The following is a 288,358-nucleotide window of genomic DNA, read 5'->3' as shown; positions in this document are numbered from 1 at the left end:
CAGCTGGGCGGTTGATTTAACGTTTAACTTTGCCGGCCAAATTTTCCAGGGCTCTACTGCAGAGCAGTGGAGACGGGAGCTGCTGACTGTAGAAGTTAAGTCCTTTTTAGAGCGCTGCTTGTGAGCTAAGAGGAGCAGGCGAGGTTCCCCCTCAACCTCAGCCCCTTTCGCAAACCTTCTGCCGATTGCGGCCTCTCCTCACTGCCGTGAAAGGCCGACACCCGCCCATCCTCCAATCCCCGAGTTCAAGTAGCCTGCCCCATGATCATACGATTCACCCCCACCACCCATTCCCCCACCGACCTCACTGCCCCCTCCCCACCACAAATTCCCCTATCTTTCCCTGATCGTAGAGCTCTGACCCTGGCTGACAGTCCGTCAGTTCGGCCGGCTGCCCAGTGGGAACCAGAATAATAAAACGATAATATGGTCATTCTGGACCTCTGTGACCCCTAAAATCTCTGAGTTCTCTCTCAACATTCAAAAGCCCCCTCTCTCTTCCCACCTCCCTATAAATATTGGGGGCCAAAGCTTTTCTTTAGTATGCTGAATCGGACAGATATCATTTGGTTCATATTTCGAGCTCCATCATGCTTAAACATTATTGATTTCCCCTTGGCTTAAAAACTTGTCTTAGGAAACTTTCTTCAATTGGATCTTAGAATCATAGAATGGTTACAGCGCAGAAGGAGGCCATTCGGCCCATTGTGTCCATGCTGGCTCTCTGTGACAGCAATGCAGTTAGTCCCGCTCCACTGCCTTTTCCCCATAGCCCTGCAATTCTCTGCCTCCGTCACACCCTCAGGCAGTGAATTCTAGATCCTAACCACTCGCTGGGTGAAAAGGTTTCTCCTCACACTGCCTTTGGTTCTTTTTCCATTCACCTCTCCTCTCGAACTTTCTGTCAGTGGGAACTGTTTCTCTCTCTCTACTCTGTCCAGAGCTTTCTCCTAGGAGAACTGCCTCAGTTTCCCCAATTTATCCACATAACTGTATTCCCTCATCCCGGGAAAGATTCTCATAAGGCTTTCTGTTAAAGTCTTCACATCCTCCCCAAAACGTGGAGGCCAGAATTGGACATAGTACCCCATTGAGGCTGAACCACGGGCTACATTGTCTCCCTAATTTGTGCCCTGTTTCTCCAACCCTCTTCATTTCCTTCAAGCTATCATCTTGAACAAAAAGGTATAAAACAAAAGGACGTAAGTGTCCCAGACTTTACCATCGACTGACTCGGTAGATGAGTGCCGGGAGACGGATAATTTAATGCTGAATTACAGCCAGCTTTTAGCTGTAGGTCAACAACTGCTAGGAATTGGATTGAGAGTTCCTGAATTTATATCTAGCTTGGGTCTTTAAAAGCCAGCAGACAGAAGGGATGTTCATCCCATCGACCTGGGATTGATTTGATTTGAAATCGGTTCCCAGTTCCTCTCTGGTTTTAACTGGTCCGAGCACTAGAGTGGGCATCTTTCCCCTCGCTCATTGAGCTTTACCCTAAAAGGAGTTTGGTTGTGGCATGCACTCTGATGATGGAGAGTAGGCTGATGGGGCTGTAATTGGCCAGGTTAGATTTGTCCTGATTTTTGTGCTCAGGACATATCTGGACAATTTTCCACATAGCCGGGTAGATGCCAGTGTTGTAGCTGTACTGGAACAGCTTGGCTAGGGGTGTGGCAAGTTCTGGAGCACAAGTCTTCAGTACTATTGGGGAAATATTGTCAGGGCCCATAGCCTTTGCAGAATCCACTGCCTTCAGCCGTTGCCTGATATCATGTGTAGTGAATGGAATTGGCTGAAGACTGGCATCTGTGATGCTGGGGCCCTCCAGAGGAGGCTGAGATGGATCATCCACTCAGCACTTCTGGCTGAAGATTGCAGCAAATGCTTCAGCCTTATCTTTTGTATTGATGTTCTGGGCTCCTCCATCATTGAGGATGGGGATATTTGTGGAGCCTCCTCCTCCAGTGAGTTGTTTAATTGTCCACCGCCATTCACGATTGGGGTGGCAGGACTGCAGAGCTTAGATCTGATCTGTTGGTTGTGGGATTGCTTAGCCCTGTCTGTCACTTGCTGTTTATGCTGTTTGGCACATCAGTAGTCCTATGTTATAGCTTCACCAGGTTGACGCTTCATTTTATTTAGGTATGCCTGGTGCTGCTCCTGGCATACCCTCCTGCACTCTTCATTGAACCAGGGTTGATCCCCTGGCTTGGCGGTAATGGTAGAGTGGGGGATATGCCAGGCCATGAGGTTACAGATTGTGTTCGAGTAAAATTCTGCTGCTGCTGATGGCCTACAGCACCTCATGAATGCACAATCTTGCGTTGCTAGATCTGTTCAAAATCTATCCCATTTAGCACGGTGGTAGTGCCACACAACATGATGGAGGGTATCCTCAATGTGAAGGCGGGACTTCGTCTCCACACTGACTGTGCGGTGGTCACTCCTACCAATGCTGTCATGGACAGATGCATCCGTTGCAGGCAGGTTGGTAAGGATGAAGTCAAGTATGTTTTCCCCCTTGCTGGGTCTCTCACCACCTGTCGCAGACCGAGTCTAGCATCTATGTCATTTAGGACTTGGCCAGCTCGGTCAGTAGTGGTGCTACCAAGCCACTCTTGGTGATGGACATTGAAGTCCTCCAACCAGAGTACATTCTGCACCCTTGCCACCCTCAGTGTTTCCTCCAAGTGCTGTTCAACATGGAGGAGCACTGGTTCATCAGCTGAGGGAGAGTGGTACATGGTAATCAGCGGGAGGTTTCCTTTTATTATATCTAATAATATTATATCTGAAGCCTAAGGTCTCTGTGCTCCTCTTTGGAATCCCATTCATTTTATTGGAGGCCACTATCATGATAAATTAGAAATATTCTACCTCAGCTGTAAGGGAGTAGTGGCTGTAAAACTATGGAACGCTCAAAACACTAGAACTGTGTGGCATTGGCAGCAAAAATGAGGTACTTTTAAAAAATGTTAATGGTCCTAACTGGATCATAACAACACACACACACACATGCACATACACACAAACACACACACACACGATGGGCAGAATTTTGCCCTCGTCGGGTGGGTCCAGTGGGTGGGCCCAGGAGCGGTTGTGAAGCTGACCACTGCCCGTGATTGGGCCACGACATGGATACCACGCTAGCTGGCCAATTAACAGCCGGCCTGCGTGAAACACGTGCTGCGGTGCTCAGCGCACAGAGCTGCCCCGGGGAGCTGAAGAATTTTGAAAATAAAAAACAAAGAATTTTAAAACGTTAATAACATGTCCCCTCATGTCACATGAGCAGGGACAAGTTAGGAATTAGTTAGAAAAAATTTTATTATTTTTTTAAATCACTGATCGAAACCTCATCCCGCCCGTGGATGAGGTTTCGCAAAAAATCTAAAGGCCGCTTGGCCTTTTTGCCCGCCTGCCCACCAGATGTAAGGTTGGACGGACAGCGAAAAATTTCATGTCATCAGAACTTTAATAACCATCATTGGCCTGTTAGTTGTCAGCAGGTGGGCTGCTGACTTCCGTGCACGCCTGCCGAATGAAGTATCGCGCGAGTGCGTGGTGACGTCAGGACTTCACCTGGCTTCATCGGCATCATTTTACGCTCGTTTAGGTCGGGTGCGCGCCCGCCGACAAGCGCGGTCTTCTGCCCTGTGGCTTCTCACTGACTTGATGAATAAATGTACGTTCTTTCTTGGTTTTAAGGGGCTGAATTTTACACTGAGCGGGCGGGAGCGCGCCCGAACCGAGCGGGTGTGAAACCGTGCGAGATGACGTCAGGCGAGCGTCCCTGTGTCATCCCACGCTCGCGCGATATTTCAGTCGGCGGGCGCGCACAGAAGTCGGAAGTGCGCCCGCCGACGATTAAGGGAGCATTAACGGCACAATCGTCTTGTCATTTTACGTAGCCCGTCCAGCTTTATACTTGGCGGGCGGGCGAATCGGCCAGGCGGCCTTTACATTTTTCATCAAACCTCATCCAAGGGCGGGTTGAGATTTCCGTTATTAAGTAAAATACAAATAGAAATCTGCGGACAGCGTTTTTATAATCTATATGTTCAGGTGCCTGATTGTGGTGCTCGAACGTTTTTTTTCCCCTGATTTTAAAAGCTTTATTTCCTGGGGTTTCGGGTGTTCAGCTCCCTGAGGCTGCCCTCTGCCTTCAAGGAGTTTTCTGTCAGCGTTGATGCCATCGCCCACCCTGCTCCCGTCCCCACCCTGGCAGCTTCGCTCTGGCTGGCTGTTAATTGGCCGGCGTGAAATCACAGTCAGGGGTTGATTGCAGTTGGCGATCCGTTTCCTGGCCGAATCCCAACCCGCCGATCGCGCTCGCTCTCTGAGCTGAAAATCCAGTCCTTGATTTCCACAGAAAACCCGAGTTTGGTCTCCTTACTCTCTACTCCATTTCCATTTTGTTCACTCGTGGGTCGATTCCTTTGTGATTCGCATTGATTTGGCATTTATTTTCAATCCATATTCCAAACTTACCTGATTGACCTTGTACAAATGTCCCTTATAGCCTCTCTTTGTATCCAGAATCAGCACTGTAACGTCCTTATACTTCAGTCAGTTTATCAATTCCCATCGATCTTCAGCCGAGCCTCTTAGTCACACAGACTGATTTCTGTGATGAATGAAGAGCGTTTGTTGAAAAGCCTGATTGAGGTAACACATCCTTTTCTCACTCGCGCTGCTGATCTTTGCCTATTTTGTTCAGTCGTTGGTTCCAGTCAAGATCCCCGGAGAGACTTTCAGCAGCAGCAAGTTACATCTACATATCACTTCCCATGTAGGAGGTGTTCTCAGGCAGCCTTACAGTTAGAGGTGGAACTAGGCCTTAAAGTTAGAGCTAGAACATTCAGAGGTGATGTCAGGAAGCGCTCCTTCACACAAAGGATATTGGAAACCTGGAACACTCTCTCCAAAAAGCTGCTGAGGCTGGGGGTCAATTTAAACCTGAAATTGATTGACTTTTGTTGGTGTTATAGAACCAGGGCAGGTTAATGGAGTTAAGACACAGATTATACGATCTAATTGAATGGCAGAATAGGCCAGAGGGGCCGAATGGCCCGCTCTAGTTCCCACATTCCTACAAGAAGCAGAAAACGAAAGGTGTTGGAAGGGGACTAAAGTCCAGATCAAAGAGACGGGTTTTTATGTGGCTTTTGAAAGCAGAGAGAACAGCGATTGAGCAAGATGGTTGTCGGAGAAAGGTTCAGAAGGTGGAAGTGTAACGGCTGAAAGAATGGCCTGCATTGGTGGAGCAGAGATTGCAGAGAACGTGCAGTTAAAGGGGGAGGAACTGCAGATGTCAGCTGGAATGGAAAGCTGGATATTTTCCAGATCGGATGGGAGGAGGGGAGGCTGTGGAGGCAATGTGAAAACTAAAACAAAGATCGCAAAATTGAATCGCTGGGACCTGATTTTTAACTCACTTCAAACCCACTCATTTAAACACAGTTAAAATCGAGCTCAATGAATTTCTTTCATACACTGTGACCGTTCTTGCGTATTGAAACATGGCAGCCAATTGTGGCACAGCAGTAAGAGTGGCACAGTAAAACCTCACAAAGGGCAGTAAGATAATCATCGGTTAATTTAGTTTGACCATGTAGTTGAGGGAGGAATATTAACCAGGACACCGGGGGAATGAATTCCCTGCTCACTTTTTAATTGACCCATGGGATTTCTTATACTCACCTGGACTGCAGCAGGATGCCCATCTCCAATTAAAGAGAATCTAAGCACCTCCCTTTGACATCCAATGGCATTATTATCATCAAATACCCCACCATCAACATCCGAAGGCTTATCATTGACCAGGACCTCAACTAGACTAGCCTTATAAATACTGTGGCTACAAGAGCAGATCAGAGGTTAGGTATTCTGCAGCAAGTAACTCACCTCCTGATTCCCCAAAGCCTGTTCACCATCTGCAAAGCAACGTCAGGAGAGTGATGAACTACTCCCTACCTGCCTGTGTTATGCACATCTAATTTCATGATTCATGTGTTACAGGAGCAAAACTTTTAGTTTGGCGATTGAAATTTTTAAAGGTAAGATAAATGAAACATCTAGTTTGAGAAGCTGGTAAACAAACCTAAAGTGATTGCAAACCAAAGGGTGGTCTATGTTTATTTTATAAGGTTATATTGGGAAATATTGGAATGGGCCACCTCTCTGAGCTTCTTGGTGGAGACAAGATGTCTACAGCTCTCTCAACAAGGGGTTTAAATCATTCAAATGGTTTCCAAGAATAAAGGGAAGATTTGGGAATTGGAGATAATTAGTTTAAAGCTCTATTTGATAGATACCAAGTGTGCCATGGGAATAGATTGCAGGGAGATTTTTTTTTTGGTGTTGGCTTTTACCTGTGTGATTTCTCAAGAAACAGGCAGTCAGCCTGGGTGCAGCTTTGAAACAGGCAGAGAGAGAATCTGCCAGGAGCTGTGGAGCAGCAGGAACCAATAGGAGATGGCTATCAGGACCCAAGGGTGTTACTGATTTGGAGTCACTAAGCAAGAAGTGAGGCACCTGCTTCATTTGGAAAGCCCACAATTGTGAGGTGTTGAAGGAAAATTGGAGGGCTCACTTAGCTGGATGCCAGTGGAAGGGCCCCAAGAAATCTCATACCTCGGAGAATAGCTGGAACACTTTGGAGAATCAAAGTGAATTCCTGAGAGCTGTGGCACACCTTGGTTTGGTCCCAGGAGAAGTGAAGGAATCCTCATGACCCTGTAAAGTCACCCTTGGGTGAAATAAAAGTAGAACAGGGAGTGTTATGTTGAAATTTTCAGCTGTAAAGGTAAGTGTTTACAAAATATAGTGTTAAGTCAGTAGTACTTACTTTATTTAACTCCTATACACTAAAAGTTTTTGTTAAAACATGAAATCTTGTGGTGTAGTTCTTTTAGTTAATAACTGGGATTTCGAATTTCTTTGTTTAAATTACCAAGGTTATATCACCTGGATGAGTGTAGCTCCAACAACACTCAAGAAGCTCAATATCATCCACAACCTAGCAGCCCACTTGTTCAACAGCCCATCCACTATCTTAAATATTCATTTCCTCAATCACCGACACACTGTGGCTGCAGTGTACATGATGCACTGCAGCAACTCACCAGGGCTCCTTCGAAAGCACCTCCCAATCCCATGACCTTCGCCACCTACAAGAAAAAAGGCAGCAGACATATGGGAACAACACTACCTGTTCCTTCAGCATCACTGAGTCAAAACTGTGGAACTCCCTACCTGACAGCATGGTATACAGTCTGAAATGGTTCAAGAAGGTGGTGCATGACCTACTCCTCTAGGGCAACGAGGGATCAGGAAAAATGGGGGCCTTGCCATGGTGCCCACATGTCATGAATGATTGAGAAAAAAGATAGGGCGTTAGGTAAGACCTCCTCCAAAGGATAGCACCGCCGACAATCCAGTCTCCTCAGTTTTCAGATTAGGTTATCTGCCCGAGTATTGGACTGAAGTTTGAAGCTACAACTTCCTGAAGCAGTCAGAAGGGTTAACAACTGAAACAAAACTGTCTAAACGGCTTAAATCTTTTCTCTCCATTTATAATTACTGTTGATGTTGGCATATAAGTCGACCTTTGAAACCTCCAAAAATCCCTCCAAAAACAGAGGTTGACTTATACACCGAGTATAAAAGTGAAACACCAGTGTGGGTGGTCGCCATCTTTTCCATGAGGGTCTGCTCTGTGTGGGTCTGTCCCACGCGTCCTTGCAACACAGCCCGCATTTCCTGCTTGATCCCTTGCACTAAATTATAAGGCCCGGCATGTAAAACATCCATTTGTGAGGTGAAAAATTGAGGCTGATGGCTATTGCGAGTGTAGCACGCTGAGGATGTGCAAAAACGTGACTTTTGGGGTGGAAGAAATGGCCTTATCCACCGAGCTAACTTATACGCCAAGATCTGCGATATAAATGAATCATAAACAGGATATAATAACTGAGGTCCTATGTTAGCGCAGTGACTCTGTTTTTAGACTAATAACCCAGAGAATCCCACCATGGCAGCTTGAATTCAGTTTAACAAATCTGGCGATTAAAAAGTTTGTAAAAGCCTTTGGATACTCACATGAACCCAATTGGTTCACAAATGTCTCTGTCGGGTGCTATTCTCTGACTTGCCTAAATGTGACTCCAGCCCAACAACAATGTGATTGGCTCTTTCCTGCTCTCTGAAATGGCCGAGCTGGTCACTCAGTTGTCTCAAACCTCAGAACCACTAGGGATGGACAACCTGGGCAGTGGTGGCCACACCCTGTGCATCACAGTCAAGGTAATAAGCAGCAGCCCGGACAGTTTCCTGGTTATCTGTCAAGAAGAATACGAGAGGGTTCCAGGTAGGGTCTCTGCCCCAATACTTCTACTTCTGCCTCACTGACGAGACTCAACCGAGTCATGTCCCTCGGAATCAGATTGGAAGAATCCATTTGTTCGTCTCATGGTCAGTGGGCTTTTGTTGGGGAACTAGCCGAATCAAATGTTTTGCTTGCTTAAACCTGTTCATTTGAACTTGATCCCAGAGGGAATAAAATTCTAGACGACCTTTGTTATTGATTTTTAAAAAAAATCAGCCAGCAAGGCAATGAAAAATTTGCTCAAAGCCACAAAGCTGCAGTTGGAGGACCAATAGAAAAAGAGAGAGATTTGCCTTAGAGTCACGAAGTTGTGGGTTCAAGTCTTGCTGCAGAAACCTTCGCACTAAATCTAGGCTAATGTTGAAATGCAACTGAGGAGGTGCTGCACTGTAGGAGGTGCTGTCTTTCAGATGAGTATTTGAACTGAGGCCCTGTCAACTCTTGTAAAAGATCCAGTGGTCCCAATTCAAAGAGGAGTAAGGGAATTAGGAAGTAGGTGACCTGGTCAGTATTTACCCTCAACCAACGTCACTAAAATACATGGTCTGGTTATTATCGCATTGATGTTTGTGGGAGCTGGCTGTACACAAATTGCCTGCTACATTTCCTACATTGCAACAGTGACTACACTTCAAATGTTCTTCATTGGCTGTAAAGTGCCTGAGACGGCCTGAAGCCACTAAAGGGACTATGTAAGTGCATGTCTTTCCTTTTTTGAATTCATTCTTTGCTATGGGCATGTGAAACAATGGTACTATAGAAGGCAGAGTCAGTGAGAGAGGGGGCATGGAAGGCAGCTTGAATGCATGTGGTGACTCAGGGAAGAGGAACATCAGAAGGTGAGTCCAAAACCCTGCAGGCATCTGAGAGAAAGCTTTGGTTTAGGAGAAGATTCCAAGGCGAGGTCTTGGAGAGAGGAGATTGGAAACCCCTCGTATGAAAGACGAAGTGAAGTGAGACTGGCTGGCTCACAGTGTGACAAGTGTCTGGGGGGAGTTGAGGAGAGATCCATAGCATCTGGTTGAGGTGGCATCTGTCACTTGGTTTCAGAGTGTGGTGTATCTGTCCACAGGGTGCCTATTGGTACATGGACTGTGTACTTACTATGGACATTAAAGTATAAGATAGCTTTTGTGATTTGTGTTATCCTTACAAATCTGTACATATATCTGTAAAGGTATAGTTGTGGGTGAAGGAGAATTGTAATATAGTTCATGTTTTCTTGTTGAATAAATATTTTATTCTTTTGTTAAAAGTCCATCAGCTGACTCCTGTGACTCTGTTCAGTAGCCACTCTCCACATATCTAAACAAACAAATAAAAGTTAGGATCTATCAAGCTGGGATTCACTCTGGGATCAGGCTTGTCCAGGGGTAATCTCAGCTGGGGATCATGACAGTGGTCATTGATTGGCCACTTAAGGGCCTCATTTGGCCCACATGTGGACGGGCTGACTAAACATCGCTCACCACTGGTAAAATTGCTGCAGAGGCGGGCAGGTAGGCGTTGGGAATGGTGCTGTTGGCATGGCGCCCAATTTTACAGTAAAACCTTCCCCGCCCCACCTGCCACTGGGGGGTTGGGGGTACTGTAAAAATTCAGCTTATTTTATCAGAAGTCAGGCATCTCTGAGAGACGATTAGAAGAAGCTACATATGAAAGCAACCTCCTTCAGGTGAATGTTTTTTTAATGATGTTGATTGAGGGATAAATGTTTGGCAGGGCCACCAGGGAGAACTCCCCTGCTCTTTGAAGCAGTGCCTTCAAATAGAGAAAAGTGTTACATCAAATAAACAAGTGTCGCTGCTGTCCCAGTTGCCATGGTTTCTGTGTTTGTTGACTCAATGCAATATGTCAAGCATGATAATATATAGTACCAGTCATTTTTGTTCTTATCATGGCCAGAAATTTGCGTAATAGAATTAGATACCACTTTTTGCAGCTTTATTTGGCCATTTGTTGGTACCAATTTGTTTGTGGCACATTTTTATGGACAGATTCTTGACACTGTAGTCGCCGTGGGAACCATTCCTTGCATGTAACAGATCTATTTTGCATATTAATTATGACTGATTAATATTATAAATAGAACAGGTCCTTGACACCTGCGATTGGACTTCTCCCAGCCCATCTGCTGCTTTTTCACTTGAGCTCCTGTTTCATACCTCCAGGAGAGCTAAAGGTGAATTTACTGTAGGGATCTTTTGTTATAGCCTTTCCTTAATGTAAAGGCCTTTGCTTTAAAGTTGTGGACTGGGGGGTTTAGCCTAGTAATTACCCCCTGCAATATTCCCATCCAAGCTGCGAATACATCCCGAGCAGTTCTGTGACACAGGACTCTGTGCTCTACGGGCTGTTCCCAGGGACACACACCGAGACAAACATCGACTGCAGCTGGAGGATCATCAACTCGGTGAAAGACGCGCTTTGGTCCGCCCGAAACTTGTTGGTCTTCCAGCACAAAGAGTTGTCCCCGACCGATTGTTGCGGACTGGCACAATCCAAAGTCCAGGACTACGTGCTGAGGGACGCACTAAAGCTTGGGGCAGCTGCCGCAAAGGCGCAATGGGGAAGGGTCGCTGTCTAAGACCTTTCTACCACAGCGCAGCGAGAGACTGGGAACTGTTTAGAGCCCCTCGGGCTGTACAGATCAAAATGAAAGGCTGTAAATGATTGTAATATTGTTTGTACTGATGCACCTGGTGATACATTTTGTAAAAGTTTAACCTGGATTGTACCCTTGTAATGTTGTTTTTGAAATGGTTTGGAATGTGATTGAAGATATTTTATGAATAAAGTATATTTTTACAAAAAAAAAAAAAAAAAATCTTCCTGCACAATGGCTTTGTGGTTATTTTAAAAGTGAACATGTTATGGAATTGCAGATAAAAATTTCAAAAATGCTGGGACACACTGAACAGGCAGCAGATGTGGGAAGAAAACGGGGATAACGTCTCAGCTTGAGAAGATCTTGCATTAGAACTGAAGAAAGATAGAAATGTGAACCAATGGGCGGGGGGGAGGGGATGTCGGTAGGGGAAGGTGGCAGGAAGAACAAAAGGTAACCTCTGTGATAGGGTGAAGGGCAAGAGAGATTAAATGGCAAAAGACTTTTTGGGCAAAAGCTAGAGAGAGTGGTCATGGGCTCAAGCTTGTATTGAGATTCAATGCAATGAAGCTCAGCGTAAGCTTGAGGAACAGCACATACCTTTTGACTTTGCACTCTGCAGCCTTCTGAACTCAACATTGAGTTCAACAATTTTAGATCATAACCTCGGCCTCCATTTTGTTCTATGATTTTTTGCTACTGTGTCCCCCGGACACACTTTTCCCACCCACCTCCCCCCTTCTTTTTTATCCCCCCTCCACCCCAGACACTCTCCTCCCTCCCAGAAACTCATTTCCCCCCTCTACCCCAGAAACTCCCCTCCCCGCCAGAAACTCATTTACCCCCTCTACCCTAGACACTCCCCTCCCTCCCAGACACTCTTTCCCCCCCTCTACCCCAGACACTCCCCTCCCTGCCAGAAACTCAATTCCCCCCTCTACCCCAGAAACTCCCTTCCCTCCCAGAAACTTGTTTCCCCCCTCTACCCCAGAAACTCCCCTCCCTCCCAGACACTCTTTCCCCCCTCTACCCCAGGCATTCCCCTCCCCCCAGAAACTCGTTTCCCCCCTCTACCCCAGCAACTCCCTTCCCTCCCAGAAACTCGTTTCCCCCCTCTACCCCAGAAACTCCCCTCCCCGCCAGAAACTCATTTCCCCCCTTTACCCCAGACACTCCTCTTTCTCCCCCTCTACCCCAGAAACTCCCCTCCCCCGCACGCCCCCACCCCCAGATTTGCCTCACCTGGACAAATATTTTGGTTTTTTTTTCATTTCTTTTCTCCCAATCGCACTCTCTTTGGCTTTTGCCCATGAAACACGTCATTTAATCTCTCCTGCGCTCCACTGCCTCCCTTTTGTTCTTCCTGCACCACCCGCCCCCTCCGCTGGCTCAGAGCCTATTACATTTCTACTTTCATTCAGTTCTGATGAAGGGCTTTCTCGACCTGAAACATTGGCCAGAATTTTCCAACCCCCCCCCACAACCCCCCCCACTTCCCCAAACCAACCCCGCGGCAGGGAGGTGAGCCATTGAAATCTCCGTTCACATTGGCAGGACCAGAAGATCACACCAGCATGAAGGACTGGAAAATTCCGGCCATTAACAGGTGGACCTCGGTGTATATGTACGTAGGTCATTGAAGATGGCAGGGCATGTTGAGAGAGCAGTTAATAAAGCATATAGTATCTTAGGCTTTATTAATAGGGGCATTGAGTACAAGAGGAAGGAGGTCATGTTGAACTTGTATAAGACACTAGTTAGGCCTCATCTGGAGTACTGAGTCCAGTTCTGGGCACCAAACTTGAGGAAGGATGTGAAGGCATTGAAGAGAGTACAGAGGAGATTCACAAGAGTGATTCCCGGGATGAAGAACTGTAGCTATGAGGATAGACTGGAGAGGTTGGGACTGTTTTCCTTGGAGAAAAGGAGGCTGAGAGGAAGCTTGGTAGACGTATTCAAGATCCTGAGGGGTATAAACAGGGTAAATAGTGAGAAACTGTTCCCACTCAAGAGAACATCAAGAACTAGAGGGCACAGATTCAAATTAATTGGCAAAAGGAGTAAATGTGATGTGAGGAAAAGTTTTTTCACCCAGAAGGTGTTTTGAGTCTGGAATAAACTTCCTGACAGGGTGGTGGAGGCAGATTCGATCAAGGTATTGAAAAGGGAATTGGATTGCTATCTGAAAAGAGAGAATGTGCGAGGTTATGGGGATAAGGCAGGGGAGTGGGACTAGGTGGAATGCTCTTTCAGAGAGCCAGTGCAGACTCAATGGGCCAAACGGCCTCCTTCTGCACTGTAACGATTCTGTGATACTGCCTGACCTGCTGAGTTATTTCTAGCATTTTTTGTTTTATTTCAGATTTCCAGCAAATGCCGTATTTTGCTTTTGTCCTGTGGGTTTTTCCCCTCATTGCACTAAGTGCAGCAGTGGGCGTGAACAACAGCGTTCTACCCACAACCGCTATGGCGGGTTTTCGTGCCGTATTGTCCACTTCCCGCCGCATTAATTATGCGTGCATGGGAAACATGCCAGGTTCTCACTCCCTACAAGAATTGAGCCATCGAGCTGGCCGCAGAGGGCGTGGATGTTGCCTGCACCAGCAGTGAGGTGGGCAACACACATCCAAGTGAGGATCCTGCACCAGCTCATCCCTCAGAAAACCATACTGTGAGTGCCTTGTCTTATTGCACTCCTCAGATTGCAACTGACGATGGAGGAGTCCGTCCACCTTCAGACTGAGGTGATAGCGCCAGCATGCCAACGCACTGAGGCCAACACTGGTAGGATGGTGGCTGCCATTGGAGACCTTGGTCTAGGACTCCAGCCCTGCACTGTTGCAGGAGCTGCACGCCAGCGCTGTAGCCATTGGTGGCATCCATCAGTGGCTATACAAGAGGGGGACGGGGAACTTAGATCTCACTCCAGCTGCCCCTTCTGCTCAAGGAGTCAGCCTGAGGCCCTTGGGCACCCATAGGGAGGAGGACCAGCGGCTGAACACCCTGAGGCTATCCACCCAGGTGACTCCGGGACTGTCCGGCCGATTCCAATTCCCTCCTCCTGTGACCCCATCAGCTTAACTGCACAGGCCAAGAAGGGTCCGCCTGCCCCACAGCAGGGCACCCAAAGCAGGCTGGGCCCTCCACATCTCAGCCCTCCAGAGGACGCCTGCCAAAGTCATCACAAACAAGAGGGCGTAGCGGTCAGCAGGCTGCTTCCAGCTCTGCTGTGGATGTCGGGAAGGTCCAAGACATAACAGTAGGGTTGGAAAACTTAAAAAGATTTAGGAGCACAACCATGGCACAGGTGTTCATAACATGTATGCAATGCACTCGTATGTAAATAGAATCACATCCATTTCACATCTCCTCCTGTGTATGCCTCCATTTTATGATGCGCTGTGTTGCTGTCAATCAGGTTTGATACCATGGTCCCTCCCCCACTTATTGCAGATGTCACTATCATGAGCCTCTCATCTATATAGTGCGTTCCCATATCACCACAGTGTGTGGCCCTTTTCCAGATCATTCTCGATATCAGCGATGCCTCAACATTAACGTTAAGTGTGCTTGTGGAACCAACCTCGTTCACATTTTCAGGGTTTCAGATGTCGGGTTTCGGAGCTCGAGCGGCAGCTGGAGTCACTGTGGGCGCATCTGCAAGGCTGAGAGCTACCTGGATAGCAGGTTCACTAAAGTGGCAGGACAGGTGCTGGGGGCAATTAATAAAGCTTTATTAATAGGGGCATAGAGTACAAGAGCAAGGAGGTTATGCTGAATTTACTAAAAGACACTCGTTAGGCCTCAGCTGAAGTATTGTGTATAGTTCTGGGCATCACATCATAGGAAGGATGTGAACACGTTGGAGAGAGCGCAGAAGACAAGAATGGTTCCAGGGATGAGAAGCTTCAGCTATGACTCCTCCTTGGAGAGAAGGAGGCTATGAAGAGATTTGATAGAGATGTGCAAAATCATGAGGGGTCTGGACAGAGTAGATCGGGAGAAGCTGTTCCCGCTCGTAAAAAGATCAAGAACGAGAGGGCACAGAGTTAGTGATTTGCAAAAGAAGCAAATATGATGTGAGAAAAAACTTGTTCACACAAAGGGGGGTTTGGGTCTGGAATGCACTGACTGGAAGTGGGGTGGGGGCAGGTTCAATCGAGGCATTCAAGAGGGCATTAGATGATTGTTTCTATTCAAATAATGTTCAGGGGTACGTGGAAAAGGCAGGAGAATGGCACTAAGTTAAAATGCTCATTTAGAGAGCCAGTGCAGACACAATGGGCCAAATGGCCTCCTTCTGTGCCATTAAATTTCTGTGATTCTGTGATATGCTTTGCAGGGCCATGTCATGGTTTATTCTTGGCTGTGTAAGATTGAGGCAGAGGTTCTCTCCAATCTCATCTGCATTCTTGAAAAGTGAAGGTGTAGTGTAGATGGAGAGATATGTTAACTCATGGAGAAGGGTCACATGTTAAGCAACTCTGTGTGCTCTGTCTTCCAGCAGGGCTTTCATGCTATGTGCCCATACTCACAGCTCATGTACACTGCTCTCTGCCAACTGCGTTTCCAACTTTCTGTGTGTACATCTGCTAAGCTCACCAGTAAGTGGGAGGACTTTGCTACCCCAAGGTGCCAAAGCTCAGCCCCTTTCAGGCACATTATTGTCCTGGCGCTTGAACCTACAACCTGGAGCGTTTCTCAACCTGCAATTGCCTGGATTGCAGCCACAAGGCTCTTGTCACAATGTTGGGAATGCAGCGCCGGGCATCCCATCACCTAAACACTCGCCAAGTCGAGTGATGCTAATTTCAGATGGTGATATTCGGTGGTCAATAGAGCCTTTGGGCATGCTCTGGAAGTGCACATTGTAGCTTTAGACAATGTTGAGGGGAGCAATGGGATGGAAGCGAGGTTGTGCTATGAAGCTGAAGTCTGCTCTTTATTAGCAATGACTCGTCATCTTGAGGGTCTCATGGTGTCCGAGCATTCTGGAGTTCGCAAGGGCCAGGACTGGCCATGAGGGCACAGTGTGTGTCTTAGAGAGGAGGCATTTTAATGTCTGGTTTGCAAGTGGTTGAATGTTGTCATCCTCGGGTGGTCCACACGCATAGTAAGGTGAGGATAAAAGCAGGCCAGCATCCCTAACTGAGAGTGCCGGATGTTAATGTGATGGGGAAGAAGGTGACACAGAGGATTGAGTTATCTCAGAATAGATGCACACCTGCAGAACGTCCTCGGCCCACATGTCACCTATCAGTTTCACCACTGACGTTACACAGAAGGCATTGTCCTGTTGCTGGGGGTAGATCTCCTTGAGGAGCTCTGTCAGATTGAAAGCATACAGCCACAAGCCCACTGAGGATAGTGGAACAGCTTCTGGCTTTTGTAGGCTGCTGTTTTGACTGCGATGCTGGAGAGAAGCTTGAAGACGCAGCACCTTCTAACGTCTGATGCTGGGACTCCCCCCCCCAGTTAGCACCTCATCGCAGCAAGGACACACACTGCCGAGGGTTCACCACCCTTCGAAGGATCAGGAGCCTGATGTGTAACTATTCACTCTCCGGTTGAAGTCCATGGTTGAAGTGAGAGGAATAGCAACGTTGGTGTTCATGTTGGCCCACGATGGAGGGCACTTGTCCAAGAGGGCACTCACTGCAACTCGTCATCCTCCTTGTGGAATCTGGTGGCTATGAGGGCCTCATGTGCACGCCTGCCCCATCTGGTCCATGCCATGGGCCTCTTCTCCTGCAGCCTGGCTTCGTCCAACCCAACGCCCTCATCCCCTTCAACATCCTCCTCATCGCAGGAGACGTGCGATTCCTCCATGTCAGCATCTGACAAGTCCTCCCCATTTTGCAGCGCCAGGTTGTGCAGTGCGCAGCAAGCCACGATGATCCGTGAGACCCTCTGGGGAGTGTACTGGCGCGCTCCGCCAGATCTGTCCAGGATTCAGAATCACATCTTTAAGATCCCTATGGTGTGCTCCACCCAGCAGCCTCATTGTACCTTCTGTTTGCAAGAGTCTGAGGCCACCACACGGGCATCATCAGCCATGTCCTTGGTGGATACCCCTTGTCACCGAGGAGCCAGCCCTGGATCCTGTGTGGCCCCTCAAAGACGTTAGGTATCTGCAATCTACTCAAGATATATTAGCTGTGGGCACTTCCTGGGTATCTGGTGCAACCCGCAAGCTAAGTTTCTTATGGTCGCAGGCTAGCTGTACATTGAGCGAGTGGTAGCCTCTCCTGTTTCTATATTGAAGTGCCTGTTTCCAGGGAGCTTTTATAGCCACATGAGTGCAGTTGATGGCACCCTGCACCTGTAGGAATCCAGAGAACTCAGCAAAGCCCAGTGCTCTGGTGTCCTGACTTGCTTACTCTCTGTTGAAGTTGACGTAATTGTGGGCCTTGGTAAAAAGGGGAGTCTGTGACCTCATGAATGCATTTGTGCGAGGACACTTGAGAGATCCTGCAAAGGACCCCAGTGGAGCCCTGGAAGGAGCCATTGGCGTAGAAGTTGAGTGCGGCCATTACTTTCGGAGCCACTGGCAATGGATGCCTTCCCCTCCCAGTCCCCCTGGTGCCAATTCCTGGAGAATGTGGCAAATGTGAGTCACCAGATCCATGGACACGTGGAGCTGTTGGTGACACTGGTTCTCGCTCATCTGCAAATAAGAAATATGAGCTCTGTACACCCCCGGTCTTGTGAGCTGCCTATGCAGGAAGATTTTCTGAGCCTCACCCTCTGCATCGGAAGGGGCCCTGCTGGCCCTTGGTCATGAGGGTTTGGCTCCTCCCTTTGGTGATCCAGGTGCCTCTTCTTCTCTCCTGCTTGTAAGCAAATGTGCAAGCAGCAATAAATCCAGGCTAGATCTCCCTGATGGCCTCCTCTTTGCAGCAGCAAGAGAAACAGACAAGAGTCAGCATTAGTCTCCAAAGATCCTCTTTCTGTCAATGACACGTCAGTGAACGTGGGTTCAAGGGCTTGGTTCCTGTGTCGGCAACTACTCGCCCCTGAAATGATGGCCAGTGCAGGGTGCATTTCAAGGTGCTCTCCCCAACTCCCTTTACATGACCGAGCGCTATGACATTGCTTCAGCCAAGCACTTGGATGTGCTGCTTTCAGCCCAGGCGCTGGGATCCTCATTCACTGTACTCTAAAGTGCACTCTTTAGAAAAAACATGAAGGTAAATGTCTTGTCAGGCAATTAGATTATTTGAGGGGGCCTTATTTGAGGCTTCTCTGTGAACCATCCAGCACCACAATCTAACATGCTTCTGAAGCTCATCCAGTCGTCCAATTGCTCTAGAGCTCCTTATCGTTCTGGGGAATTTCCACACTGCAAACAAGGGGTCAAATCAAGGAGATCGATTAGTGCCACTTTGTGGAATGCGCATCATCGCTTCACTTTCCTGGTTCCCTGCATTGTCAGTGAAAGGCTCCTAACATGTGTCAGCTGGCCTCCCTCCTCATTTGGAAACGCACAGTTCAGTTGGGTGCCCCTCGGTGTATGCACCTGCCCTCCAATCTGCCCGCACAGCCCTCACCAGCAGAGCTTCTCCACATCACTACAGGTTGGAAGATGGTGGTGCTGTGCTCTCACTGACTCATCAGCTTCGAACCTCCCTGTATGAGTATGGCAACCCTCCCATCATTCCAGAGAAGCGCAATGTTCAGGTTTCCCTCTTTGTCAGCCCTCCCCCTGTATTATTTGATCCCATTGTGATTGCAGTGGATATCTGTTTGTTAGCCCCTGAACGTTTTGAGGTGGATGTGCCATCTGGGCCTCACCCCTCCCTATTTTGAGGCCACTTGCACTGTTAAACATATATGCCACCACCCCCCCACCTCAAACAACCCCTTCAGATACTCCTACAATGCCTTTTCCCCATCTGAAGGCTGCAGAGACCTCCCCTGACTGAGTGTGCCAGCTGCGGCCTATTATGATGCCAGAAGCCCCACAGACCAAGATGCGCGGTATTACGACAATGCCCTGCGCACAACATGCTGCTGGGCACGACTGAGACTGGACTCACATGCCCTCCCCCTCCCTAGACTGGGACAGGGACAGTCTTTGTAAGCTCAACAATGTAAACGGAAGCGCTGCTTCACTCAGTGCTCCTCCCATTTTGGCCCAAGTGGCTTATGTCATTCTGTAACATACTCTCTTCCCATCCTGGTGCTGAGGACGTACCCTCCCCCCAGTCATGTATCTGAGTGCAACCTTCCCCACTGCCCCCCCAAACCCCTCCTTCTCCCCCCGTACAGCCCTAGCCCTAAGGCCCCTTCCCACGCCTGAGGCCAGTTTCCCCTGTGGTAACTGAATGTGTAGCCTCTCCTACTGTCTATCAGGGGTCACGTCATTGCTCTTGGAGGCTCTGACCAATGAGTCCTATAACAGATTATAATTATATAACTATATATAGTTATATATAGGGGGGATGGGGTTTTCTTGTTGAGAACTTGGTTCAAGCATGTAGCATCTGAAAAGCTCTCTGTAATAAAGTTAACTATTTCTTGTTGAAACCTGTCTGCTCCATTGAGTCATTACATTTAGCGATGAGGGTAAAATAGCTCCGATGCTGCACCTCGCCTTGCGAATGTGAGTACATTGAATCTTAAAAAACAGAAAAGACTACTCACCAGTCATGCCAATCTTTGGAAGAATCGACCCTTATGATGCGATGATGGAAGACTGGAGCCAGTATGTACAGCACCTCAGATTTTATTTCACAGCGAACGAAATTACCGTGGAGGAAAAGCAGAAAGCCATTCTTTTGAGTATATGTGGTGGTAAGTCATACAATCTCATTCGCAACCTGATAGCCCCAACTGCCCCCAATTCTAAGTCCTTTAACGAATTAGTGGACCTCAAGAAAATGCATTGCCAGTCGAAGCCTTCTGTAATAGTGCAGAGGTTTCAGTTTAATTCCAGAGTTAATGCCCCACGAGAGCCCATTGCAGCTTATATAACGAAGTTAAAGCAGTTGACAGAACACTGCGGCTTCAGCATTCAATGATATGCTGAGGGACCGATTAGTTTGAGGAGCTCACGACGACACCGTTCAGCGCTCTTTACTCGCAAAAGTCAACATAGATTTAAAGCGCACCATGGAAATAGCACTAGCCTTGGAAAGTGCTGCGAGAGACTTGCAGGCTTTACGACACATACAACATGGCTGTTTCTCTTCATGTGGGGTGGGAATCTACCACCAGGCCTGGCGCGAAAACCAGAGATACAGCAGCAAAGCGAGAGGCAATGTCCACTGCTAGAAAAATGAAAAGGCTCAAAGGTGAATCTGTTATAGATGTGGAGGTGACCACATGCAGGACACCTGCAGATTCAAGGAGGCAGAATACCATTACTGCCATAAGAAAGGTCGTGTAATAAAGCAATGCAGGGCAAAATTGAAGCAGCCCAAAAAGCAGCAAGCCAATATGATTGAATTAAATAATACAACAGAACCTGAAGCTGCCAATACCGGCACCTATTCCCTGTATAATGTCATCGCTATAAAAACTGAACCTATCACTGTCACAACCCAAGTTAATGGGAAGCCACTAGTAATTGAGGTAGATACAGGAACCTGAACCACTGTGGTGGGTGAGCACACATTTAAGTACCTAAGTGAAGGTTACCCAGCCACTGAATCTGGAGCAGACAACTGCTCAGAAGACATGCACTGGAGAATTGATACAGGTAAAGGACATTGTCACAGTACCTGTGTCTTATAGGCAACAGACAGCCCAGCTTCAAGTGATCATAGTGACAGGTGAAGGACCTACTCTTTTGGGCCAAGACCGGTTACAAAAAATCAAGCTCAACTAGTCTGAAATATTTCACTTGAGAACCGGAGAAGTTCTTGAACTGCTAAGAAAAGACGACAGCGTATTTTGTGATGAATTTGGGAAGTTTAAAGGCTTGCAAGCAAAAATATACGTAAATCCTCAGGCTACGCCCTGTTTCTTTAAGGTCAGACCTGTGCCTTATGCATTGAAGGAGAAGGTGGATGCAGAATTGTGCTGGTTATAAAAGCTGGGCATCACCAACCTGCCCAATTTTGGGAATGGGTAGCGCCCATGGTCCCAGTGGTGAAACCTGACCAAACTATTTGTGGCAAATATAAGTTGACCATGAACAAGACAGCCAAACTGTATAAATAGCCTATCCCAAGGATAGAATACTTATATGCAAAGCTAGCTGGAGGCAAATCCTATACAAAACTGGACATGAGCCATGCTTACCAACAGCTAGAGCTGGATAGCACGTCTAGAGGGTATGTAAACATCAACACGCACAAAGGTCTGTATCAATATACTTGCCAACCCTTTGGGGTATCGTCTGCATGTGCAATCTTCCAAAGGACAGTGGAGAGTCTTTTGCAAGGACTTCCCCAAGTGGCAGTATATTTAGATTATGTTCTGATCACAGAGCCAACTGAAACTGAACACTTGGCCAACCTGAAAGAGGTGTTAAGAGGGTTCTTGGAAGCCAGCGTATGATTAAAGAAAGAGAAATGTACCTTCCAAGCGCCAGAAGTTACTTCCCTGGGTCACAGGGTGGACGTCATGGGTTTACATCTGGTAGAAGAGAAAGTTTTATCAGTGGTACTCGGAGTGAAGAAATTCCACCAGTATTTGCATGGGCGATATTTCACCATTGTGTCGGACCATAAACCATTAATGGGTTTATCCAGTGAGGATAAGACCATTCTGCCAATAGCATCAGCAAGAATACAACGTTGGGGTTTGATATTATCTGCGTATGAGTACGTCTTTATGCACCGTCCTGGCTTACATATTGCAAATGCGGACGCACTCAATTGTCTCCCATTACCAGGTAGCATTGCACATGCTCCAGTGCCACAAGAAGTTGTTGCTTGTACTGAATTTCTGGGATTCTTCACCTGTGTATGTGAAGCAAATTAGAAATTGGATAAACAGAGATCCAATTTTGTCGAAAGTCAGTGACCTTGTATTACAGGGATGGTCCAATTCACCTGTATCTGAAGAGGTCAGACTACTCCATGCCCAAAAAACAGTTAAACTGTCAAGATGGAATTTTGTTGTGGGGATCAAGAGTTGCCGCCCCTTCTCAAGGAAGAGAACCACTCTTGACAGAGCTTCACGGTGTGCATCCAGGCATATCGAAGATGAAAATGCTTGCGTGAAGCTATGTCTGGTGGCCAGGCATAGACAGTGACATTGAAAGCATAGTCAAGCACTGTCTCCAGTGTCAGCAACAACAGAAGTTGCCTGTTTCAGTTCCACTGCATCCGTGTGGGAGTGGCCTGGTCGACCCTGGGTTAAAGGTTATGTAGGACCATTATAAGGTATCATATTTTTATTGATTGTAGATGCGCATTCTAAATGGATGGATGTCTATGAAGTCACATCACCAACATCGAGCGCAACTATCGAAAAGCTGCGTCAATGTTTTAGTGTACATGGCCTACCAGAAGTCATGATTTCTGATAATGGTACAGTCTTTACCAGTACAGAGTTTCAGACATTCATGAGTTTAAATGTAATCAGATATATTAAAACAGCCCCTTACCATCCCTCATCAAATGGTTTAGCTGAGAGAGCTGTGCAAACTTTCAAATCAGGAATGAAGAGGTTATCAGAAGGTACTCTAGAACCTCGACTTTCCCGTTTTCTTCTCAAACCTCTCCACTGCTCTACCCCTCCTTCTTCCTTTAAGACAGTCCTTATAGCTCTTTGACTAAGCTTTGGGTGTCCTGTCCCAATATCTCCTTATGCACTGCTGCTGCTTGTAGCTACTCCTATCAAGAGGTCTGCTGTCACGGTATATCATGCTTGTCAATCTTGCACCATCCTCACAGAATCACAGAATTTTAACAGCACAGAAGGAGGCCATTCAGCCTGTTGTGTCTTCACCTGCTCTCCAAATGAGTATTATGACCTAGCGCCATTGCCCTGCCTTTTCCCCGTACCCCTGCACATTGTTTCTATTCAAATAATCATCTAATGCCCTCTTTTATGCCTTAATTGAACCTGCCTCCACCACACTTCTGTGCATTCCAGTCCACTTGTTGTGTGAAATGGTTTTTTCACCATCACATTTGCTTCTTTTGCAAATCGCTTTAATACTGTGCCCTCTCGTTCTTGATCCTCTTATGAGCAGGAACAGCTTCTTCCTATCTACTCTGTCCAGCCTCCTCATGATCTTGAACATCTCTATCAAATCTTCTCTTAGCCGCCTTCTCTCCAAGGAGAGCAATCCCAACCTCTCCAATCTATCTACGTAACTGAAGTTTCTCATCCCTGGAACCATTCTTGTAAACCTCTTCTGCACTCAATGTGTTCACATTTCCTATAATATGGTGCCCAAACTGTACACAATACTCCAGCTGAGGTCTAATGAATATCTTATATAAATTCAGCATAACCTCCTTGCTCTTGTACCCTATGCCCCTATTAATAAAGCCCAGGATACTATATGCTTTATTAACTGCTCCCTCCACCTGTCCTGCCACCTTCAATGATCTATGCACATATACACCCAGGTCTTTCTGCTCCTGCACCCCCTTAAAAATATCACCCCGTTATTTTATATTGTCTATTCACGTTCTTCCTACCAAAATGCATCACCTCACACTTCTCTGCACTGAACTTCATATCTGCCCACTCCACCAACTTGTCTATGTCCTCTTGAAGTTCCATACCATCCGCCTCATAGTTCACAACACTCCCAAGCTTCGTATCATCCACAAACTTTGAAATTGTCCCCTACACCCCAAGATCTAGAACATTAATATATATCAGGAAAAGCAAGGGTCCCAATACCGACCCCTGGGGAACTCCATTACAAACCTTCTTCCAGCCCAAAAAATACCCATTGACTATTACCGTCTGCTTCCTATTTTTCGGGCAATTTTGTGTCCACATTGCTACTGTCCCTTTTATTCCCTGAGTAATAACTTTTCTCACAAGTCTGTTGTGTGGCACTGTATCAAATGCCTTTTGAAAGTCCATGTGCACCACATCAAACATCGACCTTTTCTGTTACCTCTTCAAAAGACTCCAGCAAGTAGTGAAACACGATTCCACCTTTAGAAATGCATGCTGACTCTCCCTTATCAAGCTATATTTTTCCATGTGACTACTAATTCTATCCCAAATCATTGTTTCTAGAATCTTGCTCACCACTGAAGTTAAACTGACTGGTCTGTAATTGCTGGGCTTATCCTTACAACCTTTTTTGAACAAGGGTGTAAAGTTTCCAATCTCCAGTCCCCTGGCACCATCCCTGAGCCTGGGGAAGACTGAAAGATTATAGCCAGTGCCCCTGCAATTTCTACTCTCACTCCCTTCAATATCCTTGGATGTATCTCATCCGGTCCCAGTGCCTTGTCAACTTTAAGTTGACAACATCCACTCTAGCTCATCTGCAACCGCTTTGTGACGTCCATCATCCAATCACGCCAAGGTAAACCCCTCTTTCTGCCGCCCTCCACTTTGCCCTTGAGGAGAAATTTCTGCAGCTTTTCAGCTTGGATCAAATGGCCAAAATGCTGAGATTTTCTTTTCTGGATGTTGCTTTATAGAGTTCTTTTTATTCTCACAAGTTCAAGTACCTCTTCATTTCTCTTACGATCAGTATATGGAATTCTTAGCATACGTCTTAACATCCACATTTCAAAGGCCTCTAATTTCTTCTACAGATCTTTATTAATTGTCCAGGTTTCCGAGGCAGACAGGAAAGTGGATAGGATGTAGCATGGGTTTTGGTGATGCGAATCAGTATGAGTTTTTTCCTTGTTACAAGCTTGTTTTCTTCTTGTTAACATATTCTTCATCTGTGCAAAATTACTTCCGGCTATCTCTAACATTCTTCTGGCTCTGACATCGCCTTTGGTGGCTCAGTGTTGAGTCTTGTTTCAGAAAGCTTCGGGGAAGCACCTTGGGATGTTTTATGGCGCTGAACGTGCAATAGAAATGTAAGTTGTTGTTGTTGTATGACATTACACTCTTCAGGAAAACTGGCATCGCCTTCCTGAAATAGCATGGGGGGTGGCAGCTGTCAGGAAAGAGAGGGACAAGGGTGGGCTTTTAATTTGATGTGAAGGGAGAGCAGAGGCATCACATGCATTTTGTCCTGTGGGGCAGGATAGAGGGCAGGAAGGGAAAAGGCGATGAGGTATCTTCTCCAGCGACGCCAATTGCCCTAGCTTTGACTATGTCCCTGCTCGCGATGGGCAACACCTTTTTCTGTAGAGGCCATGAGACAGGCGGGCCCGGCCTCCTCCTGTTGCAGCTGGTTTCCTCGTGTTGTGTGAAACCTTCTCCTGGTAAGGAAGAATGGAGTGTGTTATTGACGGCCTTGTGAGGTGTTCAGAGAATGTGCCTGTTGCAGTGAAATATTTTGTATGCTGAATTTGAGGCTTGGAGGCTGTAATAGCAATGAAAGTGGGACATGCAGTGTGTGAGATGAGGAGAAAGAGATGGAGTGAAGTGTGTTTGAGTGATTGTAGGAGAGTGAAGCCTTGTGAGTACTGAAGCTGCGAGCCTTGCAGGTGTGAGGAGAGGATAAGTGAAGTGAGAGGCTCTTACCTTGACAATTCTGATGAGGTTGTTGAAGTTTTTTCTGCAGTGCAGCCATGTTGTGAGAATTAAGTCCCAGGACTAACCTCCTCAACTACCTCTTCCCTCTAGCGGCAGAACTGCCATCCTGAGGACTTTCTTCCCCTGGGAAGTTTGTTGCACAATTTCCCTCCTCTTGTCAATAGGGCACCAGGGCTTCCAATGCTGCGTCTAAGAGCCTGGGTGTCCTCTCTTAACTTCCTCCAGCCATTTTAGATAAAGGAAAGAAAGGCTTGCAGTTATATATTGCCTTTCATGACCTCAGGAGATTGTTAAGTGCTTTACAGCCAATGAGGTACTTTTGAAATGGAGTGTCTGTCATACATAATCTAGGTTGATGGTCCAGTGCAGTACTGGGGGAGCACTACAGTGTCGGAGGTACCATTTTTTGAATGAGACGGTAAACTGAGCCTCTCTCCACCTTTATGAGCATAAAGGCTGCCATGGTGCTATCTCGAAGAAGAACAGGGAGTTCTCTCCGATGCCTTGCCAATATTTGCCCCTTAACCAACGTCACAGAAAGCAGATCATTATCTCACTGTTGTCTGTGGGACCTTGCCGTCTGCCGAGTTGGCTGCCGCATTTTTTGTATCCTATCAGGGGATGTGGGCCTCGCTGGCTAGGCCAGCATTGACACCCCTTGAGAAAGTGGTGGTGAGCCACCTGCTCTGTTTGCAGGTTCCAGATTTCCTCCATGACAACTATGACTGCACTTCAAATGTAGTTCATTGGCTTTAAAGCACTTTGGGACAATCTGCTAAGATTGTGGAATCAAAACGTAAGCCTTTCTTTCCTTTTCAGCCTGTTTTGCTGCACAGTCAGAAAATATCAACTCCCAATTGAATGCATAAATACTGTTTCCTATTGTATGAATTCAAGCTGAACATGGTGCCAGCTCATTTATACATATATTCTGGTGGAGGTTGTGCATTCAATCATGTGCTAACGAGCCCAGTATGTAGGCCATTAAACCTCAGACGAGCTCAAAGGGAAAATTGAGCAGATGTGCAGCATCAGAGTGTGCCACCCGGGCAATAACTGAGTGTGTTGGTGCTTGTTGGTGTCTGTTAACATCTCCCAGGACAGGCATTTTACCAAACGGACCCATTCGGCCCATTACCACCTTGAAGGACAAGGGCAGCAGACACATGGGAGCACCATCACCTTCAAATTCTCCTCCAAGCCACACACCATCCTGGCTTGGAAATATATCGCCGTTCCTTCACTGTCGCTGGGTCAAAACCCTGGAACTCCCTCCCTAACAGCACTGTGGGTGTACCCACACCACGTGGACTGCAGCGGTTCAAGAAGGCAGCTCACCACCACCTTCTCAAGGGCAATTAGGATGGGCAAAGAATGCTGGTCTAGCCAGTGACACCCACATCCTGTGAATGAATAAATTGTTTTAAAAGTCGCTGTGGGGAGCAGATCTGTGAGAGAAGTGAGCTTTGCCACGGCTGTGAAACTCAGCTTTCAGTTTTCCCGGCCAATCACAGTGTGGGTGTGATGACGACGCGAGCCCATCAATGGGAAAGGATTCCTATTTAAAGGGACTCCAGCAGATAGTTGAACCCTAGATTCATTCCAGATTCTTCAGAAAGCACAAGAATGAAAGCGCAGCTTGGGAAGGCTCACCTCCCTTCCAGCATCCGCAGTAGTTTTTTGTTTTCATCCCCTCCCCGTTCTCTTGGCTCCTCTCTCAAGGTCCTGCTTTGAGCTGTGAGGGCCCGGAATCATAAAAATCATTGAAAGTTTATGGCCCAAAGGGAGGCCGCTTGGCCCATCGTGACTGTGCTGGCCGAAAAATGAGCCATCTGCCGAATCCCACTTTCCAGCACCGGGTCCGTGGCCCTGCAGTTTACAGTTCCTGAGGTGCACATTCAGACACATTTTAAATGAGTGGAGGGTTTCTGCCTCTACTGCACCTTCAGGCAGTGAATTCCAGACCTCCACAAAAAACCCTCTGGGTGAATATTTTTTTCCGCATCTCCCTCCCTACTCTTTCTACTAATCACTTTAAATCTATGCCCCCTACTCTCTGATCTCTCTGCTAAATTACATAGGCCCTTCCCATGCATTCTATCCAGGCTCAGCACAATTTTGCCCATCTCAATCAAATCTCCCCTCAGCCTCCTCTGTTCCAAGGAGAACAGCCCCAACCTATCCAATTTTTCCTCACAGCTGCAAGTTTCCAGCCCTGGAAACATCCTCGTAAATCTCCTCTATACCCTCTCTAATATAATTACTTCCTCTCTGTAATGAGGTGACCAGAACTGCGCACAGTACTCAAGTTGTGGCCTGAGTAATGTTTTATATAGTTCCAGCATAACCTCCCTGCTCTTATATTCTATGCCTCAGCTAATAAATGAAAGGATTCCATATGCCTTCTTAACCGCCTAATCAACCTGTCCTGCTTCCTTCAGGGATCTGTGGACATTCATTTCAAGGTCACTCACTTCCCGTACTCCCCTCTGTATCCTCCCGCTTATTGTGTAATCCTTTTCCTTGTTTGACTGCCCCAAATGCATCACCTCACATTTCTCTGGGTTGAATTCCATTTACCGCTTTTCTGCCCATCTGACCAGTCCATTGCTATCTTCCTGTAGTCTACAGCTATCCTCCTCACTATCAACCGCATGGCCAATTTTTATATCATCTGCAAACTTCTTGATTATTCCCCCTACATTTACGTCCAAATCATTAATATTTACCACAAAGAGCAGGGGACCTAGTACTGAGCCCTGTGAAACCATACTGGAAACAGCTTTCCAGTCACAAAAACATCCATCAACAATTACCCTTTGTTTCCTGCCACTGAGCCAATTTTGTATCCAGCTTTGTACATTCCCCTGGATCCCATGGACTTGTACTTTTTTAACCAGTCTGCCATGTGGGACCTTGTCAAAAGCCTTGCTAAAATTCATGTAGACCACATCAACACAGCGAGTTGCTGCAGTGTATCCTGTGGACAGTGCATTCATCAGTGACTGGAATGTTGATCAATCTAACTGATCTGTTCTGTATGACATCAAGCTCCTTCAGTATTGCTGTGATTGCACCCATCCAAGCGAATGGTGAGTATTCATCACACTAGTTGCTTGCACCTTGTAGATGATTGAGAGGCTTTGAGAGGCCAGACATGTCTTGGGGGGAAGTATTGTTTCCTGTGGACAAGAGGAAGAAACCAGTCTCCCTCAGGTCAAGCAGGCATGGCTGGAAGTGGCAGGAAAGTGATCCCTCCAACCTGAATTCAGTGCTGCAAGAGGTTCAATCAGGGCGGGAAAGGTGAGTGGCGTTCCACTCTCAGGTGCCTACACTCCGACTTCCCCAACTTTCTCCCACACAGCATTCCTCAGAGCAACACACCTTGCAGTTCCACTCATTGCTCGCTCTCCAAGTACCTCCTCACCTGGACAGTTAACACGAACCACTAACACTCACCTTCATCTTATTGCCATCTCACGCCCCATCCCTCACAGTTCACCCTCCACAGATGCTATCGTTTCGTCCTCTCCACGCAATCCATTTCTCACACTCATAACTCTCTGCTTTCTCTGTTTACAGGTTCCAGATTTCCACTATTGTGAAGAAGTGTTTCCTGAAATCACCCCTGAATGACCTAGCACGAATTTTAAGGGTTATGCCCTCTCTCCCAGTTTACCCGAGGTAGATTGAAATTCAGGCAGGGGCTCTCGAGAGGTGGCTGTGCCTCAGATTTTAATAGCCATGAGGATGTAACAGCTGCGGACCCAGTTCCCCAGGACTTGGGAAATTTGGTAGCTGAAGGGAGATGGGAGCTAATGGTGCTTTTCCAGCACTGCTTGTGGGCCAGGAAGAGCAGGAATGCTTCCGCCCCCTTCTCCCAAATTAACCTGGTACACTCCTACAATCAAACAACTGCCCAGTGATTGAAATGTTCTCACTGTGATCCCATTCCCCACAATCCCAGTTCTCCACGATCCCATCCTCCAATGATCCTATCCTAATTTTTAACTGTTTAACTGTAACCTTTGTGTGCTTAAGTTTTTTTCTTTTCTTCTTGTTAATAAAACTTTTACTTTTATTTTTTTAAATCCCAAAAGTGTTGCTGGACTTCTTGCTGCTGAGATCAATAGATTTTCTTCTCATTTGCAGAATACAAAAGAAGGCTATGTCCTGGAAGCCAAGTTTCCCTCGGGGACTTGGGTTGTTCAGCAATTAGCATCTGTTGTGGTCATAACAGTCACTAATAAATCCACTAGAGAATTCAGGAGAAGCTTTGTTACCAAGAGATTAGTTAGAATGTAGGCTTCAATGCCACATGGAGTCATTGAGATGATTAGATGATTAGTATTTAAGGGGAAGCCAGCCAAGTTCATGAGGGAGAAAGGAATAGAAGGATATGGTGATAGGGTGGACACCAGCATAGATTACTTGTGTTAATAGCGTGTATCTGTGGTATACATTGTATGTCATTTTGTTTAATCTGTTAAATGCTTTGTGAATCTGATTTTTAAAATGAGGTCATTCTGTTCTCGTGCGCTCGTGTAAAATGGGAGTCGGCAGTCAGTGGAAATAATAATTGAGGGAGATGTGAAATGGACTAGTGATTTGTTAATAAGTGCTCTACACCATTGCAAGAAGTCGTCTCTATTCTGTGATGTAGATGCAATAACGTTGTGTTGTGTTAGGCTCCATAATCAACACTGTTGCCTCCAACAACTTAATGAGTATTGCTGAAAAAAGAGACATGTCTAAGCTTTTCATCTTGCACTCATCAGGACACTTCGCAAGAATACCAATATAAGGGGAAAACAACAATTTATACTGTATGTGAAGAGAGTGCTGATTGGTTGGCAAGTGGCATTGCCATGAAGAATGCACCAGTGATGGTGACTGACAGTTAACTGCCAAGCATTGTTGAAATTACTCATTACTCATTTTACACATTCATCACTCATATGGTATATCAATTTCAATAATGTGATGCTAGGTATGTAGGCCGTACATCCCAAAGATTGGCAGGTCGTATCAAACTGCATGTCCCAGCCCCTGTTTGTAATGGGCAGGGTACAGACTGTACTAGCCCATGCTTGCAAAACTCAAAACACAGCGTCCAAAATTAGATGTGATTCCATGATTGAACAACATTTGCTAAGTAATCCCCAGTGTGCTAAGAATTACGCTGACAGCCAATTTAAGATTGTCAGTGGGGCTCGGAGTGTAGACCGTTTGTGTGTACTGGAAGCTACATACATTAATACACAGGGCCCTGTTCTTTGAAGGCAGAAAGAACATGTACACACATTGCGCCTGTTTCAGCTAAACAAAATAAGTGACAGCCGTTCGCTGACCCATTCCTGGATGCAATGTCTTGACCAATCAGGGTCAAGCTGCTTGGTTTAAATTTCAAACAATGCTTGGCAGTTAACTGTCATTCACCATCACTGGTGCATTCTCCATTGCAACGCCACCTGCCAACCAATCAGCACTCTCTTCACAGATGTTATAAATTGTTGTTTCCCCCTTACATTAGTATCCTTGTGAAGTGTCCTGATGAATGCAAGATGAAAAGCTTAGACATGTCTCTTTTTTCTGCAATACTCAAGTTCTGCACTACCAAATGACAACTTAATGATTATTAGTTTGGCACTGTGAGTGGCACTCTCACCCCTGAGGGTGAGGTTAGGGTTCAAGTCTCATTCTGGAGCCTGAAAACATGAGCTTGGTTGGCAATCCAGAACAAAAATAGTGAAATATTGCCTTTTTAGAAAATAGTGTCCTTCAGATAATTGGCAAAAGTGACTCTGATCTGCTGAATGTTAGGCATTAGTCAAAGGAAGCGAATTCTCCCAGGGTCTAGGACAACATTCCTCCCTTCAATAAAAAAAATTAACCTGTCACAAATCTCATTAGCTGCTTGTGGAATGCTGTCTTCTCCAGACGGCTACTTTGTTCGCCTATGATAAGCTTGCTCAACCCATTGCATTGCATTTCCCAGTGAATCATTCTATGGTAAGAATGTGATATCCTTAAAAGGAAAAGGAAAACTTGCATTTATATAGCGCCATTCATGGTGTCCCAAAGCAGTTTAGAACTCATAAAATGCTTTTGAAGTGTGGTCACTGTTGCAATGTAGGAAACGCAGCAACCAATTTGCACACAGCAAGATCCCACAAACAGCAACATGATTATGAACTAGATAATCAGTTTTTTAGTGATGTTTGTTGAGGAATAAATATCGGTCAGGACACTGGGGAAAACTCCCCTACCTTCAGAATATTGCTTGAAGTGTGAATGTTGTCTGGGATGTCACTCGATGTTGTATAATTTGTTCCTTTTAAATTAGATGGCATGTAAGAGTTTTGTCTTGTCCTGAATATTTAATTGGAAATAGAAATTTAAATTACCTTCTCATTCAATTCATGCAGCCAACCTGAGGTGTTGTAGATTATAAACAGAATCACTACAATGTCCTACCCTCTGCTAACATCAGTCAGTTGTTGCCATTCCTAAGAATAAACCCAGGCTGCATATAGATTACTAACAAATCAAAAACTGTTTGGCAGAACTCGAGCCTCCAGACAGATCTTCATCGCTGCAATTTAGACTAGACCTGACCCCATCTCTACTGCATACAAAAGCAAAATACTTTTTTTTAACTATTTGTTCTTGAGATGTGAGCATTTGTTGCCCATCCTCAATTGCCCATGAGAAGGTGGTGGTGAGCCACTTTCTTGAACCGCTGCAGTCCCATCAGGTGTAGATCCACCCGCAGTGCGGTTGGGGAGGGAGAACAAGGATTTTGACCCAGCGGTGGCGAAGGGACTGCAAGAAAGTTCCCAAGTCAGGCTAATGTGAACGCTGAAAAAATTGGGCTGGATTTTAGGGTTTCTGACAGGGTGAGGGAGGTGGGACAGGAAGGGAGTGGTCCGCTTGCTCCTGCCCCCCACTCCCCCACCCCATCCCCCTGCCATTTCATCATGGTGAACCAAGTGTCAAACGGCCAATTAACGGCCACCCTGTGGGGGGAAGGGGGCTAAGTATCAGTGGAAGGAGGCTCCATGCCCAGCTGGAAGTCTAGGCCGGGAAGCAGAGGGGTTATGCTGTGAACTGGAAATCGGTCAAAGCTACAAATTTAATGGCCCCCCCGACCTCTCAAAGCCTCCCTTTTTCTTACGGCAGGCTTAAAACAGTGAAAAAATGAAGTCAAAAGACATCCAAATGCTGCCACCTTCACCAGCAGGTTCTGCTGCTACATGAGGCCGTGGTCCCGGGGCAGGCCTTTTCCTCCACCCTCGTGCTGCTGCCTCATGCCTGCCGTAAAGTACCCCCAAAACTTTTTCCCCATCCGACGCCCGGAAAGTGGATTGGGGGCCATGAAAAATTGCATACAATTGGTTCTTTAACGGGCTCAGTAGTTTGTTAATTCTTTATTTCAAAATGGCAGGCGGGCTTCCGATTGCTAAGCCTGATCTCCTTCCGTAATAACAGAGACTGGCGTGGCGATGTCAGATTGCCGACCCACCGCCATCACACCGTATTTCATGAGGAGGGTTTGGGGAGGGGTGTGTGGGAGGTTGTGGGGGGAGGGTGGTAGCCTGGGCGGGGGGTGGGAATGCCCAGATTTGCAGCTGCAAAATCCATTCCCTTGTTCCAATGGAGCTCAGTGTAACCTCCAGCCACAGCATCTGGTCTTCCTCCTGGGCATTCTACAGCTTTCCGGTCCTAACATGGAGTTTAACAACTTTACACCTTAACCACAGCTCAGAATTTCTGTCAGGACTTTCAGGGGAGGGGATGGGGGATGGGTGATTGAGGGTGGGGAGAGGGTGCAGTGTCAGCTTCCCCATCGGGCAACACCTGCCAAAGGCTCAATTTGAGGCTAGAAAGGGCCCGGAAGTTTAAAATTAATTTTTTCACATTTTCCTCTGAGCCTCACAAAGGGAGCCCCTCCCCTTGCACAGGGGTTACACCTCTGGTCACATTAAGAGCCCCCCGCCCCACCACCCACCATCACAACAAAATTCTCTCCCCCAACACCCAGTCACAGTGACCCTCCCCCCTCCCTGGTCGTGAAAGGACCTTCAACAGCTACTACCCAACACCCCTCCCCCTTCCCCCGAGTGTGGACAGACCAGCCTCCCAGCCCCCACTCCCCCGAGTGTGGACAGTCCAACCCTCACACCCCCGAGTGTGGACAGACCAGCCTCCCAGCCCCCACTCCCCCAAGTGTGGACAGTCCAACCCCCCCCTGCCCCCACTCCCCCGAGTGTGGACAGTCCTCCCCCCACAACCCCGAGTGTGGACAGTCCAACCCCCCCAGCCCCCACAACCCCGAGTGTGGACAGTCCAACCCCCCCCAGCCCCCATACCCCCGGGTGTGGACAGTCCAGCCTCCCAGCCCCCACACCCCCGAGTGTGGACAGTCCAACCCCCCCCAGCCCCCAAACCCCCGCGTGTGGACAGTCCAACCCCCCCCAGCCCCCACTCCCCCGAGTGTGGACAGTCCAGCCTCCCAGCCCCCACACCCCCGAGTGTGGACAGTCCAGCCTCCCAGCTCCTACACCCCCGAGTGTGGACAGTCCAGCCTCCCAGCCCCCACACCCTGAGCATGGACAGTCCAACCCCCCCCAGCCCCCACACCCCCCAGTGTGGACAGTCCAACACCCCCCCCCCCAGCCCCCACACCCCCGAGTGTAGACAGTCCAACCTCCCAGCCCCCACACCCCCGAGTGTGGACAGTCCAGCCCCCAGCCCCCACTCTCCCGACTGTGGACAGTCCAGCCCCCAGCCCCACACCCCCGACTGTGGACAGACCAGCCCCCAGCCCCCACTCTCCCGATTGTGGACAGTCCAGCCCCCAGCCCTCACTCTCCCGAGTGTGGACAGCCTTCCCCCAGCCCCCGCTTCCCCGACTGTGGACTGACCTCCCCAGCCCCCGCTTCCTCAAGTATGGATAGACTTCCCTCTCCCCAACCTCCTGACTGTGGACTGACCTCCCCATTGCCCCCTTCCCCCCTGACTCTGAGCAGACTTCCCCCTCCTCCCCCACCCCCCACTGCTCCTTGTCTGTGGACAGCCCTCTTGCCTGGTTCTTGGGTTTAAAACCCATTGATCTGCAGGGCCAGGACCCTCCCTGGGTCCTTGAGGCATCTCCCCCTGTATCCTTCATTCAACAGGCATGACTTGGATTGGAGCCCGAGGCTCAGGGAGAAGTCAAAAGTGTTTTATCATCTACCAAAGTCACCGCAGTCATTTGTTCTGACAGCTTTATTAGGAACCTCAACGCACAAAAAAATCATAAAAAAAGTCAAAGAGCATACAATCTCTAATTAGCAAACGAGGCACTTGTGGTTGAGCCAGGAGAGATGCTGACTCATCCAGTATTAAGGTTGAATAGGTGTCACACAAGGGAGGGTAAACCACCTCACAGTACAGTACTGATTGTGTCAAACTCCTTGGTGATCTGTGTGCTGGGGAGGGACTTAAGGTACTCGAGGTGTCGCCTGGCATCTTCCTGATTCTGACGCACGTAGTACACAATGTAGGAGATGACCATGGTGAACCAGCCAAACATGGTGATGAACATGGCGACGTCGGTCGTCTTCTGGTGGATGTTGCAGAAGTTGATACCTGAATCGAGGATCTGGATGAGTGGTTTGCCCGCGTACTCCTCCTGCACCGATGAATGGCAGATGAAGTCGTTGACTGTCTCCGGGTCAAGGGTTAGCTCCTTGATGATCTGCTGCAGTGTACATTCACAGTGCCACGGGTTGTTAGAGAGTCGGATCTTTGCTTTAATTTTACTGAAGGCCTCCTTTGGCACACTCTGGATCCTATTGCTTGACAGGTCAAGCATCTTGAGGCCCTCGGGGATTCCTTTGAATGCTCCAATATCTATGGACTCAATGGCGTTTTTGGATAAATCCAGTTCCTTGAGTAGGTAGAGGTCCTTGAAGGCATTGTTGGGTATTTTGGTTATCCTGTTGGAGTTAAGATGTAAGGACACAGTATCAGCAGGGAGGTCCTTGGGGATTTCTTTCAGGTTCTTGCCAGCGCAGTGCACAAACTTCCCGTTCTTATCGAAGCACTGGCAGCTTCTGGGGCACGAGGTGGCGGCCGGCTGAAGCAAAGAGAAGAGCAGCAGAAGACTACCCAAGGCTATGGGCTGTGTGACCTTGAGCCGGAGCCATGTCAAGCCACGCTGCGACATGGTGAGAATGCCTCAGCGCCACCCATTAGAGGGGTTCGTCCATTGCGACAGCAGCCAATTCTCTCGAGGGCCAGCTTCAAGCAGCAGAAGTAACCCTGTGGACTAAAGGTGGTGAGAAGAAAGATTAGTCTGACAGCCATTCCCTCTTTGTATGGGATGACATAGTATTTACAGCACAGAAACAGCTCAACTGGCCTATGCCAGTGTTTATCCTCCACTCAAGCCCCCTCTCACCCTACATCATCCCATCCTATCCACATAATCCTATTCCTTTCCCCATCGTGTACTTATCTAGCCTCCCTTAAATGCATCCATGCCATTCACCTCAACAACTCAATGGGGTAGAAAGCTCCCCATTCCATCCACTCTCTGAGTAAGGATGTTTCTCCTGAATTCCTTGTTGGATTTATTAGTGACTGTCTTGTATTTATGGAATTATAGTTTTGGTCTCCCCTACAAGTGGAAACCTCATCTAAATGTCTACCTTATCAATCGACTTCATAATTTTAAATCAGGTCACCCCCTCAGCCTCCACTTTTCTAGAGAAAAGAGCCCCAGTCTGTTTGGTCTTTCTTGATAGTTATAACCACGCTATCCTTTTAAGATTGACACACGGCGGTGTGTGTGTGTGCACATCTTAAAGGGACCGCTCTTGTGAATGGCCTGCTTGTTCCCTGCACGACACATTCCATTTGCTGAGTGGGCCTGGACCCTCGCAGCTCAGAGGGAATGTTGTTCTCCAGCACCTTTAGCCCCTGGGCCTCACCTGTGTAATGTCAGCTGGCTGCCTGTGAGCAAGCAAGGGGGTGGCCCTTTAATATTGCCAGTGAAGCCCCTAGATAATCAAGAATGCTCTGCTGACTTATAGCTGCGAAATTGCGTCGGGTGCAGCTATCAACGGAACAGGGCCCTAATTTACATATTCAGATAGGTTGCTGCCAATAATGGGCATGGCTTCCAGTTGCCCATTCTCCCAACAGGTCAGAAATGGTGGCAAACAGATTTGATGTTAGGTTCAGCTCGGAAGTCTTCAGGGTGATGGGGGCCATGAAGATTTACCCCTTGATCAATCTTTCCATTTATCCCAGCATTCATTCTAATTAAAGTGAGGACTCTCACTTCATTTCCATTTGTCCCCACCTCCCAAACCCACACCGCCTTGAAGGACGAGGGCAGCAGGCGCATGGCAACACCACCAAGTTCCCCCTCCAAGTCTCACGCTTAGACATATATTGTTAATTGTATGCTACAATTTGTTTAATCATATGCAAGTGGCGGGCATTAACTGGGGTTTCATATGAGCACATATAAAAAGACACTTATTGAAACTGTGGTGTGGTTGAGTTTGGAGGTGAATGCTTGTAATATTTCATCCTGTAAATAGATGTAAGAGTACTATCCTTCACCTACTGGCTTTCTAGAATATAACATGCATCTTCTTTCCTTCATTGTTGCTAGGTCAAATTCCTGGAACTCTCTACCCAACAGCATTGTTCCCTTTAAGCTCCGTGGGTGTGTACCCATGCAGCAATCATGAAGGTATCACGCAGGCTGCTCACAAGCTGTCCCCTGTAAGATACCACATGCAATCATGCCAAGGACAATTATAATTACCATGATTGGAAATAAACAGGTCCGGCACAAAGAGAAAATTTAGAGGGATCATTGCCTAACAGCACCATGGGAGTACCTTCACCACTCGACTGCAACAGGGCAAGGAAAAGGTCCATCACCACCTCCCCAAAGGCAACAAGTGATGGGCAGTGTTTGGGTTTTGAAATGCAATCATTACTAAGTGTCCTACCTGGCTTGCCATAGTCATGTGACCTCTGCCATGAGGGACGGTCATTGTAACATTCAGTTCAATAAAGCCATTAGTCCAGAAGGCCCGTAGTCTTTAAGCTCGTAAGAGGCAATAAATGCCAGCCTTGCTAGCAATGCTCCAGAATGACATTTTAAAAGTTCACATTTTATTTTCTCCTCAACAAAATTTACTTGAAGGAAACTACCTGACATGAAAGTTCGGGTAAGAAAAGGACAAAAAGTAATCTGCACCCCACAGAGCGGGGTGGCTCCTATCACAGAATCACGAATTGATTCAGCACAGAAGGGGTGGAATCTTCTTGGTCCCGCGGAGATGGGTTTGGGAGGAAATTGGGGAAATCTCACATCGGGGTGATTCCCCAAAGCGGTCCCACCTCTGAGCAGCCTTGCCAGAGGCAGGGCCGGCCCTGCACCAGCTACCCACCTGCCAGAGGCAGGCAGCTAATTATTATCAATTGAGTGCTCACTTAAGGTTAGATTGGTGGTGCTGCCAAGATCTTCCTGAAGGCGGAGAGGTCACCCGCTGAGGCAAAAGCTCAACCGGTCCCTAGAGGTTGCATCCCAGCAGCTGGCCAGGGGCCAGTGAGCCCTCCTTTAATACCCCCCTCACCCACAGCCTCAGGTACTCTCATGGGCCTTCCCGCCTGGGCAGCCAGCCCGCCCGCTGCCCCTAATGGGGCACGGGTCGCCGAGGCCACCTGTTAATTGGCCACTCTCAGGCGGCAGGACGTGGACACAATCAGGGACAGGACCTGGATATTGTCCCAATGCCCGAGAATCTTCTAAGAGGAGAGGGTTCTGCCCATGGAGGCCATTAGGCCCATCATGCTCTTGCTGGCTCTTTGGTAGAGCCACCCAATTAGTCCCACTCCCATGTGCTTTCCCCATAGTCCTGCAAATCTTTTCCATCAAGTATTTTCCAGTTCTCTTCCAAAAATTGTTACTGAATCTGCTTCCACCACCCTTTCAGGCCGTGCATTCCAGATCACAACAACTAGCTGTGTAAAAAATATTTCTGCATGTTGCCTCTTGTTCTCCTCTTAACATTCTCTGCTTAAAGGAGAGCAACCCCAGCCTCTCCACATAACTGTCCCTCATCCCTGATACCGTTCTAGTACATCTTTATTCTGCACCCTCTCTAAGGCCCTCCTAAAGTGCGACACCCAGAATTAAACACAATACTTCAGCTGAGACCTAACCAGCGTTTAGGTAAAGGTTTAGCAATAATGTCCTTGCTTTTGTGCTCTATGCTCCTATTTATAAAGCCCAGGATTCTGTACGTCTTTGTAACAACCTTCCCTCCTGCTACCCTCCGAAATGTATGTGCACACGCCACCCGCCCACTATTTTCCTGCACCCCTTTAAAATTGTAGTAGCTTACACAGGTCAGGTAACCTTCATCCAAAACCCTCAGGGCCAATTGCATTTTGGATTTCAGATCATTTTGGTTTTCGGATACTGCATGTAAATTTACATTACAATAGCCTAAGCCTAGGTTAGCTATAGTCTAAAGTAATTAAAATGGCTAGAAAACAAAGACGTATCACTGAATAATAAATACAGGATACCTGTAATAAGTTTCTTTTTGACCTGTCAATCACAAAAATTGCAAGGTAAACAGTGCATACAAACAGCTAGACTTCCCATGCTAAAGGAAAAGTGCAGTTTTTGGATGTGTTTCAGATTTACTGGTAAAGGATACTCGATCTGTAATGTCTCTCCTCATCCTTCCCACCAAACTGCATCACTTCTCTGCCATGAATCTCATCTGCCACCCATCTGCCCATTTCACCAATGGGTATGTGTCCTCCTGAGGTCTGTTACTATCTTTCTCATTGTCTACTACATTTCAGAGTTTCCTGTCACCTGTAAACTTTGAAATATTCCCCTGTACATCCAAGTCCAGCTCATTAATATCAAAAAGAGCATTATTCCTAATACCAAACTCTGGAGAACACCACAGCATAACTCCGTCCAGTCTGAAAAACAGCCATTCACCACTACACTGTGCTTCCTGACCCTTAGCCAATTTTGGATCCACTCTGTCACTGTCCATTCAATCTCATGGGTTGCAATTTTGCAAACAAGTCTATCATGTAGTACTTTGTTAAATGCCTTTTAAAAGTTCATACACACAACATTAACCACCCTACCCTCATCAACCCTCCCCTGTTGGCTAAAGTACACTGATGTTACCTTGAAGCAAAACCAATAGGCAAAAGACATGAAAACCAAAAACAACTTGCAATTAGTTGGCGCTCTTTATATAGTACGTAACCCCCAAGGTGCTTTACAGGAGAATAATAAAAGAAAATTTGACACCAAACCACACAAGGAGATATTAGAACAGGTAACCAAAAGCTCAGTCCAAGGGGTAGGTTTTATAGGGAGTCTTGAACAAGGAGAGAGAGGTAGAGTGACGAGGGGTTTAAGGATAGAATTCCAGAAAAAAATAATTCCTTCCTATTGCCATTTGAATGCTGCCCAAGTTAAATTACCAAGGAGAATAAAACACGTAAGCAGTGAGTTACACACTGATGATTCAATCTTAGAAACCAATAGAGTAAAACTCAAGAGATTTATGAGCGTCAGCAGAATTGAGATCAAATTACGGACTTAAAATTACTGCTCAGCCTTTCTCATCCTTTATAGTGCCACATCAGAGCTTAAAATAAATTTTCTTGGCTGAAAATTGCATTAGCTCCATGAAAGTTTCCCCTACTGTTGTTTTGTGTTATGTATGTCCAGTCGTAGAGGTGTTCTGTCAAAGAAAGAAAGTCTTCATATCTGGAATGAAGGGGTTGTCTTATTAGGAAAAGTTGAGCAGATTGGGCCTATACTCACTGGAGTTTAGAAGAATGAGGGGTGATCTTATAGATGCATATAAGACTCTGAGGGGGTTCGACAGGCTGGACACAGAGAATGTTTCCCCCTCTTAGGGGAATCAGGTGTGATCCACTTAGGCGTGCCAGGTTTGTGCTGCTCCGGATATTCCGATCATGAAAAAAATTTGGGAGCTTCTTAAATGGAGCTCACTAACCTGGCCCTCTGATTGGTGCCCCTGTTGAGCGAGGCTTATAGGCTTTGAGGGTAACCTCACCAAACTTTGCACACAGCATCACCTAGCCCTCCTGAGGGGAATGTGGTGCTTGCTGCCTTGAGCCCAATTCTTAGCGGGGTGAAAGGGCGCATCTTGCTCGTTGGGCTGCATTTTTCGGCGGGGGAGGCGCAAGACGGACAGTTCACCACTCCCTGCAAGGAAAATCGGCTGGAAACTGTTTCGCTCTGCGCAAGTCTGCAAGCAGCGATGACGCACAGCGGGTGGGCTAAATTGGCTCACAATGGAACTTCTGCCCTCACTGGGGAGGAAGTCCCGCCCTTGGGAGCTGCCAGCCAATCTGATTGGCCAATTCAGCAGTGGGGGCTGCAACTAGTCCCAAGAAGGCAGCCCAACGGGACACGAGTTAAGTCCAGGGTATTGGGCATGGAGGGTTTGGACAGCTTAGGTTGGGGGGGGGAGGGGGGCGTGGAGAAGAGGTGGGCTTTGGAGAACAGGTGGTGAGGAGAGGTGGGCTTTGGAGAGCAGGTGGTGAGGAAGGAAGGGGGCTACTATCTTAGGGGGGCTGCCCCGATGCATAAAGGGCACTCCTGAAGATAGCACCCCTTTCCCTCCCACACTTTAAAAAATACTTTTAAAAAACGGCCTGCTCACTCCTGGCCGCCTGCCCACGCCAATTGCATTGTGGTGTCAGTTGGCTTATTAAAAAGCTCAATTGATCCTTAATAATTTATTTAAACACGACGACAAGGCTGCCGATTTTGGCGTCCATCCACTTGCCGCGTTATAGGGGTGAGCACGCCTGTCAAAAACATGCCCGTCGAGGGGGCAGGTAAAACCCAGCCCAATGTATTGCCTTTTTTTATTTCGCGATTACAGGCAGCATCCAATCAATCAAATTGGCTTTTAATATGCGACAGCAGCTACAACCCATGATTGTCGTCCAGACGTGTCAATGCTGAAGCATTCACCGGGGGCTGCTCGAAATTAACTTGTAATTTTGTCCTGCGCGACACAAATAAACGCAAGAAAGAGGAAGAGGTCTTCATTTTATTTCAGTGGAATTCAGCTTAGTTAACACCTATGTTTGATTCAATTATTGCCATTGAGGTAACAGAGAGAATCTTTAGTTAAAACACAAAGAGGACAAAAAGACAAGAGGCTATCTGTGGCCTGTGTTTACTCAAGTGTTAGCGAAAACCCTGCTTACCATTTAATTCAGCACTCATCGATGAGGAAAATAATCGGACATCGCAACTACGTTCCACTTCGAGACTTGGTTCAACTTGTTTACCATCAGTTAGGCAACAATTAGGCATTAAGGAGATGTTAATGCTGGATCAGCTGAGCAAAAGCATAGTCCAAGAGATGGGTTTTAAGTGAGGTCTTAGAGGGGAGAGAGGCACAGACGGAGGGATCCAGGGAGGAAATTCCGGAGCTTAAGAGAAAGCATTTCACAAATCGACCATATTGGATGCAGAGGCTGACTGTACTGGCAGCTATTAAATCAGCTACGTCCACACACAGCCAGCTAATCTGCATTTTTGGCATTGGTTGGGGGAAGTGGGGGGCGTTAAATAGTCACTTGAGCCCAAGCGAATAGGAAGACACAGTTTAACATCTCTGGTGTATAGCCGCTCAACAATGCAGCAAGAAAAAAAAAGACATAGTGCCTTTCATGACCACGGGGCATTCCAAAGCACTCTACAACCAATGAATTACTCCTTTTAAACTGTAGTCACTGTTGTAATGTAGAAGATGCAGCAGCCGATTTGCACAGGAAGCTCCCGCAAACAGCAATCAGATAAATGACTAAATAATCTGTTTTGGGTGCTTTTGGTTGATGGATAAATATTGGCCAGGACACTGGGTAGAACAGCCCTGCTCTTTGTTAAAATAATGCCAGGGGGTCTTTTACATCGCTTGAGAGGGCAGACCTTGGTTCGACGTCTCATCTGAAAGAAGGCACTCTGACAGTGCGGCACCCCCTCAGTACAGCAGTGGAATATCGGCCTACTTTCTGTGCTCAAGTCTCTAGAGTGGCGTTTAAACTCCCAATTTTTTGGATTCAGAGGTAAGGTGTGTGGACATAGCTGATGTCCAATAGCTGCCAGTATAGTCAGTCTCTGCATCCAATATGGTTGAATTGCGAAATACTTTTTCTTCAGCTCCCGAATTTCCTCCCTAGAGCGCCCCCCGTCTCTACCTCTCCCCCCTCTAAGACCTCACTTAAAACCCATCTCTTGGACTGTGCTCTTGCTCAGCTGATCCAGCGCTGTCAATGCGCTGCCTTGGTAACGCTTCACTAGAGTGTCACCTCCCAATCCTGGCCTAATCCTAGACCCCCCCACCCCACCCCACCCCCACAATCTTCTGACTCAGCAGTGATGGCGATGTCAAGCTGACGCACAAAATCGTTTTCATACTCTGTCGCGAAGTTGGACTGCAACAAACTTTAAAAAAACACCTAGGCAGGCCCCGAATCACATCAACAAGAATTTGTAATATTTCCAGATGCAGTTTGTGCTGTCGATGCACATCTGCCAGGAATAGAGACGTCCCAATTTCATTAAACAATAATGCTTGCAGCAGGAAATAACACTTCCAAGCCATCAGCCTGGGCTGCTATTCAGACCCAATTCTCCAAGGTTTTCTAAACCACTATTATTTTGCGCAATTACTTAGGATTTTACAGTGCTGAAACAGGCAGTTCAGCCCAACTTGTCTATGCCCCCATGTTAATGTGCCACACGGGCCTCCCCACCCTATTTCAACTCCCCCTATCATTATGTCCTCCTATTTATTTCTCCCTCGTATGTTTATCTAGCTTCCCCCTAAATGCATCTATGCTATTCATCTACATTGCAACCACTCGCTGGGTAAAAAAAAGTTTCTCCTGAATTCATTATTAGATTTGTTAGTGATTATTTTTTATTTATGGCTCCGAGTTTTAGATTCCTCCATAAGTGGTAATATCTCGACCCTTTAATAATCTTAAAATCCTCTCTCGGGTCATCCGTCAGCCTTCCCTCTTCTGGAGAAAAGAGGCCCGGTTTGTTCACATAGCACCTTTTAATGCAGTAAATGTCCCAAAGTGATTCATGGGGAGAAATGAGTGGAGAGCAGAGATGGGTGAGGTAACATAAAGCATAGTCTCAAAGATAGGAGTTTAAAGAGACTTTTAAATCATTGCAATATGCCCATCAGCTCCAAAAACAGTAGAAAGTTTGGCTCCTTTTTTTTTAAATCACCTCCCCGCCCCCCCACGACCCCCATCAACCGTTCCAGGTGATTTCTAACAGCTTGAAATGACTGTTAATCGTATCAACATTGCACCAGCCCTGGCCCAGTGGGTAGGGTTCTCACCTTGGCATTAGAGTACCTTGGGTTCAAATCCCACTCCAGAGACGTGCTCCAGGCTGACATTTCCAGCGCACTCCTGAAGGAGTGCTGCACTGTCGGAGGTGCCATCTTTTGGATGAGACTTTTCAGATGAGGCCGTCTGCCCTCTCGGGTGAGTATTGCACTATTTCAAAGAAGGTGACAGGGGAGTTTGGCTGATAGTTATTCCTCAACTAACTAAAACAGATTATCCGGGCTTTGTCACTTCACAGCTTGCGGGATCTTGCTGTGCGTGAATTGGCTGCATTACAACTGTGACTACGCTTCAGAAAGTACTTCATTGGCTGTAAGGTGCTTTAGGATAAGCTAAGGTAATGAAAGAGGCTATAAAGAAATGCAAATACTTTCTAAACATAACAGCCTAGTTCATGGCATCCTCAGTGCATACATTAAACATAATGAGAAACAGAGGGTGGAATCTTCCAGTCCCGCCAGCAGTGGGAAGTGGGGCGGGCAGGGGAACTTAATTTGGCGCCAGGCAAAAAAATCAGTTTCCCGATATCGGGATGAACTGTCGGAATTCTGTTCTCGGGGCTTTCAAGATGGATTAAAGGTGAGGTCGAGCTTCCTGACGAACAATATCGGGAAGCCATTTTGTGTGCATTAGCATGTCATGCGTGCTCATTAAAGGGCCACTTCACCACAATCACGCTCCCCCACCAAATTAAATTCCCCACCCAGCAGGAAATTAAAGCATTCAGTTTCACGGCCATGTGTAAGTGGCGTGGACCTGCTGAGCTTCACTTCTCCCATGACTTCGAGGTCAGTAGAGACTGCTTTTGCCTTCTTAAGGACCGCTTACAACTTCACTCATACCGGGTACCAGTAGCACAAGCTGTGTCAAGACTGGAAGTGGGGGTGGGGGTAGGGTGGAAGGGTGGAGCGGACGCTGGGCCCAGGGAGGAAGGCTGTCCGGGTGCCCTTTTAAATATGGCGCCTGGACATTCCACCTCATGAGGTAACGGCAGGGACGGTGACTTCCTGCCCACCCCCGCCACGAGATTCACCGTGCTCCGCGTGGGTGAATAATTAATGAGCCGAGCAGCGCGAGACCACTCGTGTTCAGCTGTCCCGCCCTCCCCTGCCCCCCACTGGGAATTACTCCCACTTATGCACCTAACGCTGATCTCAGACTTCAGAGTGGAAAGTTCTGCTCAGAGGTTGGGGAGCTAATTATTCTGCATGGAGCCCCATAGTCATAGGCCCATCCTCGTTACTTACAAAAGGTCAATACGCAACTCCTGGTGTTAGAGGACCAGGTTAAAACTGAATCAGGCTCGGCTGTGACACCATTCACTTTCATCTAGCTCGTCATCATTGCCTTGGCTGACGCAGGATGAATGAGCAGGCAGATGAAGTGCCAGAGGTACCAAAAAGCTGCTGAGGCTGGAGCTCAGTTGAAAATTTCAAAACTGAGACCAGTTGGTTGTTGTAAGATAAGGGGGGAATTAAGGATGACAGGCCTAGGAGGGGTGGAGACACAGAGGATAGGGGAACAGGTTCAAGGGAATGAATGGCCTCCAGCGCACTTGTAGTGCAGCAAGGATCAGTACCTTCAAGAGAGGAGCAAAGAATTTTTTAATGCATAGGCGTCAATAAGTTCCAAATGCCGCTTCTTTGGGCTGTCATTTTGTATAGTTTAAAAAAAAATAATCATCATCTGAAACCTTTTCAAAAGCCTAATTCAAAATATGACAGAAACGGGGCTTGAAGTGATGCTGCAATCTTTGGTGGCAGGAGCACAGAGGGTACATTAACAGTAGATTCTAAGCCATGCTTCCACAGAGGAAGTGAATGAGTGCCAGTTTACAGTGAGCCATGGACAGTTGCTTAGCAATCTCATAATAGACCATTCCCTGACGTTCAGATTGGAAAATTGAGTTTGTTTAATGGGCTGACTAGTTAGTAAAACAGGAATAAAAGTCACAGCTCGCCATGTACTGTGCACTGCGTAACATATGCCGGAAAATGACACTCAACAGGATACAAGAGCACAGAGCTGATTTTAATTCCTATTGCAACGCAATTTGGATCCACTGCGTCATATTCAATCGCAAAGCCGAAGGATGCAGGAATGCTTTTCTCTGTCTATGTTTTGTTTTTGATGCCCTCGCTAGTGGGATGACTTTTGTGAGAGGAGCTTGAATTCAGCTTTAACCCAATTAATGCCCTTGGCATCTTGCAGCGATGTGCAGAAACAGTCGACTTTAATGGGACGGCAGAGAGAGAAAGCACTTATGAAGCACCGCTCGCTGCCTCGGGACATCCCAAAGTGCTTACAGCCGGTGAAGTGCTTTTGAAGTGCAGTCACTGTTGTAATGTAGGAAACGTGGCAGCCAATTTGTGCACAGCAAGATCCCACAAACAGAAACACGATGACGGCCTGATCAGTTTCTTCTGTGATGCCGGTTGAGCGATAAATGTTGCCCAAGGTTTTAACAGCGGTTCTAAGAGAGGAACTGAATGAGTCAAAGTTTACAGCGAGGGACACATTGTCGCTCAGTGATCCTACAATAGCTCACTCCCTGGTGTTAAGATTGGTAAATTTGTGTGAAATTTATTCTCTTAGTGGAGGCGTTAGCCAGTTTATCTTGAAGGGGGATGGCAGCTACGATATAACTGGAGCCAAAAAGGAATTTTGTGGATCCTGTTAAGTATTCAGAGCTATTGCAGTGGTAATCTCAATTTTAACTGCTAGATGAAAAAACAGATGATGATTCATTTCACACCTCATCCAAGTTTCTTTTCCATTGGGGCTGATTTAAATCACCTCCAATTTTGTTCTGGACTCTCCCCATCAGAGGAAATAGTTTCCCTCTTTCTCTACCCTATCAAAACCTTTAATCATCGTAAACATCACAATCACATCACTCCTTCATCTTTTATACTCATGGGAATATAAGCTGAGTCTTCATAACTTAACTCCTTTAACTCCGACAGGCAGGTTTTAGCCTTGCTGAAATTCATAAGCCAAACATCAATGATGCCATTTTAAATCGCTTGCACGTAGGTCAGAACCCAGTGCTGCAATCGCCATGGAAACCTTGAGACAAGAAACTGCAGGCCCAGAAGGCATCCTAATGCTCTTTTCCCTTTGGTTGGACAAAAGGCTTCTCTCCTGCTCCCCCCGCCCCCTCAATTGCCTTCCAGAACCACCATCCCCAATCCATCCTCCCACCTCACCCCCACCCACACTTACTTTTGCCAGGCACCATCGCCATACGTCCCTGACAACGAGCTCCTGCTGGAAGTGTTCTCAGTCACTCCCTCGCTCTGGTGTCACATTGGACTCTGGATTCAGGCAGGGGTCCAGGCTGGTGTATTGAAATGAGTTAAAATGGCCAGGGGCTCACATTGCCAAGCTGGGATAAGCCTAACACTCTCCCCTCGCCCTTCCTCCCCATCCCCATTTTAAAATCAGGACTACTAACTTAAATGGGAAAGAAAATCAGGCAGAGTATAATATGAGTGTCCGATTTGCTATTTCCAGTTTCTGATCTTCTCCCTCCCCCACCCCGCCCCACCCCTGCCATCCCCCACCACCCCCCCCCACCCCCCCCCACCACCTCCCCCCCGCCCCCCCCCGGCCTCCCAACCCCCCAGGGTATCATTGCAAAGCTGCAGTAGCTCAGGCGATGTTGGAATCAGGGTCAATTCACAGAGACATAGAATTACAATGACACAAAGGGAGGCCATTCAGCCCATCAAGCCCTTGCCAACTCTCGCAAGAGCAATCCAGTCAGACCCATTCCCCCCTCTGAACCTGTAGCTCTGCGAGTTTATTTCCTCCAAGTGCCCTTCCAATTACCTTTTGAAATCTATGATCATCTCCGCTTCTACCATCCTTGTAGGGAGCAAGTTCCGGATCATGACCACTCACTGCACAAAAAAGTTCTTCCTGATATCCCTCCTGCACCTCTTGCCCAAAATCTTAGCTCAGTGTCCCTTAGTCCTCGCACCATCAGCTAATGGTGAATGTTTTCTTTGTCTATTTTATCTAAACATGTCATAATCTTGTACACCTCTGTCTCATGTCCCCCTAATCCTCTTTGCTCCAAGGAGAACAACCCCAGTTTCTCCAAACTAACACTGTCGTTAAAATCCTACCTCCCTGGACGCATTCTGGTAAATCTCCTCTGCATCCTCTCAAGGACCCTCATATCCTTTCTAAAGTGATTCATTTACTTATAGAATGAAACAACATGGGTGGCCCATCATGCCCTGCTGGCTCTTTGAAAGAATGACACCAATTAATCCCAATGCCCTGCTCTTTCTTAAATAAAAACAGAAAATTCCGGAAAAACTCAGCAGATCTCGCAGCATCTGTGGAGAGAGGAACAGAGTTAACGTTGCGAGTCCAATTTGACTCTTTTTTAGTCTGAATATTCAAATGAATATATTCAAGACTAAGAACAAAAGATTCTTGGGCAGTACGGTAATCAAGGATATGGGAGATAGGACAGGAAAGTCGAGTTGTTGTTGATTGAAGGTCAGCCATGATCTTATTGAGGGCCGTATGGCCTACTCCTGCTTTGATTTCTTATGTTATGTACTTATGTGCCTAAAATTAGACGCGATACCCCAGCTGAGGTCTAACCAGTGTTTTATAAAGGTTTAACATAACATGTACGCTATGCCTCTTTAATAAAGCCAAAGATCCCATGTGCTTTTTTAAACAGCCTTCTCCACTTGTTCTGCCACCTTCAAAGACTAGTACGCTCCCAGGTCTCTCTCTGTTCCTGCACTCCTTTTAAAATTGTAAAATTATATTTTCACTTTTCTTTCTTCCTACCAAAATATATTACTTCACAGTCCTCTGCAATAAATTTCATCTGCCTATTTCACCGGGTGGTCTGGGTCCCTCTGAATTACTATCCTCCTCACTGTTTACTATATTAACACCACACACACACACACACACACACACACACACACACGTAAACTAAGCAGAGCTGTAGATATACATTATGATAAGAAAAATAAGACAGAGTGCATTATTTGAGAATCATAATATATTATTACTCTGGAGCTGTACGATGATGATGCTGCATTTGTCTATGTGTGATGCATCTGTGTGCATGGATGTATGTGTGTATATATGTTTACACATGTGAATCTGTGTTTGTATATCTGTACATGTATGTGTCTGTGCATGTGTCTTTGTGTGTGTTTGCATGTGCATGTGAGCACTTGTGTGTGTGCACGTATGTATATGTATGTCTTTCTGTGTATGTGTGTTTGTATATGTATGTGGTTACTTATAAGCATGTGTGGTTGAGTGTATGTGTGTGGTTATTTCTGTGTATGGTTGTGTGTTTGCGTGCGCGTGCGGGAGGCATAACTCCAGACAATTAAACTTCAATTTAGTTCCGATCTCTGCCACCTCTCCAATGCTACAGAGAAACAAAATAGGAAGCAAGGGTGTACACAAGGGATGCCAATGAATTGATGAGCCCTGTTGCCTGGATACCGGCTGCGTATTTCAAAGGGTTTATTGGATTTCCATCCCCACATCCCGCCGCCACCCTCCTATAATTCAGTCTAAGGTAAAATGTAGCCGCCTAGAGAAAGAGCTCTTTTTCCACCACGCAATGAATGCAAAGCTGTTACTGCAGATGTATCTGCTACATTGTGTTTGCTGCAGAGCAGAATCTGATGTACCGACACGAGAATGAGAGGCAATGGATTAGCAGCTGTAACAATAGAGCAATGGACTCTTGAAATCAGGTAGGGTTGAGAAATTGAATCCTAATCTCAACTGGACTGTGTACTCACGTGTGTTTGTATTGCCTGTGCGGGAACAGGAACCACAGACCTGGTAGGGATAGGTTCAGGACTCATTCAGGGGGCTAATTGCTGACAAGATTGCTGACAAGTACCACACTCACATCTGCTCCCGGTTGCAACAAGTAAAAGACCTGCATTTATAAAGCACCTATCATAATCCCAGGCCATCCCAAAGCATGCATTTTGCGGCCAATGATACTTTTGAAGTGTAGCACTGTTTTAATGTAGGAAACTTGGCAGCCATTTGTGCACAGCAAGCTCCTACAAACAGCAGTGTGATCATGACCTGATAATCTGTTGATTGAGGGATAAGTATCGACCAGGACACCAGTACAGTATATATTTTTTATTCATTCGTGGGATGTGGGCGTCACTGGCTAGGCCAGCATTTATTGCCTATCTCTAATTGCCCTAGTTCAGAGGGCATTTTTAAGACCACATTGCTGTTGGTCTGGAGTCACATATAAGCCAGACCAGGTAAGGACAGCAGATTTCCGTCCCTAAAGGACATTAGTGAACCAAATGGGTTTTTATGACAATTGGCAATGGTTTTGTGGTCATCATTAGACTTTTAATTCCAGATATTTATTGAATTCAAATTCCACCCACCATCTGCCATGGTGAGATTCAAACCCAGGACCCCAGAGCATTACCCTGGGTCTCTAGGTTACCAGTCCAGTGACAATACCACTATGCCACCTTCTCATCACCATTCACAGTGCAATGCAGGCACATAAAACCCCTGCTCTTCAAAATAGCGCTGTAAGATCTTTTTATGTCCGCCTAAGAGGGCAGAGGGAGACTCAGTTTAACACCTCATCCTCACCTCCAACACATGCAGCTCTCCCTCAGCATTACACTGCCTATATTTTGAGTTCAACTCTCCAGAGTGGTGTTTGAACCCATGACCTTCAGACTCAGATGCAAGAATGATACTCACTGAGCTACAGTTGACACAGCAACTGACTATAATGGTCGAGACCTCTATATTAGAGGGGATAAAGACACAACCCTGTGCCTGCATAGCACTGTGAATGGTGATGAGAAGGTGGCATAGTGGTATTGTCACTGGACTGGTAACCTAGAGACCCAGGTAAATGCTCTGGGGACCTGGGTTTGAATCTCACCATGGCAGATGGTGGGTGGAATTTGAATTCAATAAATATCTGGGATTAAAAGTCGAATGATGACCACAAAACCATTGCCAATTGTCATAAAAACCCATCTGGTTCACTAATGTCCTTTAGGGACAGAAATCTGCTGTCCTTACCTGGTCTGGCTTATATGTGAATCCAGACCAACAGCAATGTGGTTGACTCTTAAAAATGCCCTCTAAACAAGGGCAATTAGGGATAGGCAATAAATGCTGGCCTAGCCAGTGACGCCCACATCCCATGAATGAATAAAAAATATATACTGTAAGGTTTAGAGTGTTCTGTCTGCCATATTAGAGCTTAATTGGCCATTTAGCTGCCAAAGAATGGGCAGATGTGTGCCCACGTATAGAGTATACAGGATATAGGTGTGGTATGAGCCCTCAGAAAGCTGCTTAACCCTACAATTTCTGATCTTCCACTCAGCCAGTGATCTGCAAGACAAGAAGTCTCTGATAGCAATGCTGCAACCACAGTGCATCACACCTCTGTATAATGTGCTGTTGGTACAGGTTCTGAAATAGTGAAGTTAATCATCATCCTTTTGTGAACAATGATAAATAATATCCTTCAGAAGTGGCCTCTGTGAAGCGTGACACTAAGAGCCAGATTTTCACAGAGTTGGGCCGGCTCCAGAAGCCTTTAAAAATGACAGATGAAACCCAATTCTGGGACTCCCACCCCACCATTCCCTATGCCAGCAGCCTTTGCCAGCGTGGAATAAGGGTGCAGTTAGCATCCTGCACTCCCTGACCCAGCTGGTTCCATTGCAGGATTAGGTATTTCATAATGAGGCCATCTATGAACTGTATCAACAGAAACAGATGGCCAGAAAATCTGTTTCTCCAGATGGCCTTGTTATGAATGCTTGGCTGAGCTCCAGGACTCACGAAAGCTTTAGCTCAGCAGGGACCTGTTTTCACAGGCTGAAGTAGGAAGTTTGCTATGATTGACTGACATCTTTATGAGGTTATAATAAGTTATTATTTCTTTGAACTGTTTCTTTCAATGTCTGCATGTTTATTTGGGCAAGGTTAAGAGGTGTGAAATGAGGTAAAACTTCTATTATTGATACTAAAATGGCTCTGCCTGATTGACACTTTCATAGGATTATAAGAGCAGCAGTTTTTTTTCAAAACAGATTTTTGAATGGGTGTACTTTTAAATACATTTCAAGACTTGTTATTATATGGTTCATTGGTTCTATAATGCATATTGGGTGAACGGGCATAGAGGATGCAGGGGGGCCAAGGAAGGGACACGGTGGCATGGATGGGGTGGGGGAGTGGGGTGCATGGAGATGTCATGCAGGGTGAGGGCTAGATGCCTTTGCAGCCTTTAATACAACGGGGATGAAGCACCAAAGAACCAATGTGGCTCTTCTAATCAGCCCACCTTGGCACTCGCCAGCCTCTGTAGCTGCATATGAATTGCTTCTGGGGTTGGCAGGCCTGCCTCAGTCCCTCCCCAGCCTCCATTGAGTGCAGATAATGCATGCAGGGGCCATTTATATGGAGATGGATCTTCTGAGTTGGAAAATTTCCCACCTTATTGGGAAAAATCCAACCCTTGGAATCAGCAAGGTGTGGGTTTAGTTATAAGACAGCCATTTGTTAGAATGTGCTTTTGGTTCACTCAGCGACACCCCACCTGATTTGGACACTATCTCAGTGAGTAAAAATTAATACTTCTAGATTATATTCTAAGTGATAGCAATACACTTCCTTCAACAACCTTCGACCACTGCCAACAGATCTTTGGTAAAATTCCAAATCAGTACATCCAATTAGCTTGTATTTACTGACCATGACAATGTGGTTGATTCTTAACTGCATTCTGAAGTGGCAATTGCCTCTCAGTTATATGAAATCGGCTACAACCCAGTGGTTCAAGAACAAGGCCCACTACCACCTTCTCAAGGCAATGAGAGAGGGGCAATTCAGCAGCGAATAACTCATCTCCTGTCTCCTCAAAGTCTGCCCACCATCTACAAGGCACATGTCAGGATGAGTGCAGCTCCAACAACACTGAAAATCTCAACACCATCCAGGACAAAGCAACAGGCTCGATTGGTAACCCATCCACCAATTTAAACATTCAATCCCTTCACCACTGATTCACAGTGGCAGCAGTGTGTACCATCTACAAGGTGCACTGCAGCAACTTGACAAGACTCCTTTAACAGCATCTTCCAAACCCTTGACCTCTACCACCTAAAAGAATAAGGGCAGCAGACGCATGGAAACACCACCACCTGCAAGTTCCCCTCAAGTCAGGCCCCAATCTGACTTTGGGAACTAATCACCATTTCTTCACTGTCATTGGATCAAAATCCTGGAACTCCCTCCCTAACAGCACAGTGGGTGTACCTACACCACATGGACTGCAGCCGTTCAAGAAGGCAGTTCACCACCACCTTCTCAAGGGCAATTAGGGATGGGCAATAAATGCTGGATTGGCCAGAGATGCCCACATCCCAATAAAGAATAAAAAAAAATATTGCTGGCCTTGCTAGCAATTTCCACATACACACACACATAAACAGAAATAAAAGCAAAAAACTGCGGATGCTGGAAATCCAAAACAAAAGCAAAAATACCTGGAAAAACTCAGCAGGTCTGGTAGCATCTGCGGAGAGGGATACAGTTAACGTTTCGAGTCCGTATGACCCTTCAACAGAACTGTTGAACAGTTCAACAGTTCTGTTGAAGGGTCATTCGGACTCGAAACGTTAACTGTATCCCTCGCCGCAGATGCTGCCAGACCTGCTGAGTTTTTCCAGGTATTTTTGTTTTTGTTTTACATAAACAGAAAGCTATTTCTCTGCTCTTTCCCATCCTAACATTTCACTCCCTGCATCAAACAAAACTCCATCATTCCATTACAAACACTTGATTTCCACACAGCATTAGCTCCAATTTCAAGATCAGAAGAATCGAGCCCGTATCCAGTCATTGTACCACAGGAGTGTTCAATCTTGTCTTTGTCTGCCACATACCATGGGATCTTCGAGGCCAGAATTAAAGTTCCAATTCAAATCCCATTAATCCTCTTAGGTCCTAAGCTGTAGATGCCAACAGATTGGATTATCTGACTTGGGATTCATCCACCAGTGAAGCAACATCACCCCTCCAGGTCACTACTTACAAACAGGACAAGCTAGTGAATAAGGAATCATAGCATAAATAAGGCTGAGATGCCTGGGATTCAAGAACCAGACTGCCAGGGTTCTGAGGCCTTTTTTCATCCATCAGAACCACTTGGTGGACACACTGTTCTACAGCTTAGTGATCAAGACACCCAAACACTACACCACCTTGCCACTCATTTTAGTGATAGCCCAGTTAATGGCCTGCCTGCTCCAGATGAGACAGCCTTTCAGCTTTATCATGAGTTCATTAGATCATGAGAAACTGTAGCATACGCCCATCAAGCTAGCTCCAACATTCAATAAGATGTGGCCTTCATTTCAATTTCCTGAACCCATAATCCTTGACTCCCTTGTAGATCAAATATTTTTCTAGCTCAGCCCTGTATATATTCAATGACCCAGCCTCCATTGCTCTCTGGGGAAGAGAATTCCAAAGACTAACGACCCTCTGAGAGAATAAATTCCTCCTCATCTCCATCGTAAGTGGGAGACATCTTATTTTGAAACTGTGCCCCCGAGTCCTAGATTCCCCAATGAGGGGAAACATCCTTTCAGCACCTACCCTGCCAAGCCCCCTCAGAATCTTATATGTTTCAATACGCTCACCAAGGGGCTGACACCAAGATATGAGCAAGGAACACTCTTTGATCGCTGTGTATTCTGCAGATACAGGAGTCAGTGAGAAATGGGGGAGACAGAAAAGGGAGAGAAAGGAAAGGTGAGATAAGGGAAGGGGGAGTGAATCAACTTGTTTCAACTCCCAAGTTCAGTACATTCAAAGTAAAAGTCCCTCTACTGATCATTAATGCTGCTGGTCTACAATAGCATCTTCAGCTTAAAATGTAATGGTTATTGTGGTGTCAAAGAGTGGAGGAACTCACCTATCAGAGAATATAGTTTCACTCTATCTGCCCATTTAATCATCTTAAACATCTCAATTAGATCACCCCTTAACTCTATACTCAAGGGAACGCAAACCTAGTCTTCATAGGTTAACCCTTTTAGCCCCAGTGTCATCCCGATGAATCTGCACCTCCAAGACCAATATATGTCTCCTGGGGTGCAGTATCCAAAACTGAACCCAGAACGCTAGATGCAGTGTAAACACAATTTTATACAACTCTAGCATAACTTGCACCCCTTTGGCCCAGCCCCTTGAGATAAAGGCCATCATTCCATTAGTCATCTTAATGTTTTTAGGCGCTGGGGCTGGGATTTTCCACCCTCGCTGTGGTGGGACCGGCCGTGGGGGGATGTCGCGAACTTGCCAAAAGTCCATTGACTTTCGGTGGGACAGGAAGATCCCAGCAGCAGACGGGCAAGAAAATCCTGGCCAGGGAGTGGAGGCTAGCAATGGCTTTGGTTGAAAGCTGTGGACCCAACCTCATGACTGCTAATAGGTGTGAAAAGAAGATAAAAACTACTAGAAATGGGAGAACTTTATCCCGGCCTCAATTCTCCTAAAGGGAAATCCTTCATAAATAATGAACTAATAAAACTGTTCAAAATTAAGAGGGATTTTGGTGGGGGTAGATTTAGAGGAACAACTGGCAGGAGAATTGGTAACAAGACACAGATTGAAGGTAATCGAGATTAATTCCAGCGGGGAGATGAGAGTTTTGTTTGGTAACGCAGGGTTGTTGTGATCTGGAATGCACTGTCTGAAGGCTAGGGGGAAGCAGATTCAGCCGTAACCTTTGAAAGGGAATTGGATAAATACTTGGAAAGGAAACCTTTGCAGGGCAAGGGGGAAAAGAGCAAGGGCATGAGACTAATTGGATAGTTCATGCAAAGAGTCAGCACAGGCAGAATGGGTCGAAATGTCATCTCTTCTGCTGTATCATGCTATGAAGAAAGAAAGTCAAGAAGAGCTGAAATGACTGTTGTTGATATTAGCAGAGGAAAGCCTAGCATATCTATAAGAGATTTCTCTGTCTGCTTCTTTCACAGAGAGGCTAATACCAATTAATAGCTGGATTGAAATGTTGGGCAAGGCAATGCTAAGAAAAGGGCTTGCCTGCTAATATTCACCAACATAATTTGCAAGCTTTAATTACAATTAAATTGAGAAAACATTGCTCCTACTGTTAAATATGCTGAGGGAATGTCCCAGAGTCACGACCATGTATCAGGAGGGGAGTAACATCTAATTATCCTCATTAATCCATTGTGTGATCGGCAACCATGTCCATTAACAGAGGGTGTATCGCTGCTGATGATCACCCATCAATGTTACCAAGCATCCATGGGAGTGTCCCAGCCCCCTTCTCTCCTCGCCGCCCACCGACCGTGCAACTGCCCGCATACCCTCACCTCACCCTACCCCAGCCAGATCAAAGAACAGGAACGTATAAGCATTGGAACCAACATAGTAAGTTCATGAGGCACTGGCAAAAGCAGGAGCTGGAACTGAAAACATGCAACCACCGGCATGGTAACCTTCCCACCCTGTGACTCCCCTCCTCCCCACCCCCACGCCAGTATTCCTGAGCGATGGGGTCAGCTGTTAACATTGGTAATGATGTATGTAACATCAGTCAGAAACACATTGGCAACCCCAAAGGGAGCATTTGTGCATATTAGAAAGCGATGCCTACTTCTCGCTGGCAATGAGCAGTCCCAGGGTGCAGGTACAGCGACAAGGGACCCAGCACAATATAAACTGACAGATTCTATTCTCCCTCCTAGCAAGTCAGTGCTTATTCTGCCCTTGGACAGCAAATCAAACCCCCCCAACAAGCCCATTTCATTCTAATACCTTCTTATCTGTAAGTGAAATCCTCAAACCCAGTCGCATAAAGTAAATTTTCTTCACTGCAAATCAGCACTAAATGTCACAAACTGCATTCATTTAAAATATAAACAAGCAGGACTGCCCACAATTTTCAGTGCAGAAAACCTTGCTCATAACAACTGTTAACTTATTCAAATTATCAGCAAGGAACCTGAGCATCAAAGCAGTAATATTCAGCCAGAAGACTTCCATCTGCTATTATAAGCTGCACATTATGTTACAGTACCTGTGCTCAGTAGATTGCAGTTGCTTTTACTGATCTTCAATCCTACTTGTTGATGATATCTCAAATCCCTCTATCTCTTTTCCCACCTCTCGCCTCCATTCTCACACTCCCTCAGTCAAAGATCTTCACCTGATTGTCCCTCCCCTCTGCTCCAGCATTGGACAGCCCCTTCTGTCTCCCAGCCAATGGCAGCAGGCCTAGCTCTTGATTGGCACCTCTTTGTGCCCAGTGAGAGTTAGGAAGAACCCTGGCAGCTCGCATTGTATTAATAAATACATTCCATTTGCAGACTGCCGCATAGATTTCTGTCAGATGTCTCTGCTTCCCCCCACCCCATACCCTGCAATTTTGGTTCTGTTTTTTTTTGCGTGACACTGGAAGTTATCCGCTACATCAGGACCTGCCAAGAAAGCCGCATCATTGCCAACTTGTTGGCAAAGCTTCAAAGACTGGCATCGCTTTTATTTATTCTGGTTCCCTAAATCAAAGTTTGTTGCCTGGTTAGAAGCTTCAGTTTAAAAATGTAAGAAAGTAATAGGAAAATGATCATACAGCACAGAGTAAGACCATTCTGCCCATTGTGCCCGTGCTGGCTCTTTTGAGGGAGTTATCTAATTAGTCCCACACCTCTTCTCTTTCCCTGTAGCTCTGCAAAATTCCTGACCGCTGGCAGATTTTATTCTCTTTTCCATCGAGTCAACACTCACACTATCATCAGAGACCAAAACAAAACTCCCAACAGCCCAACAATTCCAATTAATTTTCTTTGGAAATAAAATCCCACAATCCCAATTGCACAGAGTGAATTTTGTGCTCCAGGAGCTGTATTAATTAAAGAAGTCACAGCATTTTAATGAGTAAGCCTCATTAATGAAGGAACCAGAAAGACATACACTTATATAGTGATCTCAGGACAACCCAAAACACCTGACAGCCTATTGGGTACTTTTAAAGTGTAGTCACTCTTGCAGGAAACCAGTTTGGGCACAACAATGTGATAATGACCAGAACCTGTTTTGCTAATGTTGGCTGAGGGAAAAATATCAGCTAGAATACCACCCAAAATACCCTTCTTTGAATAGTGCTGTAAGTTCTCTTACATTCATCCCAGGGGCCTTGCATTTTATGCTTCATCTGAGCGACGTCACCTCTGACAGTGCAGCACTACTCCTTGGGGTTCCGCAGTACCACATCAGCCTAGAGATTGTGTTTAAGTTTTGCAGAGTGGGGCATAAACCCACAACTTTCTAGGCTCCGAGTTGAGAGCGCTACGAACTGAACCACAGCTGACAACATACAAAGCACTAAAGGGATGTGCCCTTTTCCCGTAATATCTCAATTCTGACACTTCAGTGCATCTTCCAAAATTTTAGGCCAGGCTTTTAATACATGCTTCTCTCAGTCCCATATTGTTTCTTTCTTTCAGGCCATATCTGCCTTCCCCCTCAAAACCACCCTCAGTGCTTAGAAAAATTGTCCTGACCAATTACTGCTCCACAATGGCTGAACTCAACTGGGGCGAAATCCTGGAACTCTATTCCTAACAACCTTATGGACCGCAGCGGTTCAAGAAGGCAGCCAAGGGCAATTAGGGATGGGCAACAAATGCTAGCCATGCCAGCGATGCTTACATACCGCAAAAAAACTTTTTTTTAAAAAACTGGGAGTGCACAGCACTTCCACACAAAGCATCTTCACTCATCTTGCATCTGACTTGAGCCAGAGTTAGTGGGAATCCACAGAACCAATGCACCAGTTTAACATGTTTCTCTTTGCTTTCCTATGACCTCTCTGAGTGAGATAGACATGTATGTCAAAAACCAGCAAATGCTGCACAGCCCAATTCTGTCCTGTCAGTCTGAGCTTGATTTGGGCCCACATCCCGCAGGTGATTGGGTGGTGTCTTACTCACTGTGTTCCTTAGCCCACTATCTTCCTTACGAGTAAATGAATCATTGAGTACCATGGTGAACCGACTGACATCTTCTAACATACTTAAGTTTGCTTTTCTACAACTTTTGGGATTCCGAATTTGAACATTTGTAGACATGTCGCTAAACCCAGTGTGACCAGCTCTATTTTGTGCTCCTACTGTGCAAACAGATACAAATGACCTTAAGGTCTTATTCCCCTGAACAGACTCTACTTCTTAGTCAGTCCCTCAGGGTCGAGGATGACTTGCTTCCACTCTGGTTCGATGGGTTCTGAGATGGCTTATCCAATGCGCCATCTGCAGACTCTGCCACATGCGAGGCAGGTGGTCCGTGAAGGGTTGGGTAAATGTGTTGCTTGGGGTTTGGTGCCCTCCCTGTGACGCCTCAACTTGACCTCTGCATGTTCCCGACGAAGCCTCTCGATGGGTTTGGTGCCTTCCCCAGGGAGCTTTCTCCATTTTGCTTGGTCACAAGCCAGGGTCTCCCATGAGTCAGCGGGGATGTTTGACCTCTTCAGGGAAGCTTTGAGGACATCCCTAAAGCGCTTCCCTGAACAGACTGCCAGGCGTCACACACCACCTGATGTCTCCAGAGGCCAACATTCTGCCAGGAGACAATGAGCAATCGCCACCTCATGCCTGCAAACACCAATAGATTATAAAGGGTCAGATGGGTGGCCCAGTAACCTCACGGCCACTGCTCCTAACCTGCAGGATCAGCCGCATATTTCAGAATACCCAACTGCATTGTCTGTGTGAAAACCCCTGACGTTAGTTACAACTTTGTCTTTACCAGTTCGAACATGTGTCGCACTATCAAGGTTCAGTTTGAAGACATTTTCCCAACTTACCTCTTCTGTGTGCCAGCCGGGCCTCAGCGGTAATGCTGCCATCACTGGTCGGGCATTCTAGTCCCAGGCGACGTTCCTCGTAAGCTCTGTGGCAACCTGAAAATCCCCAGGCAGGTCACGCGTGAGTATGTCCCCTTATTACTGCATGTGTGCGGCCTCACAAATAAGTGAGCACTTAAATAAATCACCCGCACATGCCAAACAAAAATTAGATAGAGCATTGGCCCCCAGAGGGAGTTTAACCCACAAGTTGGGAGGTGAGGAAGCCGGATGTCAGTGTTTGTGGCGGATTAAAACATCCCAGTGACTGGTGCATGTTTAGAAGTGTGTGGAAACCTAATGTAACAGTGATTATAATATGTAAAGGGATAACTGAATGAAAGTGTAACCCTGCTTCCTGGCTTTAACTGCCAGCACGTGAGTTTCCCGAGCTGTCTGAAACTCACCAGAGTCGACAAGGTGTGAGCACGGTGAGCACTGTGAAATTTACAGGATGGAAAACCTTTAAATGGTGAACTATGACAGCTGCTTCCTTGCCTAAGTGAAAGGCTTTTGCTCATAGAACTTGTTCATGGGGTGTGCTTTCACTGATGTACAGTTGCTTTCCGGGGCAATTTCTGCCACCTTGGACTTTTGTGACTTTGATCCGCATTTTGCAGCTGTTGTGCAGCTGTACCTTGGACTTCTGGTGAGGTTACAGGATGAGCAACACCAGCATCCCAACAGTAGCAGGAGCACCACCTAAAGGAGCAGCAGCAGCCTTCCCCTCAGCCACCTGCCCTCCACAGGACTGAGGGGATAACAAAGAAGGCAATACCCCCAACCTCTGCATCAACTTTCTGGACATAACTGAGCAATGGAGCCCCAGGAGACCCAGGCTTCCACAGGGATCATTGCTGGCACCTGGAACTTCAAAAAACAAGACCTTCTTCCAAGTGGGCCAGGTGTGCCCACATTGCCAGTGGTCATCCAAGTCACCAGAGCCCTGGGTGTCTTCACCTCTGGTTCATTCCAGGGATCTGCTGGTGATATGTGTGGAATTTCGCAACCTGCTGTGCACAAGTGCATCTCCCAGATGACCGATGCCATGTTTGTCAGGGCCGCCACTTACGTCCACTTTGCTGCCGATGAAGCCGATCAGAATGAGAGGGTCCTGGGATTTGCTGCAACAGCTGGATTCCCACAGGTCCAAGGACTCCTAGGCCGCACACATGTGACATTCAGAGTGCTCTCAGGCAGCCCAGAGTATTCATCAATCAAAAGGGATTCTACTCCTGCCATATTTCGCTGATAGGTAACCACTGGAACGTATTCACGTGTGTTTGTGCACGATATCCTGGAAGCTGCCATGATGCCCTCATTCTGCACCTGTCACATCTCCCACAGACCTTCCCACCGCCAAACAGAGTCAGCCGATGGCTCCTTGAAAACATGGGCTCCCTTCTAAGGATGTGGTTGATGACACCTGTGAGAAATCCTAACACTGACATCCAGGAAGGTACAGTTGGAGCCACATAGACACAAGAGCAGTCTTTGAGCAAGTCATTGGATTGTTGAAGATGTGATTCAGGTGCCTAGAGAGGTCTGGGGCACCCTTTGGTCTGCACCAGCAAGGGTGTCCTGAATGGTAGTGGTCTGCTGTGCCTTGCACAACATTGTGCAGCGGAGAGGACGGGACCTACAGGAGCAGTAAGGTAAAGACCGCCGTACACCTTTGGAGGAGGAGGATCCTAATGAGGCCAGGGTGCTGGCAGTCTCTCCTGGCTGCCAGAGATGCCTGCAACAATCTCATACGCTTCAGATAACCTGAGGCTACAAAGCCAAATTACACACCAATGCCCCAACCCAACATAAAACATTCCAGTGTCAATAATCCTTTCACCTCACCATTGCTCATGTTTTACTCTGGTCATACCATTTCCCTCAAGGCTGACGGACATTTGGCTCTTTCCATGGAGGTGGGCATCAGTGCCAATGTCTGAAATACCATGGCACTCATGCTTGAGATGGGCTTACATAGGGTTATATAGGATATAAGGCACAGAAACAGGCCATTCGGCCAAACAGTCCATACTGGTGTTTATGCTTCATTCAAGTCTTTTCTCATCTAACTCTATAATCGTAACCCTTTATTCCTTTTTCCCTCATATACTTGTCTAGTTCCCCCTTAAATGACCCTATAGCATTCACTTTAGCTACTCCCTGTGGTAGTGGGTTCCACATTCTTTGGGTAATGAAGTTTCTTCTGAATTCCTTATTGGATTTCTTGGTGACTATCTTATCTTGATGGCCTCTAATTATGTTCTTCCCCACAAGAGGAAACATTCTCTCTGTTTTCCACTCTATCATAATTTTAAAGACCTCTACTAGGTCATCCCACAGCCTTCTTTTTTCAAGAGAAAAGAGACCCAGCTGTCAATCCTTTCCGGATATGTATACCCCTGTGTTTTTGGTATCATCCTCTTCTCTGAACCCTCACCAGTGCCTCTATTTCCTTTTTAATAATATGGTGCAATAGTGCGTACTGCTTCTGGAAATGCTGACAGAACCACAAAGATTTTCTGCTGCTCCAGAATAGTCCTCTTCATGGATGATCTCCCCCTGCCCATCTTCTCTGAGGCTCAACATCTGTGACCAGCTGAGCAGGGCTTGGAGGCCCTCTGACAGAGGCTCTCCACTGCTGTCACTGTCTCCAACACATGCTCCTGCTCCACTGCAATACATACCTCAGCCTGTGGCAACAGAGGGCCCAATAAAGTGTGTGTATCTGAGCTGCTGGAGGGCGCCTGTGAATTGTGTAAGGGTGCTTCCTTAGAGTACATGACCTCCTCTGAAGACTTCTCAGCCTCATCCTGCTCCAGTTTATGTATCATGTCTAAAGGGCCTGTGAGAGATGAAAGTCTTGAAATCGAACTGACAAGCGGAACAGATTTAAGAGCTGACATTGTGCAGTTGATCATATTTCAGGTTCTGGGGACATGAGTGAGCGTTGTGGGCCATTTGGCTGTGTGATACCTAATTCTGTCACCTGGTATCTGGAAGACTCTCTCTCTCCATCTCCAGCGGCCATGGACCTCACCTGTTTGCTGATCTCCGTCGCCTCCTCCACAGCTTCCAGGTTGGCAAAGACGGGATGTAACCCCACCCCTGGTTCTTTGCTTTTCCTTGGTTGGTTTTGCGCTCTCTTCTGCAAGGAAAGAAAGCAAAGAATTATGTGTATGAGAATGTAGGGGATGAAAAGACCAACATTTGTGGAAGGTGACTGTAAACGATGAGTATGAGGTGGCAGTAAAATGAAGTAGAGTATCAGTAGTGGCTGTTTAAATGGGGATGTGAGGAGGTGCCTTGAGAGAGAGGAATTTGTGGAGTTGCAAAGTGTGTAGCTCTGAGGAGTGCTGTGCAGGAAATACTATGGGGAAGTCAGAGTGTGGGGTTTGACACTTGAATGTGGGATTCCACTTGTCTTTCCTGCCCCAATGAGACTAGCGAACCTTTTTCAACACTGTATCCCCGTGTGGGGATACTACACTCTTCCTGCTGACCTCCTGAGTCCCTTCCAGCCATGCCTACTTGGCCTAAGAGGCTGGCCTCTTCCTTTTGTCCACTGGGAAGAGTGTTTGTCTAGGGGCCCTTGGAGCCTGCAGCATTAACTTCAGAGATACCTCTGAGAACTGGGATCAGCTTCCCTACATTGACACTCCATCATTGCTGTCTCTGTCCTGACAGTTCCATAATGGGTCAGTTCTGACCCCCATGTCCCTTTGTATAGAGAGCCTTTATCTATCACATGATTGGTCAGGTAACTCAGAAGCAGGATGCTAATGCCATGGCTGGGCTAAAAAGCTACGGCAAAGCTCACTTCAGGAACATTCAGCTTCCTGACCCGCTGTCGGCCTTCCCACACTGCATGCATGGAGCCCCAGACAGTTGAGTACATAACTTTACCTGATACTAGTGCTGTACTGAGCATTGAAAGGAAAGCCATCATTCCGATGGGAATTTGAACCAATGCCCTGCTTGGTCTTTCAGGTGAATGTAAAAGATGCCATGGCACCACTCAAAGAAGTAAATGTAGCAACCTTCACATGCCAAAGCATCCCAAAGTACATCACAACCATTGAAGTACTTCTGATGTATAGTCATTGCTATAATGTAGGTAGCACCAATTTGTGCAGAGCAACTTTTCACAAACAACAATATGAAAATGACCAGACAAACTAATTTTAATGATGTTGTTGGAGGGGTAAATATTGGCCAGGACACCTGGGAGAACTTCCATGCTCTTTGTTGAGCTGTGCTGTGGGTTCTGAAAACCTGCATGAGGGGGCAGGCAGGGGCCTTAGGCTTAAAGATGGCGCCTCTGACAGTGTAGCACTCCCTCAGTACTGCACTGGAAATGACAGTCGATATTTTGTGCTAACACTTATGAACCTACTGCCCTTTGGCTCAGAGGCGAGAGTGCTAGCAATAAACCATTTACATTTCATGGCATTATCATTAATAAGCCCTATGTGCTTGTTGACTGCTGCTCCATAGTGTCTATATCACATGCTTCCATCCCTGACTTGAGGAAGATGATTTATTTTTAAGTTTTGACTAATGATCCAGAAGCGATACTGGTGACATTGCATGACCTCATGCCAAGCCCTTCTCCAACATTGCTATACTAAAATTACTTAGAGACTCATCGAACGAGACACATTAATGAGCAAGCACATATCCCACTGGTGCAGTTATTTTCCACATTCCCGCTCAGCTTATTGTCAAACTTGTTTTTGAATATGACGTTAACAAGCACACTCTCCTAGCTTGGTAGTCAATAATAAAATATTAAAATTTAATAGACGTGTTCAACATTAGAGTAGATAGCAAGAAACCTTTACACCAGCAGGAATATCAGTAACTAGAGGAAACCGATTGAAGATAATTAGCAAAATAACCAGAGGGGAATGAGAGGAGTTTTTTTAAACACAGTAAGTTGTGATGAACTGAGAAGCACTGCCTGAAAGACTGGTGGAAGTAGATTCAATAGCTTGCAAAAGGGAATTGGCTGTAGATTTGACAGGAGAAATTTGCAGAATTATGGGGAAAGAGCAGGAAAGTGGAAATAATTAAGTCTCCCTTTCAAAGAGCCAGCATTGGTCACAGCGACACCTAGGACTTTCCAGTAGGATCCCACCATAAGATTGCCACAAATGTGACTGGGCTGCCGAAAGACCAGATTGTGAAATGGGAACAAAAACAAAAATACCTGGAAAAACTCAGCAGGTCTGACAGCATCTGCGGAGAGGGATACAGTTGACGTTTTAGAGTCCGTATGACCTTTCATCAGAACTAAGACATTTGGAAATGAGATGATATATAAGCTGGTAGAAGGGGGTGGGACAGGAGAGCTCGATAGGGGGCCAGTGATAGGTGGAGGCCAAGAAGAGACTGCCAAAGATGTCATAGACAAAAGGACAAAGGGGTGTTGACGGTGGTGATATTATCTAAAGGATGTACTAATGGGGGCATTAAGGGAAGCAAGCTAATGGCAGATGGCCCTAGTGCAGGTGGGGTGGGGGGAAGGGATCGAAATGGGCTAAAAGGTGGAGATGAAACAATAGATCAAAATAAATTTAAAAATAGGAAGGAAAAGAAAAAAATACAGTTGTAAAAAAAAATTATAAATTATTGGGAAAAGGGGGATCGGAAAGGGGGTGGGGATGGAGGAGAGAGTTCATGATCTGAAATTGTTGAACTCAATATTAAGTCCGGAAGGCTGTAGAGTGCCTAGTCGGAAGATGAGGTACTGTTCCTCCAGTTTGCGCTGAGCTTCACTGGAACATTGCAGCAGGCCAAGGACGGACATGTGGGCATGAGAGCAGGGTGGTGTGTTGAAATGGCAAGCAACAGGGAGGCCTGGGTCATGTTTGCGGACAGACCGAAGGTGTTCCACAAAGCAGTCACCCAGTCTGCGTTTAGTCGCTCCAATGTAGAGGAGACCGCATTGGGAGCAGCGAATGCAGTAGACTAAATTGAGGGAAGTACAAGTGAAATGCTGCTTCACTTGAAAGGAGTGTTTGGGCCCTTGGACAGTGAGGAGGGGGGAAGTAAAAGGGCAGGTGTTGCACCTTCTGCAGTTGCATGGGAAGGTGCCGTGGGAGGGGGTTGAGGTGTAGGGGGTGATGGAGGAAATGGGAACTGAGATTTTGAGATGTCACAATTTAATGATATGAAAAGAAACTGCAAAGAGATATCAAAATCAACACAAAATAACTCTGACAATTATATTAGATAGGAGCAATGTGGACCCCTTAAAAAATGATCATGGTGGCATTTGTAATGAAAATAAGAAAATGTGAAATTGCTGAATAATGACTTTTGTGTCAGTATTCACTTTCTGTTACAGCCATATGAGAAGGGGTACAAATGACATACCTATCATACCGCTCCAAGTCTAACCATAACAGGGTTTTTTTTAATGAATTTAGAAGGATGAAGGTATTTACTCAATGTCTGTGCTTAACCATTCATTTGCTGATTGCAAATAAATGAGTCTAGCAAGCTTTCCTGAGCTTAAAACAAAGAGGGGTTAGTTAAAACCCACCCAGATAAAGATAGAAAGGTAAACCCCCACCTCAACCTTTGCGACCCCCACTCACACACACAAGCATGCACAATTTACAAGTTCTACCGGAGGTCATTACTTTCTTAGCCAAATTAAAGTTCAATGCTGAAATGTGAAAAAATTGAGAGTTCAGTGTTTATGAGTCCTTTGCTGGTATCCATGCCTGCGGCAGAAATTTTCCAAGGTGATCTTGAAGTTCCAGGAGTGGAACTGAAGCCCACGTAAAACTGCAATTGCTGGACACAACTTATTTTTTAAAACGTAATCCGTCTTTTCCAGAAGTCGATGATTTTTTGCGCCTGAGGTTTGTTGCGATGGAAATTCCTTATCTCTGTGCTGGATTTTTAACCTGTAATGAGTTAGGGTCTTAACATTGACAAGGAGCAAAGTGAGCTGCTTACTGTTTCATTGGCAGCTTTTACTGACTTTTCCTTAGCAGCTTGCAAGATTGTGACAAGTAGAAGAAGAGGTCAGCACACCAGATATCCCAAGGAAACTAATATTGAATCAAGTACAGGGACTCACCAAGACTAGCATAAACAAAATAATGGTAATGAAGAAAATAATGGCACAAAGGAGTGACAACTCTTCAGGGCAAATGATTTTCATCCCAAGGTTTTAAAGGACGTAGGTAAGAACACTGCAGATGCCCTAACTATAAACTTCCATTGCTACTGATTCAGGAACTGTTCCTTTAGGTTGGCAAATTGTGCCTGACACTTCACCATTTAAGAAAGGTGACAGAGGGAAACCATAGAATTATAGACAGGTTAGCCTTAACATCTGTTGTTAGGAAATTGCTAGAGTCTGTAATTAAGGAAAGGGTAACTAACTGAATGCTTTGAAAATTTTCAGCTGAGCCTCGAGAGTCAGCAAGGATTTGTAAAGGGTTGGTCATGCCTGTCAAATCTGATCGATTTTTTGAAGATGACTACAGTGGTGGACAGTATGATGTCTACGGATGTTACTTATATCGACATCCAGAAGGCATTTAATAATGCCCATCATAAGACGGTGTTAAATATAGTTGATGTTCGTGGAATTAAAGGCAAATTATTGACCTGGATAGGAAATTGGCTGAGCAGCGGGAGACAGAGAGTAGGGATAATGGGCAGCTAATCGAATTGGCAGGATGTGACTAGTGGCATCCCACAAAGATCTGTGTTGGGACCATATATGCAGGTTTCCTAGTGACACAAATGGAGCCACCTTTGCAAGCAGTGTAAATGAAAGCATGGCATTTAAAGAAATATCGATAGATTAAGTGAATGGGCAAAACAGGTGACCGGGATTATTTCAATCTAGGCAAATGTGAAGTCTTTCCAAAAATTCTTTCTAAATGGTGAAAAGTTAAAAACAGTGAAGATGGAAAGAAACCTGGGAGTCCATGTACATATATCATTAAAATGTCATAAACAAGACTCGCTGAATAATGACTGTTGTGTCAGTATTCACTTTCTGTTATGGCTGCATGGTGGTGGCGTAATGGTAATGTCACTGGACTAGTAATCCAGAGACCCAGGCTAATGGGCCCCGGGGGTGTGGGTCCAAATCCCACCATGGCAGCTGGCGGAAGTCGAATTCAGTTAATAAATCTGGAATATAAAGCTAGTCTCAGTAATCATGACCATGAAACTATTATCGATTGTTGTAAAAACCCATCTGGTTCCCTAATGTCCTTTAGGGAAGGAAATCTACCATCCTTACCTGGTCTGGCTTACATTTGACTCCAGACCCACAGCAATGTGGTTGACTTTTAACTGCCCTAGCAAGGTCAGTTCAGGGGCAATTAGGAATGGGCAATAAATGTTGGCCTTGTCAATGATGCCCACATCCCATGAAAGAATTTAGGGGAATTTTTTTTCTTAAATGGCTAATGGAATATCCAGAGGACTAGAATAAAAGCAGGGAGAAGTCATGCTTCAGCTATACATAGCTCTGGCTAGGCTGCACCTGGAGTTGAGTGAGTAGTTCTGGTTACCACACCTTAGGAAGGATATATTGGCTTAGGAGGGAGTGCAGTGTAGATTTACCTGAATGATACCTGACACCAAAGGTTAAATCACGAAGAAAAATTACACAAACGAGGCAATCTAGAAGATTAACCAATGATTTTATAGACGTGTGCAAGGCCAGGGTTTTCACCTCGGTGTGCGGACATGCAGCTGACACGCACGAGCGTGAAATAGTGCGCGATGACATCGGGCAAGCGCCCCGCCTCATATTTCGGTTGGTGGGCAAGGGCGGGAGTTGGCAGCTCGCCCGCCAGCAATTAAGAGGGCTGTTAAGCCCATTCACTAGTTAATTTAATTGAATTCTCCCCGCCTGTCCAACCTTACTGTTGGTGGGTGGGCAAATAGGAGCAAGCGGCCTTTGCATTTTTTGCGAAATCTCATCCACGGGCGGGATGAGGTTTACCAGTGATTTTTAAAAATTAAAAACTTTTAAAACCCAGTTCTAACATGTCCCTGCTCGTGTGACAAGAGTCACCTGAGGGGACATGTTTTCCTTATTTTTCAATTCTTTATTTGTAATGTTAAAAATCTCCAGCTCCCTGAGACAGCCTTTAGGGAGCTTTCCCTGAGCGCACCCCCGCGCATGCACACACTTCAGCGCTTGCGCTCCCCCCCGCCCGCCCCGGTTAATTGGCCGGCCAGCATGAAATCACGGTCAGGGCCCGATCGCAGGTGGCAGGCGTTTTTGTGGCCACTCCAGGGCCCGCCCACCCGACGAGGTAAAAATCCCGCCCCAAGATATTAAGGGAAACAGATGGAACGCTAGAGAGAAACTATTTTCACTGGTTCAGGGGTCTAGGACTAGAGGGCATCGTTAAAAAATGCGAGACAGGCTTTTCAGGAGTGAAATTGGGAGACGCTTATACACAGGAAGCGTGACAGGCTGGAACTCTCTTTGGCAAACAACAATTGATGATAAATCAATTGTCACAATTTGAATGAAGCAAGGCAATGTTGTCACAATTTAAATGCTCCCCTCTTTTCTTTTCTTCTCCTAGATTTCCCAAAAAGGGTCTATTTTTAATACTAGTGGTAACGCTTAGGTTAAAAAGAAAGGACATATCTGCCCCTGTTTGTTCAAATCTATCCCTAACCTTTTTTAAGGTAGTCATTGAGATGCCCTTGATTTTGTTAGCTGGAGTCTTTCCACAGGCCCACAGAGTGGAAACCCATTCTGCCTACTGATCTTTTTTTAACCTTCACTTGGGTCTCACTAATCCTGAACTTCGGGTACAAACATCTGTTTCTTGGAGTCTTTCGGGTGCTGGAAATATGTCAAAAACGCTGCCTGGTGTAAGTGCAGCATCAGGAAGGGCTTGAACCTAAGTCAGCCATCTGCATAATTACAGACAGCAAAGCGCTTTGAAGGCACATAACTGTTTCAGCTGAGCACGGCACAACTTGAAGCAAGCAGGCTGTTCTGTGTCCAAGGGTCCACTGAGCCCGAGCAAAGGTCTTCCTTTAAATGAGTCCTGATTGAGAAATGACTGATCTGCTGACTGCGCTATTCCGACAGCTCCCATGTCCTGCTCAACTGGAGTGTGCAGCCAGTCACTATGGCAACAGCCTCATCAGTGTCGAGTGAAGTCGATGCTCTTGCAGTCATGAGGGGCCACTGCCAATCCCCTCAGCTCTGGTGACAGTGGAGGAGGCCTTCATTAGAATCAAGGGTCAATGGCGAAGGTTTCTTGCAGATTGTAAAGGTAGACATTCAGAAAATTGGTGTGGTGAATTTCTGTACGAGCATAGTTAATTAAGCTGAGAGGACAGACGTGGCCTCAGTTTAACGTCTCACTCAATAGATGACACCTCTGACCCTGCAGCACTCCCTCAGTTCTGCACTTGAATTGTCAGCCTAGATTTTGTGCTTAAGCCTCTGGAGTGAGACTTGAAGACACAAACCTTCTGACTCAGAGATGAGAATGCTACCATAAACCATGCCTAGCACAGTTTACATGATGTTTTTAAGGGAGGATTTGATGCAAAAAAGAGGGAGAAAAGAATACGGCAACAGAGTGAGAAGAGGAAATTAACATGGCCTCGTGCAGTGTGGCCAGTTTTCAAGAAAGCAAATCTTGCATTTGTGTAGCCTTATGACCTTAGGACATCCCAAATTGTTTAGAAACCAATGAAATTCTTTTGAAATCTACTCACTGTTGTCAATTAGGAAAGGCGGAAGCCAATCTGTACAAAGTAAGGTTCCAAAAACAGAAATGCAATAAGTGAAGAGGGAACTCAGTAGAGCGCATAACTCCACCGTGCTGTGTTAACTCAATGTTATTATAATTACCCAGCTCTTCCTTGAGGCTTTTCCCCATCTGATTGATGCTCTGCAACTACAAAGTTTTTTCCTGTTAAGAGTTTCCATCTCACTGAGGAGGCTTCAGACCAATCCACATCCAACAACCTGCTCTGAAAATTCTGCTCACATTTGGACAGCTGTGACAAATTGCACTGCAGCAGCTGAGATAATTCACAATGTTCTAAACCAAACAACAACATTCTAAGTAAAATATCCCACAACATTCTAAAAAAAGATCAATTCACCCTATCTCCCAATGTTAGTGGATCTGTTAAAAAATTCCAGGATCCTGATCTGCATCTCTGTCAAAACCTAATCAGCTTTCCCTTGGGCCATACCCTATCCGTGTGTCAAGTTTCATTGAAATCCGTCCATTAGTTTTTGAAATATATTGTTTACAAACAAAAGGACTAATAAACAGGGGCAAGAATATTACTTCCATCCACCTTCACTTGTGGAGGTAATAATGACCATTGGTCGGTTGAGGGATAAATGCTGGCCAAGAAAGTCCAAATGGCCTTCCTGCTCTATAATTCCCTTGTGTAATTCATATCTATAAAGGCACACTTTTAAACCTGCAATTTTTGAGCTGTTTTAAATAAAGCTAGTCATGGTCTCTGAACAGTTTGTATTGACAAGTCATTTTTGAAAACAGCTTCTGAGGAGTTAGGTTAGTCTGAGCCAGCAGTGATGCATTGCTTTCACATTATTTTTGGAATTCACACAATTTCTGGGGACAGAATGGAGAGAAGAAGAAAGAAAGGGGAGTGGGGGGGAAGGGAGAGAGCAAGAGAGATCAGTGACAGAATGTGACTAATTTCTAACAGTTGCTAACAACAGTGATCGGATTTGGAAAGAGATATGATGTTGTTTCAGATAAAAGGAGCATTTTCGGCAAACAGATTGTACAGAGGAGCTTCTAATCACACTGCGATTTAATAAAACAAGGGCTAAATTTAGATGAAGCTGGTGTCTCTACCACCAGGGAGTTAAGTAAATAAATTAATATTTCCAGCATGAAATGTTATATTCTGTGCTTGCTGGTGACAAGCTTGCTTTACTGAAATTACTCTTGCCAAATGGCAGCCTGCTCTTACATAATTTTTGAAAAGATTATAAAACACGTTCTGTTTTGTGTGCTCACTCATTCTTTAGACTAATGAAGCTGAATATTTCATCGGCATTTGATGGTTTCCATTAGCCTCACAAGGTTGTTACTCACAAACATTCGGTGACTGAGACAGACAGCTCTAGGCCATCGTCAGACTCACCAAGTAGATTCTTTTTAATAGTTTTGCAGTCACAAAGCTGGGGGATTTTCAGGGCAAGGAGGTGTCAATTGTGGCTCAGTCTGTACGCACTCCCAACTCTGACTCAGAAGGCTGTGGCTTTAAATTCTACTCCATTAAGCTTCGAGCACAAACTCTGAGCAGACATGCCGTTGGAGCACTTAGGGGGTGCTGCACTGTCAGAGGTGCTGTCTCTCAAATGACATATTAAATTGGGCCTCCCTTTTTCCCCCTCAGGTGCATGTAGAAGATCCCAAGGCACTCTGGGCAGCAGGGCTGTTCTCCCTGTTGTCCTGGCCAATATTTAAACCCTCAACCAGGAATCATGGCAATAATTCCTCTCATAACCTGGGAAGTTACCAAAACCATTGCAACACCTACTTAAACAAATTATCTTAGTCTTTATCATCAAAAACATTAGCTGCTATGTTTCCTAAGTTCGAACATACAAACATACGAATTAGATTCAGGAGTAAGCCATTCGGCTCCTCGAGCCTGCCCAACCATGCAGTTAGCTCATGGCTGCTCTGACTGTGGCCTCAACTCCATATTCCGCCTACTCCCAATAATCTTTGGCTCCCTATCAGTCAAGAACCTATCTATCTCTGCCTTAAAGTTATTCAATGACCTTATTTCCACCACTCTCTGGGGACGAGAGTGCCAAAGGATTCACGACCATCTGAGAGAAAACATTTCTTCTCATCTCCGTCTTCAATGGGAAACCATTTAATTTTAAACTGGGTCCCCTAGTTCTAGCCTCTCCCACAAGGGGAAACATTCTAACAGATCAACCCTGTCGAGTCCCCTCAGGATCTTATGTGTTTCAATAAGATCACCTCTCAATCTTCTAAACTCCAATGGATACAGGCCCAGTCTGTCCAACCTTCCCTCTATGATAACCTCCCCGCACCCCAGGTAGCAGTCGAATGAACCTTCTCTGAACTGCTTTTAATACATTTATATCCTTTCTTAAATAAGGAGAACAAAACTGTACACAGTACTCAGATGTGATCTCACCAACTGTATCTACAACTGTGGCAAAACATGACAACATTCTATCTGTCTTCCTAAACACTTGCTGTACCTGCATACTAAATTTTTGTGCTTCATGTACCAGGACATCCTGTACCTCTGAGTTCTGCAATCTCTCCCCATTTAAAAAATATGCTGCTTTTCTATTTTCCTGCCAAAGTGGACAAGTTCACATTTTCCCACATTATGCTCCATCTGCCAAATTTTTGCCCACTCACTTAATCTATCTATGTCCCTTTGCAGCCTCCTTATATCCCCATCAAAATTTTTTCCCCTAACTATTGCTGAAAAAAGAGACGCGACGAAACTTTTCGTCTTGCACTTGTCGGGACACTCTGCAAGAATACCAAAATAAGGGGAAAACAACAATTTACATTTCACGAGAAGAGAGCACTCATTGGTTGGCAAGTGGACACTGATTGGTTGAGTCATTGCCATGGAGAATGCACCAATTGATGGTGACTGACAGTTAACAGCCAATCATTGTTTGAAATTTAAACCAGGCAGCTTGATCCTAATTGGTAAAGTCACTGCCCTGAGGGATGAGCCAGCAAATGGCTGTCACTTATTTTGTTTATCTGAAGCAGGCACAATGTGTGCACACATTCTTTCCGACTGCAAAGAACGTGGCCCTGTGTATTGATATGTGTCACTTCCAGTACACGTGAATGTGCCACACTGCGAGTCCGACAAACAAAATAAGTGACAGCCACTCACTGCTTTCTGTCTCCCTCCTTTCTTGAATAGAGGAGTCACATTCACTATTCTCCAATCTGATAGGGCCTTTCCAGGATCTAAGGAATTTTGTAAAATTAAAACCAATGCATCTATTATTTCAGGTGCCACTTCTTTTAAGATCCTAGGATGAAGTCCATCCGGACCTGGGTACTTGTCATTTTTTTTCATAATATTTTTCTGGTCTATTGTGAAGTAGGTTTATGGGGGTAAGTATATTTGGGTCTGTCTGTGTTTGAATTAATTACATTTTGAGTCAAGTAGACTGCAAGTTTAAATCAGAAAAAGAAGCTAGGCGCTTGACATGCTAATGAGTAAACATGGATGCTGGCTTAGCATGCAAGGTGTGAAGGGAATTGCATTTTTAGATAAATGAAGGGATATTTGGATTTCAAAGGGATTTTAGCCTGTTTACAATTTTCCCGATAAGGAATGTGGTTATTTTTCCCAAAGATTACTTACAACATATAGTGACAACATGAAAGATTTTATATTATGAGGGAGATACAGTTTCAAAGACATATGGAACAATAGAATTTACATATTAAAAAGACAGAAACGTATATAAAGGAGAATGAAAGGCTGTGTGTCAGGAGCAGGCCACGTAAGATCAAACAGCAGTGTGTGAAAAGCTTTAATGAAGCCTCCAGCATTTGTGCATAAGTCAGCTGTCTAACGGAACTGAAGCTGGAGAAAAGCCATTTGGAATTCCGCTGTCCAGAGTATTGTGTTAACTTGCTGAGTCTGTTTTAAATCTAAAATCTATTTTGGACAGTTGCCTTAAAGGGAGTGTAACTGAGGGTCAGGCTAATTAGGAATTTTAGGAGTTATTGTAGTAGTAATTGTAGTCTAATGTATGTGTTTGACATCTTTTATTGTGTCAATAAATATTTTAATTTAATTTAATCTCTAAAGCTCTTGGTGGATTTAATACCTCTGAATTGAGTGCACGCATCTCGTAATAAATACAAATTGCAAAACCATTGTGATAGAGAGACCAAGTTCCCCTCATGGATTCCTTCGTACACGTCATCTGCCACATCATAACAGCTTTTAGTTCTAATAATTTTCTAAGTACGCTTTCCCCAGTGATTGTAATTGTTTTCAGTTCCTCCCTCCTTTTCACCTCCAGATTCACAATTATTCCTGGGGTGTTATTTGTATCCTCTACAATGAAGACAGATGCAAAATATCTGTTCAATTCATCTGCCATTTTCTTATTTAATATTTTTAGCTATCTTTCTCTCGTACTTCAATTTCTCCCTCCTTATTAATCTTTTAGTCATTCTTTGCTGTTCTTTATACAGTAAAGCCCCGCTGTTTGCGAGGGCAACATTCCCACAATATCTCGCAAATGGTGAAATCGTGAAGGGGGAAGATATTTTTGAATGGGATTGAATTAAATCTGTTCCAGCCGTGCGAGGACAGTACTGGACACTCCAGCAAAAAATGTGATGCAGTACCTGTATAGGACAGATGGGGGAGCCTCTGAGCAATATATCAGTGAAGATTTAAAATTGAATAGAACCATTATTGTAGCTCTGGACGTTCTGTCATGGCTGCCGTCTCCCCAAGGGAAGAAGTGAGAGAGAGAGAGAAGTCACCGATAAGTGAGCATTGCTCACGTGATGGGCAATGCTGTCTACAAAGTAAAAAGTGCGGGTCAGTGAATGCGAGAACAAGGAAGTCGCAAACGGTGGGACTTTACTGTATTCTGTTCAATCTTCTGACTTGTCGCTCATCTTTGTGGGATTAAATACTTTTCCTTTTAATTTGATACTATCTTTAACTTCCTTTGTTAGCCATGGATAGTGGATCTTCCCTTAGAGTCTTTCTCTCCCACTGGAATGTATCTTTTCTGAGTATTCTGAGCTATCTCCTTAAATGTCTGCCACTGCATCTCTACTGACCTATCCCTTAGCCTAGTTTCCAAGTTCACTTTAGTCAGCTCTATCTTCATGCCCTCGTAGTTTCCCTTATTTAAGATTAAAACACTAGTCTTAGATCCACTTCTCTCTCCCTCCAACTGAATGTGAAATGCAATCATATTATGATCACTGCTACCTAGGGGCACCTTTACTATGAGGTCAGTAATTAATCCTGTCTCATTGAACAATACCAGATCTTGTATAGCCTGCTGCCTGGTTAGTGCTGGAACATGCTGCTCTAAGAAACTCCCTGATGCATTGCAATGTCTGCAGCTTGGCCTCCAGCTCAATGACTCTGAGCCAAAGCTCCTCAAGCCACATATACTTACTGCAGATGTGTTTGCCCTCTTTTACACCAGCATCCAGGAGCTCCCACATTCTGCAGTCACAACACACCACCTACTCTGCTATCTTTACTATGTGTTAATTAATTTATTTTTCTTAATTAATTTATTATTAATAAACACTGCTACTTCCAATAATCTTTCCTACTGTTAGTAAACCTTATTACAACTAATAACATCTTACAATTACTAATAAATTACACATGTTTTGAAGATAAACAAGCAAAATATTCGCCAACCAATCACATCTGTTTTCCTGTGATATCATACTTTGATTTCTCTCAAAAGGCTGCTGCTGCGCTCTGGAGCTACAGACAGGACTGGATAACTTTTTTTTTTGGAAAAATATACTTTATTCATAAAATATCTGAAAGAACATTACAAAATGATAACTCTTCTAGGTGGTGCTGACTGCTTCCAGGTCCTGTTTTTGTCCACTCTTCTAAGTGGTGGTTACTGCCTCTAGGTCCACTTTTTGCCTTCTGTAACTAGTGGTTCCATTTCAAAAAGTACTTCATTGACTGTAAAGTCCTTTGGGACTTATATGGAATACCAATCAAGTGGGCTGCTTTGTCCTGGTTGGCATCAAGTTTCTTGAGTGTTGTTGGAGTGGCACACATCCAGGCAAATGGATGGGTCTGATGCATGCCAGGAGTGGGATTCTGACCATTCACACTGTTCTCATGTGGCGTACTTACAGCGGTCAGGCCTGTAGTGCAGGCTTCAATCCCACTGCATTGGGCATGAGTGTGAACCCAGCTTAGATTCTGTTTGAATATATTCCTGGAAGTTATGTTGCATAGCGTTCTGGCCCCATGCTCCCAGCATCAGATGACCCACACATTCATCCTCGTGGCACATCATCTTCCTCGACCAATTGGAAAGCAAACAGACACTTCCTGACTTCATTTGATGATTCTTGACTCTGAAACCCCTCAATGGGCCCCAGGAAATGATGATGGTGGTGGTGGTTCTCGGGCGCGGGGGTCACGATGCACGATTAGCCTCTGGCCGATTGTGTTGCCTGCCCATCACCATGATTGCAGGATACAACCCAGTGCTAAATACACTCCTGACTAGCTGCAGAAGACCAAGCTGGGTGCATTGCCCATATGAGTTATTAATGTCTTCTTAATGTCAACCTGCACCTCTTAAACGGGATTGGGGATTGCATCGTGGGCTGCAGGAAATGGTGGAACTGTCTCCAAAGGTGTTTCTCAGAAGGAATAAAGAACGCCAATGGAGCATAAGGCTCCCAGGTTCTCTGATGCAGCACTGGCAGCCTTATTCCAGGAGGTGGAAAGGAGGAGAGGCTTAATTTATTCACGGGGAATTGGAAAGGGTGTGGTGGGTCGCTGTCAGAATGCCCTCAAGGCATACAATATGAAGGAAATGGGAACAAGTAGCCATGGAGGTCAGTTCAAGGACCGTGGCCCCAAGGACCAGTGCAGCAAAAAGTTCAAACACCTCACACACGTGGCCAAGGTCAGGTGAATGCATCTTCATAATAGAACATAAGAAACAGGAGCAGCAGGAAGCTTGGTTCCTCCAGAGCTGGAGCAGGAGTACTTGCCACCCTAGACAAACTTTCAGCCTGGTGTTCCTCCACCACCACCCCCACCAATCCAAACCCCCCCAACAATGAACTTTTGAAAATGAATATAATATGGTCCACCTCACATCATACTGTACTGTGTGTTTCCTGCAACACAGTTGATCAAGATTTAGAATTTAACTTCCTGTGCTTTCAGTTTAGCAAATGTAGAAACAAGTCCAAAGCAAAATACTGCAGATGCTGGAAATCTGAAATAAAAACAGAAAATGCTGGAAAAACTCAGCGGGTCTAACAGCATCTGTGGAGAGAGAAACAGTTAACATTTCAAGTCAGTAAGACCTTTCTTCAGAACTAAAGAGAAGTAGAAATGTGATGAAATTTATACTCTTTAAGGGGTTGGAACAGGTGAAGCTGGATAGAAGGCCAGTGATTGGTCTCCTTCTGAATGCTCCGCATTCCGCTCTTTTAGGTCCAACCCTGACTTTGTTATCAAACCTGCCGACAAGGGTGGTGCCATTGTTGCCTGGCGTACTGACCTCTACCTCATAGAGGCTGAGTGCTAACTCTCAGACACTTCCTCCTATTTCCCACTGGACCATGAGCCCATCACCAAACATTGTTTCCAGGACTGTCACTGACCTCATCTCCTCTGGAGATCTTCCCTCCACAGCTTCCAACTTCATAGTCTCCCAACCTCAAACAGCCCGCTTCTACCTCCTCCCCAAAATCCACAAACAGGACTGTCCCGGTAGACCCATCATGTCAGCTTGTTCCTGCCCCATGGAACTCATTTCTCCCTATCTTGACTCCATTTTCACTCCCCTTGTCCAGTCTCTTCCCACCTACATCCGCGATTCCTCTGATGCCCTACGTCATATCAACAATTTCCAGTTTTCTGGCCTTAACTGCCTCCTCATCACCATGGACGTCCAATCCCTCTACACCTCCATCCCCCACCAGGATGATCTGAGGGCTCTCTGCTCTTTCCTTGAACAGAGGCCCAAACAATTACCATCCACCACCCTCTCCTCCGTCTGGCTGAACTTGTTCTCTCACTGAACAAATTCCCCTTAAACTTGTCTCACTTCCTCCAAATAAAATGTGTGGCTATGGGTACCCGCATGGGCCCCAGTTATGCCTGTCTCTTTATGAGGTATATGGAACAATCCTTGTTCCAGTCCTACTCAGGCCCCCTCCCACAACTCTTTCTCCGGTACATCGATGATTGCTTCGGTGCTGCTTCATACTCTCGTCTGGACCTGGAAAAATTAACCAATTTTGCTACCGATTTCCACCCCTCCATCATTTTCACATGGTCCATCTCTGACACTTCCCTTCCCTTCCTTGACCTCTCTGTCTCCATTTCTGGTGATAGAATGTCCACCAATATTCATTACAAACCCACCGACTCCCACAGCTATCCTGACTACAGCTCCTCACACCCCCTTCCTGTAAGGACCCCATCCCTCTCAGTTCCCTCGCCTCCATCGCATCTGTTCCGATGATGCCACTTTACAAAACAGTCCTTCTGGCATGTCTTCCATCTTCCTAACCTAGGTTTCCCACCCACTGTGGTTGACGGGGCCCTCAGCCGTGTCCAACCTATCTCCTGTGCCTCTGCTCTCACACCTTCCCCTCCCCCACAAAACCATGAAAGGGTCCCCCTCCCCCTCACTTTTCACCGTACCAGTCTCTGCATTCAAAGGATCATCCTCGGCCATTTCCGCCAACTCCAGCATGATGCCACCACCAAACATATCTTCCCCTTGCCGCCCCTGTCAGCATTCCATAGGGACCGTTTCCCTCCGGGACACTCCCAGCACCTCATATCCTACCCACAGTACCTTCCCATGCAATCGCAGAAGGTGCAACATCTGCCCCTTTACCTCCTCACCGTCTAAGGGCCCAAACACTCCTTTCAGGTGAAGCAGCACTTCACTTGCACCCCCTTCAATTTGGTCTGCTGCATTCACTGCCCCCAATGTGGTCTCCTCTACATTGGAGAGACCAAATGCAGACTGGGTGACCGCTTTGCGGAACACCTCTGGTCTGTCCGCAAACATGACCCAGACCTTCCTGTCGCTTGCCATTTCAACACCCCATCCTGCTCTCATGCCCACATGTCCGCCCTTGGCCTGCTGCAAAGTTCCATTGAAGCCTAATGCAAACTGGAGGAACAGCACCTCACCTTCCGATAGGCACTTTACAGCCTTCCGGACTTAACATTGAGTTCAACAACTTCAGACCATGAACTCTCCCCTACATCCTCACCCCTTTGTTAATCCCCTTTTAAAATTTTTTTTTTATTTTTATCCACTTATTTTCATTTTTGTTCATTTATTCATTGTTTTGTCCCCTTTTTTTATCCCCTTTTTATCCCTTTTCCATCCTTTTTCCTCAACCACTGCCCACTCCTGCACCCTATCCCCAAAAGGGCCGTATGTTACTTGTTCCGTGTTGTTCTTTCACAGAGTGCTTACTCTTGCTCTGCTATTAACACATTCTGCTTTCTTACCTTCATGCCACTAGAAACAAGTTCCTTCAGATCAATATTTTGTGCAATTTCATGTTCTATTGACAAAGTAGATTGTCCAACCAATCTTTCTTGCGTCATTGAGGAATGAATGTATGTTTTGATTCACTTTCGCTTGGAAAAGCTTCGCTCACCACTAGCCACAGAAACAGAGAGGGTCAAAAGGATGCAGAAAGCAACAATTGCATTGAGGAACACTAGCTCTCAGCTTATTTTTACATACAAAATTCAACACATCTTGTGGTGCTGCGCACTTCGGAAATCGTCTTGAGGCTTACAATTCACTGCTCAAATCTGAAGCATCAATATCTCTGGAGTTCCCCATAAATATTGTATTTAAAACAATAGGGTAATGTTTTAAAACTTACCCCAGCTTCAAGCAATGTTCCATAATCTGCACTGATGTGCTATTTTGCAAACTGGGAACGTTTTAGAGGAAGCCAAACAGAGAAATAACTTGATGCATCTTTATCAACCAATTGTATTGTTGTTGACAAGAACTGCAAAATAAAAGTTCACTTTGAATTTTTCCTGGAGGCTCTGAATTGTCTGCTTCAGATGTGAACTGCTTCTTCTTTGTCCTAATATGAACCAGTTCTGGTTCAAAGTGTGAGGGTCTCTCCAAAAACTCAGCAAGTTCACCCCAGTGTTTTCTCAAGCCCTTTGTCACTCATTCAGTCTACAAGAACCTTGTTGGTTTCTCTCAGTTGTTTAATGTCAGCATGTATGCCAAATTCCTTCATCTGAAGTCATTTGCAAGTCATATTGATCTCAAAGAGGATGCTATATCACACAAGAGAAGCCACAAACTTGAAACTAGAATTGCTTTTTACAAGAGCTTGTGCATCTCCCTGTGAGGAATTGCTAGACTATCCTGTCAGGATACTGTCATCAGAGATTTCAATTAGTGCATCATAGCTGGTTGTGAAGAGGTTTCAAGGCATTCATTTGACTTTCCCAACTTGTTCTACTCAATGGTTTCACTGTGAGATTAGGCACATGGCACATTAGAACTTCACAACAATGTGTTGAAGCTGATAAATACACATAAACACATTGTATTAGGTCAAAGAAAGCCATCACCACCAAGTGACACTTGGCAACATCATTAACAGCCGAATTCAAAGAACGTGCACTGCTAGGAAGAAATGAGGCTCATGGAATAACATCCAGAATTCTTTGTTGAATACCATTTTCTTACCCCTTCGTACCTTCATATTGCTTCCATTATCATTGCCTTGCCCACGTACGTTTTCAATAGGCAATGGCATCTCTTCTAACTGCTGAAGGGTAGTATCCGTCATATCAGCACCAGGAGTCTCCTTTAGTGGCACAAATCCTAAGAAATGGTATTATAAGAGGATTCGAGTATAGAAGTAAAGATGTCTTACTGCAATTATATAGAGCCTTGGTGAGGCTGCATCTGGAGTATTGTGCGCAGTTTTGGTCTCCTTACCTACGGAAAGATATACTTTCCATGGAGTGAGTGTAACAAAGGGTCACTAATCTAATTCCTGGGATGGAGGGATTGTCCTCTGAGGAAAGGTTAAATAAACTGGGCCTGTATTCTCTGGAGTTTAGAAGAATGAGAGATGATCTCATTCGAACATACACAATTCTTACAGGGCTCGACAGGGTAGCTGGAGGAAGGTTGTTTCCCCTGGCTGGGAAGACCTAGAACCAGGGGACACAGAATAAGGGGCAGCCCATTTAGGACTGAGACGAGGAGAAATTTCTTCACTCGGGCTAGTGAATCTTTGGAATTCTCTGCCCCAAAGGGCTGTGGAGGCTAAGTCATTGAGTATGTTCAAGACTGAGATAAATAGATTTCTACATATTAAAAACATGAAGGGATGCAGGGATAGTGCAAGAAAATGGTATTGAAGTAGAAGATCAGCCATGATCTCATTGAATGGCGGAGCGGGCTCGAAGGGCTGAATGGCCTATTCCTGCTCCTATTTCTTATGTTCTTACGTAAGCGTTCCTTTATGCATACAGACTCACAATTATCTATGTCCACAAAGTGAATGGTCATGGTCACTTGTTCAACATGGCCTACATCCGGGGTACAATCCAGAAAAATTGAAAAGTACTTGGCAGCGTGATGGTGTTGGATAAGAGCTGAGTCAATTCATTCTGTATATCTTTCCCAGGTAGTGTACATGTGTCTCATTGTTTTTTTTATATCTTACTAAGATGCTTATCTAAAGCTGGGTCAAACAAAGCTAGATACCCCACAAATTTCAAGAAGTTCCCATTACCAGAGGTGTGCAGTTTTTCCTGTGTTCACCGGAAGGCCAGATCTTACCAACCAAGAGCTCTCACTAAAGCAATCAGTTGTTTTATGATTTGCTGCCAATGCTTTTCTTTGTGTTTAATGAGGCGCAAATTTTCTTCATCAATGGTTTTCTTCTTTTTCAATCGCAGTTCAAGTTCTTTCACTTTTGAAAATTCTCCAAAATTTAGAATTGCAGACATGGTTTTCCAAGCGTTCAAACCTTTATCAGAAGAAAGACATGACACACCGATCGTTGCTTCATAGATATCACCTAGCTGATAGCAAAAAGGTTTCAAAGCAGTCATTTGACTTTATCTTGTTTCACTCAATGGTTTCACTGTGAGGTTAGGCACACGGTGCATTAGAACTTCACAATGACATGTTGAACCTGAGAAAGCCACATAAATACATTGTATTAGGTCAAAGAAAGCCACTGCCTCCAAGTGACATTTAGCAGCATCATTAATGACTGAATTCAACGAATGTGCACTGCAAGGAACAAACAAGACTCGTGGATTGCAATAGAAGCAAAACACTAAGTCCATTGATATGGAATACTGTGGCCACTGACAATGCATTTCTTCCCCCTTGGCAAGTATCTTCCCCCTTTTGCAATGATTTGTTGAGAATTTTCTTTGATTATAATCTCTACGAAAGTTGAAATACTGAACTTGTTTTGGCCCATGTTCCGCCAAGATTTGTCGCACATGGTCATCACTTTTAGGCAAAGTAGCAGGGTCACATGTTTCAAACTGGTGGCAGACCCACATCCTTTCAAATCTCGAAGTCCGCCATTGGTTCATTTCTTCCTACATTCAGGCGTTCCTCAAACTTGACTTCAACTTGCGAGACTGTAGGCAAAACTTTCGTCTCAGCTTTGGCCTCGGGCTGATCCTTCGAGCTCCCTCCATTCTCCTGATTTTCTGGACAAAGATACTTCAGAGAGGAACTTCCTTGCTTTGCGTGTTTTTTTTTTCCCTTTTCAGCTTTGCGTTTATGATATTGTGTCGCAAACAACTTTTTTCTACCTCTGTCTGCCGTGATGCCACGTGACCTTAAGTGCTCCCTGGATTTGGTCTGACTAGACGAAGGTTACTCTACACTCTCCTTATCTCAGTCTGTCAGGTACCCTCCCCCACCTCCCGCTCCACCTGCTTTTCAATTTCCATGCTGCTCCACCTTTCATTCATTCTCAGATCTCCAAAGGTTGTTACTTGACTCTGAGTTGCCTGTGAGCGGGCCACGGGATTCGGGGGGAGAGGGGGGAAACACTGCAGGCGATCACTGAGCGAAGAGGGCAGCTGATAACAGGTCGAAAGGCGGCCACGAGCGGCTGAGTCAAAATATCAAAACCAATGGCACAACGAAAGCACGAATGGTGGCATGTGGCAGGGAAGAGAATGGGGTCACGAGGTTGCAGGAAAGTCGGGGAGCGGGGGGGAAACGATTGGAAGGTCTGTGAGCAGTTGCCGGTAGGGAGCAAGGAGGAAAGCAATTGTATGACATGGTCTGTGAGCGCGTGCATGTGGGAGGAAACAATGGGGAGGCTGTCGTTAATGAGTGTGCCGGGGTGGGCGCGAGGGAAAGAGCCGCTCGCTGCTGTAATTGTTTCAGACAATTCCAATGGGACTGAAGTGAAACTATATGGTTCTCCACCCCAGGGCACTTGTGGAAAGCTGCTCCTGCCATTTTGAAGTTTCAGACAGTTCAGTATTTTTTGCCGCGGTGTTGGTGTCAGCGTGTCGTGGCTGCTGCACCCCCACCCCCCACCATCCCCCCAAAACCTTGTTGCCCTAGGCGACTATCTAGTTCACCTAATGATTTTACCGTGCCTGGTTCCACTCGCCGTTCAATAAGATCATGGATAAGATCTTCCACCTCAACTCTTCTTTCCCTCACTGTACGCACACCTTGATTGTCTTTAAGTATCCAAAAATCTATCAACGCCAGCGATTCTATGGAGGCCAATATATCACCAGTGTGCCTATCAGTGGCAAATTAGGGAGAGAAATTGTCTCTGATTAGAGGAGCAGCGAACAGGGTGACAGTGAACAGCTCCCCTTTGGTTTTCACTACATGCGTTCTCTCTGCCTTTGGCCATGTTCTTTCTCTCTCTCTCTCTCTCTCTCTCTCTCTCGCTCTCCCACGCTGGCACTGGCCCCCTTAAGGAGCACTGGGATCAAGATGGTGGAGTGTGCCAGGGAGGCCCTGACCAACAGCAGAGTCGCAACAACAGCGCCCGCCCGGCAGCCCCCACACCCCCACCTCGCCCAGCGAAGCTGGAGAGTCCAGCAGGGTGGAGTGAGGAAGTTCATCTCTTCACAGTGTCCTGAATACCTCCTTGGGCAGTAAGATGTCCAAGCCTCCTGGGCCAGCGTGAGGAGCATGTGAGTTTCTGCGAGTCTGTGTGAGTAAGCGCCTGTGACAGTTTGTGAGTGAGTGAGAGTCTGTGTGAGTGAATGGGAGTCTGTGTGAGTGAATGGGAGTCTGTGTGAGTGAATGGGAGTCTGTGTGAGTGAGAGTCTGTGTGAGTGAGTGAGAGTCTGTGTGAGTGAATGGGAGTCTGTGTGAGTGAGTGAGAGTCTGTGTGAGTGAGTGAGAGTCTGTGTGAGTGAGTGAGAGTCTGTGTGAGTGAATGGGAGTCTGTGTGAGTGAATGAGAGTCTGTGTGAGTGAATGAGAGTCTGTGTGAGTGAGTGAGAGTCTGTGTGAGTGAGTGAGAGTCTGTGTGAGTGAATGGAAGTCTGTGTGAGTGAATGAGAGTCTGTGTGAGTGAATGGGAGTCTGTGTGAGTGAATGAGAGTCTGTGTGAGTGAATGAGAGTCTGTGTGAGTGAGTGAGAGTCTGTGTGAGTGAGTGAGAGTCTGTGTGTGAGTGAGAGTCTGTGTGAGTGAATGGGAATCTGTGTGAGTGAATGAGAGTCTGTGTGAGTGAATGAGAGTCTGTGTGAGTGAATGAGAGTCTATGTGAGTGAATGGGAGTCTGTGTGAGTGAGTGAGAGTCTGTGTGAGTGAGTGAGAGTCTGTGTGAGTGAGTGAGAGTCTGTGTGAGTGAGTGAGAGTCTATGTGAGTGAATGGGAGTCTGTGTGAGTGAGTGAGAGCCTGTGTGAGTGAGAGTCTGAGTGAATGAGAGTCTGTGTGAGTGAGAATCTGTGTGAGTGAGTGAGAGCCTGTGTGAGTGAATGAGACTCTGTGAGAGTGAGTGAGAGTCTGTGTGAGTGAGAGTCTGAGTGAATGAGTCTGTGTGAGTGAGTGAGTGAATGAGTCTGTGTGAGTGAGTGAGAGTCTGTGCGAGTGAATGAGAGTCTGTGTGAGTGAGTGAGAGTCTGTGAGTGAGAGTCTGTGTGTGAGTGAGAGTCTGTGTGAGTGGGAGAGTCTGTGTGAGTGAATGAGACTCTGTGTGAGTGATTGAGAGTCTGTGAGTGAATGAGAGTCTGTGTGAGTGAGTGAATGAGTCTGTGTGAGTGAATGAGCATCTGTGTGAGTGAGAGAGTCTGTGTGAGTGAGAGTCTGTGAGTGAATGAGACTCTGTGTGAGTATGTGTGAGTGTGGGTGAGTCCATCTGTGTGAGTGTGTGGGTGAGAGGGAGAACCCTGAGACTGGGAGTGAACTGGACACACACACACACACACCCTCCTCCCTCTCCCTCCAAAAAAACCTATCCACACACTAGCCCAGGAGAGGGGGAAAGCCCAAGCTGAAAGGCAACCTGCTTCCAACCCCCATTTTCGTATGAATTCCACAGAGGCCAGCATGGAGTATGTGCCACCAGATGTGAACACGAAGTCAGTGTTAGATAAGCCCAATTCCTTAGCTCGGGCCCACTCCCCACCCCTTCCCTGGTGACCAGGACTTGGGGCCTGGTCTGCCTCTCTAACTCTGCTTCTTAAGCGCAAAGGTAACAAAGGTTTTATTGGTTAACCCTGCAGCTTGGCACTTATTAATGGTCATTTTTTTAAATGATCAATTTATTGCTATGACATTTTTTTAAATCCATGTTGTGCTGAATCTTATCTTGCTGAAAAATGCTCATTGACCCCTTGAGTGAGAAAAAAATTTAAATGTGGCCTCCTGGCACGAAAAGGTTGGACAAGCCTGTTGTAGATTTGTACACACTACAGCCATGGTGCGCTGGTGGAGGGAGTGGAGATTAATGAATCTTACAGCATAAGAGGAAGCCATTTTTCGGACTCATTGTGCCTGGTTTAACTCTGTTTGGCTCAATGAGTCCTACTCCCTTGATCTTCCTTGATCTTTCCCCCAATTCCCTTCAATTTTCCCCTTCAAGTAGCTATCAAATCCTCTTCTGAAAGTTACTAGTGAGTCCTCTTCCACCACCCTTTCAGGCATTGCATTCCAGGTCATAACAATGCATTATGTAAAAAACACTTTCCTCATGTTGTCCCTTGTCATTTTCCCTTTAATCTGAGTCCTCTGTTTGCTGACCCTCCTGCCATTGGAAGAGGTTCCTTCTTATTTACTCCATCAAATCCGGTTTAATTTAAAGTTTAAACGTCTCTATTAATTAACCTTAGCAGTCTCTGCTCCAAGGAGAACAACTCCAGCTCCTCCAGTCTCTCCACGTATATGAAGTTCTTCATTACTACTACCATTCTGCTAAATACCCTTTGCACTCTCTCCAGGTCTCTGTCCACTAGCTTGTGGAACAGGAAGGATATAATTTCGAATGAAATACCTCTTGTTCAGTCACAATTTGCAGGCTGAACTAATTCATTCCTCTGTTTGTTTTTGAAGTGAGATGCCTTGGGGAACTTTCAATATGGAAGTGGAATCCTTTATTGCCAAACAGTCATTGTGATTTTTATTTATATACTGCACATGTGGCTGAGGGGACTATAGAGATGGCCTTAATATCTCCATGTTTATGCTCTGACATTAAGTGCAAATATTTTTCATATGGTTACGCAAAAATTCTTCATATAATTAGATTACCAATTAGAGTTTAAAATGTGTGGTATAGCGCTCCCTGATGGCCCAATGGGGAATGCTCCTGATCACGGCATGTAAAAACATGTGAGGCTGAATTTTCGGGACCCACTGAGGGCGGGAACGGAGGCGGACGGGACCTGGAAAATACTGGTGCTGGGAGGTGTGCCAGTTTTCTAAAGATGTTCCTGGTGCTGGTCATTTTTGCTGAGGTGGATCAGGGCAGGCAGGGCTACCTGCTTCATGAGGCAGGCAGCCAATCCGGCTCATTAAGAGCCTTGATGAGCTCATTTAAAAGAGGCCGGCTGGGATTTTCCTCTCGTTTGCCAAACTGATGGCGCTCTTGAACTGCCAAGGCATGCCTAGGGGGACAGCGCTACAGACAGGCCTACAGGCTCTCCCTGTCTGTCTGGGTCAGGGTACAGCCAAAGGCCACTTGGTAGAGGATCCTACTCCCCTCCCTCCCCACGCCCTACCCCCACCCCCACCCCCCACCCCCACTGCAATGGTGGCCTGGCTGCTGTATTGGTTTTTTATTTAGACTTTTAAAAAGGTTGGTGAGAGGGTACCACCATGTTGAAGCGCCCTCTCAGTTACTTACCCTTGACTGCAGCCTGCCGCTCCTCTCAAGCTGAAAGGCCACTGATTGGCCCTCAAGATTTGAGATCCTGCCCACTGCCTTTAATTGGACAGAGAGCCTGTCTCCGTACTATTTAATGAGGCACCACCATGAAATCCCAAAGAGTGATTGATTCCACCTCGAGGCAGTTGTCAACCCGGAATCAGTCCCGACTCCAGTGGTAACTCAGCCCATTTTGTCAGCCGTGGCTCAATTGGTAGCGCCTTCTGAGTCAGGAAGTTGCAAGTTCAAGCCCCACTCCAAACACTTGAGCACAAAATCCAGGCCAGCACTTCCAGTACAGTACTGAATGCTCATGGTCATTCGTATCATTTTTTGGATGAGATGTTAAACTGAGGCCCCGTCTGCACACACTCCTGTGAAGCACCTTGGCATGTTTTACCATGTGGAAGTCACAATGTAAATGCACGTTGTTGTTCCGCCAGGAGTCTAGAAGGATAACTCAAGTTGGGTTGTGAGGGGGTGGTTTGCAGAATAGGTTCCAGTACATGGTGTCATCTTGTCTAGACTCCAGCATTTCACATGACTGCCCAGCAGCACATCTTGCACCTCCCTCACTCCCAGTGGAGTTTGCGACTGAACTGAATCGAGGAATAAAACTGGCATATCAGCACCCTCACACTACCTCTCTGCTCTGCTCCCTCGGTGGTCAGCCGCCGCACCTCTTAATTGGTCGGCCGCCATATGATCGCATGCAGCCAGTCGATCACTGCCCAGGCAGAAACAGCTCCTGCTTCCGGTCCCAATGGCGGGACCTGTGGCCTAGCCGCAAAGTTCAGCCCAATTGCTTCCTGTACCTGCACATTAACTTTCTGTGGCCTGGGTTTTCGTTCCCAAGTCGGGAGCGCAGTGCACTAAAATCTTGACCCCGCAAAGCCAACTAGTGAGAAAGTGCCCTGGATGGTCAGATTTACTTTCGGGGGTGGGTGGGGTCTGTGTTAACAGGCGTTGGGCCTGTCATCCCTGGAAACAGTCCCCCCACACACACTCCCCATGCCCCATTCATGCCAACTCATACCACCTCATGGCCTTTCCATCCCCTCCATGCCCCTCACTCCCTCCATATCAACCTATGCCCCTCTACCCACATTCTCTCCATGGCCCCTCATACCTTCCATGCTAACTTCTACTCCTCTGTCCACCCCCATTTCCCTTTATAGCCCCTATGTCAACTTAGTGCCAACTCATGCCAACGCATGGCCCCACCTACCACTCTTTGCCTTTATACCCTCCATGCCAACTCATCCAGTATCTACCATGGGTAGACCTCGGGAGCCATGCTGAGATGAAATAAAATAAAGTTCTGAGTGTCTACTGTAGGCTTTATTTTAAAAAAAACACTCATTCATAAGAACCTATTCACTACATTTAAATTCCTTCAACTACTTATAAAAGAAAAGGTTTTATTGAAATGCTTAATCCCTTGTAAAAAGCATTCATAGCCTCATATCAAAGACTTCATAACCACTTGGAACTGTCAATCAAACCATGGATTGACAGGCACACCACTGTGATAATGATAGGTTGTGAAATCAGTCATGCAGTACAAATCCTATAAAATAGGATTTTAATCCTATAATCCTATATCTAAATCCTATAAAATAGGAATAGGATAATATACAAATCCTATAAAATCCTATGAAATAGCAAGCACTATTTTTTTAAACTGTAGACTATTTAAAGGGCAGGAGATTTAAATACCTTGCCAGTTTGACAGTTCCAATGAGTTTATCCACTCTTTATGCACATTCATTCCTACTTTTAACAATCTGAAAGAGAAACTTACCTCTCCCAAAGGGGTCCCTGGACCTATCTCAAAGGGGTATCTGGGCCTATCCAAAAAGATACCCTACCCCTCCAAATCTGGCAGCTTTAGACCTTTTTCTCAAAGGTCTAAAACCCATGAGTCAAGTTTTGGACATCCCAGGAACAAGATTGGATCTGTTTGAAGGCAGCTGCACTTTTCAATATGCAGCTGCCTCCATGAGCCATGGATGCATGGATGTGCAAACTTCAACCCATCCCAATTTCCCCACCCCACCCCCTTCACCTCCCCCCCCCGCCAAAATTGGTGGGTGCTGGGTTGGGTGGGGCAGGACTCCTGGAATTGGGGCTTGGGCTAAGCTGGGAGAGCCTTTCTGTCCCCATGAAAATTGAAGCCTGTGATTTGTGTACAAGAACACCCAGGTCCCTCCAAATATTTCCCATGTCTTTCACCATTGAGTGCACTTCAAAAAGTATTCACTGGTTGTAAAACATTTTGGGCCGTCCTGAGTTCATGCATGATCTGTCTCTACAGAACAAAATTGTTGGCAGGTCAGCGGGTAAGAAAGCAGTTTTAATGTGCTAAGCTCTCTGGATGACATCCATCCACCACTGTCTCCAGTGCGCTCCCTACAAACTAGAGGAAAATTGACTGATGTTAACATGAAGCTGAACCCATCAGAAGCCAGACCTATCATGCTAATAGCCCCTGAAGAGCAGTATCACATTGTCATGACGACGGAATCCAGGGAACCGGGTCTAGTCTATTCTTGGCTACCCATGAATTATTGAGCGAATCCCCATGAGGATTTATTATGGGCATGTCGAAAACCGTAGTTTAAAGCATGGATAAAAGCAGCAGTGCAAAAGCCCGTGAGACCACACATCATAAACTGGATGGCGGATTAGGCATGTGCAGCTGCATCAAAGAGCTCTGTGGCCACGGGCAAGGGATCCAATTAAACTCTGATGATCTGCTGGCTCCCTTGAGAGTCTGCCTGACTCCACCATTTTACTTTGCAATGCCAAACTGTCATCTGTTAATGACCTTCGCATAATACAATTCCCATTTGAACGGTGAAAGGGTGGCTTTATCTTCTTACCTTGTAATCTTTACCCATGTAAAAGGTTGATACAAATTCACTCAACAGTAAAAAGAGAGAAACGTTTGCTCAGTTTGTTGCATGTGTTAAATTTCTGTCTGTTTTATTTTAACCCTGTCGTCAAACTAAACCAGTTATTTTGAACTGATTTTTTAAGAAACATTTTGGGAAAGTAGGCCACCTTCTGTGCAAAGTGATTCTAAAGGAGATTCGATTGCTTTTTGGTACAGGCATAGTGGACCAAATGGCCTCCTTCCGTGTTGCATCGTTCTGTGAACCAAATGGTTAAAAGCACAGGCAGATACTTAAAAGGAACATGTTCAATCAGTGATCTGAAACACAAAGGCCACTAAATCTCAGTGATTACTTTAATACTGATCCAAATTTAAGGTACATAACTAAAAGGGACTAAAAGTCATGTAATATGGATGCACAATTTGCTATGAGCGATTTAGCACACTCATCTCTACAGGATGTCAAGGGTAGCAATCATATCAAAAGCTCATCATTATGGAAAATTATGCAGTAGTTTCAGGATACTTCAACTTTGTTTAGGTTCACTTGCCATTCAATGTAAGGCAGAGAGTGCACCTGTCTTTCTTTCTTTCCCACTGGTTATGTTAACCTCTAGCATGACTTATTTCTACATTTGCCCACCATTCACACTCTTGCGGCTTTTCTCAGTGTTGTTATTTACCATGCCGGAGCAGGTGGATCCTGGCGACTGCTCCAAGGCTGCCATCTCTTGTAACAACAACAATGTGCATTTATCTAGCACCTTTAACATTGCAAATTGGCACAAGGTATTTCACAGGAGTGTCATCAGTCAAAAGTTGATTCCAAGCTATATAAGGAAGTATTAGGGCAGGTGACCAAAAGCTTAGTCAAAGAGCTAGGTTTGAAGGAGCATCTTCAAGGTGCAAAGAAAGATGGAGAGGATTAGGGAGGAAATTCCAGAGCTTATAGACAGCTGAAGATACGGCTGCCAAAGAGGTTTTTCCTAAATACCTTATTAGATCTATTAGGGACTATCTCAAATTTATGGTCTCTAGTTCCAGTCTCGCCCACAAGTGGAAACACCTTTTCTCTGTCTACCTTGTCAAACCCCTTTATAACTTTAAAGACCGCTATTAGGTTACCCTTCAGGCTTCTAGAGAAAAAACAGCTCCAATCTATCCAGGCTTTTCTGTTGGTTGTACCTGTTTTCATCCTTGCATTTTTTGCATCTTCTCTAGTGCCTCCATATGTTTTTTATAATATGGAAGGCAGGCCTACTCACAGTACTCTATGTGATCTAACCAAGTTTCTACACAAGCTTAACATAACTTCCCTGTATTTCAGTTTTATTCCTAGAGATAAACCCTAGTGTTTTGCTTGCATTTTTTGTAGCCTTATTAACCTGCATTACTACTTTGTATATTTGTACCCTTCGACCTCTTTGTTACACTCTAGATAGCTAGGCTAGGGTAAAGGATAGAACAGGAGCCTAGTCTTTACACTCTCTTATTTAGAGACACACATGCACCACCAAACTCAACAAAAAATGCTAAGTCTGCTCCTATGTAGAGTGAATTTCCCAGTTAATCTTCACCACCTCAATACAATTAAATACCCAATTAATACACAATTAATACCCTTTGCTGCTCTACTCCATTTAGACTTTTACTTTCCAAGGAATGTGTGGCCTCCTTATTTGACCTACCAGAAAGCACCATCTCACAACTATCTATATTGAAACTAATTTTCCATTTACATGCCCGTCCTGCAAGTTTCTTAACATTGTCTTGCATACTTTCACAGTCCTTCTCAGTATTTAGAGGGTCCTTCACTATTTGCGGGACCTCTGATTTCCAAGTCCAATCCGTTTATGTAAATAATGGTCTCAGCGCCAAGCCTCGTGGAAGACCACTCCCCACCTTCCTGAACAATTATCTTTAGCCACTTACTCTCTGTTTTGTAGCCAGTTTGCGATCCATTCTGCCACTTGTCCCCTGACTCCACACGCTCTGTCTTTAGCCTCAAGTCTATTTATGGAGACCTTATTGAAGATTTTCGGAGGTTTGAGATGTATGTCTGAGACCATTGTGCTGAAGGTGTGGCCAGGTCCCACCATGTGTACGTCACTTTTTTCCTGCTTACCAAGTAAAATGGCCAAGTTCTGGAATAGTTCATAGAACGGTTCTCTTTAGAGCAGAGAAGGTTAAGTGGAGACAACACTCAATATCATGAGGGGTTTTGATAGACCAAGCAGGGAGAATCTGTTTCCTTTAGCAAGTGGATCAGTGAACAGAGGCCATAGATTTAAAATAATTGGCAAAAGAACGAGAGGGGAAATAAGGAGAACTTTCTTCAAACAAGCTGTTGTTAAGGTCTAGAATGCATTAACTAAAGGAGCAATGGAAATAGAATCCATAGGAACTTTCTAAAGGCAGTTGGATGTGTTCTTGAAGAATACTAATGTTCAGGGTTATGAGGAAAAATCTGGGGTTTGGTACTAAATTGGACAGCTTTTTCAAAGAACTGGCACAGGGACATAGGGCTGAATGGCCTCAATCTGCACTGTAAGATTCTATTCTATGAGAAGTGGAGCAATGAAAACCAGTGATGCATAACACACCGGAATTGGAGGAAGGCAAAGGAGCTTTGGAGGGTTGTAAGGCTGGAGAGATAGCAAGGGAGGGGGCATAGAGGAATTTGAAAACAAGGTTGAGAAAGGTCTTAGCCAATTCCAGAGAGGCACACATATATAAAGGCACCTTTGCAATTTCCCTCAACCCACAGGTAAACATATTACTTCTGCTTGGCACCTGCCCCAGAGACTGGGGACTCAACATACTGGGAGCTGGTCTAGTATCCTTAGATATCAGCCTCGACTCAAACTCTTGCCTCTGAGTCAGAAGGTTGTGGGTTTAAACTCCACTTTCAGAGATATGATTACAGGTTGAGATTTCATGGAGTGCTGGGTTAACAGAGATGCTGCCCTCCTATGCATTTACCTGACTGTCAGGAAACTTGTATTCGGGTCCCTGGCAGTGGCATCTTGCTGCCCCAAAACCTTCCCCCTTCTTGATAGTACATAGAATGATACAGCACAGTAGGAGGCCATTTGGCCCATCATGGCTGTGCCACCTCTTTCAAAGAGTTATCCAGTTAGTCCTACCACTCGTTGCCCATTGCCTTGCACTTTGTTCTTCAAGTGTTCAGAAATTTCCTTTTGAGAATCTGGTTCCACAACCCTTTCAGGCAATACTTTCCAGATCACAGCAACTCAGCATGTAAAACAATTTCTCCTAACATTCCACTTGGTTCCTTTTGCCAATTACCTTCAACCTGTATCATTTGATTACCGATCCATCTACCCCTGGAAAAATTTCTCTTAAATTACTTTAATTGAAACCCTTTCTGTTGAGGCACAATGTTGGACACTGGGCAAACATCCAGCTTATTTTTGAATAGGGATCTTCATTGTCCACCTAAACCAGTATAGTCAGGCGAAGAAAGAAGCCACGAGTTTAAAGAAAAGAAGACTGCTGTGAGGAACACAGAGCTCTTCAAGTTGACCCCATGGCTCGAGCACAAAAATCAAGGCTGACACTTTGGTGCAATACTGAGGGAGTGCTGCACTGTTGGAGGTACCGTCTTTCAGATGAGGTATTAAACAGAGGCCCCACCTGCCTGCTCGGCTGTCCTCGCTTTAAGTTTCCTCACTTAATGTCATTTCATTTTAAAGCTGTTTATTCTTTAGGGCCCGCTTTTCCGATTTATGTTGCGTTTTTCGTTTTTATGTCATCATGGCGGGCATTGCACGTTATCATCGTCACGGCGCACATTACACGTCGGCATCGCGTGTCATCACCTTGTGTCAGCTGATTGGTTAACATTGATCTGATGTTGGGTCCCATGACCCAATCGGTGCCACTGTGACGAAAGTAAGGTATTTGTCTGCACTCCAGGGAACTTTGATTTACAAAAACGCTGCAGCAAAATTCTGAAGAAAATATTCAAACCAACAGGTCCTTTTCTTTTTTTGCGAACAAAAACTTGAAGCCAGCACTGCTCATTTCTGTGGAGAAAAGGCCCATTTTTTTGAATCTGCAAGCTCATTTCAACTTTGGAGCCACAGGAGTGCCTGTTGTGGATGAGGCACAGAAACCATTTTAAAGTCTGTGAGGTAGAGGTATTTGCTACAGTACACAGGTAAATTTGCTTTCCTTATCTCTGGACTTGTTTCAGTGAAAAATGCAGGGTGCCCAGTACTTAACCTTCAGAGGGCTGACTCAGCAATCGTCTGATTAATTTTGGAGCTCCCAAGTCTGGCACCTTAAGTTCAAGTCTGCAGCAATATGCCCAGCATCGGGGAGCTACATGGTGACTCAAAGCCACCTCCTCTGAAACGCTTTGGGGATATCTTCAAAGCATCGCCAAAGAGGTCAAATGTCTCCACCAACTCATGGTGACTGACCAAAATGGGAGAAGGTTCATTTGGGAAGGCACCGAACACAGAGACTTGGTCGGGAACATGCAGAGGCTAAGACAAGCAGTGGAGAATGTGCAAAATCTTCCAAGCAATTCATCTAACTGATCCTCCAAGCAACACCTGCCCATATGTGACAGAGTCTGGAGATTGCACGTTGATTGGACTTATCAGCCCATCTCAGAACCCATCGAGCTGGAGTGGAAGTCATCCCTGAACTGCTGAAGAGAGACTGATGAGTGTTATCTAATTTGGATTTATACAGTACATCTTTTATATTTAATTATTTATTTTATTTTGCAAGTGATTTCAGCTAGGAATGCACAATGCTGCACATGAAAGGTACAGTATTTCAACTTGCACACACTTTTTTTCTGGAGAGAAATATTCGAAGGAATCAAACACTGGCTCTAACATTGATTCCTATGGGAAGCTGTGATTCACTTAAAAGTCGCTTGACTTAAAGTTGCGATGTTCAGGAATGCAGCCGCACGTTATAAATGAGGACTTACTGTTTGTAAAAGATCCCACAGCACTTTTTCGAGGAAAAGCAAGAGTGTCATCCCTGATGTCCTGATCAATATCAATCAGCATAACAAAAACATTGCTCTTTGTGGGAGTTTGCTGTGCACAAATTGGCTGCAGCATTTCCTACACTGCGTAAGTGACTACACTTCAAAAGAAGTACTTCATTGGCTGTGAAGCATTTTGAAACGTCCTCTGATCATGAAGAGCATGATATACAAGCAAGTCTTTTTTTCATTCTAATGCACACAGCCAAGATGCCATTAAACAATGTGCTTTGTCAGCACTCTCTTTGGCTTTGTTTCAAACCAGCTTGAATTTATATAATCTGCATTTCATGACTGGACAAATGAGCCTCATTACTGTGGGAATACATTGTTATTTAATCTCTGTTCTATTCCAGGTAATATTGTCTCCTCTTCAGCTATTAGCACCTCTGGGTGTTTGCCCAGCACCCTCAGGATAGTCCTACTTGTCACAGGTCTTGGCAACGAAAACTGCAATATTGTTCTCATTTGAATTTTATTGCTGGAAAGAAAATATAGAATTACCTACATAAGCAATTAAATATCTTGTACAGTGCAGAGGCCCATCAAGTGATCTATAAATCAAAGGCATCACAACATTCTGCATGTGCAAACATCCATTGCCATAAACCTGCTGGCAACATTGAAGTATCAGTTTGATGTGAGCTAATATTTTCCAAATTAATGAATGCAAAAGCAAACCATCCTTCAGACAATTAAGCTTGAGAACCCAATTCATTGCAGAATTACAGATGCTGACAGAGCTAGCCAAGCCCCTCCAATAGTACTTTAATTTATGATTTTTTTTTTTCCCCTCAACAATATCTCACCACTAAAAGGACTCTGCCCATAGCTAAGTGGGTAAAATGACTGCCTAATGTAATGCTAAACTATATAACACTGGAAGGTGCCAGGCTCCCTCGTCTTTGGCTCAACTTCCGCCTCCAAGTCAGAAGGTATCAGTTCTAAAGCCCACTCCACAGACTGGAGCACATGATCCAGGACTGCAGTACTGAGGGGGTGCTGCACTGCCGGAGGGGCCGCTTTTCAAAGGAGATGTTAAACCAAGGCCCTTTTCTGCCCCCTCAGGTGAATGTGGAAGATCACATGGCACTATTTTGAAATGGGCTGTAAAGTTCTCCTTGACCAACAATTATCGCTCAACCAACATCACTAAAACAGATCATCTGTCATTTTCTCATTGCTGTTTGCAAGATCTTTTCCTGTGCAAATCTGCTGCCATGTTTCCTACACCAGTGACTACACTTCCAAAGCGCTTCGGGACATTCTGAACCTCTATAAAACACCATATAAATGTAAGTCTTCCTTTCTTCCTACAATGTCCCCAGAATATGATTAACGCGCTCCTTGGTGGGGGAATATTACTGAGGCAAAGTTTTGTGGGTGCTTCAGGCCATCAGCCTAAGTGCCCATCATGGCTCATGTGAACAGCTCCAGCACAATCTGAACCTGGTGACACCATGATATTTGATTTGACCCTGAGCTGATTTAGTAGGCTGGTCTATCACTAAGATTGCACATAACTACATAGAATCTACAGCACCATTTCAGGAAATTTGGCCCCCCTATACATGATGATGTTTATACTCCACACAAGCCTCCTCGCCTCTTCATCCATCCCCATCAGCATAACCTACTATTTTTCCCCCTCATGTACTTATCTACATTTCCCCTTAAATACATCTATTCACTTTATTGTTTCCTTTGGTAGCAGGTTTCACATTCTAACCACTCTCTGAGTAAAGAAGTTTCTCCTGAATACACAATTGGATCTATTAGTGACTATCGTATATTTATGACTTTGAGTTTAGGTCTCCTCCGTAAGTGGAAACATCTTCTTTGCATTTACCCTGCCGAACCCCTTCATAATTTTAAAGACCTCTATCAGGTCATCCCTCAGCCTAAACAGCCTCAGCATATTCAATCTTTTCTGATAAAGTATAATCTCACAGTTCGAGCACCATCCTTGTAAACTGCTCGGGACACTGCACTCTCACACATTGCAGCTGCTGAAACTCTCATTTCCACTTTATCTCAAGGATTGACTTCCCAAACACTTGGCTTGCCAGCTTCCACCCTTTACCCAGTCACTAACTTGCGTACCTTCATCAACCCCACTGCTCCATGTATGGGCCCAATTTTAACACTCTGTGAGTGAATGGGTTTTCAGCGAGTTAAAATCATGTCCCAGCAAATCAATTTCAAGATCTTTGTTTTCATTTTTGGATTGCCTCCACAACCTCTCCTCCTCCATCCTGTCTGGAAATTATACAGCCTTACATTCCAGCCGATATCTGCAGTTTCTCCGATCCTCGTTCACTGTTTAAAAGCAAAATACTGCGGATGCTGGAAATCTGAAACGAAAACAAAAATAGCTGGAAAAACTCAGCAGGTCTGACAGCATCTGCGGAGAGGAATACAGTTAACGTTTCGAGCCCGTATGACTCTTCATCAGAACTAAGGAAATATAGAAATGAGGTGAAATATAAGCTGGTTGAGGGGTGTGGGACAGGTGGAGCTGGATAGAGGGTCAGTGATAGGTGGAGGCAAAGAAGAGATTGCCAAAGATGTCATAGACAAAGGGACAAAGAGGTGTTGACGGTGGTGATATTAGCTAAGGAATGTGCTAATGGTGACATTAAGGGTGGAAAGCAAGTCAAGCAAGTGACAGATATCCCTAGTGGGGGTAGGGTGGGGAGAAGGGATTGAAATAGGCTAAAAGGTGGAGCTAAAACAATAGATGGTTTTCCTTATTTCTGATGAAGAGTCATACAGACTCAAAACATTAATTGTATTCCTCTCTGCAGATGCTGTCAGACCTGCTGAGTTTTTCCAGCTGCTTTTGTTTTTGTTTCTCAATTACAGCTTGTTCTCTGCTCATTATAGGCCATTCTTTCAGACATTATAGTTCCACCCTCTGAATCTTTCTTCCAAACCCATTTTGCTCACCTGCTGTTGTCTCTGCTTTCAAAAACCACCGAAAAACCGATCTCTCTGATTTTTTTTCTTTCATTCCTTCCCAACCTTTTTTCACTTTCTGCTCCTTGTAAGAATATGGGAACAGGAAGAGGCTTACTCAGCCCCCTCTGGCCTATTCCCCATTCAATTCAGTCATGGCAGTATTGGTAGAATTATCCACCACACAGTCCTTATGGAGGCGAAGAGCCATCTTCACATTGAGGATACCTCCAACGTGTTGTGTGGCATTACCACCATGCTAAATGGGATAGATTTCGAACAGATCTAGCAACTCAAAACTGGCATCCATGAGGCACAGTGAGCAATCAGTAGCTGCAGAATTGTACTCAACCACAATATGTAACCTCATGGCCCAGCGTATCCTCCACTCTACCATTACCATCAAGCCAGGGGATCAACCCCAGTTGAATGAAGAGTGCACCAGGTATACTTAAAAATGAGGTGTCAACCTAGTGAAGCTACAACACAGGACTACTAGTGTGCCAAACAGCGTAAGCAGCAAGCGATAGACAGAGCTAAGCTATCCCACAACAAATGGATCAGATTTAAGCTCTGTGGTCCTGCCATATCTAGTCATGAATTGTAGTGGACAATTTAACAACTAACTTGAGGAGGAGGCTCCACAAATATTCCCATCCTCAAAAATGGGGGTGCCCAGCATATCAGTGCAAAAGAGAAGGTTGAAGCTTTTGCAAATATCTTCAGCCAGAAGTGCTGAGTGGGCGATCCATCACAACCTCCTCCTGGGGTCCCCAGCATCACAAGATGCCAGTCTTCAGCCAATATGATTCACTCCATATGGTATCAAGAAATAGCTGAAGGCACTGAAAAGGCTATGGGCCCTGACAACATTCTGGCAATAGTACTGAAGACTTGTGTTACAGAATTAGCCATGCCCCTAGCCAAGCTGTTCCAGTACAGCTACAACGCCGACAACTAACTCACAATGTTGAAAATTGCCTAGATATGCCCTGTACACATAAAGCAGGACAAATCCAACCCAGCCAATTACCGGCTCATCAATCTACTATTGATCATCAGCAATGTAATAGAAGAGTAATCGACAGTGCTATCAAGCGGCACTTACTCAGAAATAACCTGCTTACTGACACTCAGTTTGACTTCTAAATGGGGCCTCAGAGCTTCTGACCTCATTACAGCCTTGGTCCAAACATGGATAAAACTGCTGAACACAATAGGTGGGGTGAGAATGACTGCCCTTGACATTAAGGTAGCATTTAACAGATTGTAGCATCAAGGAGCCCTAGCAAAACTGGAGTCAATGGGAATAAAGGGGAAAACTCTCCATTGGTTGGAATCATACCCTGCACAAAGGAAGATGGTTGTGGTTGTTGGAGGTCAGTCACCTCAGCTCCAGGGCATCACTGCAGGAGTTCCTCAGGGTAGTGTCCTTGGCCCAACCATCTTCAGCTGCTTCAGCAATGACCTTCCATCCATCATAAGGTCAGAAGTGTGGATGTTCGCTGATGATTTCACAATGTTCAGTACCATTCATTATTCCTCAGAATGTCCATATGCAACAAAGCCTGGACAACATTCAGGCTTCGGCTGATAAGTGGCAAGTATGACAGATCGGAGGGGGATTAATTTAAACAATCCTGATTTCTCCTCTCGCTACTCATCGTAAACAGAAAGGTGTTTTTGATTTTTGATTCCCGCCTTTATAAGTGGGGGTGGGTATTTTCCCCAACCCTTCAGTTTGGAGTGATCCAATCCTCTATTAATAACCCCACAGTAAACACAAGATACAGCAAAATAAGAGGGCTGGTTTATTTTGCACACACACAAAACATGGGAAAGGGGTTTCATAATGTCCATCTCTTTTGCACTCATACAATAAATGAGGAAAAGGGAAAGAAAGGGGAACAGGGCAAGACCACGATAAAAATAAGAGTTATGATTTCATGTGAGTCCAGAGTCCAAAATCAAAATGATGTATTCCTCCAGGGGTTAGCAGGCTGAAACTGTTAAAGGTGATCCGACTTTACAGAAGCGAGGACTTCCATGATGGGAGAAGATACGCAGAGATGAATTAGTCTTGAAGGCACAGATGTAGAAGCTCCAATGTTCCAATAGTTCACAGTGTAGATGAGGGCCAGGCACTTCACCTGAACAGACCTCTTTCTGCTGCTACCTGATAGGTGATAAAATGGTAGACTGTCTGAGTTCAGTTCCACGTGGTAATTTACAGGTTCTAGCAGCCTGGGGGAGGTCGTGTGACATACCTCCCACTTCTTCTCTGGGTCTTGGTCAAACGATGTATTTTCCCAGATCTGGAATCTTGAGGTGTCTAATAGAGGAGTCAAGGTCCTTTCAGTCCTTTGCAGACATACCGTTTCCATTGACTGGAGCTCTGCCTTGCAAATGAAAAGGGAGTTAGTTCATTTCTTTGGAATTTCATTGTCGGCCGTCAGAGAGGGCATTAGCACCTCTTTAAAGATAACAAGGTCCCTGCCGGTTTCTGGAGGTTAGAAATTCCTCTAGAGTGAGTCATGGCTAGTCAGAGTAAAACCTTGTCCATTTTTAAAATAAAAATAATAATTTTATAAAGTAGCTAGGTTGACGTAGATATATAGCTATATATACACATATAAATATATATATATAATTTTTTTCCTTCTTGTCTTCTGGCCAGGATACAAGTTACATACGTGCCACACAAGTGGCAGCCAATAACCATCTTCAACAATAGAGAATCTATCCACCTCCCCTTGACATTCAATGGCATTACCATCAGTGAACTCCCCCACTATCAACATCCTGGCAGTTACCATTGATCAAAACTGAACTCGACAAGCCATATAGATATAGTGGCTACAAGGGCAGGTCAGAGGTTAGGAATTCTGTGGCAAGCTATTCACCCCCTGACTCCCCAAAGCCTGTCCACTTGCGTGGATGAATGCAGCTCCAATTGCACTCAATAGGCTCAACGCCATCCAGGAAAAACAGCCTGGTTGATTGGCAACCATCCACCACATTCAGCATTCACTCTCTCCGCCACTGATGCACAGTGGCAGCAGTGTGTACAATCTACAATATGCACTGCAGCAACTTACCAAGACTCCTTCAACAGCATTGCTTCGTATTCAAAGATAGCAGTGCTTGTTAGTGTCTTTCTTAGTGTGAGGTCTTTATTGAACTACTCTAAAATGGCAGATTACAAAGAGGTTCCCTCATGGCAGCGGTCACATGATTATAGCAAGCCAGATAGGACATGTGGTACTGTTGCATTTAAAAACCAAAACACCCCCCTTCTCATAACGAACAAAAGACACAAACGTCCCCCTTTTCCTAACGAACAAAAGACACATTTGTATGCACGATCATGTGTAACTGTGAGTTACCCAAGCTACCCATTATACATCCACTGTTCTCATGCATTAACAATGTTTGTTTGACTAGTCAGTCTCTGCCCCTGCATTGCATTCATAGTCTTTAAATCATACAGGCCTCTTAATATTACACATGTGCATTGTCATTGGCTGTTCATCTGGGTGATTTTCCTTGTCCAGAGAGTGTTGTTCCCATGGCACTTGTTACCATGGTAACTGTTGTTGTTCCATTGCAATTGTTGGGGACTCTTGCATCTCTGGGATTGATGGTAGCTCTGTATTCAGTACAGCTGGTGAGATCCCTTCTCCCTGACCAGCCGACTGTGATGAAGGAACAGCTCCGTTAGTTGTTCGTATATACCTGTGGTTGCGCCGGTATATGTCGTCGTTCACTTCCACCGTGTACAATCGAGGTGACAATTTCTCTATACATGTCCCAAGTTTCCATGTGGGCTGATTCCTGTTGAGAGTGTTGAAGGTTTGTACCCTGACTGTCTCTCTAATGCTCAGCTCTGGCAATAGTTTGACAGTCTTATCAACCTGAAATTTGGCTTTCTGTTATTTCACCTTGATTTTTTCTCCCCCCCCTGTTACTACTTCTGGTTTCAGTAACTTTTTTGCTATTGGCAGAGTAGTTTGGGTGCAACGCGAAATTAGTCTTTGGACAGGACTACTTTCCATGCCTTCAGTCGGTGTATTCTTCACTCGAGGACTGCCTTGTGTACATCTGTGCTAGATTTGCTCGATTCCTTGATGATTTCTTTGGCAATTTTCACTGCTGCCTCAGCCTTTCCATTCGACTGGGGATAGTGTGGAGATGATGTGTAGTGTTGAATTTCCCAATCCTTTGTGAAACGGCTGAATTCTTCACTTGTGCACTGAGGGCCATTGTCACTCATCACAATGTCTGGAATGCCGTAGTAACTGAAGTGTGCTTTCAGGCTTTCTACTATTTCTCCTGTCATCATTGAAGTCAGCAGGTCTAGCTCCCAGTAGTCAGAATAGTAGTCTACAGAGACATGATATTTAGCTCCTGCTGTAGTGACAAGGTCTACACCCGCCTCCATACATGGTCTGTCTGGGATGTCATGTGTCATCAATGGCTCTCTAGCTTGTTTAGCTTGGTACTCATTACAAGCACTGCAGTGGCCTACGTGGTCTTTCATTTCGTTGCTCATGTTTGGCCAGTAGAGCACTTCTCTTGCCTTTCTCAGACTCAGTTCAATTCCTTGATGGCTTGCATGAATGTGCTTCAGTGTCTCTCCTCTCATCTTCTTAGGGATGTTGGCTCTATTTCCTTCGTACAAGATGCCATCTTGGGCTGTCAATTCATCTCGGTATTCCCAATATAATCGTGGCCACCGGTGTGTCCTTGATACTCTCAGGTCATCCTTTCATCACTACTTGTAGCATTTGGAGAGTTGCATCTTGTTGGGTGGTTCGCTTGGTTTGAGCAAGGCGCTTATCAGATTCAATGTCTCTGCTGGGTTGGTGACTTCCAGATCATGTTGAGCTGCTGCTTCACGTTGAATCTGGAAGATTTCACATTCTGTTGTAGCATCCTCAACTTTCTTCATAGGAAGCGTTGCTTTCGACAGCTTGTCTGCAATGTACACTTGTTTCTCTTGCTTGTATTTCATGTCTAAATGATATTGTTGTAAACAAAGTAACGTTCTTTGCAGACACTTTGGAGGAGTAGATAGTTGTGGTTTGAGAAGAATGCTTTGAGGTGGCTTATGGTCGTACTCCATTGTTACTTTGTCTCTCCCAAGCAGGTATTAATGAAAATGATCACAAGCAAAAACAACAGCCAGGCACTCTTTCTCAACCTGAGCATAGCGTTGTTCCATTTGCGTTAGTGCCCTGGATGCAAAAGTGACCAGTTGTCCTTGCTGCATTAGGGTTGCTCCAAGACCTGTCTCGCTAGCATCACACTGCAAGGTGACTTCATCATTGACGTCATTGTACCTCAGCAATGGCATTGTCATCACTAGTTGCTTGATTTTAGTGAATGCTGCTTCTTGATCTGTGCTCCAATACCACTGAACCTCTTTGGCAATGAGCTTGCATAATGGTTCACACTCTGACGACAAATTGGGCAAAAAGTTTGCTAAATAGTTCACAAATCCAACAAATCATTGCACTGCTTTCACATCTGTTGGTCATTGCATTGTTGCTACAGCTGTCACATTGTCAGGATCTGGGCAAAGATCTTTTGCCATTAGTACATGACCTATGGACTTGACTTCGGGTATCTTCAATTGCAATTATTTCTTGTTCAGCTTCAGGGTCATCTGGCGAGCTCTCTAGCAGGTGTATCAAATTCTGATCATGGTCAACTATGGTTTCTTCCATTGTATCTCTACATCCATAGACCAGTAGATCATCCTCTATGGCTTCCACTCCGGGAAGATCACTGACTATCTCATGCTGTCAGTGTTGATACTCTTCTGGAGCTGAGAAAAGGCCGAATGGCATGCGCAACTATCTGTATCTCCTGAATAGCATTGAGAATGTAGTTAGAAAGCTGCTGCTTTCATCCAGCTTCACTTGCCAGGAACCATCCTTCACATCTCGGGTAGTAAAGGTCGTTGCCTTGGCAAGTTGCAGCAAAATTCCTTCGATGGTTGGCATGGGGTAGTGAGATCTCTTCAGCACTTTATTTAGATCCTTTGGGTCTATGCATACTCACAGCTTTCCAGGTTCTTTCACTGCTACCATGCTGCTAATCCAGTCTGTAGGAGTTGCCACTTTCTCGATTACTCCCATCTTTTCCAGCTCTTCTATCTTGTCTTTTAGGCTGGACTTGAGGGCAGCTGGAACTCTTCTCAGTAGATGCTGAATTGGTCTTACATTCTCATCTACTTCTAGAAGATATTCTCCTGATAGATGTCCCAACCCTGTAAACACATCTTTGTTCTCCTCTGGGATCTGTTCAGCAGTCAATGGTTTTGTGTGTTGTGCCAGTCCAAGCTTTAAACTTGCTTCAGCTGTGATGAGTGGCTGTTGCATCCCATCTATGATCTGGAAAGCTAGATCTTCCTTCTTGCATTGCATTGCCTCTCAGGCTAATTTGTCCTCTCAGTAGGAGTATTGTGCCATCATTTTACCTCAATTTCACTTTTGAGGGCTTCATTTTCGGACCGCCATGTTGAACCACTTTGCACAGGTCTGTGAAGTTCATGATGTTGCATGACGCACCAGTGTCTATCTGACATTTCTTGTTCACTTGATACTTTCCTTCTGTGGCCTTCATTGTAACAGTCACAAACGTTGTCATGAAGCTATTCATTTTTATAATGTTATTGGAATTTTAAAAAAAAAATTAAGTTTAGCCTCTGTGTGTGTTAATTGGATTAAAGCCAGCTAGTGTGGGTGCTCTGATGTACAGTAGTTTTGAGATGTAAACAGAGGCAGAGGTACATTTGCATTTTGTTGAATAGAGCCTTAGAGAAGGGGAATGAAATCTTGCACCTAGCTGGGAGACACCAAGCAATGTTTATATTACTAATAAAATTGGTATTATGGAAAGAGTTCAAAGGGCCTGATGATACAATGATAATTTACATTCAAAGAAAGGTGCTGGGTATAACAGAAGGGAGGTTATGTGTGCAGAGCAGAGGCATGTAAGATCTAAGCCTACAACTGTCTAAAAAGGAAACAAATTGAAAGGAACCTCATTTTTAATACGTAAGGTGAAAATGCTTTGCCCGGTGTCTGGTTAAGTCTATTGGTTAATGTTGCCATAGTGGAGATTAATTTGGGAATTTGTTTAAAGTTATGATAGTAGTAATTTGTAGCCATTTGTACATGTTTAATTTGTTGTAAATTAATAAATGTCTCATTTAGTTTGATATAAAAACTTCACGAGAACTGGTGGCCTTATTCCTGAATTTAGGGCTGTATCTCAAACATACCAATTGAAAACAAAAATAAAAATACCTGGAAAAACTCAGCAGGTCTGGCAGCATCTGCGGAGAGGAACACAGTTAATGTTTCGAGTCCGTATGACTCTTCAACAGAACTAAGTAAAAATAGAAAAGAGGTGAAATATAAGCGGGTTTAACGGAAGTGGGGAGGGGGGGGGTGGGGCAGAGCTCAATAGAGGGCCAGTGATAGGTGGAGATAGCCAAAAGATGTCACAGACAAAAGGACAAAGAGGTGTTGAAGGTGGTGATATTATCTAAGGAATGTGCTAATTAAGGGTAGAAAGCAGGACAAGCAAGGTACAGATAGCCCTAGTGGGGGTGGGGTGGGGCAAAGGGAAGGGATCGAAATAGGCTAAAAGGTAGAGATAAAACAATGGATGGAAATACATTTAAAAATAATGGAAATAGGTGGGGAAAGAAATATCTATATAAATTATTGGGAAAAAAAAGGGGGGGATCGGAAAGGGGGTGGGGATGGAGGAGAGAGTTCATGATCTAAAATTGTTGAACTCGATATTTAGTCCGGAAGGCTGTAAAGTGCCTAGTCGGAAGATGGGGTGCTGTTCCTCCAGTTTGCGTTGAGCTTCACTGGAACAATGCAGCAGGCCAAGGACAGACATGTGGGCATGAGAGCAGGGTGGAGTGTTGAAATGGCAAGCGACAGGGAGGTCTGGGTCATGCTTGCGGACAGACCGAAGCTGTTCTGCAAAGCGGTCACCCAGTCTGCGTTTGGTCTCTCCAATGTAGAGGAAGCTGCATTGGGAGCAACGAATGCAGTAGACTAAATTGAGGGAAGTGTAAGTGAAATGCTGCTTCACTTGAAAGGAATGTTTGGCCCAAAGGGGCAGGTGTTGCACCTTCTGCGGTTGCATGGGAAGGTGCCATGGGAGGGGGTTGAGGTGTAGGGGGTGATGGAGGAGTGGACCAGGGTGTTACGGAGGGAACGATCCCTGCGGAATGCCGCCGGGGGGGTGAAGGTTTGGTGGTGGCATCATGCTGGAGTTGGCGGAAATGGCGGAGGATGATCCTTTGAATGCGGAGGCTGGTGGGGAGATAAGTGAGGACAAGGGGGACCCTATCATGGTTCTGGGAGGGAGAGGAAGGTGTGAGGGCGGATGCACGGGAGATGGGCCAGCCATGGTTGAGAGCCCTGTGGTGGAAAACCTCAGTTAAGGAAGAAGGAAGACATGTCAGAGGAACTGGTTTTGAAAGTGGCATCATCAGAGCAGATGTGACGGAGGCGAAGGAACTGAGAGAATGGGATGGAGTCCTTAAAGGAAGCGGGGTGTGAGGAGCTGTAGTCGAGGTAGCTGTAGGAGTCGGTAGGCTTGTAATGAATAATGGTGGACAGTCTATCACCAGAAATTGAGACAGAGAGGTCAAGGAAGGGAAGGGAAGTGTCAGAGATGGACCATGTGAAAATGATGGAGGGGTGGAAATTGGAAGCAAAATTAATAAATTTTTCCAGGTCCAGACGGGAGCATGAAGCAGCACCGAAGCAATCATCGATGTAGCGGAGAAAGAGTTGTGGGAGGGGGCCGGAGTAGGACTGGAACAAGGAATGTTCCACATACCCCATAAAGAGACAGGCATAACTGGGGCCCTACCCTTAATTAGCACATTCCTTAGATAATATCACCACCTTCAACACCTCTTTGTCCTTTTGTCTATGACATCTTTTGTCTATCTCCACCTATCACTGGCCCTCTATCCAGCTTTACCCACCCACCCCTTAAAGCAGCTTACATTTCACCTATTTTTACTTAGTTCTGTTGAAGAGTCATGTGGACTCGAAACGTTAACTGTGTTCCTTTCCACAGACGCTGCCAGTACTGCTGAGTTTTTCCAGGTATTTTTATTTTTGTTTGGGATTTCCAGCATCCACAGTTTTTTGCTTTTGTACCAATTGAAAATATAGGTTATGACAGTTGTTTAAAGTTTCCCTCTGGGATTTTAAATAACAGCCTTTACCAACTGCTGTGTCCTAATAATTGGGGGTGCCTGACGGGATGATTTTTATAATTCCTTGATTGGTTTGGAATTGTTGAATCTTAAGGATACGAGTATGAGATGCACTTTGAATTCAGGAGTTGGTGAGGTATTTTAGATGTGGTGAGACTGCAAGATGACTTAGACAATTGCTAAGACCTGTCTGGGAGTAAAAGATATAACTCTGAATGGGTTGGGAAAAATAACCAAAAGTAAGTTAACAGAGTTGGCAGATAAGTTAAAATTGTGGTTACCTAAGTGTGCTAGGAAATCAGATATAAATAAAAATATAGCACAGCATCTACAATTGGAAGTGAAACCTAACACTGGTGAGTCACAGCTGGAGGCAGTGAGGCTTCAGTTACAGATGAAGACACTTGAATTTGAACAAGCAAAGGAACTGAAGAAACTTGAATTAGAAGTAAAGGACAGAGAAATGGCTTTTAAAAGGGAAAAGGTAGAAAGGCAGGAGAGAGAAAGAAAACAGGAAAGGGAATTAGAAATTATGCAGTTCTAGTCACCACATTACAGGAAGGACGTAATAGCTCTGGAGAGAGTGCAGAGGAGGTTTACAAGAATGTTGCCGGTGTTAGAAAAGTGTAGCTATGAGGAGAGATTGGATAGGTTGGGGTTATTTTCCTTAGAACAAAGAAGGCTGAGAGGTGACTTGATTGAGGTGTACAAAATTATGAGGGGAATAGATAGAGTGGACAGGATAAAATTGTTTCCCTTGGTGGAGAATTCTAGAACCGGGGACATAGATTCAAGATAAGTGGCAGAAGGTGTAGGGAGGACATGAGGAAGAATGTTTTTACACAGAGGGTAGTCAGTGTCTGGAATTCGCTGCCCAAGTTGGTGGTAGTGGCATAAACTCTAAACTCTTTTAAATAGTACCTGGATCTGCACCTTAAGTGCTGTTAGCTGCAGAGCCATGGGCCGGGTACAGGAAGGTGGGATTAGAAAGGGTACCTGGGTGTCCTTGGGCTGGCATGGACAAGATGGGCTGAATGGCCTTCTTCTGTGCTGTAACTTTTCTATGGTTCTATAGGGAAGAACAAGAAAAACAAGAAAGGCAAGCAGTTTATAGGGAAGAAGGAGGTGTTGAAATCCAATTAGCTGGCACTGTGTTTGATAACATTGTTTAGGAGGAAAGAATACAGGACAATTCAGCTGAAGTGTTTAACTCAAGGAGGTTAGTGGAGTTACAGAAAAATGATTTGCAATTAAAACAGTTATATCAGAAAGCTTATTCAGAAACAGAAGCAAAATGTATTCCAGTGTGTTATTATCTTCAGGGAGATATTTTAATGAAAAAGTGGAGGTCAAATCATGTCTCAGCAAACGAAAGCTGCAGGAAGATGCATCAAATTGTTACCCCATTAGGGTATAAAAATGAGATTCTGATGATTGCTCATGAAATTCCAATGGGGTGGGGGGGGTGCCATTTAGGAATTAGGAAAACACAGGAAAAGATACAGAAGGGTCTTTTTTGGCCAGGATTGCATAGGGATGTAGTCAAATTCTATAGAACCTGTCATACGTGTCAAATAACAGGAAAACTACAAGCAGTGATTAAGCCGGCACCTTTAATCCCAATATCAGCATTTGAAGAACCTTTTATCAGGGTCATGATTGATTGTGTAGGACCCCGCCCTAAGACTAAAAGTGGAAATCAGTATTTACTGACAATAATGGATGGGTCTACCAGGTTTCCTGAAGTGATACCTTTAAGAAATATTGCGACTAAGAAGATTGTGGTGGAGTTAATTACATTTTTTACAAGATATGGTTTACCTAAGGAAATACAATCAGATCAGGGGTCAAATTTCATGTCACAGCTGTGTAAGGAAGTAATGAACAATTTGGGGTTAAAACAGTTTAAGTCAACAGCTTATCACCTGGAGTCACAAGGACCTTTGGAAAGGTGGCATCAAACTTTAAAAACTATGATGAGAGCATACTGTCAGTTTTATGCACAGTATTGGGATACAGGGATTCCATTTTTGTTTTTTGCTATTAGAGATGCTCCTAATGCATCAACTGGTTTTAGCCCTTTTGAACTAGTTTATGGTCTTATGGGAGACCACTGAAATTGGTTCTTGAGAAATTGGTAGGTCAAAATTCAGAATCTATTCTCCTGGATTACGTATCAAATTTCAAGGAAAGATTGAACAGAGCATGTGAGTTGGCTAGGGAACATTTAAAGACATCACAGCAAGCGATGAAAATGAAGGCAGATAAGAAAGCTAAAACTTGCAGTTTGTTTCTGGAGAGAAAGTACCAGTTTTGTTACCAGTACTAGGTGATTCAAAAATGCAAGATTAGTGGGCTTTACAGGATTGAAAAGAGTTGAGTGAAATAGATTATTTAATAAATACTCCAGAAAGAAGAAAGAAGCAGAGGGTGTGCCATGTAAATATACTTAAAAGGTACTCTGACAGGGAAGAGGAACAAAAAGAGGTATTAATGATGGTGGATGATGAGAAAGAGGTAGAAGTGCAGGACTCTGGAATTGATTTTCCTCTAATCAAATTGAATAATGAGGCAGTGCTTGGAAATTTAAATGAAATATTGAGTTACCTTCCAAACAAGCGTCAAAGTGATTTGGAAAAGCTGTTGCAATCACACAAACCTATTTGTGGAAATAAGTTGGGGAAGACAAATTTAACTATACATGATGTATGTATAGAGTTTCATCTTCAATAAGGCAACACCCTTATAGATTAAATCCAGAAAAGTTATCATAAATACAAAAAGAAATTGATTTCATGCTTCAAAATGATATCATTGAGTCTAGTTGTAGTAACTGGAGTTCGCCTATTGCACTGGTACTGAAACTGGATGGAACACAAAGACTGTATGCGGACTATCGAAAAGTGAATGCGGTGACAAAAGCAGATTCATATCCTATACCACAGTTGGATGATTGCATTGAGATAGTAGGACAATTGAAATTTATCACAAAGATTGACTTGCAAAAAGGACATTGGCAGGTACCGTTGTCGGAGAGAGCAAAGGAGATATCTGCTTTTGTAATGCCAAGTTGACTACATCAGTTTAAAGTCATGCCATTTGGTATAAAAAATGCACCTGCAACATTTCAAAGACTGACAAGCAAAGTAATTGCGGGTCTCAGCAATTGCGCTGTTTATATTGATGATCTAATTGTTTTCAGTCAAACGTGGGAGGTGCAGTTACAGCATCTGGAAGAATTATTTACTCGACTACAAGAAGCTAATTTGGTGATGAACTTGGCTAAAAGTGAATTTGCAAAAGCGAAAGTTACGTATCTAAGCCATACCATTGGACATGGTTAAGATGGCTCCAAGAGATGTGAAAGTCAAGGCTATTGTGGGTTTCCTAGTCCCTACAACAAAATGAAAAGTTTTGAGATTTCTGGGCGTGAGTGGGTTTTACCGGAAATTTGCACCATATTTTAGCCTTGTGGTTGCTTCATTGAGTGAACTATTAGAAAGGAACAAGAAGTTTCAATGGACATTGGAGTGTCAGAAGTCATTCAATAGTCTGAAAACTGTACTAACTACGACACCAGTTTTGGCAGTACCCAATTATGCCAAGCAAATCAAGTTGGCCATTGGCGCAAGTGATATAGGTATTGAGGCTGTACTGTTACAAGAAGCTGACACTGGAATTGAAATACTGATAGGAAATTTTTCATGGAAACTGAATGTACAACAGGGAAGATATTCAATGATCGAAAAAGAGACTTTGGGATTGGTGTTAGCATTGCAGCATTTTGAAATTTACGTTGCAAACAATTAATCAAAAACAGTTGTTTATGCAGACCATAATCCTTTGAGGTTTTTGGACAAATTTCGAGACAAATGTGCAAGGCCTTTTAGGTGGAGTTTATTATTACAACCATTTAATCTACGGGTTATACACATTGCTGGAAAAGAAAATCTGTTCGCAGATGTGTTATCAAGAGTTTGAAGCTTAAAGGAAAATTGGCATTTTTAAAAAACCTGGGGGAGAATTTTCTCCCCGTTGGGCGGGCCGGTCGGGAGCGGGCGCGGGTGGTCATGGAGCTGATCGCTGCCCGTGATCGGCTGCACGCTGCCATTTTACGTGACGCAGGCCCGGTATCGCTCAGTGCTACCTGTGCAGGCAGGAGGAGGAGGGAGAGTCAGGGACAGCGCTCTTTTGCGCATGCGCGTGTAAGAGCGCAGAAATCTCCCTGAGGCACGGAGCTGCCTCAGAGAGATTATATTCAATGTGAAACATAAAAATAAAAAAAGTTAAAAATCATTTACACATGTCACCTCATGTGACAGTGTCACATGAGCTGGGAGATGTTTATCAGATGTTTAAAAAATCTTTATTAAATTAGCAAACCCTTCATGAAACTGCATCCTGCCCGTGGATGAGGTTTCATGAAAAATGCGAAGGCTGCCTGGGCTCTTCACCTGCCCCCCCAAACCTGTGGTTGGACGGGCAACCCTGACAATGAGGTTAATTAGTGTATTAATGGCCTTAACAGGCTTTTGACAGTTCGATGGGTGTGCAGCCGACTCTGGTGTGTGCCTGCCGTATGAAAGATCGGAATGACGTGCGGTGACGTCGGGACGCACGCTCGTCATCACCACGTGTCATTTTATGCGTTGGCGTGCAGGGCCCGCCACTAAACACTGAACAGAAGATTCTGGCCCTGGACACTGAACTGGAGTGATTTCTGTTGATACCAAGGACCTGTGTTCATATATTGTGATGTTAATGCATGCATCTGATAATGTAATAGTGTAATAAGTATAGGAAACAGTGGAGATGGGTTATTAAAAAATGAAGCTGTCTTTTAGAATTATGATGGTTCATTTATCGATAGGAAGGAGGATGTCATGAACCTATTAATGTATATAATGTTTTTGGAAATTTTTTTTTAAAAATAGAGATTTAGTCTATGTCTGTTAATTGGATTAAAGACAGCTAGTCTGGGTGCTTTGATGTACAGTAGTTTTGAGATATAAACAGAGGTAGAGGTACATTTCCATTTTGTTGAATAGAGCATCAGAGAAGGGGAGTGAAATCTTGCACCTAGCTAGGAGACACCAAGCAATGTTTATATTACTAATAAAATTGGTACTATGGAAGGAGTTCAAAGGGCCTGAGTGATACAATGAGAATTTACATTCAAATAGAAGTGCTGGGTATAACGGAAGGGACTTTGTGTGTGCAGAGCAGAGGTATGTAAGATCAAAGCCTGTAAGCCTACAACCGTCTAAAAAGGAACCAAATTAAAAGAAAATCATTTTGAATTTGTAAGGTGAAAATGCTTTGCCTGGTGTCTGGTTAAGTCTATTGGTTATTGTTGCCTTAGTGGAGATTAATTTGGGAATTTGTTTAAAGTTATGATAGTAGTAATTTGTAGCCATGTATATATGTTTAATTTGTTGTAAATTAATAAACGTCTCATTTAGTTTGATATAAAAATCTCTTGAGAACTGGTGGTCTTATTCCTGAATTTAGAGCTGCATCTCAAACATACCAATAGAAAATAAAGGTTATGACAGTTATTTAAAGTTTCCCACTGGAATTTTAAATAACAGCCTTTACCAACTGCTGTGTCATAACACACCTATAGACTTGACGGATCCAACCTGTTGTATCGTGTATAGTGCTTCATCAGACTCCTCTGTTGATATCTCCCTAATGGCCATCTGTATAGGCTTGTTTTGCTTCTTTCGGGCCAAACACATCTGTGCAAAATGATTCAGCTTCTTGCAGTTCAAACACTGCTTTCCCCAGGCTGGACAATCCTTCTCCTTTTCTTTGTATGCTGTCCTCTGCAGTATTTGCATCCTGCCCTTCGTTGCGATTGCTCTGCTGTTTTGGCCTGTTATGTCTCTCAGCACAATGTATCTCCTGATTTGCTCTGTCATATATTCATTCTAATTGCTATTTTATAAACTTTGCATTTCTACACACGTCTATTGCTTTCCTGAGCATAAGTTTCGCCTCTTTCAGTAGACTTGCTCTCACTGAGGGGTCTTGTTGGCCTAAGATTGTTCCATCTTTAATCAGATCATCTTTTAGTTTCCCAAATTCACATGTTTCTGCAAGCTGTGTTACTGCAGTCATATCTTAATTAATGGGCTTGTTTTCACTTAGAGCTCTAGTGTTGAATGCATAGCAATCATAATAACGTGCATTCAATGTTCAAAACATGCATCCAAGGCTTTCAAAATCCCTGTTGTCTGTTTCCCTTGTTCATCGGATAGATTTAGGGTGGGATACAATATGTAGCAGTCCCTCCCCAGCAGTGTTAGAAGTGTGGCTACTCTTATCAGCTCCAGCTTGTTAATTAAATCTGTTGCAAGCTCTTAGTTGTGCTGTTGCAAGTGGAAGAACTGCCAGTTCTGCCACATATCATCTTCCATTTTGATAGGAGCTGGAAGGGGGAAGTTTATAGTCATGTTTGAATTTTTCTTATACGTTTTTAACAACTTTTAGCAGATTTGAACATTTATGTGTGCCTTTCTGAGCTGTGGTTTCTCTGCAGCATTTTCAGGGTTTCAAAACCCTATTTTATCTCCACTTCCAACACCATGTTTCATGTTCAAAGACAGCAGTGCTTCATAGTGTCTTTCTCAGTGTGAGGTCCATATTGAACTGCTCTAAAATGGCAGCTTACAGAGAGATTCCCTGATGAAAGAGGTCAAATGACTACACCAAGCCAGTTAGGACATGTAATAGCATTGCCTTTCAAAACCCAAGCACCTTCCAAACCCACAACCTCTACTACCTAGAAGAACAAGGACAGGAAGCACATGGGGAACACCACTACCTCCAAGCCACACACCATCCTGACTTGGAATTATATCACTGTTTCTTCACTGTTGCTGGGTCAAAGTCCTAGAACTCCCTTCTTAATAGCATTTTGGGTGTACCTACTACATTTGCACTGCAGCAATTTAAGAAGGCGGCTCACCACCCCCTTCGCAAAGATAATTAGGGATGGGCAATAGATGCTGGCTGAGACGGTGAAAGAATTCCATGAAAGAATAAAAAAAATTGGTACCTTAAACAAATTTTTGGGGAAAGTGCTCCAGGTTTTCAGAACCCATTGTGTGAAGGAGCATTTCCTGACATCATTTTTGAGTGGCCTACTCTAATTTTAAGGCTTAGCTCTAAGGTCAGGCTGGCTGAGATCACCTCCTACATGGGAAGTGCTATGTAAATGTAACTTGCTGCTGCTGAAAGTCTCTCTGGGAATCTTGACTGGAGTCAACCAGCCACGACTGAACAAAATAGGCAAAGATCAGCAGCGCGAGTGAGAAAAGGATGTGTTACCTCAATCGGGCTTTTCAACAAATGCTCTTCATTCATCACAGAAAGCAGCCTGTGTGACTAAGAGGCTCGGCTGAAGATTGATGGGAATTGATAAACTGACTGAAGTACAAAGATATTACAGTGCTGATTCTGGATACAAAGAGAGGTTATAAAGGACATTTGTACAAAGTCAATCAGATGAGTTTGGAATATGGATTGAAAATAAATGCCAAATCAATGGTAACCACAAGGGAATTGACCTGAGAATGAACAAAATGGAAATGGAGCATGAAGTAGACCAAACTCGAGTTTTCTGTGAAAACCATAAGGCCAAGATGACCACTCATTGCGCCTCAGCGCTTCGCGAAAATATTACAAGGTAAATTTTCCCTCCTGGTCCTTCTTAATCTGTCTGCAGCTTTTGACAGGTTGGCCATTCCATCTTCCTCCATCACCTCTCCATAGTTATCCAGAGTGGGACTGCTCTCTCCTGGTTCCATTTTGATCTACATAATCATATCCAAAGAATCACTTGCAATGGCTTCTCTTCCTGCTCCTTAACCATTACTTCTGCTGCCCCCAAGGATCTATCCTTGGCCTCCTCCTATTTCTCATCTACATGCACCCCCTCGGCGACATCATCCAAAAGCATAGCCTTAGCTTTCACATGTACGCTGACGGCACCCAGCTCTACCTCACCAGCTCTCTCGACTCCTCCACTGTTGCTAGATTATCAAGCCGCTTATCCAATTGAATATTGGGAAGGCTGAAGCTATTGTTTTTAGTCCCATAAAGTCCAAATTTTGTTTCCTAGCTACCAACTCCATCCCTCTCTCTCTGGCAGCAGCCTGAGAGTAAACTAATCTGTTTGTAACCCTGGTGTCACATTTTACTGCAAGATAAGCTTCTGAGCGCATACTCATTCCATCGCTAAGACCACCTATTTCCACCTCCGTTGTGTAGCCTGATTTCACCCCTGTCTCAGCTCCTCTGCTGTTGAAATTCTCAATCATGCCTTTGTTACCTCTGGACCAGACTTGTCCAATGCGTGTCCTGCAAAGCCCCCCAATGTAGCCCCTGGAGGATGTTTTCAAAATGCTGGTAAGTGCAATGGAAGATTCTGAAAGAAACTGCTCCTCCTCGCCAGTGATACCTGCATCCTGTGAATGAATAAAAAAAATGTAGCACAGATTTGATATAAAGTGTAACTCTCCATACTCTACCCCATCAATCATTCCCAGACTGGGCATGTCCTGGGTTAAAATGTAGGATAAAGCTCCAGCAAGGTACCTTCACTTTAATCTCTGAACAGTACCTCTGAATGCAATTCTGACATTCCCCACACTGACACCTGGCTCAGTGAGATTGCTGACTAATTAATGCAGAGTTATCATCCGATTGCTGAATTATTTTTCTTTTCTGCATTTGTGCAGCTGCAGGATCACATGCTGACATTTTTGATCTTTGAGAAAATGAAAATCCGATTTCTCTACCTATATGAGATGAAAACAGGTTTTAACCAGGATGATGCAAGTTTTTGAGCTTCAGTTTTTGTCATGTGTTTCCTCTATGGGTATAGTTGGACTGGGAGACACTATTTTAGTAGCAAAAACAGATTGTGCAAATATATAGATAGCATATTTGGTTTACCAGATGGGCCACAAAACACATGAACAAGAAGTCACTGGTGCACAGCGCATTTGCTTTCTTCAGCCTCTGCCATTAGCAAGTCATCAAGCAAAAAAGTAAACTAGTTCTCATTAACAATATGTCACACTCTACCTTGTGAGTATAGGAAACATAAAAATTCAGACCAAAAGAGAAGACTCGCATTAATAGCGTGTCTTTAACAAGCTCAGGATATCCCAAAACAATTTACAATCAATGAAGTACTTTTGCGGAGTTGTCACTGTTGTAACGTAGGAAAGAAAACATCCAATCACAGCTCCTGCAAACAGCTATATGAACAGATAATCTTGTTTTACGTTTGTTGGTTGAGGGATATGTATTGGCCAGAACACCGAATGAAAGAGGAAAGACTTGCATTTATATAGAGTTTTTCCACAACCACGAGACATCTCAAGGCACTTTACAGCCAATTAAATACTTTGGAATTGTAGTCGCTGTTATAACGTAGGAAACCGGGGAGAACCCCGCGGTCTTCTTTGAAATATGGCCACGGGATTTTAATTTTAAATCCAGCAGAGGCAAGGCCTCGGTTCAGTTTAACATCTCATCCAAGAGATGGCACCTCTGACAGTGCAGCACTCCCTCAGTACTGCACTGGGAATGTCACTGTCAGGTCAGATTTTGTGCTGGAGTGAGTGAGATTTGAGCCTATAACCTTCTGACTCAGGGGCCAATGTCCCATATGCCAACAAACTAAGTATATATGTGCATATATTTAGATTTTAAATCCAGGTGATCAGGAAAAGAAGATGAATTGGGAACTGCTTCAATATAGCTCCAGTCCTCCAAAGTTTGCCTTGCCCCTCAGCCGCTGGGTATTGTAGTTCTCCACACCCACGCTGCTTGTGCTGAATAACAGGCCGGCGACTACAATTCCCAGCTTGCATCGCGAAAGCGCAGGCGCATTAAGCAGGGGATGTGCGGTAATGGCCGCCTGGAGGTTCCCAGGGAGACGCTGTTGCTGCGAGTTAAATCTATGTCAGGCACTCACACTGGATTCAAAGCTTCTCTTCTCCCCGCTTTTAATAATTAAACCAGAATAATGATAGCTGCACCCCCGAGTTGAAGTGAGCGCTCCTGGGGTCGAAGTCGGACCTTTTATTTAAATGTGTTTCTTTTTGTTCTGGAAGCTTCTCCCATCTTTGGATGCAAGTTACAGGTTGGTAGAGTTGTAGGAATGGTAAGAGTTTGCTTTACTAATGTCTATATGCATACCTTTGCTCTTAACAGGTATTGCCAGAGAGGCACAAAAGGAGCAACAATGCTGGCAGAATTTGCCTGTCTGTCTTAAATCTTCACTGCATTTACAGCTTGGGACTTTGCAGTTTAAATGTGTCAGCCTGCTTTGATTCAACCCCCTCTAAGTGGATACAAAGTATAAACCTTCCATGCACCACCCCTCCCCACTCATCTCCCCCCCCCCACACACATACACACACACATTCACTCCCCCCCCCCCCCCCCCCCACACACACACACACTAGTCTCATGCATTTCGATCATCAATCTTGCTCTTCATACTTGCTATTGATAACAAAAGCAAAATACTGTGATACTGGAAATCTGAAGCAAAGACAGAAAGTGCTGGAAATACTCGGCAGGTCAGGCAGTATCTGTGGAGAGAAACAGTTAAAACTTCAGGTCGATGACCTTTTGTCAGAATGTTGGAAGTGTTTGGATTTTATGCAAGTGAAAGGACGAGGATGGGAAGATAAAGATCTGTCATAGGGAGGAGGGCAAGAGAGATTAAATGACAAAATGTTTCATGGTACAAGGCCAAAGAGTGGCAATGGAACAAGTAAAGAATCAAAAGATGTATCTAGAGATCTGGTGAAAGGTCATCCACAGATGCTACATGACCTGACTATATCCAGCATTTTCTGTTTCCATGGATAAAAGTTGTTTTGAAGTTTTTCATGCTGAAAGCAGTAACATTGGGTGAGACGTTTTTACAGTTATGCCATGTAAAATTTGCTCTGAAAAGAGCAGTTGTTATCTTAGAAAAGTTCCCTAGAAGAACTGATAAGCCTCAAGATTTCAGGCAGCGTACTCTGCTCACCATCTGGAGGAATGATTAGAACAGGTGAACAAGGATGGGAATATGGGTGGGATCTTAGTCTCTACACCTCTTGAGGAAGTTGGAATATCGTTCCAGTTTCCATCAAACAAGCAAAAGTTACCAACAACCTTCTCTTCCTCAAGAGATGATACCAAGATAAGGGAGGAATTACTAAGATGCCACATGTGAAAACCTGCAAGGTCACTTGTCCTATATGTTCAAAATATTATGAACAAAGCTTGTAGAACAGAGATAAAGACTAAAAGATTATAAGTGAGGGAAGCACCTAAATACATGGCTTCAACAAAGTGCACTCATGCATGCTATTGTGCATTGGTGCAGCCCAAGTTAATCAAATAAGAATGAGACCTGTTTCTTTTAAAAGTTAGTGCTCTTTGGGTAGTTGGGTGTTGTCAGGAAGATATAATAATTCTCATAATGTTATTGGAATTTATTGTAAAATAGTGGTATCTGTGTCTGTATGTATCTGTGTGTGAGAGACTTAATTGGATTAAAGGCAGCTGGCCTGAAGGCTTTGATGTAAACATGGTAAACATGTGGGAAGTTTAGAATGTAAGGTGTAAAAGGACATTTGCACCTTTAAATAAACCAGACTAGAATGTTTTCAAAGGAGGGATGAAATATGTCACCTAGCCAGGTGAAGTTTAGAAACAGTGTTTATTTTTCTCAAAGATTACTGGTAAAACTTAGTGCTATGAGAGATTTTTATTATCAGAAAGATAAAGTCCAAAGACAAGTGAAAGGGAATTTGCATTCAATATGTATAAAGGAGCAAAGGCTGTGTTTAAGGGTAGGCAATTTTAAGATCTGACAAGTGTGAAAAATGTTCAGCATCTAGGCCTCAAGCTGCTGTTTTCAAAGAACTGAAATTAAGAAAACTCATTTTGAATTCGACTGGTTCAGGGTATCGTGTGTCACCTTGCCTGGGGCTTTTAAAATCTCTGTGTCTTACTGTTGTGTTGCCGTAACGAAAGTGTAACTGGGAGTCAGATTAAGTAGGAAATTTAGAAGTTATCACAGTAGTAATTTGTAGACCTACGTATGTGTTTAAAATCATTTCTCTTATTAATGTTTAATCTAGTTTTGTAAAAATCTATAAGACTTGGTAGTCTTATTACTACTGAATTCAAGGCGCGCATCTCGAAATTTATACAAATTACAAACCAAGTTGTGGCAGTTGTTTCAAGTTTCCCTTTGGGATTCGAACAACTCAGCATTTACCAGTGGCTGTGCAATAATAGGTGTCCATCTCCTGGAATGGTGATCTGCAAAGGTTACAAGTCTGATCAACTTGAATGAGACTTTGTGAAGAGAACATTGTCACTTAATATAGAACAGTTGTATAAAAAAATACTTTTAATAGTTAGTGTTTATTAAAGTTAGTTGTTTAAAAACACTTGGTCCTGAATTAATCAGGGTTTTTCTTGGACTAACAACCCTTTGTGGTGACTGCAATTGTGGGAAGTATGTTAAAAGTTAACAACTCCATTATCATTGTATCATGTGACTAACAGGATAGTAGAACGTAAGTTAGATGGATTTTTTTTGTTCAGATTGTATATTGAAATGGGTGATCTCGGTGTTGTGGAGGATATAAAGTTTGAAGCTCAATTCAGGGTCAGACAAAACATCTTGATTGTGATACATCAGGTTCAGCCTGAGTTAACACTGGGGACAGGCATAGAGTTTCGTGCTATGGTACAGGGTTTTTGGAGATGCTAAAACATTGTTTTGGTCCAGCTGATAAGTTGTTGGAAATTCTAATTCAGCACCTATCACATTGCAGAGTAGTCAAAATTTGCCACCATTAGCTGCAACAGTTTCTCAATGGTGCAAATATGAAAAGAAAAATCACATTGATGGTGTAAAGTTTGGTGTGTCTGTAGACATTTGAAAACTGACAATATGCCAATGCATGGTGCCGGCGAGGGGCACCATGTAGACTAAGAACATGAAAATAACCATTCAGGTATTGGCAAAAAAGCTTTTGCAGTAGCGTTGCTGACTGGGGCAGTTAGTGGTGGGCCAGCTGATCTGAGTGACAAACGAGAAAAGCTGGTGGTCAGACTTGTTGACATGATGGAGAAGTCAGAGAAGTCAAGGGGAACACACCATGGTAGCAGTTACCAGAATAATCTGTAGCGCCATTGTTAGTATTGCTTCTGTTATGTGGGCAAAGGTGAAAGTCTGACTGGAAGGATTTGTACAGCGGGACTGATTGGATAAGTGAGCATGGAGATGGGTGGTGACGACATACTTAGATGGAAAAGGCAGGTTGGCGATGCAGTTATTCTTAAGTGAGAACAGAGCAGGCATGAGTGGGCTCATTTGAGGAGAGCGTGATGTCAGCAGTTTTGAAGAGTGACAGAACAGTGGCTGACAAAGTTAAATATGCATTGGATTAAGGATTGTGCAGTCAGGATTGGATATAATGTTATTGTGGTATTGAGAGCGCGTGGAGGAACCAAGCTGGATAAGGACTTGGGGAAGCTGATGGAGAAATTATGGTGATATAAGTTTGGAGAGTGTGGCGTTGGATATGGAATAATACGTGCACTGTCAAACCTTGCCCCGAAGGTGCTCTGTGTACATATGATTAGAAGAATTAAGGTTGTGTAAATATTTAGTTGAGGTACATGCTAACTTGTTCTGATAAAAAGCCATCAATCTGAAACATTAACTTAGTTTCTTCCTCCACAGATCCTGCCTGACCTGCTGTGTATTTCCAGCATTTTCTGTTTTTATTTCAGGTTTCCAGCATCTGCAGTATTTTACTTTTGCTAATTTGTTCTTTTGCATTGTACCCTGTTGGATAAATTTTCCTGCCTGACTTTCTTTTTATTTTTGGTCATCCTGAATGCTAAGTGTTGGGTGCAACCCAGAAGTATGCATTTTATGTTGAAGTATTGAAATGAACATCTTCATTCTGCAGGGTAATTTTAAATGATGACACTTCATTTTTAATGACATAAGAACTAGGAGCAGGAGTAGGCAATTCAGCCCCTCGAGCCTGCCCCGCCATTCAATACGATCATGGCTGATCTCATTTCGGCCTCAACTCCAATTTCCCGCCCTCTCCCCATAACCTTTCAACCCATTACTAATTCAAAATCTGTCTACCTCCTTAAATTTGTTCAGCGTCCCGGCATCCACTGCACTCTGAGGTAGTGAATTCCACAGATTCACGACCCTTTGAGAAAAGTAATTCGTCCTCATCTCTGATTTAAATCTACCACCCCTTAGCCTAAAACTATGGCCTCTCGTTCTAGAATACCCCACAAGGGGAAACATCCGCTCCACGTCTACTTTGTCTATCCCCTTTAGCATCTTATATACCTCAATTAGATCTCCTCTCATCCTTCTAAACTCTAGTGAGTATAGGCCTAAACTGCTCATCCTCTCCTCATAAGACAAGCCCCGCATCTCTGGAATCATTCTAGTGAACTTCCTCTAAACCGCCTCCAATGTGACTACATCCATCATCAAGTAAGGGGACCAAAACTGTGCACAGTACTCCAGGTGCGGTCTCACCAATGCCTTGTATAGTTGCAACAACACTTCCCTATTTTTGTAGCAATAAATGCCAAAATTCCATTTGCCTTCCTTATTACTTGCTGTGCCAACATACTAGCTTTCAGCGATTCATGCATGAGGACACCCAGACCCCTCTGCACTGAAGCATTCTAAAGTTTCTCTCCATTTAAATAATAAGTCGCCTTTTTATTCTTCTGACCAAAATGGATAAGCTCTCACTTGCCCACGTTAAACTCCATCTGCCAAATTTTGGTCCATTCACCTAACCTGTCCATATCCATTTGTAAATTTCTTATTTCTTCCTTGCAACATACTTTCCCACCTATTTTGGTGTCATCTGCAAATTTAGCTATAGCACCTTCTATCCCTGAATCCAGGTCATTAATATAGATTGTAAATAGCTGGGGCCCAAGGACCGAACCCTGTGGCACCCCACTAGTTACAGCTTGCCATCCAGAAAAGGACCAATTTATCCCGACTCTCTGCTTTCTGTTGGTTAGCCAATCTTCTATCCAAGCTAGTATATTACCCCTAACTCGGTGTGACCTTATCTTGTGTGTGAATCTTTTGTGTGGCACCTTATCAAAGGCCTTCTGGAGGTCCAGTTATACTACATCTACAGGATCCCCATTATTCACTTTGCTTGTCACATCTTCAAAGAACTCTGGCAAATTAGTCAAACACGATTTACTCTTCATAAAACCGTGCTGACTCTGATGGATTGCATTTTGACTTTCCAAATGTCCCATTACTACTTCCTTAATAATGGATTCCAATAATTTCCCAACAACAGACGTTAAACTAACTGGTCTATAGCTTCCTACTTTCTGCCTCTCCTCCTTTTTGAATAAGGGTGTTATTTTAGCATTTTTCCAATCCGCTGTAACCTTTCCAGAATCCAGGGAATTTTGGAATATTATAGTCAATGCATCCACTATCTCCTCTGCCACTTCCTTTAAGACCCTGGGATGTAGGCCATCAGGTCCTGGGGACTTGTCACCCTTTAATCCCAATAATTTGCTCAGTATTTTTTCTCTAGTGATGGTGATTGTTCTAAGTGTTCTAAGTTCCTCCTTCGCTATACCCTCTGCACTACCTGTTATTATTGGGGTGGTACTAGTGTCCTCCACCATGAAAACTGGGGCAAAAATATTGATTAAGCATCTCTGCCATTCCTGCGTTCCCCACTATTAACTCCCCAGTCTCATCCTCCAAGGGACCAACATTCACTTCAGCTACTCTTTCCTTTTATATACTTGTAGCAGCTTTTGCTTTCAGTTTTTACATTTTACGCTAGTTTTCTTTCATAATTTACCTTTGCTCTTTTTATTATTTTTTTTAGTAACCCTTTGTTGATCTTTAAAAGTTTCCCAATCTTCCAGCCTGCCACTGACCTTTGCAATTTGGTATGCCTTAGTTTTTGCCTTTGTTATCTTTAACTTCCTTGCTTAGCCATGGATGCTTTTTCCCCCTCTAACCATCTTTCTTCCTCTTTGGAATATATTTACTTGGGAGGAATTGAATATCTCCTTAAATATATGCCACTGTTCATCAATTGTCCTACCTTGTAGTCTTCCTGCCCAGTCCACTATGGCCAAATACCTATCTAGTTACCTTTGTTTAATTCCAGAACACTAGTGTGGGACTCAAGTTTCTCGCTCTCAAATTGAACTTGAAATTCTAGCATGCTATGATCACTCTTCCCTAGAGGATCCTTTACTATGAAATCATTAATTAATCCCATCTCATTACACAAAACCAAATCCAGAATGGCCTATTCCCTGATTGGTTCCACAACATATTGCTCCAAGAAACAATCTCCAATACACTCTATGAATTCTTCCTCGAGGCTACCCTTGCCAATTTGATTAGTTCAGTCTATATGCATATTAAAATCACCCATGATTATTGCCGTGCCTTTCATACATGCCCCCAGTATTTCCTGGTTTAAACTGTGCCGTACTGCTAAACTATTGTTTGAGGACCTATAGATTACTCCCACCAGGGACTTATTTCCCTTGCTATTTCTTATTTCTACCCAGACTGACTCTACGTCTTGCTCTCCAGTGTCTATATCATTCCTCACTATAGCACTGATCTCTTCTTTTACTAACAAAGCTACACCACCTCCTTTTCCTTCCTGCCTATCCTTCCGAAACACTGAGTACCTTTGGATATTCAACTCCCAAACCTGTTCTCCCTGTAACCATGTCTCAGTAATCGCCACCAAATCATACCTATTTATCTCTATTTGCGCTGTTAACTCATTAGTTTTATTCCAAATGCTACGTGCATTCAGATACAAAGCCTTTAAGTTTTCCCTATTGTCAATTTTCCCTACTCTTATATGATTCGTTGGCGCAATATGGCGTTCACATACTCTGTCCCTTCCTTTCACTTTTTGATAGCAATCAGCCTCGTCACTAAACTGCACTCTTACCCTCTCCTTAAACTTTGATTTTTTAAATTTCCATGTAACTGAACCCCCCCCCCCCAACTATTTATTTTAAAGCCCTGTCTACAACCCTAGTTATGCGATTCGCCAGGACACTGGTCCCTGCATGATTCAAGTGGAGCCCGTCCGAATGGAATAGCTCCCTCTTTCCTCAGTACTGGTGCCAATGTCCCATGAATTCGAACCCATTTCCCCCACACCAATCTTTGAGCCATGCATTTACCCCTTTAATCTTATTGATCCTGTGCCAATTAGCTCGTGGCTCAGGTAGTAATCCGGAGATTATTACCTTTTAGTTCTGCTTTTTAATTTAGCCCCTAGCTGCTTGTATTCCCTCAGCAGAACCTCTTTCCTTGTTCTACCTATATCATTGGTACCTATGTGGATCACAACAACTGGATCTCCCCCACCCCCCCTCCAAGTTCCTCTGCAGCCCAGATGAGATATCCTTAACCCTGGCACCAGGTAGGCAACACAGCTATCGGGACTCTCGATCCTGGTTACAGAGAACAGTATCTATTCCCCTAACTATACTATCCCCGATTACAACTACATTTCTCTTTTCTCCCCCCCACTTGAATGGCTCCTTGTACCATGGTTCTATGGTCAGTTTGCTCATCCTCAGTACAGTCCCTACTCTCGTCCACACAGGGAGCAAGAATCTCGAACCTGTCAGATAAGCGCAAGGGCTGAGGCTCCTGCAGTGCCACTTCTTGGATCCCTCTACCTGTCTCACTCATAGTCACACCCTCCTGTACCTGACCACTGGCCGAATTTAAGGTCGTTAATCTAAGGGGTGTGACTGTCTCCTGAAACATAGCGTCCACGTAACTCTCCTCCTCCCTGATGTGTCACAGTGTCTGAAGCTCAGACTCCAGCTCATCAACTCTGAGCCGGAGTTCCTCAAGCAACCAACATTTGCCACAGATGTGGTCACTAGGAACCACAATGGGGTCCACGAGCTCCCACATCATGCAGCTACAACACATGGCCTGGCCCTGCATCTCTATTTTATTTAATGACTTTTTCAATTTGTTTTTAAATTTCCTACTGGTCTTTAGTTTATCAATCTGTAAAATATTTCTCCTATTTACCTTTAATCTGAAAGCAAATTAGAATAGAGATTCAAAATACACTTTTTAAAATCAGTTGGAACCTGCTCTCTCTGCTGAGTTGAAGCTGAAGCATTAGGCCTCCGACCCTGGGCCCCAGTAGTCACCTTTAATCTGAAATCAACTTAGAATAGGTATAAAAACAAAAAACTAAAAGCTACTGCGGATGCTGGAAATCCAAAACAAAACAAAAACAGAATTACCTGGAAAAACTCAGCAAGTCTGGCAGCATCGGCGGAGAAGAAATCAGTCAACGTTTCGAGCCTCCATGGCCCTTCGGCAGAACTGCAGCATAGTTTCAACAAGGGAGAAATATAAATTGGTTTAAGGTGGGTGGGGGGCGGGGGGGAAGAGACACATTGAGGGTGTGGTGTGAGCAGATAATCAAAAGATGTCAGAGACAAAAGGGTCAAAGAGGTGTTGAAGGTGGTGGTCTTTGTCTGAGAAAAGTGCTAATTAAGAATGGAATACAGGATATTCAAAGTACAGCTCTAGTGGGGGTGGGGTGGAAAGACTAAAGGTTTTAGTTTTAGATTTAAAAATAATGGAAATAGGTGGGGAAAGAAGAATCTATATAAATTATTGAAAAAAAAGCGGGTGGGGGGGGAAAAGAAACGGGGTGGGGATGGGGGGGAGGGGGAGTTTAAGATCTAAAGTTGTTGAATTCAATATTCAGCCCAGAGGGCTGTAAAGTGCCTAGTCGGAAGATGAGGTGCTGTTCCTCCAGTTTGCGTTGGGCTTCACTGGAACAATGCAGCAAGCCAAGGACAGACATGTTGGCAAGAGAACAGGGTGGAGTGTTAAAATGGCAAGCGACAGGGAGGTTTGGGTCTTTCTTGCGGACAGACCGCAGGTGTTCCGCAAAACGGTCGCCCAGTTTGCGTTTGGTCTCTCCAATGTAGAGGAGACCGCATTGGGAGCAACGAATGCAGTAGACTAAGTTAGGGGAAATGCAAGTGAAATGCTGCTTCACTTGAAAGGAGTGTTTGGGCCCTTGGACGGTGAGGAGAGAGGAAGTGAAGGGGCAGGTGTTGCATCTTCTGCGTGGGCATGGGGAGGTGCCATAAGTGGGGGTTGAGGAGTAGGGGGTGATGGAGGAGTGGACCAGGGTGTCCCGGAGGGAACGATCCCTACGGAATGCCGTCAAGGGGGGTGAAGGGAAGATGTGTTTGGTGGTGGCATCATGCTGGAGTTGGCGGAAATGGCGGAGGATGATCCTTTGAATGCGGAGGCTGGTGGGGTGATAAGTGAGGACAAGGGGGAAGGAGGAGAAGGCGTGAGGGAGGATGCGCGGGATATGGGCCGGACACGGTTGAGGGCCCTGTCAACGACCGTGGATGGAAAACCTCGGTTAAGGAAGAAGGAGGACATGTCAGAGGAGCTGTTTTTGAAGGTAGCGTCATCAGAACAGATGCGACGGAGGCGAAGGAACTGAGAGAATGGGATGGAGTCTTTACAGGAAGCGGGGTGTGAGGAGCTGTAGTCGAGGTAGCTGTGGGAGTCGGTAGGCTTGTAATGGATATTGGTGGACAGTCTATCATCAGAAATTGAGACAGAGAGGTCAAGGAAGGGAAGAGAAGTGTCAGAGATGGACCATGTGAAGATGATGGAGGGGTGGAGATTGGAAGCAAAATTAATAAATTTTTCCAGGTCCCGACGAGAGCATGAAGCAGCTCCGAAGTAATCATAGAATAGGTAGTTCAAACTAGCAGTTACTTACCAACCAATGAACTTACGGTTTTCCTGTGATGTCATTTGGTGACGGTAACTGCAGGGGACCCTTCCCAGACTGCTTCCCGGCAACGGTGATTGTAGGGGGCACACTTCCCAGACTGCTTCTCGGCAACGGTGATTGTATGGGACACACTTCCCAGACTGCCTTCCTGTGACGGTGATTGTAGGGGACACTCTTCCCAGACTGCTTCCCGGTAACGGTGGCTGCAGGGGACACTCTTCCCAGACTGCTTCACGGCGACAGTGGCTGCAGGGGACACTCTTCCCAGACTGCTTCCCGGCAACGGTGATTGTAGGGGACACTCTTCCCAGACTGTTTCCTAGCGACGGTGGCTGCAGGGGACACTCTTCCCCTGACAAACATAAGCAGTATATGTCCTGGCCTTTTCTCCTTCCTGCTGTTCTGTTTCGGCTCTAAGATGCTGGACCCTCACTCACTTGTAAACTAGATTCAATTTACTGCATTCTTTCAATTCCTGGTTTCTCTTTCTTCCTACCTTTTGTAGCAGTTACCGAATGCACTGCTACTGTGAGCTCAGGATCCAGATAAATTCAACAGAGAGAACTATTTTGAGTGGAAGTGCTTCTTGGCTCTGACTGTCTCTTCTGTTCCAGCACTTATTGCTTTTGAGCCTGAGTTCCCACTCAAAACTCAAACTGTCACATGCTTCACGTGGCAGTGGCAATTTCGTGGCTATCAGAGGGTTGGAATCTATCTTCAGGTCTCAGTGGGAGAAGTAAAGAAGGGGAGAATGTGAGAGTCATACAGGAAGAGGAAAGAGAGAGTGCCATCCGAGGTTAAGGAGACAAATAATTCTATAAAATAGTGTCAACCACAGAAAGTATGAAAAACAGAGAGCAGAGTTTCACAGGAAGGCAGAGAGCGGACGAGGGAAAAGAAACATATACTAAGTATAGAGACAACAGACTAGTCCTATGCAGAGGTGGTGACAAAGAAAACAAGGGGAAACAAATAATCTGTCCACAAGCATGACCCAGACCTCCCTGTCGCTTGCCATTTCAACACACCACCCTGCTCTCATGCCCACATGTCCATCCTTGGCCTGCTGCAATGTTCCAGTGAAGCTCAGCGCAAACTGGAGGAACAGCACCTCATCTTCCGACTAGGCACTTTACAGCCTTCCGGACTGAATAGTAAGTTCAGCAATTTCAGATCATGAACTCTCTCCTCCATCCCCACCCTCTTTCCAATCCCCCTTTTTCCAATAATTTATATTTTTTAATATATTTTTCTTTTCCCACCTATTTCCATTATTTTTAAATGTATTTCCATCCATTGTTTCATCTCCACCTTTTAGCCTATTTCAATCCCTTCCCCCCTCCACCCCACCCCCACCCCCACTAGGGCTATCTGTCACTTGCTCGTCCTGCTTTCTACCCTTAATGTCACCATTAGCACATTTCTTAGCTAATATCACCACCGTCAACACCCCTTTGTCCTTTTGTCTATGACATCTTTGACAATCTCTTCTTTGCCTCCACCTATCACTGGACCTCTATCCAGCTCTACCTGTCCCACCCCCCTCAACCAGCTTATATTTCACCTCTTTTCTATTTTTCCTTAGTTCTGATGAAGAGCCATACGGACTCGAAACATTAACTGTGTTCCTCTCTGCAGATGCTGTCAGACCTGCTGAGTTTTTCCAGCTATTTTTATTTTTGAAACAAATAACAACTTGTATTTATATAGCACCATGGGCTCAAAGCACTTTACAAAGAATAATAAAGGACATGGTTGGATGGAGCCATGTGAAGGATATTAGGTAAAGGTGTTTGAGGGCAAAATTGAACTGCTTAGTTTGTGAATGGGTTTTTTAATCAAGGATGGATAGGCAGAGGAATTTCGGGAGGGAGAAGGGCTAAGCTAACTGATAAAGGCACGTAGGAGAGCGGCAAAGCATAAGAGGCTGAAGCCGAATAACCAAAGGGTATGGGAAGGGATGTATGGCTGGAGGAGATTGCAGGAGAACAGCTAAGCAGAACTTTGAAGCCAAAGCTGAGATTTTTAAATTGGGTACATTGAGCCAGTGTATGTTTGAGAAAATGGACCCTCTCTCTGCCTGTTACTCTGACATAATGGGCCAATTGAATATAGTACAGGATAAGATGTTGGTGGCAGCAGTTTAGACAAGCTGGAATTTGTGTAGTGTAGATAGTGGGAAGTCAGCAAGAAAAGTGTTCAGCTTATTGATTTTGGATGCAGCAGAGGTATGAATAAGAGTTTCAGCACAAAGTGGGCAGAGATAGGGGTGGAAATGGACAATGTTGCAGAGGTGGATGTAAGTGGATTTGGTGATTAAATTCAGTTCTGGGTTGAACATCATAAGATAATTATGCATTGTTGTATTTAGCCTAAGCAAGTAGGCAAGGAGTAAGATTATATCAATGAGAAGCGAGTGAATTTCATTGTGGGAGCTGAAAATGATGTTGTCAGTCCACCTGGTCTATCTGATGGTCAACTGAAGGATTTAGGTTAGGCAGCATGGAGTCAAGGGAAATGATGAGGAATTTGGGGTAATTATACACATGGAGCTGCAGGTAATGTCACTGTAGGGCAGCAAAGGGAAGAGGAGGGATCCAAAGATAAATCCTTTGTGGGTATTCACAGTTGATGATGAGGTGGAGGAAGTGGACTGGGAATGGACTGGATTTATGCAGACAGATAGAGATGGAATCATGTAAGATATCATGATAGAGATGGAATCACGTGGAGCTGGGCAGAGGAGATTTAGTGAAGGAGGCTGCCGTGATTGACTGTCAACGATTGCAGAGAAACCAATGAGGACAAGGTGGGAAAACATGGTCAAACTGACAGAGGATGTTGTTCTTTACTTTGTCCAGGATCATTTCAGTGCTGTGAGATAGATAGAATTCAAATTGGGAAGTGTGGGAGAAGGCACACCGTGAGACCTTAGGCAAGACACGGGAGGATAGTTATGGGAGAATAGAGCAGGAATGGAGGAAGATTGGAAGTATGAATGATAATAGTGGTCTTGACGATGGGAGGAATGGTACCAGAGCAAAAGGAATTACTGACATTATTAGCTGCCATGGGAGCTAGAAGGGATTGAAAAACAAAGAATAGCGGAGGGAAAATTATAGGAGAGGCAATTTTATTTGTCTATGCTCAGTGCTGCTAGTTATATAAATTCTTTGGTTCACGTTAGTTGGGGTTGTAATGCAATCTTCAGCCCCAGGCTTTGCTTCTTTAGCTGCACTCCAACTCAGTTTACTACATATTTACAACATAGTGGGTACACAAAGGTCCTGTAATTAATAGTTTATTCTTCTGTAAATTTTCAAGTATAGTTTCATAAAGCTTTAATATATTCCTGTAAAGATCATATTGCATTTGTCTCTGCTTTTCATTTACTGTGGGGGAAAAAAACAAATTTGTGGAGGAGGTTGCTTAAAAGTTTGATTAAAGGAGTTCAGAAATATTAACACTTAGCAATTTGGGAAAGAGAAATTTGCTATTTGATCTCAATAATGTGATAAAAGGCCCTTTTATTCATCTCCACTGTTAAGCAACTTTTTAATAAAATAAATCATCCGTGTAATATAATGACCGCTGTTTTACTTAGTGACAATTAACTGCAGACTTAATAGCAAATAAAACCTTGTTTTATTGCTGTGATATCATCTGCACTCATTAGCAAGTATGTAAGCACCATTAAGTTCAGAGGTGTTCTGTTGATGTGGCCTGTCTCTCTTCCAGTCATTCTCAAATCCACAAAGTCCCCATACCTCATGGAGCTCTTAGATACTGGTAAAGTAGCTAGCGATTATAAAGCAAACCAATTTAATGCCATAAACTAACACAGCCATCTGTTAAACCTGTGTAAACAGTAAACAAGGAGGTATTTAAGACCTGTAGTGTAATCTCATTGTAGTGAAGCATAAACTGCAACAGCTTTATTATTGCTGTCACAAAAACAAAAAATGCTGGAAAAACTCAGCAGGCCTGACAGCATCTGTGGAGAGACAGAATTAACGTTTTGAGTCCGTATGACTCCTCTTCAGACTTCTCTTCTTCTGCCTCTCTCTCCACAAATGCTGTCAGACCTGCTGAGTTTTTCCAGCATTTTTTGTTTTTGTTTCAGATTTCCAACATCCACAGTATTTTGCCTTTATCTTAGTGTTTATTATTGCTGTTCCTGGTGTCTTGAACCTTTCCATCAGATTGTATTGCAGTAAGGTTGTACTTTGAGAATGTTGGTACCCGTGAATGAGTACGATAAGGTGATCACCAAATCTTGGTTGCAGTAATAATTTGGCCACAAGGCTTTATATAGTCAAGTGGTGATAGCCTGCATTGAGTTGCAACAATGACTATAGCTTTATTCAGTAATGACCAGTTGTTTATTTGAAAGCAAGTCACAGCCAGTATCTCTTGTGATGTAACCTGCACTCAGGAGCATGTATGTCCAGAAGTGCCCTGTGAAAGTGGGTTTTTCCAAACCCCAAAAAACCTCACCATACACCAATGGCTAGTTGAGTTTTGAGAAGGGCTGTGCCCCTGAAACATTAACTTGTCTGTTCTCTCTGCAAGTGCTGCCCAACATGCTGAGAGTTGCCAGCATTTGGGATTTTTTAAAATAATGCTGTATTTATATATATTTCTTTCCTATTTCATATTCATTTTTCGGCAAAATTACAAACTGAGGAACTTCACTTACCTAGTGTTTCACCCTTGGTGACATAGTGCTCTGGCCATCTAAATTGTTCTTTTCTCCCGGTTACAATGTGATAATCTTAAATTGCTAGATATGAGTAACTCTGGAACATAAAACAGGAATCAAGTATTATGATAACTCATTAACTCTAAATCAAAACTGTTTGTGACTGTGGAAAATATATTGGCTAACTGTATACTACGTTACTTTTTATTTTTGCTAATACACTCTGATAGAGTAAATAAGGAGAAACTGCTTCCAGCGGCAGAAGGGACAGTCAGTAGCCAGGGGACGCGGATTTAAGGTGTTTAGCAAAAGAACCAGAGGCGACATAAAGGAACGTTTCATTACGCAGCGAGTTGTGATCTTGAATGCACTGTCTGAAAGGGTGGTGGAATCAGATTTGATAGTAACTTTCACAAGGGAGTGAAATAAATACTTGGAAAAAAATTGCAGGTCTGTGGGGAAAATGTCGGGGAGTGGAACTAGTTAGATAGCCCTACAAAGAGCAGGTACTGTTGACATAATGGCCTCGTTCTGTGCTATATTATTCTTTTGATTCTATAACTTGCAAGTATTTTCTTTGTTTCAGGGGACATACACTGTCTGAACATCAAACCTATAGCTATCTACAAATCAGAACAGCCAATGCTGCTAAGAATGAGATAGCAGTAAACTTCAGAGCTGCAAATTCGGTTTATTTGACTAAAACAACCGAATGAGAGGTTGTGTGCCTCGAATTCTGCAGGATGTTTGGGGATATGTTTGAAGAAGAGGAAGATGCTGGCTTTGTGTCTGAGAACAAAACTGTGAATGGGCGGAAATCCAGGAAAAAGGACACTGACCCACCACCGCATCGGGCAGCCAGTAACCTCAGTGGAATCAAAAACCAGGGAGGCACCTGCTACCTCAACTCGCTGCTTCAGACCTTACTGTACACGCCTGAATTCCGAGGTAAGTTATTTGAAGGTGGAATGGGAATAAATTGAGGGGAGGATCAAAATTTCTTGTTACTCAATGAGGTAGAAAGCTTTTTCCTTGCAAGTGCAGCAGTCATTTCACTGTTCCCACTGGGACTAGTGCGCTGTAATATCAAGCCCCACTGTTCCCTGAATCATGACAAATGTGAAAAAGTTTGATCAAGCCACCAGATTGCCCCAATTCTACCTAACTGTTTAATTTAGGTTAACAGAATGTGAGCACCAGGTTTGTAAACTTAATAAGTAAATAACTTTATTGAACAAACTGTCATTAACCAGAGGCAAAAGAAAGAAATATGAACTGCTAATTTCTAACTCTATAACCTAAACTCTACCCCTTCTTAAATCCCTATACACACGCACACACAAGATGCATAAGAGACACAAAACATATATTTTAAGGGTGGGATACAACAGTTCCATAGCACCAATCCGGAGTACAGGATTCGATGGGTTGATTTTGATCGATATCTTCCAAATTCTTTTCAGTTCTTGTTGATGACACGAGGTGGTCTTCCAGCACTTTCAGTATTTAGTTCATTGGTTGAGACCTTGCTTTCCAATGTCTCTAACAGTAGTTTGCCTCTTGACAGGGGTTTTCAGAGAGACAGCAGGTTTTAGAGATATGAGGAGAAAAAAAAACAGCTAGCCATTATTGCGGAATTACTGGAATCTTCCGCACACAGGAGAAAGAGGTTTAGGTCTTATTCCTTTCAGGCTAGGAGCTATTCAGCTGCACTAATCTTCACACAAACTCTGGTCACCTGGTCAGGAGCCAATTAAAATGTTGTTGTCAGGCAGCTGCCTTGTTCCAGGACTCCTTTCTGGCACCATCCTGTCTTTCATGGCTGCATCTTCCAGGACAACAACATTGTATATATCTCTCATCCTGCTCCAGTGGACATGTCTTTCAACCTGTAGCCATTGTAATGCTAAACAACAGTCCGACAGAAATGAAAAGATATCTTCCTTACACCTGTTATCTTTGTGTTTTAACAATAGATGTTGATGTGGCTTTATTTAAATAAAACAAGAAAAAAGGCACGTATTACAGTAGGCCAGTGCACAGCCTTTCATCAGAGGGATGAATGGAGACTCTTGGTATGAAAGTCTCTTCTGTTGAACATCCAGTATTGGGGATGAGCAGAAATATCCTTCAGTTCAATACTGGGAAGATCTAAGCCATTAACTTTGGTCACTGCTGCAAACTCCATTCCCTAGCCATCAACTCCAACCATCTCCCTGGCCACAGAGGCTAATCCAGACTCTGCACAACATTGGAGTTCTGTTCTATTTGAACATGGCTTCCAATCCTATATACTCTCCACCACCAACACTGCCTACTTCCACTTCTAACATCGCCCATCCCATGCCTCAGATCATCTGCTGCTAAAACCTTCATCCATTGCTTTATTACATTTAGTTTCCATTCTTCCAATGCTTTCCTGGCTGGCTTCCCACGATGCAAATGTAAATTTGAACTAATCCAAAACTGCATGTATCCCAACTTGCACCAAATCCCGTTCACCCATCACCCTTGTGCTAACTGACCCAGATTGGCTTCTGGTCCACCAATGCCTCTACTCTCTTCCTTTCAAATGCCTTCATGGCTTTGCTGCCTCAAACTTTGTAGTCTCCTCCAGCCCTACAAGATCTCCGATTCTCGCCTCTTACGCATTCCTAATTTTAATTGTTTCACCATTGGCGGCCGTGCCTTTAACTGCCTAGGCTCTAATCTCTGGAGTTCTGTCCCTAAGCCTCTCCTCATTGCTCTACCTCCTGTTTTAAGCCCTTCCTTAAAGCTACCTCTTTCACAAAGCCTTTGATCTTAATATTTCCTTATGTATCATGGTGTTAATTTTGCCTGAGAACATTCCTGTGAAGAACCTTGGGTAGTTTACTATGTTAAAGATGCTATATAAATGCACATTGTGGTTATTCACAGGAGGAGTCCCACATGGAATGAATTTGACTGTTCCTGACTGGTACTAACAAGCCTTATTTGGTGCCTATAATTTCACACAAATTATTCTAATCAGGCTTGTTCCAAGAGGCCTCAGATATTTGGTGCAGAAGGTGACAAGTGACAGTGTTCCAATCCTTTAATATTTGCTTTAAGATGTACTGCTGGGGATGAGTGAGGGAGCTTTACTCTGCATATATTCATGTTTCTTTTGATCCAGGAATATTTAATTGCAGGTGAGAAAACTGTTCCATCCACCTGCCAAAATATCTCTTTCCAACAGTGATAGCTGCCACCTTAATGAGTGCAAAAAGATACACGAGATACAAATTAAGTTTTATTTTGTACATTATGTACTAATGAAGATTATTGATAGTGGGTAGAATGCTATCATGCTTCCTACTATGTTGCATATCACTTCTCTACAGGAGATACTACTGTATTATTTTTAATGATTGTTACTAGTGAATACCCATGACTGCTTTGTCTCAGACATTACTAATGTCATCACTGAGTTGTGTGTTAATACCTAACAGCGTGTATGCATATGGAGAGTGCAGGGAAATTCACTTGTTCCCAAATTTGTTATTGGGCCGCAGTTGTTGCAATTATGAGGTTTATAAGATTTTGTTTTGGGATGATGTCTTTAATTTAGGGTAAAATGAAGAGATCATGTGACCTGTTCTGAAGTCTGCCTGACAGCAAACCTGGATAGTTTAATCGTTACAGGTTAAAAGGCGCCTAGATTGTTTTATTGGGAAGAAGGTGCAGGGTGCATACACTTGAAGACAATGGCAGCAGCCTGTGGGCTAACAGACTGAGAGTCTCTAAAGTCCCAGAAAAATGTAGAGAATATAAGGTTGTACACAGTCATGCTTTAAGCTGCCCACTTAGTTCCAAAATGAAATAGAGTTGGAGCCTCAAGGTTAGCGAATCAGTATTTCAATCTAGATACAAGGTCCAAATGATTCACGTTGCCATAAAAATGGGCTTTGCAAGGGGAGAGTCTAAGGTATTCCTAAAAACTCTCAGACAAGGCTAGTCTGCCAGGATCCCGGAGAGAGCAGCTGGTGGCTGAAAATTTCTAGGTTCACTGTGCAGGAATGTAGGTGGGAGCTCGTGCTTGTATTGGAAAGACTACATTTGCGAGGAATTAAAATGAGGCTGGAAGATTCACCTAGCTTGCGCTACAGGAAGAATCTTCAGGGGAAAATCCTCACTGTGAAGCTCCTAGATTAAAAGTTCCAGGCTGAGAAAGGAAAAGAAAAGTAAACACTCGGGAGCTAAGAATCACCTTGGACTGGTTCCAGAAAATTGAATGTCTACTTAAAGGGCAGTGTAAAATACATCTGTGAAGTGTGTTTTCAGTTGTGTTAAAAGAAAAAGGGAATGTTCTGTTTTAAAGTATAAGTTGCCTACAAAGATAGTGTCTAGTTAATAGTGTTTTTAGTCTTTTGTTACAGCAAAAGTCTTAAAACATGAAATCTTGCCATGTTATCCTTTCAGCTATTAACTGGAAGTTTAAAATTTAAAAAAAAATCATCGGACTCTGGGAATCGCAACAAATTGGGGTTCTTGTGGGATTTCAAAACCACAGGCTGGAACTGGGTTTGGCCAGAGTTTGAACAAGCAAGAATTCACAGTGACTTTTGCTGTATTTATTGAAAGATAAAATGGGCATGTTTATTGCTGAAGCTTTCCTCAAAGGAGAGGACTTGTCTGTGAATGCCTTGCTTCGGTTAACAAAGGTTAATTTAAAAGTGATGGCGAAAAGTTAGAAATAGATTTAACAGTAAGCACTAAAAAAGCAGAGATAGTTGAAGTATTGACTCAACATTTGAACCTTGAGGGGGAAAAAAGGTAATCCAGATAAAACAAAGGTTGCAATGGCTAGGATTCAGTTACAAATGAAGCAAATGGAATTTGAGAAAGAAAGAAATGCAAAAAAGTTGAATTAGGATTCTAAAGGCAAGAAATAAAGGTAGAGCTTTAAAGAGTAAAAGAAAAGGAAAGCCTTGGCTTACAGAGAGAGGGAAACCAAGAAATTTGAATTTGATAATGAAAGACTTCCTTTCAGAAACAGTATTCCTTTAGAAATAAAGTCCCACTGAGAAGGCCATAAAGTTCCTAAAAAAGGGGAAGTGGTTATGAATTATCCCACAAATGCGTAGGTGGCAGCAAACCTTTGTTTACAAACCCACAGAGAAGCTGTAGAGATAAGAGAAGTGATGGTGAACAGAACACTAATTACAATGAGAGGGATAACAGAAAAGTGAAAAGACAGCTGCTTCTCAATGTAATGAAAGGGACAATGGGAGAGATAAATATGATTAAGGAGACCAACATGTTACTTTTACCATAAGACAGAGCATGTGAAGGCAGACTACTACAAGTTAAAAGCTAAGCTGGCAGCGTTTTTGAGAGTGTCTAGTGTTTCTGCAGAAAATGCTGCACTAGTGAGTGAAGCCTGTGACAAACCAATACCACCTAATGTATTTTCTGTGGTGTAAATTGGAACATAAAAGATTAAGAGAGTTTTGTATTTGAGGGTGAAGTAACTCCGTTTTTGTATGATAAAGGAGCCAAAAAGATTGTTATCCTTTGAGATACGGGGTTGGCTCAACCCCAAATGTTAGCAAAAGATGTGGATTTCTCTCCAGAGAGTCCGCTAAATAAAAATGTGTCGATACAGGGTATTAATGGAAATTGTTTACCTGTTCCATTATGTAGAATGAACTTGAGCTGTACTTTAGTCAGTGGGTCTGTTATTGTTGGAATGATGTCGAAGTTGCCTATTAATAATGTCGATTTCATACTAAGAAATTACCTAGTGGGAGCTGCCATCTCCGAGGGTGGTAGGCAAGTCCATTGAAACTGACAGTATACTAAAGAAATCATGGAGTATTTGTAATCCTGCTACAGAAAATACGGTTTCGACTAAAGATGTGTCCGAAGAATCAGATAAGGTCACACTTTTGAGAGTGAAGGGACAGTGAAACCCCTGATGGACAGCAGAGTTAAAACCAGCAAAAAAGTGAATTGAATCTGTCTCAATTAAAGTTGCCTACAGACCCTAAGTCATAGTGTCAAAACAGAATACAGCAGCAAAATTCCAGGCTAACGGACAAAGAGAGACAGTGCTTTAAACCAAACTGACTTCGCTCTAACTGATGCTGTTAATGTGGAACTATGAGGTTGGAATCAAGTCCTAGAGTGGAAAATAAAACTTCAAAATGAAGCTGTGGCTCATGCTCTGAAAAATTTGGACAAAGCTCGTGTTGAGTGGGAAGACGAAAAACAGAATGTCAAAGAATCCGAGAGCTAATTTTTAAAAATCAGGGCTTTTAATTGTAACAATTATAAAATTGTTATGGTTTGAAACTGTATCTTTAGGGTAAAACGGAGGGTTTCATGTGACTTGTTCTGAAATCTGCTTGACAACAGGCCTGAGGCAGCTAAGGACCAAAGGGAGGCCCAGATTGATGGTGTAATGTTGGAGACAGTGGCAGCAGTCTCTGAGTTTATAATGGGTAGACCCCAAGTCTCCCAAAGTCCCAGAAAGGTGTTGAAAGTTTCAATTGCAAACAGTTGTGCTGTAAACTGGCCATTTACTTTAACGTGAAAAAGAGTTGGGGGTCAAGAATAGCTCATTCACATTTCTACCTCGGTACAAGGCTCATGTGATTCACATTGCCATAGGGAAGGATGCAGAGGAAGCCATTTTTGAGATCAGGTTACAAGCTTCCCTACAAATCAATGAATATAACAGAGAGACAGGAGTTTTGTGTGGTCAGCAGAGAGAAGAGGCCGCTTGGCTTGCGAACTACCAGAGCCTGATTTGGGGGTGGGTGGGGGAACGGTCTCCAGTCAAAGAACGCATCCTGCAGCCATTCGAGGATTCCGGGAGATTTGTCTAGTGTGGGCAAAGGGACAAATCATTGGGACAGGCTTTATTGCTATAGTGAAATTAGGAAACTCTCTGAAAATTAAGGAAAGCGCCTGGAGGCGATCACTTGAAGTTACTACTCGGTGAAACAAGGGATGCGAACACATTGGAAGCTGGGAGCAACTGTGGACCATTTGCTATAAAGGCTAGAAAAAGAAAATAGGGTTTAGTCAATATTGTTTATTTATTTGTTGCAGTAGGAGCTTTAAAACGTGAAACCTTGTCCTAATTCATTCAGCAGTTAGCTGCAAGTTTGAACCTTTTTTTTTAAAGTTATTGGTCTCTGTGGAGATCATAACAATCGGAACATCGATGTAACCTCAATGAGATTCTTAAAGCAGCAAAAGAGAATCGTAATCCTGCATTTAAACAGGAGAAAGACGACTTGGATGGTTGGCTAGCTGAGACATTTTTTTTAAAAATGTGTACATTGAAGAACCTATAGCTCTGAAAGAGAGGGTGATCTAAAGACTATGTTTAAAAAGTCAGCACATTGATGGCAATTTTAGATCTGGTTTTAAAGAACCAAAGGAAATACTGAAACCAGAGGATTAGAAGCATTTCTCCTGCGTCTACAATTTATACCTGCTAGTATTCAACAGCTAGAGGGACTGTCAGAAGTCAGCAATATTGTTCTTGATGAAGTTAACCAAACCAGATCAAGGATACAATTGTCTAACCAAGTTCAATCGTCATGAGAAAGAAGGTTTACTACGATGCATCTTAAAAGGTGAAGCCACTAGCAGCAAAACAACTTATGTATGTGAGAGCAAGAACTTTAAAAACAGATATAAAGTGGACTTAAAATCTTGAACTGTTGCACGTGTTTGAGTTGATGCAAATTAAACATTGTGAGACTGCCAAGATAGATTGTTTAATGGAAAATGTGATAGCACAGGGAAAGAATATTACTTGTATTATATGTAGTAAGTTAGTTGTTAAGCTATATAGAATGTTATAAGTTATAAATTGGAGTTTTAGGGGGGGGAGGTGTTACAAATTGAGGTTTATAAGATCATGTTTTGTGACTGTGCCTTTAAGGTAAGAGGAAAGGGGCCAGATTACCTTTTCTGAAGTCTGCCTGACATCAAGCCTGGATGGTTTGATTGTTAGAGATTAAAGAGGGCCCAGATAGTTTTATTGGGAAGAAGGTGCAAGGTGTTTACACTTGGAAACATTGGTAGCAAGCAGCCTCTGTGTTTTTGAAAGTTATCTGTCCCACGGAGATTGTAACGCAGTACGGAGAAAAGAATTGTTCTTGCCACAACAGATTTCTAGCAGACTACAAGATTGTCAGTACCATTTAAAAAGCAGATGACTGTAGATCGTGGCATATATGATAGCCCCATTTTTTTTTTCAGTCCCAAAAAATCATGTTTTTTGCGTATACTCAGCGAGAAGTTGACCTCCCCCTTTTTCAGCCATGACATGCTAAACTTGCACTAGTAGTCAGCCTCAATTTTTCACCCCACAAATGGAGGTTTTACTAACTGGTACCTTGTAACTGGGCACAAGGGATCAAACAGGCAGCAATGGACACCTTGTGGTGAATAAAAAAAATGTGACAACCCACACCCACGTCGGCAATTTACTTTTTCACTCTGTAAGTCAGTGCCTATTTTTTGAGGGATTTTTCGAGGTTTCAAAGGTCGACTAATATGCCAACATCTATGGCACCTTATTGATTGATCAGAAGATGGTTAATATTTCTGATATATGTTGCAAAACTGTGGATTTGTAGCTATGATCTGACCAAGTACTACTTTTTGACATCTTAATATTGGGCCTACCAATTATCCAGTGTTGGTGGAAATTTTGGCAATCAGGCAATTGTGAGCTACTCACCCTCTCTATTTTAGGATATCAATCTTCTCTGCTGCTCTGCTATTTATCTGCTCGATACAGGTGCTCTGCCTCCCAATGCCGCCACCCCCCACTCATGCTATGAGGACTCGCCTTGTGTCTATTTTCTTTGCTGCCCTTGAGGACTGGCAGCATATGTGTAATCTATGGCAATAGAATTGCAACGCAGAGATTGGCCCAATGCGACATACCATACTTCTCCAAGAAGCCCTTTCCAATGTAAATTTCTTCTTTGCTCTTTGTTACTTTCTTGCTGCTGTGTTGGTTGGTGGTTGGGTGGCCTGCTTCCATATCCCTGCCATTGCCTCCACCATAATCCATCAAGATGCACTAGGGTTTACACTATATAATGATCCACCAATTTCTACAAAGGCTGACGACACCCAGTTTGAGTTCACCACCATCTCTCTCAATTTCTTCGCTCTTGCTAAATTACCAGACTGCTTATGTGATGTTCAGTACTGGATAAGCAGAAATTTCCTCCAATTTCCTTATATCACTTTCTTGCTTGCATTACCAAATCTGTGCCCCCTCATTCTTGATCCTTTCATGTGTGGGAACAGTTTCTCTCTATCTACTCTGTCCAGACCCCTCATGATTTTGAGTACCTCTACCAAATCTCCCCTCAACCTTCTTTTCTCTAAGGGAAACAGGCCCAACTTCTCCAGACTATCTTCATAACTGAAGTTCCTGACCCCTAGAACCATTCTCGTCACTCTTCTCTGCACCTTCTCTAATGCTTTCACTTCCTCCTAAAGTGCGGTGCCCAGAACGGGACACAATACTCTAGCTGAGGCCGGGCTAGTGATTTATGCAAATTCAACATAACCTCCTTTCTCTTGTAGTCTATGCACCTATTAATAAAGTCCAGGACAAAGTATACTTTATTAATCGCTCTCACTACCTTGAATGATTTATGCACACAGACACCTAGGTACCTCTGCTCCTGCACTCCTTTTAGAGTTGTACCTTTTTATATTCTGTCTCCATGTTCTTCCTACGAAAAAGAATCACTTCATATTTACCTGCATTGAACTTTAGCTGCCATCTGTCCGCCCATTCCACTAACTTGTCTATGTCCTTCTGAAGTTCTACATTATCCTCAGTCCACAATGCTTCCAAATGTTGTATCATCTACAAACTTTGAAATTGTGCCCTGTACACCAAGTGCTAGGTCATTAATTATATATCAGGAAAGGCAAGGACCCCAGCGCTGACCCTTGAGGAAATTCACTATTAAACCTTCCTCCAGCCTGAAAAACATCCATTAATCACTACTCTCTGTTTCCTGTCGCTCAGCCAATTCCATATCCATCTTGCTACAGTCCATTTTATTCCATGAGCTATAACTTTGCTCAGGCCTATTGTGTGGCACTGTATCAAATGCCTTTTGAAAATCCATGTACACCACATCAATAGCATTGCCCTCATCAACCTTCTCATCAAAAAAATCTCCAAGTTAGTTCAACATGATTTTCCCTTAAGAAACTCATGCTGGCTTTCCCTAATTAACTTGCATTTGTCCTTGTGACTATTAATTTTGTCCCAAGTTATTGCTTCTAGAAGTTTCCCCACCACCAAAGACTAGCCTGTAGTTGCTGAGCATGCGCTAACTTGCACTGGTTCCCAGTCAAGCAATGTCTTGATTTTAAAATTCTCATTGTTTTCAAATCCCTCCATGCCTTTTCCCCTGCCTATCTTTGTAATCTCCTCCAGCGATCTCTGTGCTCCCCTAATTCTGCCCTTGAGTATCCCCGACTTTAATCACTCCACCATTGGCTGTATCTTTATTCGTCTAGGCCCTAAGCTCTGGAATACCCTCCCTACAAATCTCCAGCTCTCCACTTTGCATTCCTCCTTTAAGATGCTCCTTAAAACCTACCTCGGTGACCAAGCCTTTGGTCAACTGCCCAAATACAGTATCTCCTTATGTGGCTTGGCATGATATTTTATTTTATAATGCTCTTGTGAAGTACCTTGGGACATTCTATGAAATTAAAGTTGTTGTTTCTTCTCCTCATCCTTCAAAATTGGAAGATACTTGTGCATCATGCAGCCTAGATTAAGAACTGAGGGCAGCAGGTGTCTGAAGTTGTTAATTCCTATCTTTTGTGGCTTGAGTTTTCAAACTTTAACACTTGGTGCCATTGCACCAGCACAATTCCATTATCTGTGAAGCCTTCCATTTAATTATGGCCTGTAACTCATTACCTAGTAGTATCTCAACTAAATTATTGGAGCTGTATTGTAAAATATGATACTATTGGTTTTAGTGCAGTGAAAATACTGTTGGGAGAAAAAAGCATGTGGCTGAAAGTAATATTAAAGTCCTAAAGGAGCTGTAAGTGTTCTAACTAGGAAGAATGTATTTACAATAAACACACACATGTGATTAAAAAAAACAATGTTGGGAATCTAAAACAATAATGGCACATTCTGGAAATGCTCGGTGAGTTTGGAGGAGAAATGAAGGACCATCCATCGGAGGCAGTTTAGGCCGGGCAGGGAAGCTTCAGTAAATGGAGAGAGGAAGAATATAAGGGAAGGCCAAGGGTACACATATTCTACAATTGGGCAGAGAGGTCGGAAGAAGTTGATACCCTGTGGATAGCTTTTAAAATGCCCCATGGTATATGAAGGTTTAAGTACTATCCCAATTTTTATACTGCGGAATAAGCAAGAACTCTAAAATGAAAGTGGTTTATGCTTTGAGAAATTAATTATTGAAGGCACTTTTATCTTTCTGTTCTGATTTTGTGTTGCATGGCCCCATCTGTTTACATTTGTAACTGGTGTTATTCTCCACCTGGTTCTGGATAGAAGTGGGGCATGTGAATCTGGCAGCTGTTTAGGAGACTTACAAAAAAAAATGGCTCTTTGCTACCAATGGAAGAAAGCTGGATGGTGCTTTTCTGTTTCATAGTGCAGCCAACAGCAGGAAGGAGTGTGAGCCTATGGGTGTACTTTATATTGTAAATGTGTCTTGTGTGTCTGATGGGTGCAACAATGTGCTCCACTACATGATGATAGAAGTTGCACTATCTACTTCTGACATGGGTGTCAGCGATGGCTCAATGGGTAGAATGCTCATTTATGTTAGAAGATTGGATTCAGATCCCACTCCCGAGACTTGAACTCATAATCTAAGCTGATACTTTAGTGTGGTATTGAAGAAGACTGCTGCATCATCTTTCGGTTATGAAGTTAAACGGAGGCCCAGCCTATCATCTTGGATGGTTGTAAAAGATTCCATGGCATTATTTGGAAGAACAGCAGAAGATCTCTTCCCAATGCCCTGGCCAACATATATCCCTCAATCAATATCGCTTTAAAATAAAGCTATCAGTTCATTATCACATTGGTGGGACCTTTCTGTACAAAAATTGTCTGATACATTTCTGACCTTGAAGAAAGGATTTAATTGGCTGCAAAATTCTTTGGGATGTCCTGAGGTTGTGAAAGGTGCTTTATAAATGCAAGCTTTTTTTTAATTAAGAGTTTCTCAACCTGGAGAACTTGCTGGCTGGGAAGAAGTGGGTTAGAATGCAGTTGTTCCAGTTTTTCTCTGGTATACTTAGCATAATTTGCCACAAACTTTTGCAAATAGAAATCTTGAAGCTAGGCGCTCTTCTATTTCCAACCCCCATCCAGTAGAATTTAGTGCATAATGTGGGATGGTCTGATAAGGGGACAGTAGTTAAAATACAACAACTTGTATTCAGAGTTTCAAGATTCTATTTGTCCCTGACCTGAGCCTTCAATTCCGTATCCGCTACCATGACACAAACTTCCAGATCCACCTCTGTATTATCATCCATATCCATCCTTGACTCATTCCATCTGCTGCTGAAACTTCATTGTAGGCCTTTGTTGCCTCCAGACAAGGCTATTCCAATGCTCCGATAAAAAGCAAAATACTGCGGATGCTGGATATCTGAAATAAAAACAGAAAATGCTGGAAAAACTCAGCAGGCCTAGCAGCATCTGTGAAGAGAGAAACAGAGTTAACATTTCCAGGCTGTATGTCTCTTCTTCAGAGCTAAAGAGAAGTAGAAATGTGATTGATTTTATGCTGTTTAAGAGGGGATGGAGCAGGTGGAGCAAAATAGGTCAGGGAAAGGTGGAAGCACAGGAGAGATTGACAAAGATGTCATGGACACAAGACAAAGGGAGTGTTAATGGTAGTGTTAAAGACTAAAGAAGGTGCTGATAGTGGCATAAAGGTAAGATAGCAGAATGTGTTAATAGCAGAACGAGGGTTAGTACTCTGTGAAAGCACAACATAGAAACAAGTGACAGATGGCCCTGATGGGACAGGTTGCGGGGGAAAGGATTTTTAAAAATTAAAAAGAATCAATCAATAAAAATAAAATCAAGACAATATTCCCCCCCCCCCCCCCACCCCCCAACCACCAATCCCCACAGGGCCATGTGTCACTTGTTCCTATGTTGTGCTTTCACAGAGTGCTGATTTGTGTTATGCTATCTTACCCTTAGGGCCACTATCAGCGCCTTCTTTAGTCTTTAACACTCCTTTAGACAAAGATGTCATGGATACAAGACAATCTCTCCTGACCTTCGATTTTGCTCCACCTGCTCCACCCACTCTTAAACAGTATAAAATCCATCACATTTCTACTTCTCTTTAGCTCTGAAGACAAGTCATACGGACTGGAAATGTTAACTCTGTTTCTCTCTCCACAGATGTTGCTAGGCCTGCTGAGTTTTTCTGTCTTTATTTCTACTATTCCAACACTTTCCTAATCATTAATCTTCATTGATCCTGGGTGCTCCAGCGCATCCAATTTAAGGTTCTCAGCATTGTTTTCATATCTTTTCATGGTCTTAACCCTCTCTGAAATCCTCCAGCTCTACAACTCTCCAAGAACTCTGCGACGCTTTAACTCTGGTGCCCTGTCCATCTCCCATTCCCTTTAAACTTATTGTTGATGGCTGTGCGTTCAGCTGTCTAGGCCATAAAATCTGGAATTCTCTTCCTAAACCTCTACGTCTTTCTACCTCTCTCTTTTCTAAAACCTAACTCTCTGACAGAGCTTTTGGTCACCCCTCCTATTGTCTCCTTTCACTCTAAAGTGTCTTATTAAACTCCTGTGAAGCACTTTGAGATTTTCTTTTACATTAATGGCTCAATATGAATGCAAGTTATGCTGCATGATTAACATTTCATCTCTTCTTTTGAATCAGAATCATTGTTTGCCCTGGGGCCTGAGGAACTGGGATATTTATCAGACAAAGACAAGCCAGAGTCAAAGGTGGGAATGTTTGCATTTATCTATTTTTAACATTTCCTTGCGTTTTACACTTTTTTTTTCTTTATTATTAAATTCAGGCATTCAAGTAAATGGATCAAATCCACACAAAAGGCTCATTTTTACCCTGAGCTGGTCTCATGGGTCCTCTTTAAAGGCTATCCGTGGGCTACTGACTAATTTTTCTGTCTTCCTTTTTGAAATAAAACAAAATGGCTGTTGAAGTACACAAGTAATGTGACCTATACAGGACTATTTACTTTCAGCACCCTATGAAAAAATGTGTTCATTTTCTGACCAATTAAACTTCTAAGTTATATTTCAAGTAAATAACTGATAAAAAATTTTTAACACCCTCGTTATGTGAGCATGTGAAATCACTTCCTTTCTCCTTTTGGTCTCTGTGGCTAACTTACTCCAGGGCCTATTAGTATTGCTAGGAACTATTTTGTCAGCTGCGGAAGAACCATTTGGATAATGACTCTTAATTTGTCCCACCCCACCCCCTCATCTTTCCTCCATATGGAGTCATCTAGTGACGGATTTTCTGATATAAAACTGACACAGAGGGTCACTTCCACTGAAACCCATAGGTGCTTTGTAAGGGCAACCACTGTTAGCAAGCTGTGCTTCATGGTAATTATTTGGACGCTTTCTGATACTGCAGGGTACAAGCTAGCACGTGGCACATATAATATTTAGGCAAACATTTAGCTACAGAATAAATAAAAACTCAGTGGAATGGGTGGAGCCCACATCCCGTGAGCAAATATAAAAAAAAATCTGAACCTGTCTTCACTGTTCTGATGCCATGTGCAGGCCCTGCAATGTGCTTTGACCTTTAATGACATTTTTCAGCACAAAAAAAAGCTCAATAATCTTATAATGTTCTAAAATTTAAACTCCTGAAGCTGTTAAATGTACATACTTTCACTGTCTAATACATATTAGTCACCTATGATTAATGGACCTTCCTATATTACAACAATGGCTGCACTTCAAAAACCCTTCTTTCGTTGTAATGTGCTTTGGGATATATCCTGAGGTAATTAAAGATGTAATGTAAGTGCAAGTCTTTCATTCGTCCACTGATGATGTTATTGATTTGATCTAGTAAGGCTCCATGTATTTCCTGGAAGAGTTTCTTCTCCAATTTGGACTTTTTAACTCCTTGTTTAATAGTTGCCAGAATGTAGAAAGTGATACCCCAGGGTTTTCCATTAAACCAGCCGGGCCACTGCCAGGCTTGTCAAGTCTCACTCTTTTGGAGCAAATATTCATTAATTTTGGTGTTACAATATAGCATATTGATTGATTTAACAATTAAAAATAAAGAGAGTTTGTGATGTGTCTCACTCCTGACATTCTTTTGATGTTCTGATGAAGAGTCATTCGGACTCGAAACGTTAACTGTGTTCCTCTCCGCAGATGCTGTCAGACCTGCTGAGTTTATCCAGCTATTTTTGTTTTTGATTCTTTTGATGTCAGTGGTTCTAGTTCAAATTGGTAGCTGATTCCAGGTGTGAGTACTCATTGGTGTCTCTTGACGCTTGTAACAATCCTGCTCACATCCCTTTATTATCATCCTTCACCATAACTTTCTCATATATGGTCAGAAAAGTAAATGATTAACCAGAGGTGGCCAAAAGCAAAATACTATGGATGCTGGAAATCGGAAATAAAAACAGGTGTAGTGAATAATAGTGAAGTTTACTGCAGAATTTAGTAGTGTCATTAGACAATTATTCTGCAGGTAATTGTGTGTCCAAGTAGTATATCGAAACATAGAAATATTTATGGCACTGATATATGGCAGCCCATCCTGCCCATGCAAGCCAAAAAAGCGTATTCTAGTCTTATCTCACCCTCAAGTTCTTCATTTTGTAGCCCTGTAGGTTATGGCACCTCAAGTGAATGTCCAAACATTTTTTAAATATAGTGATATGTTCTCCCTTTACCATACTTTCAGACAGAGTTCCAAACTCCCAGCATCCTCTAGGTGAAAAACCTACTTCTGAACTCTCCTAACAGTTACTTTAAATCCACTGCCCAGGTTATTGACCTCTCTGTTAACGGAAAGGGGTCCTTCCTATTCACTATATTTAGGATCCTCCTTATTTTATACACCTCAATTAAATCACCCCTCACCCCACTCTGTTCCAAAGAAAACATACTCAACCAATCCAATCTTTCCTCATAGATAAAATTCTCCATTCTTGGCAACATCCTTGTAAATCTTTCCGGTACCCTCTATTGTGATCACATTCCTCCTGTAATGTGATGAATAGAACTGTATGCAGTACTGTACCTGAGGTCTAACTGGTGTTGTACAGTTCTAGCATAACCTCTAGACTTTCGCCAATAAAGGAAAGTATCCCTAATACCTTCCTGACGACTTTATCTACCTGTCCTGCAACCTTCAGGGATCTGTAGATATACACTCCAATATCTCTCAGTTCTTCCAAACCTCTTAGAATCCTACCATTTATTGTGTATTCCTTTGGCGTGTTTGACCTCCTCAAATGCATTATCTCATACGTGTGCGAATTGAATTCCATTCGCCACTTTTCTGCCCATTTGACCAGTCCTTTGATAGCTCCCTGCAGCCTACAACTTTCGTCCTCACTGTCAATCGCTCAGGCAATTTTTGTATCAACTGCAAACTTCTTAATCATGCCTCCTGCTTTGATGTACACTGCAAACAGTAAGAGGCCTGTGACTAAACCCTGCAGCACCCCTTTGGAAACAACCATCCTGTCACACAAACACCTGTTGACCATAGATAAAGGCAAAATACTGCAGATGCTGGAAATCTAAAACAAAAACAGAAAATGCTGGAAAAACTCAGTGGGTCTAACAGCATCTATGGAGAGAAAAAGAGTTAACGTTTCGAGTCTGTATGACTGACGGACTCAAAACGTTAACTCTGTTTTTCTCTCCACAGATGCTGTTAGACCTGCTAAGCTTTTCCAGCATTACCTGTTGACCATAACCTTTTGCATTCTGGCACTGAGCCAATTTTAGATCAGACTTGCCCTTGGATCTCATGAGCTTTTAATTTTCTGACCAGCCCGTGTGAGAGACATTGGTAAAAGCCTTGCTAAAACCCATGTAGACTACATCAAACATGCTACTCTCAAAAGCCCTCCTTGTTTCGTCCTTAAAAAATTCAGTCTACATAGTCAGAAACAACCTTCCCTTAACAAATCCATGCTGACTGTCCTTGATTAACTTGTGCCTCTCTAAATTATACTTTTACCATCTCAGAATGTTTTCTAATAATTTGCCCACCACCAAGGTTAGGCTGACTGGCCTGTAATTAAACAGACTATCTTTTCCTCCTTTTTTAAACAATGGTAGAATGTTAGCAAGATTGAAACATGATGGTCAGAGCCTCTACTGTTTCTTCCCTTAGCAGCCTGGGTTATATTTCATCCAGGCTTAGTGATTTATCCACTTTCAAGGTTTCTAAACACTTTAATATTTTCTCCCTCACTATATTTCTTTGTACCCTACAATGTCCAAAAATGTTCTCATAACTATAAAACACAGCATGACGTCAGCAGTTGCTGTTACAAAGCACTTGTGTGGTTTCAGTGGAGGTGATGCTTTGTGTCGGTGTTATGTTGCGTCTACTCACGTCATTGCTTTGTACTGGGGCAGAGTTGAAAAATGATTTGGATTACTAGAGTATGCCGGGATGTAATGATTGAGTACAGTAATTGTATTATCACTCTTCTAGGTTCGAGTCATCCCTCTAGAGCTGCAGAGGCTTTTTGCACAGTTATTGCTTGCAGACCAGCTGGCAGCATCTACATCTGACCTAACTGATAGCTTTGGCTGGACAAGTAATGAGGTGTGTTGTATAATGCTGATTATTTATTTATCTCTTTAATTATTGTGTTTTTATATGGTTTAGTGAAGCAAAGTCAACTCTCATCTCTGTTATGTGTTGTTTAAATGGAGAAAAATTGCATGGTTTATATTTTGTTCTCTTCTCCCGTTCTTCACATAAAGGGTAGTGGAAAACTGGAATTCTCTCCAGAAAACTGTTGAGGCTGGCGGTCAGTTGAAAATTTTAAAGCTCAGATTGATGAATTTTTGTGAGGGTGTTAAGGATTGCAAAAGCAAGACGGGTAAATTACGTTAAGATACAGAATTGCTGTGATCTAATTAAATAGCAGAATAGGCTCGGGGGTGGGAGGAGGTGGTGGTGGGTGAATCTTGTTGCTATATTCCCCCATCCTGGTATTCAGCTGCTAGGAAATGCTCCACTGATCACCCTGATCTCCCGCTTCCTTGGGAAATAATGCAGTCTCCATTCAGTGTCAACTCCTGTTCCTATGTCTCCTCAACCCCTGCCCACCCTCCTCTCTTAAGATTTGCAATCATTCTTTTGCTCCTAATGTTTTCCATTTTATCAATACAGTAGAGGTTTGGACAAAATTCCTCCAGGCAGCATTATTATATTCTAAATTAATTTTATTTTCACTACCTTAGATCTGCCTGACCAAGAGGAAGGGAGGTGACCTGATCTCCCCTCTTTCTTGCTTCTTGGGCCAGGTACCAGGGTATGTGTGATCCTGGCTTCAAAAATATTTTGCTTCACTAGCTCATCAACTGTGGAGTCTACGGTCTGGAACATGGTTATGACGTTTAATTGCAAACCTGACTTGTCCCTTTGAAGTCACTGCCCGAATACTTCCTGAGGAAGTAATCTAGTCCCTAGATTTAATTGCACTTTGGGGAAAGTTTGCACATCATCAGGGGCTTGCAAATTTCTGGCTCTACGTCAGACAAAAACCGGATGCCTTTTTCTTTCTAAAACTTGAAGTGTGATCCCTGGAATGTGACAGATGCTCTCAAAGATTTTGTGTACATAATTGGTATTGTAGAGCATTTACTGACCAAGGGGCCATCCATGCAATTTATAAGGCAATTCTGACATTTGTGAAGTCCCTTCAGACATACTGAGCAGGAACTGAACAGTAATACAAGTTAGGAGAGATGACTGAAAGCATGGCTGAATAGCTAGATTTTCAGGTTGCTTGCAAAATCAGGAGAATTTCAGGGGCGCTGAAGTGGTGGAGCAGAGGGAGGTGAGGATGCATAGAAGACTAGAATTGGAGGATATGAGTTGAAATAATGGACTGAGATCTCTGAAGAAGTTGTGAGCTATAATTTCATGGAATTGATCAATGGCATGTGCTTTGCCGCCATCTTGATGGTATGATGTTTTATCTGAAAGCCCTTCAAACTGTCTTTCATTGATAGATTTTGAGGATTGGTGGAATGTGTAATTGAATTAGTCAAAATTATTTTACAGGAGACCAGTCAGCATGATGTACAAGAATTAAACCGAATTCTCTTCAGTGCACTTGAAAGTTCTTTAGTCGGAACCTCTGGACATGACCTCATTAACAGACTGTACCACGGAATAGTCGTTAACAAGATTGTTTGTAAGGAGTGCGGCAATATTAGTGAAAGACAGGTATAAAACTGTTAATGTTTTTGAATCCTATATTTTATCACTCTTGGTCTTCTCTGCTGTAAGAACTTCCCCAGCTTCTCCAGTCTCTCCACATTACTGAAGTCCCTCAACACTAGTACCATTCCCAATAAAATCTCTTCTGCGCCCTCTCTAAGAACTTTACATCCTTCTAAAGTATGGTGCCCAGAATTGAACACACTACTTCAGTGGAGGTCTAACCAGATTTATACTTCCATTGATAAAGCAATGAATCCTACTGCTTTTTCAACTTGCCCTGCTACCTGCAAAGATTTGTGTACATACGCACTCGGGTCTCAACCGTGGCTCAGTTGGTAACACTGTCGCATCTGAGTCACATGATTCTGGGTTCAAATCTTACTCCAAGGCTTGGGCACAAAAATCAAGGCTGACACTCCAGTTCAGGACTGAGGGAGTACTGCATGGCTGAGGCTGCCGTCTTTCAGATGAGATGTTAAACCGAGATCCCACCTGCTTGTCTAGGTGGCTATAAGAGATCCCATGGCACTATTTAAATGAGGTGCAGGGGAGTTAACCCCGATATCAGGTCAACATTTATCCCTCAATCAACATCACAAAAAATAGATTATCTGGTCATTATTGTTTTGTCATGTGTTCCAGGTCTGGATGGGGTTCTTTGGGGCTTGTCTATTCTCCTAAAGTAAGCTGCTTAAGACTGTAGTTTGTTAAAACCATTACTCTTTATTTTCAGCTTCTAAAAGCATTCTAAAAACTCTGCACGAGGTTGGAACTTCTCTTCCCCCAGATCTCTGTTACTCAGTCATGTGTTATGGCATCATCATTACATCAGCATCATGTACTTCTGATGTTAACCCTTTACTCTGCATCTACCCTCAAGTCTTCATCCCAATTATATACATCCTCCTACATCTCCCTCCAAAGCCTCCGACTTCACAGGACTGATCTCGCAGGTGCCTTGACCAATCTCCCTGATCTTGTTCTGACCTCTTTCTGAGGTCAAAGACACTCTGCATTCCCTTCTGTCAGTATGAATGTCCTTCACCTGGGTGGCTGTAAAGCTTTCTCTTGTTTCTCCTTCTTCATCTCCATCAAGATCCGAATTATAAGCCCATGTTCCTATTGACTTTCTTTCCAAGGATATTAAGTCACTACGGTTTCTCTTTATAATTCCCTGGTCTGTCTCAATCCTGTATGATCTCAGTTGTGGAGCACTTCGATTATGGTGCCTTCTCTCTGTTAGTCTCCTGCCCATACTCTCTCCCCAGGCTTCAGCACTGATAAGTCTCATACTCTGCGCAAAAATTACGAGCCTGTTTGTTTCTCTGTTCTTCCTCATGTTGTTTTACCCTCTCATGGTTGCTCGAAGTGATATTGGGTTCTATTTTCTGTTGCTGAGTTGGAAGTTGCGTTCTCAAGCTCCTTCCCATTAACAACTCTAATGGTGAGAAACCATTTTGTAGTGGTGAGGTTCAATAACTCAGAAGTGTTAGATTAAGGTCTTCATTCTTCTTCAGCAAATCCTTGATGGTTCGTACACCTCTATCAGCTGCTCCATTTGCTTGAGGATAATGAGGTGAACTGGTTACATGAATAAATCAGTATTCCTTTGCTAAATTTTGGAATAATTCATTAGCAAATTGCAGACCATTGCCGTGCTGACACTACAATGTCTGGGATGTCATGTGTTGCATAAATTCTCTTCAGTGATTGAATGACTGCTTCTGCCGTGATGCTGTGCCATCTATTCACTTCAATCCACCTTGAGTAGTAATCAATGACAATAAAGAATATCCTTACATTAAAATCAAATAAATCCATTCACAGGCATTCCCATGGCCTTGATGGAAAAGTAAATGGTGATAGTTCTTTTAGCACTTAGCTGTTCGAGGCACATGAAATCATTTCTTCTATAAAACAAGTAATGCCTGGTCACCAGATTGATTGCTGGGCTCTTGTACAACATTTTGCTATTCCTAAGTGACCTTGGTGAATTCTTTGAAGAATATCAAGCCAAAGTGCTCTCAGAATGACTATTCTTTCATTGAATACTAAGAAATTTTCAATACCAAGAGGTTATCAATGTAACCTGAGAATTTTTTGCATACCCATGTGGCTGCCAGTGCACCCTTTTGAACTGTGGCATACCTTTTTTCTGTTTCTGTGAGTGACCTTGAGGCGTAGTAAACTGGTCTACATTTACCATCTCTGCATTTGAAATAATACTGCCCTCAGACCTGTAGATGATGAATCTGCTGCTGTTGCTATGGCCAGTAGTCTTGGGTCATAATTGGCAAAAGTTTCAGAGGATATTAAAAGATGTTTGATTTTCTCGAAAGCATTTTGTTGGTTCACATTCCAATACCACTGTTGACCCTGTTGCAACAGCTGCCTCAGAAACTCATTGACCTCTGCCAAACTTGGTAGGAACTTATCTACTTGATTGACCATCCTGAGGAATCTTTGAAGCTCTGTAATGTTCCTGTGTTGTGGAAACTCTCTGATTACCTTTGTTTTTGTAGATTGACTGTTATTCCCGTGGCTTGTATGATGTGACCTAGAAATTTGATCGTAGGTTTGGCAAACACTAATTTCTCATTCAGTGTTAGACCTGCATCCTGTAAGACACTCCGGACTGCTGTAACTCTGCAGTCGTGCTCTTCTTTTGTGGAGCTATGTACAAGTGTGTCGTCCATATGGCATTTAACTGCTTCCATGCCTTCTAGGGTATCAGGCAAATTTCTGAAGTGGATGCTATTCCAAATGGTAATCTGTTAAAGCAATAACGACTGAATGACGTTATAAAAGTGGTCGGCAGTCTGGATTCTTTGTCCAGAGGCAACTGTCAAAATCCGCTGTTTCTATCTAGTGAATGGGCTACTCTTGGCTAGTTTGGCAAGACTCTCATCCACTGAGGCCATTGGGTGGTTCTCAAGTGCCACTGATTTGTATAGCTGAGTTAAATCCATGCAAACTCGTATAGAACCGATTGGCTTTGGGACTTTGCCCATTCCTGAACACCATTTTGTTGGCATGTTTACTGGTGAGTGAATCCCTTAACGTAGCATGTTCTCAATTTCATCCTTGACCCTGCCTAAGAGTGAGTGAGGGACTTTCTTCGGTGTGAAGAGGTTTAACATCAGCTTGTAGGGTAATATGGTACTCAAGTCTTTAATTTTCCCAGGCCTGTAAATAATCTTGGAAATCCATTCCAGAACATATTGCTGTAATGCTCATCAGCAACTTCATGTACTTTATAGATTAGCTTCAATTTTAAGCCTTCCTGATCTGCTTAGTAAAGAACGTTCTTGATTCTGGATGATATAGAGAGGTTCAGTGATTTCACTTTCTTTATACTTCAACTTTGCCATGAGTTGGCCTTTGACTTCCAATGGACTTGGACCCTGTAACTTGATAGATGAGGGTTGTAATGTAATCTGCTTGAGCCATTTTTGCCAAATAGGACAGAAACTCCTGCCCCTGTCATAATTTAGACGCTGGGGTGTCCATTCACTTCAAGTTTAATACTCTAATATTTATTTTCTGTTTCATTTACTTCCCCTAGGAAACAATTACCTTTTTCTGTAGTTCTTCCACTTTTTGTATGTGGTTTGGCTTTAATATTTTTCCCTCCTATTATAGGTTGTCAGCAATCTCAAGTGACAGTTTTAAAATGGCATATTTTTCTACAGTTGTGGCTCTCTGTGCCCCCTGCTGGACATTCTTCTCTCTTGTGCAGTTTGTTCTTGCTACCCTGAGTACACTTCAAGATGACAGTTGGCGCATTTTACCCTGTTTTGACAGGCTTTGGCGCGCTTTCCCACTAATAGCCTACAAACTGATCTCACTTGATCTTTTCTTCATCTTCTCCGCGAACAAATGCCCGATTTTGTTTTTTGAGCTCAGTTTGCCTTGCAGTTTGTACCACCTTGACTAGGGTTCCCTCTCTTGTCTATGAGAGATCTGAGAGTGCTTCATCTACGACCCCAACTGCTATTTGTTCACAAATCAATTCATCCCTTAAGATTCTGTAATTGCAATTCCTTGCCAACCTGTACAGATCGTTGATGAACAAATCAGTGCTTTCTACTGGTCCTTGTTTTCTCTTGTTAAACTTCTCCGAACGTTGAAATATGAATCAAATGCTTGCAGGACTTCTTCATAAGAAGTTGAAGTCTCATCGATTCCCTGCCCCGCTATGACATCAGCAATAGGTCCAACTGCATAGAGTAATGTATCGATCTGATCCTTTTGATATTTTATGCGCAAACCAGAAGCAGTTCTATGTCTGTAAACTTCTTTCTCCAGCTGTCCCAGTGCTGAGCCTGTTGCAAGCCTTCAGCGCTCCGGAATGGTTCTGAGAGTGATAGTGTGGATTCCATGCTTGTAACAGGCCCTGGACTTGTTGCTGTTCCACTGGTGTTGCTTGTTGATTCTGGTCTGTGCTCACTGCTGTCTGGACTCTAGTCTGTGTACCTCTGCTGTACCCATGATGCTCCAATTTTTTGGTATCTTGAATTCATTCTTTTCAACCTCTATCAAGGTTCCCTAAATTTGCCAGGTCTTTAGCTGCTTCTTGAAGCTTTTTCTGGATCTTTTGCTTGCTGTCCACTATCACGTCACCATGTTTCATTGTGTGTTCGTGGGCCTGTCGTATTCGTGTGTTTGGGGCCTGTCTATTCTCCCACAGTGAGCTGCTTGAGACTGTAATTTGTTACTCCTTTATTTACAGCTTCTGTATACATTCTAAGAACTCTGTACGAGGTTGGAACTTCTCCCTCCAGATCTCTTACTTAGTCATGTGTTATTACATCATTACATCAGCATCAGGTGCTTCTGATGTTAACCCTTCAATCTACAATGATCACATTGCTGTTTGCTGGAGTTTGCTACGTGCATATTGGCTGCTGCATTTCCTACATTAGGACAGTGAATACAATTCAAAAGTCCTTCATTGGCTGTAAATCACTTTGAGACATCCTGTGGTTGTAAAAAAACGCAATATAAATGCAATTCATTTTTCTTTTCACTTCTCCTGCATCCCCTTTTAAAATTGTATCATTTAGTTCATATTGCCTCTTGTCATTCTTTCAAAGAAGTGGATAACTTCAAACATCTCTATATTTAAATTTTATCTGCTATGTGCCTGCCATTTTCACCAGTCTATCTTTGTCCTCTGTAGCTTGTTACTATCTCCCTTATTGTTTACTACATTTGAGTTTTGTATCATCTGCAAACTTTGAAATTATGCCCTAAATATGTTAGAAAAACTGACTCCTTTCCCAGAACAGTTAGCATGTTGAATAGACACTGACCACATAAAGGCCCATAAATAGCTAAGCGAGATGGTGAAAAGGCATGAGAAAGTGCAAATGCAGGAGTAAATTTGAAACTACTGGAAACATAGGTCATTCATTCATGTTCTTAAATTTGAAAAGGGAGGCGGATGCCCTTATCACACATCCTCTACTAGAACTGTGATCTGATGGACTACCACCCCCCTCCACCTCAGCACTGGTAGTGTGCATCCCCAGTCCCCTTCTTAGAAAATGGGGAATTTTCCTTGAGGTACAGCTTTGTGTCAGTCACAATCATTCAGCCCTGTATTGACACTGAAAGAGGCAAAATTTAACTTTATTTGCAACTTAGTACCAGTTTGCCACCAATTTAGTTATTTTTCTACCATATGACATAGTCATATATAAAGCATGCTTTCCTCTGTGTATATGTAGATTTTTATCATCTATAATGTGCACCTTGGTTTTGGTCCATTTTCCATTGCAAAGTGGAGTGCTGAACTGTTTTCATAAAATATGAACTTGGCACATGTTTTTATGAACAATGATGTGTTACATTTAAAAAAAAACTTATGGTACACTATAAGCTATCTGGTAGATGATCAATAGTGCTCCATGACAAAGCTATTCTGTGCCATAAATCTGCTAAAATTGCTCATTTTAACTATTGAAACCTCACTTGGAATGTTTAAGCCATCTCATATCTGCAAACAATGATTTACAAGTAACATAGGAATGCATTTCAGCATTGAGCTGCATCTGCAATTTTGTCATAATTGGGATAAAGTTGCTGCAAGCATTATTCCGTCTGACTGATCTAGCAGGGTAGCACTGACTCTTATATTGAGCATTAAACTCTAGTAGAATGCTGGAGAGAAAAATCACAGTGAATGTTGAAGTAAAAATTTTCCATGTGAGGTTGTCCATTTTGGTGGGCAGAATGTTATTTAAATGGAGCGATACGGCAGAATGTGCAGCACAGAGGGATCTGGGTGTCCTCATACACGAATCTCAAAATGTTAATATTCAGGTACAGCGAGCCATTATAGGGAGGATAAATTTCTGCCATTTGATGGAATTCCGACTTCTGGATAATGGAATTCAGCCTTTTTAAATTTTTTTTCTCTGACCTCCGTCTCCCCTCGGCTGTTGCTGCCTCCAGTGTGACCAAAGCCAGGAGGAGAGAGTCTCAAAGTCCGGAAAATCCCCACCAATACTGAGGCCAGGAGAAGGCCTGGGGGAGCAGCCACTCAACCTCCCATCAGCCCAGAACTGGCTGAAGCCACTCATCCCATTGGGAGGGCGTGCTCTCCTGCTGGCCGAAGGCAGGATTCAGCAGGTGGGAAGAACAGCGGATTGGAGGAAGGAGCTGCGGAGTCTCGGCTGGTTGTAGTGAATCGGCACCAATTTTCTGAACATCGTCACTCTGTCCTCTGCTTGTTGAATTACAGCAGCAAACAACAATAGCCATTGGAAAATATTACCAAAAAGTGGAGAAATATCTCACACCTCAGCATGTGCTAGGCTCAAAAGTCTATGGATTTTCAAGAATATGTATTGCCAAATGTCAGTTATGATGGCCTGTCCAAGGAGCCTGTGGTGCTCTAGGACAGCTTGAGTGGGGGGGAGGGGCATTTGGGCAGAGAGGGTGCTGAGTGAGTGAGGTGGGAAGGAGGGGGTCAGGAGGAGGGGCAGCTGAGTAAGTGCGGGGAGGGGTTTTGAGAAGAGGCTTGCTAGTGAGTGCGGGGGCTGGGTTTGGGAAGGTGTATGTGGTGCGGGGAGAGGGGCTGATTACAATGTGTGGTGGGATAGAGGGGCTTAACTGGTCACCAGGAATATGGAAAACTTGGCTGCAGCTTACACGAATACATAAAATAATACTTTTATTAAAAAAGTCATATTTATATTATATGTTGATTATATAATATGCAAACTTTAATTATATACTGAATGATGCTATGCTTTTTTGCTGACTTTTTGCCAGCAACTGGGGTCACATTAATTTTGAGATTTTAAAAAAAATATTCATTCATGCGATGTGGGTGTTGCTGGCAAGGCCAACATTTGTTGCACATCCTGAATTGCCTTTGAGAAGGTGGTAGTGAATTAAAATGGGACCACATTGGTAAATAGTTTGAGATGCACTGCTGTAGTCCTTTGCTTCACTTCTCATGTACATAGTGGACTTGTAAGGTCCCCTGACCTTACTGAATTTTTGGAACAAGACAAAAATCAACAGACAATGATTTGGGTGCAAAAGTTAACAGAATTTATAATTATTGAAAAAAAACTCAACAATAAGTGATAATAGACTTCAATCTTTACTTTTTGAAGTTGCCTGGACACATGGTGTTGCCTTCGGTTTTCTCTGATGTTGTCTCTCTGATGTCTTCACTGGCTCCTCCTCCTGTGTGCCAAGGTGCTCAAGGTCTCTACTTTTATATCCCCCCTTAAGTGCACTTAGCCTCCTGCCTATGTGTGGTCTGGCTACCTGACCTCTTGACTACGCGTGGCCTGGCCAACTAACTCCAAACTCACTGGCGATCTTTTTGCACCATTTGCTGATCATGTGACGCCAGGGTCTTTGTTTTGCGCCACACCAGCTGGCAGCAACTTCCTGTGGAAAGTGCACATTTTTAAAAAAATCATTAACCCTTTAGCTCCCTCATACCTGCAAACAATTCAAATACTATTATAATTCAGAACTTTTCCATAAATACTACAAACAAAATATTAATCAGAACACTTTCACAAATGAATTAAGCAAAATATTTACAATTTATTGCAGACTTCATCCTGTATTATATGCACTCACTGCTGAAATCACTTTGGTGATTTGATGTAATTTTTTTATTCATTCATGGGATGTGAGCGTCGCTGGCTAGGCCAGCATTTTATTACTCATGAGAAGGTGGTGGTGAGCTGTGGACCAAATGCATTGGTCCACAGTCTTAATGATAATAAAAGGTAAACAAAGGGAAAACTAATGTTTCTACTCACTTGAGCTCTTAATAATTCCACTCATTTCAAGTAATTTAGGTGCATTTGCATTTCACTGCAAATCATTAAAAAAGTGCTAGAATTACATGATTCCTGTTACAGAATATTTTCAGACCTTTTTATCTTCGGCTACTCTCATCCCTGTAATTAGGAAGGCAAATAGAATGTTGGCCTTTTTTGCAAGAGGAATGGAGTATAAAAGTAGACAAGTCTTGTTACAATTGTACAGGGCGTTGGGGAGTTTACACCTGGAGTACTACATATTGTTTTGGTTTCTTTATTTAAGGAGGCAGTTCAAAGATGGTTCACAAGGTTGATTCCTGGGATGAAGGGGTTGACTTATGAGGAAAGGTTGAGCAGGTTGGCCCTATACTCGTTAGAGTTTAGAAGAATGAGAGGTGATCTTATACACAGATTTTGAGAGGATTGGGCAGGCTAGATGCTGAGAATATTTCCCCTCATGAGGGAATCTAGAATTAGAGGGCACAGTTTAGATATAGGGGGTCTTCCATTTAAGATTGAGATGAGGAGGAATTTCTTCTGAGGATTGTTAATTTTTGAAATTCTCTGCTCCAGAGAACAGTAGAGACTGTCATTGATATATTCAAGGAAAATATTCCTGCGGTTCAGCTAAACGCACCCTAGGAAATTGGATACATTACACATGCACAAACTGCCTTCAGAATCACAGCTCTGGACAGGAATGTGAACTCCAAACCAAGGTTTCTAATAGAGAAGGAGGCCATCAAACAAAACTCTTAATGAGGATATTAAAAGATAGTAAAGCCAGTTCAGTGTATAAATGTAAATGCATCATGCAAAGGAGTCAAAGGTTATGCGGGGCAGGCAGGAAAGTGGAATTAAGGCCACAATTAGATCAGCCATGATCTTATTGAATGTGGTGGAGCAGGCTTGAGGGGCTGAATGGCCTATTCCTGCTCCTATTTCCTATATGTTCTTAGCATTGCAATGAAGTCAGGCCTGCTGCACAACAGAAGCTCTAAGTGCTCGTCGGCAGTTATTGGGACAAAAGCCAACGTTTTACCTCATTCTTTTATACACAGCTCTACCTTTCCATCATTTCTCTTGCTTGCATAGGATATACAGCTCAGAAACAGGCCATTCAGCCCAACTAATCCATGGTGTTTATGCTCCATTTGAGCCTCCTTCTGTCTTTTCTCACCTAAATCCATCATCATGACCATCTATTTCCTTCTCCCTCAAATGCTTGTCTTGCTTCCTTGAGTGTTTCAATTCTGTCAACACTGTCTGAGTTGAAATCCTGCATGTGTTAGTCACAATAAGAGGTTGCGGTGGAAGAATTAATCCATGCTGGTCTTTTGGTTAAAGCTGGTTTATTTTCAAGACAACTCCTCAGTGTTACTAACTTCCTAGTAGCTTTCACACAGTGTTCCAGCAGTACCTTTTTATTCTATTTAGATGGGATAATTAATGCCCATCACCTGTTTAACTAGCAATTGGTTTTAACAAGGTGATTGCTATATTCCAACACATTTAATAATTTCTTAGAGCAGGCACTTCTTTTAGTAAACAGTCTGATAGTTGGTGACTTGTGTCAACCCATTTTATCTTAGAGATCTCTTTTCTCTAACATCTCTTTTATGCTGGCTAGGTCTATTTGTAGCCTTTTTTTGGGTGACACTTCATGGAATGAACGTTGTATCAAGGAGACCAGTCATCAACATAACATTCTATGGGCAAACTTTTCCCACATTGCCCCTTGTATAATATTTCTGTCAATATATTGGATAAGTAAACTCCCATATCTAATGCTTCTACCAAGGCTAATGTTTCAGCAGCTAAGGTGCTTTTCATTACCCTTTTTATTTTCTTGGCCTCCCAAGCCAGTAGGCAACATTTATGGGTACCCGCATGGGCCCCAGCTATGCCTGTCTCTTTATGGGGTATGTGGAACATTCCTTGTTCCAGTCCTACTCCGGCCCCCTCCCACAACTCTTTCTCCGGTACATCGATGATTACTTCGGTGCTGCTTCATGCTCTCGTCGGGACCTGGAAAAATTTATTAATTTTGCTTCCGATCTCCACCCCTCCATCATCTTCACATGGTCCATCTCTGACACTTCTCTTCCCTTCCTTGACCTCTCTGTCTCAATTTCTGATGATAGACTGTCCACCAATATCCATTACAAGCCTACCGACTCCCACAGCTACCTCGACTACAGCTCCTCACACCCCGCTTCTTGTAAAGACTCCATCCCATTCTCTCAGTTCCTTCGCCTCCGTCGCATCTGTTCTGATGACGCTACCTTCAAAAACAGCTCCTCTGACATGTCCTCCTTCTTCCTTAACCGAGGTTTTCCATCCACGGTCGTTGACAGGGCCCTCAACCGTGTCCGGCCCATATCCCGCGCATCCTCCCTCACGCCTTCTCCTCCTTCCCAGAAACATGATAGGGTCCCCCTTGTCCTCACTTATACATCACCAGCCTCCGCATTCAAAGGATCATCCTCCGCCATTTCCGCCAACTCCAGCATGATGCCACCACCAAACACATCTTCCCTTCACCCCCCCGACGGCATTCCGTAGGGATCGTTCCCTCCGGGACACCTTGGTCCACTCCTCCATCACCCCCTACTCCTCAACCCCCACTTATGGCACCTCCCCATGCCCACGCAGAAGATGCAACACCTGCCCCTTCACTTCCTCTCTCCTCACCGTCCAAGGGCCCAAACATTCCTTTCAAGTGAAGCAGCATTTCACTTGCATTTCCCCTAACTTAGTCTACTGCATTCGTTGCTCCCAATGCGGTCTCCTCTACATTGGAGAGACCAAACGCAAACTGGGCGACCGTTTTGCGGAACACCTGCGGTCTGTCCGCAAGAAAGACCCAAACCTCCCTGTCGCTTGCCATTTTAACACTCCACCCTGTTCTCTTGCCCACATGTCTGTCCTTGGCTTGCTGCATTGTTCCAGTGAAGCCCAACGCAAACTGGAGCAACAGCACCTCATCTTCTGACTAGGCACTTTACAGCCTTCCGGGCTGAATATTGAATTCAACAACTTTAGATCTTAAACTCCCCCTCCCCCCATCCCCACCCCGTTTCTTTTCCCCCCCCACCCGCTTTTTTTTTTCAATAATTTATATAGATTCTTCCTTCCCCACCTATTTCCATTATTTTTAAATCTAAAACTAAAACCTTGTTAGCCTTTCCACCCCACCCCCACTAGAGCTGTACTTTGAATATCCTGTCCTCAATTCTTAATTAGCACTTTTCTCAGACAAAACACCTCTTTGACCCTTTTGTCTGTGACATCTTTTGATTATCTGCTCATCTCCACAATCACCACACCCTCAATGTCTCTCCCCTCACCTTAAACCAATTTATATTTCTCCCTTCTTCTAACTATGCTTCAGTTCTTCCGAGGGCCATGAAGGCTCGAAACGTTAACAGATTTCTTCTCCGCCGATGCTGCCAGACCTGCTGAGTTTTTCCAGGTAATTCTGTTTTTGTTTTGGATTTCCAGCATCCGCAGTAGCTTTTAACATTTATCATCCTTTCCCACCAAGAATATGATGAACCCTGGTGTGCTAGAGGACCCATCTGGAAGATTGGTATGTGAAGCATCACTAAAAATGACCAACCTCATATCTTCTGGATCACCCAAGGCTGGAAACTTGAGCACACATCTCTCAGAATTCAATTATTTATTTATTTATATAAAGTGTTTTATTTGCTCTCAGAACTTGCTCAACTGTAGCATGTTTCATCATGGTACTCAGCTCCAACGCATCATAACTAGCGTCAGGCCTAGTCTGAGTGCATAACCAGTTCAACTGCCCAATCAAACTTCTCAACTGTTCCATTTCTTCCTTGGTAGCAGGATTCTCTTTGTGAGGGTCTACCATGGGTTATTGGGATATAATTAACATATTCTAGATAAGATTGTTGATTCAATGTCACTCCTAACTTGCTTTGATTAATGTCTACACCTATGTATTTAAAGGCCCCAGAAGCCTGACTTCCGACCTGGAATTTATCTTTTCGATTACCTATTGTTCAAATTCTACAGGTCCCCCCCCCCCACAGGAAATTATCAACTGCATGATAAAGGTTCCAGCTAGTTTCTCCTTATGGTACCAGTAGAACATCGCAGGGTCTGCCTTTAACTGAATGCAACCTGTTTTCAACAGGACAGACCTCATGGAAAAATACCATACTTTTGATGCATCATTCAACCCATAAACACACTTATTCAATTTCCATAGCTTTCCTTCTACATCCCCAGCTTCTTTGGGTTGTTTCAAAAAAAACTTCCCTTTGAAACTTCTCCCCCTGTAAAAACAGTCTTTATATCAATCGCTTTGCACTCCCAGGAATAGGATGCTAAAATAGCTTAAAAAAAAATCTTCAAACTCACTTTCCCCGCAGTCCATTCTGACATTGTGATCTCGTAGTCTCTCTTCAAAACCTCGGGCTACTAATCTCGCTTTGGCCTTATATGTGCCATCTGGGAGTACCTTTTCTGTACAGATCCACCTGTGAGATAAAGCTGGCTGCCCTCTGTCAGGTATTTCAGAATATACCCCAAATTCCTTCCAACTTTCTGAATCTTTCTGTTTGGCTTCCTTTCAGCTTACTTTCCAATTTATTAGCAGCTACTAGAATCTCTCGGTCATAAGGACTCTACCTCTATTGAGATTGCCCTCTAGTCCTCCTTGTTAAGCTACGGCCTCTACTCTCATTCCTCTCCCTTTCTAGACTGCCACTATATGATCGTCCTCCCATGCGAACAGAACATCCGTGATTTTTTTCCTCTGGTCACGACCAATTTCTGGTCCACTGTCAGAACTCATACTGCGCTTTCTGGGCTTCCACATCTTTACCTCGGTTTACCAATTGATAGGTCTTGTCTCATGTCCTTCATCCTGCACATTGAGCCAATGTTTGTATTTACCAGTGGTCTTACCTGTTCTCCCTATGACAATGGCATCCGTCCACACACTGGTCCCTTCTGGCATGCATGTTACTTTCGTTCCTACTTTGGGTATTGCCTGAATAGCATTATCCTGTACCTCAGTATTACTTTGTTCATAGTCAGTCAATCCTGTATCTGCTGTCATTTGCTCATAACTACGCAGTGTATGTGTGTGTATGTGAAGTGCATGGTGTCCCCTCGCGTTCTATGTCCTGTTCAGAACCTGTAAAGGTACAGTCAGTACCAATTAACAGTGAAGAATGCACCCTAACAGTTTGATTGCCGTGTTGCCCAATTACTACTTTCCCATCACTCCCTATAACCTTGCCAGATTCTTTCCACTCTTTTTGGCCTTCCCTTTTATAATACACGGTGTCTCCTTGTCTAACCTGTATTCCTGATGGTCTTATGCGGTGCCATAGGGTCCGCCGAATTTTCTCCGAAACCTCAGCTTTAATGAAAGTTTTTCTGTCCGCATGCAAAGCGTTCAGATGAGCAGAAAAAAAGTGGAGCTAATGCTAGTCCCTTCTAGAGCAGGGAGAGCATCTGACAAAGCTGAAGATAACTTTGGATTAACTCCGTACACCAGCTGAAAGGGACTGTACCCCCCAACCATTTGCAGAAAGTTCTTTGTGTGCACCGCCCATGCTAGCGCTGTTTGCAATTTACAATCCGGTTGATCAGCTAATATTTTATGTAACATGTCATCTATTACCTCATGGTTTCTTTTACAAAGACCATTACTAAACAGGCTCTCAGCTGCATTGTGCGTAACTACGATGTTTAAATTTTCGCACATATCTCGAAATTCCTCATTGGCGAATTCCCCACCATTATCTGTGAGGAACTTCGTTGGTGTTCCTAATCCTGTTCCTACCCATTTCTCCATGACCTTATGGACAATGGTCCTTCTATCTTTACTATGTATCACAGTGGATAGACTAAATCTGGTTGACATATCTATAAAGTGTGGTTAAAAAAAAATACCCTTAATTCTTGTCCCAAACTTTCAAGCCTATTGCCACTGCGTCATTAAACTCCTTGGCTATTGGCAAGCTCACAACAGGTCGCGGTGCTGTCTTGCAATATTTAAGGCAAATTTCACACTGAGCAGTGATTTGTTCAATAAGATAATCGTATCCTTTATCGACCACTCCCGCATCTCGAAGTAGAGTCTTCAGTTTGTGGTGCCGGATGTGCAAACTGTCTATGTAATTTCCAAATGATCATCTTTTTGTCCACCAAATTCTCATTCTCAGCAGTTAACAAAACTTTATGAACTTTTTGATGAGAAACCTCTGGCCTCCTTGGTCAGGCCATTACTGCTTGCCACTGAGTAAAATGTCGATCTGCATTTTTTCCAAACACGACTGCTCTATCAATCTTCATATCTAGCGTCACCTGAGCCGTTTTCATCGCAGATCGACTCAACAATAGCGGTATCTCGTTATAAACCACATCAGTACTGATAAACAGATTGATCCCTGCTATCTTACAAGGGAGGACCACCTGTTTGGAGGATGTTAATGTATTGTCATCCCCGAACCTGAAGCAGATAGAGCTTTCATACCCCTTGACCTTCCGCCGGTCTGCCTCATCAAGAGACTCCAGATAGCAGTCCAGCCAGTCCATGCCGCACACCGTAGAAGTGCAACCACTGTCCAGAGCTACACAGTTGAAGGAATCTACCATCAAGATACTCATCACCGGATTCAAACACTGATCAATACAATTCCATTATGGCAGTCACCATCATCATTTTCAGTTTCGGATGAATCCGTCTCATGGGTCACTTCAAAAACACGATTCCTTCACTGTGGGCAGTTCATTGCATAATGGTACTGGGAATCACACCAAAAACATCGATTAACCATTCCTTGTGCATTTTTTGGGTTTAAACGTCTGCGGTTACCATCCCAGACACGCCTTTTGTCCCGACTCTCAAATTGGCTAGGGTTACAACCATTTTCAGACCTTTTGTCATTAACCCCATCTTTGTATTGGAATCTTCGTCTAATATTTGGTCGACCGGGAAATTAGGTCACCATTCAATCCTCTACCCTTTGTTTTACAGCATAGTTGTTCACATTTTGCTAAAAAAGTGGCAGGGAATGACTGTTTCCCCAGAAATTTTTTAGGGCAGCAGTCCTTTGATCTAAGAGAGATTCTTTCCCCCGGAACTGAACTCCTGTTAGTACTAAAAGACTATCAACATGGGAAATGCGAGCACAGTCCAGTAATTTTAAATGCCAATACCGATTCTGGAATTTCAGGTTCAAATCTCTGTAGTCTCCTGTACCATTTATTAAAATCCATGATATATATTCTTCCATGGACTAATCATCTGATTTCCTAAACCTATCAAAGATTGTCCAAGCTTCATACGCTTCCAATAACTCTCAATTTTTGGATAAGTCCTACAAAAAGGATATCAGACGGTTTAATCCCTCTTCATGATCCAAATCATCCACTTTCCACTCTGAAAATACTTCATTCCTTACCTTTCTTTTGGCTGGTAATGATAATGCCAAAGCCATACCTTACTTCTTCCGGGGTATAGAAGTAACCCGGGTCCACATTTCAACTTCAGCCTTCCATTGCTGATAAAGTTCAGAGTCAGAAAAAATTGGTGGATAGTCAAAGCTTGCGATTTTGCACCATCCTTCTGCTATTCCGTAACTTAAATTGTTAGCAACAGTACACTTCTTTTCCCTCAGAGGACTGAGACAGAAATCTTCATATACAGCAATCAATCAGCAAAGCTTAAAGTTCACCCTCTGCTACCATGTTAGTCACAATAAGAGGTTGTGGTGGAAGAATCAATCCAGCTGGTCTTTTGGTTAAAGCTGGTTTATTTTCAAGACAACTCCTCAGTGCTAGTAGCTTCCACACACACTGTTTCAGCTGTACTTTTTTATTCTATTTAGATGGGATAATTAATGCCCAACACCTGTTTAACTAGCAAATTGGTTTTAACAAGGTGATTGACATATTAACACATGTGCCAAAACTTCTTACAGCTAAACAGCAGAAAGGCTGAAGCCAATGCCTGTGGATGCCATTATAAATTCCACTCTGCCACTAACTCTATCCCTGCCATTCACAATTATGTTGCCAGGTTTGAACCTGAACTGAACTTTAAGCCCTGCATTCCATCATTAAGGCTGCTTACTTCAATCTCCGTAACAATTCTTGTCCTAGCCCTTACTTCCGCACCTCTGCCACTGAAACCCTTATACATATGGCATTGTCACCTCCAGACTCAAATAGTCTGGCACTTGTTGCTGGTCATCCATCCTCCACCTTGAACAAAATCCAAATCATCCTAAATTCTGCTCACTTATCCTGCCGACATTAATTCCCATTTTCAAATTACTCCGACTTGCTGATCTACACAGTCTCTCTGAGATTGATAGATTTTTGTTGGGCAAAGGTATTTAGGGTTATAGAACCAGGGTGAGTAAATGGAGTTGAGTAATAGGTAAGCCACAGTCTAATTGAATGGAACAGGCTCAAGAGCCTGAATAAATGATTCCTATTCCTATGTTTCTCTGTCCCTGAGCTCATGAAATTCAAAATACTACTTGTCTGTAAAACGCCCCATAGCATTGCTCCAGTCCTACATCCACATCCAAATGCTGTGTTCCTTTCATTCTGTTCTTCCCTTTGCTGCACGACTGTCAGAAGAGCCTTTTGTCATCTTACTCCAATTTTCTATAACTCCCTCCCTAAAGATTTCTACTTTTCTAGAAATTAACCTCTTCAAAGTCTCTCACTTTGAACCAGCTTTTACTCATCCCTCATAATCTCTGACTTCCTGGCTTATTAACAATTTTCTTTAAGTCTATTTGTGCCCCTCACCCCACACCAAACACATACACACACACCAACAGAGTTCCTGTGCAATATTATTCTATGATTCTATTACATATTACTTCTTAAACACCCTGAAAATTGAACCCATCACTTTCAGTTCAGCATAGAAATGAGAGAATCCAGGAGCCATCTTGGAAATATTACAACATTTTTTTTTGTCTATCTGGTAGCGGGAGGATTAATTGAGCTTTCACAGCATTGGAATTTTAAAAATATAGAGAAAGCTAATTTTAAATGCTGTAACTAGGAGAGAGTGCTATGAATATTTTATAGACATGCAGTAATATAGGTTTCAAGATTGATGTTACGTTTTTTGCAGAGTTATTGGAGAAAATCATACTTGACACTTTCTTGGAACAATAACATCAATAACAACGCAACATGCTAAAGCTGTTTACAGGCCTTTTCTCCCATTGTCTATGCTGGCTCTTTACTGGAGTAAAATGTGGTGAAATTTATTCCCAACAAATCTGTGAAAATGCTTTCTTAACTTTGCATGTGCCTCTTTTTCTATTAATTTTTTAATATCTAAAATATGGTTTCAAATAAAATTTTTAAAGATCAAATAATTGCATGATACATTTACATTTATACTTTGAACTGGCTTTACTATCTTTTAATGTCTTCATTAAGAGTTTTGTTTGACGGCCTCCTCTATCAGAAACCTTGGTTGGGAGCTCACGTTCCTGCCCAGAGCTGTGACTTTCAAGGCAGTTTGTGCAAGTGTAATGTATCCAATTTCCTAGGGTGCATTTAGCTAAACCTCGGGAATGTTTTTCTTATATTTTTGTTCAACTTTTTAAAGATAATTTCAGGAAATGCTAGAGGTGAAACTGCTAAAGCTTTATTCAGTTGATATTCAGTGTTTTCTTTATACAGGGAGGTTGTTTGTGTGTGTGTGTGTGTGTGTGTGTCAGAGAACTGGTGGACTATTCTAGTTACACAGCTTTTGTAGCTTTTCACTTTTAAGCTGTGGAAAGTATACTAAGCTGAGAGACAGGCAAATGAATCGAGTTTTGAAAGCAAATGGTAGCTCCTAGTTATTATCTGCATTTTGTTGATAATTTAAAAATGCAAGTATTTTACTTATTTACAGTTATCGGACACAGAGGGAGAGAAACAAAAAGGGGAAGACATAGTGAGTGTCTTCTACTTCGAATGATTTTAAAAAATAAATTAGTTGAATTTAAGAGGATACATTTATCATCCACATTTATTTATAGTAGAATATTTACATTTTCTCTATCAGCGTTGGATGTAGAAAGCCACACACACAAAGTATATCATGCCCAGTGTATTATGAACCTTCAGTCAATACTTCTAAAAACTAAACAAGCTATTAAAATGGTTGCTGCAAATCATGTGACCTTTGGCATTTGAGTTACAATCAGTATCAAGTCTCGGGCAAATACTTAATTAAATATGGATATTCACAACCATCTGGGGAATTCACACATCTCTTTGTTTAGAGATGGGCTAAAGGAAAATGATTGGAATTCCCAGACTGCCTAATTCCCTGCTTCATACTGAACAAAAGGGAAGATTTAAAATTGGGAAAAAAAATGAAAAAAAAGATGGCAGAGATGGAAGTGAATGGGTCCTTACACCATCCCATTGTATCATGATGGCTTTCCCCATCCATGGTGAACCTCAAGGGCACAGGTAGATAAGGTGGTTAAGAAGGCAAATGGGTTACTTGCCTTTATTAACTGAGGCATAGAGTATAAGAGCAGGGAGGTTATGTTGGAGCTGTATAAAACGCTAGTTAGGCCACAGCTGGAGTACTGTGTGCAGTTCTGGTCACCATACTATAGGAAGGATGTGATTCCACTGGAGAGGGTGCAGAGGAGATTCACCAGGATGTTGCCTGGGCTGGAGTGTTTTGGCTATGAGGAGAGACTGGATAGGCTGGGGTTGTTTTCCTTAAGAGCAGAGAAGGCTGAGAGGTATACAAAATTATGAAGGGCATAGATAGGGTAGATAAGAAGAAACTTTTCCCCTTAGAGGGGGTGTCAATAACCAGGGGGCATAGATTCAAAGTAAGGGGCAGAAGGTTTAGAGGGGATTTGAGGATTTCTTTTTCACCCAGAGGGTGGTTGGAATCTGGAACACACTGCCTGAGGGGATGGTAGAGGCGTGAACCCTCACAACATTTAAGTAGTATTTAGATGAGCACTTGAAACGCCATAGCATACAGGGCTACAGGCCAAGTGCTTGGAAAATGGGATTAGAATAGATAGGTGCTTGATGGCCGGCACGGACACAATAGGCCAAAGGGCCTGTTTCTGTGCTGTATAACTCTGTCTATGACTATCAGTTTGTGTTTGCAGAGATTCCTTAGAAAGTATTCAAAGTATTCAATTGGTGGTAGTTCAGAGAAGTTTCACTAGGTTGATTCCTAGGATGAAGGGATTGTCTTATGAGGAAAAGTTGAAGTTGTGTCTATAGCCATAGGAGTTTAGAAGAATGAGAATTAATCTTATTAAAACATATAAGATTCTGAGGGGACTTGACAGATTAGATGTTGAGAGGATGATTCCCCTTGTGGGGGAATCTAGAACGAGGCAGCATAGTTTCAGAATAGGGGGTCCACCATTTAAGACTCAGATGAGGAGGATTTTTTTCTGAGGGTCGTGAATCTTTGGAATTCTCTGTTACTGAGAGCTGTGGAGGCTGAGTCATTAAACATATTCAAGACTGAGATGGATGGATTCTTGTACCATAGGGGAGTCGAGGGTTATATGGAACAAGCAGATTTGAGGTCAAGATCAGATCAGCATGATCCCATTGAATGGCAGAACAGGATGGAGGGACCAAATGATCTACTGTTATTTCCTATGTTCCCCTTCTAATGGGTCTATGTCCATCCTCTTCCCTCTGTTCAGATACACTCTAAGAATCCACTAGTGAGCCAAACCTCACATTCCATTCTTAGTTTTGCCAAACCTATGGTTTGCATTTCACATATCTGCCAAACTCACAAATTCCCTATCCACAGAGCTGATGTGCCAAAGGACAAAGGTCTTTGATAGTGTTTTACTGTCAAATTCCAGCAGCCTCACGACTCCTACCTCAACTCTGCCCTAAGATCATTCCCCAGATTAGATGCTGAGAGGATGATTCCCCTTGTGGGGGAATCTAGAACTAGGCAGCATAGTTTCAGAATAAGGGGTCCACAAATGAAACTCCTCTTCCACATCTTGCTGCTGCTAAATACCAGGCATTTATTTCCAGATGGTACAACTTGCATACCATGTTATTCTTAGTTTTAAAAATGGTTGGAGATTAAAATGAAACATCAGTATACCAGTTGTGTACATTTTTTGCAGAATAAGGAACAAAATTGTAGAATTCAATCTCTAAAGCAGCAGTAAAAATCCAAAAATGCTGTTCAATAAGACAGAATTTGATTTCGTCAGACACAGTAAGTAGCCTTGACCCTGTGCTCAAGCATTGCATAAACCTCTCCATTCTTTGATAAAGCAGGCAATCCTTTGACTCTCAACAATGCAACAGGAGTTCTAATGCATATGTTATTAATAAACGGTTAATAATAAGAGTTGTATCTGCCACACTGCACAGTTCCTGAGTCAATAATTGAGTCAAATTTTTATGTCGAACTGGCTTGGTGGTGGCACTCTCACCTCTGAACCAGAATGTAACTAGTTCAAGTTCCATTTGAGATCTTGTAGATTCACAGAATTGTTACAGCACAGAAGGAGACTGGTCGGCTCATCGTGTTTGTGCCAGCTCTCCAAATAAGCATTTCACCTTGTGCCATCCCCCCACCTTCTCCCCGTAACCCTGCACATTCTTCCACTTCAGATAATAATCCAATTCCCTCTTCAATGTCTCAATTGAACTTGTCTCCACCTCACTCTCAGGCAGCACATTCCAGATCTTAACCGCTTCTGCATGAAAACGTTTCCCTTCATGTCTCCATTGCTCTCTTTGCCAATTACCTTAAATCTGTGCCCTCTCAATCGATCCTTCCACCAATGGGAACAGTTTCTCCCTATCTACTCTACTCAGACCTCTCATGACTTTGAATGTCTCTATCAAATCTCCTCTCAACCTTCTCCCCCAAGGAAAGCAGTCCCAACTTCTCCAATCTATCTATGTAACTGACGTTCCTCATCCCTGAAATCATCATTTCAGCACTCCCTCTAATGCCTTCACATCTTTCTTAAAGTGTGACGTCCAGAACTGGACACAATACTCCAGTTGAGGCCAAACCAGTGTTTTATACAAATTTAACATAACCTCCTTGCTTTAGTTCACTGCAACACGATATATATTTTGAGAAGGACTACTTTAAACCTTTTAAATGTTGTGATTTTAAAGAATAGACACAAAACAGTCTTTCTGGTAAGTTTAAATCAAAAAAATGGATAAATGTTTATTTACACAACACCTACTCCCTCAAACACACAGGCACGTATACATACAAGAAAAGATGAGTTCTAGAGATGAAGCATGCATTTAGTTCACTAGCAGAATAACAAGAAAAGGTTACATATTCTTAGCCAGACCTTTAAGATGAACCAATGTCACGGTCCAGAAAAGGTTTTCTTCCTTGGTTCTATGAAGACAATGGAGGTTGGAAGTTTCTGGGTTTTCATACAAAATTGTAGCCAAATCTCTGTAGAGAAGAAGCTTAATCTTGCATGTGAAAACAAATTAGCCCCTCTTTTCACTGCTGAGATGACTGTTGTAGGCAGGGTTCCTTCCTTCCTTGCTGGGAGATGATCCCTCTGTGCTGTTGGTCCCAGACAACCTTGCTGGGTTCTCTTGTGGAGTTATAAGTTCTCAACTCCCCTCAAGCTAGTTTTGATCATGTGATGGCAAGTTTTGGTGTCTCCCATTGCCCACATAATAGGTTGGAGCTGAGGTGATTGATACACAATGGGGTGCTGGAGGGAGGGGCAGGGGGGAAATGATTGCTAACTCACCAATCATACTAGTCATGATTAGCTCAGAGAGACTTTGATGTTCCATCCTTGTGACTGTGAGGTCTGACACCATTATCTGTTAAATTTCATCTATTTTGCTGGTGAGGGAAACCAGTTTATACCTGGAAGACCCTTTTTCATTTTTAAGTAACTTCCCAGTCATATTGTCTCTGTCTGTCCAGAAACCACAAACTGAAGTCACCTGACTTTCCGGCAGCCGTTTTGAGGGCACAGTGTCCATTATTCCATGTTTCTTCCTTTTAAAAAAATAATAGAGTCCACTGCCCAATTATCTTTCCAGTCATGATTTGACTGTCACAACTCTATGCTCCTGTTATTAAAGCCAAGGATACTGTATGCTTTATTAACACTCTCTCAATCTGTCCTGCCACTTTCACTAATTTATGCACATATACACCCAGCTCCCTCTGCTCCTGCATCCCTTTTAGAATTGTACCCTTTGTTTTACATTGCCTTGTCATGTTCTTCCTACCAAGATGAATCATTTTGCATTTCTCTGCATTGAACTTCATCTCCTACTTGGCTGCCCATTCTACTAATTTGTCTGTCTTTTTGAAGTTCCACACTATCCTTCTCAGTTCACAATGCTACCAAGTTTCCTTCAGATAATCTAAGATGATTTAACTGAGTGAGTGCTGCATTTGTGGAAGTGCCATCATTTGAATGAGGCCTCTATGTGGACCTAGCAGATCTCTCAACACTATTTGAAGAATAACAGGGAAATTCATGTGGTGCCTTTATGTTAACCTTTATGCTTTAGCCAACACATTAAAATAGATTGTCTGATCATTTATCACTTTGCTGTCCCCAGTTGGCTGCCACATTTATAAAACAATAATAACTACACTTGAAAAGTACTAATAATGTCTAATGTGAATCTGTGTATAAGCATTTATGATGGAATGTCTTATACAAATAGCTGCCTGACAAAAATGTGGTTCCAATTTCTGCTCTCTAGCTGCTGTTGTGATGTGAGTACTATATTTCTAGCCCAGCCATTGCTTGCAACCAATCATTCGCTTCCATGCTACTTCCAAAATTGCGTTCCAGGCCATGATTCTCCCGCTGTTTCTGAGGCAGAAAATCCCCACTCTTTCTGAGGCAGAAAATCCCCACTCTTTCTGAGGCAGAAAATCCCCACTCTTTCTGAGCTTCTGTGTTCCCACTCCTAAACATGAGCTCCATGTCCTTCTGAGCTTGAGCCCCTTTGTCACTTCTATGCTCAAGCCCCTTTACTGCTTCCAAAGCAAAGCCCCGTTAATTACTTCCTCCAAACTGGAGCCTAAGTGCAGGTCCTGGTCCCCTCTATCCTTCTCCTCAATTCATGCCATGTCCATTCCCACAATGGCAATAAGACATTAAATAAGAAAGCTCAATTTCCAGCTCTTGGATAGTTTGACTAATTCTTGTATTTCTCATTATTTTTGTTTTTGGCTTGCATTTGTAATTTGTTCCCATCGTTCTCCCTTTTCTAACTTGCTCCCATTGCCTCTATTATGGGTACCATCGGTTTAATTGGCAGGAGGATTTCCTGGACTTGACTGTGGCTGTGAAGGGTGTCAGTGGACTGGAAGAAGCTCTGTGTACCTTCTATGTTGAAGAAGAAGATTTTGATAATGATAACCTCTACCAGTGTGGAAGATGTGAGAAACTGGTTAAGGCAACGAAGGTAAGCTTGTCCCATGGTCTGCAAAGTGTTTTATCTTGAGATCCTGCATAGTCATAGATCATAGACTGCACTCCCAAATATAAATGGACTGACAATATCAAAAATAAATTTTATACCCTGTCAGAAGTTAACCAGTCAGTCAACTTGACAACCAATCAGCACCCTTTTCTCATGTAGCATAAATTGTTGCTCCCTTTGAAATTTGGCATTCTTGTGTCTGTCCTGATGCGTGCAAGATGAAAAGCTTCAACAGCATGCCTCTTTTTTTCAGTAATACTTAAATTCTGCACTATCAAAAATAATTTAATAATTAGTAAGGAACCAAATAGTGTGTATACTTGTTTATGCTCAATTGAGAAAACTTGAAGCCTTGCTGACGAGGTTTCATTTTTGCTGCAGAATGCCAGTGGCTTTTGTATGGGATGCAATTCTGAAAAGCAGGTTTGATAGTCAATATGAGTCCAGTTTAACCATGTTGATCGGTCCCATGCACTTGTTATACAGGCAGCGAAGCTCCGGCACCTCCCCACATTCCTCACCATTTCGTTGCTGCGTTTCAACTTTGATTTTGCTAAATGTGAGCGTTACAAGGAGACAGGATGCTACTCCTTTCCAGTCAGACTCAATTTGCGGCCCTTCTGTGAACAGGTGGGTCACAATTTCTCCTTTACTTTTGACGAGTCCCAAGATTTTAAGTGCGGTTGACTCTGCTGATATCCAGTGTTTTACAACGGACATTTTTTTTTTCTGTTTGCCTAGGTAAATTGGTATAAAAACAAGTTTTAGCTGGAAGGATGTCATTAATAAAATCCCAACATCCCCTGTGTGGTTCAGTGAATTTATGCAGTGCATACCTGAGTGATTCTCCACTGCAACCCCACCTCCTGCCATAGGGTGTTTCAAGTTTGATTGATGCTTTGTGTTTGTTATCTGATTTCGATCAGAACAGTATTAGAATCTTGACAGCTGGCCTCACTGTGTGAGGGCATCAGAATCTGGCCCTTTGAGGCTGGCATTCTGCTGGAATATTCGCATGAGTAATGAACTCGATGATATAATATGAAGACTACCAGCATCTCCTGACTTTTTTTTCCTTTTGGAGCTGTAATATGGCTGAAATACTTACTCATTCTCTTTCAGAAATCCCTGTTAGACATTTATTTTGTACAGCATGTTTTTTTTTTCAGCCATTTCATCATTGCAGAAATGCTTTGGCCATGAGTATGTGCCCAAGATCTTCCACAAGGCATATTGATATTGGTTGTTATGAGTATGTAGAAAACTCCAGCTACTTCCTCAGCCTATGTAATAGGAAAAAAACTGTGTAGCTGCAGAATGACTCAGATTTGTTTCCCTCAGAGGTTCACGAATTCAGTGCAGCCTTGTGGAAGATCATGGGTGCGTACCTGTGACTGATGCATTTCCACAGTGACAATATGGCTCAAAAGAAAAACATGCTGTGCAAAATAAATGTCTAGTCGGGATCTGTCAAAAGGAATGAGTAAATATTACAGCCACATTGCTACTCCAAAAAGAAAAACCAAGAGATTATGGTAGCCTTCATTTCATCAAGTTGAACTGCTCGTTATTCATGCAAGTGTTCCAGTGGACCTGGAATTGGATTGTACACCTTGTTTGGCTGAGGAATGGAAGTAGGGCATGGCAAGTAGAAATAAAATATTTTTTAAAAGTGAAAGACTATTTGCTGTTGAAGCCAATCACTTACTGGTATAATACAATCATTAACTGCAACAGGGGCATCCTGTGCTTCAGCTGTGTGTCACATCATTGAAATGGCATGATTACACCTCCTCCTAGGTTAATTACTACCCCTATTTATGTTAATTCATATCCCTCTGTTAGAGTCTTCAATACTCACTGTTAAATCGTTTAAAAATAGAATAGAAAATCAAGACCAGAAGGATGTTCAAATTGATCTTTTTCTAGCTGATTTTTTATGTATGATGACTGCTGAGACTTTCATATTAAGCAGCAGATTAATGGTCCTACATCTCAGTGCAATTACTAATCTTTTAAAGGGAAATATTACTCCTGTGAAAGAGGGGTGAATGCAGAGGATTTGCCTTAATAGGGTGCCTTATTGTCTCTTTTAGAAATGTTTCAAAGGTCTTGACAAACATTGAATTAGTTTGAAGTACAGTGAGAGTTAGCAGGTAAATAATGATGGCTGTTTTTCGTGCAGGAAGATACCACAAATTGAGATGAATGAGCAACATTTGGTTGTGTTGATTTTTTTTATTCATTTACGAAATGTGAATGTTGCTGACTAGGCCAGCATTTATTGCCTATCCCTAATTGCCCTTGAGAAGGTGGTGGGGAGCTGCCTTCTGGAACCGCTGCAGTCCCCGTGGAGTAGGTACACCTACAGTGCTGTTAGGGAGGGAGTTCCAGGATTTTGACCCATCAGAAGTGGAATGTTGTCCAGGACACTGGGAGAACTATCTTCTTATCTTTGAATAATTTTACGGAATCTTAAAGATCCACTTGTCCCCCTTTAATAAGCAGAATAAAATCTCAGTATAATATCTGAATTAAAGGTTTGATACCTCTGGTAACGCCAAGCAGTACACTGGAATACTTATGTTCTGGCTTGGGACTTCAACCCACTGTCATTGACTCAGATAAGAATGGTACCATCTAAGGTATCCAACTGCACATATACCTTTAATATGTACTATTCCCCATACTAGCTATTGCAAAATAAATAGGGGACAGGGTACCTTACAAAATTTTGCTGTTGTACACGGCCAGTTTTTTCAGTGGGTCGATCCTATAATTTAAAAAAAAAAGCATGCTATTCAACGTGGAGCAAGGCCTGTGCAGTATCTTCCAGGCTGTCACGCACATGTGCAATTTATTCTGTTGATGTTGAGTTTTGCTGCACTCTTTTGCCTCAATCCCACTTTCTGTTCATAATGACGTTATTTCAGACAGGCTGAAAGGAAATATTCAGACTTCTCTGTATGAAGAGTGAACAAAACACAGATGGGTTGACCTGTTTACGTGCTACAGATCCTTTGTATCTAACTTGAATGCCATACCATCAAATTTCCTGTGGATTTTTGTCCTAAAAGTGTTTGCTGTTGATATCAGCAGAACAGTGCCGAGCTATGGGTAGCAACTTAATAGAAACTTTTTTTCATTCTTATTAGGTAGCAGAATTTATTTTAAAAGTACAACCTTTCCCCCACTTCAAATTTCCTCTAAAGTTTTCCTCTGCTTACGATGGCAACACAGTACAGTTAAAATTGCTAACCACTGGTGAGAGTATGCTTTTGTTAAGTAGGTGATTTACTAATATCGTAATCAATGCTGCCAGTCAGGGTAGTGCAACCATTCGTCACCCTCATCCCTTCTTGCATTTGGAGCCTGATTTACTTGGCGTGATCGCTGTGATGCAAATGTGAGACAAGGTGCAACACCTTTTCTGTTTTCATAGAGTCAGCATAATGCAGCATGGACAGAAACCATTTGGCCCATTATGCCTGTGCCAGCTCTTTGGTAGAGCTATCCAACTAGTACCATTCCTCTGCATTTTCCCCCATTGCACTATAATTTTTTTTCAAATATTTATCCATTCTCTTTTGAATGTTACAGAATGTACAATCCAACACCCATTCCAGATCACAACAACTCGGTGTGTAAAAAATGTTTCCTTAAGTTGCTTCTGATTCTTTTGCCACTCACCTTAAATCTGTCCTTTGCTTATTGAGACTTCTACCACTAGAAACATTTTCTTCTTAATATAAAAGCAAATGTGGTCTCCTCTACATTGGGGAGACCAAACACAGACTGGGTGACCGCTTTGCCCAGTCCACAAGCATGACCCACGCAAGCTTGCCATTTCAACACCCCATCCTGCTGTCATGCCCACATGTCTATCCTTGGCCTGCTGCAATGTTCCAGTGAAACCCAACGCAAACTGGAGGAACGGCACCCCATCTTCCGATTAGGCACTTTACAGCCTTCCAGACTTAACATTAACTTCAGACCATGAACTCTGTCCTCTATCTTTACCCCCTTTTTAATCCTTTTTTCAATTTTTAAAATGTTTTATTTATCTTTATTCATTTATTTAATTTTTTTAATCCCTTTTTCCCCAACCGTCACCCCCTCCCCCTCCCCCCACAGGGCCATCTGTCACTTGTTTCCATGTTGTTCTTTCACAGAGTGCTGACCCTGTTCTGCCATTAACACATTCTGCTTTCTTATCTTTATGCCACTATCAGCACCTCATTTAGTCTTCACCACCAGCATTAACACTCCCTTTGTCTTGTGCCCGTGACATCTTTGTCATTCTCCCCTTAGCCCCCACCTATCACTGACCTTCTATCTTGCTTCACCTGCTCCACCCCCCTTAAAGAGTATAAATTCCATCACATTTCTACTTCTCTTTAGCTCTGAAGAAGTGATATGGACTCTAAACGTTAACTCTGTTTCTCTCTTCGCAGATGCTGCCAGACCTGCTGAGTTTTTCCAGTGTTTCCTGTTTTTGTTTAACATTTTCTTCACGTTTATCAAAATCCCTTCATGGTTTTCAATATCTTTATCAAATCTCTGATCTAAGGAAAACAACCCCAGCTTCTCCAGTTTCCTCCATCAACCATGACCCCTGCCACCCCATAAATGAAGTTTCTCATCTCTCAAGCGTATTCTAGTAAATCTCTTTGGTATCTCATTCTTCATAAAGTGTGGTGTCCAGATTTGACATTAAGAATTGAGACTTAACTAATGTGTTATAAAGGGTTAGCTTCCTTGCTTTGGTACTCTATTCCTCAATTAATAAAACCAATGGTCCCATATAAAAATCCAATACTGCAGATACTGGAAATCTGAAATAAAACAGAAAATGTTGGAATTAGTGAGTAGATCTGGCAGCATCTGCAAAGAGAGAAGCTAGAGTTAATGTTTCAGATTGATGAACCTTTTAACTAAATTATCATTTTAAATGTTTCCAATAATAAGTGCTGTATGACAAAGTCTTATAATATTTTTGTAAAATCTGATATGTTTGTCCATAGTGCAGATAGAGAAATTTCCATTGGAGCAGACTCATAACAGGACCATGAGCTCGTGAATGCTTGTGTCTGTGCAGCCACCTTGCTTGCCTATCTTTAAAATGGCAGGTTGTACAAGACAGGAAAATACTGCTCCATATTGACTAGTGAGAAACATTTCTGGTTGCGCAAACCTCATTTTAGGGTACAAATGTTCCAGGACTTGAGTACATAATTTAGGCTGACACTTCAAGGCAGCATTGAGAGAGCACTAGACTACCTGGAGTACAGCCCTTCAGATGACATGTAAAACTGAGGACATTTCTGCCTAGTCAGCTTGGCATATCTGCAGAAGAACGGGAATTCTCCCTGTGCCATAGCCTTCATCTATTGCTTAACCATTGCTTTAAAAACAGGTCGATCATTGACCTAATTTATTGTTTGTGGGAACATTTATGTTGTGTTTGAGCAAAAAGCAATGCTGACTGCACTTAATTAATATGTTGACTTTGAGTCACCTTTGAGACATCCTGAGGCTGTGAAAGGCACCAAATAAATGCAAGTTCTTTGTTTCTAAGAAGGTCCTGATCATCCTGCGATTTGAAATGTCATTCATTGCAATATGGAAAAAGGACTGGTAGTTTATTTTAAATTATGACTTAAAATAGTGTAAAGTGTTGAATGTTAAGCAAATTTTGATCATATAAGCCCTGGAATTCCTTCCCTAACCCCTCTGCCTATCTGCATCGCTCTCCTTTAAGGCACTGCTTAAGACCTACCCCTTTGACTAAGCTTTTAGTCATCTGTTTTTAATATCTGCCTATGTGACCTGGTACCATATTTTCTCTGATAACATTCCTGTGAAGTTTCTTGGGATATGTTATTACATAAAGATGCTATATAAATGCATGATGTTATCATAAAAACTTCTACAACCAGTGAAAATCTCTTCACCTTCCTTGTTTTGTCTCATAGGATGAACTGTCAGATTCTGAGTATGAGTATGAGCTCTTTTCTGTAATCATCCACAAAGGAGGCTGTTATGGAGGCCATTACCATGCATACATCAAAGATATTGACCAGCTGGGCACCTGGTTCTCTCTAGTGAGTCAATTACTATAAAACATATTATTGCTCTTGAGATACTTAATAATACTAGTTAAAGTCTCTGACCCTTTATTTAAAATTGAGATGTTTATCCCAAGATGTGAGTGTCTTCATTATAGTTGTTTTGATTAAAATTTATATTTAAAAAAGTGGATAGCTTATAACATTTCTTGAATATGTTGCAATATTGTCATTGTGCTGCCACCTATCTGTGTGGCCTATCCAGCAGTTTGTCTGTAGCAGTACAAATTACGTACTCCAGCCATCTGTGATAATGTCTTTCTTCTAGTTGGCTGAAACTTTAAATGAAAATATGTTAATAAGTTCCAGTAGAAAAGAGGGTTCCAAAAATAATTGAGCCCATGTTCTCAGATCAGTAGCTAAAGGGGGTCAAAGATTTTGTTCCTTTTCATAGGAATAGTCATCAATTGAGCCTGTCTTTCCATTCATTTAGAGGACTGCTGGTCTGTACCTCAGTGCCATTTATCCAGCTTTGCTCCATATTTCTTGATACCCTTCCTCCTCCTTCAGGGACCATGCCTTAAGAGAGCTTTAACAAACATGGATTTCCATTGGATTGGTCCATGATTATGCTTCACAAAAGTACTACAGTGGTTTGCCATTGCCCTCTGCAATATGGCTGACCAGGCAACTCTTTCACTCTTACTACCTGCCATCATATTGGAAGGATATACAGGATGATAATTAACCTGTTTGGCCACATAATGAATGCAACTTCCACAGCCACCATGTCCCGAATTGGGACTTGAACCTGGAGCTACTGGCCCAGAGTGAGGGATGCTACCTACTGTGCCACAAAACCTCCTCCCTTGATAGCCTTACCTAACAAAAATCAATTGATCTTAACCTTGGTAATTTCAATTTACACCGGATCCCACAGTCTTTTGGGGGAGACCTCTAGAATTACATTGTTCTTTGTATGATAAAGGGCTTCCAGATTTCACTCCTAATGGACATAGCTTGTGTTTTAAGATTATCCTCTTTAATCAGGATTTCCCCACCAGAAATAATTTCTCTATATCTGCTTTAGAAAATCCTGTTATTTTAAATTAGATCACCTGTCAACTTTATAAATTTGGAGGAATACAAATCAAGCCTAGGCTCTCTCCTTATAATTGAACCCTTTAAGCCTGGTACCTTCCGGTGATTCTGCACTGTACCTACTCTGAGACTAGAATATATTTTCATGGGGTGCTGTGCCCAAAACTGAATTCAGTACTTCAGATGGGGGGCATGACCAAGACTATATGCAACTGAAGCATAACTTCCTCGCTTTTGTATTCCAATCCCCTTGAGATAGAGGCATTAGCCTTTTAGATTAGTTTTAATTCTGTGAATGAATGAGTTTTGTGAGAGTTCAAATCTTGCATTCTGTCTCTCATAGATTCCATTAACTTCTCCACAACTGATGTTAAACTGACAGGATCACAGTTCCCTGTTTTCTCTCTCCCTTACTACTTTAAATTATAGCCTGGCATTCAAAATGTTTCAATCCAAAGGCATAATTTCTGAATCTAGAGAGCCTTAGATACATCGGTTACAATTTTCCAGTGATCTCCTCAGCCATTTATTTTGATAAACTTGCTTCAATTATTTTCCAATAGTTCACATTAAACCTGGGTAAGGTGCTTGTGTGTGTTTGGCACTTGCAGCAATGATATGGCTTTCTTTTCAGGATGAAGAGAATGTGGTGATCAACTCAACAAAAGATCCAACAAATGTAGACAACCTGCTGGAATTGGGAGATCCCCTAGAAATCCTGAGAACTATTCTAGTCCAGGTATTGTATTAGACATGGGTACCCAGCATATACACCACAGCTGCTCACAACCTGCTGCACTGTGCACCTCTTAATTAGTAGACCTATTAAAATAATGATCCAAGACATGGCCATGCAAGAACATATAGACTGTAAAATAAAATGTCAAATTTTGTTTGATAACTGTCCTGTTAACTATGTAAAAGGTACTATATAAAGGTAAGTTGTTGTACGTAACCCCTCTGCGGTTTTCTTCAACAGGTTAAATAGATTAGTTAGATTACCTGACTGTGCAAAGTTTGGAAAGAGTGAGCTTGATTGGTTGAATGGCTTTCTTTTTTTTAGTGTTTTTACTAGTTTATCTCCGTGATCTTGTATTGTGCCAAATGTACGTTGTGTGACAATTTGCTAGAATTGGAGATGTACTCCACCAGGACAAACTCATTATTCTTGGCGATTTCAATACCCGAGTGGGCACAGATACATGGAGAAGAGCACGAGGACACCACAATATTGACAGTAAACACCAATGGCCAGCTCCTCTCTAAATGCAGTGAGACCAATCTCAAGGACATGAGCTCCACCCGCTCCCTTAGAGATGCAGAATGCTGTTGCGACCATCGGCTTCTCAGGAGTATTGTATCTTTGAAGACAAAATCTAAGGCTTTTGGCTCAGTGTCAAGCCACAAAGGAAGCTTAATATACTGTTCTTAAAGATATGGTCGAGAGACAAGAACTGGAACACAAACCAGCCACAGGAATTGCTGATTTCCCAGAGGACAATATTGTCATTGAAGATTCTTGGAAGAATTTAATGGATGTTACTTGCAGCACGGCATCTCAGGTCCTAGGATTTGTTAAATGGAAGCACCAAGACTGGTTCGACAACAACACCCAAGACATAGGCAATCTTCTAGGTGCTTACAGATCTTACATATCTGACAAGAAATCACCAACAAGGAATGCCAATTGGAAGATTGCTAAACAGCTCTGCCCAATAAAAGAGAATCACATGCTTATTTGTTAGGAGCTGATTGCTGAACACCCATCCTCTCAGCAGATCTGCTGAGAGGATGGGTGTTCAGCAATCAGCTCCTAACAAATAAGCATGTGATTCTCTTTTATTGGGCAGAGCTGTTTAGCAATCTTCTAAACCAACAACCCAGGCTGTGCAATAATGCCATTGAGTCACTGCCACAGCACCGCACTCTGGAAGAGTTTGCTCTAGATCCCTCTCAAGCGGAAGTCACAAAGGCCATAAAGCAGCTTTCTCTGGGCAAGTCGCCAGGAGCTGATGGCTTGCAAACTGGATCCCAATACATGGGGAAAAGGCAACCTTGGACAGACCCAAATGGAGACGTCTCAGTTATCAAGTGATTTTGCCATTTAATTTAAAGAAAGCAGATTCAAGTGCCTTCAGGACAAGTGAGTACGGCGCAAAGCCAATGCCTCCATCTACCCCTCCTACACTGACGTCGTATGCCGTATTTGCAATCGGTTATGCAAATCGAGACTTGGCCTAATGCCGCATATGAGATGACATCAACCTAGACTGTAAACCAGTTTTTTTCTTTGCTGAACACTCATCCATCGAAGCAATTGAGTAGCAGTTTGTTCTTGTAGTCATTATTAGGTGCTTCAAAAATACCAATACCTTTTTATAAGAGTTAACTGGTAACTGGAGTAGTTAGAATGTCATTGATGCATCTTGCTCTGTACCCATAGTGAGTGTACTGCTGGTGTCTGAGCTCCAGCAACTTGATACCGTCCTTCTCCAACAGGAGTCCTGGTAATTAGGGCAGCTAGGATTAATTTGCTGTGCTGTTCTTGCTGCCTTAATAAAGTGCTAAAATGAAGGATGGTACTTTTGAGATATCTTGCCTTTTTGTAATCTTTTCTCCTGTCTGTTCACATTGAGATGGGACCCGACGGCATACTGGTGGATCAGCTGGGCCAGAAATTGTTGGAGAAAGTTGGTGTTGCATGGAACAAAAGATACCGCAAGCAACATGGCTCTTTAAGGAAGGTAGGGGACTGCACTTTGTGAATAGAATAGGCATAAAAGAATTGCAAGTGTATTGGCTCAACCAAGGAAATGGGGCACAGACAATAATTACAGCCATGATTTTCTTGTCTAATACAATATCTACAAGTTGACTGTTGGAGGTCTATAGGTCGTGGTGAGGTTCTTTCCCAAAATGGAATGGCATTATTTATGATTATATGTTTCTATTTGTGGCATGTGCTGAAGGCAATGGCTTTGATCTTCCCATTGTTTATCCCACATCTATTATTAACTGTCTTGCAACATATGCAATTGAGTGGTTGAGAGAGACAGTGGAGAGGTGTTGAAAGAGCATATTGTGATTTACAGTTAATTTCAGCATAGGAATTAACTTTAATATAAATGTAAAGCAGCATTGTAGTATGTGTTTGTCATTGCCTTTGTGGAGACAATTGAGTTTGCCTGCAATATTATATCTCGAGATCCAATCCTGTAGACATCTGAGAGATCTGGGTGGAATTTAGTTCCTTGCCTTTGAAGGGTCCCCCCAATGGTTGATGAACAGATGGGAGCCCCATGCCTCTTCTGCCAGGGAGGCCCAATGCTATTTAAGTGCAATGAGGCACTTAGCTAGCCAGCATCAGGCCTCCCACATGATGAAGGCGCTGGTAGGGTGAAAGTTGCTCCCCAAAAGCTGCCAGCCATTGCCAGCAGAGCCACCTGGAGTGGGTAGCCACTGCCGGCAGGGCTCTGAGGCCTTCACTAGGGATCATCACTGGATCCCTGAAGACAGGTGAGTGGGATGGGATGAGTGTTTTGGGAAGGGGTATCGCTGGCCAGGGTGTGGGAAGGGGTGTTGAATGCAAGGCCAGGAGTGGCTTTCAGCAGCCCCCTGCCTCCCCCTTATAGTGCTGAATCCCTCAATCGGGCACTGAGTGCCTTGAACAAGGGTTTCTCGCCACAAGACCAACAGGGTTTGCTGGGTGGCCTTCAGGAGGCATAGGAGACCCATCTGAGTCCCGTTAAATCCCTGAGCCACCTCTAAATCCCGGTGGACTTGGATAATTGGCTTTAAGTGGCTAATTAGTGAACCTAAGTGACATCCGGTCCCCCAATAAATTAGGAACAGTTTTCCCAATGCTGGGAATTGGATGCGGGTACTGCTGTCCGTTTCTCCCACGCGCCACCTGCCATCATGCCTGCTCCAGTCCCTGGTGTGCAAGATAGAAGGTAATTCTAATTGCCATTATTTATTGTTCCAGAATGTGAAAGAGAGGTGACATTTAAGTTGTATGTTCTATTGGTTTTCACTCCATTCAATTAAGGAAAGGATGCTGGAGCACTTAAGTGGACAAGTAACATCAAATACAGTAACACAAGTAAAACATTTTATGTGAAGTAACTTAGCTTGAAGTTGTAACAGCTGTAATTGAGGAAAGACTGCCTTGGTTGGACTTAAACCCAATGATCTAGATAAAAATATCAGTCTTGTCATTCAGCTGCCAGGCCTGCTAAATCCTAATGTTGCTCTGTAGTTGTCCTAGAGTTCTATTGTAATCTCCCCTCTTTTATTTCAGTTTCTGGAGAGTCATCCTGATGTGTTTCTGCTAAAGGCAGATGGAACACGGGTTGCTGTAAAACAGACTGATCGTGGTTGCCCAGGGCAACAGCCCAATACATCCAAAGCCAAGACAGGAGCCAAAGCACAGACAGGAAATTGCAAAGCAAGCACCGCACATGCCTACGGGACAGAAGAAAGACAACCTAGGACACCTGATTCTGAAGTACACTGGTTTGATTTTGATGATTCCCAAGTGCGACCTATCCAGGAGAATGACATTGAGAAGCAGTTTCAGGGCAAGGAGTGTGCCTACATGCTGTTTTATAGAAAATCTCAACTACAGCGACCAGCAGAGGGTACAGTATATTTCAGAGAGTCTCTTTAGGACTTCAAAATAAAACTCTTGACCCCCATCGGTCCTCAATAACTACCAGCCCAACTCCAACAAATCCTTGAACATGCCCATCTTCCCAGAATTCCACGTTTGACTCCCTCCAATCAGGTGTTTTCCCCCCACCAACCGCCTGCTGCCACAGAATAGAAATGACCCTTCTCACAGTCACAAATAATATCCTGTATGACTGTGACAAAAGTAAACCATCCCTTGTCGCCCTGTCCACCGCCATTGACATGGTTGATCACACCATCCTCCTCCAACGCCTCTTCATTGTTGTCTAGCTGGGCGACTGCATTCGCCTGGTTCCATTCTTTATATCCAGTTGTAGCCAGCGAATCAACTACAATGGCTTTTCTTCCTGCTCCCTCTAGTGCTTCCCAAGAATCTACCCTTGGTTCCTTCCTATTTCTCAGCAACAAGCTGCATCATGCTGTGCCATCCAAAAACCAGCATCAGTCTCACTTGTATGCTGATGACACATAATTCTACCTTACCACTGCCATCTTTTGACACCTCCATTCTCTCTAAATTGTCACACTGCTTGCCCAACATCCTGTATTGAGTGAGAATGGCCCCTGCCACAAATTGTGATCCTTAGCCCCCGACTCCATCCCCTCCCCTGGCAACTGTCTGAGGCTGAACCAGAGTGTTGACAGAAACAAAAATACCTAGATAAACTCAGCAGGTCTGACAGCATCTGCGGAAAGGAATACAGTTAACGTTTCGAGTCCGAATGACTCTTCATCAGAACTCGAAGAGTCATTCGGACTCAAAACGTTAACTGTATTCCTCTCCGCAGATGCTGTCAGACCTGCTGAGTTTTTCCAGGTATTTTTGTTTTTGTTTAGATTTCCAGCATCCGCAGTATTTTGCTTTTATCAGTGTTGATAGCCTTGGTGTCATGTTTGATCTTGAGACGAGCTACTGGCCATATACCTCCTTCATCACTAAGGCCCCTTATTTCCACTTCTGTAACATTGCCCAACTCTGCCCCTGCCTCAGTTCATCTGCTGCTGACCCCGCATTCATTCATGCTATTGTTACCTCTAGACTTGACTATCTGATTGCACTCCTGAGTGGCCTCCTACTTTCTACTCGCTGGAAACTTGAGTCCATCCAAAACTTTACTGCTTGTGTCCCAACTCGCAATAAGTCCTGTTAACTTATCATCCCAGATGGGTCTCTGCAGTTCTCTAATCCTCAGTGATATCTTGCTGAATTTATTTTTATCTGAAAATATTCCGTATATATCCATTCATTAATGTGCTGTATGTGATTGATCACAACCCTGTCTGTTAATTGAGAATATGTTCTTTAAAGAGGAAATTATTAATGAAATGATATTGCATTTGATACTTCTAATTAATGTTTGAAACTAAAAATAAAAATGATATTCTGACACTTCTGCACTGCAGCAGGCATAGTGTCTGCTGATTGCCATAGGCCTCTGAATGCCAGCTCAATATTGCCAAATCCATCATTAGGTGGGCAGAATTGCAATATCAACAAAGCTTTATTTACCTTCACTTCTGAGAAGTCAGAATTTAAAAAAAAGAAAGCTGAGGGGTGACCTATTGGAGATCATTGTAATTATGAAAGGCTTTAATAAAATAGATTCAGAGCGAATGTTTCTTCTTGTGGGGAAGAGCATAACTAGAGGCCACCAAATAAGATAGTCACTAAGAAATCCAAAAAGGATTTCAGAAGAAACCTCTTTGCCTAAATGATGTAGGACTCAGTACTACAGGGAGTAGAGTCATAGAGGTCCACAGTACAGAAAAAGGCCCTTCGGCCCATCGAGTCTGCGCTGGTCAAACAAGTACCTAACTATTCTAATCCCATTTTCCAGCACTAGGCCCGTAGCCTTGTATGCCGTGGCATCGCAAGTGCACATCCAAATATTTCTTAAATGTTATGAGGGTTTCTGCCTGTACCACCCTTTCAGGCAGTGAGCTCCAGATTCCCACCACATCTGGGTGAAAAAATTCTTCCTCACATCCCCTCTAAACCTCCTGCCCCTTACCTTAAATCTATGCCCCCTGGTTATTCATCCCTCCACTAAATGGAAAAGTTCCTTCCTGTCTACCCTAGCTATGCCCCTCATAATTTTATACACCTCAATCATGTCCCCGCTCAATCTCCTCTGCTCCAGGTAAAATGACCCAGTCTATCCAATCTCTCCTCATAACTAAAACTCTCCAGCCCAGGCAACATCTGGTAAATCTCCTCTGCACTCTCTCTAGTGCAATCACATCCTGTAATGCGGATTGCAGAACTGCACGCAATACTCTAGCTGTGGCCTAACCAGCGTTTTATACAGTTCCAGCATAACCTCCCTGCTCTTATGTTCTATGCCTCGGCTAATAAAGGCAAGTATCCCATATGCCTTCTTAACCACCTTATCTACCTGTCCCACTACCTTAAGGGACCGGTGGACATGCACACCAAGATCCCTCTGATACTCGGTACTCCCCAGGGTCCTACCATTCATCGTGTATTCCCATGCCTTGTTTGTCCTGCCCAAGTGCATCACCTCACACTTATCCAGTTGAAGTGAATAGGATAGATGCGTTTAAGGGGAAGCTAGACAAGCATATGAGGGGAAGGAAATAGATGGCATGATGGTAGAGTTAGATGAGGGAAAATGGGAGGAAGTTTGAAGCATAAACACCGGCATGGACTGGTTGGGCCGAATGGCCTGTTTCTTTGCCATATATCCTCTGCAGTCCTATGTAAATCCACACAGCTTTATGGGGATTGTAGTTGAGACGGAGAGCATTGCATCTTTTAAAGGAGGAATAGATAAGCATCTGAAACAGAGGAAGGTGCGGTGCTATGGGTATAAGGGAGAAATGGTGTAGTAGAATTGCTTCTTACTGCTTCATAGATGCTAAATGTTGTCCATTTGTGCTATAAATGTATATGATCTTAGTTGCAACGGCTATGCAAAAGCAAATACCCTGTTGATGTGTTGATGATCTGTGGTGATTGAAATTTTTGTTCCCCAAGTAAAACATTAAGTTTGTTTTATTTTTACATGTTCCCATAGCCCGAGGAAACTCAAGGTACAAAGTACCTCCCGACTTGCTGGAAGAGATAGCTAACCTGGATGCCAGTCTTCAAAAGCAAAGGTAATCTCCGGCGTAAATATGAATTAGAGTTGCATTCTAAGGGGTGATTGCTTGGAATCAAAATGCAAGTTTTATTATTGATCATTTTATGTTGGAGACAACAACCAATCAAGTGACATAAATCAAAACCTGCATTCAAGAACAGCAAATACCGAGTTGTACAGTAAGGAAGAGCAGCAAAGAGCAAAATAGGAAAACCAACAGTGAGGGAAGAATCCGTGGCCTCACATGCCAATCAGCACTGAATGAAGGGCAGTCATGTTCATTGAACACTTACCCACCAAGTATTGGTTTAAGTAAGCCTAAACTTCACAGGGTCAGAAGAGAAGATATTAATTCCATAATATAAAATGGATTAAAATCCCCAAGTTCCAGAAGCAAGAGAACAGTTTATTCCAGTGAATTTTTTAAATTATTAGTGAGGCAAGTTAATGTTCATGGATTCAAGCTAATTTCAAATGTCACATTGATCATTTGGCCTAATCGTGGTTAAAAACCCTTGAAATTAGCAAAACACTTACAGATTTATCCAATGATGCGGACCACTGTCCTCTTACCTTTTACCATAAGCTTAGTAATTGTAACGGTTCATGTAACTTCTACAAAACTAATCTTTCTACCAGTAAATGTTGTTACATAAAATTAGACCAATGTGCCAAAACAGATGGCTTGTAATTTGTACTATATTAGAATTTAAAAATATGTTTTTTGATTTCCATCTAAGAATACACTTGCAGCCCTCAAAGGTTTAAACAAATTGAAGTGACTGTGTGAATAATGCTGTCAGCTGGCTGAGTTCCTAGCAACACAGTCTAATAGCTTCCATTGAAATAGGCTGCATTTGTTTTTTTCTTCAAGGTGAGCTTCATAACATTCAGACTGAGACATTGGGCTGAATTTTCCCATGGGCTTCAGAAACCCAACGTGAGGAGCATTTATGGGTTCCCTGCCCAAGCATCTTGGCAGACCACCTGCCAGCGCAAGTTTATAGGGAGGGTCACTTCCACTTTCACCATCCAATTAAGGACGGTGGGTGGAACAGGGATGTCAGAGGGCTAATGGGAGGGTCTGAAAAAATGGCTGGCTGGTAGCCCTACCTGAAGAGATGAATGCTGCTGAGAAAGAGGGAGATCTAGGGTGCACCTCAAATTGGAGGCACTCACAAAAGGGAGCAATAGGAAAACAAGGGTCAGAACTGCAAGGATGATTCCTCCAAAAGAATGAATTCCTCTTTGATTGCATCCCTTTGTACCTTGTGACTCCCTGATGCCAGCATTTGCAGCAGCCTCTGGTGGCCTTTGACCTTCTGCCAAGAAGCTGCCTCTGAAGCATTGCCAGGCTCCTGACACAGTGAAGGACCCATGCAACACTGTCAAAACTTGCATTACTCTTATCACTTAATTGCAATCACTTGCATCAGTTAATTAAGTTCTTAATTACCTTGATTGCCTGCCCACCTCCGTGGAGTGCGGATTCCAGTGGCACCCTGCCCCAGGACACTTACCTGGAGGTGGACCACATCAGAGAGCCATCCTGACAGGGTTTTCTACTTTCCCAACCCCCCCATCCCTCCAAACCTGCCTCCACAGGCCACAGGGCTGGGAAAATACCCTCTCCCACCCCCCAGCATTGATTCTGCAGCATAATTTCTCCAAGTTATAGAGTTATAAGGCAATAAAAATGTTGTGGCTCACTAGAAAATTCTCTCAAAATCTAAGATTAAACCTTTATCTTTTAATGATGAGGTAAAGGTTAAAAACCTAAGCCATTTCCACATCCCTTGTTTTGAGAAGACCAAAAGTATGTATTAAAGCATATTGGTAGTACCCCAATCCCACGAACAAGGATCACTGCAGATCCTACTTGGATCTACTATCTCTAAGGGTCATTGAAGTAATTTCTCTCAACATCCAGCTATTTTTGGATGTTTTATCAGGCTCTTATTTTTTTGACATCAAAAAAGGAAATATAAGATAAGGAGGGAATCTCACACAAATTCAGAGAAAATTGTCTTAAAGATTGGAAATTATTTGCTAAAGCTCAAGGATACAATTGGGGAACTAATGGAAATGCCACTGCTTTATAATGAGCACAATTCTCGAGGATTTCTATGGTTCTATGATTTGGGCCTGTTTTGCGAGACAAAGCCAAGCTAAAAACAAAGCTATATCCATTTTCTAGTGATGCTGGACACTTTTAGACCACCATGGCTAATCTAGAAAATGGGGGCATGGTGTTAGGATAAGGTGTTGATCATTTCAGGTGAGGAGAAACTTTTTCACTGATAGACTTGTGAATCTTTGGAATACTCTATCCCAGAGGGCTGTGGATGCTCCATCTTTTAGTGTATTTATGGCTGAGTTGGACAGATTTTATGGGAATACAAGGGATATGGGGGGTGGATGGCAAAATGGATAGGGGGCTGAAGGTCAGCCATGATTATATTGAATGGTGGAGTAGATTCAAGGGGCTGACTGGTCTGCTCATTCCTGTTTCTTATTATGTTCTTATTGAGGTAAAAATTCAGATGTAATTGTGGCCAAGCAGTTGTATATTGGTATAGAATCGTTCAAATATCATACCTCGACAGCAGTCGGTAAACAGGCTCAGTCTTTTCACAACTCTAAAAAATAACCCCTGGTGAATGTGGAGGCAGCCCAATAATGAATAACTGAGAGTTCAGGTGAGTTCCCTTTCTTCTAGTAGTGAAAGAATATCTCCATCATACGGTGGTCTTGATCTAGGTTTGCCTTTTGCAAACATACAAAAATTGATTGGAAAGGAAAAGACCAACTGGCCCACGAAGCCTGTCCCACACCCTGATGGCCAAAAACATCATGACTAAACCCAGCTCTGAAGAAGAGTTTTACAGACTCGAAACATTGGGCAGGATTTTCCCCTTGGCAATTTGGGGGCGGGGCCCGCTCGCCGAGGGGAAAATGATGCGGGATAACGTCGGGAGGAATCCCTGACGTCATCCCGGTCCCTTTAAATTTTTAGGAAGGCGGGCGGACAGCGAAATCAGCTGTCCACCCTCCGACCTGACAATGGCCAATTGAGGCCATTGACAGGCTAGTTAAGATAATTAAAGACATGCCCGTTCAAGCTTAAGGCTGGTGGGCAGACCAGGAGCCCTAGCGGGCTGCTGATTATTCATGAAACTTCATCCACTGGCAGGATGAAGTTTCATGTTCATTTTTTAAACATTTAATAAATTTTATGTGTTTATTATTAACATGTCCCATCTCGTGTGACATTGTCAAATGAGGGGGACATGTTAATAATTTCAATATTTATCCATTTTTAGACTTTGTTTACCTGTCACGAATCTCCCTGAGACAGGACTTTGCCTCAGGGAGCAGTGCACTCTTTCGCGCGCATGCACAAAAGAGCACACTTTGACAGATGGGGAACCCCTCCTTCCCCCGCACAGGAAGCGCATAGCGCTTCCCGTCGGGCAGCCTGCTAGGTGGGCCTTAATTGGCCCGCCCACTTAAAATGGTGGCGGGCCCCGTTTTGTTTTGGTGGCGGGGGTCGGCTGTCCGCCCGCCGCCAAGCCGGTGGGGCCTGCACGCCATTCAAGGGCAAAATTCTGCCCATTAACTCTGTTTCTCTTTCCACAGATGCTGCAAGACCTGCTGAGTTTTTCCAGCTCTCTCTGTTTTTGTTATGACTGAACACTTTTAAGTAGGGAAAACATATGGCTGCATAGTAAGGGCCTGTGATGTTTGTACATGTTTTCATGAACACGATACATGCACATTCTGGGAACTGACGTTCAGCGCAAAGAAAGAGAATAATTCATTAAAAAATTTATGGTGATGATCATCAAATTCGATTGCTATACATTCTTCCATATAGAAAGAGAACCGCACAGCATCCTAACTCCCGTCTGACAGCTGACCCTGACTCCGGCCCCACTTAATTGAGTACTGTTGCAATGTAGACAGTGGCCAAATCTGGCACTCCACTTCACCCCAACGGCTGCATCATAATGAAGCCAACGGGCCAATATTGTGGGAGCCTCCGGGCTCACCATTCGGGTCCAGGAAAGTAACCTATGCCCTGCATGTCCAAAATGGGTGTGCCCAAAGTTCTTGGCCACTCAGTTCACAAACCCCTGGTTTTTGGGGTTTAACCAGTTAAATTGTGCTAATTGTGCCCTTAAAGATGGATTATTTGCAAGAAATAATCCCAGACTCTTTGATTCAGTATGCATAAATCATGCTTTTTTTAAAAAAAACATTTATTTCTTCATTAAACCTAAGTCTTCCTGATTTTAAACAGATTTTTATTTCATTCATAGTTTTCAATACATAATTCAGGAAAATAATATCTGAAAATCAAAACTGTACTGAAACAGTCTGAGAATTTGCTGAAATAGAAACAGAAAATACTGGAAATACTCAGCAGGAAAAAGAACATTAAAGAAAGCTTGTGATAGGGTGGAAGACAGAAGAGATTAAAGGACAAAAGAGTCAGCAGTGCAAAGCCAAAGGGAGTGGTAACGCACAAATAAAGAAACAAAAGATGTGACTAGAGGAGATGTTTAATGGCAGAATGATAAATAGCCACAGTTCAAAAGCAAAAATGAGAGAAAAGCGAGTGTAAAACTAAATCCTGTAAAGAAAAGCGAACAAAATAGACAGAGGTTACTGAGGGCTCTAAAATTCTTGAATTCATTGTTGAGTCCAGAAGGATGTAAAGTGCCTAATCCAAAGATGAATGAGGTGCTGTTCCTTGAGCTTGTGTTGAGTTCATTGGAGCACTGCAGGAGACCGAGGACAGGGCTGTCAGCGTGACAGCACGGGTGGAGAATTTGACCGACAGGCGACCAGAAGCTTGAGGTCACACTTGCAGATTGAACAGCAAAGCAATCACCCAGTTTGTCTTCAGCCTCTCCAACATACCCTGAGGCGTTGAGCTGTTCACTATATAAGTTTATTTGGCCGTTAAGAGTGCTGTCTTTTTTCCCTGAGAACATGGTTCTGTTTAATATTTGACTTGATATTATCAATCAGGCTTTGGAAAATACTGATTTTAAAGCCATCTTTCAAATTGCCAACCAATTCAACAGTTTAAAAATCCTTTTAAAGCACTGAAATTTGTAATTTATTCTGATGGTTACAGATAATGAAACTTTCAACACATTTTCCACAAATAGATTTACAGTTTAAAGTAGAATTTACACGTTTCTGAGTGTCTTCCTACAATTGTGTTTTTAAATACTTTTTCCAATATTTTTGACAATGAAACATTGGCCATAGAAATTAAATTCCTTATTTTATTTTTTGTCTTGCCTTCAGTGATAGAATCAAGGCTTCCTTATTAACACACAAGCCGGATGTAGGGTACTGTTACTGTTACTTAGGATTCACAACACAGAAACAGACCAAACGAGCCAGCTGTTCTCTGCCATTGTTTATGCTCTATATGAGCATCTTCCCACTCCTTTGCATCTAATCCTATCAGCATTTCCTCCTATTCCTTTCTTTCTCATATGTGTATCTGGCTTCCACTTAAATACATCCTTGCTATTTGGCTCAGCTACTCCATGTGATAATAAGTTCTATATTTTAATCACTCTGGGTAAAGAAGTTTCTCTTGAGTTCCTTATTGGATTTATTAGTGACAATCTTCTATTTACAATCCCTAATTTTGGACTCCCCCACAAACAAATAGACTTATAATTCCAATGCACTCCTGGCTGGTCTCCCACATTCCGCCGTCCGTAAACTTGAGGTCATCTGAAACGCTGTTGTCCTAACTCAAGCCATTTCCTGTTCCCCTATCGCCACTCTACTTGCTGTTTTGGCTCGTGGTCAAACAATGTCTTGATTTTGAAATTCTCATCCTTGTTTTCAAGTCTCCTGTGGGCTTGCCCCTCCCTGTCTCTGTAATCTTCTCCAGCCCACAACCCTATGAAATATCTGTGCTCATATAATGAGCAACCCTGATTTTAATCGCACTACCATTTGTGGGTGTGCCATCAGTTGCCTAGTCCCCAAGCTCTGGGATCCCCTCCCTATGCCTCTCTACCTTCCTTTTCTCCTTTAAAGACACCCCTTAGAACTTACATCTTTGACTAAACTTGTGTTCATTTGATCTAATATTCCCTTATGTGGCTCGTTGTTGCATTTTGTTTGACAATGCTCCTGAATATCGCCTTGGGATATTTTGTCACATTTAAGGTGCTAAATAAATACAAGATGTTGTTTTTCCCCATGTCTACGCTATTAAATCCCTTCATAACTTTGAAGATGTCCATTTGGGGGAGGCAGTAGCGTAGTGATCTTGTTACTGGTAATCCAGAGACCCAGAGGACCTGGGTTCAAATCCCACCATAGCAGATGGTGGAATTTGAATTCAATAAAAATCTGAAATTAAAAATCTAATGATGACCATGAAACCATTGTCGATTGTCCTAAAAACCCATCTGGTTCACTAATGTCCTTTAGGGAAGGAAATCTGCCGTCCTTACGTTGTCTGGCTTACATATGACTCCAGATCCACAGCAACGTGGTTGACTCTTAACTGCCCTCCGAAATGGCCTAGCAAGCCCCTCCATTGTGTCAAACAGCTCGAAAGTCAAGAAGGAATGAAACCAGTCGGACCACCCGGTATCGGCCTAGGCACCGGAAACGACAACGGCAAACTCAGTCCAGTCGACCCTGCAAAGTCTTCCCTGTTAACATCTGGCGGCTTGTGCCAAAATTGGGAGAGTTGGCTCACAGACCAGTCAAGCAACAGCCTGACATAGTCATAATCTCAGAACCATACATTACAGAAATGTCCCAGACATCACCATCACCATCCCTGGTATGTCCTGTCCCACCGGTAGGACAGACTCAACAGAGGTGATGGCACAGTGGTAAAGAGTCAGGAAAGAGTTGCCCTGGGAGTCCTCAACATCGACTCTGGACCCAATGAAGCCTCATTGCATCAGGTCAAACATGGGCAAGGAAACCTCTTGCTGATTACCACCTCAGTACTCCTCCATCAGTTGAACCTCACTTGGAGGAAGCACTTGGAGGGTGGCAAGGGTGCAGGATGTCCTCTGGGTGGGGGACTTCAAAGTTCATCATCAAGAGTGATTCACTAATGCTACTAAAGACCAAGCTGGCTGAGTCCTAAAGGACATAACTGCTAGACTGGGTCTGCGGCAGGTGGTGAGAGAACCAACAAGAGGGAAAAAATAAACTTGACCTCACCCTTACCAACCTGCCTGCTGCTGATGCATCTGTCCGTGACAGTATCGGCAGGGGTGACTACCACATAGCCCTTGTGGAGACAAAAGTCCTGTCTCTACATGGAGGATACCCTCCATCATGTTGTGTGGCACTACCATGGTGATAAATGGGGTAGATTACAGATTTAGCAATTCCACTTGAGGAAGCTCATGTATTGGGATTCTTGCTGCTTGTTTGCATCATTGCGGATAGAGTTACCTTGGCTTTTTAAAGCAAAAGGTTGTCAAACATGTCATGCTGTCTGGAAAGCTGGAAAATACTTGAGTGAGAAAAAAATTGTCTTGTTACTGTAATAAAACTGGGAGATCTGGAAATGCACATAAGTTTGATTAAAAGCAGAAAGGTACCACATATACTGCCGAACAAGGCAAAACAGTTACTGCTTGGTGATTTGGAATAAAGCTTTTAAATGTGACTATAAAGCCTATACAAATTCTCCTGGTAAAAGCAACCACATTAAAAGCCGTACGATGATGTGAATTTGATTTCTACCAGCTGCAGCTTGGCTCCCACTTACTATGGTCCAGGTACAGGTTGAATACTATACTAACCAAGTATACTTATAATTCTGTGACGCAACACAATGTGAATTTTGGCCTCAATGTTGATGAGTACTGTGCTTTGATGCTGCTCCTAATAGCAACAGCATTGCAAATACAGTACTAAACCTGCAATCTTTACCATGGAATAAGAGCCTCAGATGATAGTCTAGCAGATGGCACAACACAGAATGGATTAATAGAGTCTATTCAAACAGGTTCAGCCTGTTAGAAGTTTAGGTACATAGAGATATCCTGAAGTTCCCTTGAAGGTTGTTAACAGTGCAGCTCGGGCCCCTCCGTAACTTGGCTTATCATATCATTGATCACAGAATCACAAAATCATTATGACGCAGAAGGGCATGAAGGGTTATGGCACATCGTGTCTGCACGGCTCTCCAAATGAGCATTATGACTTAGTACCATTCTCCTGCCTTTTCCCCATAATTATGCACATTGTTTCTATTTAAATAATCATCTTATGTCCTCTTGAATGCCCCGATTGAACCTGCGTGCATTCCAGACCCGAACCACTCGCTGTGTGAAAAAGTTTTTTCTCACATCACGTTTGCTTCTTTTGCAAATCACTTTAGATCTGTGCCCTCTCGTCCTTGATCCTTTGACGAGTGGGAAGTTTCTCCCTATCTACTCTGTCTAGCTTCCCCCATGATCTTGAACACCTCTATTAATCTCCTCTTAGCCTTCTCCTCTCCAAGAAGAACAGCCCCAACGCCTCCAATCTATCTTCTTAACTCAAGTTTCTCAACCCTGGAACCATTCTTGTAAACCTCTTCTGCATTATCTCCAATGTGTTCATATCCTTCCTACAGTGTGGCGCTCAGAACTGCACACAATACTCCAGCTGAGGTCTAACTAGTGTCTTATATAAGCTCATCATAACATAACTCTCCTTGTACTCTATGCCCCCTATTAATAAAGTCCAGGACACTGTATGCTTTAATAACTGTGCACTCCACCTGTCCTGCCACCTTCAATGATCTATGCATATATACGCCCAGGTTCCTCTGCTGCTGCACACCCTTAAGAATTGTGCCCCTTTATATTACCTCTCCAGCAAGTTAGCTAAACATGATTTTCCCTATAGAAATCCATGCTGGCTCTTCCTAATCAACCCACATTTTTCTACCTGACTACTAATTCAATCTGGATAATTGTCTCTAGAAGCTTCCCCACCACTGAAGTTAAATTGACTGGTCTAATTGCTGGTCTTATCATTACAACCTTTTTTGAACAAGGGTGTAATGTTTGCGATTCTCCAGTCCTCATGATTTTTTTTAACTCGTAGCGCTGGTAGCTAAAATATTTATTCCTGATTAACATGCTGCAACTAAAAGAAGTGCTTTCACTCAGTGCATTGTTGATAGTGAACCATGTTAGATCAATAGGAATTTTCTGTCCATGAAGTCCGGTCCTCAAAATTTGCAGTTGAGGTTGTTCTCGTCTCTAGTCGGGCAAACAGGCGGAATAGCTATAAAGCACAAGTTAGATACAATATGATGCGGGAGCAGCTGTGAAATCTCTATGCTGTTTGTTTTTCCATAGCACAGCAGCGTGTTGTGCACATTAATGATGGAGTGCAGAATATTGTTTGTTAACAATTGCATTCAATCCTAAACAAACAAGACAAATGGATCTTGTATGTTTTTAGGATCATAGAATGATACATCACAGGAGGGGGCCATTTGGCCCATTGTGCCTTTGTCACCTCTTTGGTAGAGCTATTCAGTTAACCCCACTCCCCTGTTCTTTCCTCATACCCTATAATTTTTTTAAAAAAGAGCCTATCCAATTCTTTTTGGAATGTAACTCTTGACTTTGTTTCAGTCAGCCTTTCAGGCAGCGCGTTCCCAATCGCTGTGCAAAAAGAGTGTTAACTCATGTTGCTTCAGATTCTTTTGTCAATCACCTTAAATCTGTGTCCTCTGGTTACTGATCTTTCTGCCAAGGCAAACAGTTTCTGCTTATTTACTGTTGTCAAACCAGTTCATAATTTTGAACTTTGCGACCAAATTCCTTAACCTTCTCTGCTCCAAGGAGAATAACGTTAGCTTCTGTAGCCTCTCCACATCAGTGAAGGCCCTCATCCTTGATAGATCTTTCCGAAAGTGTTGTACCCAGAATTGAACACACAATTCTGGCTGAGAACTAACCATTGTTTTACAAAGGTTTAACATAATTTCCTTGTTCCTGTACTCCATCTCCCTATTAATAAAGTCAATGATCCCACATACTTTTTTAAACAGCCTTTTCAACTTGTCCTGCACCACCTTTAGAATTGTATGATTTATTTCATATTGTCTCTCCTCATTCTTCCTATTTCTCTGTGTTATATTTCATCTGTCATATGTCTGCCCATTTTCCCAGTCTGTCTATATCCTCCTGATGCCTGTTACTGCCCTCCTCATTGTTTGCTGCATTTTGGAATTTCATATCATCTGCAAATTATGCCTTGTATGTCCAAGCCCTAGTCATTAATATAATTCAAAGACAGCAGTGGTCTTAAAACAGATCCCTGAGGAACACCACTGATACCTCCATTAATTTTGAAAAACAGCTGTTCACCACTACTTTCTGCTTTCTGCCTTTAGCCATTTTTAAGAAATCTATACTTCCACTGTCCCTTCAATCCCATGGACTTTACTGCTAATAAGTATATATTATGTTGTGTGAAGGAATGTGACCATTTGGTTCTGGTCCTGATGCAGGTCATGTGAGATCCATTGATTGCAATCCCCACATGGGATTCAAGTCCTATATCAAATGAATTCAATCTGCTTTCAAGCAAATCTGAAGAAATATGGTTTACAATGCAAAACTTTGCCTCTTATCACTTCCATTAAAAAAAACTGACAAGTTTTTATTTATGCCATTTCAAATCCAGGGCAGAGTTCGATTCTGCAGCCAATAACATTGAAGTCCATCTTCACCTGGGTCCTGAATATAAGTTTGATAATGGTGCCCTACACCCGGCTTCCTCCCAGAAAGATAGTGTGTTGACAATAACCATTGATAGGAGGAAAACGGTTGGTGATCTCAGACAGGCTATTTTCCAGGTGAGTGCAGAACTTTGGTGAATGCCAATATGATGTACTGTAATCTATTCGTTATAGGTCACTGCCTTGCTAAATTCACATAAAATAATACAGTAAACAGAGGTGCTATCCTGCCTATTGTTGCCTGTGCTCATTCTTTACAAGAGCTATCCAATTGGTCCTAGTCCTCTGCTCTTTGCCCATTGCCTTGCAAATTTCTCCTTTTTGTAAATACTCAATTCCCTTCTGAAAGTTATGTTGAATCTGCCTCTACACACCTTTTAAGCACTCTTAACAACTCACTGCATGAAAAAATCATCTCCCCTCCTGGATTTTTCTTTTTTGCCATTTATCTTAAATCCTCTGGTTACTGACATTGAAGTGTATTTTTTTTAACCAGGAAGAGGCAAAATAGAGTTCTTCATGGAGTTGAAATTCTGTTGAGTGCTGTTTTTAGGTCACTATTTAGCACAGTTATATGGAATTTTTGCACACTATTTTAGTGAAGTAATTGACCCTTTTGTTTTGAACAGGTTAATGATTTTGTTAAAATAGCACAAGCAGTAGGTTTACACCAGTGCCATAGGAGAAGTGCGCAGCAAACTTGCAGGATGCTGTGAAGTTGGGCTATAGCAGATTAGAAGAATCTTCAGTACATGTAACTAAACAGAGGCTAATTAATGCAGACACTAGGGTTAAAAAGAATGACAAAGAACAATTGCCTTTGAACTCACAATGTGCACAGGGGTAGTAAACCCGCTAAAGCAGGTCAATATGGATGGGTGAAAGAGGTCAGATTATTATTGCAGATTGATTTTATGAAGATTTATTAGAATGACCTGCAGCATTGCTCATAGTGAGTAGAAGGACACTTAACATTACATATAGATTATAGTGATATGAAAGGAAGACTTCCATTTACGTCCCACCTTTCATTCTGTCTGACAGCTTAAATTGTTTTATAACCAATGAAGTATTATGTTGATTGTGTAGGAAATGCTGCAGCAATTTGCGTACAGTGAGGTCTAAGACAGGGAATATAATGATACCTGTGCAAATTTGTTTCTAAATGTTGGTTGAGAGAGGTGAGAAACAAGATTTAAAAAAATCCAAGGCAATCTTGGGGAAATTAATCTGAGAAATTCCTCTCCAACCCACCTAAGTGATCAAAACTAGTCTGAGATATCATTCTAGCCCTAATTGCCCTGCAGTACCTAGCTTTTGTAAGAGGTGATGTCTGCCCCAGCCAGAAACAGGTTTAGTTTCCTCTTGAAGGAGTTCAGCAAATTGCTGACAACTGCAAGAGATGGCAGCATGTTCCAGAGGTGCACCATTCTCTGGGAAAAGAACCACCACCTGACGTCTAATCTAGATCTGGCATTATACAACTTAAAATTGTGACACTCCCCAGTCCACCCTAATGTGTTTAATTGAAGTAAACTGCCAACTGGAACACAATCTATTCTGTTAATCTTTTTATAAACTTCAATCAGATCAGCCTTAAGTCAATGTTTATTTAATGTGTGGAGTCCCAGCTATTTTAGCCTATCTAGATAACTAAAATGCTTTATACTGGGAATTAGTGTAGTGGCCCTACTGAGCATCCTTTCCAAAACCCCTCTACCAAACACCGTGTGAGGAGACCTAAACTGGATACAGTAATCCAAGTAAAACCTGACCATGTGTACAAAATCAAAATAGTATGTCTCACCTTGTAATCAATTGCCCTATGATTGCAACTCAATTCCCTAAATGCTTGAATCGTTGCTTCATGCCATCATTCATGTTCCTTTAGAGATGTATGAACTGACTCGCTCCTTTCCTTTGACTCGGGGACTTGTTTATTTTCAACATTTTTTATCTTCTTTACTTTCATTTGTATTCTCCATTAGTTTCATCATCACTCGGTATGTTAGGCAATTACCAAATTTTTCCAAATTACTCGTTCCGACTTGTATGTAGTTGAGGCAGAGCCTTTGAAAATCTTTAAGGCAGAAGTAGATAGATTTTTGATAAGCAAGGGGGTGAAAGGTTATCGGGGGTAGGCAGGAATGTGAGGTTACAATCAGATCAGCCATGATCCTACTGAATGGTGGAGCAGGCTCGAGGGGTCGAGTGGCCCACTCCTCCTAATTTGTATGTTCGTACATATGGGGCTGAATTTTCTGGCTGACGTGTGAATGGCGGAGCCCGTATGTCAGCGCTTAAAATGTCGCGCGCTGATGTCAGCACGCGGCATCGCGATATTTAGGTGGGCGGGCGCACTATGCAGTGCGACACGGCCCGCCATTAATTAAAAGCCTTCTTAAGGCCCTTAACTCGGCAATTGACGCCGATTTTGAGGAGCCCGTGCAAACTTCGGCTCAGCGCACGGCTCCAACGGGCAGGCAGGTAAGTGATTTTTTTTAACAAACCTCATCCACTGGCGGGATGAGGTTTCACGTCGGCTTTAAAAAAGTTTTTGTGCACTTTATTAACATGTCCCATCTCGTGTGACATTTTCACATGAGGGGGACATGTTAATGATTTTTTTATTTTTCTATTTTTAAACTTTCAAAACCTTTCAGCGATCTCCCTGAGGCACCACTTAGCCTCAGGGAGATGTGCGCTCTTTTGCGCGCATGCGTGAAAGAGCACACTCTCACATTTGGGGAATCCCCCCCCCCCACCCGCACAGGAAGCGCATAGCGCTTCCTGTCGGGCGTCATGCTGGGTGAGCCTTAATTGGCCCGCCCACTTAAAATGGCGGCGGGGCCCATTTCAGCGGTGGCGATTGGCTGCCTGCCCGCTGCCGAGTCGGTTGGGCCCGCCCGCCCGTCAAGGGCAAAATTCAGCCCATGTAGTGAAGTTTGCACTCCTGAAACCTGGTACAGGTTAAGATTATCAGCACCTTTAGTTCTACCAGCCAGTTTAGACCGTATAAAGAGTGGTGTGAGTGAGTGGAAGTGGATAAGCCATAGGGCTGCAAAATAAGTTCATTATGGATAATAGGAGGTTTTAAAATTTAAGCAGTGGAGCGTCAGGGAATGGGAGAAAAATCTTAAGCGGATGAGAAAGTAAAACAATAATTTAGGAGGTAAAAACAAAAAACTACTGCGGATGCTGGAAATCCAAAACAAAAGGGTCATGAGGACTCGAAACGTCAACTCTTTTCTTCTCCGCCAATGCTGCCAGACCTGCTGAGTATTTCCAAATAATTTAGGAGGTATTGGACTATAAAGAAAAATTCAAGGAGCAGATAAATAACCAAATCATTTAACGTATCAGACTTACTTAGACTTAATTCCTCCGGTTCCATGTGGGGAGTCTCAGCAAGACTCCACCACCAGCCCTGGTTCATTGCAGTGCCTTTTGCTGCCGCTCAGCTGGTGTTCCACTCTTGGAGGTCCTCTTTAAATGTACTTCACCAACTCTTCTGCGGCTGGCCCCGTTGTCGTCTTCCGTTTAGTGGTGTCTCTTCAACTGCCAGTCCAGGAGGTGAAAAACATGTCCAGCCAGCTTCAGTCGTCTCTCTGTCATGATGTCCTGTAGGTGCCTCTGACTAGTTCTCTCTAGCACTTTTTGTTGATGATGCTGTCTCTCCATGTGATGCCCAGCATCTCACATAAGCAGTGCTGGTGAATGACGTCCAACTTGCTTGACACCTTTGCTCTTCTCTTCCGTGTCTTGCCGGCATAGATTGCTCTTGGTATTACTATGGACATGTAGAGCCACAGCTTCATGACCACGCTAATGGTGCTGGATGCCCAGACTGTGCGGAGCCAGTGGAAGACTGATGCTGCTTTGCTGATTATTTTGTGGGCGCCAATCTCCACATCACCCTCCCTAGAGATGTTGCTTCCTAATAGGGGAAATGGTCGATGTTCTCGATGTTCAGTTGCCCGATGGTGATGGGAGGGCTTTGTTGCTGTTCAGTCATCACTACCTTGGTTGTTTTGTAGCTGATGCATAGACCAACCTAGGCATCACTACTTTCAAGACTGGTGGTCATGTATTGGAGCACGCATGATTCTTTGGCCAGCAACTCGATGTTGTCTGCAAAATCCAGGTCCGTCAACCGGTGGTGTTGCCATGGGATGCAAAAATCTGCACCCATCAACACCTTCCTCATGATGAACTCTGTAACCAAGAGGAAAAGAGTATGCAGCCTTGCCATACTCCTTTGATGATGTTGAAGGAGTGCGTGATGCCCATGCTGGGCTTGATGCAGCAGCTGGAGTCGCGGTATAAGACTTTGAAGATGTTAAAATACTGTTCTGGAATGGCATGCAGTCCTGCCATGCACCAGAGTGACTGACAATGGATGCTATCGAAAACCTTCTTGAAACCAATGAAGTTGATAACAAGTGCCTTCTGATACTCTAAGTTCTGCTCTATGATGTTCCTGAGCATAAAGATCTACTTACAGCGTGACCTGCCACACAGGAAACCTGCCTGTTCTTCACGAAATTAACTGTCTGCTTCTGTTTTCAATCTGTTGAGGAGCATCGTGCTGAAGACCTACCAGGTACTGACAGCAGTGTTATGACCCTCCAGTTATTGCAGTCGCTGAGCTCCCCTTTCTTTGGCAGCTTGACGATTATTCCTCACCTCAAGTCATCCAGGATGTCCTCCGCAGTCCAGGTGTTGTTGAACAGGTCCGTGAGCTCCGTTGTGACAATGTTCTTGCCATGTTTCAGTAGCCTTGCTGGTATCTCGTCAATCCCAGATGCCTTGTTGGGCTGGTTGAGGATCTCCCAAAACTGTTCCACCCACCTTGCCTCCTGCCCCTCATTGGTCAATAGCGTCCTGCTGACCTTGTCCTTGATTGGTGTTGCTTCTTGCACAAATCAGCTCTCACATGATCCTGTGCAGCTTCTTGGAGTCGTTCAGAGGCGGACGTTAAATTTAGCTAAGGAGACTGGGAGATGTTACGAAAGCCAGCAGGGTGATTAGAAAGGACACAAGAAGTCCAATAGCTCGGAGAGACTCCAAAGATCAGTTGCAAGGTCAGGAGAGATCTCAAAGAGAATTTGCAGGCTTGAAGCAGAAAGAGCAGGATAAAGGCAGAAAGCGAAGTAGTGGGAAGGAAATAAATCGTGTAAGGGCCAGAGACAGAGGAGAATGGATGCCAAATTTTATGCAGAGTGCATGTGTGGAGCTCCGAAAGACTGGATCGGGTTAACTCGCAGAGTCTGCGTAGGCTACATGAGTGGTTGGAGAGCTTCACTAGTCTTTTGAAGGGTTGTTCAAGGCTGGAAACTGCTGTTTGCAGGAAAAAAAAATTCACTGATTGACTCAATTGCCCTTTGCTCAGCTCCTGAAACTTGTGATGCATGTTTTTTGACTGTTGGAAGAGTGCAGATAATGCGTTCATACTACACATGAAACCCTTGCCCCAACTCTAAAATCACATTAAATTCTGTAATCAGAGCAGATGGCTGGTGCCTGGCTTGAGTTGGTCTGGAGTGCATTAAGGTGACTGTGCCAAGTTTTATGGGGTCAGTTCCTTAGGCTAATTAGTTTATTTAAACTCTCAGGGCCCATCTCCCCTCTCGCTTTTCTTACCTTTCCCCTCTCTTCTCCCAAACCTCACACTTCTATTTGTTTTCCTTTCTCCCTTCCCTCCCCTCCCTTTCTCATCCCCTCCTTACCATTTTCATCCCCTCCTTACCATTTTTATCCCCTTGCCTCTCCTCCATCATCTCTTCGACCCCGTTTCCTTCTTTTTCCTTTCTTTCTACCCCTCTCTCAACCGTCCCATTGCCAACGATGGACCTGTTGTTCTTTTACAGCTCAAAATCCTCTCCCAATCACCACCAGATTTAGGAGAGCTAAATGTGCCTGTTTATCAAATTTTCATGCACCCACTATTTTACACTTTACTGAAATCCTAGTGTCAACATTGAAATAACATCTTCAGCGAGGAGGCACATTAATACAAAACATGCAAGGTTATTTGTACCTCAAAATGCTGTGCTGTTTTTAATAATTTTGCCATCATTAATAGCTCATTAGATAACAGGTTGCATTTGTAACTGTTTAGACAATGAGTCATTTCATTCTGACCAATATTTATCCATCAACCAACCTGTACTAAAACAGATCGTTTGGATATTATCATTGCTGGTTGTAGGAGCTTCCTGTGTGGAAATTGGCTACTGAGTTTCCTACATCGTGTAGTATTAGGGTGTTCAGGGTTGAAAGGGCTAATGTGTGGGACTGGAGAAACAGTATCACCCACATGATGATGTAAGCAACACATGACCAAGAGTGAAGAGGAGAGAATGCTCATGGCTTAGACTGAGTAACACCTATAGTTTTGTAGATCTGTAAATAGTTATATTCATCCAATAAACCAGTTATTGTTCAGAAATACCTATGTCTCAGCAATCGTTCCTTAGCCAGTCACAACCAACATACGATGCATTGCAACTGCGACTGTGTCTCAAACAGTACCTAATTTGGTTGTAAAGTGCTTTGAGGTATCCTGAAGTTGTGAAAGATGTGAGATAAATACAAGTTTTTTTTTTCTCTTTCTGTCTCTTTTTTTCCTCCTTTCTCAGTTTTTGTTCATGTTGGGCAGGTGTTCAGTGGCAGCAAAATGGTGGTACAGAAAAAGGATGATTAGGGATAAGGAACCTCACTGCTCTTGCCAATCCTTACCCTCTTGTTTAATAATAGCATTGGCAGCAACCTGGGAGCAGGTATCCTGTCTATTCATTTAAGTGATGGAATGCTCCAGTGGACTGGGCTTCCTCTTCAGAGGTTTGGTAGTACTGTTACAAGCCAGTCTTGTCTAAAAGCAGACCAATCTGTATGCTATAGGCAACAATTAACATCTCAAATACCAGTACATAATGTAACTAAGAATTTCTCATTGCAGCTGTTGGAATTCTGGAAGGGTGATATGGTGATCACTGTTGCCAAGCAATTGCCAGCCGGTCTTCACCTTTACGAGACCTTCAATGGTAAGGAATAGTGGATGTAAAAGCAGTTATTGGGAGCTGTCTCTGCTGATGGAAGGCATACTTTCCAAGACAGCCGCCTTTGGTGTTATGTGTAGGAAAACATGGAAAAAGAAAAGGATTTTGAGCCTATACTATCAGTAGGCTATGTGTAACTCACCTCGTCATGACCCTACCAGATATATTTAATATCCTTGGGGAGGTTCTGGGAAAAAAAAACTTCCTATTTTAAGCAATAACCAAGTGAAACTCTAGAATATTCACCCAATCCTATAAATCTGCATTTAATAAGTGGTTGCTTTTTTTGGATGGTATTTCCATGGTTCCTTCATCACAGCACTAACCATTTGATTATTTCGAGCTATATTTACTCCTACAGCTTCAAATCATTCCTAGCCAGACTTTTATTCAGTGCTTTTGGGTTGTAATTGCAGGGTATTAAATTTCTTCGGTTGAAACACTTTACCATTTTCCACTTTTCTGTGGGCCAAAAATATCTTTTCTAATTCTGTGATTTTCAGTGAAGCATGGCAGTGGTGGCAACCTGCAAATAAAAGATCAATAAAGATGAAGTCGCAAGGGTTCTGAATGGGTATGGCATCTCATGGTGGAACTTGTAACTATATCAGGCTTTTTTATACACTGTAATTTGGTGCAATTAAAAATACATTATAAACTATTTAACATTTTATTCAGCACTCCTGATAAGCAATTAAATGTAATGTAGTTATGTAATTAGCCGTAGTCCACAAAGGGCATAGGCATCTCTTTCCATTAGAGAGATACAGTTGGTTATATAGTTTGAAGGGCACCACTCCATATCAAGCATGGGGTAAGGCAAGGAGGCAGGCTCCCATGAACTACCGCAACCAGTACAGGGATTGAACCTAGGCTGTTGGCATCATTCTGCACCACACTCTAACCATTTAGTCAGCTGAACTAACCAACGCCCAGAAATTAAAATTGTGTGACAAAAAAACTAATTTCAATGGTTGCCTTTGTAGCACCATTGGTAAACACAGAGAATAATTCTTGGTGTTGCTGCCCTATCACCATGTGGTAGGTAATAAGATTTAATCACATTCCAAGATGAGTACTGATCGCAGTTTCCTCCCTTCTCAACCCAGAGGACCACGCCTCTTTGTACAGTCTGGGCATTACAGATGGAGCCATTCTCTTTGTATGGAACAGTAACCAGGTAATTAACAATTAATTTGTGATTGGCATAATTTTTCCATTTTATATATTTGTGATTTTTGTTTTATGCTCATCAGGGCTTGAGGGTTAATAGTGCTGGGGAAATGCCGCATTTTCTATTTTGGGCACCTTGTTTTAGCACCAAACATTGCTGGATCAGATATAGCACAGTTAGATGCTGAGTAAAGCTATTTTTTTCCTTCTGGCCTAACAACATGCCTCAGTGAAGTACTTTGTGTTGCATTGACATTTTTCTAAACCACTTATCCAGTGGCCTCTCTGTGTGAGATTGTCAGTTTACTGCTGAGTTTGGGGAAGTTTTCTCCTTTAACTGAGACTACCCTAATCCATTTCACAAGGAGCCTTTTAGATGGAGGCAACCTTCATTCTGTCAGTCTGGGCTGAATTTGAAAAAAAGAGTTTCAGAGGTCAAAAGGGCAGCATCACTTCTCTGTTTATGTGCATGAAAGCCACTATCTCCCTCCTAACCCCAGCATATGCTTGCTCTATTGATGAGAAGAAGTAGTTTTAGTAGCAGACATCTCCATAACCTTTCTGAGTTTTGAACATAGGGACAGGAGTAAGCCATTCAGCCCCCCGAACCTGTTCTGCCATTTTCTAATTGAAAATGTCAATTGACTCCCAGCCTCAACCGCTTTTTGGAGATGAGCCTTCCAGATTTACACCATGTGAAGAAGTGCTTCCTGACATCACCCGTTAAAGGCCTAACTCTAACTGTAAGACCATGCTCCCTCGTTCTGATTTCTTCCAGCAGGAGATATAGGTTTTCCCTACCCTATCGATGGTGCCTCCCCTCTTCAAGGCCCTGTCTGTAAATTTCTTCTCTAAACTCTACACCTTCTTTTCCACATTTAAATAATCACTTCAGCAAAGCCTTTTGGCATCCATTTTCCTATCCCTATTAGTGAAACTCCTTTTATGTTAAAGGTGCCATATCAATGCAAGTTGTATGCACTTGCATTTCTGTGACATGCACACATGCATGCGCATGCACACACACACACACAGCGCGCACACAGGCATTCACGCATACGAACACGTGCATGTGCACATGTGCACGTGCACACACAAAACAGCAACTTGTACTTAAGCATCGCCTTAACATGCTAAAAGCCATCCAAAGATGTTTCACAGGAGCATTATGAAGTGAAATTGGACACCAAGCCACATAAGGTGATAGTGGAGCAGACAGCCAAAAGCTTGGTCAAAGGGGTTTTAACACCCCCACAAACTCCTCCCTGCCCATGTGATATGGATTCTGCCTAGAAAATATGATGCGCAAAATGCTCATTGTGTTCAACAGGCTACAAACCAAACTGCTAAGAAAACTATGTAAATAGAATTTCAGTGCCATGATCTAAAGTGCATTCTTAGGCATAGTCCTCTCAATTAAGTTCAGAGTTATTAGCTGCAATGGCAGTTTGGTGGTGTTTTTTGCAGAGAATAGAAACAGTTTACCCATTTGCCATTCAGCAAGGAGTGGAAATGAGAGGTCCTGAAGAGGCCAAAAAGAATGTATAAAATAACATCAAGTTGCAGTGTTGGTTAAGAGAGAGTGAGTGTTGGGACAGAGAGAGAGACAGTGTTAGAAGAGAGAAAGTGAGCATATGTGTAGGGGGAGAGAGAGAGAGTGAGCATATGTGTAGGGTGAGATACAGAGAGTTAGCATGTGTGGAGGAGGGAGTGAGCATGTGTGTGGAGGGGTGACAGAGGGAGTGAGCGCATGTGGAGGGGAGAGAAAGGGAGTGAGCGCATGTGGAGAGGAGAGAAAGGGAGTGAGCGCATGTGGAGGGGAGAGAAAGGGAGTGAGCGCATGTGGAGGGGAGAGAAAGGGAGTGAGCGCATGTGGAGGGGAGAGAAAGGGAGTGAGCGCATGTGGAGGGGAGAGAAAGGGAGTGAGCGCATGTGGAGGGGAGAGAAAGGGAGTGAGCGCATGTGGAGGGGAGAGAAAGGGAGTGAGCGCATGTGGAGGGGAGAGAAAGGGAGTGAGCGCATGTGGAGGGGAGAGAAAGGGAGTGAGCGCATGTGGAGGGGAGAGAAAGGGAGTGAGCGCATGTGGAGGGGAGAGAAAGGGAGTGAGCGCATGTGGAGGGGAGAGAAAGGGAGTGAGCGCATGTGGAGGGGAGAGAAAGGGAGTGAGCGCATGTGGAGGGGAGAGAAAGGGAGTGAGCACGTGTGGAGGGGAGAGAAAGGGAGTGAGCGCGTGTGGAGGGGAGAGAAAGGGAGTGAGCGCGTGTGGAGGGGAGAGAAGGAGTGAGCGCGTGTGGAGGGGAGAGAAAGGGAGTGAGCGCGTGTGGAGGGGAGAGAAAGGGAGTGAGCGCGTGTGGAGGGGAGAGAAAGGGAGTGAGCGCGTGTGGAGGGGAGAGAAAGGGAGTGAGCGCGTGTGGAGGGGAGAGAAAGGGAGTGAGTGCGTGTGGAGGGGAGAGAAAGGGAGTGAGCGCGTGTGGAGGGGAGAGAAAGGGAGTGAGCGCATGTGGAGGGGAGAGAAAGGGAGTGAGCGCGTGTGGAGGGGAGAGAAAGGGAGTGAGCGCGTGTGGAGGGGAGAGAAAGGGAGTGAGCGCGTGTGGAGGGGAGAGAAAGGGAGTGAGCGCGTGTGGAAGGGAGAGAAAGGGAGTGAGCGCGTGTGGAGGGGAGAGAAAGGGAGTGAGCGCGTGTGGAGGGGAGAGAAAGGGAGTGAGCGCGTGTGGAGGGGAGAGAAAGGGAGTGAGCGCGTGTGGAGGGGAGAGAAAGGGAGTGAGCGCGTGTGGAGGGGAGAGAAAGGGAGTGAGCGCGTGTGGAGGGGAGAGAAAGGGAGTGAGCGCGTGTGGAGGGGAGAGAAAGGGAGTGAGCGCGTGTGGAGGGGAGAGAAAGGGAGTGAGCGCGTGTGGAGGGGAGAGAAAGGGAGTGAGCGCGTGTGGAGGGGAGAGAAAGGGAGTGAGCGCGTGTGGAGGGGAGAGAAAGGGAGTGAGCGCGTGTGGAGGGGAGAGAAAGGGAGTGAGCGCGTGTGGAGGGGAGAGAAAGGGAGTGAGCGCGGGTGGAGGGGAGAGAGGGGTAGTGAGCGCGGGTGGAGGGGAGAGAGGGGTAGTGAGCGCGGGTGGAGGGGAGAGAGGGGTAGTGAGCGCGGGTGGAGGGGAGAGAGGGGTAGTGAGCGCGGGTGGAGGGGAGAGAGGGGTAGTGAGCGCGGGTGGAGGGGAGAGAGGGGTAGTGAGCGCGGGTGGAGGGGAGAGAGGGGTAGTGAGCGCGGGTGGAGGGGAGAGAGGGGTAGTGAGCGCGGGTGGAGGGGAGAGAGGGGTAGTGAGCGCGGGTGGAGGGGAGAGAGGGGTAGTGAGCACGGGTGGAGGGGAGAGAGAAGGAGTGAGCACGTGTGGAGGGGAGAGAGGGAGTGAGCGCGTGTGGGGGGGAGAGAGGGGTAGTGAGCGCATGTGGAGGGGGAGAAAGAGGGAGTGAGTGCGTGTGGAGGGGGAGAAAGAGGGAGTGAGCGCGTGTGGAGGAGAGAGGGAGTGAGCGAGTATGGGGGGAGAGAGGAGTAGTGAGCACGTGTGGAGGGGGAGAAAGAGGGAGTGAGCGCGTGTGGAGGAGAGAGAGGGAGTGAGCGCGTGCAGAAGGGAGAGAGGGAGTGAAGTGAGCACGTGTGGAGGGGAGAGAGAGAGGAAGGGGAGGAAGAGAGGGAGTGCACGACGTGGGTGATAGGGAGGGGGTGAGAAAGTGAATGCCTGAGAGGTGGCAGAAAGAGAGTGTGTGCGAGGGCAGTGTGTGTCCATAAGTCTCCCAGCATCAGGGTTCCCATTCACCCTCACCCGCGCGCACACCATCTTGCACCCTCTTACAATGGGTGAGGATGAGTGAGTGAGCATCCTGAGTCTGGGAGTGATCCAGACACATACACACTCACCCTATTGCCCTCAAATACTTATCTTTATTTACTACTCATTGTTTTTTTTTGCACAGCAAGTTGTTTCTTTTCATACCTGAGTTTTATTTAGATCCATTTGTAACATTGTGCCGAACTTCATGGGCAGAGTTTTGAGCTCGGCAGTGGGCGTGGTCAGCGAGCCCGGGAGCAGCCGGGAAACGGACCACTGACTGCGATCGGCCCCCGACCACGATTTCACACTGGCGGGCAAATTAAGGCCAGCCCAGCGTGAGACTCGGCTCCTCACTGAGAAGCAGGGATTGGGAAGGGCCGAGCGGGGGCGACCTGGTGGCTGGCTTAAAAACGGCCCAGGTAGCCCCTGGAAGACTGCCAGCGAAGAAGACATCTTCGGTGTTGTCAACAGGGAATTATGGCTTCCAGTGCGGCTGCAGACATCAGTTGGAAGGGCAGGTCGGGTGAGCACTCGGCCCCCCAGTTTTCTGATGAGTGCCTTGCTGTCTTCCTGGAGGAGGTGGCTGCCAGGAGGGACACCCTTGTCCCCAGAGATGATAGGAGGAGGCCACCGTACCTTACAAAAAGAGCTTGGGAGGAGGTGGCAGCGCTGGTCAGCAGCCACGATGTTGTACGGTGCACCTGGGTCCAGTGCCGCAAGAGGTTTAACGACATGCTGCGCTCAGGAAGGGTGAGTATCCTGTTGGCATGGAGCAATGTGTTGCAGTGTTATGGTCTGGCTGTCCGCCCCGTGGAGCTCAGGGGAGCTAGAGTCTGCGTGCCAACTGTCAATGACACTGGAGCCAGCCAAGGAGATGAGCCCTTGCTACTTGGCTTGTGGCTCGAGGGCCACAACTCGGCTGTGCCCTTCAAGGTGTACCTAAGGTGGGGTTGGCCAGGCTGCAGGTAGAGAGTGGACAAATCAATGCATCCCTGTCCTTTCAGGAGAAGATGGCCCATAACAGCATTGAAAGCTCGCGGACCGGCAGAAGCTCCCAAAACCTCCTAATCCTCACGAGGTACGAGCAAGATGCCTTGGAATTGGAGAGCCAGCACACACCTTGGTCGACCAGTCGCAGAGAGGCTGGGGTGACGGACGAAGGTAAGAGTGCAGAGCACAAAGGTGAGAGTTTCGGATGGTGCAGGCATTTTTGTGTTGTCTCATTTTGATGAGAGCCTCAAAACTGGATTCCCCATGGATCATTGAAAGATGATGGCACCAGGATGCAGATCGCCACAGTCTCACCAGGGTGTCTGGCATGCACAGTGACAGTCTGATGACTTAAACTAATGACATGTCGTCGTTCTCCCTTAGATTAGCCACCACACAGCAAATCACAGGGGACCCCGAAGAGCCACGCCTGATGCCAGAGGACCGCCAGGCTCTAGATGCACCTGCGTCACATCTGCTCTCTGAACCAGGCACCAGCGCAGATACCAACACCTTGGTGGGTGTTAGATCAGCAGCTGGAATGTTGGTGTACAGCGGTGAGGGCACTTCACACTTGCTTGAGATGCAGGCAGAGGCAGAGAGTGCCCAGGGCACCAGCAATCGAAGGACTGCTGGGGACCAGGACGATGCTGAGTTGAAGGCTGATGATGAGTCTCTGGAGTCGTCCATTAGGCGGCAGATGCTGGATGTTCAGTGAGATATGCGGGAGGATCTGGCAGACATCCATGAGGGTATGTATACATGGTCTCTGTTATGGAGGAGTCCATGCGGAGCATCAGCACTGTGCTGACCCTCATGGCAGAGTGCACTACCTCCTCCATTGAGAGAGCGGCAACTCTCCCGGAGAGGCAGCTCCAGGAACAGAATCAGAGGTTCCTGGGGTTGCGTTGGGACCTGCAAGCCCTCACAGAGGCACTGAACCCGGGTGGTCAGTGTCGGTGTGGGAGATGGATGAGGCACCCAGTATCCCAGCTAGGTGCCCATCCATCAATCGCGAGCAGGGAGATCCAGAACGACCTCATGTTGGCGCACAAGCTACCTGTTGTCTCTGCGGGCCCGTCTCAGGATGCTCTGGATGACAGCAGCAGCACCTCCACCCCTCTGCCAGTGACCGTAGCATCTGATGAGGCTGTGGCAACTGGCTGCTCCCTCCCAGGCGGGGCCAGCACAGGCTCCATTAGCCAGAGGACGACCGCCAAGGCCATCAAGGCCAACAGGACAGTAGAGTCAGCAGGCTGCCTCCAATGCTGGTGCCAGGAGGGGAGAGGCACCAAGGCGTAGCACTGACCATGATCAGTGACACACGCTCTGGAGGGGCATTGTAGTGCTCCCCCTGAAAGGTCCAGGCATCCGAAGCGAATCTTCAAAAAACCTAAGGTTCTCTCTATCACCGCCCTTGTGGAGGCATGGCTCCTGTTGTACCCCTTTTCTGCTCTTCTTAGATGGCAGAAAGGTGTCATAAGCCACCTTTTCAAGGGATAGCCATTGTCACCCAGCAGGCGTCCATCCAGCCAAGCTGGAGCACTGAAGGGCCTTGGCACCTGGGAGTGTCACAGGATGTATTTGTCATGAGAATTACCAGGGTACCTTGCACCGACTTGCAGAATCTGCATCCTATAGTCCCGCACTATCTACACATTCGTGGTGTGGAACCCTTTCCTGTTAACGAAGGCATCCAGCTGACCCTCTGGCATCTTGATGGCCACGTGTGCAGTCGATTGCGCCCTGGATGCAGGAAAACCCAGCAATCGCTGCAAAGCCTCTGGCTCGCTTAGCCTGGCTGGCCTCATCTGTAGGGAAATGAAGGAAAGTCAATACCTGCCTGAACAGATCTTCTGTCACCAACTTGATGCAACTATGGTCAGCTGATTGGGAGACTCCACACAGATGCCCCACTGAGCCCTGGAAATAGCTGAATGCATAGAAGTTGAGGGCCACTGTGAACTTCAGAGCCACTGGCATGGGGTGTCCACCCACACAGTTGGAGGTGATCTCCGGCCCTATCATCTGACAAATGGAAGTCACTGTCTCCCTTGAGAGGGGGAGCCCCCTTCGGCCATTGCACCGCTGACATATTGAGGTAGCTGCGTCACCACCTGTAAACCCTGGCAGCAGGATAGTGCCGTCCTCTGCAGCCCCTTCTGCCTTGAGCTACCTGCTGGCCCTGTGCCCCTTGTGCCTGTGCCTCTCCTCCCACAGGTTGCTCCCCTGGAAGCTGCATTGGGACACCTGGCCTCCTCTCCCTTCTGCCCCGCTCTACCTCCTCAGAGGTGGTGCTTCCAGCGGAGACCACAACCCTCTTTACCAGGGTCACAGAAGGCTGTCTGATACCTCGAAGGATCCACACGGTCTGAAACCCCCGGGGTCCTTTGAGACACCAAGGAGACCTGAAATGAAGCCTGGAAATACTAAGAATGAAGCCCCGAACGGAGATGAAGCTGCCAACTATCAGTTATTGACCAGCAGTAAACTATCTACCAAACTCCTCACTACTCTCACTGGCGCTGCTGCTGACCCATTTTATCCCGCCCATGGATGAGGTTTTACAAATTGTCGGCTGTCTGCCTGCCTGTTTTGCCCGTGCGGCGAGCGCAAAATCGCACGGGCAGCATAAAATCATCATCATTTGTCTTTTTAATGGCCTTAACTGGCTTCCCAATTAATGGTGGGTGCGGCTCCGACTTCTGCTCGCGCCTGCTGACCGAAATATCGCACAAGTGCATGATGACGCCAGGACGTTCACCCAATGTCATTACACACTATTTTACGCTTGAGCGGGTCCCACGCACACCCGCCTGTTCAGCAAAAAATTCTGCCCTATCTGAAATTTGCCCGTCAACCCCTTGAGTGAGAAAAATTTTGAAATGTGGACCCCCATGCAAATAGGTTGGACAAGCCTGCTTTAGAATCATTGCTCTAACTAGGGAAATTTAAGTAATTGTAGTTACTCCTGAACCAATCAAAGGGCAGTTGCAACTCTTGTAAATTTCAGAAAGTAATGTCTGGAGTGTGACAGCTGTTAGGTGCTAGACTTGTGCCTGTGTGCATATTTATGTGTGTGTGTATTAAGCCCAGCATATTTGTGTACAAATCAAATGAAAATCCCTGCAACATTTTTCTGCAATACATATTTCGATTTTTACTTGTTAATTTAATTTCTCCTTGTTTGATTTCTCCAACTTAGTGGTTCTGTTGCCTGCTTACCTCAGTTGATGATGCTTTTCTGTACAGTAATGGAGATTACAGATGTGACTAACATACTTATGCGAGTGATTACAGAGCATTCATGTCACAGCTTGCTACATCTGCTGTTCTGTTGGCAGGTTTGTGGAATGGAGGTACAAGCGGGTGAGGACTATGAGCCCGTGCTTCTTAAAGTATTGTGTCCCACAATGAGTAGCAAATTAGAAACCGAGATGGTGCAGTTCACCGAGACTCAAACAGTGTTCACTCGGAACACGTTGTTTGCTTCTGTACGAGAAGCTCTAGCCCTGTCAACAGGGATTTCTCCGGAGGAGCTGACGGTTTATTGCAGAAAGAACTTGGAAAATAAAGGGTCCACGAATTGGGTTGCATATGATGCTGATGATGCGCACAAGAGCCTTGCAGATCTGAGGCTAAAAGATGGTGACTCTATATTAGCATCAGACCAGAAGTGCCATAGCCTAAGGTGAGAGATCATTTTATTGTTGCTGAAAGACTGCCTTACTTGTGTTTAAAACTTCATTATTGTCAGATGTATTTTTTCCTCTCTATGTATTTTTCTCTGGATCGCTACATGAGAATGTTAAGATGTGATCAGTTCCTAACACTGTTCCCTCTAATTTTTCTTTTGTGTGCTCAGCCTGTTTGTTGTCTGTGTGGTACATTCCTAATTGCAGCGCACTCAGAAAGTTTAGAAGGAACATTGGTTCCCAGTGGATGTGAAACCATTGTGCAGAGCTACACAGTATAACCCAGTTGATGCCACTTTCCTCTTTGCCGGAAGTTGAGGATTCAGTTCTCAAAAGTGTTTTTAGTTGAGACATAAAAACAAGGTCCCATCTCGTTAAAGCCACAATGGGAAGATAATATGGTTAAATGGGATGATGGGATTAAATAGTGGAAAGAAGAAATTTGTCGGGCTACAGGGGAAGAGAAGGGTCTAATTTGATAACTCTTTCAAATCCAGTATAGGCATGATGGAAAGAATGGTCACCTTCTGTGCTGTAGATCTGTATCTGATCTAATTGTTTTTAATTGTTAAATTGGCTGTCCCACCCAGATAGATTGTCCAGGTGGCACATGTAGGAAATATAAATATCACACTGGTTCAGTAAAAGGTGACCCCTTTAAGGTTAGGTTTAAGATGCATTGTTTTGATAGAATAGAGCAAATTGTGCTATATTTAAGTTTGGAGTGCTTGGTGCTGTATATTAATTATTTTTAAATTAAAAGAATTTGCAAAATGCTCAGCTTTCCAGCACTGAGGCTTCTCAGCGCAAGAAGGATTGCAAAGGGCAGAATCAAAGTATGATGAATGATTACAGCCTCTGTTATGTAACAGACTAGACTGTACTTTACTGAATACAGATGGTAGCCAAACTTGAAAGGAGTAAAATATTCAGCGCAATTCAAAAACGTACAGAAAATATGCTGCTTTAAGTATTTCGGAAGTTGGATAAATGTGTGTTTTCATCAAATTGTAATCAGTATGTAGAAAAAAACACTAAACAAATGTGGCTGATTCTCTTCTGTGTGTATACAAAATAAACACTAATGTGTTTTAATGGTCCCTATTTTTTTTATTGCCTTCACATAGTGTTCTCTCTTTCAATGGTATGCCAGTAACTGTAGCTGACCGCAGCTGGCTGCAGGTCAAGAATTACTGTGGTGAGGGTTTGGCGCAGACTGCAGGAGCGACAGTGACAATTCCGGTCACCATGGAGATGGTAAGTGGCATTCTGTGAGCCTGTTGAAGCTGCTTCCATTTAGCACCATAAGTGTCGATGAGAACTTTTCAAAACTTCCTCATAAACATGTATTACTCACCAATATTAACAACCACAGCAGTTAGAGCTAGGAAAAGAAATGGTGCTGTTGGCTTCACAGAGGGTGAGTCATTTGGGATTGCTGCCATGAGAACAGTGACTGATTTTTTTTATTATTATTAATTCTTGGGATGGGGGCGTCAAAAGTAGAACCAGCATTTATTCCCCACCCCTAGTTAGCTGAGAAAGTGGTGGTGTGCTGCCTTCTTGAACCACTCGCAGTCCATACGGTGAAGGTTCTCCCATGTTGCAGATAGCTAAGGAGTTCCAGAATTTTGACCCAGTGATAATGGAGGAACGGAGATATGTGTCCAAGTCGGGATGGTGTCTGACTTGCTGTTCCTATTGCACTTGCTCATCTTGGTGGCAGAGGTGTTGGGTTTGGGGTTGATTATACAGTAAGGTAAAAAAAAGACTAAAGTATTCAAATTATTTCCCAAGCATTGATAGCTCCAGGAGACAACTCAGGCCTGCACAAAATCATACCTCCCACTCTTTACAAAGGAACTGTTGTTAGTTTCCTCCCCATAATTTACACCACTGGCCCCCTCACAGGGAGGGAGATTCTGGTCTCTATACCAGCATTAGAATCCAATAAAAATCTGGAATTAAAAGTCTGATGATGACCCTGAAACCATTGTCGATTGTTATAAAAACCCATCTGTTTCACTAATGTCCTTTAGGGAAGGAAATCTGCTGTCTACATGTAACTCCAGACCCACAGCAATGTGGTTGACTCTTAAATGCCCTCTTAACATGAGCAATTAGGGATGGGCAATAAATGCTGGCCTAGCCACTGACACCCACATCCCATGAAGAAATTAGGAGAGCTGTCAAAACAAAAACAATTAGGAAGGCAAAGAGGAACTATGAAATTATCAAGGAGTATAAAACAAAATACTAAAATATTCTACAGGCACGTAAATAAAAAATTGAAAGTCGGGGTGGGAATAGGGCCACTAAGGGACAGATGGGATAAAATCATGGGCAGTGGCAGTGAAATGCCTGAAATATTAAATCAATGTTTTGCTTCAATATTTACCAAGGAAATTGATCAAGTGACATGACATTGGAAGATAAGATTAAAAATAATATGATGACATTTAAGTTAAAAAGAAATATTAAATAAACTAATCAAACACAAAAAGGTTCAAACCTCTCATCCGGGTAGATCTCGTCCTCTGATTTAAAAAGAGTTCCAGGGAAGAGGTAGCAGAGGCATTATTACACATAATTAATAGTTCATTAGAGAAAGGGGTTTTGGCCAAAATACTTGCAGATAGCAAATGTTATATCTATATTTAAGAGATATGGAACATGTCCAGGGAACTATAGGCTGATCAGCTTAACATTGGTGGTGTGAAAGATAATGGAATCCCAACTAAAGGAGAAAATAGTGCGTCTCAAAACCAAAAATACGGCCTCCTCTACGTTGAGGAGACAAATGCAGATTGGGTGACTGCTTTGCAGAACATCTCCATTCAGTCTGCAAGTATGATCCCGAGCTTCTGATGGCCTGTCATTTTAATTCTCCATCTTCCTCTCATGTTGACATGTCTGTCCTTGACCTGCTGCACTGTTCCAGTGAAGCTCCAGGTAAGCTTGAGGAACAGCACCTCATCTTTCAATTGGGCATTTTTACAGCCTTCTGGACTCAACGTTGAATTCAACAATTTCAGGCCATAATTTCTGCTCTATTTCATTTCAATTCCTTTGCTTGTTTCAGTTTTTTTCAGTCAGCAGAACATCAGCTCTAGGCGCATCATTTGTTTCTTTTCTTGCCCCATCGCCATTCTCTTTGGCCCTGGAAGATTAACTCTTCTACCATTCAATCTCTTCAGACTTTCACCCTATCACAGACCTTCCTTTTGTGTTTGGCCTGCCTGCCCACCCATTGCTCAAAATTATTACATCTCTAACTTCTCCCAGTTCTGACTACGGGCCACAGACTTGAAACGTTAACTCTGTTTCTCCTCACAAATCATGCCGTAACCTGCTAAGTATTTCCAGAATTTTCTGATTTTATTTCAGATTTCCAGCATCCATAGCATTCTGCTTTTCAGTTTTTGTAAAATGACTGTTGACCATGGATTTTAAAAAGGAAAGTCTTGCCTGATCAACCTCATTGAATTCTTTAAAGAGGTAACAGGAAGGATAGACAAGGGAAATGCAGTAGATGTAATTTATCTAGATTTCCAAAAGCCTTTTGACAAGGTGCCGCGCAATAGACTAGAGCAAAACTTACAGTCAGATGACTATCAGCAGAATGGATAGGGAGCTGACTGCAAGACAGAAAGCAGAGAGTAGAGGTAAAGGGAAGCTATTCAGAGTGGCAGATGGTGGGGAATGGGATCCCACAAGACCTAGTGCTGGGACAACTGTCATTCACAATTAATATTGACAATGTAGATTGCAATCAAAAATACAGTTTCTAAATTTGCAGAAGGTGCCATATTGGGAGAGGGCAATAGACAATAATGAGGTGGACTGCAACAAATTGTAAGAAGACAATAGTAAACTTGAAGAATTGGTATATAATTGGCAAATGGTTTTCAACATAATTAAGTGTGAAGTATTAAATTTTGGCAATAAATACAAGGCGGTCAGAAATTTCTTCAACGATAAGAATCAAAATGTGGTAAAGGTGTAAAGGGATCTTGGAACACAAATACACAAATCATTAAAAGTAGCCTGACAAGTTAATAAGGCCATTAAAAAGCTAAACCAAGCACTAGCATTAATTTCTAGAGTGATAGAATTGAAAAGTAGAGAAGTTAAGATAACCTGTATTGAACCTATGTTAGACCGCACTTGAAGTACTCTGCAAAAAGATTTACAAGGATGAAATCAGAACTGCAAGGTTATACCTGTCAAGAAAGGTTGAACAGGCTGTGCCTCTTTTCTCTTGAGAAGACTGAGGGGCGACTAAGGAGGATTTTAAAATTATGAAAGGTTTAGATAGAGTGGACACGGAGAGTGCTTTCACCTGTAGGTAAGAGTAAAACTAGAGGCCAAGAATATAAGATAATCACCAAGATATCAAATAAGGAATTCAGAAGAAATTTATTTACCTTGTGAGTAGTAAGAATTGGAACTTGTTACGACAGGAAATAGTTGAAGCCGATTAGCTTCCCCATTTAAGGAGGAGCTGAATAAGCATGTAAGGGAGATAGTTAGATGAGCATGAGAGGCGGCAGCTCAGGCGGAGCATAATTGCTGCCATGAACTGATTGGGACAAATATTTTGTTATTTCTAGACAATAAAAATTAACTTCCACTCTGCCTCCACCCCCATAACTCAAAGCTGAATTAATTTTACTTCGTGTACCTGGTTCACCAATTTGTTGCTGTTCGCTGTGCCCCTTCACCGCTGCTCACTGGAGGCTTTCTCTCCCTGTTGCACCCTCTGCCTTCCTACTACTGCTGTCAAGTGCTATACCCACAATTGTGGGAACACAAGCAGCAGTAGATCACCAATAAACACAATAAGGAATTCAAGAGAAACCTTTTTACCCAAAGAGTGTTTCAAGACTGTAGAAATTGCTACCACAAAGAATAATAGAGGGAAATAGCTTGGATGCATTTTAGAGAAAGCTAGATAAGCACATGAGGAGAAAGAAATAGAAGAGAAATTCTGATAGGGTTAAGTGCAGTAGGGTGAAAGGTGGCTGTTTGAAGCATAAATGCCAGCATAGACTAGTTGAGTTAGGTTGCCAGTATCTGTGCTGTAGACTATGCAATTCTAGGTAACCTCAATTAATTGTAGTGGAAAAACCAAACCACCGGCAATTTGAGTAGTGGGAAAAAAACACACTTCTGAAATAGGAGCTTTACTTGTGGCTTATGAACAATGTGTTGGCTTCTCTTGCATTTTGGAGTTTGGTATTGTGTCCTGCCTTTTATCCCCAGTTCACCATTTCTTTTTAATGGGTTGTCAAGAAATGGAATCACCAACATCATTTGTTTTTCACCTTGAGACAGTGTTGGATGTAAATTTGCATGTTGTTTATAGAATGAAACCCACTACTCAAATCTATAGCAGCTGATAGGAACCCAATTCTAGTAGTGCACCAGTTATACAGCACTTATACTTTGGTATTATGCCATCATCTTGTGTGCTGACTTGGGGCAAGCACTAAAAGGTGAAAGTATGTTTCAGCAATTGTGTTTCTCAGAACGGAAGAGCACAGAGACTGTGGAATGCACTACTGAAGTTAGCAATTGAAACAAAGGCAATATCAACAGGACGGGCATATGGGGTTCGGACTGATGCTTGCATTGAGGATAAATATCAACACACATTAGTTTGGACTAAGTGGTCTGTTTCTGTAATCCTTTATATTGTGATACATTATGATAAATATTGGACCAAAGTGACAAACCAAATGCAGTATAAAAACAGGACTGTGATGCTCTTTATCCATCCACTCATTCCCCCACTTCCCCACCCCACAATACAGCAGACTATGAGACTTACTCTTGTTCAGATATTCCAGTGCGAAAAAGCCAGTAAACAGCCTTTTGAGAACATACCTATGCTGACTCCATAAATAAAAGTTTGCACAGCAAGAAAATTAAAAGGACTAAAGTATCTGATGGAGTTGGATAACCTGGATGTTTTTCACCAATTGAATCTGGTTTTTTTGGACAACCCAGGAGACTTGGGAGCATTTTTTGTGGTTCTGCCTCCTCTCTCCCCTGAAGACTTGTGTTTGAGTATGGTTCCTCAGTATTGGTCACTTTCCGCTTTCCTAGGTGCCTGCCCTCCAGTATCTCACTCAAATGAGTGCTGGCTGTTGTGGCACCAAAGCTGAACCTGATTCTGATCTCGCATACCGTTTCTAGCTGGGTTTACTGGGCACCAGTTGAAAGCAAGAAACATAGTGTCTTTCCCCTTTGTACATTTGCCACTGAGCTCTGTCAACTGCATCCATGACTAAGATGCTATACAGTGTGTTTAAACCTGGTGTGTATGGCTTTGGTGTGCACTGGCTTTAATGATGGAGCCATCAATGGTAACTTGAGTTGCATAGTTGCAATTCCATTGACTAAAGCCCTGTACATGCATGTATATTTGTATCTCATTTCACTCTTTGAAATGAATTATGATTTGGAAGTATATTATTCACGCCCAAATAGCGTATTTGCTTGAAGTATAACTTGTTGCAAAGTTACTATTATATTTCAATTTTCTGCCAAACTAGTGTGCAAGTAATACTCATATAAACAAACCCTGTTATATGAAACCTTAGTATGCTGTTTCTGAATGAAATGTTATGGCACAAAGGTAACTCTCCATCTCTGCTTTAAAATTCTTCTTTAAACCTGCCTCTTTGACCAAATTTTTGGTCACCTGTCCTGATTTGACCTCATGTGACTTAGTGCCAAATGTTGCCCAGTAATCCTCCTGTGAAACCCCTTAGGGTGTTTTGCTGTGTTGAAGGTATTATGTAAGTGCAAATTATTGCTTTATGTGATTCTTTGCTAAAGGTGGTATGACTTTTTTTTGTTCCAGTTGATTTTGGAAATCAAAGCTAATGCCATTGAAAAGCTGAAGCTGAAAGACAAACAAGGTAAAGTATATCTTTGTAGATAATGGCAATTTTCTTATTGCCCCCTATCCTGAGTTAGCTCATCTTACCATCTGAGACCAGCTGACCTGAATCTTATTTGTATCAATTCATCGTACAGAGTGTGGTGCTGGATTTGCTTATGCCCAAACACCCAATGAATTGTTAACAATGCAATTAGATACCAATAAAAGGAACCAAGGTGTCCAATAGATGTAATTCTACTGCTAGGTATGACATTATTAAAGCACTACTATATGCTAGTTAATCTCCCTAAATATCACTCATGGTTAAAAATGTTCTCTTCCTAAAGATGCCTAGGGATAGACATTTTTGAATACTTCAATCTATTTAACTGTACATGAATCATGATCATCCAGCCTGATTCTGCCTTCCCTAGCATCCACGCACTTGTACCTTCACTAGGGTGACCCTGGGTAATGTTTGGGAGAAGGAATCCTGGCAGATTTCCCTTTGCATAATCGAGGGGTATTGCTTAAACCAGTGTAACAGTCTGCTAAAACACATTGTTATCATTATCGCAATAATGTTTGTAGGACCTTGCTGTGTTAATTGGCTGCTGCATTTCCTGCATTACAATAGTGACTACATTTCAGAAGTGCCTCATGTTAATTGTATATCAATTGTGTTTAATAATATGCACGTTGAGGACATCAAGCAGGGTTTTACTTGAGCAGATAAAAAGAGAGACTTACTGAAACTGAGAGTGGTTGAGTTAGGAAGTATATGCTTGTAATGTTTCACTCTAAATAAACATAAGACTGAGTAAAGATTGATTCCAGTATCATTTCTCACCAACTGGCTTTCAGGGCTATAACACTTAAATGGTTGTAAGTTGCTTTGGGACTTCTTGATTTGTGAAAGACATCCTGCTTTCTTGCTGCAATTGGGTAACTCAGTGCAGACTGGGAATCTGATTGGTCCTTCTTAGTCTGTATGGTTCAGTTCCACATTTAGCAGTCGGGAAGCAGTGATATAAATTGAATCTTTTTTCAAATAAATCTGAGTTATAAGGTCTGTTTTTTGTGTCTCTCTTGACAGCTGTTACATGTTGATCTGGGTAATTTGCCTCTTATTTTACAGAAGATGGGACCTGTTTGAGACCAGTTGACAGAACTGGAAGGCTACTCCCTCCAGGTGGGTGATTACTTCAAGACAAGTTGTGCTATTGCAGCGAGCCATATAGAGTTTCCCTTTAGGAATTGTCCTCGTGTCCTGAATTAATTCTTGACTTTTCATCAGTGTTATCACCTGCCTCAATGAATGCAATCATTCATGATTCTCTCCTTTAGCGCTCAGCCCTCTGCCTGCCCCCCACCACCCCCCACCTCTGGCCCCAAGATATCTGTTAAATATTGATGCATGTTTCTTTTTTTAAATCTATAGTCTGTGAGGATTTGACTGTGAAGGGCATTGGATTGAAAACAGGAAGCAGCTTAGCACTTTTTCCTGGCCACACTCCAACAGAGACACAGGTAGGAAGAGAGGTCAGGGCTGTCTTCTGCGTATTTTTGCAGGTGCAGGTTTTTTCTATTTAAAACTATCATTGCTAAGAATATATTCTTAATTAGACATCAGTTCTTTCTATTGATCTTAAGCTTAATCTATTAATATCCATACGTTGACTTAAAAATAACCCTCAAGTTTCAAACTGTAATAATTATGAGAGAAGCCAAGAAACATTTGTTTATACAGAAGCTGATCAACATTTGAAAGGGGTTGCCAAGGAAATATTTGAGGCCAAGACATTGGGTTCTTTAAAAAACCAGATACTGCAATGGGAAAGTGATAGAGCTAGTATTCTGGAAGAATGGGATCAAATAGATCAGAGAACCCTTTATTTAAACCTATCTTGTGCAATATAGTCTGTTCTGTGGAAACACAAGTTTGACTGACAAATTACCATTCCAATAAGATAATGCTCAAGTGTCATTTGCACAGACCCACTTGTATGAATGTTAGATCCAAGGGAGCTGTACACCTCAAAAGCAAAGCAAAATACTGTGGATGCTGGAAAACTGAAATAAAAACACAAAATGCTGGAAATCTGAAATAAAAATACAAAATGCTGGAAATACTCAGTACTCCAGGTGTCATCTGAAAGAATGTATATCTCTTTTGCTTTCATCTTTAGTTACCAGATGTTTATAATTTGCAGCCAATTAATAAGCTTTAAACAGCACCATTAATAATTCTTGCTTATAGACTCCATACGACCTTGTCTTCAACTCTAGAGTGTTTTTAATGTCTTTACTTATCAACAACATTCTGAAACAGTGACCTTAATAGCATTATTTATTCTGCAACTATACATAGTTGCCATAAAAGAATGCAAGAAGAGTACGAATGAGAAATGCTAATTTGCTGATCAAACTTGTGCTTCCACAGAACAGACTACATTTCACAAGATAGGCGTACATAAAGGCCTTTCAGACTATTTAACCCCATGTTTCCAGAATACCAACTTTTCCATTTTCCCATTGCAGTATCTGTTTTCATAAGAACCCAATATCTTTGCTAACTCCTTTCAGCTGTTGAACAGTTTTTGAGCAACTACAAATCTGGAGAAAAGGGAATTCTTAAACATATTCCATTGTTGAAATACAGTCTCATTCTATGGCCACTACTTCCGAAATGTTCATTCACATATGACGCATCAACCTGAACTATTTTGTTTTTCCATACGTTTTAATCATATTGGGTTATATTTCTTAAATTATCTTCATGGACTCCCTGCATAACGTACTACTTTCTGAGCCTAGTGGATGGGCTGGTGGCTTGTGCCTTATACCCAGAAGTAATGCAAGGATTGTTCAAAATACCTTTTAATTTTAATTTTCCTCGTTGGAGAAATAGCTGATGAAGAGCCAACTACAAGCATTTTGTGCCACAGCATGTTGGCACACAAATGTCATGTGCTGCCAGATTTATTTGTATCAGATTTTCCAGAATTTTCTCAACTCTTGACTATCGATGTAAAGGTACTTATTTTAATTGCTTTTTTTTAATTCCACTCTTTAGCTGTTCTTATACTTTTCTGTTGGGGACAGTCTTCACCTAAGCCCTGAAATGGAAATTGTGGTAGAACAGAGCATTTCTGTCCGAGAGGTAAATATATGGGTAGATGTATGCCATGGGAGGTTTTTGTGCAACTTTATTGCAACGTTCTTGTGTATGAATTTCAAATCACTACCATCATACTGTTCTATGAATGATGGAATCTGCTTAAAGAATAGATTCTATATTCTGCACTTGCATGTGAGCAAGTACATTCAATACCTATAATGCATGAATAACAGTTATTTATTTTATCGAAGTTTGGTAAATTTAAACGTGTATTGGGTACAGACCAGTGCACAACTATTTTATGAAAGGTCACTCAGAGGATTAGGAACATGAGTATGTCATTTATCCCCTTGGGCCTGGTCCGCCAATCAATTAAATGACTGATCTGTATCTTAACTTTCTATTTTTATTTGTTCATGGGATGTGAACAATGTAAGGTCAGCAATTTTTGTCCATCCCTAATTGTCCTCAGGAAGGTGGTGGTGAGCTGCCTTTTTGAAATGCTGCAGTCCATGTGGTGTAGGTGCACTCAGAGTTGTTAGGAAGTGAGTTCCAGGATTTTGACTCTGCGCCGATGAAAGAACAGTGATATGGTTCCAAGTCAGGACGATTTGAGCCTTGGTGGGGAAATTGCAGGTGATGGTGTTCCCACTCATCAGCTATATGTAGAGAACACAGGTTCAGAATGTGCTGTCGAAAGAGCCATGACGAGTTGTTGCAGTGCATCTTGTAGATGGTACACACTTCAGCTGCAGTGCGTTGATGTTGGAGAGAGTGAATGCTTAAGATAGTGGATGAGGTGCCAATCAAGTGGGCTGCTTTGTCTTGGATGGTATTGAGCTTCATAAGTGTTTTTGGAGCTGCACTCATCCAGGCAAGTGAAGAGTATTCCATCACACTCCTGACTTGTGTCTTGTAGATGGTGGACAGGCTTTGGGGAGTCAGGAGGTGAGTTACTTTCTGCAGAATTCCAAGCCTCTGACCTGTGCTTGTAGTCACAGTATTTATTAGGCTGGTCCAGTTCAGTTTCTGATCAATGGGAAGCCCCACAATGTTGATATGGAATATTCGGCAAAGGTAATGCTGTTGTAGGTCAAGGGGAGATGGTTAGATTATCTCTTGTTGGAGATGGCTATTGCTTGACCTTTGTGAGGCGCACCAGATGCCACTTAACAGCCCAAGCCTGAATGTTTTCCAGGTCTTGCTGCTATGGGCACAGACTTCTTCAGTATCCGAGGAGTCACGAATGGTACTGAACAGTGTGTGTAGTTCAGCAAACCTACCCTCACCTGACCTTACGATGGAGGGAAGATCATTATTGATACAGCTGAGGATGGTTGGACCTTGGGCACTACTCTAAGAGACTCCTGCAGCCAATGTTCTGGGGCTGAGGAGATTGGTCTCCAACAATCACAACCATCTTCCTTTGTGCTAGATATGACTCGAATCAGTGAGTAGTTTTTCCCCTGATTCCCATTGACTTTAGTTTTGACTAGGCCTCTTTGATGCCTCACTTGGTTAAATACTGCCTTGATGTCAAGGGCAGTCACTCTCCCCTCACCTCTGGAATTCAGCTCTTTTGGTCCATATTTGGTCCAAGGCTGCATTGAGGTCTGGAGCTGCGTGGCTCTGGCGGAACCTAATTTGGCATTACTGTGCAGGTTATTGCTGAGTAAGTGCTGCTTGGTAGCACTGTCGACAATACCTTCCATCATTTTGCTTATGATTGAGAGTCAACCAATGGGACAGTAATTGGCTGGATTGAATTTGTCCTGGTTTTTATGGACAGGACACACCTGGGTTATTTTCCATATTGCTGAGTAGATACCAGTGTTTTAGCTCTACTAGAACAGCTTTGCTAGGAAAAGTGTCTGTCTTGGAGCACTAGTTTTCGATAGTACTGCTGAAATTTGTCAGGCCTCATAGCTTTTGCTATACCCAATGCTGGCTGTTGAGTGAAGGAGGCACAACCTGCTCACATCACACGGATATCGCTGATACTTCAGCAGGGTTCATATTCTGTACCTTTATAATGAGGTAACTGGAAAGTCAGCAACCCGGCCAAATCAGCTGTCTGTTAGATTTAGAGTCCATAAATAAGCCCAACTGCATTCATCTCATGGTATTTTTACAATTCTTGGTCCGTCAAATGATGTTCAAAGGTTTGGCGGTCCAAACATTTCATGTAGTTAATAGGTGAACAAATCCAGCAATTAAATCACTTGCAGCTGCAGTAGTCATTATATGATTGCTACCAGTATTTAGAGCAGACCACCCCATTACCCTTGTGTGAACCTGATCAGATACGAATATTTCTCATGATTTAGCTGATTTCTCTTTTGATTTGAGATTTTTGGAAAATACTTTGCCCTATGCACTATAATGTGTACGTGTGTTGAAATGCTGAGGTCAATTTGGTGATTTGATACAATTGCACAGTTTTGACAGTAATAGAAGGTAAACAAAGGGATAACTAATGTTTATACCCATTTGAAGCCTAATAATTCCATCCATTGGAAGTGGCCTAGAAGCATTTACATTCATTACAGATCATAAAAAGTGCTTATAATTTCATAATTCCTTGTCACAAAAAATTTTCAGACCTTTTTGCCTTCAGCCACTAATTTTCTGTCTTTTTGTCTTCAGCCTCTCTCATTCCAGTATTGTACACTGTATAATATGTTATATGGGGTATTGCAGATATTCCTGTATGACGCCACAATTATAACATCATACCAGACCTGTGTCATGTTCCCTTTAGGAGGTTGGTGAGATTTTTATTAGGAAGGGGAAGTGTAATTAAAAATAAAGTAAGTAAAGTTACATTGATGTAAGGTCTTTACTGTGCCCATGCTCAGAAGGCACTAGTGTGATGGTTTCTATTTCTAGGGCAGATTTCCAATTCATGGCAGGTTATGAACAGTTTCATGCTGGGGACCATGCCCAAATGGTAGTGGATTGAGAATGCCCAACGCATTTCATGCAGGATTCTTGCAGCCAGTGGTAGGAGTGCATTTTCATTCCACCTGCCTGGGCTGGATGCCGCCATGTGATTGAGCAGTTTGCTAAGCCACTGCATTCCCTGCGTTAATAGGCATGCACGTGAGAGCAGGACTACAGACCAACACATTGGCCCAGATTTTCCAAACAGTGGCACTGATGACCGGATTGCCGCCATGCTCAAACATTCCCCCAGCTCAACACTGCTGTGCATTTCCTCTGAGATTTTGCAATCCCAGCTGTCACAGAAATGCGCAATGCCGCGTCCATCAGGGAACTCCCATATAGCAGAGTAGTCGGGGGAAGATGGGACACATCCCTTTTTGGTAACTGCCATATGGTGAGTTTAATGGTCCAGTCTGAATGTTAATGGATGGATGGGTGGGTGGGTGAGTGAGTGGATGAATGGGTAGATGGATGGAGTGGGTGAGGCGGTAGGTGGACGAATGTTTAGTCAGCTCAGGAGAGGTAGTCGGCGAGTCAGGAGAGGTAGTCGGGTCTGGCTGGGGATGGTAGTAGGGGTGAAGGGTTAGTCGGGTCGGTGGGGGGGGAGGCGCGATAGTCTGGGGTTCAGGGGGCACTCGGGTGTTAGACTAGGTTCTAATCTGTCTAATATTTCCTGGGTTACTATACAGGTAAGTAAAGAGGAACTGTCCAAAGTCTCCGACTCTAGCTTAGAGTCAGAGATGTTCATGGAGAGACCCAGGGAGCAGGGAAATTGCCCATCAGAAGTTTAAGATTCCTCGGCAATTCCCGCATAGGTCTGCGCGTCAGAGCTTTCACAGGGTCCTGACGCGCATCTTCAATCGGATGTCTAGTCTCAGCAATTTGGAGGTCGGAAGATTTTGCTGAATGCAAAATGTCTCCTTAGCTTTTTGGAATTGCTTTAATTGATGTGTTTCAGAGCAGGAGCTTCTGATTAGTGACCCGCAACAGACTGTGCTGCACTTGCAATAATTGGCATAGGAGGCATATTAGCTGTTAGGATCGAGGGTGATCCCGTGTAAATTGCAGCTTATCCAGAACCATCCCATCACCTCTGCCCTCTCTGATCTTCATTGGTTCCTGATACTCTAATGCCTCAAACTTAAAATCCTCAACTTTGTCATCCTCATGATATCACATATTCCACCACCCCTACTCTCTTTTCCAATTTCCTCCACACCCTCCTGCGCAAACCACCCATACCCCATTCCACAACACTGGCCCCTTTCACATTTTCCCTTCGCTTCACCCCACCAAAGGCAACTGTGTCTTCAACTACCTATGCCCCAAATACTGGAATTACCTCCCTAAATCCTTCAATCTTCATCTTTAAGGCCTTCTTTATAACTCATGGCTTTGACCATGCTTTTGGTCACTACTCTAAATAGCTGACAATCCATTTTCTTTATTTCACTTCCTGTGAAGTGCCTTGGAATTTTTTTTAACATCAGTGGTGCTACATCAATACAAGTTGTTGTTATATCACATGTTTTTCAGTTAAATTTGTTGTCTCTTCTGTTCCAGTGCTTGAAGCTGATGTTGGAGAAAGCTGGATTAGCAGGTATATATGAATGATGGTGTCCTCTTCAGCATGTAACTTCACGGCTAAAATGGCAGCCTGGATTTATTTGTAATATTTTGAATCTTAATTTGTACAGGGGACAAGGACTGTTAAAATATGAAGGAGAAAAACACTTGCAGCGTTATGAAGAAAGAGCAGGGGTATGAGACTAATTGGGTAGCTCTTTCTGAGAGACAACACGGGAACAGTGGGTCGCATGGCCTCCTTCAGTGCTGTATGATTCTTATGACTTCAGAGTGGCAGATGTATTTTCCTCGGGATTCTGCTTAAAGTGAGATGTGAAACCACAGGTTCATACCAGTAATAGTCCAAACTTCTGACCCTTTTTTGTCTAAATGCTGCCTTGGGGAACCAACATTTAGGGACATAATTGAAAGTTTAACACATTGGTTCAGTTTGAAAGGTAAACTATATTTCTCATCCTGCGTCACCCAATCTTCACTTTGTTTGACTCTTTCAAAGATACTATAATTCCTACATTTTATCATGACAGATTTAGTAATCTAGTATATATTGGTATCAATCTGTGTGTGAAACATTGTAAAAGTGAAAAGGGCCTGACCTGTTGCCACCTAGAATGCATGTATTCCAAAGAGAAGTGGTGTGGCTATGTCAGTGTGCATAAGTCTGTCACATTCACCATTCAGTAATACAGGGTGACTTTCATGCAGCAAGATTGAATTTGCAGCATAATAATCACAAGATTACCAGAATTTAATCTGCAATGGATTACTGGGAACCAACATTATTTCAGATATTATTAAGCATTCAGTCGTAGGAAGGTAAGGTAATAAAGATTTTGAAGACTAAATCAATACTCCTTTCTATGATCAGCAAATTTGGAAGACACCTTCTGTCTTTTGCAGTTACCCTGTGTGAGCTGATGCCCTTCAATAAAGGATTCAGTAAAATCAATGTATTAGTTACATAGAACACTTGCAGCAATGAAAGCATGGCCTGAATTTTTCGTTCGGTGGGCGCACGCGATCAGCAGGCCCGGAAGCAGACGGGAAACAAGTACCCGTCCATAATTGACCCCCGACCGTGATTTCACCCTGGCTGGCCAATTAACAGCCAGCCAGTGTGAAACGTACGCTGAGAAAGGCTCAGCACTGCCGGTGGGAGCAGTAAGAGGGCGGGCACCAGCGTCACCACGGGTGCTGCTGAGAGCTTCCACTGATCTACCTGAAGGCAGGGAGCTGCAGACCTCCACAGAATAAACGAAACAACAAAAATGCTGCAAAGTATGTCCACGCAGCACAATCAAGCACCTGAAAGCATACCTCATTTTAAAAAATAAAACAACCTTCCCCAAATATCCCTCTTTATATTATTTCCCCATGGAGGTTTCATTCTGCCCTGACTGAGGTTCGAGCAAAAGGGCCGCCTGGGAAAATGGCACGTCCGCCAACCATAAAAGTGGACGGACCACGAAAAATCGCTTTCAATTGCCTCCTTAATGGGCTTAATTTACTGTTTAATTGTCGGTGGGCGCACTTCCCACGGCTGTGCGAGATATGCGGGTGCGCGATGATGTTGGGGTGCTCGCCCAACATATTCTCGTGCTATTTTGCGGCTGGACAGGTCGGGGGCGCGCCTGCTCGCGGGACGTAAAATTCTGGCCCATATTTTTAAAAAGGTGATATCAGCAAACACATCTAGCTTTTTAGTGAAAGCATACTGCCTCTGGAGGAGTTGTCAGTGCTATTAAAAGTTTAAAAGGCTCCCTCTGTGTGTTCTGCTAAACTCTTGCTATTTATTTACAGGAGAGTATTGGCACTTAAGGAAAACTGACTGGTGCTATGATGCTGGAGAGATTTTGAAAGATGAAGTAAGTTGATGAGGTGGAAATGAGCTCTACCCCAAAGGTACAATATTAAAATTAGCATCGCTCACTCATTTGCCTTACGATACCATTGTGATACCAGTGGTATTGTTGGTAAGAGTACATCTTCATCCCACTAAGCAATTGGAATGAAAGCAAATAGTACAGTTAAGATCACACAAAGTACATATTTACAGTAATTTGTTAGGTTTCAGACAAAGAAAATGGTTAGAAAGCGTCTGCATGCCCTCCGCATCTTGAATTCTAATTTAAAATCGTGTAACTGTGGAGGCATGTTTTATACCTCTGGCTACCACCAGACGTCTGGGCATCACCAAACAGAATGATCTTCTGGGACCTGAGTTTACTTCCATAGGCCCCATCCCTCATACTTGGCTGCGTTGCTTGGGGTAAGTTATGAGCCAGAATTGGTTGCTTCGTCACGTGGGTCAAGATTTTCTGGTCGTCGGGCAAGAGTGAGCGGAAGCGGCCACAAATCAGACTGCCGGCTGCGACCGCTATTTCACGCTGGCTTGCCAATTAATGGCCAGCCAGAGTGAATCGCTCAGTGCTGCCTGTATGGGGGGGGGATGAGGGACTGTGGGAGGAGGAGGGCAATCGCGGAACTTCACTCATGCACATGGGTGCACGCAGTAAAAGCTCCTGGAGAGCTACCTCAGGGAGCTGAAGCTAAGAATTTAAAAATGTTAATAACATGTTCCCTCGTGACTGTCACATGAGCAGGGATATGTTACAAATTAGTTTGAAAATTGTTTATTTTTTTTTTAAATCACTAATCAAAACCTCATCCATGGGCAAAAAATCCAAAGGCCACTTGGTCTTTTTGCCTGCCCGCCAACTGTAAGGCTGGATGGGCAGCGAAAAATTTTGTTTAATTACAACTTTAATGGCCTTTTTGGGCCTGTTAATTGTCCGCAAACTCGCCGCCGACTCCCGCGCACGCGCTGGCTGAAACATCACGTGTTGTTTTACGCTTGTTTGGGTCGGGCACGGGCCTGCTCGATGAGCGCAATATTCTGCCCATGGAAACTCAAGAGACTCCTCCTAAGGTTATTCTTGTGTACCCTCTACTGGCTGGTTTCAGAACTGTAGAGCTTTTGGTGCAGGGAGCCCACACATAATCTAGCACAGGAATGGTGTTGGAAAAGAGGAAGATTTATATAGACATCATTGATCTTTTTGTTTGACATGGTATGTTTTAATATGATTTCCCATAAGACGATAATGATTTTATGATATAGAACCTCAACGTATACTATCACCCTGTGAATGATTTATGCAACATTTAGCATACATAGCAGCCCGCAGAGACTTTCCTTTTTAATAAAAAAACATGTTTGGTAGAAGGGGGCAGTAAGTTCTATAAGTAGAAAGCTCATCCTGTTTCGTCTTTAAGCTGTTCAAAGCTTGATGGCTATTTGGGGATGGGTGGGTAGAGGAGAAAATAGCATGAATCCTCAAGCATAAAAAAGTGGCCCTTTCGTTCAGCTAGAAGCCCAATGTTATCGGAAGTATTGTGAACACAGAAGTACATGGCTACAGCGTGTACCATCCACGAGGTGCACTGCAGAGATCAGCACAGCTTCTTCGACAGCGTCTTCCAAATCTAAGACCTCTACCACTTAGAAGGATAAGGGCAGCAGGTGCGTGTGAACACCACCACCTGCAGGATCCCCGTCTAATTCCTACACATCCTGGTCGGAATCTTGTGGAGGTGACAAGGCTCTCACCCACCAGCTGGAGAGCAGATCAGAGCCCCACATCCTTTTTTTTAGAGAAGGTCCATTGCATCTCATTCCACTCGAGTACTTGACAGACCAGCATCAGGCCTCCTCCCAGGATCAGGACCTGGGGCAGAAGTCCCACCCATCTAGAGCTACTAGCCAATTGGAGGCTGACAGCTGTATTGAACAGCATCGCCACCAGAGAGGCAGTGGCTGCTGCCAGTACAACATCCGCCCGAAGCCTAGGATTGTCGTTGGATCTCAGGCCAGAGGTGAGTGATGGTGGAAGGGGGATCACAGAGTGGGGATTGGGGGGGGCGTTGGCAGCAAAAGCAGTGGGTGTGACTTTCAGTGGCTCCTTCCCACTTCCCTACGCCGCCTCCCTTGATCAGACACTGGGGTGCTTCTGAATGAGGGTCTCCCACCGCCCCGCCCACAGGAGCGTACAGGTTGTTTGCTGCTTGTTCTTCCCGTGTGGTGAGTGCCCTGGTAGCCGTTGGGTTAGTACCAGCGGCACCGAGATGTGGCCCATAAGTGAGCATTAATTGCTCACTTAGGGGCCTCAATTGGCGGCAGTGAAAAAGGCCGTCCACGTGCCTTCCCACCATGGATTTAATCCAGATGTAATCCCTCCACCAAACTGGCCATGAAGGATGGCACAAGATTCCACCTCCTGACTTTGAACTATATCACCATTCCTTCACTGTTACTGAGTTAAAACCCTGGAATGCCATCCTTAACATTGTGGCAGTTCCTTTGCCACATGGACTGAGTGGTTCAAGAAGATAAGTCAGTACTGCCCTCTTGAGGGCAATTAGGGATGGGTAATAAATGCTGACCTTGCCGGTGACATCCACATTATTGAATGAAAGAATTAAAGATTCTATCATCATTCTTCCATCTGATGTTGGTTATCAAGAAAATCTGTACGTTAATCACTCAGTATGGTGGAAATCTGGACCTCTTTCTTCCTGCCTACCTCCACCACCAGCCCTCTCCCAAAACAAAAAGGCTGTTGAGGCCGAGGGCCAACTGAACATTCTAGAATTGAGGTCAATTTTTTTTTATTAGGCCTGGTTATTAAAGGCTATGGAACCAAGGCAAGAGTCAAGAAACTGATTAGCCGGAGTCCAATTTAATGGTTGTACAGCCTAGAGGGGCTTAATGGCCAACCCCTTTTCCTATGTAAAAAGTAGATATTATCGAATCATACTGCACAGGAGGAGGCCAGGGCAGTGTAAGCCACAAATTTTTGTTGAATTGATTGATTTCAGTTGGGATTGCAGTGAGTGCAGACTTTATTCTTCATGCCCATGGTCTTGGCTTTGAGTTCCATGATTGTAACTTCTGCTGGAAAGTAGATATGTGAAGATGACAGGATCAAACTTGATTTTGATACCCCTGCAGTTAAGTAGTGTTGATCAGGGGTCACAGGTACCAGTTATTGGCTTAGTACAAAGAGGAGAAGAGTCAATTCTCTCTTAACTCTCAATTCGCTTTATTCAAGCTGTTAGATCATATACATATAGCTTATATGTCTGGTTAGATATAGACTTGCAGTTTGCAGCAGGTTATACAGTTTTATACCCAAACTAGGATCTAAACACACACCCACTAGATTTATCTGACACTCCGAGTGGTCACAGAATATAACAGCTAATACCTGAAAAGGAGAGCTGACGCTGGCCAGGCGTTCAGTTCTCTCTCTCTCTCTTTCGACGTCGTCTCTACGTTGCTGACGTAGGTTCTTCCATTTCCGCGATGGTTGGTCACTGGAGTCTTCGCTGGTTCCACGCCCGAGATTCTCCATTCTTATTCCGAATCTTATCTCTTCAAGCTGTGCTGTCTCTCTCCCGTTGGTTTAGGCTTGCTCGCCTAGCCCATGTCTTCTTATTGGCTCTGTCCCAAGGACTTAGGTAGCATTACCTCATTACTCCTTTTCTAAATAAGGACTTGTGTCTTATCACATTTCCCTTGTTTTTCACAAAATTCAGCTAATTCAAACCGGTACCAACCAGCTCAGGCCAGCGACTGAACTCAGGTTACTTCAGTTCAAAAGTTGCTTTTGCTTATGTGTCAGCAGTTTGGCTGCAGCCCCTGGCCAACAGTAGTATCATTTTCTAGGCTCACGTACAAAATGGCTGTTGAGTGAAATACAGGTACTTGTTGAGCTCATTCCTAAGCAACAGTCAGTGGTTTCAGGGGAAGGAATTGGGAGAAAATAGCAGAAAATGGAGGGAATCTTATGGTTGTACATTACTGTTTTCTATGTTGGTGTTTGTAGGAAGCCACATTGTCAGACATGAAGATATCCAATGGAGAGACACTGGTCATCATGGAGGGAAGGCTTCCACCAAAGGTAAAATTCTCACCCTAATTAAACCAATTGGAAGAACCTGCCACAAATTCCACTCCTTCAGACTTCTATGAAAAAGTGGTCGTCAAACCTTGAACTTCCTCAATTTTTGCATTCAATACTGCTAAATAGTCTAATTATTTCAGTGATTTTTGAACATTTGTCATGTTTCCCTACATTACAGCATTGACTGTACTTCCAAATTACTTCATTGGCTTTAAAACGATTTTGGACATTCTAATAATTTTGGACTCTGCTATATGTGTAAGCTCTTTCTTCATTCCTCACTTGTTGATCTTTACTTCTTTATTGTCCTACTGCATTTCATTTCCGTTTCTATCCATTTCCTGTCTCCTTGTCTTTATCTAAGTCGTAGCGATTTTGCATAAGTGCTTTTACATTACAGTAATCCCTTCAATGCTCAATGTGCAAGTCCCATTGGCACTGGCAGAAGTAAGCTACCTTTTCTGTGCAAACTCAGTGGAGATCTAGTTTTTCATGCTCTCCTGATTTGTTCTGATACAGCACAGAAGGAGGCCATTCAGCCCATTGAACCTTTGTCTGCAGCTCTGTGAAAGAGCCATCTGCTCTGCTTTTTCCCAACTGCCCTGCCAATTTTTCTTCTCAAGAATATTTTCAATTCCCTTTTGAAAGTTCCTATGGAATCTGCTTCGATCACCCTTTCAGACAGTGCATTCCAGATCTCCTCATCCATCTCTGATTCCTTTGCTAATTATCTTAAATCTGTGTCCTCTGGTTACTGGCCTTCAGTGGAAACATCATCTCCTTAGTTACTCTATCAAGGCCTTTCATAATTATGAGCACTTCTATTAAATTTCCGCTTAACTTTCTCTGCTACAGGGAGAAAATCCCAGCACCATAACCTTTATACTTCCTGTTTGATACTTGCTCAAAAAAGACCCATTCGACGAGTGAAAGAGCAGATTTCTGTTTCACGATTTGGCCTACACGGACAGTAAGCTGCTTTCACTGCCAGAGCCAGATTAAAAATAAAAGTCTCTTTTGTGTCCTTTTTGTGCTTTTTCAGTTTCTTGGTGTATCTCTCACAGGGATTCCTGATATTACCTGTCTGGCTCTATCAGCCTCCACTGAACTCAGGAAGCAGAGGACGCTTTCAAGAGGACCAGGAAAACATTGCTGATAGGCTCTGTGCTTTAAATATTGAGTCTACTGCTAGAGGTAGGTCAGCAAAGTTGGAGAAACTATGTTGTTCCGTGATAGTTTGCAAGTCAGGATATAATGTGGTTCTAGCAGAGTGTTGGTGTGACTGAAATTTCTGGAAATCTTCAGAATAATTATGAGCAGACAGATATAAAAAACACTGCACTGAATCATTTTCTTGAATCTACAATTGCAAAAGAAAATCTTATTTCTGTGTTGGAGCTACTTCATCTGGGTGTGTGAAATGTTTTGGGATATGGATTTGTTCATCACCGCTGTCAATGTCCCTCACTGATTAGCTAATGGAAAGCTGAGTTGCAACTGACTAGGGTAATTACACCTCTCTACTTTATTATTCGAAAATGTTGGTGGAACAGAATGGCCTACTTCTGTTCTTATATTAATTCCTATCAGACATTCTTTTCAGTTTATTCCCCATTCCTTTTTGTTGAACATACTGACATATATGTCCTGTGTAAATGCAATGTGCCAACTTCAAAGCTCCTGCCTCAATGATCTGTAACAAAACCACTAGAAATTCTAAGCTGGCTGAGAGACCTGGTGGACCAGTTCCTGACCTTTGCACTGGCCTTTCCCCAGTGAAGGAGGCTAAGTCCTCTACCCTTTCAATAGGTACCAAAAACTGCCCCTTCCTCTGCACTCAACTGAATGGAAGAGGCATCTATCTCAGGAGCAAATATTTGATTTAAAGTAGCACTTATATTACCTAGTTGCTAATCAGGTTTCAGCCAAGTGTAAATTTAAAAAAAACCCAGCTACAATTTCTCATTTCCCACCACCAAAGGTCAGGCTGATCAAACTTGCCAACTGAAGAATTGCTTAATGGTCTCTTGGTAGAATGGAACTTGAGTATTGCTGAAAAAAGAGACATGCTGTCAAAGCTTTTTGTCTTGCACTCATCAGAACAGGTGCAAGAATGCCAGATTTCAGAGGAAACAATTTATACTTTTTTCATTTACAGAATGTGGGTGTCGCTGGCTAAGCCACCATTTATTGCCCATCCCTCATTGCCCTTGAGAAGGTGGTGGTGAGCTGCCATCTTGAACTGCTGCAGTCCATGTGGTGTAGGTACACCCACAGTGCTGTTAGGGAGGGAGTTCCAGGATTTTGATCCAGCGACAGTGAAGGAATGGTGATATATTTTCAAGTCAGGATGTTGAGTGACTTGGAGGGGAACTTCCAGGGGTGGTGTTCCCATGTATCTGCTGCCCTTGGCCTTTTAGATAGTAGTGGTCATGGGTTTGGAAAGTGCTTCCTAAGGAGCCTTGGTGAGTTTGTGCAGTGCACCTTGTAGATGGTACAATACTGCTGCCACTGTGCGTCAGTGGTGGAGGGAGTGAATGCTTGTGGAAGGGGTGCCAATCAAGCGGGTTGCTTTGTCCTGGATGGTGTCAAGCTTCTTGAGTAATGTTGGAACTGCATTCATCCAGGCAAGTGGAGAGTATTCCATCACACCCCTGACTTGTGTCTTGTAGATGGTGGAGAGGCTTTGGGAATCAGGAGGTGAGTTACTCGCCGTAAGGTTCCTGGGCTCTGACCTGCTCTTGTAGCCACGGTATTTATATAGCTAGTTCAGTTTCTGGTCAATGGTAACCCCCAGGATGTTGATGTGGGGGGTTCAGTGATGGTAATGCCATTGAATGTCAAGGGGTGATGGTTAGATTCTTTGTTGTTGGAGATGGTCATTGCCTTGTGCAGTGCGAATGTTACTTGCCACTTGCCAGCCCAAGCCTGAATATTGTCCAGGCCTTGCTACATTTGGACATGGACTGCTCAGTATCTGAGGAGTCGCAAATGGTACTGAACATTGTGCAATCATCAACGAACATCCCCACTTCTGACCTAATGATGGATGGAAGGTCATTGACGAAGCAGCTGAAGATGGTTGGGCCTAGGACACTACCCTGAGGAACAGCTGCAGTCCTGGAACTAAGATGATTGACCTCCAACAACCATCTTCCTTTGTGCTAGGGTTGACTCCAACCAGCGGAGAGTTTTCCCCCTGAATCCCATTGACTCCAGTTTTGCTAGGGCTCCTTCACCTCTGAGGTTTAGCTCTTTTGCCCATGCTTGAACTAAGGTTGCAATGAGGTCAGCAGCTAAGTGACCTTGGCGAACCCAAACTCAGTATCAGTGAGCAGGTCATTGCTAAGCAAGTGCAATTTAATAGCACTGTTGATGACCCCTTCCATCTCTTTATTGATGTTTGAGAGGAGACTCATGGGGCGGTAATTGGCTGGGTTGGTTTTGTCCTGCTTTTTGTGTGCAGGTCATACCTGGGCAATTTTCCACATTGCCGGGTAGATGCTAATGTTGTAGCTTTACTGGAACAGCTTGGCTAGGGGCGCAGCAACTTTGGAGCATAAGTCTTCAGTACTATTGCCAGAATATTGTCAGGGCCCATAGCCTTTGCAGCATCCAGTGCCTCAGCAGTTTCTTGCTATCACGTGGAGTGAATCGATTTGGCTGAAGACTGGCATCTATGATGTTGGGGACCTCCAGAGGAGGCGGAGATGGATCACTCGCTCAGCACTTCTGGTTGAAGATTCTTGTAAATGCTACAGCCTCATCTTTTGCACTGATGTGCTGGGCACCCCCATCATTGAGGATGGAGCTATTTCTGGAGCCTCCTCCTCCAATGAGTTGTTTCATTGTCCACCACCATTCACTACTGGATCTGATCCGTTGATTGTGGAATCGCTTAGCTCTGTCTGCCACTTGCTGCTTATGCTGTCTGGCATGCAAGTCGCCCTGTGTTGTAGCTTCACCAGGTTGACACCTCATTTTTAGAATGCTTGGTGCTGCTCCTGGCATGCCCTCCTGCACTCTTCATTGAACCAGAGTTGATCCCCTGGCTTGGTGGTAATGGTAGAGTGGGGGATATGCCGGGCCATGAGGTTACAAATTGTGGTTGAGTACAATTCTGCTGATGGCCCACAGCGCCTGATGATTGCCCAGTCTTGTGTTGCTAGATCTGTTAAAAATCATTTAGCGTGGTGGTAATGCCACACAACATGATGGATGGTATCCTCCATGTGAAGAAGGGACTTCGTCTCCACAAGGTCATTCCTACCAATACTGCCAGGGACAGATGCATCTGGGGCAGGCAGGATGGTGATGATGAGGTCAAGTATGTTTCTCCCTCTTGTTGGTTTCATCACCACCTTCTGCAGACCCAGTCTAGCTGCTATGTCCTTTAGGACTCGGCCAGCTTAGTCTATTGTGGCGCCACCAAGCCACTGTTGGTGATGGACATTGAAGCCCCCCCACCCAGAATACATTCTATGCCTTTGCCACCCTCAGTGTTTAACATGGAGGAGTACTGATTCTTCAGCTGAGGGAGTTGTGGACATTAGCGAACTAGATGTGTTTGTACAGTAATGGTTTCATGGCCATCGTTAGACTTTTAATTCCAGATATTTATTGAATTCAAACTCCACTATCTGCTATGGTGGGATTCGAACCTGGGTCCCTAGAGCAATACCCTGGGTCTCTGGATTACCAGTCCAGTGACAATACCGCTATGCCATCACCTTCTCCTTGCTGCAGGAGAAAAAGGTACTGGATGGTTGGCAAGTGGACTCTGGTCAAGATGTTGCCATGGAGAACGTTGCAGGGAACAGTTATTTCCCCAAGCTTTTGTTTAAATTCAAAAAAGGCAAGCCGACTCCGATTGGTCAAGGTGTTGCCATGGGGGTTGCACCAGGGAACGGTTGTCCCCCATGCATTTGTTTAATGAAAAAGGTGGAATGGCTAGACATATTCTTTTGTTTGGAGAGGACAGGGCCCTGCATATGAATATATGTAGCTTCTAACAAGCGTAAGTGAGCCACATTGCGAGCTCAACTGATAATCTTAAATTGGTTGTTAGTGTAATTCTTAGCACACTTGGGATTGCTCAGTAAGTGTTATCCAATTGTGAACAGATTTTCTGCCTACCACACAGATGCAGAATGTGGTATATGAATTTCAGTGCCAATGTGATCCCAGGTATGTAGGCCATACGTCCCAGTGACTGCTGGATCGTATCAAACACCATGTCCCTTCACCTGTTCACAACAGGCAGAGTACTGACTGTACTCAACCAGCTCATGCTTGCAAAACTCAGAACACTGTCCAATATTAGATGTGATTCCACAATTGGATAGCACTGGCTGAACAATCCCGAGCGTGCAAAGAATTACACTAGCAACCAGTTTGAAATTATCAGTCGGGCTCACAATGTGGCTCACTTATGCTTGCTGGAAGCTACATATGTTCATATGCAGGGTCCTGTTGCACACAATCACAGAATTTTTACAGCACAGAAGGAGGCCAGTCGAACCATCGTGTTTGCACTGGCTCTCCAAATAAGCAATTTACTTAGTGGCATTAAGACCATAAGACGTACATAGAAGCAGAAGTAGGCTTTTCGGCTCATCAAGTCTGCTCTGCCATTCAGTGAGATCATGGCTGATCTGATAATCCTCAACTCCACTTTCCTGCCTTTTCCCCATAACCCTTGATTCCCTTACTGATTAAAATTCTGCCTATCTCCACTTTGAAATATACTTAACAACCCAGCCTCTACAGCCCTCTGCGGTAAAGAATTCCACAGATTAACCACCCTCTGAGAGAAGAAATTCCTCCTCACCCCTGTTTTAAGTGGGCGATTCCTTACTCAGAGATTATGCCCTCTGGTCCTAGACTCTCCCACAAGGGGAAACAACCTCTCAGCATCTACCCTGTCAAGCCCCCTAAGAATCTTATCTGTTTCAATAAGGTCGCCTCTCATTCTTCTAAACTCCAATGAGTACAGGCCCAACCTACTCAACCTCTCCTCAGAAGAAAATCCCTCCATACCCGGGATCAACCTAGTGAACCTTCTCTGGACTGTCTCCAATGCCAGTACATCTTTCCTTAGATAAGTATAGATAACTTATAACTGTTCACAGTATTCTAGGTGTGGCCTAACTAGTGCCTTGTATAGTTTTAGCAAGACTTCACTATTTTTATACTCCATTCCCTTTGAAATAAAGGCCAACATTCCATTTACCTTCCCTACTACCTGCTGAACTTGTATGTTAGCTTTTTGGGATTCATGCACAAGGATTCCCAGACCCCTCTGTGCTGCAGCTTTCTTCAGTCTTTCTTCATTTAAATGATATTCAGCTCCTCTATTCTTCCTGCCAAAGTGCCTAACCTCACATTTTCCCACATTATATTGCATCTGCCAAGCTTTTGCCCATTCACTTAACCTGTCTATATCTCTCTGTAGACGCCTTGTGTCATTCTCGCCACTTGCCTTCCCACCTATTTTTGTATCATCCGCAAATTTGGCAATAGCACATTCACTTCCCTCATCTGAGTCATTAATATATATTGTAAATAATTGAGGCCCCAGCACTAATCCCTGTAGCACTCTACTATTTACAGGTTCCAATCCTGAAAATGCCCCCCTTATCCCAACTCTCTGTCTTCTACTAGTTAATCATTTGCTGTGTGAAAAGTTTGTCCTCTGCAAACAGAAAATGTCCAGGCATTGCGCGTTTTCTAATTAAACAAAAGCTTGGGGGAAAACTGTTACTAGGTGCATTCTCCATGGCAATACCTCAACCAGAGTTCACTTGCCAACCAATCAGCACTCTTCTCTTGCAGTATAAATTGTTGTTCCCTTTGAAAGTTGGCATTCTTACATCTGTCCTAATGAGTGTAAAATGAAAAGCTTCACAGCATGTCTTTTCTTCAACAATTGCTTAACAGCTCTACGCTATTATTGTATGTCACTACTATGAATGGATAAGTCATTGTACAATATGCCTTGTATGATGTAATTTCTTATGTTTGACTGTTTAATACCATGATCAGCAGCAGCAAGAGTTAGCTGTACAAAATTGTGTTTGGGCAATTCTGATTTATCCATGTGTTGTGTTGCAGATTTTTCATTACAACAGTATATGGGCACTGAGCTCAAGTACATGGGCAATATTGAGATATCTGGGGAAGCTAGTCTGGAGGATTTAAAAACTCAGGTAGGTTAACTCACTAATTTTATTCCCCTTTGATTCTCCTGCACACTGTTTGAAGAGGTCTGTACCCTTTTCAGTTTGAAGAGCTTTGGATGCCTATCAGCAGATCCTCCATTTAGTTAGCAGAGATTTATATATTTTTTAATATACTCTTGGGTTATGGACATCATTGGCAGGGCCAGAATTTATTGCCCATCCATGGTTGCCTTTGAGAAGGTGGTGGTGAGCTGCCACCTTGAATCACTGAAGCCTGTGTGGTGAAGGTGCTCCCAAACTGTTGTTAAGTGGGGTGTTCCAAAATTTTGACCCACAACGATGAAGGAACAGAAATATATGACCAAGTATGACTTGGAGGTACTGATGTTTTCAAGCACCGAGTAAGAAGCTTAATGGATTAAGCACACCGTCTTTCATCCTGCAGAGATGTGACCAGGATGTCGGTTCCTCAAACACATCCCAAGCGTGGTCATCTTGAGCTGACAATTGGTACAAACCCATGCCGTAACAGTCTGCTTAATCAGCAGCTCAAACCACCACTTTAAACATTAAACCTGCCCACCACCGGTGCATTGTGGCTGTAATTCTTACAATATATTAGATGCACATCAGCAACTTATCCAGACTTCTACAAAAGGACCTTTAAGAAATTTGAAATCCCTGTAGACTATTCAATGGTTCAAAGCTGACTCCATATTGCTAACAGTTAAGATTTTATCTGAGCAAAAGTGAGACTTAATGCACTACAGTATTCTAGTAGAAGCTTATAAAGAATAATTGAGAATTAATATATCCATTATTTTCCTTTTAGGTAGAAGGCATGACCCATTTCTTGTTCATTCTCCTCATATAATGTCTGCAGCTGTCCAGATCAGTACCAATCCAGGCCCTTCTACACTGAGAACGACCTTAACTTCCTAGGATATACTCCAAAAATCAGAACTATAGAAAATCCATCCAATGATGCACTTTCCGTACCCCATTCTACCCAATAATTGGTATGACAAGCTCTGAATCCAGGCACATACCTTGGGCTTCCCTTAGCTGCCTTTTAGCCTTAGTAGAAGCATTTTCTGTTTCCAGGGTGATGATATAGCCCAGGACCTTGAAGCCAATGAGTTCTAACTAATTAAAATTTAGTTTTTAACATTTTTCTTAAGCCTGACAAAAGAGAAATAAAACTTAAATAATAAAATAATTAAATTAATGAAAACTATAAACCGACAGATTTAATATTAAAATATGAGCTATCTATTTATTTAGCGAATACAAGCCCCTGAAGCCAAGGGATAGCCTCTCATTTGCTGAGTTTGTGATTAATCTACCAATAAGTCTGTGGAAGGGACACTCTACATAACTGCTGACTAGCAAAAGCATAATGCTGAAAATTAGTAAAAGGGATTTATAGTTGGTTCTGTTTCAACGATTTGCAATTTGAACATTCCCATAGTCACAGATATGAAGTAAAAACTATAGATTTTTTTTCTTTTTCCTCAATTTTCTATCAATAATTAGTGTGTTTTTGCAATAACAAGGCCACTTGTGACTCAGTCGAGAACCTGCAATCAGCAGAAAGTTCAAGGGAGTATGTTTATTCAGAACTAAGCCTTTGGAAGAAAGCTTAGGTTGATTAACTCTTGCAATGCCTAATCCCTCACAAAACCCTCAAAAACCCACATTCTTACAGTCGCCACCCTGAGTGCAAATTTGCTGTGCACTTCTGCACGCTAGTAGCTTCACACACAACAAATTATATTTGCACACACGCACATCAGTATTCCATAACCATGCCACAAGTGACATCTAATACATTCACTCTTGGGCTTTCTGCTTCACCGTTCTCCCACCGTTATCTTTTCTCTCTGCTTGCTATGAGAATTTACTTGGTGCTTCTGTTCTTCTCAACTCCCTGTTTAGCTGATGTGATATCAGACAGCTCAAATTCATTACTGTTTTTCACTCCCTCGTTCAGTTTCTGCATCACTGGCATCTCTCGGACTGATGACATTTTAAAAAATATTTCAAAGCGGACAAACTCCCCCCAGCATTATCTCCCACCGTCCCATTCCTTTAAACGTTTCTGCCCAGTCAAAGTCTCTCTCAGCTGTAAATCCCATCTTACAAGAACATGGTGCCAGTTATTCTCAGCATTTATCTTCTTTCCAAATGAAGTGATGGCAGGGTTGTCTCGACATTCACAGTGCCAATAAAAGCCCTCATTTAAAGTTATAATCCTTCTCTACTGCAACCTCTCACTTTCCATGTTGCTGGGAACTGCTGCCGTTCTGTATTGTGGGTGCTAGAATCTCACAATTATGGGAAAATGAGATGAAGATTGCTTCTTGAGGTCAAAGCTTACGCACTTTAATGAACCACATTTTCTGAAGTCCGTCACTACTGCTGTTTTACTGCTGCAAGTCGTTTAGGAAAACTGAGACTGCCACTGGACTAAAAGTGCTATTCCCCACCAGTATAGTCCTTACCAAAGGGGTGCACGTAGCAAAAACAAGCACAAACGTTGAATTTTTAAAAAGAAAAACTACAGAAAGGTGCAGACTTACATTTATATATGAAGCAAAAAGAATGAATATATGTGGTGAATCATGCTGCTGACTCTGTGTACAGTACACACCAATCTTTTTAGCTTACTGTTTTCCTTTTGCAGGTTTTGACCTTGCCTGTACTGCAGGATCCCTCTGTCCCTTCAGTGGAATTCCTAAGAGTCTGGCTGGTGGAGAATAAATGCCCTGTCAAGATCCTACGGAACCAGCAGCAGCAGCTCAGGTAAGTACCAGCAGGTGGTCACTCGGGTAAATATCTCCTGGCAATTACACTAAACTTGTTCAAACCTTGTGGCAGGACTTCAGCACATTGACTGCCTGACTTGCATTTTACACCAACATGAATAAGCTTGCTCATTTGTACTTGCACACTAAAGTGGATGGTGAAACTGTTCTGTCGATGATAATGCTCTCATAATAACACAGGCAGGGCGATTAGTATTTGAACTTGTTTTATGCCAGAAGATTCTCCCCAACTAGAATCTTAATTTCTGATAATGGGAAATGTGTTTATTATTCATTCCCTGGATGTGACTGCATTTATTGCCCATCTCTAGCTGTCTGAGAATTGGCAAGCCTTCTCCATGAATTGTTGTGATCCTTGTGGTAAAGGTGCTGCTATGGTAATGTTAAGTAGGGATTTCCAAGATATTTACCCAGCAACAATGAAGAAACTGCATACATGTCCAAGCCTGGATGATTGGTTTCATGGGGGCTGGAGAACTTAGAGATATACCTACCATTTCTGTTGGCAGGGAGAGGTCAATAATCGGGGGGTGATATTCAAAGTAATTGATGGTAAGATTAGAGGGGAATTGAGGAGGATTTTTTCACTTAGAAGTTGGTGGGGATCTGGAACTCTCTGCCTGATTAAGCGATAGAAGCAGAAGCCCTCATCACGTTTACAAAACACTTGGAACTGCACTTGAGATACCACAAACTTATTGGGCTATGACCAACAGCTGGTATGAGAGATGAGACTGAATAGCTCTTTCCTGGCAACATGGACACAATGGGCCGAATGGCCTCTTTCTATGCCATAAGTGCCGTAAATGTTTGTTTTTATGTCTTTGCACATTGTTCGCCTCACTCACCATTTCTTGTGTCCTCCTGATATTCTGCACTCTGCCCCCTTACATTCTATATGTGCACTGGATGAATCCATATGATGAGATTTGTTAAAGTGAGAAGCATGGGTAGCCTCCATCCTGAGTTTTATTCTTTTTGTCTCTGCAGCAAATTCAAGCTGGGGGCCAGTGCAGAGATTGGAATTCAACTACTGCAGGCAGAAGAGCATCTATTGTAAGTATGTTCATTGTATTGTTTCAGCCCAATGCTTGCAGTGGGATGTTTCATTGCTGATAGACCTGGATTGTCGTTGCAAAGATTCATCATCTCCACCACATTCTTTGATTTAGTGAACAGAGACCACTTTTATTCTCTGAAGAGCATGTTTCTGCACAGAGAAAAAGACCAGCTGCTGCTTTTTCTTTCTAATGGTTAAAATTCACTTTATTAACAGTGTACTGTGTTCCTGAAAATGAATAAAGGTTGGGTTAAAGCAGGAGAACTGGCCGTATAGAAAGTTTAATCACTATTCCCATTATTTCTTTTTAAAAATTGCAACCAGCTGGACTTGATGACCTGATTTTAATTTATCCAGCAATGAGGCAACAGCACTCTTAATGGCACCCTTTCCAAAAACCTAGGTCTCCAAAATTGAAAAAGATAAACCAGTGAGTGTGAAATATAAGTAAAGTAAGATTTGAGTTGTCTGAGGTTTTTTGTGCTGGAGGATTGTCTGCATGTAGCCCACAGGTTGTAGTTTGGACACCCCAAAAAAGAAAGGCTTGCATTTATATAGCGCCTTTCATGACCACCAGACGTCTCAAAGCACTTTATAATCAATGAAATACTTTTGAAGTGTAGTCACTGTTATAATGTAGGAAACTCAACAGCCAATTTCACGCACAGCAAGCTGATACAAACAGCAAAGGGATAATGACCAGCTAATTTTTTTTTTTGTGATGTTGTTTGAGGGACAAATACTGGGCAGGATACTAGGGTTAATTCACCTGGTCTTTGAACTATTTTTTTATATCCACCTGAGCAGGCAGATGGGTCCTTGATTTATCATCTTATCCAAAAGACAGCTAATATACCAGGCAGTTCTGTCTATTCTTGTAGCTGCCTCCAGAAGAATATTTTGGAGGAGGAGAAAGGGGGAGGTGGCGGTGTAGTGGTACTGTCACTGGACTAATAATCCAGAGACCCAAGGCTCTGGGGATCTGGGTTCAAATCTCACCACAGCAGATGGTGGAATTTGAATTCAATAAAAATCTGGAATTAGAAGTCTAATGACCATGAAACCATTGTCGATTGATGTAAAAACCCATCTGGTTCACTAATGTCCTTTAGGGAAGGAAAAAGCCGTCCTTACCTGGTCTGGCCTACATGTGACTCCAGACCCACAGCAATGTGGTTGACTCTTAAATGCCCTCTGAACAAGGGCAATTAGGGATGGGCAATAAATTCTGTCCTGGCCAGCGGTGCCCACATCCCATGAATGAATTAAAAAAAAGCCATGCTCCTTAACTGTACCTTACCATCTTGCCATACCAATATTTTTAACCAATATTCTTTATCCAAAAATCTAAGATTAAACTGGTGAAAATTGTTTCTGGAAGTCCCTGTTTTGGAATTCTAGATCCATTAATGTCAATCAGTATATCACCCTGACTTAGACTGTTAGGAAATAGAGATAGTTTCAGTATGTTATACTTGTATTTGTGGATGTTATGAATGAGTTTTAGCTTTAAAGTTTACGTTTGATTTGTATTTCTGTATCTGTTAAGAAAGGTCAAGTGGAAGTTTAGTTTCACTTTAAAAGGCTGCTTGCATTTCTAATGAGACGTTTACAACCCCTATAAAGTAAAAATAAACACATGAGTAGAAAGAATAGTGGTGTTGCTAGCAATGGGGGGGTGGGAGGGGGAGGTGTAGATAGGTTCCTCCCACAGACATACGCACAGAACTAAAGAAACAGCAGTTTAACTTCAGTTGAAGCCAGGACCCCAGACAGTCCAGACACTGGTAGAGGGGGCTGCAGATTTCCCAAAAGAACTAAATGGTCCCAAGTGAAGAAAAACCCCAAAAATCCAAGGAGTGGAAGAAGGGAAAGTCCAAAGAAGACCTTGTAGTCAAAGGAAGGACAGGAACCTGAAAAAGGCTCTTTTAAGCGAAGTTAAGAGTGAGGGGCAGAGAAAAAGGCGCCAAGCTTCAGATTTAAAGAGACAGAAGCTGCCGAAAGCAGTCAAAAGAGACAACTGAAGGTCTGTAACTCTTTGCTGTGGGCATGTGAAGCAGTGGTGTACTGTTGACAGCTGAGACAGTGAGAGAGAGAGAGCGTGGAAGACAGCTTGAATGCATGTGGTGACCCAGGGAAGAGGAACATCAGAAGGAGAGTTCAAAACCCCGGAGACGAATCATTGCAGAAGGCATCCGAGAGAAAGCATTGGTTTGGGAGAAGATTCCAAAGCAAGGCCTTGGAGAGTGAAGATTGGAAACCCTTGTGTGAAGGACGGAATTTAGTGTTGACTGGTTGGCTCATGGTGTGACAAGCATCTGGGGAGAGTTGAGGAGTGATCCATAGCGTCTGGTTGAGGTGTATCTGTCATTTAAGTCAGAGTGCGGTGTGTCTGACCACAGGGTGCCATAGGTTTACATGGACTGGGCACTTACTGTGTACATTAAAGTATAAGATAGCTTTTGTGATGTGTGTTATCCTTACAAATCTGTATATATCTGTAAAGGTATAGTTGTGGGTGAAGGAGTATCGTAATACAGTTCATCTTTTCTTGTTGAATAATTGTTTTATTCTTTTGTAGAAAGTACACCAGCTGATTCCTGTGACTCTGTTCAGTAGCTACTCTCCATGTATTTAAACAAACAATTAAAAGTTAGGATCTATCAGGCTGGGTTCCACCCTGGGATCAGGCTTGTCCAGGGGTAATCTCAGCTGGGGATCATAACATAGACATATATCACCATTACTTCTTCATCGCTGGGTCAAAATCCTAGAATTTCCTATTTGGAAACACTGTGAGACCACCTTTGTTGTACTGCCTGCAGCTGTTCAATACAGTGGTTCACTGCTTCCTTCTCGAGGACAGCAAGGAGTGGTCAATAAATGCCAGCAATGCCCATTTCTCGAGTGAATTTTAAAAAAAAAAAATAGTTTATGCATCTGGTGTTTGCAGTAACAGCAGGAGATCCAATATCTTTTATGTAAATGCACTTGTAATTATCTTTTGTTCAGGTCCACTGAGTTTTTGCTGCGGCTGCAGATGGCAGTGCCTGGCGAAAGGTCATATTACCCAGCAGAGGAATTTGTTTGGGACACATCCAAGGAATGCACGGCTCGAGCCCTTAAACAGAAAATTCTACAGCACTACTCATTGCCACCAGAGCAGGTTGAAATTGCCAAATACTTTCCAGATCAGTTTGAGTGGATGCCTATGACCAGCTGGGTAAGAAGCAATTCAACAGTACTATTATGGCTCTTTAGAATGCAGAGTGTGAACTTGGCCCAATAAAACAATTCACTTATATCTGGTAAGACTTATGTGCCTAGCATGCTAAATAATGAGTAATGGTTCACATGTGTCTCATGCTGGAAATTGAATGCAAATAACTTCTCCAGCATCTATTCAGTATTCTCTGGCATTCCCCAAGGCTCCATCCTCAGCCCATTTCTATTTGCTTAGTAAATTCATCCTCAAAGCATTGGGTTGACATTTAGATACACACCAGTGATATAAAACTTTGTTTCTCTGCCTCCATCTCTGTGGGTGATATTGAATATCAAGTTCTGCATCGGCCAGAACATTTTGAAGTCAAATGCAGTTTGTCATGCTCCTTCCAAAAATTTTGCCTTGGAGTTGGTGCTGCTTCTTTCCCTGGCTGCCCTGCTCAGTCTGAATCGGCAGGTGTGCCAACTTCAACATTCTATTGAACCAAGCTCCAAACCCCCTCTCTGATACATTACCAAAAAAATCTATGCAAGGTTGCCAATTTCCTGCTTACTACAGCCTCTATGATGCTGAGCTCTCATTTACACCTTTTAATAATCTCAATCTTCTACTTCTTTAACCCTCTCCTTACCAGGCTTACCTGCTTTACATCAGTTGCCACCTCCACGGCTGTACCCTGCTCACCCACCTGTTTTACCCCTGTCCTGACCAACTTCACCTGGCTCAATATCTTCAATTCATACAGACTACTGTTCCAGCTCTCAAAAGAGTGTATATTTTGGCTTCCCTTCCCCCAGGCCTATTGTCAGTGATAAAGGCCAGCCATCAATCCCTTGCCATCTCATGTTCACTTCTTACCTCTTTTAGGGCATTTGAAAGCAGGGAAAACTTACCTTTTAATATTGCTCATCTTTCTTACCCATATTTCTTCCTGCTCGATGATGACCGTTCTGTCATTAAAGTATTTTGGGACACTTTAGTTGTGTAAAAGATGCCATATGAATACAAATTTCTGCTAAGTCGGTTATGTTCTCATTGTGGTTGGCAATGTAGTACTTAGGTACTTAAGCTGTGTTTGACGTGGAGCTGCAGTTTGTTTCATTACTGTGTAAGTTAGCTTAACATCCACTGTAAGTATCATACAGGAACATTATGACACAAGCGCTGTATTTGATTGCAAGGTATCAACTGGCTGCTACAGAGGGCAGTTGGGCTTACTTATGATGTCTTGCATCTCATTTCCTGCAGTTGTTCCATTATTTTGCAATTTAAAAACCCAATAAAATACAACCTTCATCTTTTACCTAGCTGTCCGTTTGGGGAAACCAATCTTCGGTACAGCTAATAATGGGTCTTCCTGTCCCCCACCCATGAGATTGAGCATAGGCAGCAATGAGAATCAGAATACTTTCCATTGTTCCATGGTGCAGTTAAATCGGAGCCCGTTATAACTTTATTCAGTTCTCGTCCCTGCTACTGTTATTTCAGTACCTTGTACTTCTGTTGTTTTACAGCTTCATAGAATCAGTGTCTGACTTCAGAGAGCAACTGAGAACTCTCCAATGTCATCGCTGTGAAGAAGCTGACAGTTTATTGATGTACTGTGATTATGCAAGTACTTTACAAGGGTGTTTTCTTTGAGATAGAATATTGTTACGAAGCCATACTTTATAAAAAATTACTTTATGCACTTACTAGCAGAAAATCGCTGACCACATTTTAAAAGTACTAAAACAGCAAGCGGTTAAGATGGCTGCCGAAAGTCAGATGACTTATGACTTTCATTTACCTCAAGTCTCCAGAAAGCTCTTAATTAAATTAACCTGGGTGGCTGCTTTCCCTGAATGGACATGCTGAGCCAAAACCATTGTACCTTCTATTCTCATCCTCTATTGTCTATGAACTTAACAAAACTCAAAATCCATGCACTCCCAGACTCTCTGTATCAGAACTCAGAACTTAAAGAGATCCGTAGAGAAACCAGTTTATCTTATGTAGGTGTGAGTAACCACTATCCATTCCCCATTGTGTAGCAATGGTTTCTAAATTTGATTCATTTAAGTGGACAATGGCAGTATTGATCAGGTGGTCACCTGATTGAAACTGATTTCAGATAACTAATCTTTCTTACTCCAAGCACCAGGGAGAAACAAGCCAGTATGGAAATGAACAGCTTGGAAGATCCCTGTGTGGGTCTCTCTCCCTCTCCACCTATTTTTACAAGTTTAAACCCTATCTGCTATTTTTGACTATCCACGCGCTGCAGGCAGAGAAATTTTTAAAGAACTCAACCCAGCAGCTGCCGTCTCCAGAAGAACAGAAAACTCATCCATCACATCTATAAACTGCCTCGATGCCGAAAACAGAAGGATCGAAGAGCTCAGCCTGGATTCACACAAGTCATCAACCTGCAATAACCGTGCCACTTTAATATTTATTGGACTTTTAAAATATCACTTAATCTGTCCTCCCACTTTGTAAACTACTTTTTGTATGCGTGAACTTGAGTGCCTGTGTGAAAGTTGGAGTGTTTTTATTATTTTTCGTAGACCGGCTTAAGTACAATAAAAACTATCCTCTTTTCAAAAAGAAACTCAAGAAAACCTGTCTGCTTATGTATTTTACTGTCACAACACAGAAACAGTTAAACACTCACTGATTGGCAAGCATATCTTTTTTTTCAAAAAAACCTGTTGCAGTCAAACAAAGTGTGGGGAAAGAGGGGAGCTATTCCACCTCTCCTCTGATCTTAGCAAACATACAGCATCAAAAGCCCCATGTTTTCAAATGCTGTAAACCAATTTTGTTTTTCCCCTGATGAAGTATTTATTGAAAGCCTTTGATCTTAAAGAAGAGAAAAACTTGGATTTATATAGTGCTTTTCATGACCTCAGGATGCCCCAAAGCATTTTACAGCCAATGAAGTACTTTTGAAATGTCATCACTGTTGTAACGTAGGAAACACGGCAGCTAATTTGCACACAGCAAGGTACACAAACGACAATGTGATGATGACCAGATAATCTATTTTTGTGGTGGTGGTTGGGTGATAAATATTGGCCCAGTACACCAGGGTGAACTCTCCTTCTAGCCTCACTATTTTGAAGTACTACTGACCTCGTCGCAGTAAACCTCATGAGTTGCTGTGCTGGAACTTGAGCACCTCATGCCTTAACCTGTCTTGCAGTTAAAATCTCATATTTTCTCTTTAGAGCCAACAAGTTTCAAAGAAGAAGAAGAAAAAGAAACTGCAGAGCCTCCAGGGAGCACCCTATTATCTGAAAGACGGAGATATCATTGGTGTTAAGGTGAGCCTGAAGATGCCCAACGTTTGTTTCCTCATTGATACTCTTTCTCATGTTGAATTTTACGGCACAGAAACAGGTTTATGCCATCGATCGTGCTCCATCCATGAAAAGAGCACCAGCCTGTGCAGTCCTTCCTGATAGTCGTAACCTTTTGGTTCTGATATCATTCTTGTAAATCTTTTCTCCAGTGGTTCTACATCTTTTTTTGTAATACAAAGGCCAGAATCCTGTCACATCTGATCTTTATAGTCTAACAATAACTTGTCTGCATTTGAATTCCATTCCTCTGCTTCCACCGCCTTTTGACGAAGAGCGTTCCAAAGACACTCAACTCTCCAAGAGAACAAATTTCTCATCTCTGTCTTAAATGAGTGACCCATTATTTTTAAACAGTGACCCCTAGTTCTAGATTCTCCCACAAGAGGAAACACCCTCTCCACATCCACCCTGTGAAGACCCCTCAGGACCTTAAAGTTTTCAGTTAAGTTGCCTCTTACTCTTCTAAATTCCAATGGTTACAAGCCTAACCTGTCCAGCCTTTCCTCATAAGACAACCCACCCATTCCTGGTATTTGTCTAGTAAACCTTTTCTGAACTGCTTCTAATGCATTTACATCTTTAAGCATGGAGACCAGTACTGTGTACGCTACTCCAGATGTGGTCTCACCACGTGTACAACTGAAGCATAACCTCCCTACTTTTGTAATCAATTCCCCTCACAATAAATGATAGCATTCTATTAGCTTTCCTAATTACCTGCATACTAACTTTTTGTGATTCATGCTCTAGGACACCCAGATCCCTCTGAATCTGAGAGCTCTGCAATCTCTCACCATTTAGATAGTAAGCTTCTCTTTTATTCTTCCTGCCAAAATTAATGAGCTCCAAGACGAGTTGTGTATAAACCTATTTCAGTAACTTGGATGAGATGAAGGGAATTCCCGAATGCCTCTCTGAACCCAAAAGGGGAAATGATGGACCAGGTGTTCAAGGATGAAATGAGAATTGATCAGATTACATCGGAGGAACTCACCTACTTAAACTTCATTGGATAATTTTAAACATTTTATTCGTACAGAATCTATTAATTGACAAGAATAAAGACTTCAGCACTGTGGCCGATGACATTGGGAAAGAAAAGCTCAGACTCGAAGGCAATAATAAAGACAAACGGTAACTTATTTGCTAAGATTTCTGCCCATGGACTAAACCCCTTCCACTATAATTTCCATAAGAGCCTATCTGCTCTTATTAAAATTTGTTAAAATAGATTTCTCTTTCAGGGCCCAAACTGAATCATCTCTGAATCATGGCATGGATTTCATGCCATTTTGACTGATCCAATGGTCTGTACAATAGGATTGTAATAAACTCTCTTTGAAAGTAATGCTGTGTTTGCAGTTGCTGCAAGGGGCTGATATGCTGGTGATCCAGTTTATCTGTTCCCTTAAAGCAATTAATAAGGCCATCTCAAAGCCACTTTTTCCCCAGTATAAATACCCTTTAATACCTTTAGTCCTTCCTAACAGCTCAACTGCCCAAATCTATTTACCAACAATAAAAACAGAAAATGCAGGAAGCACTCAGCAGATCTGGCAGCATCTGTGGAGAGAAACAGTTAACATTTCGAGTCCAATATGACTTCTTCGAAACTCTTCTTCAAGTCATATTGGACTTGAAATGTTAGCTTTGTTTCTCTCTCCACAGATGCTGCCAGACCTGCTGAGTTTTTCCAGCATTTTCTGTTTTGATTTTCAGATCTCCAGCATCCACAGTATTTTGCTTTTATCTATTTAGCAACAGTTGTCCTTCTTTTGTACCCCTAAGGGCAGAGCATTTCCCAATAGTACGGAGCCTGGGGTGATATGCAGTAATATTTTGTCTAAACTGTCCTGTAGAAACACTCAGTTGAGAAACAAACTATATTGCTGCAGTTTGCAACTAGATTTTGTCTCCTGTCTAGAAAGAGTTATTCGGCATAGAATTAATGATCACATGGAAAAATGTGGGTTGATTAGGAAGAGCCAGCATGGATTTCTTAAGGGAAAATAGTGTTTAACTAATTTGCTGGAGTTTTGTTAAGAGAGGGTTGATGAGGGTAATGTTGTTAATGTGATGTACATGGACTTCCAAAAAGCATTCGATACAATGGCACACAACAGGCTTGTGGGAAGTTATACCTCATGGAATTAAAGGAACAGTAGCAACGTGGATACAGAATTGGCTGAGTAATAGGAAACAGCGAGTCATGGTTAATGGATGTTTTTCAGGCTGGGGGAAGGTTTGTAGTGGAGTTCCCCAGGGTATTGGGACCCTTGCTTTTTTTGATATACATTAATGACCTAGATCTTGGTGTGCAGGGAACAATTTCAAAGTTTTCAAATGACACAAAACTTGGATGTATTGTAAACTGTGAAGAGGACAGTGTAGAACTTCAAAAGTACATGGACAAGTTGGCGGAGTGGGCAGATAGGTGGCAGACAAAGTTCAGTGCAGAGAAGTGTGATTCATTTTGGTAGGAAGAACATGGAGAGACTATGCAAAATAAGGGGTACAACTCTAAAGGGTGTGCTGGTGCAGAGGGACCTGGGTGTATATGTGCTTAAGTCATTAAAGGTGGCAGGACAGGTGGAGAGAGCAATTAATAAAGCATACAATACCCTAGGCTTTATAAATAGGGGCATATAACAAGGAGGTTATGTTTAACTTGTATAAGTCACTAGTTAGACCTCAGCTGGAGTATTTGTATACAGTTCTGGGTGCCATACTTTAGGAAGGATGTGAACGCATTGGAGAAAGTGCAGAAGAGGTTTACAAAAATGGTTCCAGGGATGAGAAACTTCAGTTATGAAGATAGATTGGAGAAGTTGGGACTGTTCTTCCTGGAGAGGAGAAGACTAAGAAGAAATCCTGAGGGGACTGAACAGAGTAGATAGGGAGAAACTGTTCCCACTCGTAAAAGGATCGAGAATGAGAGGGCACGGATTTAAAGTGATTTGCAAAAGAAACAAATGCGAGGTGAGAAAAAACTTTTTGACACAGCAAGTATTTTGGGACTGAAATGCACTGCCAGGAAGTGTGGTGGAGGCAGGTTCAATCGAGGCATTCAAGAGGTCATTAGATTATTATTTAAATAGAAACATGTGCAAGGTTACAGGGAAACGGCGGGAGAATGGCACTGAGTCATCATGCTCATTCAGAGAGCCCGTGCAGACATGATGGGCCAAATAGTCCCCTCCTGCGCTGTAACAATTCTGTGGCTCTGTGGAGAACAACATGAGCATGAGACAGATTAGAAAATTCTATAGAGCTCTGAATATGGAAGCAGGAGATACAACTCTCTTGGGGACAGGGGCGGGGGGAATGTGACAAAATAGAGATTTCTGGACAGTGTAACTGTGAAGTCACAGTTCCCATTATTCTCAGTGGAGAATGATGAAGAGTCAACAAATACTCATCCTGTGTGTATTAAATAGTCATTGATGTGTAATCTTCTGAGATTAGAGTCCTGCAGTCTAGAGCAGGAGCTCACTTGAATCTTTCCTAGATGAACACTGGGTTAATCCTGAGCTGTAGAAACTGTCACTCAACAATTGGCTTAGCCTTTTAGAGATTTTGTTTTCCCATTGACAATGCTATAAGTATGACACTGTGCAAAATATTGTTCAATCTGCCTGGAAATGTTGAGTTAACAATACTAGACCAGCAAGTGCATCTCCTCTCCACTGAGCACAACATAGCATAATAGTTTAAACCCTGAACAAACAAGTTACTTATTTACATGGCCCCTAGCTAAAGGAAAATAGCGGGCAGCAGGAATGGAGATTATCATGTCGCACACAAAGAGCTGATTTGTATAAATCCTTCATTTTTTCTAATGTTGCACCATTAAGAGCCACATTAATGTGTTTAATAGCAGACTAGTGTTTGTGACTTGCAGGACTTGAACTGTCAAATCTTGCACAACAGAAAAGGCTCATTTAATTAAAATTTTGTTTATAAACCAAGGGGGAAGTTTAGGAGCGGGGGCGCGCCAATTAAGGCCCGCCCAGCATGACATCCGCAAGGGAGCGCTATCTGCAAGGGAATCCCTAAACCGAGAGTGCGCTCTTTCGCGCATGCGCGCGAAAGAGCGCACTCATCTCCCTGAGACTAAGTGCTGCCTCAGAGAGATCGGCGCCAAATTTAAAAATGTTAACAATAGAAAAAAAAATTCCCCTGACATGTCCCCTCATGTGACACTGTCACATGAGTTGGGACATGTCCATCACTGTCATTAACACTTTTATTAAAAATTTTAAAACCTACATGAAACCTCATCCCACCCGTGGATGAGGTTTCATGCTTTTTCTAATGCCCGCCAGGGCTCCTGGCCTGCCCACCAACCTTAAGGTTGGACGGGCAGGTCCATTACGTACTTTAATTACTTTGTCAATGGCCTCAATTGGCCATTGACAGGTCGGCCGGCACACATCTGATTCTGCTGAGCCCCCGCCCACCTGAAAAGTGAAATGAGGCGGGGTGACGTTGGGAGTTTCGCCCAACGTCACCCCATGTCGTTTGACGCGCCAGCGAGCAGGCCCCGCCCCCTGCTTGCCGACCGGGAAATCCTGGCCTAAGTCTGTACCATTAACTTCCATTTATATAGCAACTTTAACGTAGAACTTTCCAAGGTGCTTCATGCAAGCCTCATCAAGCTTGAAATATTAAGAATTATAAGCTTAAGTATAGAATTTAAACTTCTGGGCACATAGATTAACAATATCTTTTTCCTTCACAGTCAGCAAGCTACTGCCCATCGGAGCGGAGATGCCCCAGAAAGCAATGAAAGACAAACAGTTCGTGCTCGTGCTCGCAGACCCGAGGTGGCCTTGTCAATCAGTGTAGCAGACTTCAGATAACAACTGTGGAATCTGGAAGAGGGTGCCTGGAAGAGCTGATGAGCTATTGCAATGACTGTTAAAAGTGTGGAGCTGAGTAAGAGCGATTATATGAACAGAGTGATTCACCACCTACTAAATACACAGGAGTAAAGGCAGCCGGTGGTCTCAGTTATGAAGTAAGGTTTGAGGATAAATTGGCAAGAGCTGTCAGATTCTTCACTCCAGTTGATGGTGCCCTGGTGAGGTTCCCTTCTACCGTCTCGAACTGGGAGGAGAGACCCAACAGAACGTATTGTCAGCACAAAGAGAAGAACCTTCTCCAGAGGAACTTTGATTTTTTTTTGTCAATAACTGCCTAAATCAATATTTAAAAATAATTAGTTTTCTTCTTGCAAGTATTCAAAACTAATTTTTAAAATACCTATGCAATAAATGGGAATCCATTCCCAAGAAATAATTCAAAGCTTCTCACACACCAGCAACTGGTGCTTGTTTACATTGTGGACGCCCAGTGTTGCAGCTGTCCATGCTTTACATAGTGTTTTGGTAATGTACTTTCGTGAAAACATCCCTCTTGCACTCAGATGTGATTGAGGTATTGATTAGAATTTCACAGGACCACAAAATCCAGTATAGATCTCACACCTATGTAAAGGCTGTTATCACATGCAAAGCCAGTTAGTTGTGATATAAATGATTTTTATTTAACGCAGGTGTAAAAATCGCAATTAAAGTGGATTTTATGGTCTGACTTTCAGTGAGAACCTGACTTGCTGGCAAGGACTGTGGTCCTCACATGAACACTTGTAACCTCAGGAGCTGCCAGGTCAGAGAAAACTTGGTTCTTTAATGTTGATACACAAATGGTTTAATTTGAGTTGGATTCAGAACGCATACTCTATGGAAAGGAATAAAAATGTTTATATATGAGCCTATGTTGCCAGTGGATCACATCTCCTATAGGATCATTGTTTCCTTACTTTATCTGTCACAAATGACTAAAAAGCTACTTTTCTTTTGGACTGGTCATTTTGCCACCTGGGCTATCCAATGCCTTAAAAAGAGAACTAACCTCTTGTAAATAGGATGGACTAACTGTAGAGCACTCAAAGATGGTTTCTACATAGCTAGTAGGGCAGCCAATTTCCTATTGCTAAGTTGATATCATAAAGCTTTCCTCCACTTTGAATTTCTGGTTATTCTGTTGGTATAAGTACAATCAAGTACAAACCAGATAGAAGTTAAATCCTTACCCAGTTCGTGCTCATTACAAATGAGTCAGTTTTGTTAATTCAGTTGTAAGTAGTCCACATGCTTAAGAAACTATTACTCACTGATCCCATTTAATAAAATATGTTTGTCAGATTATATCAGCTATAAACTAATGGTTGCAGAGAAGATTTGCATAAAGAATTTCAAACAGTTGTTTGAAATGGAGAGTCCAATTTCAATTGTTATTCATTAACCTCTTCCACTGAGATTTATTCAAGCTGAGATGTTGCAACCATTTATCACCATTACATAGAAAAATAAGCACTGTTCTTGTGGCTTCTTTCAGGCTTCACTTAAAATCTAGAAGTATTCACTGCTATTGGGACCTCAATAATTGTGTTGATCTGCACTGGGCTTTTCAGGGCAATTTATCTTGTATAAGATCTGGATGATATAGAATAGGGGACAAGAATTAGAGAATCAATTAACAATATTGTGAAACTGCCTGTGAATTTTGTAAATGCTATAGGATGAGCTTTGAAGTTTTGTTTCTTTAAAAGAGATCAGAAAAATGCATAGAGTTATATTTCTCTGCCCAACAGAACACGATGCAAAATGTAGCCTTGAAAATGCAGGTTAAGCACCAGTGGCTCAGTGAAAAATTTCTTCAGAAAGTGTGGTACTATGTTGGTCCTGCAATTGTTTCAGTTTTAAATCAAAAAATTGCTACAAAAATTGTTGAGCAGAATAATATTTTGGCGTGCGATCTGTTTCTTCAATCTGTGGGGTGTGGATGTGTATTAGAGTTTTGCGATGACATAATATGGTAAACTACCCATGTTATACGTGTCCCTTGTTATTGCCCAAATGGGAGATAGATTTTAACAAACTATTAATAATGTCAAATTGAGCTGAAAAGCCTTTAGCAGAGGTGCATACGTCAAGAGATGAGTAATTCAGTCAGAAGTTAGCAATTGGCTTCATTGTGGGGAGGGAGGGTAAGAAGCCACCTACACAGGCCGATTTGAAAGCTAGTTTTATGGAGACCTTTAGAAAGTATTTGCTTTGTTTTTGGAGCAGCCTTTACCAGCACCAATCAGTGGTTTTCTTTTAAAAGAAGTAGCTTATTTCACACTAGTTAGTGTGATTAAAGCAGGAACACAGGTGACAAGATGTCTAAGCTTGATTACCATTAACTTTATATTTCCTTTAGAATCAACAGACCAAATATGTACAGAATCCCTAAAGACTTTTAAAAATGATCAGTTCAGCTGTTTTTCTTTTAATCAATAAGTGGTGTAGCCCTAATTTGTTGTAGTTCTTTAAGAATTATTTTAGCCCCTTTGGGGCTAGTTATTTTCTCCAACATATTTTTCCAAAATTAGTGCCTTGTGCTGTACTTACTTTGTGCCAGTGGATGCCAAGTAAAACTAGAGTATCAATGTGTATTGATTCATTGGTCTTTGGGTGTGAAGGCGTCTATGCATTGAATGCAGACTCTTCTTCCAGGTGGCATGCCCCAGATAGGTTCCTCATTTATCTCTATCTCGCTCTCCATACAGCAGGCTTTGGCTTCTGCCACCCTTCCAACAGTGACTGTGGTTTGGAATTGCCTGTGCACTGACCCATCAATAACCTTGGAGATGATTAATATCAGCTTCACATTAGATGCAATGCTCAAATAAGAGAGGGACCTTGCCTGTGTTTGCCCATTTTCAGTCAATGGAGCATCCCACGTGGTGGCATAACGAAGAGGGAAATGTAAACCCCTTCAGGCACTGGTGGGGGCCTCTAACTATTAAATGATCTTGAGGCAACCTTAGACTAAATTTTCTTCCCCACCACTCTGTCTGCCTCCAGCGGATGGAGTAAGTATAGAGACAGAGGAGGATAAAAGAGTGCAACAGTTGGGTGGTTCAGTTTTAAAAAGTGAAACCCTATTAGTAAAAGAAGAGCCACAAATTTATTACATAATTATATAAGGCAAATAACAAGATCACTTATAGAAGGTGCCCCATTACTTCAGGAGCTGATCAATACTTATGAATGGTTTGAATCAATTCTTCTTTAACCATAGTCTTTGTATGCAACTTGAAGTTTTCATTGCTGTTTTGGCCTCCTTTTGACTGCGCACTGCCATAAGAGATGGCCCCCGGGAATTTCCTGGGGAGCTTTTCCCATTCCACTACTGGAGCTCGCAACAAATTTTCACCAAAGTTACAGGAGAAGCCATGAGAGAATTCCCTCCAAGACTCTCAGCAGAACAGGGCATTATGCAGTTCCCTGTTGTAATTAATTCGGACCCCAGTAATTAGATTTTGGGGATGGAGAGGGAGAAGAGATGGTTTTACAACATTGTGTAAGGAAGATGGAAAGAAAAGCAAATCATGTATTAGAATGGAAGAATTGAGACTTTGGTTTGAAGGAATTGCATTTTCCATGTTCCCTCTGGGCTATGGCCTAAAAAGCAGAGAGAAGCACTTGCAAGACTAGCAAGGATGCAAGTCTGGTGCTCAGAAGGGCTTCAGTATCTATTGAAAGAAAATCTTGTACAAACTGCTGCAGATTAATCCTCTCCAATGTGAGCAACCAACTGTTTATCAAGTAATTATTCTAATATGTTTTGTGGGGTAGGGGGAAAGCCTTCTTTATGAATTTTCCTAAGATGTTGGAATCGGTTTATTTTTTATCAAGAACAGGCACAAGTGCAATAAGTAATGTAAATCTCTATAAATTGATTAAAGAATTTATACAAAAGCATTCCGCTATTGTGATTGTGCTATTTCCGTCTGAGTTTTGGATAGTTTGACTTTTAATGATTTGACTGTATATTACTGATTCATATAGATTTTATCTGAATTGGTGGGGCAGTCGAAGGTGTAATGTGCAGTAAATGTTCCAGTGAATCATTGGAAGTATGTGGACAAACTGCATGTTTCAGGTGGAACATTAAACTCTGACTTAAGCACATACAGAAATGCAACTTCCTCACTACATTCACACTGCAGACCTTTAGCGAGATTTTGGGCTGGTTGAATATGGATTCATCTGATGATTGCACCTCAAATTCTAAGTGGCTGGGAACTTCATAATTTTGAAGCTTGCTGGATATTGGATGTGGATATTGGGCTGCGTAGCAGGCATTGTGCAAAATTAAAACAGTTTTCATTTATAAAGCACCTCTGACATAGTTAGGCATCCCAAAGCACTTTATCAAGCAAATTTTGACTCCAAACCATGTCAGACATTGAGACAGGAGATCAAAGGCGTGGTCAAAGAGGTTGGTTCTATGATGTGTCTTAAAGGAGGAGAGAGATGCTGAAGGAATTCCAGAGGTTTGGGTCCAGGCAGCTGCCTATGGTGGACCACTGAAAATCGAAGATGAATTAGAGCAATGCGGTGACTCTTACTGGAAATACATTTGGTGGACGCGAAAGATCCCAAGATGCACTATTTGAAGAAGATTGTTTTTGAAGGGAGCCTTTTCCTCTGGCTAATATTTATCATTCAACCAACATCACCAAAACAGATTATCTGATCATTATCACAAAAAGTTTTACATTGGCTGTAAAGGGATTTGGGACACTGAAAACTGCTATATAAATCGAGTTCTTTTCTTTCGCATGTGAATGTTGGTTCAGGCCAGGTTGAGATTCAACTCTGATGGCAACAAAGAAAAAAAGTTGATAATGAAGCCTGGATTTTCCCTTATTCAAAATTCAGTGGGTGAATATTCTGTGGTGTTTCATACTAAGTCATATTGATGATACAGGGCTCAGATTTGATATCTGCTCTACACAGGGATGGACAAATGGCAGTTGCAGTGGCATTAAGGGAACCGGTGTGCTATTGGTCCCAGCTGCCCCTGCCATGTAAAAATCTGCCAGAGTTTAAAGCATCATACAGCACAGAATAAAGCCTTGTTGTGCCTGCTGACATTTTGAAATAACTATTCACCTAGTTTCATTACCCTACTCTTTCCCCATATCCTGAAGTGTATATTTCCAATTTTATTTTTTACAAGTTATTGAACCCATTTCCACCACCTGCTCAAGTAATGCATCAGTACAATAGTTGGAAGATCTAGCTCCCAGTCGCTATACACATTTGACTTGACAGCCATCCGTCTCATGAGACAATGGTTTTCATCATGATAGTCAATTCTGCGTTAAACATTGCCTGGTGTAGCTCAGAAGTCCCACTCTGTGGCAGTCTCTGCCGCATTTGTGGCAGAGAGAGACATTGGGCTAAGAAGGTGTAGGATTCATTGGCTTCTGTTTGTTCTGGGCCTACTTATCAGTTAGCCATGCTTTCCATTTTGCCTTGCCTCTTCCAGTACCCTTTCAAACAGTCAGCCTCCAGAAGTCACAGCTGTCAGCAACTGTCTGCCAGTTGTCAGTATTAATGGGCGGAATCATCCCACATTTGCACTAAGTGCGGTAGTGGGCAGGTTAAGCGTTGTTTTACCCATCAGCTGCAATGGCGGCTTCTCACGCCGTATCATCCCAGACCCGCTGCATTAATTATGCATTCCCAGGAAACATGCCATTTCCATGGTGGGCTTTCATTCACCCGCCACACCATCACTTTGACCCTTCTTCACACTGGGCGTCATATTTAAAGTGTAGCCATGCGCACACCTCTCAGTGCTTCCAGGACTGCTGCACAGAAGACATGGCCCCGAAAGGCAAAAAGACTGCAGCCCCCAGGTTCAATGATGCACCCCTCAAGTGCCTTTTGGATGCCATGGAGGCCTGCCGTGATGGCCTCTACCCCCACTCTGGCTGCAAGATGGGCAACAACATCACCAATCCAGCTTGGGTGGCAGTGGTGGTCAGCGCCAACACCCTGCAAAAGAGGACAGCCACCCAGTGCCGCAAGAGGATAAATGTTCTCCTTTGTTTCACCAGGGTAAGTCACTCTTCACACTCAACCACACACACTCAAACCCATCACACATCCACAGGGCCCTCACACACTGCCAGTTCAAGGGACATCACCATTCACTCTCTCTCACCTTCATTGTCCTCATCCCATCCATGGAATCACTCACCACCCACACATGCCAGGCATACTTACCATCTGGCCTGGCAGGCATCCTCTTACACTCTTTCCATCTCTATTCATGCAGGACAAGCTGGCACATAAAAGGGAGAGGTCGCAGATTGGTGGAGAAATGCCTGATATCAAGGTCCTGACAGACTTTGAAAACAGAACCATCCAGCTAGCCAGCGAGGAACTGGACCATTCCTGTGCTGATAGTGAGGTCGGTGGTGCTCTACAAAGTGAGAATCCAGCAGTGCAGCATCCGTCAGACAACCATGCCGTGAGTGATATGTCCTGCTTCACAGGCCACTGCCATGCACTAATTATCTCCCCTTGCTTTCGCAGGCACATCTGCCAAACAGCTGACAGAGTCCACGACCCAGGGCCTCCAATCAAGCCCCGAAGAAACCTCTGAAGAGGAATCTGGAGGCTCCCTCCTTGAAGTCCTGTCATGGCTCTCATCCACACCCTCCACCAGCGCAGAGACACACACCTCAGTGGGACCTAGCTTTAGAGTAGCCTCGGGATCACAATCTGGTGAGCACATCGCACTGTCTGATCCACAGCAGGCGGAGGCAGGGACTTCCCAGGTCCCCGGCACTCGGGGGATTGCTGGAGGCCAGAAATCTGCTGAGTCCGAGTCAGGTGACGAGCCTCTGGACTCGGTCATGTCACAATTGCTGGAGCTGCAAAGGCAAGCTCGGGAACATCAGGAAAGGATATTTGCTGCACTCCTCAGATTGCAAAGCACGATGGAGGAGCCCATCCGCCTTCAGGCTGAGGTGACAGCGCCGATATGCCAATGCACTGAGGTCAACACTGACAGGATGGCGGCCGCCGTGGAGACCATGGCCCAGGATGTCGGTCCTGCACTGCTGCATGGGCTAAACTCCATCACCAAAGCCATAATTGGTCTTCAACAGTGTGCACGTGAGAGGGGTGCCGGGCAGCTCAATCTCACTCCAGCTACCTCTTCTCCTCTTGGACTCAGCCAAGGGCCATTGGGCACATAGGGAGGAGGGTCAGCAGGTGTACCTCCCAGGGCCATCCGTCCAGGTGACTCGGAGTGGCAGGCCCATCCAAATCCACTCTTCCTGTAACCTCAGCAGCTCCAGCTCCAGAGGCCGAGGAGGGCCACACAACAGGACCCCAAAAGCAGGCCGGGGCCCTCCAGTTCTCAGCCCTCCAGCGGATGCCTGCCAAGGCCATCACAAAAAGGGTGTAGCAGTCAGCAGGCTGCCTCCGTCTCCGCTGTGGACGTCTGGGGATCACTAAGACATAGCGGCAGGGTTAGGAAAGTTAAGAAGATGTAGTTGCACAGCCTGGGCTTGTACACAATGTTCACTGTTGTAAATAAATTCCCAAGAATGTCTCCCTGCTGATGGCAGCTTGTTCTGATGAGCAGTGTTCATGTCACTCAGATGTGAAATCTTCATGCACAAGATAAAGGCAAGTGGCTCAGTCCAGGGTCTCTTCTCTATGCTTTGTGCAGCCTTCAGACCAGAGTAATGGTCCGGCCTCTCACTCCCTGGACATATTAGTGATGCCAGCATCTCGACAGTGCTTGCCATTGCTGCCAGAATGTCGTGAGCAGGCGTCACAAAGTTCTGTCATTCTCTCTGTGCTCTCAGCACCTTTTAAGGTGGGGCTGGCCCCCCCATCTCTTCAGTATCCGTGACCAGTGACGTTGTACCCCTGAAGGGGATAGGTGCTGAAGGCTGACAAAGGATCAAGTGCTTTTAAAGTTTCATGGCTGCGTCTCCATGATATGACCCTGATCGCAGAGCACAAGCGAGCTGCCCTCGGCCAGACAAGAGCCAGACATTCACAGAGGTTATGTGAAGATCTATGGAGTGTCCTCACTGCAATTAAGTGACTATTAGGGTCTCCACTGCGTTTCAATGACAGGAGCATTATAACAGAGGGTATGTGCGCTGCCATAAGCCAGACTGGAGTCAAACACTCGTAGATGCAATGTGAGGATCCATGGTGTCTCCCCATTACATGTCATCATCATCCTCCACAAATCTAGCAACTATGAGGCCATTCCTAGCGTGCATGCCTCATCTGGTGAGTGCGAGAGCCTCATCGCCATCATTGTCACCTTCGAGGGCCCCCTCACCTTCATCACAGTCGACGTCCTTATCGGAGGAGACCTCCAGCTCCTGTATCTCCTTCTCAGCCAGCTCCTCTCCCCATTGCAGCGCCAGGTTGTAAAAGGTGCAGCAGGTGACGATGATGTGTAACACCCTCTGTGGACTATATTGTAGGGCTCCAGCAGACCGGTTTAGGCACCGGAACCACATTTTCAGCATCCGGATGATTTGCTCCACCAAGTTGCAATTTGCAGTATGAGTCTTGTTATACCTTCACTCTGCTGCAGTCTGAGGCAGCCACATCAGCCATGTCCTCTGTGGGTGGCCTTTGTCCCCGAGGAGCCATCCCTGGAGCCTTTGTGGATCCTGGAAGATGTCAGGGAGCTGTGAACGACTGAGGATGTAGGAGTCGTGGACGCTCCCTGAAAACTGTGCGCAGACCTGCAGGATGCATTTGTGGTGGTCGCACACCAACTGTACATTTAGCGAATGGAAGCCCTTGTGGTTGATATATTTGACCTTTTGCTGGGACGGAGGTCTGAGCACCACGTGAGTGCAGTTGATCGCACCCTGTACCTGTGGGAAACCTGGGATCTGGGCAAATCCAATCGCGCTTGAATCCTGGCTTTCTTGGTCCTGGGCGAAATGCACTAAGCTGTTTCCCCTCAACGCCATGGATGTATTTGTGGGTAGAGGCTTGTGATATCTACAGATGTCACTTGTGGAGACTTGAAAGAAGCCACTGGCGTAAAAATTGAGCACCTTGGTTACTTTCACAGCTACTGGCAGTGGATGCCTTCCATGTTCCCGTGGCACCAAATCCTACAGTAGCTGGCAGATGTGACCGATCAGTTCCCTAGACATGCGCAGTCTTCGGGAACACTGGTTGTCAGTCATCTGCAGGAATGAAAGGCGGTGTCTATAGACCCTGGGTCTAGCTAGGTGCCGACCAACGACGGCTTGCTATGGCTCTTCAGCGGCGTGTGCAAGAGCCCCAGCCACATCATCTTCCTGCCACGAGGCATACAGCCAGTTCACCAGGCTCCATGTTCCTGATGATGTACTCCTGCAGGATGAAAGCGAGAGACGTGTGGGTTAGCTTGGGTATACTAAGAACTTCTCTTGGTTAAGTCTGAAGGCCCTTTAATACATCCCGGAGAGTGCTGGACACCAATTGAATGGCCAGAGTTCAGTGTGTTGCATGGCTCCCCGGAGCCCCAACCACCTGACCGATTGGTGGCGCCCTTGCCCATTGAACAGCATGCTGTGCTGTCAGCTCAGGTGCAGACATTCTCCTAACCCACACTGCACTGTTAGCTTGACCCTTAGGGGAGAGTGGTCCAAACTGGGATGATGACATTGCAAGGGGCTGTGAGCACCTCCACCTTGACTGCTACATGGCCAGCTTTAGCAAGGACATTGTACAACATGCCCAGTTGTCCAACTGTTCTACAGTCCACTAAGAAGCTTATTAGTTTGCAGTCTGTGCCTGAGGGGTGAAAGCTCTGGTGCACTTGGTGGCACTTTCATGCCTCTGCATTGCTTGAGTGGGCAGATAAACTAGAAACCCCACTCCGTGCATGTCAATGTGGCTGCATCTGAGCTGTCTCAGCTGCAAAGGAATGGTCACTTTATACAAGATTTCCCCAATGCTCTCCCCCCCCGCCATGCATGTACTTGTGCACTACCTTCAACCACCCCCCAGCCCCCCACCCCACCAATGCACCTCAACCTTGAAGTCCGACAGGCAACCCGGGCGAGCGCGGTGCAATGTTACTGTGCACTCACCTCCGAGCTCCCCTTAAAAGTGCAACCCACCAAGTGCACACCTTACATATGCTGTTGTGAAACACGTTGCTGTGGGCAGATGACCCAGTGTGAGGGGATGATTCTGGCTGGCTGGCCTTATTATGATATGTAGATGTATTACAGTGAGGCCCCCGATGTCCAGTGGAGGGAAATGCAGCCTGTCATCGACGGGCTGAATGGACGTGAAACCAATTTCTGGCCGCCTCACCACATGGCCTCATCATGCCGCCGAGCATGCCCGCCGCCAGCAAGCACAGAAAATTCCACCCAATGTCTGTCATCTTCATATCTCGCGTGCAGCTGTCCTTGTAGTGGAGGTGTGGATGCCCAGGAGGTCATGATCCAGTGGCAAGTTCACTCTACAAATGGTCTTTGGGTGTATGGCTGTCATCCATCTGAAGAACATGGCCAAGCCAGCGCAGACCTTGTTGGGTTAGTAATGACAGTATGCTGACAGAATTAACGTGCTCCAGGCCTTCTGACCTTGTCCTGCCAAGAAATGCCGAGGATAAATCTGAGACAGTGAAGGTGGAAACTGTTCAGCTTTTTATCCTCCATAGCATATGTTGATCAGTTCTCACTCCTGTGGAGGAGTGGACTGAGAATGCAGGTTTGGTAGACTTGAAGTTTGGTGTTTTTAGTCAGGTTGCTGTTGTTCCAAACTTTCTTACTGAAATTTGGATATAATAGCTGCAGCTTTTTCAATGCATGTGTTGATTTCAGCGGTAATTGACAGATTTCTGGTGATTTTACAGCCTAGATCATCATCTTCAGGTGCCATGTCTTACAACATTGGCGATCATGGCTCTTGAACTTTCCTTGATAACAGCCAAAATCTTGGTGTTATTCTCAAATCTTACACTGACAGCTTAAGAAGCAGAATAGGTATATTTCCTCCTTTTTCTCCCTCTTGCTCTGCTACCTTCAATTTTACCAGTCACTGACAGATGTTCTAATTACTCTCTCTTAAGTACCTGCCCAAGGAATAGTAGTTGTCTCTCGATAATATCTGTAAAGTTTCTTGTGCACCTGCTTTCCTCAGCTTCCTCATTAGTTGTCTCAAAAACTACATCTCTGTTGCCTTTATCTTCCATTGTCTTGCTTCTATTCCAACTTTTGAATCCATTTGGTAACATTGACCAGCTGTAGCATTTTAGTAATCTAATTCCACTTTCCATTGAGATGTTCCTATATCTAAAGACATCTGATGTTTTTGTGAAGGTTTGTTTTGCAAATGTTATGCACTTCCTCGTGTCTTGATGAATTTTCCCTATCAGATGTTTTTAGGCCCCAGATAAGAAAATAATTCCACTTGATTTATTTCTTTAAATTTCACTGTTATTTTGCACTTGGGTGTAACTCTTGTCTTTGATATCATACATATTGTTTTGCTGCAATTTAATGATCCATTTCTGTTACAATTGTGCCTAGGAGTCTTTGTAGATTTTCTTCTGTATCTGCCAGAATTAGTGCCATCCTCATATCTCAGATTATTTACCAGTATAATCTATCCATTTACTGAAGTTCTTAGAACCTGGATATGTGAAGCTATTAACGATATAGAATATACGGAAACCCTAGGGGAAAATGGCTGGACACCCAAGTAAGGAGAGGATCGTGGTTGACTTTTGAAGTTCCCTATTGTCAGAACAGCAGACCCTGTCAACATTTTAACCTGAAGAATGGACACATCTGGGGACCAGATGTTTTGTAAACGGACACATTACGAGTGACAAGCTCCAAAGTTCAAATTTATTTTGTTGGCCAAAGTAGACTGCTGCCAATCAGCATTTGTACATTTGAGCCCATTAATTTTTGTTAAAAAGTGTCAAGGAGGATCCTTGCTGCTTTCTGCTCCACAGCTGTAGTTTTGTACCCAACCCCAGCTCCTCCCTACACAAAACAAATGGACAAGTTCTAGTCTCCTGGTTTGATGATCTCTAGTTGAGAAGCTGACGGAGTTTCTGATTGCAATATGTCGGATGTGGCTGGACTGCTCATTTCAAAGATTGTGCCATGTTCTTGCTGAAACCCGCTTTCCTTTTGAGCTCATCTAGTCTCTCTCTCTCCTCAATTGCTGCCTTAAGGGTGCATAATTCTTCAGCCTTCAGTTGCCTGAAGGAAGAGGAGGGGAAAGAAATCGTGGTTATTTTTATTCTGTTTACAGTGTGTGCACTTTCTGTGGAGTTTAAAAGTCCAGACATATCCAGCAGCCAGATTAGGAATCCACTTTGACATGCCCCCATCAACCATTTCCTTACAGTGTCTCAATGTGAGGGATTTTTCTGTCACTTGTACAAGACTTCTTCCATCTTCACATCAAAACCCCTAAACTGACTTCAAAGCTTTTCCTTGATAAGTTGCACAAGTGTCACATTTCATCACCGTCATTCTGCTTAGCGCTAGAATCAAAATAAAATGTTATTTCAAAAACAAGATATTTCCATTTGCAGGGGATTGGAAAGCATTGCAGAACTTTACAGTCAAATGTGGAAAGTTTACACCATGAATAAACTGTCAGTAAGTAAAGGTACTTATGTCTGGGTTTTCTGTAATTTGTTTTTAATGTAGTACATTTATTAATATGAACATTCTCTAGTGCAGAAAGGAAAGACTTAGCTCCATTCACAGCCTCAGGACCTTCCAAAGTGCCTTACACCCATCGAAGTACAATTGAAGTATAACCACTTTTGTAAATTAAGCAATGTGTCTGTCAATTTGCTCACAGCAAAGTCTCACAAACAGTTCTATTGATATTGGTTGAAGAGTTAATATTAGCCAGGACACTGGGAGAACTCCTCCTGCTCTTCAGCAAATAGGACCTTGGGATCGTTAACATTCACCCAAGAGGAAAGAGTGGGCCTTGGTTTGACATGTAATTAAATCACACACACACACAGACTCAGCTATACTTACTCCCATAAACCTACTTCACAATAAACCAGAAAAATGTTATGAAAATTATTATACTTTAATGGCAGATGAAACAGCTGAAGATGGTTAGGCCTAGGACACTACCTTAAGTAACTCCAACAGTGATGTCCTGGAGCTGAGATGATTGGTTTCCAAAAATCACAACCATCTTCTTTTGTACTAGTCATGACTCCAGCCAGTGGAGAGTTTTTGCTCTGATTCCCATTAACCACAGTTTTACTAGGGTTCCTTTGCACACCTATTTTATTCAAACCACTGTATTCCTGGCACACAGTGTGACACTTCCTCAAGGGGAGTAGATTAGGGAGGAACTCAGTTCATGTGGTCATTGTCCAAGGCAGCAAGTGCCAGACAGGGGCATGAAGGGGGAGTCACCAAAACTGTTTCACCTAGGAAGAGAATAAAGCATCATTAGAAATTATTGTGGAGCAATTGGCTCTTGAATTCAGGGACAGCAAAAAAATCTCAGACCAAACTCGAGGATGTCCTGTTAAAAAAAATTGCGATATAGGTATCTATAGTTTGTATTCATGCAACAGAATACTTAGGTTTAACAAATGATTTTCAGATGCAATTAATCTTTTGCTGGTCAGAGCTGATTAGTAACTTTTTCTTTCATACAGTTTAATATTTAGTTCCTTATTTTGTTTTTTTATATGTACTTGTTTGATGTTAACACAGGGTATGTACAAGCCAAAAGGAAAGCACAATTATTGTTTTTTTCTAAAAAATTGGTCATCCTGGAATACAGCCAGAATAGAGTCTCAGGTCTCTTGGGGAGGGAATGGGGTGGATATACAAGTGGGAAGCTTCAATGTATAGTCTAAGTGAACACTTCACTGTAGCTCTGTCACCAAGCCGCCATCTGCCTGTTCAAGGGGGGCATTAATTTTAAAATCAACATCCTTGTATTCACTTCTCTTTATGTCCCACTCCCCTTAATTTACTTCAGATTTATTGTCCTTCCAAAGCCTTTTGGTTTTCCTACCCTCTGTATCCACTTTTGCTGCACCATTGCTTGTTGTATCTTCAGCCACCTAGGCCCAGATTTCTGACATCCCCTCCCAAAACTTCTCCACCTCTCTAGCTCCCCAAAAATAGACTAAGTAATAATTCATCCCAATGCCACTGAGGACATTATTGGTGCAGAATAGCTCCAGAACAGTTAACTACGTCATTGGACCAGACATGCCCTCCCCACCATTTATAAATTGAGACAAACTTTTAAAAATCAAAAGATTTGGTATAAAAATCACGAGTTGCTTTTTTCACTGGGAGACAAGAGAGGTTCTGCTTAGTGCTTCTCTGTTTGGGCATAGGTCAGGTACAGAACTGGATAGAATAAAACAAAACTACATCCACCCCTTCCTTTTGGCCAATCTTTGTACCCCCAGCCTGTTTTAAATATTATGTTGATGAAAAATGTCTCATGATTAGTTTATTACCAAATCACACAATTAATATTTCAGAGAACTAAGCTGGCTGAAATCGAAGGAACCTATAAGACAAATATAGGTGCGATGAAGAGGAAATTTGTGGTTTCCTTAAAAGCTTTAGAGGATCAAAACCTCGACCTAAAGTAAGAATCAAACCTCTATTTAGCATCTCTGTTAAGAAAACACATTAACAATTGACTTCAACAAAAGCAGCCAGTAACCTTAACATTCACTCTACACGTATTTTTGGGCACGTTTTTTTTGCCTGTCTTATTCCTATGGGTATGTTTTGGCATAGGGAGTATGAGGGGCCATCAGGTGGCACATGGATCACACGGATGAGGGATGGGGAGTGTGTGGGGTGGTGAGGGATTTTCTTTGTTGTTTTCATAATTTTTTAAAAATAGCTTAAACAAAGTGCCGTTGCCTAGAAGCAAGCCTTCCTTCCAGCCTGCCTCTGCACCTAGCAGCCTCGTTCCAGGACGGAGGGCCCAGCTTCTAATCCAACCTGTCGCCCCAGAACAAAAATAGGAACAATGGACAGCCATTTTTAAAGAGAGATGATGATCACAAGCCTCCCCCCACTCTACTTCTTTATGGTAGCAAGTTACACATTCTAACCACTCCCTGGGTGAAGAAGTTTCTCCTGAATTCATTATTGGGTTTATTAGTAACAACTCCTTATTTTGGACTCCCCACAAGTGGAACCATCGCTATATCTACCCTATCAAACCTCCTCATAATACTAAAGACCTATTATTTCACCCTGCTATAGAAAAGAGCCCAAGGCTGTTCATTTTTTCCTGTTAGTTAAAAGCCCTGTGTTTGCATGGCTGCTGGTTTCTCTTCATTAACTTTGCCAAATGGCTGGGCTTCACAACATGGTCTAATCTTGTCCTCAATTAGCATCTGTACACAGGCACTTACAGTAAATGGCAGGCCAGGGGGTGCTCACTGGACTGAGGACCCTGATTTCAATACTGTTGTCTAACCCTGGGGCACTAAAGCCAATTGAATCATCCAACTGAAATCACATTGAATCACATCTGTAGAAGTGGGTATGATTCAACATACTGGAAACTTATGTGGTTCAATACCTACCCAGTATGACGTGCACAGTCTTTTGTGATAGGCAGGAGTTCTTCCACAAGTGAATAATTTTAATTATTTTCTTGGTTAGCAAATTCATGCTCAGTCCATTTACTTCATTAAATAATTGAATGCTTTCTTTCAAACCATCAAGAATCTTTAAATTGGAACTGAAAGCTGCCTTAAGGCTGTAGAGGTAAAAAAAAACATTATGGTTTCCTAAAGAGCTCTCGTTGAATGCTCCTTTTCTGAGTTGCTGTTTGCCACTGAATGGATTCTTTGATTGAAATCTCAATTAATGTTGACATTAAGAGCTGACTGAATTCCCATCACTGGCACTGAATAATTCCTTTAACTCAAACTTACCATGTGAATGGTAAATTCTGAATGGCGCAGAGTGACTTCATGAACTAGGCCATAGCAACAGGAAGAGGCTGCTCAGCCCCTCGAGAATGTTCCGTTCAATCTATTAGATCGTGGCTGATCTATAACTCAACTCCATTACTGGCATCATTCATCCATATCCCTTGATGCCCTTAGCTAAAATTTTAAAAAATCAATCTCTGTCTTGAGAATTTTAACTGCACTGCCATTCACAGCCTCTTGGAGAGCTTTAGCCTTATTTTGTACCGTGTGCAAGTAGCTTTTAGCGAGCTGTATACCTATGGACACCTAAATTGTTTTGCTCTTCTATCCTAGTTTCTAACCATTTAGAAAATGCATTTATTTTTCTCGGATTGAAAGTGGATGATCTTACACTGAACTTCAACTTCTCTTCCCAACGACATTAATTTGTACAGAATATCCTGCAATATACCACTGGGAAGGTGCAGGGAGTGCATATGACAAATGGTGAAACATGCATGCACAGCAATGCTGAGTTTGTGGTAGCTGAAATGCTCAGTTACATTCAACTAGTCTGGTTCGGATTGCATTTAATGGGTCTTTTTTGCAGTGGCCAGATTACTATCATAAAACTATTTGGAGTCATTCCAAAGGAATGTGCATACCTACCTATGCTGAGGTGTTCTGAACACTCCATATATGCCTGTCACTAAAACACTATCTCTTTTGAACTCTTGAGATATTAAAGGTACTTGTCCATTAAATAAACTGTATTTGCATTCTCTCTAAAGCATTAACATACAATACTCCAATTACTTTACGTTCACCACAAACCTCAGAAATGGCCTATATAATCTCTCACGGGTCAGAGCTCTTTACAAAAGCTATATTATATTAATTTAAAACTTTTTTTAAAAATCCTACCAATGTGTTGAAGAAGGATCCACACTCCCAGCACTGTCACTATACAGCTAAACAGCTGCTTCCATAAAGGATGAAATGTAACACGTATTCCAGTTTGATGCATTAATGCAATAAAAATACAATTACCTTCACTGGGGCAACTATTATCACCTCCAAGTTTGAGTTATTCAAAATATGGTAGATGAAAATGTGCAAACATATGAACAATAACTGACAGGTAAAGACCATCTGATCCATCCAGCTATATCATACAATTATGATACCTTGCATCTCACTATACACTCCCCAGCCATAAAATGTAAAGATCTCAAATATCAATTTCACTCATTACTTTCATTTGCAAGATCATGAAATAATTGAATGATAAATGGTCATGCAGAATAACAGATACTTAGTGAACAGCACAATTTGCAATTCTATACCACTAATGCAGGGGCTCATCGCTAAGTGCTTTACATTGAAGAGTACAAAGCAGTGGATACCAAGCAAGAGAGAAAAGTTTAAAAATAAAGAGCAAGTTGAGAAATGAAAGGCACATTAAAGAAAAGGTATTTGAAAGCAGAGAGCTTGGAGAGAACTGAATAGAGAGGGCAGGATAGTAGTGGTAAAACTGAGGGGCCATCAGTGATGGAGCGAAGTGAAAAACAGCAAGAAGCTTGGTGTTGGAGTGTCAGGGAGCATGTAGGAATTTGAAAATTAAGCCGAGATTTAAGTCTAGGGCATGTGTAATAACCGAACTAAGTGAGAGTGAGCCTGCACTAGAATTCCAGCCTGTTATGACGTAGCAGATAATGTGTGCCAGGCAGACCAAATCCACAAGGGAAACTTGGTCATGCTATCACAACAGTTTTGCAATTTGTATTTATTATGAGATGTATTTACTGAATTCAGAAGTAATAAGTCCACCAAGACCTTTAGAGATTTTTAAAATTAAATTTATTATCAAAATAATAGATTTTAAGCACATACATAAGACTACAATTACTACTATAATAACTCCTAAAATTGCTAATTAACCTGTCCCTCAGTTACACTCCCTTTAAAGCAATGGTCCAAAATAAATTTTGGATTTAAAACAAACTCAGAAGGTTAACACAATACCTTGGATGGTGGAATTTCAAATGGCTTTTCCCCAACTTCAATTTCATAAGACAGCAGACTCATGCACAAATGCTGGAGGCTTCATTAGGGCTATTTCACACACTCCTGTTAGATCTTACATGGCCTTCTCTTTCCATATAGCCCTTCATTCTCCTTCATATGTTTCTCTCTTAATATGTAAATTCTATTGTTCCATATGTCTTTGAAACTATATCTTCCTCATCATAAAAACTTTCATGGTGTCAATATTGCCAGTAACCTTTGGGGGAAAAAAAATGAAACACATTCCTTAGCCTTGCTTATCTGGCTATTTGTAAACAGACTAAAATCCCTTTGAAATCCAAATATCCCTTCCTTCATCTAAAAATGCAATTCCCTTCACACCTTGCATGCTAAGCCAGCATCCATGTTTACTCATTAGCATGTCAAGCACCTAGCTTCTTTTGATGATTTAAAGCTTGCGGTATGCTTGACTACAAATGTAATTCCATCACACACAGACCCAACTATACTTAGCCCCATAAACCTACTTCACAATAAATCAGAAAAACGTTATGAAAATTATTTTACTTTCATGACACAGCTCTAGACCCATCTCCAGGCTTTTCCATCTTCAAAAGTGACAGTTGTTTTTTTAGGAAGCAGGTGGTGGAACTGAATGCAACATCAAAACACAGCGCCAGCTTCAGGGCCTGTCTCTGTAACTAGGGCCAGAATTTTACATCGCAAGATTGGGCGCATGGCTGATCTAACCTCGCATGAGAACATAGCAGGCACACGTCGCAATGTCATCGCACCATATTACAGTCAGCAGGCGAGTGTAATGTGCCCTCACCGCTGTGCTCTACCAACTGAGCAGACGTGCTATTGCCCACTGACATGCCTATATCTGCGCTGGTGTTTGGTGCAGACAGAGAATGTGACGCGGGTGCATCGGTCGGCAGCTCCTCCTTGGGCAATGGGGGCGTCCTCAGGATCTGCGGCCCATTGTGAGGATGGCGCATCTGAGGGAGGAAGAGAATATGTCAGTTGCAAACATCATTATGAAGTGACTGTGCATGCACAACGGTTTCTTGTCACAAAGGACACTGAGGCATTGTGATTGGACAAACAATGGGTACTCTGGATTCAAGAACATATAAACATACGAAATAGGAGCAGAAGTAGGCCATTCAACCCCTTGAGTCTGTTCTTCCATTCATTAATATCATGGCTGATCCATTTGGGTTTTGAATTCCATATTCCCATCTATCCCCAATAGCCTTTAATTCCTTTGCCTAACAAGAATCTATCTACCTCTGCCTTAAAAATATTCAATGACCCCCACCTCCACTGCCTTCTGAGGCAGAGAATTCCAGTCACACAACCCTCTGAGAAGAATTTCTCCTTATCTCTGTCCTAAAAGGCCAACCCCGCATTTTAAAATGGTACCTCTAGTTATGGACTCACCTATGAGGAAGAGGAAACATCCTTTCCACGTCCACCTTGTCAATACCATTCAGGATCTTATATACTTCAATCAAGTCACCCCTCACTCTTCTAAATTCCAGTGGAAACAAGCCCAGCCTGTCTAACATTTCCTCATAAGAGAACCAGCTCATTCCAGGTTTCAATCTAGTAAACCTCCTCTGAACCACCTGCAAGGCATTCCAACCCTTAAATAAGGAGAGCAAAACTGCGTACAATATTCGAGATGTGGTCTTGCCAATTCCCTGTATAACTGAAGCATAACATCCTTACTTTTATGTTCAATTCCTCTTGAATTCCATTAGCCTTCTTAATTACTTGCTGTACCTGCATACTAACTTTTTGTGACTCATGCACTAGAACACCTAGATCCCTCTGCACCTTGGAGTTCTGCAGTTCTCTGTTTAAGTGATACTCTGCTTTTTTATTCTTCCTGCCAAAGTGAACAATTTCACATTTTTCCACATTATGCTTCATCTGCCCTATTTTTGCCCACTCACTCAACCTATCTATATCTGTCTGCAACCTCCTTATATCCTCTTCACAACATACTTCCCTACCTTTGTGTTGTTTGCAAATTTAGCAACCATGCCTTCACTCCCCTCACCTAAGTCATTGATATAAATTGTAAAAAGTTGAGGCCCCAGCACAAACTCCTACAGGACTCCACTCGTCACATCCTGCCAATCAGAAAAAGACCCATTTATGCATACTGTGTTTTCTGCCAGCCAGCCAGTCTTCTATCTATGCTAATATGTTACCCCCTACACCATGAGCTTTTAATTTCTGCAGTAACCTCTGATGTGCCCCCCCCAATCAAATCCCTTCTGGAAATCCAAGTACAGCACGTCTACAGGCTCCCCTTTATCCACAGTGCATGTTACTCTTTCAAAGCATTCCAATAAATTGGCTAAACATGATTTCCCTTTCACAAAATCATGCTGATTCTTCCTGATTACCTTGAGTTTCTCTAAGTGCCCAGCTATAACCTCCTTAATGATAAATTCTAACACCTTCCCCATGACAGACATCAAGTTAACTGGCCTATAGTTTCCTGTTTTCTCCCACCCTCACTTCTTGAATGGAAGGATTATATTTGCTACTTTCCAGTCTGATGGAACCTTTCCAGAATCTAGGAACTTTTACTTACTCTTTTTCTCTTTAAATACCTGTAGAAACTGTTGCTATGCTTTTTTACATTTCTAGCTAGCTTCCTCTCATACTCTAATTTCTTACTCCTGATTAACCTTTTAGTTATTCTCTGCCTTTTTTAATTCATTTATGGGATATGGATGTCACTGGCTAGGCCAGCATTAATTGCCCATCCCTAATTGCCCATGAGAAGGTGGTGGTGAGCTGCCTTCATGAACTGCTGCAGTTCCTGTGGTGTTATGTTAGGGAGGGAGTTCCAGGAATCGCTAGTGAAGGAATGGCGATGTATTTCTAAGTCAGGATGGTGAGTGGCTTGAAGAAGAACTTCCAGGTGGTGGTATTCCCATGTATCTGCTGCCCTTGTCCTTCTAGATGATAGTGGTCGTGGGTTTGGAAGGTGCTGCCTAAGGAGCCTTGGTGAATTTCTGCAGTGCATCTTGTAGATGGTACACACTGCTGCCACTGTTCATCGGTGGTGGAGGGTGTCAAGCTTCTTGAGTGTTGTTGGAGCTACACTCATCCAGGCAAGTGGAGAGTATTCCATCACACTCTTGTCTTGTGCCTTGTAGATGGTGGGCAGACTTTGGGGAGTCAGGAGGTGAGTCACTCACTGCAGGATCTCTAGCCTCTGACCCACTCTTGTAGCCACAGTATTTATATGGCTAGTCCAGTTCAGTTTCTGGTCAATGGTAACCCCCCCCCAGGATGTTGATACTTGGGGATTCAGCGATGGTAATGCCATTGAATGTCATGGAGCGATGGTTAGATTCTTTCTTGTTGGAGATGGTCATTGCCTGGCACTTGTGTGGGTGAATGTTACTTGCCACTTGTCAGCCCAAGCCTGGATATTGCCCAGGCCTTGCTGCATTCGAACATGGACTGCTTCAGTATGTGAGGAGTTACAAATGGTGCTGAACGATGTGCAATTATCAGCGAACATTCCCACTCCTGACCTTATGATGGAAGGTCATTGATGAAGCAACTGAAGATGGTTGGGCCTAGGACACTACCCTGAGGAACTCCTGCAGTGATATCTTGGAGCTGAGATGACTAACCTCCAACAACCACAACCATCTTCCTTTGTGCTAGGTATAACTCCAACTAGCGGAGAGTTTTCCCCCGATTCCCATTGACTCCAGTATTGCTAGGGCTCCTTGATGCCACATTCGGTCAAATGTTGCCTTGATGTCAAGGGCAGTCACTCTCACCTCACCTTGGGAGTTCAGCTCTTTTGTCCATGTTTGAGCCAAGTCTGTTATGAGGCCAGAAGCTGACTGACATTGGTGTCAGTGAGCAGGTTATTGCTAAGCAACTGCCACTTGCTAGAGCACTGTTGATGGCCCCTTCCATCACTTTACTGATGATGGAGAGTAGACTGATGGGGCGGTAATTGGCCGGGTTGGACTTTTCCTGCTTTTAATTTGTGTACAGGACATACCTGGGCAATTTTCCACATTGCTGGGTAGATGCCTGTGTTGTAGCCGTACTGGAGCAGCTTGACTAGGGGCGTGACAGGTTCTGGAGCACAAATCTTCAGTATTATTTCAGGAATATTATCAGGGCCCGTAGTTTTTGCAGTATCCAGTGCCTTCAGCCTTTATATTCTGACCAATCAGTTGACCTGCCCCATATTTTTGCACAGTTATATGCTTTTCCTTAAGTTTTTTTTAACTTCTTTAACTTAACTTCTTTAGTTCACCATTGACTGTGGGTCATCCCTTTAGAATTTTTCTTTATAGTAGGAATACACTTATTCTGAGTATTCTGAAATATCCCTTTGGATGTCAAGCATTGCTTCTTTATTGATCTATCCCCTAGCCTAGTATACCAGTTCATTCAGTTAGCTCAGCTTTCATATCCACATTGTTGCCCTTATTTAAGTTTAAAGTACTAGTCTTAGACCCACTCTTCTCCCTTTCAAACTGGATGTAAAATTCAATCATATTGTGGCCGCTGCTACCAAGGGGCACCTTCACTCTGAGATCATTAATTAATCCTGTCACATTACACAATACCAAGAGCAGAATCGTCCCAGATTTGCACTGTGTGGTAGCGGGCATGAAAAAAGTTGTTTTACCTGCCAGCCACAATGGCGTGTTTTCGCGCTGCATCGTCCCCTTCCCGCCTCATAAATTATGCAGTCACGGGAAACACACAGGATCACTGGCAGCCGGCCCCTGATTGGCTCGCCACACCATTACTTTGCTGCTTCCTCATGCTGGCGCCATATTTAAAATGCTGCTGTGCGTACACTTCTCAATGCTTCCAGCCCGGGACTGCCCCGCTGAGGACATGGCACCAAAAGCCAGGAAGATTGCAGCCCCCTGATTCAATGATGCATCCCTGGGACACCTTCTGGCTGCAGGAGGCCCATCAGTCTCACCACCCTGGCTTAGGAGACGGTGGCAGAGGGGGTCAGTGCCAACGCTGCACACAAGAGGTTGGCCATGCAGTGCAGAAAACGGATGAATGATTTCATCCGTGCCACCAGGTTAAGTCAATCTCAACTCACCCGCACACAAGCCCATCACACATTCACTGGCATCTCACTCACTGCCAGCTCAAGGGACATCACCACTCACTCTTTCCCACACACCCTCACATCTCCATTTGGCCTCATCTCCTCTGGAGACTGCCTCCTCATCCCGTCCATGGCTCCACTCAGCACACACTCATTCCTCTGATTTGGGCTGGCATGTGCCTTGGTCACACTCTCTCCTGCCTTTATGCAGGACAAGATCATGCACAATCACTGGGAGAGGTCCCAGACCAGGGGGTGGAGTGCTGAACATCAAGGTCCTGGCCAGAGAGGACATCAACCATTCCTGCAGCGACAGTGAGGTTGGCAGCAAACACCCACGTGAGTATCCTGCACCATCCCTTTCTCAACACTACTCTGAGAGTCCATTGATCTGTGTTCATTGTGGCTGCCCAGCACTCATAATCTCCACTTTCTGTCCTAGGCACATCTAACACATCGCCCTCAGGCAACTGTGACCCCAACCCCAGCACCAAGAGCACCTCAGATGGGGACCCTGGGGCAGCACCGTTGAAGACCCGTCACGGCGCTCACCCACACTTTCCACCAGCGCAGCGACATACACCTTGGGAGGACCTATATGGAGAGTAGCCTCGGGATCACAATCTGGCCAACACACCACACAATCTGTTCCACAGCAGGTGGAGGAAAGGACATCCTTGGTCCCCAGCACTCAGAGGACTGCTGGGGGAAAAGGATCTGCTGAGTCCAAGTCAGATAATGAGCCTCTGGACCCAGTCATGTCACAGTTGCTGGAGCTGCAAAAGCAATCAGGAAGGGATGTCTGGTGCATTCCTCAGATTGTAAGAAACGATGGAGGAGTCCATCCGCCTTCAGTTTGAGGTGATAACGCCGGCATGCCAATGCATTGAGGTCGACACTGGCAGGATGGTGGCTGCCATGGAGCCCTTGGCCTAGGACATCGATCCTGCACTGCTGCGTGGGCTGAACTCCATTGCTGATGCCATAGTTAGCCTCCAACAGTGCCAACGCGAGAGGGGTGTGGGGCAGCTCAATCTTACTCCAGCATCCCCTTCTCTTCAAGGAGTCAGCCAGGGGTCACCGGGCACCCATTTGGAAGAGGACCAGCAGCTCGACACCCCAAGGCCATCCACCCAGGTGACTCTGGGAATGTCTGGACAATCCAATTCCCCTCTTCCTGTGACCCCCGCAGCTCCAGCTCTACAGGTCGAAGTGGGTGCAGCTGGCCCATATCAGGATACCTAAAGCAGGCCAGGCCCTCCAGGTGTCAGCCCTCCAGAGGACGCCCAGGCTCATCACAGACAGGGTGTAGCAGTCACCAGGCTGCCTCCACCTCCACTGTACATGTCCGAGGAGCACCAAGATGTAGCGGCAGGGTTAGGAGGGTTAAGAAGATGTGGTTGCACAGCCTGGGCATGGGTGTTAATCACTACATAATGTTCACTATTGTAAATAAACTCTCAAGAATGTCTCCTTGCCCATGGCTCCTCGTTATGATGAGCAGTATTCGTGTCACTCAGATGTGAAACCTTGGTTTCTGCACAAGATAAAGGCAGGTGTCTCAGTCCATGGCCTCTTCCTTGTGCAGTGTGTAATCTTCAGATCAAAGTAATGGTCCGGCTTCACACTCACTGGGCACATTAGTGATGCGGGCACATTAGTGATGCCTGCACCTCGGTGGTGCTTGTCATTGCTGCCAGAATGTTGTGGGCAGGTGTCACAGAGTTCCGATATTCTCTCTGTGTGCATTCAGCACCTTTGAGGTGGGGCTTGCCCCCCATCTCTTCAGCAACTGTGACCGGTGACAGTGTGCTTCTTAAGGGGTCAGGTGCTGAAGGCTGACAAAGGATGAGGCGCATTTAAAGTTTCATAGCTGCGTCTCCACGATATGAAGAAGGGTCACATGGACTCAAAACGTTAACTCTGTTTCTCTCTCCACAGATGCTGTCAGACCTGCTGAGTTTTTCCAGCATTTTCTGTTTTTATTTCAGATTTCCAGCATCCGCAGTATTTTGCTTTTATCTCCATGATATGACCCTAATCACAGAGCACAAGTGAGCTGCCCTCAGCCAGACAGGAGCTATGGGAAGATCGATGGACTGTCCTCACTGCATGTCGTCGTCATCCTCCTGGAATCTTAACAACTATTCGGGCCTCTGCTGCACCTCCATGACATGAGCCTGAGCACTGAGGGTATGTGCGCTGCCATCAGCCACATAGGAGTCAAACGTTCACAGATGCAAGGTGAGGATGTCAGGACAGCCCTCAGTGCATCTCGCCATCATCCTCCACAAATCTTGTGGCTATGAGGGCCTCGTCTGACCAATGCAATGGCCTCATCGCCAACATCCTTGCCTTCAAGGACCTCATCACCATCATCCCCTTTAACATCGTCCTTATCAGAGGAGACATGCAACTTTTCCATCTTCTCCTCAGCCAGGTCCTCCCCCATTGCAGCGCCAGGTTGTGTAGCGCACCTCAAACGACGATGATGTGCGACACCCTCTGGGGACTGTATTGCAGTGCTCCACTGGATCTGTTGAGGCACCGGAACCTCAACCAAAGTCCGGGTCACAGCATGAGCCTCGTTATGCCGTTGCTCTAATGCAGTCTGAGGCTGCGCATGGGCGTCATCAGCCATGTCCTCTGTGGGTAGCCCTTGTCCCAGAGGACCCAGCCCTGCAGCTTCTCTGGACCCTGGAAGATGTCAGGGATCTGAGACCTGCTAAGCATGTAGGAGTTGCAGATGCTCCCTGGGAATCGTGCGCAGACCTGTAGGATGCGTTTGTGATGGTCACAAACCAACTGAACATTCAGCGAGTGGAAGCCCTTGCAGTTTACGTAGTTGACTGCTTGTTGCCATGGAGATCTAAGCAGCATGAGTGCAGTCGATGGCACCCTGCACCTGTGGAAAACCAGAGATCTGCAGAAGTCTCAGCGCTCCTGCTTCTTGGCTTTCCTGATCCCAGTTGAAATGTACAAAGTTCTGTGCCTTCGCAAAGATGGTTTCAGTGACCTCCAAGATAGAATTATGCGTGGAGGCTTGTGGGATCCTGCACAGGTCACCTGTGCAGCCCTGCAAGGAGCCACTAGCATAAAAATTGAGCCCCGCAGTTACTTTCACAGCTACTGGCAGTGGATGCCCTCTATGTCCCCATGGTGTCAAATCCTGCAGAAGATGGCACATGTGACCAACCAGTTCCCTAGATATACACAGTCTTTGGCGATACTGGTTCTCAGTCATCTGCAGTAATGAAAAGCATAGTGTCTATAGACCCTGGATCTAGCAAAGTGCCTACAAGCGACGGCTCTCTGTGGATCTTCAGCTGCGTGCGCCGCAGGCCCTGCCTCCCCATTATCTTGAGGGAGGTGCTCCTCCCTTTGCCAAGTCAGGTGCTTCCACCCACACTTCCTCTTCTCAGCTCCCTGTAGGCCATGAGGCATACCGCTAAATCACCAGGCTCCATGATCCTGATGTTCTCCTCTTGCAGGATGAGAGAGAGAGATGCATGGGTTAGCATG

At 43.6% G+C, this 288,358-nt stretch overlaps 2 protein-coding genes and 1 long non-coding RNA gene across 6 annotated transcripts in view; 1 reads left to right on the top strand and 2 right to left on the bottom strand.

The window, feature by feature from the left end:
* Nucleotides 1-34,856: 34,856 nt before the first annotated feature.
* lrrc3 (leucine rich repeat containing 3) lies at nt 34,857-57,321 on the bottom strand. 3 transcript variants are annotated; one of them, XM_078551343.1, is made up of 2 exons: nt 57,205-57,321; nt 34,857-35,910 (listed from the first exon to the last, which is right to left on the bottom strand). In XM_078551343.1, exon 2 carries the CDS (start codon nt 35,806-35,808, stop codon nt 35,023-35,025), a length of 786 nt encoding a protein of 261 aa, XP_078407469.1. In that variant the 5' UTR covers nt 35,809-35,910; nt 57,205-57,321; the 3' UTR covers nt 34,857-35,022. The 3 variants fall into 3 exon arrangements, with proteins under 3 accessions (XP_078407469.1, XP_078407471.1, XP_078407470.1); XM_078551345.1 differs by lacking the exon at nt 57,205-57,321 and adding an exon at nt 47,292-47,406; XM_078551344.1 differs by lacking the exon at nt 57,205-57,321 and adding an exon at nt 44,057-44,182 and having other exon boundaries at nt 34,863-35,910.
* A 60,927-nt stretch (nt 57,322-118,248) lies between these two features.
* Nucleotides 118,249-265,676, top strand: usp40 (ubiquitin specific peptidase 40). 2 transcript variants are annotated; one of them, XM_078551524.1, is made up of 32 exons: nt 118,249-118,401; nt 133,539-133,900; nt 146,904-146,971; nt 150,711-150,824; nt 152,295-152,459; nt 176,084-176,230; nt 176,735-176,878; nt 182,224-182,352; nt 184,052-184,156; nt 186,054-186,161; nt 187,718-188,057; nt 191,148-191,229; nt 201,921-202,092; nt 208,937-209,021; nt 210,146-210,216; nt 218,356-218,702; nt 219,834-219,963; nt 225,578-225,635; nt 226,737-226,790; nt 227,040-227,128; nt 228,675-228,761; nt 233,229-233,265; nt 235,053-235,117; nt 239,141-239,215; nt 240,283-240,412; nt 246,332-246,426; nt 249,086-249,204; nt 250,218-250,283; nt 253,300-253,510; nt 256,726-256,821; nt 257,900-257,994; nt 261,602-265,676. In XM_078551524.1, the coding sequence occupies exons 2-32, from the start codon at nt 133,696-133,698 to the stop codon at nt 261,720-261,722; spliced, it is 3,810 nt and encodes a 1,269-aa protein (XP_078407650.1). In that variant the 5' UTR covers nt 118,249-118,401; nt 133,539-133,695; the 3' UTR covers nt 261,723-265,676. The 2 variants fall into 2 exon arrangements, with proteins under 2 accessions (XP_078407650.1, XP_078407649.1); XM_078551523.1 differs by having other exon boundaries at nt 118,249-118,493.
* Nucleotides 265,677-273,598: 7,922 nt separating this feature from the next.
* LOC144686250 (uncharacterized) overlaps nt 273,599-288,358 on the bottom strand; it is a 23,497-nt gene continuing 8,737 nt past the window's right edge. Inside the window, exons 5-9 of the long non-coding RNA XR_013577883.1 lie at nt 280,532-280,700; nt 279,697-279,955; nt 278,596-278,650; nt 274,886-275,190; nt 273,599-273,982 (exon numbers count right to left, since the gene is read on the bottom strand). This is a non-coding gene — a long non-coding RNA (uncharacterized LOC144686250). The remainder of the gene's footprint in view (nt 273,983-274,885; nt 275,191-278,595; nt 278,651-279,696; nt 279,956-280,531; nt 280,701-288,358) is intronic.

Source organism: Cetorhinus maximus, chromosome 11 (genome assembly GCF_964194155.1).
Source record: "Cetorhinus maximus chromosome 11, sCetMax3.hap1.1, whole genome shotgun sequence".
In the NCBI taxonomy this organism is placed as follows: Eukaryota; Metazoa; Chordata; class Chondrichthyes; order Lamniformes; family Cetorhinidae; genus Cetorhinus; species Cetorhinus maximus.
Note: the sequence above shows the minus strand (reverse complement) of the source record. Positions and strands in the feature narration are given on the sequence as shown.

Bases quoted from the DNA above. Each gene is read 5' to 3' on its own strand.
- usp40 (XM_078551524.1), top strand. From the start codon at position 133,696: ATGTTTGGGGATATGTTTGAAGAAGAGGAAGATGCTGGCTTTGTGTCT. The intron at 209,022-210,145 runs GTAAGGAATAGT...TTCTCAACCCAG, and splicing joins CCTTTACGAGACCTTCAATG to AGGACCACGCCTCTTTGTAC. The intron at 239,216-240,282 runs GTAAAATTCTCA...TATCTCTCACAG, and splicing joins AGGGAAGGCTTCCACCAAAG to GGATTCCTGATATTACCTGT.
- lrrc3 (XM_078551343.1), bottom strand. From the start codon at position 35,808: ATGTCGCAGCGTGGCTTGACATGGCTCCGGCTCAAGGTCACACAGCCC.